Source organism: Dendrobates tinctorius, unplaced genomic scaffold (genome assembly GCF_039654945.1).
Source record: "Dendrobates tinctorius isolate UK_male_01 unplaced genomic scaffold, ASM3965494v1 ptg000057l, whole genome shotgun sequence".
Classification (NCBI taxonomy): Eukaryota; Metazoa; Chordata; class Amphibia; order Anura; family Dendrobatidae; genus Dendrobates; species Dendrobates tinctorius.
Window position 1 is genome coordinate 1,096,315 of NW_027361725.1, and position 288,358 is coordinate 1,384,672.

The 288,358-nt window shown below is 46.6% G+C and overlaps 1 protein-coding gene across 10 annotated transcripts; it reads left to right on the forward strand.

Moving 5' to 3' along the window:
- Positions 1–114,072: 114,072 nt before the first annotated feature.
- On the forward strand, positions 114,073–217,489 carry TRIM9 (tripartite motif containing 9). Of its 10 annotated transcripts, none has more exons than XM_073577655.1 (12): positions 114,073–114,931; positions 179,248–179,379; positions 183,921–184,043; positions 185,824–185,934; positions 187,210–187,363; positions 191,686–191,843; positions 191,919–192,057; positions 196,031–196,141; positions 206,431–206,454; positions 207,241–207,544; positions 207,618–207,780; positions 214,969–217,489. In XM_073577655.1, exons 1-12 carry the CDS (start codon positions 114,107–114,109, stop codon positions 215,032–215,034), a joined length of 2,310 nt encoding a protein of 769 aa, XP_073433756.1. In that variant the 5' UTR covers positions 114,073–114,106; the 3' UTR covers positions 215,035–217,489. The 10 variants fall into 10 exon arrangements, with proteins under 10 accessions (XP_073433756.1, XP_073433757.1, XP_073433759.1 ...); XM_073577656.1 differs by having other exon boundaries at positions 191,698–191,843; XM_073577658.1 differs by having other exon boundaries at positions 179,248–179,343.
- Positions 217,490–288,358: the final 70,869 nt, after the last annotated feature.

The window sequence follows — 288,358 nt, forward strand, 5'->3', positions numbered from 1 at the left end:
GTCTCACATTCTGCCCCCTCCTGTGTCTCACTGTCACATTCTGCCTCCATGTCTTGCATTCTGCCTCCATGTCTTGCATTCTGCCCCCATGTATTGCATTCTGCCCCATGTATTGCATTCTGCCCCGTGTCTCACATTCTGCCCCCATGTCTTGCATTCTGCCCCCATGTCTTGCATTCTGCCCCCATGTCTTGCATTCTGCCCCCATTATGTCTGCATTCTACACCCATGTCTGGATTCTGCCATGTCTTGCATTCTGCCCCCATGTTTTGCATTCTGCCCCATGTCTTGCATTCTTCCCCCATGTCTTGCATTCTGCCCTCATCATGTCTGCAATCTGCCCCCATGTCTCACATTCTGCCATGTCTCGCATTCTGCCCCATGTCTCGTATTCTGCCCCATGTCTCGTATTCTGCCCCATGTCTGCATTCTGCCCCCATGTCTCGCATTCTGCCCCATGTCTCGCATTCTGCCCCCATGTCTCGCATTCTGCCCCATGTCTGCATTCTGCCCCCATGTTTTGCATTCTACCCCCATGTCTTGCATTCTACCCCCATGTCTTGCATTTTGCCCCCATGTCTACATATTTGGCCCTGTGTGTCTCCAATCCAGCCCCTGTCTCCATATTTAACCCTGTGTGTCTCCAATCCTGCCCCCTGTCTCCATATTTGCCCGTGTGTCTCCAATCCTGCCCCCTGTCTCCATATTTGCCCCTGTGTGTCTCCAATCCTGCGCCCTGTCTCCATATTTGCCCCTGTGTGTCTCAAATCCTGCCCCCTGTCTCCATATTTGCCCCTGTGTGTCTCCAATCCTGCCCCCTGTCTCCATATTTTCCTCTGTGTGTCTCCAATCCTGCCCCCGTGTCTCTATTCTGCCAGGGATACATACTGCCCCTTTCAAAAATAAAAACTTTCTTCTTACCTGACCTCGCTCCAGCGCTGAAGATGGAGCTGCTGCTGTGTGAGCTGAAAGGACCTGTGGTGACGTCATTGTCATGTGATCAGGGGGCAGAGCTGATCAATGCTGAAGGCCTGTGATAATGATGACGTAACCACAGGTCCTTCAGCGCTTCTCTATCTTTCGGATGTTGGGCGCTGTGGCGGCTCTGCTGATGTGTGCGCTGCAGGCCCGGCCGCAGCACACACTTGGGGCCCGACCGCAGCGCACACTTGGGGCCCGCCTGGCCCTCCTATGACGCACAGCACTTGGGGCCTGATGACTGGCAGCACAGGAGCGGGGCCCCTGATCTGTGGGCCCCCTTCTGTACTGCTGTTCACCGGGCCCCATACAGCAGTAAGGGCTGTCATGCCCTGATGGCGGCCCTGACGCTGAGGAACGCTGTCCAGACACCTTTGAACTAGTAGGAGAGGACTGAGATACACTTCATACAATGACCTCTGCTATCCAGCTTGGATCCCACAGGTTTGACAAATTTTCAAGTTGGAAGTCACTTATTCGAGCCATCACCTGCCTGACTCTTATAGCTCACTCATTCAGGACCACCAGAGCTTGTGACACAGAAAAATGTAAAGGTTGGCATCTTTGTAAAAATACCTATGTTACCTCCGACTTGGAATTCTCCAGAAACCTCATAATCTTCACTGTTCAAAGAGAAACCTACTTTGTGGAAATCAAATGTCTTATTAACAAAGCTCCAATACCAGTGAGCAGCGTATTGAGAATTCTTGACTCCACTCTTCTTCAAGAAGGAGCAGCTAGGCTTACCCACGAAAGCCTAATCACCTTCATGGCAGAAGCCGCAGCTATAATCAACGCAAGACACTTGGTTCCAGTCCCTAACAACCCCAAGGAACCCTTGTTATTGACTCCAGCTACTCTCCTCACCCAGAAAACAGGACTGTCCAGTGCCCCTCTAGGAGGATTCGATGCTAAGGACCTCTACAAGCGCCAATGGAGACAGGTACAAAGTCTTGCAAACACAAGTGGTGCAGGTGGTGGGACAGGTGGTGCAAACAGTATTTGTCTACCCTGCAGCCACAGACGAAGTGGCAATCTACTAGGCCTAATCTGGGCATTGGTGACCTCGTCCTTGTGAAAGACTGCCAAGTCCACCAGAACCAGTGGCCACTTCGTCTAGTTACTGCAACATTCCCGAGCAAGGATGGTAACGTCCGCAAAGTTGAACGAAGAATGGCCAAAGGAAATGAACTTAAGACATTCTTCAGACCGGTAACTGAACTAGTCCTATTGTTGCCTTCAGAAAAAAGAGATAGTGACATCCGTTGATGCCAGACGGGGAGTGTTCTGTCTCCGACATCAAATTTATAATCTTTGATTATTTGTTTATTAATATTTACAGTAATTCATAGACTATTTGTTTTCAGTGTTTTGGCTCCCTCTAGTGACCAGTGTCATATTCGCAGTCTTCTCTTCATTGTGTTTTCTTTCACTTTCAATGTCTGAATTTCCTCCCTTCTTTTGCAAAGCATTATGGTAGCTTTCCCTCCACTTTCCTCCATTTTCCTTCAGCCTATATCTTGAAGGATCTCAACTTTTCCTCTCCCCTTGCGATTGCATCGCCGGTATGTACTCATGCTTTCTGTAGCTAATTTCTGTCTTATTTAGCCTGGTTTAATCAGTCCTGTGCCCTGGTCAGCTATTAGTGTGCAAATGTTCATTCATAATGTATGTTATGTATAAATGTGTTTCTGCTGTACCCTGTACTGATTGATTGTATGTTTGCATTATAGTTTCACTGTGCCAATATATCAAGTTCAATAAAAGCACAGATTCAACACAAACTCCTTATTGGGCCCCAGTATAGCAGTTTAGCTGCAATAAGTGTGATCTGGTAATGGTATGGAGGTATTTATTTCTTTGTATATCGTATTATTCAGTCACTATGTGGTGGTAATATGTGATCTGGTCATGGTATGGCGGTATTTCACCCTTGTATGTGGTATTATTGGGTCACTATGAGGTGGTAATATGTGATCTGGTCACGGTGTGGCGGCATTTGTTTGTTTTGTATGTCGAATTATTCAGTCACTATAAAGTAGTAATATGTGGTCTGACCATGGTGTGGCGCTATTTCTCCCTTGTATGTAGTATTAATCGGTCACTATGTGGTGGTAATACATGGTCTGGTCATGGTTGGGAGGTATTTGTTCCTTGTATGTGGTATTAGTCACTATGTGGTGGTAATACGTCGTCTGGTCATGGTGTAACAGAATTAATCCCTTGTATGTGGTATTATTCGGTTACTATGTGGTGGTATTATGCGGTACGGTCATGGTTCAGCCGAATTAGTCCCTTGTATGCAGTATTATTCGGTCACTATGTGGTGGTATTATGTGGTCTGGTCATGGTGTGGGGTATTTGTTCCTTGTATGTGGTATTATTTAGTCTCTATGTGATTGTGATGGTAATATGTGATCAGGTAATGGTGTGGTGGTATTTGTTCCTTGTATGTGGTATTATTGAGTCACTTTGTGGTGGTAATATGTCATCTGGTCAAGGTGTGATGCTATTTTTTCTTGGTGGTATTACTGGTCATTATGTGGTGGTAATATATGATCCGACTATGGTGTGGCGATATTTATCCCTTGTATGTGGTATTATTCGGTCACTATGTGGTGGAATTATGTGGTCTGATCATGGTGTGGCAGTATTTGTACCTTGTATGTGGTATTATTCGGTCGCTTTGTAGTGGTAATATGTGGTCTGGTCATGGTGTGGTGGCATTTGTCAATTGTTTGTGGTATTATTGGTTATTTTTTTAAAAAAGCATGACACATTCCCTTTAATAAAAATAACTAAAAATATAACTAAAAAGAGTATTTAACATTTTAATACATTTTTGAAAAGTTAGAGTAGGGACCTGCGAGAAGAGTCTAACTTGTAATTGTGATGGCTTAAAAAATCTTTTGGCCAAAACGTAAGCTGCTGGGTATTTATGAGATCTGGTGTTCAATGGGAATTGTTAATGTGTGATTGGTGAGGAAGTGGTGCAGAAGTGGAGTTTTTCTAAGAGTGGGCGGTGGGACTGTGGAAGGTTCAAGTCGTGGAGGCCGAGCTGAGGTGGGGCTTGGGTGGAGTCTCAAGGAAGCCTAAAAATATTGTCAGTATAGGGCATTAAATGTCTTGTGGCAGCCCTGCGGCTGTCACGGATGTGTCAGAGGCTGCAGACCATTGCACTGCATCTGTCTGCAGAAGGTCCCAGTTGTTTGCTTTGCAGATTGGTGGCCACCTCCCCCGTTGCTAATGACCATACCTGGACCTGGGTGTTTATAACTCCCTACTTCCTGCTGGTAGGTGTGGGTGTTATTTCCTATTTGAACTTCTCTGTTGAAGCTTGGAGCTGTAGCAGTCTGCCAGTGTCCTCTTGGAGTTTGGAAGGCATCGGTGTTTCTCTCTGAGTCTACTCAAGATAAGTGACCCCCTGGTTTACTTTATCCTTTCAGTCTTTAGTATTAGTTTTAGTGTTAGTGGGATTGACTAGTGTTCATCCTGTCCTTCCTGGTGCAGGACTTAGCGCCAGGGTCACACAGGGACTAGGTATCCTGCCCGGCGATAGGTGCGGAACCTATATAGGCATGGTAGGACAGACAGGGTGACATCAGATAAGTCTAGGGGTCTCTACTTCCCCTTTCCCTAGTGCTTGGTTCTATTTCCCTAATCCCTTGTGTGGGTTTTTTTTTCTTTTGCTGGGCTCATGGATCCCATTGCTGTGCTGGCAGAGCAGCTGCAGAGGTTGTTACTAGAGGTGACTGACCTTCATTCTAAGGTTCAGCAGCAACGGCTGCAGGCTCCTATTTTGGGGGACATTGCAGGTAGGCGGGTCCAGCTTGAACCCAAAATTGGTCTCTCGGACAGGTTTGCTGGGGGTGGGGAAAAAAATTTTGAGTTTAAAGAGGCATGTAAGTTGTATTTTAAACTGCATCCATACTCCTCTGGAGATGAGGATTAATGAGTAGGAATTGTTATTTCACTGTTGCAGGGGGAACCTCAGTCCTGGGCTTTTTCTCTACCACATGATTCTGCAATCTGTGGAAGAGTTTTCAGGGTCCTTGCCCTGATCTATGATGATCCTCTCCATATTTCCTTGGCTAAGTCCAGGCTGCATCGCATTCAGCAAGGAATTCATTCAGTAGAGACGTATAACTCTGAATTTCGCAGGTGGTCAACTGATACTAAATGGAATGACCCGGCTCTCAGAAGCCAGTTCCTTCAGGGCCTCACTGAAAGGTGGTTAAAGGACACATTAGCAGTGTATGAAACTCCTGTGTCACTGGAGGATGCTATGCCCTTGGCTATTTGGGTGGATAGACGCCTGAGGGACAGATGGGTAAGACCACCTGCTTCTGAACCCTATTTCCGGGACAAGATCCCGGAGTTGGAAGAAAAGTCCGGGAGTAAACCTATACTTGTGGAGTTAGAGGAACCCATGCAGTTGGGAGGTACATTCACTTCACATGTTTTCCCCGACATTTGCAAGAAAAAGGGTATATGTTTTTTTGTGGGAAGAAGGAATATTTTATTGGGCCATTTCCTGCAATCCCAAAGCAAAAAGAGACTCGATTAACCCTTGGGAGCCTTGAGCTTGATAAGAGGTGTGTTCGTCTTCAGCCTGCAATTCTCATTTTGTCCTGACAGCAGAGGTGGTATTAGAAAACAGGTCTGAAAAAACGTCTGTGTTTGTAGACAGTGGAGCCGGAGTCAGTATGGTGGATGCCGAGTTTGCTAGAACCCTTGGTTTTGTCTGCTCTGGCTTGGCTAAACCCTGGTTGGCGAAGTATAATCTAACTGTGGATTGACAATCCAGAGAGATTGTAAAGTGGGGAGATTACTGGCATGGTAATTGCCTAAATGTTTCCCCTTCTGCTGTATCTACAGGGTCCAAACCGTCATTTTTGTCTGACTTGAAGGACCCTGCCCCAATTTTGCATAGGGGGTAGGCTTCTCGAACTAGTACACTGACTTCGAGGGTAAGGTGTTGGAGGTTCAGGGGACGCCCCTGTCTCCTGCCCTTCGGGGAGGTTATTTGTGCCGTCTAAATTGTGCCACAAAGTATTTAGAGAATTGCATAACTCTGTATTTGCTGGCCCCGCAGGTTGTAAGGCAACCATGGACCTCCTTTCTCATCGTTTTTGATGGCTGGGGTTGCATTGGGATATGGTTGAACAAGTGGCTACCTGCAATATTTGCACACGTTCTAAAGTACCGCATACCCGTCCATCTAGTCCTGGTTCAAGACTACCTGTTCCTAACAGGGTCAGGGGAGACAGGTGTAAACATATGGCTGTCGGGAAACGCTTGTCAGGTCCGGACCTCAATGTGAATGGCTGTGTGTGGTGGTCTACCAAGAATTTCAGGTTGAGGGTTCCCTAGGTTGGAACCTAGATTCATTGGTCACTATAAGATAACCACCATCATTGGACCAGCAGCGTTTCGTTTTAAGCTACCTCAGGCTCTTAAGGTCTACAACGTTTTTCACAGGTCTTTGCTTAAGAGATATGTGGAAACCCTTGAGCCCTCACACCTATCGTCTCCCCCATTATGATTGATGGAAACTGAGAGTTTCAAATTTCGAGGATTGTAGATTCTCACCTCTGACGACGTCATTCCCTACAATACTTGGTGCATTAGTGGGGTTGTGGTCCAGAGGAAAGGATGTGGGTTTCTGCATCAGAGGTGAACATCCGCAGTCTGGTTCGTTTGTTCCACACCTTTTATCCTAAGAAACCTGGTCTTGAGTGTCTGGAGGGCACTCGTGGAAGGGGGTGTACTGTCACGGATGTATCAGAGGCTGCAGACTGTTGCACTCTATCTGTCTGGAGGTCACATTTGTTTGCTTTGCAGACTGGTAGCTACCTCCCCTGGTGCTGGACCTGGGTGTTTATAACTCCCTACTTCCTGTTGGGAGCCCTACTACCCAATGCAGGGCTTAGTGCCAGGGTCACACAGGGACTAGGTATCCTGCCCGGCGATAGGTGTGGAACCTATATAGGGGCGGTAGGACAGACAGGGTGATTGGTCTAGGGGTCTCCACTTCCCTCCTTCCCTAGTGTTTAGTTCTACTTCCCTTATCCCTTTGTGTTGCACTTAGTCTGTCCTACACTGTGTGTGACAGCGGCTTGTTATCGGGGCTCGGCCTTAGCTCCAGTGAAGGGAAATCTTATTACTTCAGCACAACACAATGTGGAAAATTCTATCTTCAACTTTGAGGGAACAGTTTTGGGAAGATGCTTTTCTGTTCCCCCAGTGCACGAGGTCCATACAGACATGGAGGGGGAGAACATGAGTGGCCGCACAGAGTCCAGACCCCAGCCCCTTTCCAACACCTTTGGGATGAACTAGAATAAATATTGTGAGTGCTGCCTCTTCTCAACATCAGGGTCTGAATACACAAATTATCTTCTGGAAGAATCCCTGTATTATTGGGGATAGCAAGGGTAGGATTTCCTGGAGCAAACTGCAAGCGGCGCTATATGGTAGACTTATTTGGACACTAGTCATTCATCACTTTGACATTTATATACACATTTTATTTAGACAGACACAGGAATTACAGAGGTTTTCCAATAATCACATGTATCACTTATACACAGGGTAGGTGACAATTATAGGATCACTTGTGATTCAGTTGCTTAGATAGCCACCAAACACAAGAACAGAGGCCCAAAGTCCCTTGTGTGAATGTAACTGTAGTGAGCATATGCGACTACTGATCCATTAACTTTCCATTGGAGTGGTGGTTGCACATGCTTACTACTGCTCTTTTCACACAGGAAATTTTGGTTCCCTGTTCTGGGATCAAAGAGGGCCTCAGCAACTCGGCCCCCCATCCGTCATATGCTTAGCAAGTATTTTATGGATAGGTGATCAAAGTTGTTTATGGGACAACCCCAGTAGCTATTGAAAAGCCGTGTTGTGTTGTCGACATATGGGGGTATTATTCAGATACTGCAAGGAGGTAATATTTAGGAAATTTCTCCTATTTTATTTTCAGGCTCTAGGATGATGAACTCTGGAAGTATGTATAAAGCTTCAACATAACTTCATGTACCGAGCATCTCGTGTGTCACAGCGCTGACAGTCCTCCCTCATACAGAGTGATGTATAGAGCTGGAACTATTGGAATAATTACAGATGACGGTAACGGGTGACATTAAGTGTGTCACTGCAGTGAGCGCGCTGCCACCTCCGCAGCATGTGGGAACGTATCTAGAAGAAACGTCTTAAGCCTTCGCATTTTTACAAATACTCCTTCATTAACCAATACATTACTGAGATTTCATCAATGAGCATTAGGGGCTGCATGGTGGGGACTGACTTGTGAGATTGTAGAATTAGGAAATAAAGAGATTTTTGGAGTCCTTAAATTGTGAGTTTATATACCAGGAGATTAGTGTTGCCATCCCCTCTTTGTGTAGTAGATATATGAGGAGCTGTTTGTTGGGGTCCTCACTGTAATATGGTGACAAAGGGAGCATTTTGTTGTGGTCCACACAGTGTAAATTTGTAGATTTGAGATGCTGTTTGCTGGGGAGGTGGTATTTCAGAATTTAGATATGTACTATATAGTTGTAGAGGTGAGATATCAATTGGTTTTTGATTGGGTCCTAACATTGTACAGCTAAGATATGAGATGTTTGGAGGGGTCCTCACATTGTAGAGTTGATATAAGATGTTTGGAGGGGTCCTCACATTGTAGAGTTGATATATGAGATGTTTGGAGGGGTCCTCACATTGTAGAGTTGATATATGAGATGTATGTTTGGATGGCTCCTCACAGTGTAGAGCTGATATATGAGAACTTTGGAAGGGTTCTCACATTGTAGAGTTGATACATGAAATATTTGAACAAGTCTTCACATTGTAGAGTCTATATATGAGATGTTTAGAGGGTTCCACACATTGTACAGTTGATATATGAGATGTTTGGAGGGTTCCTCACATTGTAAAGTTGATATATGAGATATTTGGAGGTGTCTTCATATTATAGAGTTAGGCTTTCCTTGCAGCTTGAGTAAGCTGCAAAATAGATGGCCCTGGATGGAGCCACCCCCACCAGATTAGGGCCCAGGCCTCAAAATAGGGACCGAGGATGTCACGACTTCCGGCTCTGCCTTCTCCCCTGCGCGCTCTGGCCGGCGCGCTCCTGCTTCCCGGCGCGCTCCCGCGCCTGGTCTCCGGCTCCCTCGGCGTCTGGCACTCAGCGCGCAGCCTCCTGGGTAGTCTGACGCGCTGGTCCCGCCTCCAAGATGGCGGCGCCCACCGCTATTTATGTTCAGCGTCTCCTCAGGTAAGACGCCTGGTTATTGCATGCGGTGACGCCTGTCTTGTTCGGCGTTCACTGTGTTCTCAGGCCCCTTCTCTTCACCTCTGTCTGCGCTGCCCGTACTACCCTTGTGCTCTCCGTCCTGTCCTCTGTTCTCCGCCGCTACACTTTGCTCCCCGTGCTTCCTGGGTCTTCCTGCCTCGCTACTCTATCTGTGCCGCCTGCTCCCTCTCTCCTCACCCTCCTGCCGTGTGTCTTCCCTCTAAATCTGTGTACTTCATTATACCTCTTTCATTTGCAGTTTCCAGTCCTGGTCTTCCCTCCTGGCTCTCCAGTCCTGTGTATCGTTAGGTCTCCGTGTGTCTCAGTGCTCTACCCATCCGGTACCCCTGTGCCGCCTCTCCGGTATACTACCCCTGTCGCCCCTTTGGTTCCGGCTGTCGCGGTTCTATCTCCTGGGGGCCTGGCCCTAACACTCCCTGTATAGGGGGTGGTCTTCACCTGGGCACTCGCCCTCGGGGGCTCTGGAGCCGTGACCCAGAGGGTCCACTCTCAGGTACATCTGTCTTTCCCCTTTTGCGCTAGTAACATCGCAACAGAGGACCATCATTCTGCAGAATCATCTTGAGACAGTGTGGTCCTGGAGACTCTCTTGCCACTCTGACGCTGGAGCCATCTACGGTGTTGAGATGAACTCCAGAGATGTAGAGCATCAATGATGAGGATTGTAGTCTTGTTTTCACAACTTCTAATGGGCACGTCAATATGGCACCAACAGTGCCCCGACATCCTACAGCAAACAGATGCAGGGCCAACTGCTCTGCAATCTAGCAAACTCCAGACTGACACTGACCCTGAACCTTACACACCCAAACCCTATTGTTATGGATGAGTCACCGATGGAGGAAAAAACAAAAATAATAGCTAAGTCCAGAAAACCAGAGAAGTTGGAAGCTATCGGATTGCAGACCCCTGAACCTATCCACAACAACTAGCAGTAGCCGTGGGGGGTTCCTACGGTGCCTTAGACCCCTCGATCACAGCCGGAGAACTAAATTAGCCTAAAGACAGAAAGGGGAAATCTAAACTGCCCCAGAGCAGACCCCAAAGCAATAGGCAGCCCCCAACATATAATGACTGTGAAGCAAGATGAAAAACACTAACACAGATAGAAAGATAGGTTGAGCAAATGATGGGGCCCAAGCTAACTAAATAGGACAGGATAGAAAAGCTGCTGTCTGCAATCCGCAAAAACCATATCCAAAAATGAACCAACAGACTGATAGGAAAAACAGGCCCTGAAGTTGCTAGGCTTCAAAAAGACTATATCAGCACTCAGGGATATTCTGAAGACAGAGCCAGAGATCAACAGATCAGAGACAAAAATGGAATTCAGCTCACCCCCGGCCGGGGATGGCTGAACTCCAAAAAACAAGGCAAACAAAACCAGAACTAAAGTGTACAAAAGGCAGAGCAAAACTTAGCTTTGAAAAGCAGAAATCAGACTGGTCTCCAAGAATCAGCAGGAAGATCACCAGCAAGGCAGCAGGGCGTCGGCTGCCTTATATCCAGTCATCAGTTCCTGTGACCCAGTCATCATCTACCTGCTCAGCTGTTTGGTAATCAGCCTCACTACCTTCCTTCGCCAGAAGAGGGAGTTCATCAGACCTCACTGGTGAAGGGAAAAATGAACTCACGACAGTACCTCCCCCTTGAGGAGGGGTCACCGAACCCTCATCCATGCCACCAGGGCGATCAGGGTGAGCCCGATGAAAGGCACGCACCAATCTTTCGGCATGAATACCAGAGGCAGAGACCCAGGAATTATCCTCCTGACCATAACCCTTCCACTTAACCAAATACTGGAGTCTCTGTCTAGCCAGACGGGAATCCAGTATCTTCTCTACCTCATACTCCATGTTACCTTCAACCAATACAGGGTCAGGAGGTGCCACCCCAGGAACTACTGGTTCAACAAACCTCTTCAACAAGGACTTATGGAACACATTATGAATCTTAAACGTGACAGGAAGAGCCAACCGAAAAGAGACCGGATTAATAATCTCCAAAATCTTGTAAGGTCCAATAAATCTAGGCTTAAGCTTAGGAGAAGCCACCTTCATAGCGATATTTTTTGATGACAACCAAACCATATCACCCACCTTAAACTGGGGACCAATGGTCCTATGCCGGTTGGAAAACCGCTGGGCCTTTTCCTGGGAGAGAGACAAATTATCCACCACTTGGTCCCAGATCTGGTGCATTCTCTCCACCACAGTGTCAACACCTGGGCATTCAGAAGGCTCCACCTGCCCTGAAGAAAATCGAGGCTGAAACCCAAAGTTACAAAAAAAAGGTGACATCAAAGTGGCAGAACTAGCTCTATTATTTAAGGCAAATTCGGCCAAGGGCAAAAATGAAACCCAATCATCCTGATCAGCCAAAATAAATCATCTCAAATACGACTCCAAAGTCTGGTTTGTTCTCTCTGTCTGCCCGTTGGTCTGAGGGTGAAACGCAGAGGAGAAGGACAACTGAATTGCCAGCTTGGAACAGAAAGTCCTCCAAAATCTAGACACAAACTGAACTCCTCTGTCAGACACAATGTTCTCAGGAATCCCGTGCAAGCGAACTACCTGTTGCAAAAACAAGGGCACCAACTCAGAGGAAGATGGCAACTTAGGGAGTGGTACAAGATGGACCATCTTAGAGAATCTATCACAAATCACCCAAATAACGGTCATTCTCTGAGAGACAGGGATATCAGAGATAAAATCCATTGAAATATGGGTCCATGGCCTCTTGGGCACCGGCAAAGGCATCAACAACCCACTAGAGCGAGAACAAGGTTTAGACCAGGAGCAAGTCCCACAGGACTGCACAAAATTCCTGACATCACGAGACAAGGCGGGCCACCAAAAAGACCGACTCACCAGATCTCTAGTACCAAAAATACCTGGATGACCAGCCAATGCAGAGCAATGAACTTCAGACATCACTCTCTTCCTCCACTGGTCAGGAACATACAACTTTCCACTGGGACAACGCTCAGGTTTGTCCTCCTGAAACTCTTCCAGAGCACGTCTCAAATCGGGCGAGATGGCAGAAAGAACTACCCCCTCGCCTAAGATGGTAGCAGGCTTGGTCACAACAGGAGAATCAGCAAAGAAACTCCTAGAGAGGGCATCTGCCTTGACATTCTTGGTGCCAGGAAGAAAAGAGACCACAAAATCAAAACGTGTGAAAAACAAGGCCCACCTAGCCTGTCTAGGATTCAAGCGTTTGGCCGACTCCAGGTAAATCAAATTCTTGTGGTCAGTAAGGACCACGACCTGGTGTTTAGCTCCCTCCAACCAATGTCTCCACTCCTCAAATGCCCATTTCATGGCCAACAGTTCCCGATTCCCCACATCATAGTTACGTTCGGATGGGGAGAACTTTCAGGAAAAGAAAGCACAGGGATTCATTTTAGATGTCACAGGATCTTTTTGGGACAAAACAGCTCCTGCACCAATCTCAGAAGCGTCCACCTCTACCTGAAACGAGAGTGAGACATCAGGTTGCTGCAGAACCGGAGCAGAAGTGAATCTTCGCTTCAGCTCCTGAAAGGAAGAAACAGCCTCCGGAGACCAATTCAGCACATCAGCACCCTTCTTAGTCAAATCAGTCAATGGCTTGGCAATACTAGAAAAATTAGCTATAAATTTCCGATAAAAATTAGCAAAACCCAAAAACTTCTGGAGGGCCTTCAAAGAAGTGGGCTGAACCCAATCATAAATGGCCTGTACCTTGGCCGGGTCCATTTCAATAGTTGATGGAGACAAAATGAATCCCAAAAATGAAATCCTCTGTACCCCAAAAAGGCATTTCGATCCCTTGACATACAGGGAATTCTCCCTCAAAATCCGAAACACAGTACGAACATGTTCCACATGAAAGTCCCAATCCTTGGAAAAAATCAAAATATTATCCAGATAGATAATCAAAAATTTATCCACAAAGTCTCGGAAAATATCGTTCATGAAGGATTGGAAGACAGAAGGGGCATTAGTGAGCCCAAAAGGCATCACCAGGTACTCAAAATGTCCCTCCGGAGTATTAAACGCCGTCTTCCATTCATCCCCATGCTTAATGCGAATAAGATTATACGCCCCCCTGAGGTCAAGCTTGGTAAACCAGCAAGCACCTTTAACTCTGGAGAATAGATCAGAAATCAGGGGTAACGGATACTGATATTTAACAGTAATTTTGTTGAGGGCACGATAGTCAAAACAAGGCCTTAATGAACCATCTTTTTTAGCCACGAAAAAAACCCCAGCACCTAAGGGTGAAGAGGATGGTCTAATATGACCCTTCTCCAACGACTCCTTAATATAGGATCACATAGCCTCGTGCTCGGGTACAGATAAATTGAAAAGCCGACCCTTGGGAAATTTACACCTCGGGCACAGCTCAATTGCACAGTCATAACTCCTATGAGGAGGCAAAGACGCAGACTCATTCTCACTAAATACATCATAAAAGTCAGCCAAATAGTCAGGAACATCATGTGACTAGGGAGAGGTGGAGAAAACAGGAGCATCACTAAGGCCACACCGACAACCCCAACTCACCACAGACACAGATTTCCAATCCAAAACTGGATTATGGATTTGCAACCAGGGAAACCCCAGAACAATGGTATAATGCAAATTATGCAACACCAAAAATCTGCAATTTTCTTGATGGTCTGGGGCGACCCGCATTACCACCTGGGTCCAAAACTGAGGTTTATTTTTCGCCAAAGGAGTCGCATCAATACCCCTCAAAGGGATAGGCGTCCGCAAAGGCGTCATAGGAAATCCACAACGTTTAGCAAAATCCAAGTCCATCAGGTTCAGAGCTGCTCCCGAATCCACAAAAGCCTTGGCGGAAAATGTGGACAGGGAGCAGATCAGAGTAATTGCCAGAAGAAACTTAGGTTGAACACCACCTACAGAAAACGTGTGAGCACAACGTTTCTCTCGTTTAGGGCAGACAGAAATAATATGCGAGGCATCTCCACAAAAAAAAGCACAGCTTATGCCTTCTGAACTCCTGACGTTGCGCCCTAGACAAAACTCTATCACATTGCATAGGTCCAGACATTTGTTCAACAGGTGGCAACACCTCTCGTGCGGTCTTGTGTTCACGCAAACGCCGATCCACCTGAATGGCTAATGACATAGAATCGTCAAGACCAGAGGGAACAGGAAATCCCACCATAGTATCTTTTACGGTTTCTGACAGACCTTTCCGAAAGAGAGCTGCCAAGGCATCATCATTCCAGGTAGTAAGGACCGCCCACTTTTGGAATTTTTGACAGTACAACTCTGCAGAATCCCGACCATGGCTTAATGCCAACAGGGCCTTTTCAGCCTGATCAATAGCATTAGGTTTATCATACAACAACCCCAAGGCTTGAAAAAATGCATCCACATTATTTAGAATAGGATCATCAGGTTTCAAAGAAAACGCCCAATCCTGGGGATCGCCGCGCAGCAAAGAGATGACAATTTTAACCCGCTGCGCGGAGCTCCCTGACGAGTTAGGCTTCAAGGCAAAAAATAATTTACAATTATTCTTGAAATTCAAAAATTTAGACCGATCCCCAAAAAACACATCAGGAGTGGGGATCTTTGGTTCAGCAGCATGTGAATGAGTAAGATAGGCGGAAATTCCCCGCACTTCTGCAGCGAGCTGCTCCACATGATCAGACAATTGCTTCATCTCCATTGAGAGAAAAAAAAATTCCCCCTACGGCCTCAGAGATATAGAGGAAAAAATATACACAAAGAAATTCTGACACTTTTTTTTTTTTTTTACAATTCTTTCCTGCTATTGAGTACCCTAGGATCTGCGGTATGGCTGGTTATTCTGTTATGGATGAGTCACCAAAGGAGGAAAAAACAACAATAATAGCTAAGTCCAGAAAACCAGAGAAGTTGGAAGCTATCGGATTGCAGACCCCTGAACCTATCCACAACAACTAGCAGTAGCCGTGGGGGGTTCCTACGGTGCCCTAGACCCCTCGATCACAGCCGGAGAACTAAATTAGCCTAAACACAGAAAAGGGAAATCTAAACTGCCCCAGAGCAGACCCCAAAGCAATAGGCAGCCCCCAACATATAATGACTGTGAAGCAAGATGAAAAACACTAACACAGATAGAAAGATAGGTTGAGCAAATGATGGGGCCCAAGCTAACTAAATAGGACAGGATAGAAAAGCTGCTGTCTGCAATCCGCAAAAACCCTATCCAAAAATGAACCAACAGACTGATAGGACAAACAGGCCCTGAAGTCACTAGGCTTCAAAAAGACTATATCAGCACACAGGTATATTCTGAAGACAGAGCCAGAGATCAACAGATCAGAGACAAAAATGGAATTCAGCTCACCCCCGGCCGGGGATGGCTGAACTCCAAAAAACAAGGCAAACAAAACCAGAACTAAAGTGTACAAAAGGCAGAGCAAAACTTAGCTTTGAGAAGCAGAAATCAACAGTTCTCCAAGAATCAGCAGGAAGACCACCAGCAAGGCAGCAGGGCATCGGCTGCCTTATATCCAGTCATCAATTCCTGTGACCCAGTCATCATCTACCTGCTCAGCTGTTTGGTAATCAGCCTCACTACCTTCCTTCGCCAGAAGAGGGAGTTCATCAGACCTCACTGGTGAAGGGAAAAATGAACTCACAACACCCTATACTGCAGGGTTTTTAACTAGCAACTTGTGGCCTTTAGCCACATGGAAAACTTGGCCTGGAATGAAATGGACTACACCACTACAATCTGTAGTCTGTTTCAATACACCATAACTCAGAGCAGGTTTTCCCTAAATTTGCCTTGGACAACCAGCATGTCCAAGACCTATACTTTAGTCTGCATTGCAACCACAGCTACGCCTGTGACTGCAATGCCCTCTCATGGCCTCAATACGCCTCTGTGTGCATCCTGGGAGAACATACAATGACCCCTACATGTAACACCAGTCACTACCTCACAATGACTATTTGGAACCTGAACTATTCTAAATATCCCACTTAATTACCTGAGTTTGTGCCTTCGTAAGTTTACATTTATGCAAATGTAGCCATATGAATATGCAGATTTTTTTTCTCTGATATACAGTATCATAGGAGCCTTCCCATGGAGTTCAGCCTCAAGCAAATGTCTGTTTATGTAACGATGTGTCTTAGTACGGGTTCCGGTTCGTTAAAAGAAAATCCACTACTTATAGGCAAGGAAAAATATGTAAGGTATGGATAATACAGACCTCAAAGAAAATGTGTTATCAGATAATCATCTACAGAACTGTTTATATCAGGTTATTGTGTTTTATGCATTTTTTTACATCATTATTTTGATTAAAAATATAAATTTTGCAACTTTTGAAGTGAAGCATCTAATGAGCATGTGCAAATGTCATTGTGAAAAGGAAGAGCTGAGCTGAGCTATCACTTATTGTGAATGGTGGATCCTGTGTTATCTACTGTATATAGAGGTGTTATCAGTCATTGTCCAGGTGGAGGAGGTGAGCTGTGATATCACTTATTGTGGATGGTAGGTCCTGTGTTATCTACTGTACATAGAGGTGTTATCAGTCATCATACAGGAGGAGGCGGTGAGGTGTAAGATCACCTATTGTGAATGGTGGATCCTGTGTTATCTACTGTGTATAGAGGTGTTATTACTATTAGTCATTGTACAGAAGAAGGAGGAGGTGAGCTATGACATTACCTATTGCTACTGTATATAGAGGTGTTATCAGTCATTGTACAGGAGGAGGATGAGGTGAGCTGTGACCTCACCTATTGTGAATGGTGGATCCTGTTTTCTGCTGTATATAGAGGTGTTATCAGTGACTTTTACAGGAGGTGGACCTGAGCTGTGACATCACCTATTGTGAATGGTGGGCCCTGTGCTATGATCTGTATATACAGTGCCTTGCGAAGTATTCAGCCCCCTGGAACTTTTCAATCTTTTACCACATATCATGCTTCAAACATAAAGATACCAAATGTAAATTTTTGGTGAAGAATCAACAACAAGTGGGACACAATTGTGAAGTTGAACAAAATTTATTGGTTATTTTAAATTATTGTGGAAATTCAAAAACTGAAAAGTGGGGCGTGCAATATTATTCAGCCCCTTTACTTTCAGTGCAGCAAACTCACTCCAGAAGGTCATTGTCTATCTCTGAATGATCCAATATTGTCCTAAATGACTAATGATAATAAATATAATCCACCTGTGTGTAATCAAGTCTCCGTATAAATGCACCTGCTCTGTGATAGTCTCAGGGTTCTGTTTGAAGCACAGAGAGCATCATGAAGACCAAGGAACACAACAGGCAGGTCCGTGATACTGTTGTGGAGAAGTTTAAAGTCGGATTTGGATACAAAATGATTTCCAAAACTTTAAACATCCCAAGGAGCACTTTGCAAGCAATCATACTGAATTGGAAGGAGTATCATACCACTGCAAATCTACCAAGACCCGGCCGGTCCTCTAAACTTTCATCTCAAACAAGGAGAAGACTGATCAGAGATGCAGCCAAGAGGCCCATGATCACTCTGGATGAACTGCAGAGATCTACAGCTGTGGTGGGACAGTCTGTCCATAGGACAACAATCAGTCGTACACTGCACAAATCTGGTCTTTACGGAAGAGTGGCAAGAAGAAAGCCATTTCTCAAAGATTTAAACAAAATGATACTCGCGCTGTGAATCAATGAATAAAATATATATATATATATATATATATATATATAAAAAAAGGAAAAAAATAGGCAGCACTCAAATTAAATGTGAAAACAGTGGATACTTTACTGATCCTCAGGTGGCAGCGTTTCAACGGTGACCCGTCTTTGTCAAGCCAAAGGAAGCCTGAGGAAGGAATCCGTGCTATTACGAAACTAGTTGGAATTTTGGCTCAAGCAGCACTCTCGTTATTAGACATCACGTGACTGCGTGCGCCACGTGATCTGGATTATCATCGCAGGTCCTGCCGGACTCACACCACGCTGACCGCGGGTGTCTACAATCTATAATGCGGCTGGTATGCTGACCGCCGTTGGACTGTGTCTACTTTGGTGAGCAATCATTTATGCTCTTTTCCCTGCTCTCACGCCATTCACGCGGGATCTATCACTATCGGAGGATTATCGGACGTTTGCCTGCACCTGGAGCCTGTTACCAGCCGGAACAGAGCTCGGAGATTTGTTTTTTTGGAGAGACTTCCTAAACGATTAGCAAGTATATGCCGCTGGCTTCTACCCAGGGTGGATAAAAATCAATGTTTTTTTTTAAAAAAATCAAAAAAATCGGATTTTTTTGACTTAAATCGGATTTTTTTTATTTAAATCGGATTTTTTTTTCAATAAACTGCTTTTTGAGGAAAATATTTTACCATCCAAAGGTTCTTCCATCATGAGATAAAGCTGAGTTGTTTAACTCAGTAGAATAAAGGCTGTATATGTGTAACATTCACAATGCCATGCTCTTCCAGAGGTTTCTGTAGGATTAGTGGGCAGTTTCTCTCCTATATTATCACAGACGCTCGCTTTACTTACACAGTTCTCAAAACTGAATTTGACTCCGCAGAGGTCCCAGCCTCTTCTTCACGGCAAAAATGTTACAACATGAACAGAGTTGAGAAAAAGACCTTAATCCTATTGTTCTACAAAACTATGAATACAGAATCAACCCCTTCAGTGCCAAGTCCAAGAAGTTAGACAATATGTTTCTGATTGTTTGGAGTGGAATAGATCTGCACAACACAAGAAGAATGCGAATCTAAGTGTGAGGAGGAGGAAGGGCAAGCAGACAAGAAAATGAAAGTGAAACTTTGAGCACAATACTGCAGCATAGCCACAGACAGACAAGTCTGGATCTGTTTGTGTGTACGATCTGAGGTTTATTACATTCTTTCCTTATAATGGCAGCAGGCCGTAAAAGAGACCCAGTTTGGGAATATTTTAATGAAGCTCCTTCGCCTATCGGTAAGGCAGACATGCGTGCAAAATGCAAAAGATGCAACAAAGATGCAACAAAGATGCAGCATGTTGCATTTCGGCGCGCACGGCGCACCGTCAAAAGTGCGCAACACGCTACTTTCACACAGGCAGCGCATGATCTGCGCACCCTATGCTAAAGATAGGGTGCGCCGATCGCATGCGTGCAAATGCGAAAGTAGGCGGTGATCCCGGATGGGGCGGGCAGGGAGCCGGCTCGGGGCAGGGCTTAACGACGCAGGGCGCAGCTTTGTTTTAACGCAAATGTGAAACCAGCCTAATATTGCACACCCACTTTTCAGTTTTTGAATTTCCACAAAAATTTAAAATAACCAATAAATTTCATTCAACTTCACAATTGTGTCCCACTTGTTACCTTTGGTATCTTTATGTTTGAAGCATGATATGTGGGAAAAGGCTGAAAAGTTCCAGGGGGCCGAATACTTTCGCAAGGCACTGTAGAGGTGTTACCTGTCACTGTAATCCTACCTCTGAATATAAGGAAACTGCTACTAACTCTTTAAGAAAAGGCAGGAAACATGTGCCTAAAATAGCCCCAGAGGCCAGTGTGAAAATTACAAGATTATCACTTTAAGGCCAGGATCACACATGCGAGAAACACGGCCGAGTCTCGCATGTTAATACCCGGCACTGCCGCCAGCACTCTGGAGCGGAGCGTGCGGCTCCATGTATTGCTATGCGGCCGCATGTTCTGCTCTTGAGTGGCGGCAGCAGTGTCAGGTATTAACATGCGAGACTCGGCCGTGTTTCTGGCATGTGTGATCCCGGCCTAATTTTAAATAAAGATCATGATATCAAAAAAAGCATTTCCAAAAATGTATAAAAAAAAGTAACATAAAAACCTGATTTAAGCAATAAGTCATTTTCTGATGACACAATCCATTTAAACCAAGGGAGAATGAAGACAAATAAGATGATTCATCTCCACATCAAATCTGTCTGAAACCAAGAATCTTCAGGATGTAATTCGGAAAATCAAGTTTTGTGCTTTCCAAAAGGATATTAAAAGGAATAACAAGAGCACTTGGGAGCTTAAAGGGCATCTCCACCTAACATTTAAAGGGAAGTCTGGTGCAGAAAACACATTTTAGAAGCCCCATTAGTGCTTCTAGATTAATAGAGGAGGACCCCTAAATTGTAGCTGCTATTATCCGCAGTGGCTGTAGGGAGCCTGTTGCTCTGGAAGACCAGCTGTTTATAACATACACTGTCTATTAATTAAAAAAAGGCAAATTGCAATGTTGCATTTTGCCAGTGGTGGCGCTGCAGGGAATTTCAACACTATTTCTTGGAAGATTTTGCTGATCATGGAGGGTCTGAGCAGAGGGACAATCAGGTAAAACCTAATAATTAGGGAAACCCTTTTATTAAAAAAGGGATTGTGTAAAGTGGACAACCCCTTTAAACATTTTTCTTATAAATACTGGTATGGTCTTAAAGAGGTTTTACCAATAAATACAGTTTTACCAAGCCACAGGATAGAAAAGAAATGTATGATTGCTGAGGGTCTTGTCACTGGGACCCCTTAAGATATCAAAAACAGGGATCTCAAAGTTCTCTGTGCCAATAAGGAGGAGAACCCCAGCTCCATTCATTTCTATGGAACCGACCGACAGCAGCTCCATCAGTCCCATGTAAGTGACCTCTATGGTTGTCACTGCCGGATTGCTATGAGCACCGCCTAGTGGTCGGCGCTCATAGCAAGTCAGTAATTCAGCTACCTGTAAGCAAGCTGATCATTGCCTGTATGTAGCTGAGCCGATCGCATTACGGCAGCTTCTAGTCTCCCATGGAGGCTTTTGAAGAATGCCAAAAGTAAAAAAAAAAGTTTTTTAACAATATAAAAAAATTAAAAAAAATAAAAGTTCAAATCACCCCCCTTTCGCCCCATTCAAAATAAAACAATAAAAAAAAATCAAACATATACATATTCAGTATCGCCGCATTCAGAATTGCCCGATCTATCAATAAAAAAAGGATTAACCTGATCGGTAAATGGCGTAGCGAGAAAACAAGTCAAAACACCAGAATTACGTTTTTTTTGTTTCCGCGACATTGCATTAAAATGCAATAACGGGCGATCGAAAAATCGTATCTACACCAAAATAGTATTGTTAAAAAGGTCAGATCGGTATGGAAAAAATAAGCCATCACGAAAAATAGAGACGCTACAGGTCTCGGAAAAAGGCGCAATTTGTTTTTTAACAAAGTTTGGAATTTATTTTCACCACTTAGATAAAAAAAGAACCTAGACATGTTTGGTGTCTATGAACTTGTAATGACCTGGAAAATCATAATGGCAGGTTAGAGTTAGCATTTAGTGAACCTAGTAATAAAGCTAAACAAAAAACAAGTGTGGGATTGCACTTTTTTTTGCAATTTCATCGCACTTGGAATCTTTTTCCTGTTTTCTAGTATACAATATGGTAAAACCAATGGTGTCATTCAAAAGTACAACTCGTCCCGAAAAAAAAAGCCCTCACATGGCTATATTGACAGAAAAATAATAAGTTATGGCTCAGGGAAGAAGGGGAGCGAAAAACGAAAACGCAAAAACGAAAATACCTCCTGGAGTTAAGGGATTAAATTTAGGAGAACACCTTTGGTGGTACAAAAAGTCTTCATATTTGTAGACATACCGCCTCTCTTGTCCATGGCATGGGCGGACATACCACTGGTTCAACCGGTGCGTTGCATCGGGGCCCAGAGGCTCCAGGGGGCCCCTGCAGGGCGGCTAATGATGACGGCAATCTGGCCGGGTTCTCCGGGCCCGAGGCTACGGGGGGGCCCCTGGCCAGATTGCCCTCATGTGTAGCGGCGGGCAGGGAGAGATCCCAACAGCTCCGCTGCCTGCAAGAGAAAACAGCAGGAGCGGAGCTGCAAGGATCCTTGTTGCCTGCCGCTAGCGCTTCCTGTGTCTCTCGGACACAGAGAGCAGCGCCGTTGAATGACATCATTCAGCGGCACGGCCGCTGAGCCAGAGACACAGGTAGCAGCCGGAGGGCGGAGGTGGTGATGCTGCGGAGCGGACATGTGAGGTACTGTGCTGCCTGTCACTACTGCTGTGTGTGTATGTATGTAGTATGATGATGGGGAGAAGGCAATGATGTAGTATGTGTGTGGAGTGGATGTGTGTGTGTGTGTGTGTGTGTGTGTGTGTGTGTGTGTGTAGGTGGAGAAGGCCGTGATGGGGAGAATGCCATGATGGGGTGATGGGGAGAAGGCCTTGATGGAGGTGATGGGGAGAAGGCCATGATGGAGGTGATGGGGAGAAGGCCATGATGGGGGTGATGGGGAGAAGGCCATGATGGGGGTGATGGGGAGAAGGCCATGATGGGGGTGATGGGGAGAAGGCCATGATGGGGGTGATGGGGAGAAGGCCATGATGGGGGTGATGGGGAAAAGGCCATGATGGGGGTGATGGGGAAAAGGCCATGATGGGGGTGATGGGGAAAAGGCCATGATGGGGGTGATGGGGAAAAGGCCATGATGGGGGTGATGGGGAAAAGGCCACGATGGGGGTGATGGGGAAAAGGCCATGATGGGGGTGATGGGGAAAAGGCCATGATGGGGGTGATGGGGAAAAGGCCATGATGGGGATGATGGGGAAAAGGCCAGGATGGAGGTGAAGGGGAGAAGGCCATGATGGAGGCGATGGAGAGAAGGACATGATGGGGGTGATGGGGAGAAGGCCATGATGGTGGTGATGGAGAGGGCAATGATGGGGGTGATGGTGAGAAGGCCATGATGGGGGTGATGGGGAGAAGGCCATGATGGGGGTGATGGGGAGAAGGCCATGATGGGGGTGATGGGGAGAAGGCCATGATGGGGGTGATGGGGAGAAGGCCATGATGGAGGTGATGGGGAGAAGGGTATGATTGGGGTGATGGGGAGAAGGCCATGATGGTGGTGATGGAGAGGGCAATGATGGGGGTGGTGGGGGAAGAGGAAATGATGGGGTGGGGGAGAAGGCAATGATGGTGGTAGTGGAAAAGACAATGATGGGAGTGATGGGGAAGGAGGCAATGATGGTGGTGGTGGTGGAGAAGGCAATGATGAGGTGGCAGGGGAGAAAGCAATGATGGAGGTGGGAAAGAGGGCAATGATGGGGTGGGGGAGAGGACAATAATGGGATGCCGGGAGAGGAGGACAATGAGGGGTGTAGGGAATTAGGATGGGAGGAAGGGGGACTTATAATGGACTTAGGAACAGGGGGAGGTGGAGGAAGACATTATTATTGCTTATTATGTCTAACAGTCCCTTAATATATAGTGTACTCGCTTATTATGTCTAACACAGTCCCTTAGCGTATAGTATACGTACTTATTATGTACAACACAGTCCCTTAGTATATAGTGTACTCACTAATTCGGTTTAACACCAGCCTTAGTTATAGTTTCCTCTTTTATTATGTATAACAATGTCCCTTATTACGTACCATCCTCTCTAGTTATATATGGTGCCGTCCCTTATTATATAGCTTTCTCTGCTGTTATGTACAGTGCTGTCTCTTACATAGTGTATTCTTGTTAATTTTGCTATTAACAGTGCCCTCTTTTATTACATAGTCCCCTCTCTTTTTAGATATAAAATGACCGCTGATGGAGGAGCCGGTGACCAGACGACCAGTCCATCATCTCCTCGCTTGCCTAGCCATCATTGCATTATACAGCTAACAAGACAGGACGGTATGTAATAAAAAACAGGGCTCTATATTATCCAATATGTAGGGAACGGTGCTGTACATAGCAAGAGAGGGCACTGCATAATAAGGGACAGCAATATACATAATAAAGGAGACTATGTAATATATACATGTATGTGTGTGTGTGGCACAATATATATATATATATATATATATATAGCCTTGTCGCCATAAAAGGAGGGGGGCCCAGACACATTTCTTGCACAGGGGCCCCAAGCTGTCAGTGTCCGCCCCTGGTCCATGGCTGTGACATGTTTTACAACAGTCACCTACGAGGACTACATCTACTTTAGTATGTGCATTTCCCATGAACTGAGGTTATGGACCTTTTTTACTTAGAATTCTTTCTTGTGCTGTTGCTCTGTTATTCCTCCTGGAAATTCATATACATGATCATTGAGAGTAGTATAATGTAGAGCTACTGATCGTTCTGGTGCAGGAGAGGCTAGAAATTTGTGATGTACGTGATGCACATTATGCCGACTGTGCTCACAAAGACGCCTCATGGAAACTTATCTGCCGGCAAATCTTTCCTAACTATGAAGATGTGGGAAGGAGGGCCCCCGCAGAGTGTCCGGGCCGAAACCAAGGGGACCACCATCTAGGTTCCTAAGGGAACTGTACCCGGGGGGTGGAGGAGGAAGATGGACGGCTGAGAGGGACAGAACAGCAGGGGGAGGGGCGAGTATAAAAGGGGCAGGGAACGCGCAGGAGAATCAGTCAACAGAACAGCAGAGACGGAGCAGGAGACTGTGGGAGCGTCAGAGAGCCGGAGCCACAAACAGTGACCAGAGAGGAGGCCAGCAGCAGAGGGGAGACTTACAGTGGCCTGCTACGAGGAGGCGCCGAGCTTATCGACAGGAGACTGCAGCTTCACTCCAGTCCGGAGTCGCGGCCTGCACACTGTCGTCCGCGGCCGTTGCCGCTGTACTCCAACCCGTTGCGACCTGTCCGCTGCCACTCGCAGCCGTTGCCACTCCACTCCAGTCCGCGGTTGCGGCCTGTCCATTACCGCCCACAGCTGCCATTACCCCGCTGCAGTCGGCAGTTGGGGCTTGCTCCTCGCTAACACAAAAACTCTCTGCACAGCCCCAGGCCGTGCACGTGGCCTACCAACCGTCACTCCACGTAACTGCAACTCACCTCTGCTCGGAGGCTGGGGTCTCCCTTAACCCGCTAACCGGCGGAACCCCGCTGCCTTCACAGGGGGTTGCCTCATCAAAGGACTCGCCCAGGGCCTGTTGTGCCCCCACCCCTCCTGGGTGTCGGAGCGCCCGAAGACTACGCCAAATCCTAGCAGCTGGGCCCAGCGGCTGAGACGCCGAAGCAACATCATCCGAGTCGTCGAGGGACGTCAGGACGGATAAGTGATATTATAGAAACTATGGACCCGTAGTCGGCCATACCGCGGCCCTATAGTAACTGGCCTTTGCCGGGGTAGTCGTGTTCTCTTTAATAGTGTTTGTTTGTGCTGAGTCCCTGCGAGGACAATTGCTGTTATTTTGTTTTGGGTTGCTTAGGATAGCCCTAGCGGCTTCCATTTATAAAAGTTACGGTCCAAAGTACAAATCAGTCTCGTCACTGCATCCTGCGTACCTGTTATTACCACATTTGGCGTAGTCGGCAGGATGCAGTCTCCGAGCGCGGACAACGACGCCCCAGATCAGGGCAGGGCCATGAACTCAACAGATAACGAGGGCCCCCGGTCCAGCATTTCGTTGGGGGCTATGCTGAGCAACCTGCCTAGGTTTTCCAGCTCCAATACCATGCTATGGAGCTGGACAGAGCTAATGCGGGGGCTCTTTCGAATGCACCCGATGACTCCTGACCTGGAAGCCGAAGTAGCTCTCATGGCATTAGACGGGGAGGCTCGGGATTCAGTAATGTTGAGGCCCCCGGGACACCGCAACACCTTTGGTAGAGTTTTGCAGATTTTAGAACAGACTCATGGGGACCCAACCAACGTGGGAGAGTTAAGGACCCGGTTGCTCAGTCAGATGCAGGGGGAGGGGGAGACCATAACCCAGTATATGAATGTCCTCCAAGAGTTAAACACGGCCATCGAACGGAAGGACGGCGTAGGGGTAGGACCTATCAACATTACACTACGCAACCTGTTGGTGACTGGACTGCGGGACCCGTTAATAAAGCAGGCATTACGGGAGCAGGTCAGAGTGAACCCACGTCTGGACTTTTCAGAGGTGGGAAGTCAAGCATGCACTCGAGAGCAGGAGCAGGGAATGGCGGTCCCCGTGGGGGAGGTCCGGAGTGTAGAGGCCTCCATGAACGCAGTTAAGGAGCCCCAATGGGTAGAAGAGATGAAACAAGAGTTGAAGAATATCAAGGGCGAGTTGGCCGAAGTGAAAAAAAGGTCCGAGTTCGGGACTGGACGGTCTAGTTTCAATCCTGATCCCTGGGGGCCTCGCCTTACCCGGGGCGGCCGGTCATCGCAGACCCAGTGCTATGAGTGTGGGGAGCCGGGCCACTTCGCCCGAGATTGTCCGCGGCGTGGGAGATACCCTCCCCTGCGGCCATTAAACTAGAGGGCGCCGGGCTGGGGGGACACCGCTCGGAGCCAGAAACCACGATTAGGGGTGGTGGAAGTCCCGAAGATTTGGTCGCAAAGTGTCCGGTGGTATGGGCAGAAGTCGAGGGCTGTGCCGTCCGGTGCCTAGTGGACACGGGGTCACAAGTAACAACTATGCCTACAACTTATTTCCAGCAGAATTTCCCCGAGGCAGCAAGACCCCAGTGGGGGTCCATGATCAGACTGTTAGCCGCCAATCAACTACTGGTCCCTGTTGCGGAGTGGTGTGGGTGCAGGTGACACTGTGTGGTAAATCCCTCGGCCGCAGAGGAGTGGTTCTGACTCCAGGGGAAACCAATGAGCAGCATCCAGTCATTCTGGGCATGCACATACTGCGAGAGTTCGGTAATCTGCTCCTCAGTGATCCCACGCACGAGACCCTGAAGCAGTAGGGTTCCCGCACGGCCCAAGGACAGGTATTCCAGCAGTTGGTGCGGGAAGCGCGAGTACTCCAGGACTGCCGGGAGGACGAGGCTCTGGGCAAAGTCATCGCACCAGCGACTCCCCCGCTTGTGCTGCTCCCTGGGCAGACTGTGCTGGCCCTGCCGATCCGAGCCTCGATACCATTGGAGGGCGTAGAGATGCAGGTGGAGCTATGCTACTCGGAGCGCTTGCCTCCTGGCATACTGGTGGCCCGCTCCCTGACCACAGTGCGGAAGGGGACCGTCCTGGTACGCTGCGTCAACCTTGAAGACCAAGACATCGTCCTGAAGCCCCGGACCGAAATGGCCAAGCTAGTAAGGCCTTTGGAAGAAGTGCTGCCGGCCCCTGCGGTCCAATTGAGAGTGCAACCCGAGGACCCTTGGGCAGTGACTATCCGGACTACAGGCTGCCGAGACCTCAACTCAGGAGAAGGGTCGAAACATCCTGGAACAAATGCGGGCCGAGCTCTTCGGCCTGACTTCAGCTCAACTTTCCCAGATAAAAACACTGCTCGGACAGTACCACGAGGTATTTGCTAGTCACGAGGATGATTTTGGATGTACCACCGCCATCACCCATGGAATTCCCATGGCAGGGGCGGCCCCCATCCGCGAACGGTATCGGCAGATTCCTCCACAGCTCTACCAAGAGGTGAAAACTTTACTGGCGCAAATACTACGAAAGGGAGTCATCTGGGAAATCCGAAGCCCCTGGGCAGCTCCCATCGTGTTGGTCTGCAAAAAGGATGGCACTCTACGGTTATGTGTGGACTATCGAAAGCTGAACGCCTGTGTTAGGAATCTGGTTTCTACAATGCCTATGCAGGAATCCAGATTCTCACATTTGTCTCCAGAGGCTAAGTCCTTCGTCCTTTCTTCTGAGTATGCTCATGGGATGAGCTCCCATTGGAGTTCGGGAGTCAGGTGCTCAGGTCCTGCTCCTGATTCCATTGGTTATGCTCAGGGCTCTGGGGATTTCCGGCAGGTCCTGTACACTATAAAAAGTGCGCATGGCCGTTCCGCGATGCGCTAGTATTCTCATACTTGCTGCTGTGTTTGATGACGGATACTTGGACTGGTGACTGACTCATTAAATATCCCCCTCCTTGGTTATTACGAATGTGTGAGTGATTGGGTCAGCCAGTAGCAGCGCTAGCACCAGCGCGCTCAAGCCTCATCCATTGCAGCAGCTAAAGCGTCCTGCATTGTGCCAGCATTTCTGGCAGTGCCTTGCCAGCGGCTCTATACTTGCCGCGCTGCAGTTGCAGCACAGTGTGCGTTCACGGTTGCAACGCCTCTGCACCAGACGTCTAACGGTAGGTCTAGACGGAGTCAGTCCCTACAGTCTTGGCGACGCCTGTGACCTTATACCGCGTCTGTGTCACTGAGCTTCTGTGAAGTTCTAACAGACTCAGCGTTTGTATTTGTGTTGATGCTTGCAGCTCTGTGTGAAACAGTCTGCTTTTGCAACATATGTTTATGCTTGCAGCTCTGTGTGTGCAACAGAGCTTGCTCTTGTGCACTAGGTGCAGTCAACCTTGTGCACTTACCGCCTTTGTGCTCTGCCTCTCTCAGCAGCGGTTTTGTCACCTACCGCACGGTGGACCCCAGGCGGCGAACACGCTTTATTTATATTTTTATTTAGCGTGTTCCGCCATCCTTAACAGCCTGTACCATCAAAGACTCGTACCCACTACCCCGTATAGAAGAATCCTTGTCCGCCTTGGGGAAGGCGACGTACTTCTCGACTCTGGACCTGGCTAGTGGGTACAGGCAGGTGCCCATGTCGGAAGAAGACAGGGCTAAGATGGCGTTCATTCTTCCCATGGGACTATTTGAGTTCAATCGAATGCCGTTCGGGCTGGCCAACGCCCCGGGAACCTTTCAGCGGTTCATGGAGCAGTGTCTGGGGGATCTCAATTTCGAGGCCACGTTAATATACCTAGACGATATCATCATCTATGCCGCCACGTTTGAGGACCACCTGAGGCAGTTGGGGCAGGTACTCGGCCGGCTGCAAAAGTACGGGTTGAAGGTAAAACCCCAGAAATGCCACCTATTTCGCACCAAGATCGAATATTTGGGGCATATCGTCTTGGCGTAGGGCGCAAGACCATCCCGGGAAAAGGTTGCTGCCATCCAGGGATGGCCTACCCCCAAGACGATAAAAGACGTGCAGGCCTTCCTGGGGTTGGACGGATACTACTGTCGTTTCGTAAAGAATTTTGCACGTCGAGCCCGAGCCCTGCACGACTTGCTGAAAGGGGCTCCCGCCGGGGCAAATGGGCGGAAAATCCAGTGGCAACAACCACAAGAAGAGGCCTTCCAAGATCTTAAGGCTGCGCTCTCGGGTGCCCCTGTGTTAGCTTATGCGGATTTCTCACAACTGTTCATCCTACACACTGACGGGAGCCTCCACGGGCTAGGGGCTGTATTGTCACAAGTTCAAGATGGTCGGGAGAGTGATCGCGTATGGAAGCCACTCACTTCATGATTCCGAGCGCAACCCTGACAATTACAGCTCCTTTAAGCTCGAGCTCCTCGCAGTAGTGTGGGCCATGACGGAGCGGTTCGCAGAGTACCTGGCGGGCTCTGAAGTGGTGTTGCGGACCGACAATAACCCGCTGGCCCATTTGGAGAACGCCAAACTGGGGGCTCTGGAACAAAGGTGGGTGGCCCGGATGGCTAAATTCAACTCTAAGATTATCTATAAAAGAGGGGCCAAAAATGTACACGCTGACACCTTCTCCAGGATCCGACATACAACTCCAGGGAAGAGTCGAGACGACGAACTGGAAGGGGAAGAGATACCGTTCGCCCTCACCGCCGCCGTGCTCACGGCTGCTACCCAGAAAGTATCCCCCTCGGAACCCCTAAGGGGCATGCTGGAGCAATCCCGTGATAAATGGATCCAACAGCAGCAAGAAGACGAAGAAATTGGGCTCCTACGGCAATGGGTAGCTGCTGGCAATTTACCCACTGACTCTCAAAGACAGACTTTGACTCAGGATATGTCGCTGATGTTACTACAATGGGAGAGACTGGTCATCAGAAGAGGACTATTGTATCGTAAAATGACATCACGGACAACATCTAAGACGATTTGGCAGGTAGTTGCGCCCGGAGCCCAACTCAACGAACTGGCCCGAGAAGCCCACGAAAAAGGGGCCCACTTCGGGGCTCAAAAGACCTTTCAATGGTTACAGCAGATAATTTACCACCCACGCTTGCATGCTGCTGTGGACGAGACTTGCCGGGCCTGCCGACTATGTGAGCTAGCCAAACCGCCTGCACAGCGAGCCACAGTGCAAACAATAGTAACCTCAGCGCCCCTCAAGTTTTTGACGGTGGATTACTTGACCATTGGTCCCGCATTACAGGGGTACGAACACTGCCTCGTCATGGTGGACCATTTCACTAAGTTTGCCATGGTCACTCCCACCCGAGACCAAACCGCGGAGTCGACCGCCTCCGCAATTTGTAGAAACTTTATACAAGTGTACGGCTGCCCTCAACGTATACATTCCGACCAAGGAGCATGTTTTTTGGTAAAAATTATGGAGGAGCTACACCGTCTCTATGGTATCGACAAATCCCGGACCACGCCATACCACCCGCAGGGAAATGGGGCCTGCGAACGATTTAATTGGACATTAATTCAAATGTTGCGTACCCTGGAGAGTGACAGGAAGGCACCGAGTTACCGGCTACACCCCCTACTCCCTACTATTCAGGCGAGAAGACAAAGGGATCATGGAGGTAGAGTTGGACCCAGAGGAGCCCCAGCCCTGGACTGGAGTATCATCATGGGTACGAAATCACTGACACCGGCTGCAAACCCTCCACCGAATTGTTCATACCAAGCTCCAAGACTTAGAACACCCAGGAAGGAATCTACCTCCACCCCCCAACCTCCAAATCGGAGAGCGGGTACTCGTACTAGTCCAATGCCCCCAGAACAAATTAGAACCAAGCTGGGAAGAAAGTCCCTACCGAGTCTTACGCCGCATAAACCCCGATGGACCTGTATACGAAATGGTGATGTACAATGCAGCAGAATCCGCAATGTGTGCACACACCCTAAATACTTATCAATAGAAAAAGGCTCTGTTAGTATATCACCACCGAAAACATAAGTGCTCAATTAAGCGTGTCAGCCAGGGGTCCACAGCATACCATAAATTGATATGACATGTTGTCAGTAGTTTATAGAATAAAAGAGCAATTTACATTTTACTCAAAAATATAAAGAGAAAAATCAGATGAACTGAACATTTGAAAGTGTCACTTGATTTTTGCCAGCGCTGTATATACTGTATACAGTGGGGCAAAAAAGTATTTAGTCAGTCAGCAATAGTGCAAGTTCCACCACTTAAAAAGATGAGAGGCGTCTGTAATTTACATAATAGGTAGACCTCAACTATGGGAGACAAACTGAGAAAAAAAAATCCAGAAAATCACATTGTCTGTTTTTGTTTCATTTTATTTGCATATTATGGTGGAAAATAAGTATTTGGTCAGAAACAAAATTTCATCTCAATACTTTGTGATATATCATTTGTTGGCAATGACAGAGGTCAAACGTTTTCTGTAAGTCTTCACAAGGTTGCCACACACTGTTGTTGGTATGTTGGCCCATTCCTCCATGCAGATCTCCTCTAGAGCAGTGATGTTTTTGGCTTTTCGCTTGGCAACACGGACTTTCAACTCCCTCCAAAGGTTTTCTATAGGGTTGAGATCTGGAGACTGGCTAGGCCACTCCAGGACCTTGAAATGCTTCTTACGAAGCCACTCCTTCGTTGCCCTGGCGGTGTGCTTTGGATCATTGTCATGTTGAAAGACCCAGCCACGTTTCATCTTCAATGCCCTTGCTGATGGAAGGAGGTTTGCACTCAAAATCTCACGATACATGGCCCCATTCATTCTTTCATGTACCCGGATCAGTCGTCCTGGCCCCTTTGCAGAGAAACAGCCCCAAAGCATGATGTTTCCACCACCATGCTTTACAGTAGGTATGGTGTTTGATGGATGCAACTCAGTATTCTTTTTCCTACAAACACAACAAGTTGTGTTTCTACCAAACAGTTCCAGTTTGGTTTCATCAGACCATAGGACATTCTCCCAAAACTCCTCTGGATCATCCAAATGCTCTCTAGCAAACTTCAGACGGGCCCGGACATGTACAGGCTTAAGCAGTGGGACACGTCTGGCACTGCAGGATCTGAGTCCATGGTGGCGTAGTGTGTTACTTATGGTAGGCCTTGTTACATTGGTCCCAGCTCTCTGCAGTTCATTCACTAGGTCCCCCCGCGTGGTTCTGGGATTTTTGGTCACCGTTCTTGTGATCATTCTGACCCCACGGGGTGGGATTTTGCGTGGAGCACCAGATCGAGGGAGATTATCAGTGGTCTTGTATGTCTTCCATTTTCTAATTATTGCTCCCACAGTTGATTTCTTCACTCCAAGCTGGTTGGCTATTGCAGATTCAGTCTTCCCAGCCTGGTGCAGGGCTACAATGTTGTTTCTGGTGTCCTTTGACAGCTCTTTGGTCTTCACCATAGTGGAGTTTGGAGTCAGACTGAGGGTGTGCACAGGTGTCTTTTTATACTGATAACAAGTTTAAACAGGTGCCATTACTACAGGTAATGAGTGGAGGAAAGAGGAGACTCTTAAAGAAGAAGTTACAGGTCTGTGAGAGCCAGAAATCTTGATTGCTTGTTTCTGACCAAATACTTATTTTCCACCATAATATGCAAATAAAATGAAAAAAAAACAGACAATGTGATTTTCTGGATTTTTTTTTCTCAGTTTGTCTCCCATAGTTGAGGTCTACCTATGATGTAAATTACAGACGCCTCTCATCTTTTTAAGTGGTGGAACATGCACTATTGCTGACTGACTAAATACTTTTTTGCCCCACTGTATATATTCTTTACAATCAGTTATAGTGTGTTATGCGCTACAGTATTGAAGCACCCTCAGGGATAGCACCCATTTGTCAAATAGGGATCATATTAGGCGTGGACACCACTTACGGCAAGGCGCAGGCACTGGGCATCAGGGACTGGAGTAGGAGTGGGACTCAGACTGGCCTGTGGGCTGTGGCACACTGTAACCTAGAGGGTCACATCTACATTATAGAGGGTCACATTCATATTACAGAGGTTCAAATCCCCATTACAGAGGGTCACATCCACATTACAGAGCAGACCTGGGCAAAGTGCGACACGGAGGCCACATCTGGAACGAGACAGCTGTGAGGCTGGAAATCAGAGGTCCACGGGGCGTACGATGCCTGCCTGGCCTCTTGCTGTTTCCATGTGCGCCATGGCGCTGCTGACTCCTTTGGTCGAGGAGGGGCCTCCGGCCACTTCCTCCACCAGTTGTGAAATAACTGACTCGATGAAATGACGTCATCGCGTCAGCTGTTTACTCCAGAGAGTCCGCGCACTGGAGGAAGGAGAGAAGCACAGTGACAGGGAACGGGACGAGGTGAGTATGTGGTGCTTTTTTTCCTTATGTGTATGGGCCATTTGGGTGGGCATGAAGAGGCTATGGGGGTGACGACATGGTGCTGCACACCTGGGGTGGGTGACGACATGGTGCTGCACACCTGGGGTGGGTGACGACATGGTGCTGCACACCTGGGGTGACATGAGCGGGTGATATGGTGCTGCTGCATGTCAGGAACCCTACACTGCACTTGCTCACTGAGCCAGTGCGTGTGTCCTGAGTACAAAAACAGTGCTCAAAGATACCTGTGGAGCAGGGCAGCAGCGGTGACGGTGCGTGCTTCAGACTATCAGGACCTGAAGCACGTGACTACTGGGGGCGTGGCCTAAGCTCCACAGAGCTAGGAGCTGCAGGGAACCTCCTAGAAAGGTAACTACAGGACAATGTTACCAAGGGGCATAGATAGAGACAGAAACCAGATGAAGCCGGGGTCAAAGCGCAAGATAGTAATACAGTACCAAAGGGTTAGACAGAATGGATAGTCAGGACGTAGTAATAGATCAGAAAACCAGAACGGGCAATAGACGGTACAATAGGGACAAACTGTAACGGAGTAAGGATAGCCAAGCCAGGAGGTCAGAACCAGAAAAGACAATAGTACCAAAACGAGAGACGGAGTTCAGAGTGAGGGAACAGACCGGGTCATACATGGGAAGCAAACAAGCAACGCAGAATACACATACACCAGGGGTCAGACACACCAGAACAACAGTATAGCTGGCAGAGAACCCTGGTAAAGAGTGAGCATAAATACCCCTCCCAGATCCAGAAAGAGGCCACGAACACTTAACCCTGTGAGTGCAGGGCAAGAACCCTGTTCAAACCATGACAGTACCCCCCTCTTAACGAGGGGCCACTGGACACCCAGGCTTGTCTGGGTATCTGGCATGGAAAACCCGCACCAGACGATCGGCATGCACCGAACTGGCCGGAACCCATGACCGATCCTCCAGAGAGTACCCCTTCCAGTGTATCAGATACTGGAGTCTCCGGCGCACCCACCGGGAGTCAACAATGCGCCCTACTTCATACTCCAGCTGCCCCTCTACCAGCACTGGCGGAGCATTTGATGAGGGATCCTCTCTCACCGTCCCCACAGGCTTTAACAGGGACCTGTGGAAGACATCAGAAATTTTAAAGGAGGTGGGCAGCTGCAGTCGGTAGGCTACTGGATTAACAACCTCCACAACTTTGTATGGGCCAATAATCTTGGGGCCCAGCTTTATAGATGGTATCTTAAGCTTGATATTGCGGTGGATAGCCACACCTTCTCCCCTACTGCAAATGCTGGACCTGGCCCCCTCCTCCTGTCAGCAAACCGCTTATAGTTTTCCTGGGCCTTGGAAATATTCCTCTGAACCTCCCACCAAAGAATTCTAAGACGTTGTGTCGCACCCTTAGCTCCAGGACAACCTGAATCCATGCGGGAAAACTCTCCAAAATGTGGGTTAAACCCATAGTTGATCTGAAAGGGAGACTTCCCAGTAGTTTGACTCACACGACCATTGAATGCAAACTCTGCCATGGGCAATACCTCACACAAGTCCTCCTGCCTGGAAGAGGCCAAGCATCTCAGAATCTGCTCCAACGATTGGTTCGTGCGCTCCGTCTGTCCATTAGACTCTGGGTGGTAGGCAGAGGAGAAGGACAATGAAATCCCCAGCTTTTTGCAAAAAGCCCTCCAGTACCTGGCTACAAACTGTACCCCTCTGTCCGACACCACATTCATAGGCACTCCATGCAACCGAATTATATGCTGCATAAATAAGCAGGCCAGGGTTTCAGCAGATGGTAACGCGGGGAGAGGTACAAAGTGGGCTTGTTTTGAAAACCTATCCACCACCACCCATATCACCGAGTTGCCCCTTGAAGGAGGAAGATTTGTGATAAAATCCATGGACAAATGTGTCCAAGGTCTATCCGGAATTGGCAAAGGCACCAACTCCCCGGCCGGCCGGACCTGAGAACTTTTAGAACGAGCGCACACCCCACATGCAGTCACAAACTTTTTAATATCTGTTACCATAGATGGCCACCAGAAACCCCTCACATTTGCCCCCCGGGTAGCTGCAATTCCATTGTGAGCAGTCAACATAGAATCATGAAATTCCTGCATAAGTCCGAGACGGAAACGTTCCGGTACAAACAATTTACCCAGGGGTTTACCACCCGGAGCCCGAGCCTGGGCCTCCAAAATCCCTCTCTGTAACTCAGATGAGATTTCGGCCACCACTACTCCTAGCTAAAGAATGGAGGAGGGAGGTTCTGGAGGGGACTCTGAATCAAAGCTTCGGGATAAGGCATCAACCTTGATGTTTTTAGATCCCGGGCGGAATGTGATGGTAAACTGAAATCGAGAAAAAAAAAAAAAGCGCCCACCGAGCCTGTCTGGGGGTCAATCTCTTGGCAGACTCGATATAGGCCAAATTTTTGTGATCATTGATGACTGTAATGGGATGAACAGCCCCCTCCAGGAAATGCCTCCATTCTTCAAAAGCCAACTTTACCGCCAACAACTCTCTATTGCCGACATCGTAATTTCTGTCGGCAGAGGAAAATTTTTTAGAGAAGAAGGTGCAAGGCCTCAGATTAGTAAGGGTAGGAGGGCCCTCAGACAAAACTGCCCCCACCCCTACTTCCAAGGCGTCAACCTCCATGACAAAAGGTCTTGACGGGTCGGGTTGTACCAATGCAGGGGCTGAAGAAAAGCACTTTTTTAATGTCATGAAAGAATTTTTTGCAGCTACAGACCAATTTTTTACATCAGCTCCCTTGAGAGTGAGGTCTGTTAGAGGCTTTACCACCTGCAAGAAGCCCTTAATAAATTTCCTATAAAAGTTGGCAAAGCCCAAAAATCACTGCAACCCTTTCAAGTCATGAGGCTGCACCCAATCCGTAACAGCCTGGACCTTCTTAGGATCCATGCGGAACCCCTCCCCTGACACAAGCAACCCCAAAAAGGATAATTCTTGTTAGGGCTGGCTGAACACACCAAATTATAAAATAATAGTAGGTGCGTTCGCAGCCCGGGGTCCACCATGCAGAGGTGGTACACTGCTGCTAAGTAATGGCGGAAGAATTAAGCGGTGTGAAACCAGTCACCCGTGGGTTTACGTCACCCAATGTGAACAGGGTGAACTCTGTTACTGCACAGAGCCGCACCACCGCTGAAAGTAGATGCCGGAGCCTGTTAACTCACAGAGCTCGGCCAAAAGAGCGCACAGTGTACGGCCACAGAACTCTACCCCAAGGACACGGGGTTAGAGTCCTTCTAGGCCCACTGAACGCGCAGCGTCGCTACCGCGAGCGCCGCTATAGACGCTGGCTATGGAGCACGTGCACTGAGGCGTGCCGAGTCCCTGGTGAGGCCAGATGCCTGACTCAATCTCAGACCTACCTAAGCATGGGTGCTAGCAGGCTAGGCTGCACAACACATGCGTACCAAGGGTAGGGGTTTCTTATTGAGTCATTCACCATCATGTTAATCTCCATGAGTTCATTCATCCTCATGTTTCACATTCACCAGAGACATTCATACGTGCATACATCACTCACTCCACATAGTCTGTAAATACAGTCTATACTAGCGCATGGGCGAGCGGCCACGCAAACCTTTTATAGCCACGGGTGTCCGGGACCTTCCTGGCTTCTCGAATGTGTGGCGCCCCTGAGGCTCAGTCGCCACAGAGGTACTGCACCTTCCCCTAAGGTGTGGTGCCCCACCATCCAGGTAAGTTGGAGGCTCCTGACCACGCTCCAACACTCGCACCCCACACAATAGAGTAGTTCAGCAAAACCACATTGCGGCTCCTTGCTTAGAGAGAAGCAGAGCACCTTTGGTGGTTCCCTGCTTGGAACACTAGACGTGCTGCGAGGTGGGTGGAGTTCAGAATATATATATAAGAGCGGGACAGTTACAAGATTGAAGTCAGTCAGTCAGTCTGTGAGTCAGAGGGAGAGTCTAGGAGAGGAAGCCACTCGGGAGGAGTGGGGATCCCTGGAAGAGGGATGGAGGAAGGAATGCTGCAGCTGCCTCAGTGATCTGAGCCAGCTGGCACGGGAAAGGAAAGAAGGAGAAGGACATTGAACTGAAGCTTGAGCTTCCATAGAAGGGAAAAGACAAGTACGGAATGTAGGAGTAAAAGGGAACACAGAGGACGTGGGTTAGAGGAAGAACCCTGCCTAGAAGTTCTAAGCGCAAGGCCGGGGCCCGATCCCCGAGGTTGCATGGACACTAATGGTTCTGCAGCAGACACCGGTGGAGTAGTGGGCTGTAAATGCACTACTCCCATCTAAGACTTGAGGGCACAACAGCAACACAGATAGAGAGCCGGGACTAGGAGTAGAGAGTCCCCAAAGCAGGCTACAGCTGTCTGCCGTGCAAGTAGAGTTCTTGGGAACATCTGTCAGGAGGAACTCCAGTGTAACACAGTACTAGGAGATCTTCACACTTAAAGGCGCTATAGAGATGTTCAGAAAAGGCACATAAGTTGGCGGAGTGTGGAAGGGAGCATTCCATCTTACCTGGAGGTTGACTGAGTCCCTGACCCAGAGGACACGGTGCAGAAGCGGGCACTACAGACTGTGAGTAAAGCTTTGGAACTACATGCCCTGGTGTCCTCCATTCCTTCCTGCGCCCGCCCGCCTGGCACTGCTACATCCCCTGCGCCAAACACAAGAACATCTAAGTGTCTCCATATCTACACTGCCCTGGGACAACAGCCCTGCCTGTGGAGGGCTATAACATCATTGCTGCACCACACCACCTGTCCCAGAGGATCTGTCTGCAGCGTCGGCCCAACACCTCCCTTGCTGAACACCACAGGTGGCATCACGAACTTTTCATTTAATTACATTCCACCATTCATCTTCCTATTACTTGGGTGCCCAGGGCCACGGTCCGGGTCACTGCCGCTGTGACACATCCCACTGATACCGGCCCGGTACCGAGTACCCCACAGCCCTGGGAGGGCGACCCAACTTGGCGTCACGAACAGGATGACGAGACCCTATGCCATCGGGTTCTGTGCGCCTAGGATTTGTTGGACTTAAAACTTTTGAGAATGTGCAGTAGACCCAATTTAATAGACTGTAAAATGAACATTAAAAATGGCCGTTGGCGTGGAGAAGAAGGGCGTGACGAGATAGGAGGTCCTAGGAAAAGACCGTGAACAGTCTTGGGCCTCCCCTGCCTGAATTACTATGTGACAGCAACATGGCCCACCCCCCGAGGGGTTCGTATACTGGCTTGGTATGGAGGCGCTGGAAGAAGACGCCGCCCCAAGAAGGAGGGGCAGAAGCCAGTGGCGGGAAAGGGGCCGCCGAGAGAGGAGGGAGAAGAACACCATCTTGGAGAGAGAGGGAAGGAGGCCTGCGGAGTGCGGGGAAGTGGATCTCCCCGGCGCCATGGCTGAAGGCTCCAACCCCTTAGCGGAGATGAACCGCCAGCAGCTGGAGGCCGAAATTGCCCAGCTGACGCGCCGCCTGCAACTGAGGCAGGAAACGCTATGGACCTTGAATCTGCAGCGCGCCCAGGAGGGGCCTACGCCTGCGGTACCCGCGACACCGGTACCCGCCGCTGCTGCACCGGACCTCTTCCAGGCAGACCCTGTGGAACCTAGAACCGCTGCCATGCCACCGGCAGTGTACTTCCTTCCCTCCCTGCCGCTACTACCGGAGGAGTTGTACACAGCACAGGGAGCTGAAGTGGAGGAAGAGAAGCCCCCGTCCGGACCTGACGCGGCTGCGCAGGTCCCTACAGAGACCCCCGCGGACCTGGAGCCGCCGTTAGCTCCACCGCTGTCCCCGGTGTTCCACCAAGCAGCGTCCACTGCCACTATGCCTGCACCGGAGCAGGGACCGCACCGCCGGGAGGCACCAGGTATATACCACGACCCTCCTAATGGGTTGCCCCCCGACTTCAAGTTGTCAGAGGCAGGCTTGCGGGAACTCGAAATGGGGCAGTTGGAAGAGTCAGCTGGGGGCACTGGACTGTCGGAAATGGGGAGGTGGAGGAGGTCCCTACTGAGAAGGGTACGGCTGGAACAGGCGCGCACGATTCAGCATCTTCGGGGATTGGATGAGTCTAGGTTGCTTTGGGATAGTGACCTTGGGATCCCTTGGCTGCCGAGTCCCCGTGTAGTCGCCTATCAGCGCCAACAAGCTGCGGCATCCCTTGGTGCTAGGCCACGCACCAGAGCACTGGAATTAGCAAGCAACCAGCAACAGGATGAAGACACCCAAAGTATTACATCTGGTAGCAGTTCCCAATCAGCAGCTTCCAGAACCCCAGGAGGGGACCAGCACTAGTAACCTACACTAACTCGTGTTACCCAGGAGGGTTTATTTGCATCGCTGTGCCTTTTGGTTCTATTTTTTGACCATCATGGTTTAGTTTGTTTTTTTCAGTGTTGCCCTGTGTTGTTGGCAGCCTTTGCATTTGAACTGAGCGATCATGAACTTGGAGTGATCCAAAAACTGTGTTTGTAAATAGTTGCATGTTATGATTGAGTCACCGTAGGAGGCAAAAACAGAAATACAAGCTAAGTCCAGAAAACCAGAGAAGTTGGCAACTATCAGATTGCAGACCCCTGAACCTATCAACACAACTAGCAGTAGCCGTGGGGGGTTCCTACGATGGCCTAGACCCCTCGATCACAGCCGGAGAATTAAATAGGGCTAAAGAAAGAAAGGGGAAATCTAAACTGCCCCAGAGCAGACCCCAAAGCAATAGGCAGCCCCCAACATATAATGACGGTGAAGCAAGATGAAAACACTAACACAGACAGAAAGATAGACTGAGCAAAGCCGGGGCCCAAAACTACCTAGATAGGAAAGGACAGGAAGGCTGCTATCTGCAATCTGCCAAAACCCTATCAAAGACATAAGCCAACAAGCTGATATGAAAAAGACCCTGAAGCAGCTAGGCTTCAAAAACTAAATCAGCACTCAGGTATTTTCAGAAGACAGAGCTAAAGGAATTCAGCACACCCCAGCAGGGAATGGCAGAAATCCAGAAAAACAAAGCAAAACAAAGTCAAAGCACAAATGCAAAAAGCCGAGCAGCAAACTTAGCTTCAGAGGAGCAGGAATTCAGACTGGTCTCCAAGGATCCCACAGAGAAATCACCCGCAGGGCAGAAGGGCGTCGGCAGCCTTATATCCAGTCAGTAACTCCACTCAGCCAGTCATCATCATCAGCCTCAGGTGTTTGATAATCAGGCTCACTACCTTTCTTTACCAGAAGAGGGAGTTCCTAGGGCCTCAGTAGTGAAGGGGAAAATGAACTCACAACAGTACCTCCCCCTTGAGGAGGGGTCACCGAACCCTCAACCACGCCACCAGGGCGATCAGGGTGAGCCCGATGAAAGGCACGCACCAATCTTTTGGCATGAATATCAGAGGCAGAGACCCAGGAATTATCCTCCTGACCATAACCCTTCCACTTAACCAAATACTGGAGTCTCCGTCTAGCCAGACGGGAATCCAGTACTTTCTCTACCTCATATTCCATGTTACCTTCAACCAATACAGGGTCTGGAGGTGCCACCCCCGGAACAACAGGTTCAACAAACCTCTTCAACAAAGATTTATGGAACACATTATGGATTTTAAATTTTTAAATGTGACAGGAAGAGTCAAACGAAAAGAGACCGGATTAATAATCTCCACAATCTTGTAAGGTCCAATAAATCTAGGCTTAAACTTAAGATAAGCCACCTTCATAGCAATATTTTTTGATGATAACCACACCATATCACCAACCTTAAACTGGGGACCAATGGTCCTATGTCGGTTGGAAAACCACTGGGCCTTTTCCTGGGAGAGAGATAACTTATCCACCACTTGGTCCCAGATCTGGTGCATTCTCTCCACCACAGTGTCAACACCTGGGAAGGCAGAGGGCTCCACCTGCCCTGAAGAAAATCGAGGATGAAACCCAAAGTTACAAAAAAAAGGTGACATCAAAGTGGCAGAACTAGCTCTATTATTTAAAGCAAATTCGGCCAAGGGCAAAAATGAAACCCAATCATCCTGATCAGCAGAAATAAAACATCTCAAATATGACTCCAAGGTCTGGTTTGTTCTCTCTGTCTGCCCATTGGTCTGAGGGTGAAAAGCAGAGGAGAAGGACAACTGAATTCCCAGCCTGGAACAGAAAGTTCTCCAAAATCTAGACACAAATTGGACTCCTCTGTCAGATACAATGTTCTCAGGAATCCCGTGCAAACGAACCACCTGTTGTAAAAACAGGGGCACCAACTCAGAGGAAGACGGCAACTTAGGGAGTGGTACAAGATGAACCATCTTAGAGAACCTATCACTAATCACCCAAATAACAGTCATCCTTTGAGAGACAGGCATATCAGAGATGAAATCCATTGAAATATGGGTCCATGGCCTCTTGGGGACAGGCAAAGGCATCAACAACCCACTAGAGCGAGAACACGATTTAGACCGGGAGCACGTCCCACAGGACTGCACAAAATTCCTGACATCACGAGACAAGGAGGGCCACCAAAAAAACCGACTCACCAGATCTCTAGTACCAAAAATACCTGGATGACCAGCCAAAGCAGAGCAATGAACTTCAGACATCACTCTCTTCTTCCACTGGTCAGGAACATACAACTTTCCACTGGGACAACGCTCAGGTTTGTCCTCCTGGAACTCTTCCAGAGCACGTCTCAAATCGGGCGAGATGGCAGAAAGAACTACCCCTTCGCCTAAGATGGTAGCAGGCTTGGTCACCACAGGAGAATCAGCAAAGAAGCTCCTAGAGAGGGCGTCTGCCTTTACATTCTTCGTTCCAGGAAGAAAAGAAACCACAAAATCAAAACGTGTAAAAAACAAGGCCCACCTAGCCTGTCTAGGGTTCAAGCGCTTAGCCGACTCTAGGTAAATCAAATTCTTGTGGTCAGTGAGGACCACGACTTGATGCTTAGCTCCCTCCAACCAATGTCTCCACTCCTCAAATGCCCATTTCATGGCCAACAGTTCCCTATTCCCCACATCATAGTTACGTTCAGATGGAGAGAACTTTCGGGAAAAGAAAGCACAGGGATTCATTTTAGATGTTACAGGATCCTTTTGGGACAAAACAGCTCCTGCACCAATCTCAGAAGCATCCACCTCTACCTGGAATGGAAGTGAGACATCAGGTTGCCGCAAAACCGGGGTGGAGGTGAATCTTCGCTTCAGCTCCTGAAAGGAAGAAACAGCCTCCGGAGACCAATTTAACACATCAGCACCCTTCTTAGTCAAATCAGTCAATGGCTTGGCAATACTAGAAAATTTTGCTATAAATTTCCGATAAAAATTAGCAAAACCCAAAAACTTCTGGAGGGCCTTCAAAGAAGTGGGCTGAACCCAATCGTAAATGGCCTGTACCTTGGCCGGGTCCATTTCAATAGTTGACGGAGACAAAATAAATCCCAAAAAAGAAATCCTCTGTACTCCAAAAAGGCATTTAGATCCTTTGACATACAGGGAATTCTCCCTCAAGATCCGGAACACAGTCCGAATATGTTCCACATGAGAATCCCAATCCTTGGAGAAGATCAAAATATCATCCAGATAGATAATCAAAAATTTATCGACAAAATCTCAGAAAATATCGTTCATGAAGCACTGGAAGACAGAAGGGGCATTAGTGAGCCCAAAAGGCATCACCAGGTACTCAAAATGTCCCTCCGGAGTATTAAACGCCGTCTTCCATTCATCCCCATGCTTAATGCGAATAAGATTATACGCCCCCCCGAGGTCAAGCTTGGTAAACCAGCAAGCACCTTTAACTCTGGAGAATAGATCAGAAATCAGGGGTAACGGATACTGATATTTAACAGTAATTTTGTTGAGGGCACGATAATCAATACAAGGTCTTAATGATCCATCCTTTTTGGCTACAAAAAAAACCCGGCACCTAAGGGTGACGAGGATGGTCTAATATGACCCTTCTCCAACGCCTCCTTAATATAGGATCGCATAGCCTCGTGCTCGGGTACAGATAAATTGAAGAGCCGACCCTTGGGAAATTTACACCCCGGGCTCAGTTCAATTGCACAGTCATAACTCCTATGAGGAGGCAGAGACGCAGACTCATTCTCACTAAATACATCATAAAAGTCCGCCAAATAATCAGGAACATCATGCGACTGAGGAGAGGTGGAAAACACCGGAGCCTCACTAAAGGCACACCGACAACCCCAACTCACCACAAACACAGATTTCCAATCCAAAACTGGATTATGAATTTGTAACCAGGGAAACCCCAGATCAATAGTATCATGCAGATTATGCAACACCAAAAATCTGCAATTTTCTTGATGGTCTGGGGCGACCCGCATTACCACCTGGGTCCAAAACTGAGGTTTAATTTTAGCCAAAGGAGTAGCATCAATCCCCCTCAAAGGGATAGGCTTCTGCAGAGGTGTCATCGGAAATCCACAACGTTTAGCAAAATCCAAGTCCATTAGGTTTAGGGCTGCTCCCGAATCCACAAAACCCTTGGCGGAAAATGTGGACAGGGAGCAGATCAGAGTAATAGCCAGAAGAAACTTAGGTTGAACAGAAATAATATGCGAGGCATCTCCACAGAAAAAACACAACTTATTACGCCTTCTGAACTCCTGACGCTGCTCTCTGGAAAAAACTCTATCACATTGCATAGGTTCAGACATTTGTTCAACAGGTGGCAACACCTCTCGTGCAGCTTTGCGTTCGCGCAAACGCCGATCAACCTGAATGGCCAATGACATAGAATCGTCAAGACCAGAGGGAACAGGAAATCCCACCATAGTATCTTTTACGGCTTCTGACAACCCCTTCCGAAAGAGAGCAGCCAAGGCATTATCATTCCAGGTAGTAAGTACTGCCCACTTTCGGAATTTTTGACAGTACAATTCTGCAGAATCACGACCCTGGTTCAATGCCAGCAGGGTCTTTTCAGCCTGATCAATGGCATTAGGTTCGTCATACAACAACCCCAAGGCCTGAAAAAATGCGTTCACATTAGTCAGAATAGGATCATCTGGTTTCAAAGAAAACGCCCAATCCTGGGGATCGCCACGCAGCAAAGAGATGACGATTTTAACCTGCTGCGCGGAGCTCCCTGACGAGTTAGGCTTCAAGGCAAAAAATAATTTACAATTATTTTTGAAATTCAAAAATTTAGACCGATCCCCAAAAAATACATCAGGTGTAGGAATCTTTGGTTCAGCAGCATGTGAATGAGCAAGGTAGGCGAAAATTCCCCGCATTTCCGCAGCGAGCTGCTCCACCTGATCAGACAATTGCTTTATCTCCATTGAGAGAAAAAAAAATTCCCCCTACGGCCTCAGAGATATAGAGGAAAAAATATACACACTTTTTTTTTTTTTTTCTTTTTTTTTTTTACAATTCTTTCCTGCTATTGAGTACCCTAGGATCTGCGGTATGGCGGGTGATTCTGTTATGATTGAGTCACCGTAGGAGGCAAAAACAGAAATACAAGCTAAGTCCAGAAAACCAGAGAAGTTGGCAACTATCAGATTGCAGACCCCTGAACCTATCAACACAACTAGCAGTAGCCGTGGGGGGTTCCTACGATGGCCTAGACCCCTCGATCACAGCCGGAGAATTAAATAGGGCTAAAGAAAGAAAGGGGAAATCTAAACTGCCCCAGAGCAGACCCCAAAGCAATAGGCAGCCCCCAACATATAATGACGGTGAAGCAAGATGAAAACACTAACACAGACAGAAAGATAGACTGAGCAAAGCCGGGGCCCAAAACTACCTAGATAGGAAAGGACAGGAAGGCTGCTGTCTGCAATCTGCCAAAACCCTATCAAAGACATAAGCCAACAAGCCGATATGAAAAAGACCCTGAAGCAGCTAGGCTTCAAAAACTAAATCAGCACTCAGGTATTTTCAGAAGACAGAGCTAAAGGAATTCAGCACACCCCAGCAGGGAATGGCAGAAATCCAGAAAAACAAAGCAAAACAAAGTCAAAGCACAAATGCAAAAAGCCGAGCAGCAAACTTAGCTTCAGAGGAGCAGGAATTCAGACTGGTCTCCAAGGATCCCACAGAGAAATCACCCGCAGGGCAGAAGGGCGTCGGCAGCCTTATATCCAGTCAGTAACTCCACTCAGCCAGTCATCATCATCAGCCTCAGGTGTTTGATAATCAGGCTCACTACCTTTCTTTACCAGAAGAGGGAGTTCCTCGGGCCTCAGTAGTGAAGGGGAAAATGAACTCACAACAGTTGCACCTCTTTAGGTGCCCTCTCTTGGTTTTACATATAGACACTTTGCAAAGATTACGTCTACCTCATTTGGAGCATGACTCCAATCAAAGGACTCTGCAAGAGATACCGGCTGGGAGCGGTGTCCAGCACTTACAAGAATTATTGAAAAATTTTAATGTGAAGTATTTGATAATGATGTGTTTTATAAGAGTATTGGTAACTAGGAAATGGCTTTTATATAGAATTGGAAATGGTTTGATACAGAGATGAAAGATTTGAATAAAGAATTGAAAATGTATATGATGAACCAGGCATCAAGGTTATCACTCAGAGTTGAGAGAAAGTAGAAAATGTGCACTAAAGAGAGAAAAGAAATGTGTTGATGAAGAATACTGAAGTGATAGAGAGTAACAGATAATAGCACTTTGAATTAAGTATTATATGGAGAAATTGCACTTTAGACTTAGAATTTTAGATAGTTAATTAATAACTGTTTGCAACGTTCAAGAATGAGTGCCTCTCACATTGGTTTAGTATAGGAAATGTTTATTCAGCATTATAAAAATTTGTATGTTCCTGTACTGTCAACTTTGTTTGCCTTGCAGCCCGCGGACGTGCTGTGTTTAACGGGGGGGTATGTGGCACCCCTGAGCCTCAGTCGCCACAGAGGTACTGCACCTTCCCCTAAGGTGTAGTGCCCCACCATCCAGGTAAGTTGGAGGCTCCTGACCACGCTCCAACACTCGCACCCCACACAATAGAGTAGTTCAGCAAAACCACATTGCGGCTCCTTGCTTAGAGAGAAGCAGAGCACCTTTGGTGGTTCCCTGCTTGGAACACTAGACGTGCTGGGAGGTGGGTGGAGTTCAGAATATATATATATAAGAGCGGGACAGTTCCAGGATTGAAGTCAGTCAGTCAGTCTGTGAGTCAGAGGGCGAGTCTGGGAGAGGAAGCCACTCGGGAGGAGTGGGGATCCCTGGAAGAGGGATGGAGGAAGGAGTGCTGCAGCTGCCTCAGTGATTTGAGCCAGCTGGCATGGGAAAGGAAAGAAGGAGAAGGACATTGAACTGAAGCCTGAGCTTCCATAGAAGGGAAAAGACAAGTATGGAACGTAGGAGTAAAAGGGAACACAGAGGACTTGGGTTAGAGGAAGAACCCTGCCTAGAAGTTCTAAGCGCAAGGCCGGGGCCCGGTCCCCGAGGTTGTATGGACACTAATGTTTCTGCAGCAGACACCGGTGGAGTAGTGGGCTGTAAATGCACTACTCCCATCTAAGACTTGAGGGCACAACAGCAACACGGATAGAGAGCCGGGACTAGGAGTAGAGAGTCCCCGAAGCAGGCTACAGCTGTCTGCCGTGCAAGTAGAGTTCTTGGGAACATCTGTCAGGAGGAACTCCAGTGTAACACAGTAATAGGAGATCTTCACACTTAAAGGCGCTATAGAGGAGACGTTCAGAAAAGGCACATAAGTTGGCGGAGTGTGGAACGGAGCATTTCATCTTACCTGGAGGTTGACTGAGTCCCTGACCCGGAGGACACGGCGCAGAAGCGGGCACTACAGACTGAGTAAAGCTTTGGAACTACATGCCCTGGTGTCCTCCATTCCTTCCTGCATCCGCCCGCCTGGCACTGCTACATCCCCTGCGCCAAACACTACAACATCTAAGTGTCTCCATATCTACACTGCCCTGGGACAACAGCCCTGCCTGTGGAGGGCTATAACATCATTGCTGCACCACACCACCTGTCCCAGAGGATCTGTCTGCAGCGTTGGCCCAACACCTCCCTTGCCGAACACCACAGGTGGCGTCACGAACTATTCATTTAACTACATTCCACCATTCATCTTCCTATTACTTGGGCGCCCAGGGCCACGGTCCGGGTCACTGCTGCTGTGACACATCGCACTGATACCGGCCCGGTACCGAGTACCCCACAGCCCTGGGAGGGCGACCCAGATGGGCCAATCCGAACACGAGCAGGACCTGAGCACGTGACCCTCAATCTCCAATGGGAGATCACTCCACGGGCATGCTCAGTAGCCCGACATGAGGACTTAGTCCCTGGAGAATCTCGCTGATGAGCAGCATGCATTGTCATAGCTGTGCCAGAGGTGCCAGCAGCAAGCAAACCCATGGAGTTGGCCTGGGCAGAGTGCTGGGACCGACGAGTCTGCTGAGCAGGCTCCACTGCGGCCGGAGAAGAATGGGAGACCGCTGGGTGCAAGGCTTTGGATTCCTGCTGTGCAGTGGCAGGAACCCGACGCCTAACATTACCCCCCTCCTAGGGCCCACTCCCCTCTGAGCCTCGCTATGCTCAAACGCCGCAATGAGGAGCAGAGAGTGGATGTTCTCCACTGGCTCCCAGGTCCGAGCCTCTGGACCATGACCCTTCCAATCCACCAAATAAAACTTTTTTCCTCGCATCACCTTGCATCCCACGATGGCATTGACCTCAAACTCGTCCGAAGACAAGTCTGATGTCCCGGCAGATGACTCGGAGAACCGGGACAAGTGAACAGGCTTAAGGAGGGACACGTGGAATGTATCAGAGATAGCCAAGTGTGGTGGAAGAGCCAGACGGTAGACCACAGAGCTGATCTGCTCGAGGACCTTGAAGGGGCCGATGTAGCGCGGTGCGAACTTAGCGTACTCTACCCGCAGCCTGATGTTTCGGGCGGAGAGCCACACCAAGTCGTCAGGGGCAAAAGTCGGAGCAGGGCGCTGGTGTGCATCAGCGGAGGTCCTAATTCTCTCCTTGGAAGCCCGGATAGCATCCTGGGTGCGATCCCAAATGTCGCGTGCCTCCACCGCCCAGTCTGCCACCCTGGAGTCGGTGGATGACACTGGCATGGGCACAGGGATGCGCGGATGCTGGACGTAATTTAGGAGGAATGGGGTCTGACCGGTGGAGTCGGCCACAGCATTGTTCAAAGCGAACTCTGCCCATGGCAGCAAGGATGCCCAGTCGTCCTGCCTGGCCGAGACAAAATGTCGAAGATATGTGATCAGGGTCTGGTTGGCTCTCTCTACCAACCCGTTCGCCTCGGGATGATAGGCCGAGGAGAGATTCAGCTCTATGCTGAGCAGGGAACAAAGCTCTCTCCAAAACCGGGACGCAAACTGAGGACCCCGGTCACTGACAATCTTGTCCGGCATGCCATGCAATCGGAAAACGTGCTTAATGAACAACACTGCCAGGCCCCATGCAGAAGGTAAAAGGGAGAGAGGTACCAGGTGCACCATCTTAGAGAAATGGTCGGTGACAACCCAAATGACCGTGCTGCCACTGGACTTGGGTAGCCTTACCACAAAATCCATACTGACCCGGACAAATTGAACAGGCGAGCCTTGGGTAACTTGGCTCCAGGGACTAGATTAATGGCACAATCAAAGGGTCTATGTGGTGGTAGCACCTCAGCCTCACTTTCAGAAAATACGTCTTCAAAATCTTTCAGGTACTCCGGAATACCTTCCAGATCGACAGACGACACCAACACAGATTTTACTGGGGTGACAAGAGTTGTCAAGTTACAACATAGACCGTTAGCCATACAACCCCACTGAATGATCTCCCCCGTGACCCAGTCAATAGTAGGATTGTGACTTTGAAGCCAAGGCATAACCAGTACCAGTCCAGCCGGCAGATTATTTAGAACAAAACACCTTAATTTTTCCACGTGAGTGGAGCCCACTTTCAGAGAAAAGGTATCAGTCATGAAACAAATTCCCTCCTGGGTGATAAGAGAAGAATCAATTGCCACGATTTTAACAGGATCTTTTAACCTGACTGTCCCTATCTTATGAAAAGTCACAACTTTGGCATCGATCAGATTAATAGAAGAACCACAGTCAACAAAGGCGGTAGTCACAACCGGACCGCCTGTAAGTTCTAGTTCCACCGGAAGCAGAATTTTAGTAAGTGAGGAAAAGGGTACCTGGGAGTCTGGGCAACCTCCTCGATTGTTACCCAGACTCAGTCATTTTCCTGACGGCTTCACTGAAGAAGGGCAAGAAGGACAGTTCCTTCTCCATTGTCCAGCGGATCCACAGTAAAAGCACAATTGGTTGTTTCTACGGTGTCTACTCTCTTTTTCCTTCAATGACGTGGCACCAACCTCCATGGGCTCAGGACTAGATGCAGAGCCTCTCAGATTGGAGAATAAAGGGGTCTCCTGCAGCATGACCCCTCTTGCCCGCAGCCTACAGTCCATGCGGACATCCTGGATCATAGCGTCCTCCAAAGAATCCGGTGGAGGATGACGGGCTAGGGCATCTTTCAAACGTTCGGACATGCCTCTACAGAACAAACCCCGGAGGGCAGCATCATCCCAGGAGACCTCCACTGCCCAGCGTCTGAACTCAGAGCAGAACCATTCAGCAGAGTGCCTCCCCTGTGTCACACTCATCACCATATCCTCTGCCAGATGCACTCTATCAGGCTCATCATAAATGTGCCCCAGAGCCTCAAAGAACAAATTCACAGACATACGTTCAGGAGCAGAGGAAGATCGAGAGAAAGCCCATGCCTGTGGAGCCCCCCCAAGTAGGGAAATGACGACCCCCACCCTCTGGAACTCATCCCCGGAGGAGCGGGGCCTCAGAGAAAAAAAAAGCTTGCATCCTTCTCTGAACGACCTGAACGCCCTTTTATCCCTCAGAAAAGCTGGCAATTGACCGGAGATTCGGGGGATGCCAATGACACATCTCTATCCCCAGCACTAGGAGCCCCTGCAGCGACAGCCCCCTGCACAGTATCCACCAACTGTTGCTGAGTATGGGTCATTGTGCGCTGTTCCACATTAAGTTTGTGGAACATTTGGGTCAGGTGCTTGACCTGATCAGTCAAAGCTTGTATGGGATCCATGAGGATAACACACACTTTTTTTTTTCTCTTCAGAGGAAAAAAAAAAAACTGGAATGGTCAGCTATAATGTCAGGAACCCCGCACTGCACTTGCTCACTGAGCCAGTGCATGTGTCCTGAGTACAAAAACAGTACTCAAAGAAACCTGTGGAGCAGGGCAGCAGCGGTGACTGTGCATGCTTCAGACTATCAGGACCTGAAGCACGTGACTGCTGGGGGCGTGGCCTAAGCTCCACAGAGCTAGGAGCTGCAGGGAACCTCATAGAAAGGTAACTACAGTACAATGTTACCAAGGGGCATAGACAGAGACAGAAACCAGATGAAGCCGGGGTCAAAGCACAAGATAGCAATACAGTACCAAAGGGTTAGACAGAATGGATAGTCAGGACGTAGCAATAGATCAGAAAACCAGAACGGGCAATAGACGGTACAATAGGGACAAACTGTAACGGAGTAACGATAGCCAGGCCAGGAGGTCAGAACCAGAAAAGACAATAGTACCAAAACCAGAGACGGAGTACAGACCTGGTCATACACGGGAAGCAAACAAGCAACACAGAATACACGTACACCAGGGGTCAGACACACCAGAACAACAGTATAGCTGACAGAGAACCCTGGTAAAGAGTGAGTATAAATACCCCTCCCAGATCCAGAAAGAGGCCATGAACACTTAACCCTGTGAGTGCAGGGCAAGAACCCTGTTCAAACCATGACACTGCACATGGTATATACAGTGAGGCTGCGTGGGGCTCATACTGTATATATAGTGAGGCTGTGTGGGGCTCATGCAGTATATGGGGGGCTGTGTGGGGCTCATGCAGTATATGGGGAGGCTGTGTGGGGCTCATGCAGTGTATATGGGGAGGCTGTTTGGGGCTCATGCTGTATATATGGAGGCTGTGTGGGGCTCATGCAGTATTTATGGAAGCTGTGTAGGGCTCATGCAGTGTATATAGGGAGGCTCTGTGGGGCTCATGCAGTGTATATAGGGAGGCTGTGTGGGGCTCATGCATTGTATATAGGGAGGCTGTGTGGGGCTCATGCAGTGTATATGGGGAGGCTGTGTGGGGCTCATGCTGTATATATGGAGGCTGTGTGGGGCTCATGCTGTATATGGGCAGGCTGTGTGGGGCTCATGCAGTATATGGAGGCTGTGTGGGGCTCATGCAGTATATGGGGAGAATGTGTGGGGCGCATGCAGTGTATATGGGGAGGCTGTGTGGGGCTCATGCAGTGTATATGGGGAGGCTGTTTGGGGCTCATGCTGTATATATGGAGGCTGTGTGGGGCTCATGCAGTATATATGGAAGCTGTGTAGGGCTCGTGCAGTGTATATAGGGAGGCTGTGTGGGGCTCATGCGGTGTATATAGGGAGGCTGTGTGGGGATCATGCAGTGTATATAGGGAGGCTGTGTGGGGCTCATGCAGTGTATATAGGGAGGCTGTGTGGGGCTCATGCTGTATATATGGAGGCTGTGTGGGGCTCATGCTGTATATATGGAGGCTGTGTGGGGCTCATGCAGTGTATAGGGAGGCTGTGTGGGGCTCATGCAGTATATATAGGGAGGCTGTGTGGGGCTCATGCAGTGTATATAGGGAGACTGTGTGGGGCTCATGCAGTGTATATAGGGAGGCTGTGTGGGGCTCATGCAGTGTATATAGGGAGGCTGTGTGGGGCTCATGCAGTATATGGGGAGGCTGTGTGGGGCTCATGCAGTATATGGGGAGGCTGTGTGGGGCTCATGCAATAAATTGGGAGGCTGTTGTGAGTTCATTTTCCCCTTCGCCACTGGGGGCTGGTGAACTCCCTATTCTGGTGAAGGAAGGTAGTAAGCCTGATTATCAGGCACCTGAGGCTAATGAGGATGACTGGCTGAGTGGAGTCACAGACTGGATATAAGGCTGCCGATGCCCTTCTGCCCTGCGGGTGATTTCTCTGTGGACTCCTAGGACACCAGTCTGATTCCTGCTCCCTAAAGCTAAGTTTTCAGTTTTGGCTTTTAGCCTTTTTGTTTTGTTTTCCTTGCTTTTCAGTATTTTGCCATCCCCTGCTGGGGTGAGCTGAATCTCCTTTTGCCTGTAGCTCTGTCTTCAGTATATTCCTGAGTGCTGACATAGTTTTTTGAAGCCTAGCGTCTTCAGGGCCTTTTTCACTGTCAGTTTGTTGGCTCTTATTTTCATAGGGTTTTTCACGGATTGCAGACAGTAGCCTTCCTGTCCTTTCCTATCAAGTTAGCTTGGGCCCCTCTTTGCTCAGTCTATCTTTCTGTCTGTGTTAGTATTTTCATCTTGCTTCACCGTCAATACATGTTGGGGGCTGCCTATTGCTTTGGGGTCTGCTCTGGGGCAGTTTAGATTTCCCCTTTCTTTCTTTAGGCCTATTTAATTCTCCGGCTGTGATCGAGGGGTCTAGGGCATCGTAGGAACCCCCCACGGCTACTGCTAGTTGTGTTGATAGGTTCAGGGGTCTGCAATCCGATAGCTGCCAACTTCTCTGGTTTTCTGGACTTAGCTAGCATTTCTGTTTTTGCCTCCTACGGTGACTCAATCATAACAGAATCACCCGCCATACCGCAGATCCTAGGGTACTCTATAGCAGGAAAGAATTGTGTTTAAAAAAAAAAAAAAAAAAAGGTGTGTGTATATTCTTTCCTCTATTTCTCTGAGGCCGTAGGGGGAATTTTTTTTTTTTCTCTCAATGGAGATAAAGCAATTGTCTGATCATGTGGAGCAGCTCGCTGCGGAAGTGCGGGGAATTTCCGCCTACCTTGCTCGTTCGCATGCTGTTGAACCAAAGATCCCTACACCTGATGTATTTTTTGGGGATCGATCTAAATTTTTGAGTTTCAAAAATAATTGTAAATTATTTTTTGCCTTGAAGCCTAACTCGTCAGGGAGCTCCGCGCAGCAGGTTAAAATTGTCATCTCTTTGCTGCGTGGCGATCCCCAGGATTGGGCGTTTTCTTTGAAACCAGATGATCCTATTCTGACTAATGTGAACGCATTCTTTCAAGCTTTGGGGTTGTTGTATGACGAACCTAATGCTATTGATCAGGCTGAAAAGACCCTGTTGGCATTGAACCAGGGTCGAGATTCTGCAGAGTTGTACTGTCAAAAGTTCCGAAAGTGGGCGGTCCTTACTACCTGGAATGATGATGCCTTGGCTGCTCTCTTTCGGAAGGGTTTGTCAGAAGCCGTAAAAGATACTATGGTGGGATTTCCTGTTCCCTCTGGTCTGGACGATTCTATGTCATTAGCCATTCAGGTTGATCGGCATTTACGTGAACACAGGATTGCACGAGAGGTGTTGCCACCGGTTGAACAGACGTCTGAACCTATGCAATGTGATAGAGTATTGTCTAAGGCGCAACGTCAGGAGTTCAGAAGGCGTAATAAGCTGTGTTTTTTCTGTGGAGATGCCTCGCATATTATTTCTGTTTGTCCTAAACGAGAGAAACGCTTTGCACACACGTTTTCTGTTGGTGGTGTTCAACCTAAGTTTCTTCTGGCAATTACTCTGATCTGCTCCCTGTCCACATTTTCCGCCAAGGCTTTTGTGGATTCGGGAGCAGCGCTAAACCTAATGGACTTGGATTTTGCTAAACGTTGTGGATTTCCGATGACACCTCTGCAGACGTCTATCCCTTTGAGGGGGATTGATGCTACTCCTTTGGCTAAAAATAAACCTCAGTTTTGGACCCAGGTGGTCATGCAGGTCGCCCCAGACCATCAAGAAAATTGCAGATTTTTGGTATTGCATGGTCTGCATGATGCTGTTGTTCTGGGGTTTCCCTGGTTGCAAATTCATAATCCAGTTTTGGATTGGAAATCTGTGTCTGTGGTGAGTTGGGGTTGTCGGTGTGCCTTTAGTGAGGCTCCGATTTTTTCCACCTCTCCTCAGTCGCATGATGTTCCTGACTATTTGGCGGACTTTTATGATGTATTTAGTGAGAATGAGTCTGCGTCCTTGCCTCCTCATAGGAGTTATGACTGTGCAATTGAACTAAGCCCGGGGTGTAAATTTCCCAAGGGTCGGCTCTTCAATTTATCTGTACCTGAGCACGAGGCTATGCGGTCCTATATTAAGGAGGCGTTGGAGAAGGGTCATATTAGGCCAACCTCTTCACCCTTAGGTGCCGTTTTTTTTTTGTGGCCAAAAAGGATGGTTCTTTAAGGCCTTGTATTGATTATCGTGCCCTCAATAAAATTACTATTAAATATCAGTATCCGTTACCCCTGATTTCGGATCTATTCTCTAGAGTTAGAGGTGCTTGCTGGTTTACCAAGCTTGACCTCAGGGGGGCGTATAATCTTATCCGCATTAAGCAGGGGGATGAATGGAAGATGGCGTTTAATACTCCGGAGGGACATTTTGAGTACCTGGTGATGCCTTTTGGGCTCACTAATGCCCCTTCTGTCTTCCAGTGCTTCATGAACGATATTTTCCGAGACTTTGTCGATAAATTTTTGATTATTTACCTGGATGATATTTTGATCTTCTCCAAGGATTGGGATTCTCATGTGGAACATATTCGGACTGTGTTTTGGATCTTGAGGGAGAATTCCCTGTATGTCAAAGGATCGAAATGCCTTTTTGGAGTACAGAGGATTTCATTTTTGGGATTTATTTTGTCTCCGTCAACTATTGAAATGGACCCGGCCAAGGTACAGGCCATTTATGATTGGGTTCAGCCCACTTCTTTGAAGGCCCTCCAGAAGTTTTTGGGTTTTGCTAATTTTTATCGGAAATTTATAGCAAAATTTTCTAGTATTGCCAAGCCATTGACTGATCTGACTAAGAAGGGTGCTGATGTGTTGAATTGGTCTCCTGAGGCTGTTGCTTCCTTTCAGGAGCTGAAGCGAAGATTTACCTCCGCCCCGGTTTTGCGGCAACCTGATGTCTCACTCCCGTTCCAGGTAGAGGTGGATGCTTCTGAGATTGGTGCAGGAGCTGTTTTGTCCCAAAAGGATCCTGTAACATCTAAAATGAATCCCTGTGCTTTCTTTTCCCGAAAGTTCTCTCCATCTGAACGTAACTATGATGTGGGGAATCGGGAACTGTTGGCCATGAAATGGGCATTTGAGGAGTGGAGACATTGGTTGGAGGGAGCTAAACATCAAGTTGTGGTCCTCACTAACCACAAGAATTTGATTTACCTAGAGTCGGCTAAACGCTTGAACCCTAGACAGGCTAGGTGGGCCTTGTTTTTTACACGTTTTGATTTTGTGGTCTCTTTTCTTCCTGGAACTAAGAATGTCAAGGCAGACGCCCTTTCTAGGAGTTTCTTTGCTGATTCTCCTGTGGTGACCAAGCCTGCTACCATCTTAGGCGAAGGGGTAGTTCTTTCTGCCATCTCGCCCGATTTGAGACTTGCTCTGCAAGAGTTCCAGGAGGACAAACCTGAGCGTTGTCCCAGTGGAAAGTTGTATGTTCCTGACCAGTGGAAGAAGAGAGTGATGTCTGAAGTTCATTGCTCTGCATTGGCTGGTCATCCAGGTATTTTTGGTACTAGAGATCTGGTGAGTCGCTCTTTTTGGTCGCCCACCTTGTCTCATGATGTCAGGAATTTTGTACAGTCCTGTGGGACTTGCTCCCGGTCTAAATCTTGTTCTCGCTCTAGTGGGTTGTTGATGCCTTTGCCGGTCCCCAGGAGGCCATGGACCCATATTTCAATGGATTTCATCTCTGATATGCCGGTCTCTCAAAGAATGACTGTTATTTGGGTGATTTGTGATAGGTTCTCTAAGATGGTTCATCTTGTACCACTCCCTAAGTTGCCATCTTCCTCTGAGTTGGTGCCCTTGTTTTTGCAACAGGTGGTTCGCTTACACGGGATTCCTGAGAACATTGTATCTGACAGAGGAGTTCAGTTTGTGTCTAGATTTTGGAAGACTTTCTGTTCCAAGCTGGGAATTCAGTTGTCCTTCTCCTCTGCTTTTCACCCTCAGACCAATGGGCAGACAGAGAGAACAAACCAGACCTTGGAGTCGTATTTGAGATGTTTTATTTCGGCTGATCAGGATGATTGGGTTTCATTTTTGCCCTTGGCCGAATTTGCCTTAAATAATAGAGCTAGTTCTGTCACTTTGATGTCACCTTTTTTTTGTAACTTTGGGTTTCATCCTCGATTTTCTTCAGGGCAGGTGGAGCCTTCTGCCTGCCCAGGTGTTGACACTGTGGTGGAGAGAATGCACCAGATCTGGGACCAAGTGGTGGATAAGTTATCTCTCTCCCAGGAAAAGGCCCAGCGGTTTTCCAATCGACATAGGACCATTGGTCCCCAGTTTAAGATTGGTGATATGGTGTGGTTATCATCAAAAAATATTGCTATGAAGGTGGCTTCTCCTAAGTTTAAGCCTAGATTTATTGGACCTTACAAGATTTTGGAGATTATTAATCCGGTCTCTTTTCGTTTGGCTCTTCCTGTCACATTTAAAATCCATAATGTGTTCCATAAGTCCTTGTTGAAGAGGTTTGTTGAACCAGTGGTTCCTGGGGTGGCACCTCCAGACCCTGTATTGGTTGAAGGTAACATGGAATATGAGGTAGAGAAAATACTGGATTCCCGTCTGGCTAGACGGAGACTCCAGTATTTGGTTAAGTGGAAGGGTTATGGTCAGGAGGATAATTCCTGGGTCTCTGCCTCTGATATTCATGCCAAAAGATTGGTGCGTGCATTTCATCGGGCTCACCCTGATCGCCCTGGTGGCGTGGTTGAGGGTTCGGTGACCCCTCCTCAAGGGGGAGGTACTGTTGTGAGTTCATTTTCCCCTTCGTCACTGGGGGCTGGTGAACTCCCTATTCTGGTGAAGGAAGGTAGTAAGCCTGATTATCAGGCACCTGAGGATAATGATGACTGGCTGAGTGGAGTCACAGACTGGATATAAGGCTGCTGAAGCCCTTCTGCCCTGCGGGTGATTTCTCTGTGGACTCCTAGGACACCAGTCTGATTCCTGCTCCCTAAAGCTAAGTTTTCAGTTTTGGCTTTTAGCCTTTTTGTTTTGTTTTTTGTTTTCCTTGCTTTTCAGTATTTTGCCATCCCCTGCTGGGGTGAGCTGAATCTCCTTTTGCCTGTAGCTCTGTCTTCAGTAAATTCCTGAGTGCTGACATAGTTTTTTGAAGCCTAGCGTCTTCAGGGCCTTTTTCACTGTCAGTTTGTTGGCTCTTATTTTCATAGGGTTTTTCACGGATTGCAGACAGTAGCCTTCCTGTCCTTTCCTATCAAGTTAGCTTGGGCCCCTCTTTGCTCAGTCTATCTTTCTGTCTGTGTTAGTATTTTCATCTTGCTTCACCGTCAATATATGTTGGGGGCTGCCTATTGCTTTGGGGTCTGCTCTGGGGCAGTTTAGATTTCCCCTTTCTTTCTTTAGGCCTATTTAATTCTCCGGCTGTGATCGAGGGGTCTAGGGCATCGTAGGAACCCCCCACGGCTACTGCTAGTTGTGTTGATAGGTTCATGGGTCTGCAATCCGATAGCTGCCAACTTCTCTGGTTTTCTAGACTTAGCTAGCATTTCTGTTTTTGCCTCCTACGGTGACTCAATCATAACAGGAGGCTGTGTGGGGCTCATGCAGTATATGGAGAGGCTGTGTGGGGCTCATGCTGTATATATGGAGGCTGTGTGAGTCTCATGCAGTATATAAGAAGGCTGTGTGGGGCTCATGCTGTATATAGGGAGGCTGTGTGGGGCTCATGCTGTATATAGGGAGGCTGTGTGGCTCATGCTGTATATATAGGGAGGCTGTGTGGGTCTCATGCCGCATATAAGGGGCTAATGGGGGGCTCATACAATATACTGAAGGGGCTGTGCTCGGGTTCAAATGATATATAGGGGGATGTTGACATTCATAATTCTGCTCAATATACAATTCTGATACAATTAATATTACTAAAATTATCAATCATATAATAATTCTAAAATATCGATATTAATATTGAGAAGAATTTTTGCCTATTGGTTCGGCCCTCCACGACAGTCATGGTCTCTCATGTGGCCCCTCAGGAAAATTAATTGCCCACCCCTCTTATAGAGGGTCACATCCACATTATAGAGGGTCACATCCACATTATAGAGGGTAACATCCACAATATAGAGGGTCACATCCACAATATAGAGGGTCAGAAACATTATAAACGGTCACATCCACATTGTAGAGCGTCACATCCACATTTTAGAGGGTCACATGATGTGACCCTCTAAAATGTGGATGTGACTCTTTACAATGTGAATGTGACCCTCTAAAATGTGGATGTGGTCCTCTAAAATGTGGATGTGGCCCTCCAAAATGTGGATGTGATCCTCTAAAATGTGGATGTGACCCTGTGTAAGGGGGATGTGACCCTCTGTAATGGGGATGTGGCCCTCTAAAATTTGGAGAGAGAAAGAACAGAAAGAAAGAACAGAGAAGGAGAGGAAAGAAAGAACAGAGAGAAAGAAAGAGGGGAAAGAAAGAGGACAGAGAGAAAAAAAAAGAACAGAGAGAGAAAGAAAGTTTAGAGAGAGAAAGAAAGAGGGGAAAGAAAGAAAGAACAGAGCCAAAGAAAGAACAGAGATAGAGAAAGGAAGAGGGGAAAGAAAGAAAGAACAGAGAGAGAAAGAAACAGAAAGAAAAAGAAAGATTCTATAAAGATACTATAGCAGACCAGCTCCCATTGTAATGCCCACCTGAGCCTCCCGATGCAGGACATATCATGGCCGTCATCCCCGAGTCCAAGGCGATCCCGCTGTCCGCGCTGTCATTGGAGGACACAGTGATGGATCTGAAACATTCCCTGAAATGCCTCCATGGTTCCGTCACAATCTCCTCCCGAAATTACACACGGCTCTGCTCTGCTCTGTACACACATGGCTCAGCGCCGTACACTTTCTACACACAGGGCTCCGCTCAATACATTTGTACAAACGTGGCTCCGCTCCGTACACACGCGGCTCCACTCTGTACACCCCATACACACATGGCTCTGCTCCGCTCTGTACACACATGGCTCAGCTCTGTACACTTTCTACACACAGGGCTCTGCTCAATACACTTCGTACATATGCGGCTCCGCTCCGTACACCTCGTACACATGCGGCTCCGCTCCGTACACCTCGTACACACGCGGCTCCACTCCGTACACCCCGTACACACACGGCTCTGCTCCGCTCTGTACACACACGGCTCAGCTCCGTATACTTCCTACACACAGGGCTCCGCTCAATACATTTCGTACAAACGCGGCTTCACTCCGTACACACGCGGCTCCGCTCAGTACACACGCGGCTCCACTCCGTACACCCCGTACACACGACTCTGCTCCGCTCCGTACACACGGCTCAGCTCCGTATACTTTCTACACACAGGTCTCCGCTCAATACACTTCGTACAAAAGCGGCTCCGCTCCGTACACCTCGTTCACACCCGGCTCCACTCCGTACACCTCGTACACACCCGGCTCCACTCCGTACACCTCGTACACACCCGGCTCCGCTCCGTACACCTCATACACAAGCGGCTCCGCTCTGTTCACCTCGTACACACGCGGCTCCGCTTCGTACACCTCGTACACACGCGGCTCCGCTTCGTACACCTCGTACACACGTGGCTCCGCTCTGTACACCTCGTACACATATGGCTCCGCTCCGTACACTTTGTACACACACGGCTCCGCTCAATACACTTCGTACAAACGCATCTCTGCTCCGTACACCTCGTACACATGCGGATTCGCTCTGTACACACACGGCTCCGCTCCGTACACCTCGTACACACGCGGCTTCACTCTGTACACACACGGCTCTGCTCAGTACACCTCGTACACTCGCGGCTTCACTCCGTACACATACGGCTCGGCTCCGTACACCTCGTACACACGCGGCTCTGCTACATCCACCCTGTAAACCCCTCCTGACCTCAGACATACACTTGCCCTCATCCAGCACAATGACAAGCAGCACAGCAGAGTCCTCAGTCCTGCATACACTGAGAGCTCTCATCATGTGACCCCCCTGACTCCTCCCCTCCTGTGACCTTATCACAGGTCCTGTGCACTGTACAGTGTACACAGAAAAGATTGAAGAACAACATAGTGGCCAGGCGCAGAATGTAACAGTGGGCCGCTCCCCCCCATCCAGTGTAGTAGCCACCTACTGCTCCACTTCCAGAGCATCTCTGGCTGCCACGGCAATGTGGCTTAGCCTGCAGTCAGTGCACTGAGTGCAGTGACTGAGTCCTGCCCACCGGCCCCGAGCTGTGTCTGCTGCTCTGTGTCTGCTCTGTGTGTGGCCGCCCGCTCACTCTCCTCTCCACTACCGCGGGCCGCAGCCATGTTTTCAATCATATAATGGACACTGTAACAACCTTGCTGGCGTCACTGCATGGCCTCCCATCCCCCGCACACCAACTTACTTTCTGCTTCAAGCCATGCTGTGAAATCTGTCTGTTGCCAGCCCTGAGCTCCATGTGCTATGCCTCTTGTTTTCCTGCTTGCTCTCCATGTTTCCTGACTGTGTGTATAGGGAGGCGGCGCCTGAACTCTATGGTTGTTATGCAGTCTGGGTGCACCTGGGTAATCTGTCCCTGACCAATCACCTGGAGCCCTTGACTAAACTCAGTTAGCTCCTTGCTGCTGAACTAACCGGGCCCTGTTCTGTGTATCTCCTTCTCTGTAGGAATACTCTGCCTCGCCTTGTACCTTATCCGCCTGCCAGGAGGCAGAATATCCTGGCCCTTGAGTCTTGTTCCCTGTACCTTGTCCGTACTCTGTCTGCCTGCCAGGAGGCAGAATATCCTGGTCCTTGTGTCTTTGTCCCTGTGTCTCTGTCTGAACTCAGTCTTACCTCTGTTCGTCAGTCTCCTTGTTTGTGGTTCCTTCCTTGCTGTGTTTTTCCTTGTGTCCTCCCTGTCTGTGCATCTGCACTCTCGCAGCTTTATCTGTGTTCCGCACTCCTGCGGCTCTGCCTGTTCTGCACTCCTGCGGCTCTGCCTGTTCTGCACTCCTGCGGCTCTGCCTGTTCTGCACTCCTGCGGCTCTGCCTGCTCCGCACTCCTGCGGCTCTGCCTGCTCCGCACTCCTGCGGCTCTGCCTACCTGCATCTCCTGTGTGAACAGGTCCAAACCTGTTCTCTCATATACCACTCCTTCCTGCCTATATCCATACCTGCATCTCCTGTGTGAACAGGTCCAAACCTGTTCTCTCATATACCACACCTTCCTGCCTATATCCATACCTGCATCTCCTGTGTGAACAGGTCCAAACCTGTTCTCTCATATACCACACCTTCCTGCCTATATCCATACCTGCATCTCCTGTGTGAACAGGTCCAAACCTGTTCTCTCATATACCACTCCTGCTTGCCCAGTGTCTCCAAGCCGTGTTCGCTTGCCCAGTGTCTCCAAGCCGTGTTCGCTTGCCCAGTGTCTCCAAGCCGTGCCCGCTTGCCCAGTGTCTCCAAGCCGTGCCCGCTTGCCCAGTGTCTCCAAGCCGTGCCCGCTTGCCCAGTGTCTCCAAGCCGTGCCCGCTTGCCCAGTGTCTCCAAGCCGTGCCCGCTTGCCCAGTGTCTCCAAGCCGTGCCCGCTTGCCCAGTGTCTCCAAGCCGTGCCCGCTTGCCCAGTGTCTCCAAGCCGTATCTCCAAGCCGTACCTCCAAGCCGTGCCTGCCTGCCAGTGTACCAAGCCGTGCCTGCTTGCCCAGTGTCTCAGCCTGCTCGTCACTCGCACCTGTCCAGGTGTCCTGTTCCCGAGTGGGATCAGCAGCCACAGCCAGACACCACCCTGGAGTAGCACCCGGCAGCTACCTGCCGCACAAGCCTGACATCACCATCAGAGGCTCCAGTGAAGACCAAGGTAGCTGTCGCAGTCACGCCCCTTCCAGGGTAGTCTGGTCTGTGGCACAGTGGGGCCACAACCCCCGGCTCGCGCCATTCAGCTAAGGCACGAGCGTGACAGTTGTACCAAGCCGTGCCTGCTTGCCCAGTGTCTCAGCCTGCTTATCACTCGCACCTGTCCAGGTGTCCTGTTCCCGAGTGGGATCAGCAGCCACAGCCAGACACCACCCTGGAGTGGCACCCGGCAGCTACCTGCCGCACAAGCCTGACCTCACCATCAGAGGCTCCAGTGAAGACCAAGGTAGCTGTCGCAGTCACGCCCCTTCCAGGGTAGTCTGGTCTGTGGCACAGTGGGGCCACAACCCCCGGCTCGCGCCATTCAGCAAAGGCACGAGCGCGACAGTTTGCACAGGCCATGGTCCCCGCTGAGTCCCATGTCCTTCCGCTCGCAGAGCGTCATGAACTCTCTCCCTGCCAGTGTGAGCCACCGGAAGAGTTTGTTCCGCCTTGTGTGGTTCCAATTGTGGAGACTTCTGAACCACTCATAGTCTCCAAGGCCATCTATGAGCAGCTCCTGGCCTACGAAGAGCACGACCCAGCAGATCCGCCTAGGTTCTATGGGGACCCCAAAGAGTGCCAAGGGTTCCTGAAAAAGTGCCTGCACTACAACCTGCAGAATGCAGTTTGTTTCCCCTCTGACCGGGTCAAGGTGGCATATATCATGTCCTACCTAGCTGGTGATGCCTTGATATGGATCTGTCCCCTTTGGGAAGCAGGGGATCCTGTCGTCTTGAGCCTGGGGGCCTTCCTGGTGGCCTTCCGTAAAGTGTTCGACCTGCCTCGTCTAGCTGTTCTTGAAAAGTCTTCCCCTTCAAGCTTCCAGAGACAAGAGGAACCTGTGGATGAATCGTCTCAACCACCTATGACAGTCCAGCCATCACCTGTTCCTCAGTCTGCCGATGCGGCCTCCCGTGCAAGATCCAAGAGGTCTAAAAAGAAGAAGCGGGCCAAGTTGCAGCCGGAATCTGTCCTCTGTCCTGTGAAGCCTGTACTCCAGAACCCTGGGCCAGTAGAAGAGGCTGTCCCTGGCGAGAGTACTCCCTCTCCATTAAACTCTTTAACTGTTTCTCTGCCTTCAGGGAGCTTTGGTGTATTTAAGTCGCCAGTCTTACAGAGTCAGTGTGTGGTCTCTGTCATACAGCTCCCGAAGCCGGTGTGGGCGTTGTCTCGAGGTGGCCGAGCCCTATTGGAGAACAGTCTAGTCCTACAAGGACAACTACAGCTCCAGGTCGGAGCTTTGTATACGACGACGTTCGTCTTCCATTTGCTGTCTGGTATGCCCATGGGTCATTCTGAACCAGAGATCCTGATGCCCATTTATGTTTGGAGACCCAGCAAGGCACCACACTTGAAACAACCAAGTGACAAGAGGTGTCTGGTTCCCTTGTGTCGCATTCAGTCAGCAAAGTCGTCTTCTTTGCCTGGTTTGCTAGTCGCCGAGTCAAGGTGTCAGGATGCCTCTGAAGAGGGGGAGGCGGTCTCAGTCTCCTCACACGTCCCCAGCGACTATACCAGTGTCCTGCTCCCAAGAGCAACCCTGCCTCTTGATTGTCTTCCCCAGGATAAAGGGCTGAAGATGGATCCTGAGTGTATGCCTTCAGCTCCCCTGTGGCCCAGGGGTGAAGGTCCCAAGACAGAGCTTTACCCATTATCTAACCAGGAAGATGTGGTCCAGTTTTTTCAGGGTAACAGGCTGAAGTGGCTCCCTGTACGTATGCCTCCAGCTTCCATTTGGCAGGTGGGTGAAGATGTTGGAGCAGTGACCTACCTATCTCCATTTCTCACCAATCGGGAGGAGGAGGTCCAATTTTTCTGGCACATCGGGCGGAAGTCGGACTCGGTGATGGTGTCTTATGTTTCTAGCTGGCCGGCTGATGTAGGGGTCAAGTCTGAAGCTTCCAGGTCCCTGCCTTCTGCCAATCAGGAGGAAGAAGTCTTTGTACCCTCTGTGTTGGAAACTGACTCCTTTGGGCACCAAGAAACCGGGCAATCTGGGATTTCTGATGGCACACATACTCCACCCTACCTAAAGGATGTCGTGTCAACCTGGACTGTGTGTGGTCCCATACTCCTTCTTCAGGCCATTCTGGCAGGCTTAAGGAAGAGGGGCCGTAAAGTGGGGGGTACTGTAACAACCTTGCTGGCGTCACTGCATGGCCTCCCATCCCCCGCACACCAACTTACTTTCTGCTTCAAGCCATGCTGTGAAATCTGTCTGTTGCCAGCCCTGAGCTCCATGTGCTATGCCTCTTGTTTTCCTGCTTGCTCTCCATGTTTCCTGACTGTGTGTATAGGGGGGTGGCGCCTGAACTCTCTGGTTCTTATGCAGTCTGGGTGCACCTGGGTAATCTGTCCCTGACAAACCACCTGGAGCCCTTGACTATTTAGTTTCGCCACTCCCACTGAAACATTGCCTGTGCAATGTCTAAACTCAGTTAGCTCCTTGCTGCTGAACTAGCCGGGCCCTGTTCTGTGTATCTCCTTCTCTGTAGGAATACTCTGCCTCGCTTTGTACCTTGTCCGCCTGCCAGGAGGCAGAATATCCTGGCCCTTGAGTCTTTGTCCCTGTGTCTCTGTCTGAACTCAGTCTTACCTCTGTCCGTCAGTCTCCTTGTTTGTGGTTCCTTCCTTGCTGTGTTTTTCCTTGTGTCCTCCCTGTCTGTGCATCTGCACTCTCGCAGCTTTATCTGTGTTCCGCACTCCTGCGGCTCTGCCTGCTCCGCACTCCTGCGGCTCTGCCTGCTCCGCACTCCTGCGGCTCTGCCTACCTGCATCTCCTGTGTGAACAGGTCCAAACCTGTTCTCTCATATACCACTCCTTCCTGCCTATATCCATACCTGCATCTCCTGTGTGAACAGGTCCAAACCTGTTCTCTCATATACCACTCCTGCTTGCCCAGTGTCTCCAAGCCGTGCCCGCTTGCCCAGTGTCTCCAAGCCGTGCCCGCTTGCCCAGTGTCTCCAAGTCGTGCCCGCTTGCCCAGTGTCTCCAAGCCGTGCCCAGTGTCTCCAAGCCGTGCCCGCTTGCCCAGTGTCTCCAAGCCGTGCCCGCTTGCCCAGTGTCTCCAAGCCGTGCCCGCTTGCCCAGTGTCTCCAAGCCATGTCTCCAAGCCGTACCTCCAAGCCGTGCCTGCCTGCCAGTGTACCAAGCCGTGCCTGCTTGCCCAGTGTCTCAGCCTGCTTGTCACTCGCACCTGTCCAGGTGTCCTGTTCCCGAGTGGGATCAGCAGCCACAGCCAGACACCACCCTGGAGTGGCACCCGGCAGCTACCTGCCGCACAAGCCTGACCTCACCATCAGAGGCTCCAGTGAAGACCAAGGTAGCTGTCGCAGTCACGCCCCTTCCAGGGTAGTCTGGTCTGTGGCACAGTGGGGCCACAACCCCCGGCTCACGCCATTCAGCCAAGGCACGAGCGTGACAGACACGCTGTGATTACGGAGCGGGCGGGCGAGCGGCGCGGCCCTGTCTGACGCTAATTAACCGTCCCAGGGGGCAAATGCCTCTCAGCCACCAGGGCCAGCCCGCCCCTGCGCATTGTGCACCGTAATTTGTTACACCCATGTACTTCCACCGACCCTGTACAACCTGAGCCTACCTCCCAGGTCTCTGAACCACTGCCAGTGGCCTGGGGACCAGACGACGGGAAGACTTCCCCACGATATCCGTGGGCTTTCCACTCAATGACAACTCAACTGACCCAATCAGCCTGCCTGAACCAACTAGCCCACCACCGTCCACCACCCTGGAAGACTCCACCATAGTCGAACTTAGACGCTCCGACCGGTCAACAGCTGGTAAACCCCCCGAATGATACGAACAGGACCAGTTCTTATGGCAACAAAAATTGACATCTCCACAGGCCAACCCGAGCCTACTAAGGCCCTTGCCCGAGGATTGGAGAGCATACAGGATGGGGGAGTGTGGGAAGGAGGGACCCAGCAGAGTGTTCGGGCTGGAACCAAGGGGACCGCCATCTAGGTTCCTAAGGGAACTGTACCCGGGGGGCGGAGGAGGAAGGTGGATGGCTGAGAGGGACAGAACAGCAGGGGGAGGGGCGAGTATAAAAGGGACAGGGAACGCGCAGGAGTCAGTCAACAGAACGGCAGAAATGGAGCAGGAGACTGTGGGAGCGTCAGAGAGTCGGAGCCATAAACAATGACCAGAGAGGAGGCCAGCAGCAGAGGGGAGACATACAGTGGCCTGCTACGAGGAGGCGCCAAGCTTACCGACAGGAGACTGCAGCTTCACTCCAGTCCGGAGTCGCGGCCGTTGCCACTGTACTCCAGCCCGTTGCGACCTGTCCGCTGCCACTCGCGGCCGCTGCCGCCCCACTCAAGCCCGCGGCTGCAGCCTGCCTGCTGCCGGCAGACGTTGCCGCTCCACTCCAGTGCAGTCGGCAGTTGGGGCCTGCTCCTCGCTAACAGAGAAACTCTCTGCACAGCCCCAGGCCGTGCACGTGGCCTACCAACCGCCACTCCACGTAACTGCAACTCACCTCTGCTCGGAGGCTGGGGTCTCCCTCAACCCGCTAACCGGCGGAACCCCGCTGCCTTCACAGGGGGTTGCCTCATCAAAGGACTCGCCTGGGGCGTGTTGTGCCCCCACCCCTCCTGGGCGTCGCAGCGCCCGAAGACTACGCCAGATCCTCAGCAGCTGGGCCCAGCGGCAGCGATGCCGCAGCAACATCATCCGAGACGTCGAGGGACGTCAGGACGGATAAGTGATATTATAGAAACTAAGGACCCGTAGTCGGCCATACTGCGGCCCTATAGTAACCGGCCTTTGCCGGGGTAGTCGTGTTTGTTTGTTTGTGCTGAGTCCCTGCGAGGACAATTGCTGTTATTTTGTTTTGGGTTGCTTAAGATAGCCCTAGCGGCTTCCATTTATAAAAGTTACGGTCCAAAGTACAAATCAGTCTCGCGTCTCGTCACTGCATCCTGCGTACCTGTTATTACCACAAAGATAGTATACCTGAGGTGGAGCATGAAATGAGTACGGTAAGTACTGTAAGTACTATCCTAAACATAAAAACAAATGCTTTGTTTAAAATAATTTAAAAAATTAGCCTAACATCATATGTGATGTTATGCTAGCTATCCTGCCTGTTTGCTAATTTACACTTATCAAGTAGCATGCCACATTAGCCTGTGACCTACATTTGTCTTTGCTTACACTGTGATCCTAATGTCAAACATTTGTTGGGTTACTTTGCAGTGTATGATGTCACTAGACAGTGGCGGAGCTGCCGTGACCAGTTCCGCAGAGAGCGGCAGAATCGGGCCAGGAGTGGGGCAGAGAGCCACAAAAAAACTAAAATACATTTACTACAACTGCAAATTTTTACTACAAATTTTCTCGCTCTAGTTCTGGATCTCCGTCCATAAGTGCATGATTCAACACACCACACATTTGCCACGTGGCCTTAAGGTATGATAGTATTTTTTTTGTTTATTTTGCTGAAAAACAGAACAGAATCAACATAACTGAGCGGGAGACTGGCTCGGACACAGAGGTCCATGTTGACCAAATTGGTGAAGGGGAAGAAGAGGCTGGACCATCTTTCCAACAAGCAACAAGTCACCATCCACCACCACTAGCATGGCCTTCTGCAGGACAGGAGGCAACTCAAGAAGAGGAGGACCGTGGGCAGAGTAGCAGCCCAGCACTCCCGCTTGATACTTCACCACAGCCTGCAGTAGTCTCATGCCGTGGCCACCGCAGGAGGGAGCTTGCCACCACTGGGACCAAACAGCCAGTTTATACTGGGGTATTGAACTACCTGTCCCGCACTGCCAATGATGACGGGGAAGAGGCCTATGCCCGGAGTCTGGCTCGCTATCTCTGCACAATCCCCCTAGAAGTGAGGCTGCAAGCCAGAGGTGCTCTCCAAATAGTCATCAACGCATGCACCCCACCCAATAACCCCACACTGATCTTCGCTTACCTGGAAAGATGGCAACTTTCACACCAAAACCGGCTACAAATGCCTGGATTAACAGAGGATAACACAACCCCCTCCCACATGTAGTCCATCACTCCAAATACCTGAAGGCCTAATCCAACACCCGCCACAACATGGCCATTTTATGGCTCCAGCTACACCTCACCAGTATGGCCACTTGACCATTCTCAGTGTAGGAGAGTGGGCACAACATGGGTATGGTAGACATGGACATTCTGTGGGGAATCCACAAATGGGCCCTGGCAATACCCTTAATTATGTCCCTCCATATCAAAGTGCTCAGTGCCACCATGGTCCACACCAAGTACCTTCCATGCTCCATCATGCAGCCTCAGCCACCACTCAGCCTCATGTCAATTAGCCCAACAAAGAAGCCAAATCACTCAGGCTGCTGGTCTGCCATCTCCTCCACCTACATACATTAATTTGTGATGTTGCTGTTATGGTTTTTTTTGGCTTTAGTTGTTGTTATTTTTTAGTTTATTAATATTATTTTTTTAGGTCCAACTTGCTTGAGGGATGGGAATACTGGCCATAAATGCCATATGACATTAATATGGATTGTTTTTGAAAATACATTATGTCAGTAAACTGATATAATTCAATGTGTGTGTTTGTTTCCATTATATAGGTCATATTTTTAGGTTAATTTTGTGCACATATTTAGCAAAATACATCATACATTTTAAAAATAAACTTCATTTTATTGATCACACATAACAACTCAAAATTATAACAAAGACACTGCATTCTCTTGTCACGGAGTGTATCCCTCAGGTGAAACAAAATAATTAAACACATCACGCACTTTAAGTCCAGAGGGCGGACGACATGGATAATGTACAGGTGGAGTAGCCCTCACATTATTGACATCTGCCACATCATCATCATTTGAACTACAGTCATGTATTCTGGTTAAGTTGTGAAGGATCACACATGCTTTGATAGCCTTATAAATATTTCCTTCACTTAGTTGAATAGCAGACTGCAGAACACGCCATTTGGCAGTGAGAATGCAAAAGGCACACTCCACCAGGCGTCATGCACGGGATAGGAGTAAATTAAAAATTATGCGCCGGTGGTCCAGGGTTCTACGTGGTAGGGCCTCATGAGGTTCATGGTTAATTGAAAAGCCTCTTCACCAACCATCACATAAGGCACTGGTTCAAGATTAGACCCTGGTAGCTGTCGTGGGGGTGGGAGGTCCAACTGATTATTGTGCATACGCCGACCCATAATGGAAGAATTGAACACTCTGGAGTCTCCTGTTCTTCCATAGGCCCAAATATCTACAATTCGAAACATGTATGCGCTGTCCACCAGGGCCAACACAGCACTACAGAAAAATATTCTTTGTAATTATATATTGGGAGCCAGAGTTGGGCAGCTAAGGCTAGTTTCACATTTGCGGTTGAATCCGCAGCGTATCTTCCGCAACCTGAAACGCACGAAAAACCGCATGCAAACGGGTGTAAACGCTGTGTTTTTTAGACGCATTAGCTTACGCATGCAGTGAAAAAAATGCAGCCTTTGAATGCTTTTGCTTGCGTTTGCGTTTTTTGTGTGCATAGTTGAAATTTTAACAGGAGAAAAATTTAGATAAACAGACACCACCAATGGGACAACAGTGGGCTTGTCTTATGGGATATATTTATAGACCCTTGGACAGCTGAAAACTTCAGATTTTGCTCCTGTATCCTGCGGCACGATGGATCTTCGCATGGAGAGCTTTTATTTCAACCTGGATTTGGATATAAAGATGTTTCTTGCCTTTGCTTTTGCTTGTGAGCAACAAAGAAACAGAGAAAGACGGAGAAGACTGCGTCGGCGTTATTGGAGACACCCCATTATTGAAGTCTGGGAGAGCCGTGGAGCCTACCACACCCTATACAGCAAGCTCAATGCCAACCCGGAGAAATTTGTGGAATATACCAGGATGTCTCAAGAGACCTTCCAGGATTTGCTTGGTCATGTCCAAGGAGCCATCCGAAGACAGGACACCCAGCTCCGTTGAGCGATTCCTGCAGAGGAACGTCTCCTGGTCACATTAAGGTACGTAATATTTTTACAAAAAATGCCTGTCATAATTATTATTGTTCTGCCTTTTTTTTCCTTTCAGTGTTTATCTAAACCCCGTCATATTATAGTACTTAATTTTTTTTTCTTTCTCTCTTTGGCAGATTCCTGGCTACCGGAGAGAGCTTATCATTGCTCCATTTTCAGTACCGGATAGGAATTTCCACTCTGTCTGGAATAGTTGTGGACACCTGCCGGGCTTTGTGGAACGTTCTCTGGGATAAATTTATCCCCCTACTCACTGCAGACACGTGGCTTGAAATCTGTTTGGGAACAGTGGATGGAAAGCACATTCGTATTACCAAACTCGCCAGAACTGGATCAGACTACTTCAACTACAAGAAATATTTTTCTGTAGTGCTCATGGCAATAGCAGATGCGGACTGTCGCTTTATCGCCTTGGACATTGGAGCTTTTGGCTCTGATACTGTATGGGCCAACGCTTGTATGGAAAAAATTTTGATTTCCCCCTGCCACGACCTCTTCCCAACACTCAAGGTCCTCCCATGCCCTTTGTTATGGATGGGGATGAGGCCTTTCAGATGTGTGAAAACCTACTGAAACCTTACTCCAGTAGGAACTTGAACCACACAAAAAGGATTTTTAACTACAGACTGACCAGGGCCCGAAGAACGTAATATGGAGTGTACCTTTGGAATTCTTGTCTCCAAATGGCGCATTCTTGGAACCGCCATTAATCTAAAAATGGAGACAGTCGATGAGGTGGTCAAAGTCTGTGTGGTTCTGCATAACTACAGTACATAATGGCTAAAACATGAGTGTGGAAACCACAAAAATACGACCAAAAGATCCTTAATCATCATATTTATATTTCTTTATTAGAAAGGACACAAAAAGGACAAGAAGGGGACATGTGCAAACTGCAGACTAAAGTGCAGCAGTGCCTAAAGACACACTGGACCACCACCAGCCACAGAGGGAAGGTAGTAAGATATACAAATCTATTATTCAAGAGGCATTTAGTATATTGATGGGAAACAGAGGCCAAAATCAAAGGTATATGACAGAGCTACACCAAAGAAGCCTATATCACCTCAAGAAGAGGTGCCGGCTATATAGATAAATGTCTATAAATTATGCATATAGAAAGAGCCACAATGCCCTAATATATTGCCTATAACATATGGTGTGCTTAATAGAACTAGTGCCAACTGTTGCCATAAGCCCACATTATCCTTCCCACCAGGGGGCTTAACTGTCACCCATCCAAAAGGGGTTAAAAACCCCAAACCAACATTACCTCAGCAAGACCCTCAAATGACCAGGTGGTCCAGGTGTCACCCCTACATAATGGCTAAAGAGCGACCGAACATTAAACTTGATGAACCTGTTTCAAACCCATTGCCAGATTACCATCATCACCCTCTGCAGTCAAGAGTTGAAGTTGCCCAAATGAGGGACCAATTTGCTGGCTATTTTGTTTCTGATATGGGACGTGTTAGATGGCAAGATGAAATGGTTTAATAAAATGTTGTGTTCTGTTTTTGTCAGTACCTGTAATGTTAAAAAGTTCCTAATGTTTGGTGTAAATAAAAAACCTGTATTCATACCTGTACCGAGTCTCCTATGTATTTAATCTCAAATCCACTTATTATGTCAGTGGTATTGTAGGTTACGTCATTCAATCCATCGTTTCTTCAGTCTGCATAATTGCACGCAGAATGAAGTGACTATGGAGGTAATACAAGGCATATTTATACTCAACGGTCCAGGTTTCATAAATTGTGAATTCAGGATGCACGAAACACAGCATCCTGAATTCATTTCATACACCTGGACAAGTGAGTATAGATATGCCTTGTATTACCTCCACCGTCTCTTCAGTCTGCGTAACTATAGATTACGCACACTAAAGAGAAGATGGAGGTAATCAAATGCATATCTATACTCACTAGGACAGATGTCAGAAATAGTTAATTCAGGATGCTGGGTTTTGTGCATCCTGAATTCGCTATTTGTGACACCTGGCCTATTGAGTATAGATATGCCTTGTATTACCTCCATCGTCTCGTCAGTCTGCATAGCTATAGATTACGCACACTGAAGAGACGATGATGGTAATAAAATGCATTTCTATACTCATCTGTCCAGGTGTCAGAAATAGTTAATTCAGGATGCTGGGTTTTGTGCATACTGAATTCACTATTTCAGCCACCTGGACAGGTGAGTATAGATATGCATTGTATTACCTCCATCGTCTCTTCAGTCTGCGTAACTATAGATTATGCACACTTAAGAGATGCTGGAGAAAATACAAGTCATATTTGTTTTTTGACAACTCATAGCTCCATACCAAACACAAGAAGCAAAGCTGCAGTGTTCTAGTTGTCTCACTCCTGGAGCTATGAGGTGTCAAATACAGAAAGTGTGCGACGCAGTGTGTTTAGTTGGTGCACGGTGTGTGTTGCCGGCGGCCAAATACACAAATAAACAAACCGTAATAGGGTAAAAAAAACAGATTTATTTACAAAAAAAAACATTTTGCTTCGACGAATAGGGGTAAAATGACGTAACTAAGGGGTGTTGAGCTGGGAGGAATGACTTATTACAGATGACACAGGGGTTGGAGGAAGGGGCGCTGAAACTAGTGGGGTCAGGGAGGTCAGTGATGGGATTGGAGGCAAGGGACAGGAGAGACACACTGGAAGGTAGAGACAAACCGGACATCACAGACACATTGGGAGGTGAGGGGGTAGGGAGTGCAAGAGTCCGTTGCTTTTTTTTCTTGCAGTCTTTGTCCTGGGTTCTTCGTTCCTGTCTTCTGTGGAGCGTTGGCGTGGTTTGGTCTGGCGCCATGGTGCTGGACGAGGGCCTAGCAGTATCCTGGTGCTGCTGAGACCTGGCAGGAACCTGGTGCTGCTGTGACCTAGTGCTGGTGGACATCCTGGCAGGATCCTGGTGCTGCTGCTGCGGTCTGGTGATGATGATGGTGGATGGCCTGCCAGGGTCCAGTTGCTGCTGCTGCATGCTGGTGGTGGATGTCCTGCCAGGGTCCGGTTGCTGCAGCATGTCAGTGGTGGTGGAGGAGGTCCAAGCAGGAGCAGCATTGTGCATGATGGTGGCGGTGGACTGTGCAGCAGCACTTAGCATGGTGGTGGCACTGTAGTGGTATGCAGCAGAACTCTGCATTGAGGTCAAGCGTGTCAGTGTTGGCACAGGTGGAAATGCCACCACTGACTGCTGCAAGTACCGAGTCTACTGCATAGCCTGCACGTAAGCAGCATTGCAGGCCTGCATGACATTGATCTGGAGATCAGGTGTAAGGTGTTCCAACATGCCCTGTTCTATCTGATTAAAAAAATGATGTGCTGCCTCTGGAGGTCGGCTTTCAGATTGTTCGGTTGACATTCTGGATAAGTGTCTTCATAAGGCTGAAACCACTTTCCAGTCTGTCTCCCAGCGCCTTGAGGCCATCATGAAAGATCAAAATCAAGTGCATAAACTCGGGCATGAGTGTCCTGTCCGAGGTCTTCGAGACCTCTTTATGTTGGCTTTGTTTTTCCTGTGTGATACATATATATAGTGCTGAGCAAACCGCCTGCTAATACTATGGGCGTCATTAATAGGCTGTTCAGGCACTACACCACACTTATCTGTGTGACTGATGTCCTATGCATGCCCTATTTGTGTGCATTTTTTCCACTAGGCAGCCAGACCATCTTGGGTTACTGGCTGTTTTCATCAGTGGTTTGCACCTGTGCTGCCCCAGCCTTTATCAATGGAGGTCTGCTGTATCCTGCTAGTGCATTAGTCAGGGTTTGGTGAGTCATGAATATGTAAAGTCAAGAAAAAAAAATATTAAGAGTAAAGACAAAAAGGGGAAGAAAGAAGCAAAGTGAAGAAATAAAGGCAAGAATAGTACAGTCAGGAAAAAAATAACAATACAATAAGACAGGTATACTTACACGACGTTTTGCCACCCGACCTTGTGCTGGCTGCTCCTGCTCTGCCTCCGCTCCAGAGGAAGAACTGTTCTGAAAAAGGAAAAAAAAAAAGATTGTGCCAAATGTGTGCAGTACGTGTGCCGACTAGGGGGTGGTCCCTTTCGGCGGCGAAAAAGACTGAAGCCAGAAACAGATGAACGTTCAATCATGTCCTCTTTATTGGTTGTTTTCTCTGACATCCACAGCAATATGACAGCTCCTGCACGCTGGCCTGGGTACCTGTCACCTCCTTCTCCTGTCTGCGATGGCCCTCTAAGTTCTTTCACTGTGGCTGCCACTAGGCCCACCACCACAGCGCTCCCCCTCGAGTCCGTCCGGTAACCTAAGCATCCTCTCGGTGCAGCTGTTCTGTCAGGGCCACCCCCCGACTGTCTGTCTCTCCTTGGGACTCTCTCTCCTTTTATTCCTTCTCCCTGGAATTCCCCTTCTCAGTCCCGTAACTCCGCCCACCATGACTCTGCATTTCCTAGCTTCAGCTGCTGTTAGGTCCTCTTCTCACCGTCTTGTGTCTCCCTCTAGTGACCAACCTTCAGTACTACACCGTCTCTCACTAATGCTAGCTGTTTCCTCACACATATATATAATTTTCCGTCAAGCATTGTACACTACACATTTTACATTCACTTTTTTCCATCATAAAGGTCCACATATCAGTCCACCCTCCTACCTGTGTATATGTGATAGACAATACTTACCAATCAGTAGGCAATCTACTCACTTCACTTTCCCGTCCAGCATGTTCAGGGTCAGGGCACTCCTCAAAAGATGAAGAAGACATATTGTGAATGCTGCAAGAAAAAAGACAAAAATTAGTACATACTAAAGAGAGAAAGAAGGACAGGCAGACATTCACTTTTAATACTCACATTGTCTAAAGTTGAGATTCTTCCCAGCTGCACAGCTTGTAGTCTGCTTCCCAGTCTGTAGAGTAGTGGACTGGCAGTCCCCACTCACTCTTTTTATCTATGTTTGTGTGGGGGTGGCTAATTAGTGTCTAGACAGTTTACTCTGGTAAAACACATGCGTAAGAAAACGCTAGCAATCACGTGTGCTTGCGAACGCATGCGTTTTCATAGACTGTACGGCATTGTTTTGATGCATTCTTTCCGCAGTAGGCCGCATGCAGAATGGCAACATGTTGCGTTAGCCGTGCCCAGCCGCACAAACCGAAATGACGCATGCGTAATGAAACACAGCAAAAAGCATCCAATCGCATGAACCTGCGTCAACAGTGTTAAAGATAGGAAAACACGACGCATGCAGAAGTATGCGGCATAAACGCTGCAGACACAACCGCAAATGTGAAACCAGCCTTCCGTACTCGGATGTGCTTCCCATCTAGTGCTCCAATATAGTTAGGAAACTGGCACGTCTCCTCAAACCCACTGGCAATACGCAGGCTTGTTGTTTGGGCTCAGACATGACCGATTGATGAAGTTGGGACCAAATTTCTGAGCACATAGACTGGACATTGCCTGAGATGTTGGATTTGCCTATTAAGAACCCAAGATGTAGTGCCGCATAGGACAGGCCAGTGGATAGAAAGCTAGAGGAAAAAAAAAAAATCGTTTAGGACATATCTATGCATCATCACACCAAGTTCAGGCCAACATAACACTTAACGGAGAGTGCAAACTAAGCCCTGGCTCTACAAGTTACAGCAGTATACAATGCCTAGGGAACTTAGCAGAATTTCAAAGAGCAGGGAATGTGAAAGGCATAATGTTTAACACAAACCCAAACAAATTTAACACAAAAAAGGTCAATGTGTGTTTTAGCAAATACCCACATCAAATACATACGCAACATAGAGGTTTGGGACTTACCGTAAAGTAAGTAGAAGCCGCTCCTCTGCCGAAATAGACTTGTGCATCACGGTGTCCTTTTAGGTGATCCCAGGGAGCACAGTCTCTAGGAGAATATCAAATGTGGCCAGGCTCATCCGACAATATTGGTAGAACGTGTTAGGATGGCTGCATAGTGAAGCATACAGACGGTGAAAATGGCCTTTTGTCACCCGTCGCCTCAAAAGTGGATGTACCCACATTCTTCTCCGCCTCCTCGGATCCACAATCACTTGATAAGGCTCCCCAAAACGCTGGAACAAAACCCAGTGTAAAAGCACCTGCTCAGTGGTGTTAAAGGTTAGCCTGTATGACATGTTGCACACAAATCAGCTCTTGAAATACACCAGCAAAGCAAACACTGTAATGCAAAGCTAGGAGGAGGGGACTTGTTATTGAGCAAATAAATAGGGTTCCTGATTAATTTCTAATGATTTTCAGGCCATGGATCCATCATTTGCTCATTTTGCAAGTGTGCGACAAAATCACGCCATACGGATGTCACACGGATCCCTAGATGCGAGAAAATCGCATCATCACATTGAAAACGGATTATATACAGATCACCATACGGAGAATACTTGTGCGATTCTATGACAAAATCGGTCCGATTTTTTTAAACGTTGCGCCTAACATGCTGCTGCATCAATGAAAACACAGCCACAAAGGGGGCGGTGTTTCTTGAAAAAAACAACAACATTTTCTGGTTCAAATCTTTTGCATTTATTAAAAGCTAAACTCAATCCGTGGTGTCCAAGCTCATGTGCACAGCACCGTCCTCACAGCCAGCTGACCTGGGCAGCGAGACACAGCAGCGACGACATGTGATTGTTAGACATGTTGATGGCTAAGCCTATTAACCTCTGGATGCCGGAGTAAAATGTAATCGCTCCTCGGAGAGATTAAAGGCGCCACGATTACGACTCTTTCACATCAGCCCATAACCATTAACGGCCACAGAATTGATGCAGGAGATAGAATTCACAAGGATCATTAATTCTTCCCATTTTATCAGCAAATCAGCGTTACTAAGTGCCGTAAAATAATTAACAACATATGCATTATAACTAAACCGCCAAACGTTCCAAAAGCAACCAGTGGCGGCTCCAAAAATTCTCTAGTCATGCATCAGGCATAAGTAGTGAAGATGGTGATGGACACTGCAAGGGGTTACAGCCAGAAACCGGTGCAGATCACTGTCCCCTGCAACATCAACATATTCATCTGCTGCTGTCATGATATAATTGGCTACAGAAGGTTTTATTACCACCAGCTTCAATGCCAGCTACCAGGAGACGTCTATACATGACTATATACATATACAAATTACCTCTTCCAAGGTTTTGATCTCTAGCACCACTGATTGCAAGTAGTGATCCTAAAATTCAATATCAATCCTTTAATGAACTTTGCCACAGCACATCATAAAAGCTAAACCAGAATCTCAATATACAGACACGTGTTTCAGAGTGTTGCGCCTCCCCAGTGCAAAGCATGAGATCTGATTTGGCTTGGTGACAGGCCTCTAAATGGGTTCTATGGGATAACGCTTCGCCTTAGGCCCCCTGCGAATATCCTGGTGATACCTGTACAGGAAATACCACTACTGGTGAGATCCTGTCATGCCCGCCATGTCTGTTAAGCTGCAAGATTCCTGGAAGCAGTGTGCACACACACCTCATGACTGTTGTGCTGCAAGATGCCTGGAGCAGTGTGCACGCACGCCTCATCTCATGGCTGGCTGCCACTGCCAGTGCGCATGTGCGTTTTAACTTGTGGCTACACACTGTTGCTGTGTGACCAGCCGTCTCTGCTCTGCCTGCAGCAATCCTCTCCGTGTTCCTGGTGCCCCTGATCATGTGACCTTTCCTATGTTCCAGCACTGTCTGATCCAGCTATCCTCTCTGTGATCCTGGAGCCCCTGATCATGTGACCTTTCCTATATTCCAGCACAGTCTGATCCAGCAATCCTTTCAATGGTCCTGGACTCCCTGATCATGTAACCTTCTCCATAGCTCCCAAGTGTCCTGGATTTGGCGGGACAGTCCCGTTTTTTACTGCATGTCCCATTGTACTGGGTGGTAGCTTATTTTTCCCGCATTTCACTGAGCCACCACGCCCCCCCAGACAGACCCACCGGCCACCGCAGCCCCAGTGATGAATCCCAGCGCCGATCACTGGGTTCTTCAGTGCACACAGGACCTGTGATGAGGTCACAGGAGGGGAGGAGTCAGGGGTCACATGATCAGGGGCGTCCGATGCCCCTGATCATGTGACACAAAAAGAAAGCACAGAATAACAAATGTGCAAAAATACCCTGCAGTAAAAAATATGACAATAATCAGCAAGTGCTGGTAAAAAGATGACAACAAATACAGGGTATTTAGTCGACACTTTTTTTTGCAAAAAAAGTGTATACCCAAGCCACTCCACCTCGTCAAGGTAACCCTTAATAGAGCAGTCCCTATCTAATGTATTTAAAACTTGAACATATGAACAGTGTCTAAATGAACAGGATTAAGACAGGCGCTTCCTAGTGTTAGGAATCTGTGTCCTGCCATACATATGCAGAGATCCAGATCCTCACATTTGTCTCCAGAGGCTAAGTCCTTTCAGCCAGCTTCTGAGCATGCTCATGGAATGAGCTCCCATTGGAGTTCAGGAGTCAGGTGCTCAGGTCCTGCTCCTGATTCCATTGGTTCAGCTCAGGGCTCTGGAGATTTCTGGCAGGTCCCGTACGCTATAAAAAGTGCGCATGGCCGCTATGCCATGCGCTAGTATTTTCTATACTTGCTGCTGTGTGCTTGGTGATGGATGCTTGGTCTGGTGGATGACTTATTATGAAACCCCTTCCCTCTGATATTACGTTTGTGTGAGTGATTGGGTACAGCCAGTATTGCGCTAGCGTCAGCGCGCTCAAGCATCACCTGTTGCAGCAGTCAGCGTCCTGCATTTGCGCCTGCAGTCATTTTGGCGTTCGCAGTTGTGACGCCGTGCACACGTCCTACAATGGTAAGTCCACTCGGGTGTAGTGACGTCTTTTAACTACTCCGATTATTGACTACCGTACGTGTGCCGCTGAGTATCTGAGAAGGTTACTCAGACTCAGCGTTTTTGTATTTATGTTATTTGTGCAGCTCTGTGAGTCCTAACAGAGCTTGCTTTAGTGCACTAGGTGCAGTTCAACCCTGTGCACACTACCGCTGTAGTGCTCTGCCTCCCTTAGCAGCGGTTTTGCCACCTGCCGCACGGTGGACCCCGAGTGGCGAAGGCACTTTAATTATTTATTTTTTTTAGTGCCTTCCGCCACTCATAACACCTAGTATGGGCACGTGGTGTAAGACGGCTCTTTATGTGCATGTCACACAAGAGAGGGGTGGGGTCTCTCAAACCATGCAAAGGCAAGGAAAAAAATGGATTAAAAACACATGTGACATGCACAAATGTGAACAAGTCGGTCGGACGGTGTTCACACCACCCACTGACTGAAACACAAAAAGAAAGCACAGAATAACAAATGTGCAAAAATACCCTGCAGTAAAAAATATGACAATAATCAGCAAGTGCTGGTAAAAAGATGACAACAAATACAGGGTATTTAGTCAATACTTTTTTTTGCAAAAAAGTGTATACCAAGCCACTCCACCTCGTCAAGGTAACCCTTAATGGAGCAGTATGTTCAGGTTTTAAATACATTAGATAGGGACTGCTCCATTAAGGGTTACCTTGACGAGGTGGAGTGGCTTGGTATACACTTTTTTGCAAAAAAAGTATCGACTAAATACCCTGTATTTGTTGTCATCTTTTTACCATCACTTGCTGATTATTGTCATATTTTTTACTGCAAGGTATTTTTGCACATTTGTTATTCTGTGCTTTCTTTTTGTGTTTCAGTCAGTGGGTGGTGTGAACACTGTCCGACCGACTTGTTCACATTTGTGCATGTCACATGTGTTTTAATCCATTTTTTCCTTGCTTTTGCATGGTTTGAGAGACCCCACCCCTCTCGTGTGACATGCACATAAAGAGCCATCTTACACCACGTGCCCATACTAGGAAGCGCCTGTCTTAATCCTGTTCATTTAGACGCTTTTCACATGTTCAGGTTTTAAATACATTAGATAGGGACTGCTCCATTAAGGGTTACCTTGACGAGGTGGAGTGGCTTGGTATACACTTTTTTGCAAAAAAAGTATCGACTAAATACCCTGTATTTGTTGTCATCTTTTTACCAGCACTTGCTGATTATTGTCATATTTTTTATTGCAGGGTATTTTTGCACATTTGTTATTCTGTGCTTTTTGTGTTTCAGTCAGTGGGTGGTGTGAACACTGTCCGACCGACTTGTTCACATTTGTGCATGTCACATGTGTTTTTAATCCCTGATCATGTGACCCCTAACTCCTCCCCTCCTGTGACCTCATCACAGGTCCTGTGCGCACAGCCCTGACCCCTGAGTGCCTGCAGGACTCTGTTGTGCTGGTTGTCATGGTGCTGGATGAGATGAAGTTTATGTGTGGGGTCAGGAGGGGTTTTCAGTGTGGATGTAGCAGAGCTGCGCGTGTACGAGGTGTACAGAGCAGAGTCGCACGTGTACGAGGTGTACGAAGCAGAGCCGCACGTGTACAAGGTGTACGGAGCGGAGCCATGTGTACGAGGTGTACGTAGCGGAGCCATGTGTACGAGGTGTACGGAGCAGAGCCACGTCTGTATGAGGTGTACGGAGCGGAGTTGCACTTGTACGAGGTGTGCGGAGCAGAGTCGCACATTGTACAAGGTGTACCGAGCAGAGCCGCGAGTGTACAAGGTGTACGGAGCAGAGTCGAACGTGTACGAGGTGTATGGAGCAGAGCCGCACGTGTACGAAGTGTACGGAGGGGAGCCGTGTGTACGAGGTGTACGGAGCATAGTCGCACGTGTACGAGGTGTGCGGAGTGGAGCCATATGTGCAAGGAGTGGAGCCGCGTTTGTTCGAGGTGTACGGAGGAGAGCCGCGTGTGTAGGAGGGGTATGGAGTGAAGCCGTGTTTGTACAAGGTGTACGGAACGGAGCCCTGTGTGTACAAAGTGTACAGAGCTGAGCCGTGTGTTTATGGAGCAGAGCCACGTGTGTACGAGGTGTATGGAGCAGAACCGCGTGTGTACGAAGTGTATGGAGCAAAGCCGCATGTGTACAAGGTTTATGGAGTGAAGCCATGTATGTACAAGGTTTACAGAGGGTGGCTGCATGTGTACAAGGTGTACGGAGCAGAGCCTAATGTGTACAAGGTTTACCGAGTGGAGCCGTGTGTGTGCGAGGTGTATGCAGCGGAACCGTGTGTGTACGAGGCATACAAAACGGAACCGTGTGTGTGAGGTGTCCCGGATCCAGTGGGACAGTCCTGATTTTGATAGTCTGCACCAGCTGGGAGCTTACTTTTCCCACGGACACAGGAGTGCACGGCGGAGCCCCAAAGAGAACTTTAAAATTCACACGTGACATTCCACCGGAAGCGACGTGCTAGAAGCTGACCGGAAATGAGGTAATTTCATTAGGAGATTGTGACGGAACCATGGAGGCACTTCAGGGAATGCTTCAGATCCATCACCATGTCCTCCTCTGATAGCGTGGACAGCAAGATCACCTTGGACTCAGGGATGCCGGCCATGTGAGTGGATCATGATATGTCCTGCACCGGGAGGCTCAGGGGGCATTACAATTGGAGCCGGGCTGCTATAGTATCTTTATAGAATCTTTCTTTCTCACTCTGTTTCTTTCTTTCTCTCTAATCTTTCTTTCTTTCATCTGTATATTTCTTTCTCTCCTTTCTTTCCCCTCTTCCTTTCTCTCTCTGTTCTTTCTTTCCCCTCTTTCTTTTTCTCTCTAATCTTTCTCTCTGTTCTTTCTTTCTTTCCTCTCTTCTTTCTTTCTTTCTCTCTGTTCTTTTTTTTTTCTTTCCCCTCTTCCTTTATATCTCTCTGTTCTTTCTTTTGCTATGTTCTTTCTTTCTCTGTTCTTTCTTTCCTCTTTCTTTCACTCTCTAATCTTTCTTTCACTCTGTTCTTCCTTTCTCTCTCTGTTCTTGCCTATCTTTCTCTTTCTGTTCTTTCTTTCTCTCTGTTCTTTCTCTCTCTGTTCTTTCTTTTTCTTTCTCTCTCTCTGTTCTTTCTGTACCATCTTTCTTTCCCATCTCTCTCTCTGCTCTTTCTTTCATTCCCCTCTTTCTTTATCTCTGTTCTTAATTTCTTTCCTCTCTCTCCCTCTCTCCATTTTCTTTTTTTCTCTCTCTGTTCCTTTTCCTCAGTACCAGTCAGTGTGCCCACAGTACCTGCCAGTGCGCCCTCAGTACCAGTCAGTGTGATCAGCAGTGCTAAATGGGTGTTTTGGGCATGGCCATGGGTGTGGCTAGTTGTGAAATGGGTGTGGTTGGGGCGTGGCCTAAAATTTGCCACTGCGCGCTCAGCGCACCGCAGCCTTTGTCCCTCTTTCCCTTCTTCAAAAGTTGGGAGGTATGCCTTCTCTATGGTCCAGCTATCATCTCTATGATCCTGGAGGATCTGAACCGGAAGCCCTCCCCTGGTCCTGACCCGGAAGTGCAGGTGCTAATGCCCTATATCAGACCGCCCCTTCCTATGGTCAGGGCCTGAGTATCGTGTTGCATGGCTGCTTGGTCTGCTCGGTCGCTCTCTGTATTCTGTGCCCCTGCACTCTGCCCTGTAATGCTTCTCTGCACACGCTCTGTGCTTGTATTCTGCCATGTCTTGTGTTGTCTTTTGTGCCATGCCTTGTCTTGCTATGCTTTGACTTGTAGTACTTCCTATGTTCTCTGCCTTTGCCTGTTTTCGCCATGTTGTGTCCTTGCTATGCTTTGCCTTGTAGTACTTCCTATGTTCTCTGCCTTGCCTGTTTTGCCATGTCTGGCCTTTGCTATTCTGAGCCTTGTAGTACTGCTCATGTTCCCTGTCTTTGCCTGGTTCTCCATACTCTGTCTTCTGGTGCTCGCTAGCACATTCCATGTCTAGTCTCAAGGTTCTGCCTTGACCCAGTTCTGGGCTTCGGCCTACGCTCCGCTGCTAGACTCTGTCCTATGGTGCTCTCTAGCACATTTCCTGGCTAGTCTCAAGGTTCTCCCTTGACCCAGCTCTGGGCTTCGATCTACATTCCGCTGCTAGCCCTATACTCTCTCTGACCCGGCTCTGAGCTTCTGCCTATGTTCCGCTCCTTGTTCTGTACTTTGCCTAGCCTTGCCTTGTTTCTTCGTGTGCCCTTTGCATGCGCCTGGCCTTCCCTAGCCTCCTGTTTCATCCTCAGCCATGCCCGCCCTAGCCGCGCCTGTCTACTTGTGCCTCAGCCGTGCTCGTCGGCCATTGACAGCTGTGTCGCCTGTTATGCCTCAGCTGGGTTTGCCTCAGTCTTGCCAGTCTCTGTGCCTCAGCCCGACTAGCTAGCCAGTGCCCCAGCCGTGCTCTCTTTGCTCCCTTGCACCCACGCTGTCTCTGCACTGTGCTTTGCATGCCTTCTTAGCACGCGCAGGCCATAACCTGCTTCTTGGCATACCTCCCTGTGCTTCTCTAAAGTACGCGCAGGTCTTGCCATGTACCCTGTCGTGCCTCCTTGCATGCACAGGCCCTAGCCTGAACCCTGGCGTGTCTCCTAGCACGCACTTGCCTTAGCACGCGCAGGCCCTTGCCTTGAACCCTGACCCTGGCGTGCCCCTCGGCACGTGCAGGACCTTGCCTTGGACCTGTCAGAATCAGCTGACATCCGGCGGCAATCACCCGCACACCCCCAGTGTGCATGGGTGATCAAAATTATAATAATACGTCCCTAGTCAAGTAGGCCCAGAGCACAGGGACAGAATATTACATCTGATGTCAGAAAGGGGTTAAAATGTTGATATTGACTTATAGGATCGCTGCTTCCAATAGGTGGCGCTAGAGTTCAAGTCCTTTTCCTCTCTGAAGAAATAATTTACACGTTTAATTTCCCAGAGGAGCATTGCATTGCATGGTCTGTAAGTCTCCTTACCCTGGCATCTCAGGCATGTCACCCTACACAAGGAGACACATTATCCCATGTATACATATAGGCAGACCCCAAAGAGAAGCCGCTGGACAGACGGACATGAGACGGACAACAGGGCACTTTAATACCTGCTTCATATATGACCTTTTAGTATTTTTACTTGGTTGTTACATCCTTCATTTCATGGAGCACATGTTTTCATGGTCAATTTTATATGACCTGACCTAATACCTTTAAGATTGGAAATTGCCTCTGCCTTTCACCATCGAAGCACACATGTTCATTGTGTTCATAATGGCTCTATTAAAGACTTGACCTTTATAGAAAAGCCATAAATGTCTCACTTTAAGGCACAAGGATTGATAGTGGTTTATTCGTTCTTCCTGTGGTTGTATCAGCCGACTGAATTCTGAGTGTCAGTATTGAGTGCTGGGAAACCTACCAAAGTAATTCTCTAAACCAGGGTTCCCCAACTCCAGTCCTCAAGGCCCACCAACAGGTCATGTTTTCAGGATTTCCTTAGTATTGCTCAGGTGATAATTGCTTCACCTGTGCAATACAAAGGAAATCCTGAAAACATGATCTGTTGGTGGGCCTTGAGGACTGGAGTTGGGGAACCCTGCTCTAAACTACGGGAGCTAATTAAAGATGCGCCGGACACCATTTACAGCTTCACATTTAGAATTAATCTATATGTAACGAGGGCAGCTGTGTGGGGGGGCTAGTTATGGCCAAGTTATTTAAAGGCTCTGTTCGCAGACAGGGTCTACTGAGCAAACGGTCAGGGAGCACCCCCAGGCCCCTTGTACATAAGTAGACGGGACCGACACAGCTTTTCACACAATTTACTTTGTTCTCTCCCCGGCCACTGTAGTACAGGCAACTTAGAGTCCAATAAGGCAACTTTTGTCCAACAGGGAATAACGTTTAATGAACAGGGGTGGAATAGAATGAGAAGAGTACAATACTGGATTTCTTGATCTCTCCCTGCACTACAGCTACTACATTACTGATCCTTAGTTACATCCTCTATTATACTCCAGAGCTACACTCACTATTCTGCTGGTGCAATCACTGTATACATACATTACTGATCCTGTACTGATCCTTATTTACATCCTGTATTATACTCCAGAGCCGCACTCACTATTCTGCTGGTGCAATCACTGTATACATACATTACATTACTGATCCTGAGTTACATCCTATACTCCAGCGCTATGCTCACTATTCTGCTGGTGCAGTCACTGTATACATACATTACTGATCCTGAGTTACATTCTGTATTATACTCCAGAGCTGCACTCACTATTCTGCTGGTGCAGTTACTGTGTGCATACATTACTGATCGTGAGTTACATCCTGTATTATACCCCAGAGCTGCACTCAATATTCTGCTGGTGCAGTCACTGTGTGCAAACATTACATTACTGATCCTGAGTTACCTCCTGTATTATACTCCAGAGCTGCACTCACTATTCTGCTGGTGCAGTCACTGTGTACATACATTACATTACTGATCCTGTACTGATTCTGAGTTACATCCTGCATTATACTCCAGAGCTGCACTCACTATTCTGCTGGTGCAGTCACTGTGTACATACATTACATTACTGATCCTGAGTTACATCCTGTATTCTATCCCAGAGCTGTACTCACTATTCTGCTGGTTTAGTCACTGTGTACATACATTACTGATCCTGTACTGATTCTGAGTTACATCCTGCATTATATTCCAGAGCTGCACTCACTATTCTGCTGATTCAGTCACTGTGTACATACATTACATTACTGATCCTGAGTTACATCCTGTATTATACCCCAGAGCTGTACTCACTATTCTGCACTGGCACTGAGTACATACATTACATTACTGATTCTGAGTTACTTCCTGTATTATACTCCAGCGCTGCACTCACTATTCTGCTGGTGCAGTCACTGTGTACATACATTACATTACTGATCCTGAGTTACATCCTGTATTATACCCCAGAGCTGTAGTCACTATTCTGCACTGGCACTGTGTACATACATTACATTACTGACCGTCCAAAATATTTTTCAAAAAACACCAGAAAAAAGGCAGAGATGCTTACCTGCCCAGGCCTCCAAGCAAACGCACCATGGATTGGTAGATTGAGAGTGATTGTTTATGTTCTGAAAGTCAGTGAAATGCATTTGTATTTTTTTGGTTTTGCTGCTACATACTGTATATCTTGTTCCCATTTAAAGGAGTTGGTTTCAAGATCCGCATCTAATTTCTCTGGTGCCTCTGGTGTTAGAGCATTCTTAAGTCCTATTTGTATACTATCAATCTTATTCTCCAATTCACATAATTTGGTGTCATCAACTTCAATTAATAGCTCTATAAATCCCAGGGACCACTCAGTGGCCATCTCCTTCCACCCTTTTCTAAAGGCATCATCATCAATAGCAAAAGAGTGGAAAATTTGGATACGTAACCCACAAGGGATTAGACCCTTATTTGTCTTGGAAGGACTTGCTCCACGATAATTTTGTCTGTTTCTTGTTCACTAATGTCCTTACAATTTGAATCTTCATTAAAACCAGAATCCTTCTTAAAGACATCATTAATTCGCAATAGCCAAGATTGGTCGCGAACACTGAAATCTAGATGCTTGCAATTAGATGTTGTGCACAACACAGAAAGCAATCATGGTAAAGAGATATTCCAATAGCATATATTCATTAAAGGGTAAGGAACTCAAATCTAGTGTCCCCCCACGGAGTAATAATACCATGACATCAGGTGGTGGAGTACTCCAAAAACATTCAGATAAGAAAGAAAATGGAGTAGCCATAAAACACCAATAGAATTAAAACAAAAATATTTATTTGAACAAATTCCTTAAAAGAAGTAACAAGAAATATAAGAATATATCAAAAATAAGGAGGAATAACATACCGAAATCCACCAAGTCAATCCAGCATAATAATAAGCAGTATATGATATACACAAAACCTGTGAACCCAGTCACCATATGCCACATGGAATGAAGGGCGTTTCACATGCAGCTCTATCAAGGGGGAAGTGTCAACTGGTCACAACCTATCATATATACATATATATATATATATATATATATAATATATATATGGCATCCACAGGTGCCAATTTAGAGGCACACACATGAGATATTGAGTGAGAAAATGCAACCCAATACATAAAAACAGCCATACAGTACATAGTAACAGCTTGGAGTGAGTGATACATATTGAGTCCAATACACAAGAATAAAATACATATTTACATGATATAAACAACAGACCCTCATACATCCCTCTGCGCCCCCCCCAAAAAAAGAAAAAAACTTTACAACATACAATCTATTCCTTTGTGTGTGCGTGTACATATGTATGTATATATGTGTGTGTGTGTGTATGTGTGTGTGTCTATGGATGTATATATATCTATGTGTACAGTTGTAAGGGGGTGGCAGGTCCCCTCAGTTGCTCCCTCTCCTCCTTCCGTGTGACCCCCCCGTGCACGCTATGTAAATATGCTATGCCTCCGTTGTTATAATGTCTTCATCTGTAATAACATGCACTGTATGTGATGTACTGTTGGTGACATTTACCTGTTATGTCTGTATTCATGTTAGAGACAGGGATAGTAATGGGTTAAAATGTGGGCTAAGCCAGCAGCAGAGCAGGAACAGGAAACTGCTGCTTCCAGTTCAGAAAGCCCAGGTACTTCAAGGAGGGCAGATGTGTGCTACAGAAGGGGCATTGCCAGACACCCAGATGGGAGAGATCTGCTGCCCCAGATCAAGGATCTATACGGACTGAAGGCTTACAACACAGGCTCCCAGGACTTGGGAAGGGCCTTCACCAGCGATTGGACTACTGTGGACTACTGTAAATCTCGGCCACTGTGGACCTTGTGGGTACGGCCACATCAAGTGTCAGGGAGAGAGCAGGAAGCCAGTGTTGAAATTGTCTTTTCGTCCATCCTTCATCGTTATTCAAATAAAGTTACTTTTCCCGTTGGAGTACAGCTGCCAGTGGGGAAAAGCTGTGTTTGTCCCGTCTATATATGTACATGGGCCCAAGGGTGATGACTGACCGTTGCTCAGTGGACACTGTCTATGCACTGTGTCTTTAAATAACTCGGCCATAACTACCCCTCCCCCGTTGCCCTTGTTACACAGTTGTGCTCAAAAGCTTACATACCCTGGCAGAACTTTTGCTTTCGTGGCATTTTTTCAGAGAATATGAATGATAACACCAAACCTTTTTCTCCACTCACGGTTAGTGGTTGATTGAAGCCATTGATTGTCGAGCTACTGTGTTTTCTCTTTTTAAATCATAATGACAATCCAAAACATCCAAATGACCCTGATCAAAAGTTCACATACCCCATTTCTTAATACCTTATATTACCCCCTCTAACATCAAAGACAGCTTGAAGTCTTTTCTGGTAGTTGTGGATGAGGGGCTTTATATTCTCAGATTGTAAAGCTGCCCACTCTTCTTGGCAAAAAGCCTCAAGTTCCTGTAAATTCCTGGCATGAACTGCGCGCTTGAGATCTCCCAGAGTGGCTCAATGATATTGAGGTGAGGAGACTGAGATGGCCACTCCAGAACCTTCACTTTGTTCTGCTGTAGCCAATGACAGGTCGACTTGGCCTTGTATTTTGGATCATTAGCATGTTGTAACGTCCAAGTACGTCCCAGCTTCCTGGCTGATGATTGCAAATTTGCCTCCAGTATTTGCTGATAATGTGCTGCATTCATCTTTCCTTCAATTTTGACCATGTTTCCTGTGCTTTAGTAGCTCACACATCCCCAAAACATCAGCGATTCACCTCCTGCTTTACAGTAGGAAATGTGGTCCTTTCATCATAGGACTTGTTGACCTCTCTCCAAATGTAACATTTATGGTTGTGGACAAAAATTCATTTTTGGTCTCATCACTCCAAAGTACCTTGTTTTAGAAGTTTTGAGGCTTGTCTCTGTGCTGTTTTGCATATTGTAGGCGAGATACTTTGTGGCATTTGCGCAGTAATGGCTTTCTTCTGGTGACTCGACCAGGCAGCCCATTTTTCTTCAAGTGCCTCCTTATTGTGCATCTTGAAACAGCCACACCGCTAGTTTTCAGAGAGTCCAGTATTTCAGCTGATGTTATTTGTGGGTTTTTCTTTGCATCCCGAACAATTTTCCTGGCAGTTGTGGACAAAATTTTTATTAGTCTACCTGACCACGGTTTTGTTTTTACAGAGCCCCTGATTTTCCATTTGTTAATCACAGTTTGAATGCTGCTGACTGGCATTATCAATTCCTTGAATATCTTTTTGTATCCTTTTCCTGTTTTATACAGTTCAACTACCTTTTCCTGTAGATCCGTTGATAATTCTTTTGCTTTCCCCATGATTTCAGAAACTTCAGTAGCTGGATGAAAGATGCAAGTGTCTGTCTGGATCCCAGAAACTCACTCATTTTTTATGCATACACACTGATTACAAGCAAACAGGTCACAGGTGAGGAAGGATGTTACCTTTAGCAGCCATTCTTGTAACGGTTATGTGTGACTCGACACACCGCCTCCAGCAGGGCGAATTTATGACACACGCGACCCTGGATACACCGCCTCCAGTAGGGCGAATTTAAATAATAAGACATGCAGCCGGATACACCGCTTCCAGCAGGCGAATTTCAGAAGTACACATGAAGCCGGATACACTGCCTCCAGCAGGGCGAATTTAAATAATAAGGGGAAACACCAGGGAAACAATTACAATGGTGGGCCCTGCAATAGGGAAAGGGGACGTGGAGACCTCCTGCACTCCCCTGAGTCAGTGTCTCTGTACTCCTACCGATCCCTAGGCCGGTTCCGCATCGGGCGCCGCTCAGGATACCTTTAAACCCTAGCTCGCCCTGCACCTACCCCTTTCTAGTGAAATGGCCGGTGCAGAGACTAATCCCACCACTGCACTGAAACACACATAAAGGAAAGGCACAAACAGGGAAACACCACTTAGCTTTACTCTGTTGCACTTGCTCTGGGCAACAGAGTCCACCACCAGAATGCAGCACTCCTCCTGAAACGCTGCCACCAAGTTCTGTCAGAGCTGCAAGGAAATCCCCTATGACTCCTTCCACACCAGGGCTAAGACAGTGCTGCAAGGAACGCTCTCAGCTCCTTCCTCCACCAAGGATGGTTGAAATGAAGACTATCACCAACGCTGATTGCAACACCTGTGATGCTTTTATAGCAGAGCCAGCAATCACACCTGCATTGCAATCATGTGCACTAACTAAAGAAACCAGAGTGCAATGACACTCACCACCACCGGGGGCAAACTTAGAACAAACGACACCGCAGTGCAATAATCCTAATGGCCACCGGGGGCAAAAACCACCCTTAAGCACACAGCTTAAGGAAAAAAAGGTTACATGCGCTTTTAACTGTCATCATCCAACCTGGATCATGACATTACCCTCCCTCTATGAGGGGCCTCTGGACCCTCAAGACCGCTCCACATCAGGGAACCACCTACAGCGGGGACGCCCAGGTCCAGAGTTCACCCAAGCAACTACCTGCACGTCAGGTTGATGACAAACGAACACCGCTGATATTGGCAATATATGTTCTGGAGGCACCAGACATCTCCGAAGCGCCGACCTGGGGAACGAGTTGTGTATGTGTATGTTTGGGGGTAACTCGAGTTGGTAAGACTCCGCAACACACTTCCACTGGATGCTTTTTGGTGGCCACCAATACATGCTCGTTCACACACAGGTCCGGACCTGAACGTTTATTGCCACTCATTCATTTGTCACCATTAGGTAAACTCTTTCTGGGATTGACAACAGAGGCGTCCCCCTATGTCACCACACTCACACCACCGCAACTCCCCACGGGGTACACCACCCTCCAACTCCTTCCACCACGAGGTCTGCGCCTCCCAGGGTTGGCTAATGGCGAGGGTTGAGACCTGCCCCTAACCCCCCCGCAGCACATCCGCTGCTCCCACTGGAGAGAAAGGGGTCCGCTGAAGAGAGACGGCAGAGACAGTAGTCCCTAGGCAGCAGCCCTCACACGAGTACCCCCAGCTGACCACTTCTCTCGCCCGCCAATCCATCACCGGGTTGTGTCTTTTCTGCCAAGGAAGGCCTAAAACAATAGGTACTGGCATTCCCTCCAAGACGTAGCACGATAAGGACTCCTCATGATGTCCTATACGCAGATGGATATTCTCTACGACTTGGGTCAAGCTCCCCTGGCTGAGTGGAGCAGAGTTTATGGCCTGGATGCTTATAGGTTGGGCAAGCGTCCTACACTTCAGGCCATGAGACTGGACAAAGCGAGCATCCACCAGACTAACTCCTGCTTCGCTGTCCACAAGCACCGGTATCTCCTCCGGTACGCCGCCAGCCAACACCACTGCTGACATAGTACCTTGGAAGGGCAAAATGGAGGAAATATACACTCCCTGGTCGCCTCCCTCCAAGCGACCAGGGGAATTCGGCTTCACAGATGGCACAGATAATAATTTGGCGCAGGTTGGGCAAGCCTTCAGGACATGACCAGTCTGCCCACAGTAAAAACATGCCGACACCACTCCCCGAACTGTAGGCAGCTCAGTACACAAACTAGCTCCTCCTACTTGCATGGGTTCGTCTGGAGACTTGGCATGTACTGGGCAGGCTCCCATGAAATGGCCCGGCTTCCCACTGGAAAAGCATACCCCCCACCATGAAGAGCCGCAGACACCCCCTTTTTTGTACCAACACCGGGCTGTCTGGGTTCCTCCGTCCGCACTGGTGGGTCCTCCTCCCTAGCGAGGGCAACAGGGGGCACATTTTGTGTATGTCTCTCACTAAGGCGTCTATCCACCCGGATGGCAAGGGACATGGCGCCTCCAACGACCTGGGGGAGGCGTACTGCACCAGAGTATCCTGCAACTTTGGAGACAGACCCTGCACAAATTGACTCCTAAGTGCAGGGTCATTCCACTGAGTGTCAGTGACCCACCTCCTAAACTCTGAGCAGTGCTCCTCAGCAACCCGGGCTCCCTGTTTACACCTACGGAGTCGAGATTCCGCCAGGGCGACGCCATCAGGATCCCCATACACAAGCGCCAAAGCTGCAAAAAACTCGTCCACGGACTCTAAAGATGGTGAATCGTCCAGCAGGGAGAAGGACCAGGTTTGGGGATCCCCCTTAAGAAGGGACATAATGATTCCCACCCGTTGCTCTTCATTCCCTGATGAACGAGGGCGCAGCCTGAAATACAATTTACAGGCTTGCTGGAATACCAAGAATTGATCTCTCTCTCCAGAAAATCTGTCAGGGAGGGATATCTTGGGTTCTGGCAGAGCCTGTTTCTGAACCAAGCCCCCAAAGCCCACCAACTGCTGCAGTTGCTGCACCAACTCACCGCGCAGCCCCCTAATCTCATCAGTAAGGGTCTGCAGCATTTGGGCAAACGTCTGAACTGGGTCCATGGCTCAGTAGAAAAAAAAAATTATCAGTTGGTGATAATGTAATGGTTACGTGTGACTGGACACACCGCCTCCAGTAGGGCGAATTTATGACACACGCGACCCTGGATACACCGCCTCCAGTATGGCGAATTTAAATAATAAGACGTGGAGCCGGATACACCGCCTCCAGCAGGCGAATTTCAGAAATACACGTGAAGCCGGATACACCGCCTCCAGCAGGCGAATTTCAGAAATACACGTGAAGCCGGATACACCGCCTCCAGCAGGGCGAATTTAATTAATAAGGGGAAACACCAGGGAAACAATTACAATGGTGGGCCCTGCGATAGGGAACTTGGACGTGGAGACCTCCTGCACTCCCCTGAGTCAGTGTCTCTGCACTCCTACCGATCCCTAGGCCGGTTCCGCATCGGGCGCTGCTCAGGATACCTTTAAACGCTAGCTCGCCCTGCACCTACCTCTTTCTAGTGAAATAGCCGGTGCAGAGACTAATCCCACCACTGCACTGAAACACACATAAAGGAAAGGCACAAACAGGGAAACACCACTTAGCTTTACTCTGTTGCACTTGCTCCGGGCAACAGAGTCCACCACCAGAAAGCAGCACTCCTCCTGAAACACTGCCACCAAGCTCTGTCAGAGCTGCAAAGAAATCCCCTATGACTCCTTCCACACCAGGGCTAAGACAGTGCTGCAAGGAACGCTCTCAGCTCCTTCCTTCACCAAGTATGGTTGAAATGAAGACTATCACCAACGCTGATTGCAACACCTGTGATGCTTTTATAGCAGAGCCAGCAATCACACCTGCATTGCAATCATGTGCACTAACTAAAGAAACCAGAGTGCAATGACGCTCACCACCACCGGGGGCAAACTTAGAACAAATGACACCACAGTGCAATACTCCTAATGGCCACCCTTAAGCACACAGCTTAAGGAAAAAAGGTTACATGCGCTTTTAACTGGCATCATCCAACCTGGATCATGACAATTCTAACCCATTTGTGTCAACTTCTGTGCATGTTATCAGGCCAAAATCACCAGGGTATGTAAACTTTTGATCAAGCTCATTTGGATGTTTTGGGTTGTCGTTTTGATTTAAAAAGAGAAAACACAGTAGTTTGACGATAAATGGCTTCACCCAACCACTAACCATGAGTGAAGAAAAAGTTTTGGTATTATCATTCATATTCTCTGAAAGGCCAAGAAAGCAAAAATTCTGCAGGAGTATGTAAACTTTTGAGCACAACTGTACAGTGGGTTCGGAAAGTATTCAGACCCCTTTAAATTTTTCAATCTTTGTTTCATTGCAGCCATTTAGTAAATTCAAATAAGTTCCTTTTTTTCCTCATTAATGTACACTCTGCACCCCATCTTTACTAAAAAAAAACAGAAATGTTGGCATTTTTGCAAATTTATTAAAAAAGAGAAGCATCCTTTTGAGCTAGTACAGCCATGAGTCTTATTGGGAATGATGCAACAAGTCTTTCACACCAGGATTTGGGGATCCCCTGCCATTATTCCTTGCAGATCCTCTCCAGTTCCGTCAGGTTGGATGGTGAATATCGGTAAACAGCCATTTTCAGGTCTCTCCAAAGATACTCAATTGGGTTTAGGTCAGGGCTTTGGCTGGGCCAGTCAAGAATGATCAAAGAGTTGTTCTGAAGCCACTCCTGTCAGGATCCTGACAGCGCCAGCGTACAGTCTCCGCTGAGCAGGGACTCACCCGCACTGTAGGGACCCCTGGGGACAGGAACAGCCGGGAAGTACAGATGCACAGGACCTGAACGTAGAAGTTTAGCAAGCCAGCACAGGACCTACGGTCGTGTGACTGCAAGGGGGCGGGGCTTAGCGTCCTGCTTTCAGAGAAGGTAGAAAACTCAGAGTCGGGCAAAACGGAGGTCATAGACAGTACGGGCAAACGAGGTACAGGAGGGATAAACAGACGGGAGGTCAGACAAAGCCAAAGGTCATACACAAGAGGGCAGTGCGGTACCAAAGGGACGAGCAGAGAGCAGTCGAGTCACAAGCAGAGAGTCATACACGAGAGAGCGGTGCGGTACAAGAGGGGCAGGCAGAACTCGTAACAGGGACAGAACCGGATCACAACCAAACAAGCAACAAGTTATCAGGCACACGTATACAAGAGGTCAACTAACTCAGCCAAGGGCAGGAGTATAACTGATTCCGGACCTAGATCCAGTGAGCATTAAATAGCCGCCCTCTGCCAGAGAGAGGCAGAAACAATTAACCCCCTGTCTGACCAGGATGGGCCAAAGCGAAACCCCGTCCTGGATCATGACAGTACCCTCCTCTCAATGGGGGGCTACCGGACCCCCAGGTCTCTCAGGGTACTTGGCGTGAATGGCCCGGACCAACCGATCCGCATGAACCGATCGAACAGGAACCCACGAGCGTTCTTCAGGACCGTAGCCTTTCCAATGTACCAGATATTGAAGGGTATGACGGACCAACCTGGAGTCAACAATTCGTTCCACCTCGTACTCCGACTGCCCGTCTACCAAAACCGGTGGCGGGGAAGCTGATGATCCCTCCCCACCGGACCTCACAGGTTTCAAAAGGGCCCTATGGAAAACATTTGGGATCCGCAGAGATGGCGGGAGACGCAACCAAAAAGCCACCGGGTTAACTGCTTCGGTAATTTCATAGGGACCTATAAACTTGGGTCCAAGCTTCGCAGAGGGGACCTTGAGCCTTATATTTTTGGTGGACAACCATACCTTATCCCCTATCTGAAGCATCGGTCCCGCGGATCGTTTTTTGTCTGCAAACAATTTAAATTTCTCCTGGGCCTTCGTAATGTTACTCTGGACCTCCCTCAATACCTCCCCCAACCGCTGGATCGTCTCATCCGCCCCAGGACACCCAGAATTCAAACGGGAAAATTCTCCAAAATGAGGATGAAACCCATAATTGCAGAAAAAGGGAGATGTATCTGTAGACTGGTTAATGAGGTTGTTAAATGCAAACTCAGCCAATGGTAACACAGAACACCAATCATCCTGTCGGGATGAGGTCAAGCAACGCAGAATTTGATCCAGAGACTGATTGGTCCGCTCGGTCTACCCATTAGTCTATGGATGATAAGCGGATGAAAAGGACAGACCAATACCCAACCTCTTACAAAAAGCCCTCCAAAATCTGGAAACAAATTGCACTCCTCTATCAGACACCACATTCAAGGGTACCCCATGCAACCACACCACATGCTTAACAAACAATCTGGACAATGTTTCCACATTAGGTAGAGCTGCCAAAGGTACAAAATGTGCCTGCTTACTAAACCTGTCCACCACAACCCAAACGATGGTATTACCCTTGGAGGGAGGAAGGTTAGTGATGAAATCCATGGACAAATGAGTCCATGGTCTCTCAGGAATAGGCAGTGGTACCAATTCCCCGTCCGGCCGGTTATGGGGGGTTTTCACACGGGCACAAACATCACATGCAGACACATATTCCCCAACATCAGAGGCTAAAGAAGACCACCAGAATACTCTAGCAATAGCCTTCCGGGTAGCCGAGATCCCTGGATGTCCACCCAGAACTGAGTCATGGAATTCAAGGAGGACCTTGAGACGAAACTGAGCTGGCACGAAAAGTTTATCCACCGGCTTAGCCGGAGGTGCAAGAGACTGGGCTTCCCGAATCTCCCGTTCCAACACATTAGAAATACCTGCCACCACCACCCCAGGCTGAAGATTGGAGGATGGAGGTTCGGGGGGAGACATCTGATCCAGACTGCGCGACAAGGCATCAGCTCTGACATTTTTGGATCCTGGCCGAAAAGTGATCGAGAAGTTGAATCGGGAAAAAAAAAATGACCATCTAGCCTGTCTGGGAGTCAACATTTTAGCTGACTCAATGTAAGCTAGGTTTTTGTGGTCCATAATTATGGTTATAGGATGGACATCCCCCTCCAAAAAATGCCTCCATTCTTCAAAGGCCAATTTAACGGCCAGAAGTTCTCGATTCCCCACATCATAGTTTCTCTCCGCAGGGGAGAATTTCTTTGAGAAAAAGGCGCAAGGTCTCAAATTGGTCAAAGTGGCGGGTCCCTGGGACAGTACAGCCCCCACCCCCACCTCTGAGGCGTCTACCTCAACAATAAATGGTTCAGACGGTCCGGTTGAATAAGAACCAGCTCAGACATAAAATATTTTTTCAAAAACTGAAATGCCGCTACCGCTGCAGTTGACCGATTCTTGGTATCGGCCCCCTTTTGAGTCATGTCTGTGAGGGGTTTAACCACCTGTGAGAACCCCCTTATAAATTTACGATAATAATTAGCGAACCCTAGGAAACGCTGCAGAGCCTTCAAATCACAGGGTTGAACCCACTCGACAATGGCCTGCACCTTATTAGGATCCATGCGATACCCTTCAGCAGACACGATGAACCCCAGAAAAGACAGTTCTTGAACAAAAAATAAACATTTTTCTAGATTAGCAAAGAGACAGTTCTCCCGGAGCCTTTGGAGAACTGCCCGAACATGACCAATGTGAGCCTGTTTATCAGGAGAGTAGATCAATATGTCATCCAAATATACCACCATAAAATGTCCAATAAAATCAGAGAACACGTGACTTATGAAATTTTGGAAGACCGCTGGAGCATTGGTCAGGCCGAAAGGCATGACCAAATTTTCAAACAACCCTTCAGTAGTGAGAAAAGCGGTTTTCCACTCATCTCCGTCCCGAACTCGCATAAGGTTATACGCTCCCCGTAGATCTAATTCTAGCTTTTATGTCTTCAACTATTTATTAAACATTTTCAAACATTATTAAAACATTTGCGAACACCAGAGCACCCTCTTCCTTTGCGGGAAGTACCCCCATTACATCCCTGCTGCGTCAGGAGACAGGGTTTCTTACCCCAAGGGGATGTGGAACAGGCCCCATGCTGTGCAACAGCGTGCAGCAGTCCTGGTAGTCCGTTTGCTTCAGCGGTGCTCCGGGACGTCTCCTGATGGCCGATTTCCTCTACCGGCAGAAGGGAACTCCACAGCCGTGGAGCCCCTGGAATGTCTGGCAGCCCCTGGGCCATGAGTGTCCTTAGTGCCCGAGACCCAGGAATCCACCTCCCCTTTACGGGGTTCCGTATTCTTCGGGGTATACGATCATGGCCACAGCATAGTTGCCACGGGGACAGTACTCTTTGTGAAAAGATACCCAGTCCCCCCATCCACAGGGCCCTCCCATGCTTGATGGAGGCCGCATTGAAGTAGACTTTGTGGCCAGTCTCTGTCTCTTTAATGAACCCGTAGCCCCGCTCAACGTTGGTATAGATGAGCCGGCCGTGGCTTCGGGGGACAGACATGGCGGTTTCCTCCTTCTCATGGAGGTCTACCCAGATCTCTCGCTCCTTGGACTTCTTCTGGGCAATGATGTTGGCGATCCAGAAAGACGACCCCGTATAGCCATGGACTCGCTTCACGCCAGTGACGCGGGACGGGGAGAAGCTGGGCGAGGTGGCTGGGGGTCGATGGCACGGATGTCAGCCAGCCCAGCATAGGTCGCGGATCCGTTTGGAGACGGTGATGCTGGGCGAGGGGAGGCAGGAATGGGAGGCAGAGGCTCAGGAGCGCAGACCTTAGGCCTGGCACCCCCTTGGGCCAGTACAGTAGGACAGGGCAGAGCTGGGCGGGAACCATCTAGGTTCCTTCACTGTGGCTGCCATTAGGCCCATGGCCACAGCGCTTCCCCTGATCGAGTCCTTCCGTCCGCTGCGACACTTACTACCTCTTCGGTCTCCAGCCGTCTGGTACCCCAGGCTTCCTCTGTCTGCAGCTGTTCTGTCAGGGCGACCCCCGACTGACTGACTCTCTCTGGGACCCTCCCTTCTTTTTCTCTGGAATTCCCCTTCTCAGTCCCCGTAACTCCGACCACCATGACTTTGCGTTTCCTAGCTTCAGCTGCTGATAGGTCCTTTACTCACTGTCTTGTGTCTCTCTCTAGTGCCAAAACTCAGTACTACACCATCTCTAACTAATTCTTGCTGTTTTCCCCATACACATATACAAGTTATAATAAAGCATTCTACACAGCACATTTTATCATTCTTCCATCAGACAGGTCCACATATCAGTCCACCCTCCTACAAAAACACCCATCGCAGTTCAAGGCAGGGTACCACTGAGACAGCTTGCTACTCAGGGCATCAACAGGAACACTATGTTACCATCTCAGAGACAGCAAAGGTGGGAGACGGGGAAGAAGGAAGAAGTCCCTAAAGACCTTAAAGCAATTCCAAGTACTGCATCGTAGTTATTTAAAGACTCTTTCAAGAGAAAAATCTATGTTTCCTACGAAGCATCTACGAAGCATCTACGAAGACTACAGCTGCAGGAGCCTCTCCAAGTACTTCAGAAACCGTCAAAAAGGTACATCTCAGCTTCAACTTGGACAAGGTCAAGTTTACTTCAAAAACCTGCATACCCTGCATTACAAGCTGTTTGTCCATGGTGCCAGTACAGAAGCTGAGATCTCACCACCCTGGACATCCTTCGGGCTGGTCAGCCATCGTGCCTGCTGACGTCCATTTCGGGTTCGTCATCTGCTTGTTCCTTCAAGCAGGAGACATATGAACTTGGCTTTGTCGCTGGACTCTGCCACGGCGGGGAGCATATCATCGCATACTATTTCCATGCTAGGACACAGGACTATAAGCATCCAGCTGAACTTTGAACTTGCCCTTATGGACTGAACTTCTACTGTTGGGTTAGTGGAAGTGTTGGCATGTTGCGGCTTCCCCAATCCGAAGATGGGTTTTCTTGTGGACTCATTTTTCTATTTTTTCACTCAAGGACTACGTTTTACTGCAAGTATGGACTTGATTACTGCATTATTGTTGAATTGCTTTTCCTTCTCTCCTCTCATTGTAGGTTTCATGACGTCGAGGGACAGAGTCGACTCCTTACATCAAACAAGGACTTATGAAATCTGATGATTTCAGATGGGGAGTGTTGTGTCACACGAATGGGAACAATCTGTAATGTATATTCTCTGTGTTGTTTTCCTCCAATCAGCAAAATTCCCTGTTGTTGCAAGGCAGAATTAGACTGTGTGAAGATTGTCCCTATGTCCTTCCTGTAGTTAGGCTCTGTATTAGGCTGCTCCTCCCTTCTTCCTCAGTTTTAGTCTACAGCAGCCATTACTCTAGACCAGGGGTCCCCAACCTGTAGCTCGGGAGCCACATGTGGCTCATGGTCCCATGAATTGTTGCTCGCGACTGTCTGCCAGCTTGGTGTGTTAGCTCCAAGTCTAGCAAACAGGTATGAAGAGAACAACTCAAAATGGTGAATTTTGTGAGTAGCCCTGCACTGAAGAGCAGACCTGGATGCACATATACTGTCTTGAGGTTTAGAGATGATTTAAGTATGGTATGCTAGAGGATGGTACTACCTGTTAGAGGAGGTGCCCAAAGCCGGATGTGACAGTGTGTTGGGAGCCCTTGATGGGAGTATACTGAGGGTACTGTGGGTATAATACTGGGGGTATTGTGCGAACCGCTGGATATCAGTGTACTTCTTTGGAGTGATATCTGTGGAAACGCTTTGGTTATGATTATACCTGTAATGGGGGCTTTGGTTGACACTACTTAGAGGGGGGTGGGAGCTGAATGTGGCTCGCGACCCTCTCTATAAGCTGAATGGAGCTCTCAAGGTCAGAAAGGTTGGAGACCACTGCTCTAGACGCATGTGTACTACCCTGTACAGATTACTCATTTTTACCTACTGATCATTGTAACTAATACAAGATTTTGGAAAAAAACAGCATAGTTTCTCATGGTCTTTCTACAGTTTACAGTGGCGGTTGAGTTAAAACTATCTGCAGATGCCTGGTGGTGTGAGTACGAGTTATACAATTATCTAAGAAGCTGATAATTAGAACGCTTGGGATTTGCAGCCATCCGGAAGAGGTAGAATAAGGGGTCTGCAGTCTTGTCTGAATGGAGTAGAGTTGTGCATGCTCGGTCTCTGCTCTCTCCATTATCTATAGAGCTGCTGAGCCCCCCAGAGATGCTGAGAACAGGGGTCTGCAGTCACATCCTGGATGGAGCAGAGTTGTGCATGCTCGGCTCTCTCCTTTATCTATAGAGCTGTTGAGTGCTGTGCTCGGCTGTTTCCATCAGTTCCATAGACAATGAATAGAGCAGAAGTCAAGCATGTGCCCCTCTAATCTATTCATGGCTGAGCTGCAGAGTCCTGTTCTCAGGATTGCTGGGGGTCCCAGTGGTCAGTCCCAAAAAAGTCAGTAAGTTATCCCTTATTTGGTGAATAACACTTTATTAGATACCAGATGGTATAGATATCAGACACATAATATAATATACTGTATATACAGGGTTGGGCTCAGCAGAACTGAGATACAGGGCCGCCATCAGGGCATTACTGCCCTGACTGGCGTATGGGGCTCGGTCAGCAGAGGGGGCCCGCCTCAGGCCCCGTCTCTTCTGCTCACCGGGCCCCAGCAGCAGGATTCTCCGGTGCTCTATTGCCTTGTGGGCCTGTGCAGGTCCGCACAGCAATAGTTAAAGCCACCAGCCAGTAGCGTAGCTACTGGTGGGCAGAGGGAGCTGTTGCCCCGGGCCCAGTCACATGCAGGGGCCCACTGTCATTTGGCAGTATCTGACAGGGAGAGAGCAGCACAATGCCTGCCCTCTGCACAGTGTCAGGTTGCAAAGCCTATCTGTGCAGTGTACAGTGCTGCTGTCTCACCCGAGGAGCTCCTTCCTGGCCAGCAGCAACTGCAGTTTCTGTCGTGCAGGCTCTGGTTGTCTCAGCTACACTGGCTCCTAGTGCCCTCTGTGTGCATTAAACTGGACACTTTCCTGGTCCCGCCCCAGTAACTGCCTGCAAGCTTCATGGTAAGTGGGGATGGAATTTATTAAATTCATTCAGTTTAGTCATGTCATGGTCACTGTGGGTATTGTGGGGGAAGGGGGACAGAGCACTTGGGGTCAATGTGAGAGGATGGAGGTAAGGCCGGTTTTAGGCAAAGTGGGGCCCTAGGCAAAAGTTTAAAATGGGGCCCAAAATGCTAACATATTGCACATCACACAGAAGCATTTCTGTGGTATTTACGTGCGCTGAGATCAGTCCGCTAAACGAGTGTGATCGACAATACTGAAGTCGTTCTACGCTTGTTTCCTGGCCTCTTTACACCAACTGAGAAAGAATGATGGGAACAGAACAATCATTAGATCAATCTGTCCCCATACAGTATCAAGTTATCAGCAGCACATCTACAGTTTACACCGGGCGATGTGCTGCTGAGAACAATGATTTTTGTTCTGGCATAAACAATCCAATCACTCGATGATTATGCAGCATTTTGCTTGTTTAGTATAATACACTCCACAGTCCTCCATATATTATACACTTCCCATAGTCCTCCATATAGTATAATACACTACTCAGTCCTCCATATAGTATAATACACTCCTCATAGTCCTCCATATATTAAAATACACTCCTCAGTCCTCCATATAGTATAATACACTCCTCAGTCCTCCATATAGAATAATACACTCCTCCGTCATCCATATAGTATAATACACTCCTCAGTCCTCCATATAGTATAATACACTCCTCAGTCCTCCATATAGTATAATACACTCATCATAGCCCTCCATATATTAAAATACACTCAGTCCTCCATATAGTATAATACACTCCTTGTAGTGCTCTGTATAGTATAATGCACCGCCATAGTCATCCATGCAGTACAATTCACTTCCCATAGTATAATACACCCCATAGTTCTTCGTATAGTTTAATGTATTCCCCATAGTCCTCAATACAGTATAATGCAGCCCACATATAGTATAATGCAGCCACCCCATAGAGCATAATGCAGCCACCCCACAGAGTATATTGCAGCCACCCCACAGAGTATAATGCAGCTCCGCCAAACAATATAATGTAACCCCACCCATAGAATATAATGCAGCCCCCCTCATATAGTATAATGCAGCCTCTCCATAGAATATATGGTAGCCCCCTCATAGAGTATAATGCAGCACCCCATAGCATATAATGAAACCCCCATACAATATAATCTAGCCCCCCATAGAATATAATGCAGCCCCCTCATATAGTATAATGAAGCCCCTTCATAGAGTATGATGCAATCACCCCTCATAGAATATAATAAATATAATACAGCCCCCAAATATAATGTAACCTCCATAGAATATAATGTAGCCCCCCATAGAATATAATACAGCCCACCTCCTTATAGAACATAATGTAGCTCCCAATAGAATATAATACAGCTCACCTCCCTATAGATATAATGTACCCCCATAGTATATAACACAACCTCCCCCATAGAATATAATGTAGCGCCCCCATAGTACATAACACAGCCTCCCCCATAGAATATAATGTAGCCCCCATAGTATATGACACAGCCTCCCCCATAGAATATAATGTACCCCCATAGTATATAACACAACCTCCCCCATAGAATATAATGTACCCCCTATAGTATATAACACATCCTCCCCATAGTATATAGCACATCCTCCTCCCTCATAGTATATAACACAGCCTCCCCCCATAAATAGCGCCACACTCCAGTACTCAGGCATATATTTTAAAAACCCACAATCCTCACCTCTTCTCGTGCCCCGCGCTGCTCCCGGCTCTGGTCTCAAAGGCTGCACTGCAGTCTGTCTGGCACACAGTGGGTATGTGATGAAATGACGTTATCGCGCACCCGGAGTGTCAGAGGGGAATGATGGGAGAGGGATCATCGTCTGATGCTCCCTCCATCATTGCTTTGAACTCTACTGGCGTTTATGACACCAGTATAGTTCAATGTGGCGGTGGGACCCACTGCCTCATGGGCCCCATAGCGGCTGTGTCATGTGCCGCTAGCTGGGGGCCCCTGGGGGAGTGGGGGCCCTAGGCAGCTGCCTGGTCTGCCTGCCACTAATGCTGGCCCTGGACGGGGGTATTGTGGGGGAGGGGGAACAGGGCACTGGGGGTTAATGTGAGAGGATGGGGGTATTGTGGGGGAGGAGGTACAAGGCACTGGGGGTAAATGTGAGAGAATGGGGGTATTGTGGGGGCTGAATTGTGAGAGGGGCAATAGATCACTGGCGGTGGATGTGAGAGGATTGAGGTATTGTGGGTGTTGAGGTGTGGGAGGGGAACAGGGCACTGGGGGTGAATGTGAGAGGATGGGGTATTGAGAGGCAGCGGGAGAGGGTACTGGGGGTGAATGTGAGAGGATGGGGCTATTGTAAGGCAGCGGGGACAGGGCACAAAGGGTGAATGTGAAAGGATGGGGGTATTGTGAGGCAGCAGGGACAGAGCACAGGGGAGAATGTGAGAGGATGGGGGTATTGTGAGGCAGAGGGCACAGGGGGTGAATGTGAGGGGATGGAGGCATTGTGAAGCGGGGACAGTGCACTGGGGGTGAATGTGAGAGGATGGGAGTATTATGAGGCAGGGAACAGGACACTGGGGTGATTATGAGAGGATGGGGTATTGTGAGGCAGAAGGGACAGGGCACAGGTGGTGAATATGAGAGGATGGTTGTATTTTGAGGCAGATGGACAGGGCACAGGTGAATATGAGAGGATGGAGGTATTGTGGGGGCTGAAGTGGGAGAGGGACAACAGGTCACTGGGGGTGAATGTGAGAGTATTGGGGTATTGTGGGTCTTGAGGTGTGGGAGGGGGACAGGTCACTGGGGGTGAATGTGAGAGGAAGGGGGTGTTGTGGGGTCAGGGGGACAGAGCACACAGGGGTGCATGTGAGAGGATCGGCTGTTGGGGTGTGGGAGGGGGACAGGGAGGAGTTAGGGAGCTTTTTTTTACTTGTGAGCTCATTAATACTTTAATACTAGATTAATGTCAGTATTAGTATAAGAAGGGCACAGACAGATGGCCGTATAACTCATGCGAGGATTGCACCGCAATCCTCAGACTGGCTGGAACTGCTCCTGACATGAGCGTGACAGCGTGATGGATTACTATGCAGCTGTCAGACTCAGGTGTGGAGAACTGACGGTCAGTCCGAGGATTGCGATGTGATCCTCGCACGAGAAATATGTCCGTCTGTCTGCCCCCTAACAATTATAACCATACAGTAACCACAAGCCGCATTCTATGTAATAATTTAATAATAAGCAATTTAGCAATTTATTATTATAAAGTTATTAGAGGGTTAGGATAATTGTCTGCAGTAATTCTGAGACTACAGACCGGAAAATCATGATATGGTGCATCTGCCGTCATGAGACCCCAAGACCACTGGTGTGATCAGGCGGTCTTGGAGCGCCTAGTCTACTCCCGCCTTACCCGTTACCTCTCCACTCACTCCCTCCTAGACCCTTCATAGTCTGGCTTCCGCCCCCTACATTCGACTGAAACTGCACTCATCAAAGTTACCAACTACCTTCTGACAGCAAAATGTAATGGTGACCACTCTCTGCTCATTCTTCTTGACCTTTCTGCAGCTTTCGACACTGTTGACCACTGTCTTCTCCTCTCTAGGCTCCAGTCACTAGGCATTAAGGACACTGCTTATCTTCCTATCTTTCTGACCGCTCCTTCAGCGTTTTGTTCTCTGGCTCCACGTCATTTCCTCTTCCTCTCGCTGTCGGGGTACCTCAGGGCTCAGTCCTTGGCCCCCTTCTCTTCTCTCTCTACACAACCCCTATTGAACAGACCATCAGCAGATTTGGCTTTCAGTACCATCTTTATGCTGATGACACACAACTATACACGTCATCCCCTAACATTATCCATGCTGTCCTACAGAACACCAGTGACTGTCTGTCCACAGTCTCCAACATCATGTCCACTCTCTATCTGAAACTCAACCTCCCAAAACTGAACTTCTTCTCCCGTCATCTACATTACTAACCTCCCTAAATCTGACATTTCCCTCTCCGTGGGTGGCACCATAATAACAGCCCGGCAGCAGGCGTGCTGTCTGGGTGTTATGTTTGACACCAATCTCTCCTTCACATCTCATATACAATCTCTTGTCCCCTCTTGCCTGTTAGGAACGGCGGAACGCACTAAATAAAAATAATAATAAAGTGCGTTCGCCGCTCGGGGTCTACCGTGCAGTAGGTGATATAACCGCTGCTAAGTGGTGGCAGGAGCAATATGGCGGAAATGCGCACAGGGTTAAACTTCACCAAGGTGCACAGGGCAATCTCAGTTAATTCACAGAGATGCCAAATAAGTACAAACACAAAAGACTGAGCCTGTTGAGGTCACAGTACTCAGTAAAAATGCACACACGGTATCAGGTCACAGGAGTAGCCCAAGACGGCGGCACTACGTCCGTCTAGACCTACCGTGTATGGAGCGTCGCAACTGCGGACGCAAAGGGGCTGCTACTGCAGCGCGGCGTGGACACTGCCGCTAAACGACAAGGCTAAGGCGCAAGCGCAATGTCGGACGCTAGCAGCTGTGGATGTTGCAGCAGAGGAGCGCTGGCGCTGATTCTAACTCAGTCCCTAACCACATACGTAATATCAGAGGGAAGGGGTTTTATAATGAGTCATTCACCAGAATCATACATCCGTCCTCATACACACAACAGCAAGTAAGTCTATACTAGCGCATGGCGGAACAGCCATGAGCGCCTTTTATAGCAGCCGGGACCTTCCGCAAGCTTCCAGATCTCTGAGATGGACCAATGAGATCTGGAGCGGGATCTGAGCACATGAATCCCGATCTCCAATGGGAGATCGTCCCATGAGCATGCTCGGTAGGAGGACAGAAGGACTTCAGGTACTGTCACACTTAGTGATGCACCAGCGATCCCGACCAGCGATATGACGCGGTCAGGATTGCTGGTGCATCGCTAAGTGGTCGCTAGTGAGCTGCCACACAGGCAGATCTCACCAGCGACATAGCAGCGGTCGGCAGTTGCTACTTACCTGCCAGACGAGGCGATCCTTACGTCCTCCCGCCCCCGCGTCACTCGTCGGCGCCACAGGAAGCTGACGACGAGAAACGGTCCAGGACGTTCTCGCGCGATCAGCGATAACCAGCGGGGAAGCCGGTCAGAGGTAAGTATCACACACAGCGATATCGCTAGCAATATTGCTGCTACGTCACAAAATCAGTGACGTTACAGCGATATTGTTAGCGATATCGCTTAGTGTGACAGGGCCTTTAGCCTCAGGAGAGATTCGTTGCAAGGCAATCTCCTTTGCAATCTCCTCTGCAGTAGATAAACAGCAGGAGACTGCAGAATGTGAGGGTCTGGATCCCTGCGGCGTAAACGCAGAAATCCGACGCCTAACATTGCCGCTTACACCTAACGAACATCTCTAGAATCCACCCTTTTCTCACCATGGAATCAACAAAAACCCTCACTGATCCACTCCCGCCTGGACTACTGCAACGCTCTATTAATTGGCCTCCCCGTTACTCGACTTTCCCCTCTCCAGTCCATACTTAATGCAGCAGCCAGGGTCATCCACCTGGCTAATCGGTACTCGGACGCGTCCGCTCTTCACCAATCGTTGCACTGGCTGCCCATTCATTATAGGATCCAATTCTAAGTACTTGTTCTCACCCACAAAGCTCTCCACAGTGTAGAACCCCCCTACAACTCCTCCATCATTTCTGTCTATCGGCCTAACCGACCGCTACGCTAACGACTTTTGACTAACCTCTGCACTAATCCGCACCTCCCACTCCCGACTCCAATACTTCTCCCGCGCTGCGCCAATCCTTTGGAATGCTCTACCCAAAGAAATTAGGACTATTCACAATTTGCACAGTTTTAGGCACTCCCTCAAAACACATTTGTTCAGAGTGGCCTATAACGTTCACTAATCAAAGTAATTTTATGTGTAAGGGCCCCGTCACACACAGCGAGAACGCTAGCGAGATCGCTGATTTTGTGATGCCACAGCGATCTTGCCAGCAATATCGCTGTGTGTCACATGGGTCAGCGATCGGCCCCCCTGCCCGGTATCGCTGATCGCGCTCCATTGTCCTGGGCCATTTTTTGATTGTTGGTCTCCCGCTGGCCAGCACGCATCGCTGCGTGTCGCAGCGAGAGACCAGCGATCAGCGACGCTGGACGCTGGTTTCCAAGGTAAACAGCGGGTATCTAGGAGCCGCGCGGCTCTTAGATACCCACTGTTTACCTTGGATACCAGCTTGCTCTCTAGTCCTGATCGCTGGTGGGTCTATCTATGTGACAGCTCACCAGCGATCACCTATGTCCCAGCGATCCCATCCACATCGAATCGTTGGTGGGATCGCTGGGACATTGATACGTGTAACGGGGCCTTAAGTGTGCGTGTGTAGCCCATTCACTATCTTCATCTATCCCTCACTTCCTCAAGATGGCTGGACCATCATTGTAAATACATCATTGTAAATACACACCTGTTCTTTGTATCTCCCCCACCTCATTGTAGATTGTAAGCTCTCACAAGCAGGGTCGTCTTATTTTGCTTTAATTATTGTATTGTTAATGTTGTTACTTATGACTTGTGTTTTGAAACTGTTAAACTGTAAAGCGCTGCGGAATATATTGGCACTATATAAATAAAGATTATTATTATGTGATAACATTTGCTATTTGCATGTGCCACTAGAAAAGTTTGACTTCACTCAATAGAAGATAATTGGGAGAAGCCAAAAGAGTCGGCACACGACTCCCTGCTCACATCAGTGATGCTGGGGCCATTACTACTGTACATAGGGGGACTCAGTTAAATATTAAGTGGGCGCTTAAGAAGCATTATTATTTATAGGGGCACCAGTAGGGTAACTACTGGGTGACAGACGGTGCTGAGGCGGCTGTCAGTCAGTGCCGGGGTGAGGTTACAGCAGCCACTCTCTATACACAGACCAATGACTGAAACCGTGCCAGCACAACCACTATGACTGGAAGAGCGAGGTTGCTGGGAGGAATAATGTTAATTTCTTCCCGGCAGAGGGGCACTCAGTGCAGGCGCCACACGGTGTCAGAATGCTATTAACAATTATACTGTGTATTGGAGGAGCAGTGGGGACATCATTATATGTATAGGGGAACTCTGGGGGACATCATACTGTATGCATGGGAGCTGTGGGCCTACCATACTGTGTATAGGGGAGCTGTGGGATCATTATACTGTGTATTGGGGAGCTGTGGGATCATCATACTGTGTATAGGGGAGCAGTGGAATCATCATACTATGTATAGGGGAGCTGTGGGATCATCATACGGTGTATAGAGGAGCAGTGGGATCATCGTACGATGTATAGGGGAACTGTGGGATCATCATACTGTGTATTGGGGAGCATCATACTGTGTATAGGGGAACTCTGGGGGGCAACATACTGTATGTACGGGAGATGCTGGCCCATCATACTGTATATAAGGAAGTTGTGGGCCTACCATACTGTGTATAGGGGAGCTGTGTGCCCAGCGTACTGTATATAGAGGAATTATACATGTGGAACTCAGGGGACGTTATTAAATGTTAATTGGGCACTTAAACATTATTGTTATAGGTGCTCTCAGTATTGTGACCATCAAAATTGCGCATGGAGTATTATTACTTTCTAGGGATAAAATTTGGAGGGCACATGCACAGGAAATTAATATTTTCTAGGGGGCAATTTTACCATTGTAAGGAAGCGCTTGTTATACATGTGGGGGATACTCGCTTTGCTGCAGAAAACCAGGTCCGGCACAGGTTTCTCAACATAAACTCAGTCCATTCGGTTTATTCAGGCATCATAAACCAAAGCCATATGCAACAGAAAATTCATATTAAACAGCATAGCGTCCATGACAGAGCTTCCCTCTGTTAACCCTGTGGTCACACAGGTTATACAATGTCCAGTACGCAGGCTCTCGCCTAACCACAGTTAGCTCACCCCGTGGCCGGGTTACCTAATAGCTGCTTCATACTTCAGACGTTCATTCCCTCTCCCTGGGAACTGTCAGACACTTGCAGCCATTACACACAGGCACTTCAGGAAGGCAGACACATCTTCCAGCGAGACCTTCCAAACGGACCAACCAGGTCCAAGCATTCACTCATGTGACCTACCCTGGCCACCTTATATGGTCCGTAGCCACGCCCACCGGTTCACATGGCTATGACCTCATCACAGGTCCTACAAGCATTCATACATTCTTTACTATGGCGTTCTAGACACACCCCTGGGTGGATTTGTAGGTAGCTGGTCCTGCCCGTCTCACCAGCTACCTGGAACGCTCTCCATGACACAGTGTAACAGAAGCTCAGCAGTACCTCTGCTGACCAACACACATGTTCAAGGTTCCATCCCAAGGCCAACCACCTTGAGATACACAACGGTCAATCAGTATCCTACCACTCATCCTCTCTCCTAGGACACCCACACAGCACCCCTTAGCGGACACAGTGGTCACTACATCACACCATCTAGAGAGCACAAAGGAGGCATTATTATGATGTAAGGGGCACAGTGGTGGCATTACTATGTGGGGCACTAAGAGGAGCTCTGTTTTTGTACCACACAGCTAGGAGCAATAATAGGGGCACATATGGCAATAACAGCTCAGTATTTGGGTATCAGAAGGATGATGAGTTTGTGCAGGTTGGGAATACATTTGCACATGGAAACACAAGAAGCAATGGGATGAAACTGAAAGGGAGAAGATACAGATTAGATATTAGAAAACACTTTTTGACAGTGAGGGTGATCAATGAGTGGAACTGGCTGCCATGAGAGGTGGTGAGTTCTGCTTCATTGGAAGTCTTCAAACAGAGGCTGGACAGACATCTGTCTGAGATGGTTTAGTGAGACCTGCATTGAGCAGGGGGGTTGGCCAGAAGACCTGGGAGGTCCCTTCCAACTCGAACATTCTAGGATTCTATGATTCTACATGTGATCGGTGCTGGAAATGTGAGAAGTCAGATGTGTCTTTGTTGTAATCTCTGCAGATGAGTCCTGGCTGGAGAAGTCAACATGTCGGTCAGGGCCAGATGGAAAAGACGGGAAATGCGAACAACTCCACCAGAAAGAACGTCATCTGTAAGTCGCTATCTGTAACTATACTGTAATCTCTATATGTCCTGCAGGACTGGTAACTACCAATGACCATATTGTGGTAATATCAGTGCTGGTCTTTGTATAGACTTTTATTTTCATCTAGATGGTGGCCCGATTCTAACGCATCGGGTATTCAGGAATATGTATGTAGTTTATTTAAAGGGAATCTGTCACCCCATTTTTACCCCATAATCTGGGGCCACCGCCATCAGGGGCTTATCTACAGCATTCTATAATGCTGTAGATAAGCCCCTCATGAAACCTGAAAAAAAAGAAAAACACATTAGATTATACTCACCGGGGGGGCGGGGGCGTGTGTGGTGGGTGTCACGGTCCGGTCCGGCGCCTCCCATCTTCATACGATTATGTCCTCCTCCTTGCTTCTCCCTCGGCTCCTGCGCACGCGTACTTTATCTGCCCTGTTGAGGGCAGAGTAAAGTACTGCAGTGCGCAGGTGCCGGGAAAGGTCAGAGAGGTCCGGCGCCTGCGCACTGCAGTACTCTGCTCGGCCCTCAACAGGGCCTATAAAGTACGCATGCGCAGGAGCCAAAGGAGTGTAGGAGGAGCCGTCCCCGCTGTGTGCCCGGGCCAGAACAAAGGTGGCTGTCACAAAGGTTCCTAGGGAACTGTTTCCGGGGGACAGAATTAGAGGATGAGACATAGAGAGGTTGGGGGAGGAGCCAGTATAAAAAGGTCAACGACGCCAGGAGGGGTGAGTCAGCAGAACAGGAGAGGTGGAGGAAGGAAGCCAGTAAGCGCCAGAGATCCAGAGCAAAAGCCAGAGCAGAGCGGGGAGAGCAGCAACCAGAGAGACTTCAGGGAGACTCACCACAGGCAGAGGGGAGACGGCACCTAGCTGTCCAGGAGGGAGACGCCGACCATTCAGCCGCGCTCCTAGTGGCCGCCACCGCCCAACTCCACCCCGCGGGTACGGCTCATCCGCTCCCGCCCACGGCAACTGCCGCCCGACTCCACCCCGCGGGTGCGGCCCGTCCGCTCCCGCCTGCGGCAGCCGCCGCCCGACTTCACCACGGGGGTGCGGCCCGTCAGCTCCCGCCCGCAGCAGACGCTGCCTCACTCCAGTTCGCAGCTGCGGCCTGTCCGCTGCCGCCGCCACACCACTCCAGCCTGCGGCTGCGGGCTGTCCGCTGCCAGCCGCGGTCCCTGCAGCTCCGTTCGGGGCTGCGGCCTCCATTCTCCAGCCCCCACGCGGCACCGCACCGCCTCCGCCGGGGGGTGCCGCCTTGCGAAACTCTTCCGGGGCCTGTTGTGTCCTCACCTCGCCTGGTCACAGGAACGCCCGAAGTCTTTGTCAGATCCTCTTTGGTTGGGCCCAGCGGCTGCAACGCCGAAGCATCATTGTTCAGCACCCTGCCGGACGTCAGAGAGGATAAGTGACACTTTTATAACTAAGGACCCATAGTCGGCCAGGACTTCACCTAGAGACGTCACTGGTAAGTCAGTGTGTTACCTGTACACTGACATTATACACTGTATACTATATACAGCAGTCCTGTGTACAATGTCACTAGTGATCACTATATTATCTTTACACTATACACTATATACACAGCTCCTGTGTTAATGTCACCAGTGATCACTGTATTACTTGTACACAGACACTGCATACTAAGTACAGATCTCCTGTGTATAATGGCACTTATGGTGATATTAGTATTGTGTATTTTATTACTAATCAGTATTGTAGTATTCAGTCACTATGTGGTGGTAATATGTGGTCTGGTCATGGTGTGGTGGTATTTGTTCCTTGTATGTGGCATTATTGGTCATCATGTGCTGGTAATATGTGGTCTGGACATGGTGTGGTGGTATTTGTTCCTTGTATGTGGTATTATTGGTCACCGTGTGCTGGTAATATGTGGTCAGGACATGGTGTGGCAGTATTTGTTCATTGTATGTGGTATTGTGGTATTATTGGTAATCATATTGGTAATCATATGGTGGTAATATGTGGTCTGTACATGGTGTAGTGGTATTTGATCCTTGTATGTGGTATTATAGGACACCATGTGGTGGTAATATGTGATCTGATCATGGTGTGGTGGTATTTATTCCTTGTATGAGGTATTATTGCTCATCATATGGTGGTAATATGTGGTCTGGTCATGGTGTGGTGGTATTCGTTCCTTGTATGTGGTATTATTCGGTCACTATGTGGTGGTAATATGTGGTCTGGACATGGTGTGATGGTATTTGTTCCTTGTATGTGGTATTATTCGGTCACTATGGTGGTAATATGTGGTCTGGTCATGGTGTGGTGGTATTCGTTCCTTGTATGTGGTATTATTCGGTCACTATGTGGTGGTAATATGTTGTCTGGTCATGGTGCAGTGGTATTTGTTCCTTGTATGTGATATTATTCGGTCACTGTGGTGGTAATATGTGGTCTTGACATGGTGCAGTGGTATTTGTCCCCTGTATGTGATATTATTGGTCATTTTAAAAATTGAAAAATAAAAATGTACCTAGATTGGAGCCAAAAGAGGCTACCTTGTCGTGGTGGCAGCTTAAAAAAATCTTTTGACTGTGGACAGTTCAAGGGGTGGAGGCGGGGCTGGGTGGAGCCTGGGCAGGGTCTCAAGGGGTCCCGATAATTTTGCCAGTATGGGGCCCCGAAATTCCTATTGGCAGCCCTGCTGAGAAGTATATCTCCATCTCAGTACAAAAAACTATATACTGTATATTTGGAGGGTGGGGGCCCAAATAGAACTGTCACTATGGTGCAATGTGAGCTCTATGTATGGGTCTTGCAGAGCACACAATGAGGTGAATCTGGCCGAGGCTCAGGGGGTGCCATGGCCAGATTATCCTCATCATAAGCGACATGCCAGGCAGGGAGGGGGCACATCATATTTCTTGCACAGTGGCCCCAAGCTGTCAGCACTCGGCATATCTGTCGGACGGTGTGGAAGACTTTCGTGCAGGAACGCTGCCCCCGCCGGAGGATGGAGAGACGAGGGCGGGTGCTGATGCTGCCGCTGAGCATCTTTTCGCTCCGCCCCTTCATTTGATTGACACGAGGTAAACCAATCACAGTTCCAGAAGATGAGGGCGATGCGGCTCAGCATCCTTAGCACCGCCCTATTTCCTCACCTAACCAAAGAGAGCACAGCGTAGGACGGCAGCCCACCAATAGCGCGGCCGCTGGGGAGTGTCCTCCCTCGTCCTGGTGCTTCTCCCCGCAGTGTCGCTGCAGCTGCAGCACAGGACGGGTCGGTCACATATGGAAGAGATGGAAGAAGAATTGAAGTGTCCCGTGTGCGGCTCCTTCTACCGGGAGCCCATCATCCTGCCATGCTCCCACAGCTTGTGCCTGTCCTGTGCGCGCAACATCCTGGTGCAGACGCCGGACTCGGAGTCCCCGCAGAGCCGCCGGGCGTCGGGGTTGTCCGACTACGACTACCTGGACCTGGATAAGATGAGCTTGTACAGCGAAGCGGACAGCGGCTACGGCTCGTACGGAGGCTTCGCCAGCGCCCCCACAACCCCCTGCCAGAAATCGCCCAATGGAGTGCGGGTGTTCCCTCCGAGCATGCCGGCTCCGCACCTGCCGCACCACCACTCCTCCGGGGCGCTGCTACCTCCCGCCCGCAACCAGTGCCTGACCTGCCCGCAGTGCCACCGCTCCCTGCTGCTGGACGAGCGGGGTCTCCGCGGCTTCGCCAAGAACCGGGTGCTGGAGGGGGTGATCGAGCGCTACCAGCAGAGCAAGGCGGCGGCGCTGCGGTGCCAGCTGTGCGAGAAGAGCCCCAAGGAGGCCACGGTGATGTGCGAGCAGTGCGACGTGTTCTACTGCGAGCCCTGCCGCCTGCGCTGCCACCCGCCCCGGGGACCGCTGGCCAAGCATCGCCTGCTGCCGCCGGCACAGGGCAGGGTGAGCCGCCGCCTGAGCCCCCGCAAGATCTCCACCTGCACCGACCACGAGCTGGAGAACCACAGCATGTACTGCGTGCAGTGCAAGATGCCGGTGTGCTACCAGTGCCTGGAGGAGGGCAAGCACAGCAGCCACGAGGTCAAGGCGCTGGGGGCCATGTGGAAGCTGCACAAGGTGAGGCAGGCTGGAGGGGTGGGACAAGGATTGGGGGTGCCCGAGAGCTCATGGGGCGCTGCTGGCAATGACATAGTCCTTCATATGATAGCAAACAGCTCATGGGGCACTGTGGCAATGACATGGTCCTTCATGTGGTACAAACAACTCATGGGGCACTGTGGCAATGACATGGTCCTTCATGTGGTACAAACAACTCATGGGGCACTGTGGCAATGACATGGTCCTTCATGTGGTACAAACAACTCATGGGGCACTGTGGCAATGACATGGTCCTTCATGTGGTACAAACAACTCATGGGGCACTGTGGCAATGACATGGTCCTTCATGTGGTACAAACAACTCATGGGGCACTGCTGGCAATGACATGGTCCTTCATGTGGTACAAACAGCTCATGGGGCACTGTGGCAATGACATGGTCCTTCATGTGGTACAAACAACTCATGGGGCACTGTGGCAATGACATGGTCCTTCATGTGGTACAAACAGCTCATGGGGCACTGCTGGCAATGACATGGTCCTTCATGTGGTACAAACAGCTCATGGGGCACTGCTGGCAATGACATGGTCCTTCATGTGGTACAAACAGATCATGGGGCACTGCTGGCAATGACATGGTCCTTCATGTGGTACAAACATCATGGGGCACTGCTGGCAATGACATGGTCCTTCATGTGGTACAAACAGATCATGGGGCACTGTGGCAATGACATAGTCCTTCATATGATAGCAAACAGCTCATGGGGCACTGTGGCAATGACATGGTCCTTCATGTGATACAAACAGCTCATGGGGCACTGCTGGCAATGACATGGTCCTTCATGTGGTAGCAAACAGCTCATGGGGCACTGGTGGCAATGACATGGTCCTTCATGTGGTAGCAAACAGCTCATGGGGCACTGGTGGCAATGACATGGTCCTTCATGTGGTACAAACAGATCATGGGGCACTACTGGCAATGACATGGTCCTTCATGTGGTACAAACAGATCATGGGGCACTGCTGGCAGTGACATGGTCCTTCATGGGGTACAAACAGCTCATGGGGCACTGGTGGCAATGGCATGGTCCTTCATGTGGTACTAAACAGCTCATGGGGCACTGTGGCAATGACATGGTCCTTCATGTGGTACAAACAGCTCATAGGGCACTGCTGGCAATGACATGGTCCTTCATGTAGTACAAACAGTTCATGGGGCACTGCTGGCAATGACATGGTCCTTCATGTGGTACAAACAGCTCATGGGGCACTGCTGGCAATGACATGGTCCTTCATGTGGTACAAACAGCTCATAGGGCACTGCTGGCAATGACATGGTCCTTCATGTAGTACAAACAGTTCATGGGGCACTGCTGGCAATGACATGGTCCTTCATGTGGTACAAACAGCTCATGGGGCACTGCTGGCAATGACATGGTCCTTCATGTGGTACAAACAGATCATGGGGCACTACTGGCAATGACATGGTCCTTCATATGATAGCAAACAGTTCATGGGGCACTGCTGGCAATGACATAGTCCTTCATATGATAGCAAACAGTTCATGGGGCACTGTGGCAATGACATGGTCCTTCATGTGGTACAAACAGCTCATAGGGCACTGCTGGCAATGACATGGTCCTTCATGTAGTACAAACAGTTCATGGGGCACTGCTGGCAATGACATGGTCCTTCATGTGGTACAAACAGCTCATGGGGCACTGCTGGCAATGACATGGTCCTTCATGTGGTACAAACAGCTCATAGGGCACTGCTGGCAATGACATGGTCCTTCATGTAGTACAAACAGTTCATGGGGCACTGCTGGCAATGACATGGTCCTTCATGTGGTACAAACAGCTCATGGGGTACTGCTGGCAATGACATGGTCCTTCATGTGGTACAAACAGATCATGGGGCACTACTGGCAATGACATGGTCCTTCATATGATAGCAAACAGTTCATGGGGCACTGCTGGCAATGACATGGTCCTTCATATGATAGCAAACAGTTCATGGGGCACTGCTGGCAATGACATGGTCCTTCATGTGGTAGCAAACAGCTCATGGGGCACTGGTGGCAATGACATGGTCCTTCATGTGGTAGCAAACAGCTCATGGGGCACTGGTGGCAATGACATGGTCCTTCATGTGGTACAAACAGATCATGGGGCACTACTGGCAATGACATGGTCCTTCATATGATAGCAAACAGTTCATGGGGCACTGCTGGCAATGACATGGTCCTTCATGTGGTACAAACAGCTCATAGGGCACTGCTGGCAATGACATGGTCCTTCATATGATAGCAAACAGTTCATGGGGCACTGCTGGCAGTGACATGGTCCTTCATGGGGTACAAACAGCTCATGGGGCACTGGTGGCAATGGCATGGTCCTTCATGTGGTACTAAACAGCTCATGGGGCACTGTGGCAATGACATGGGCTTTCATGTGGTAGCAAACAGTTCATGGGGCATTGCTGGCAATGACATGGTCCTTCATGTGGTAGCAAACAGTTCATGGGGCACTGCTGGCAATGACATGGTCCTTCATGTGGTAGCAAACAGTTCATGGGGCATTGCTGGCAATGACATGGTCCTTCATGTGGTAGCAAACAGTTCATGGGGCACTGCTGGTAATGACATAGTCCTTCATGTGGTAGCAAACAGTTCATGGGGCACTGCTGGCAATGACATGGTCCTTTGTGTGGTACTCAAGAGCTTGTGGGGGACTGCTGACTTTATTATGATCTTCTTTGGGTGCACTTGGCCAAAGACTGGGGGAGGGCAGCATCTGGGGTGTATTCTTGCCAAGGACTCAGGTTGTCAATTGCTCATGGGGCACTGCTAGCCATATTATTTTTTTCTAGACCACAAAGACTGAGGATGGTGGCAGCAGTTGGGAGTGTATTGGTGCTAGCCATGGTCTACCGTGTATGAGCACTGCTGGTTCTGCTGTGGTCTTCTTAGCAGTTGGGGGTGTAGTGGTGCCAGCCAAACTTTAGGGGGAACTAAAATCTCATAAAGCCTTGACCCCTTGCACCCCTTCTGTTGTATGAGCCAAGTACATCTGGGGGCCACGGATTGATTTTTGCTTTGGGGCCCCCTCTAGTTGCCGGATTGGCCTCTATGGAACACACAACTACTGAGCAGAAGTGTCGGGTGAATGGCAGGACTGGCAGCGTCTCCAGTGTGTGCCAGCCGAAAGGCGACATTGGGATCACACCAGTGACACTGCACTTTCTGCCCTACAGGTCATAATAGTGCAGGAGCTCCAGGGGGCGCTGTAGAGGGTGTGATGCTGATGGGCACCTGTGCCACATAAGAGTCGTCAGTGCTGGTGCCCAGCAATGTGTGAGGTGGGGGATGCCCCTGCCAGTGGCATCGCTGGATACAGACTACTCATCTATGGGAAGGCTGGGGGAGGGGGCCTGGAGGAATGTGTCAGTAGCATAGGGTGGGGGGTAAAGAGCCGCACAGGAGGGGGTGGGCTATCTATAATAATCAGCCACGTATCAGACCATCTTATGTATGACCACAAGCCATCCTAAAGATTCAGTCAGGGAAGTGCACTGTGACCGATTTCCTCATCCAGAGAATAGAAAACAGGAGCAACGTCTGACCACGTCCAGTCAGCGACCGCACTCTTCCCAGCCGTGCACTCTGCGATTCATGGGGGAATACAGAGGGGGGCGCCATGAATAATTCATACTGCAGAGAGAAGGACTCAGGGGTAAGTGTCTGCATCTTGGAGAAGGGACCACTGAGCCAAGGCCAAATTGTGTCATCCCCCTGCTACTGCATCATTACAAGGAGTTTATCATTATCTCTCTATGTAGCTATCCCTCTGTCATCTCTCTATTATCTATCTATCTATTATCTATCTATCTAGATCTATCATTTATTATCTATCTATCCATTATCTTCTATCTATCTATTATCTGTCATATATATCTATTATATATCTATTATCTGTCTATCTATGTATTATCTATCATCTATCTATCTTCTATCTAATATCTCTCTATCCCGCATCCTCCCCTACATGTATACAGGGGGTAAGCAGGGACAGTCCCCCTGATAACCTCACTTCTACACTCTCTTGGCCATTTTCTCGCTCCGCTGGATTGGATGTGACATCTGGCTGGCTGTAGTGTTCCGGGATTTACATGAGTGACGGGAATAATTCACTGCATTCCTCTTGGCTTGTCATCATCCCTATGGTGGACTCGTCCCTGGCCCCTCCAGCGCAGCATCGGCAGCCCCTCACACCGGGAGCTTCGTATCATCAGTCACTATGGGGGGGTCACATTAGATACAGAGAGAAAATTGTATGTGTAGTGTTCACATGTAGCAGCATGAGCTGCATCTGATCCGCGGTCTCTGCACTCAAGGAGGATGCACAAAACATGTAGTGTAGCTGCATGTAAAATATTCCCCCTGCAGCCCACCCTTCACCACAGCGGCAGGGAAATATATTCCTAGGTGATAATTGAAATTCGTTGCCCCCCCGCGCTGCTATGGATTGGCCTTGTCATCAATTATTGCATCCACTGAATAGATCGCCTTGACTCTTTCCTTTACAGATGTAGCAGAGCTGAATTAGGTTTTTCCCTTTTTGTGGTTGTATTTGGATAAGACGGTATGCCTCTTTCCATTCGTGTCTAAGGAAACCAGTTGAGCTCTGCTACATCTGAACTTACGGTACTTGGATAATGCCCTTCTGACTGACAGGAAGACCTGTGGCTAGTGGTCTCTCCATTGACTGCAAAAGCTATTCCAATGAAGGGATCAGTGCAAGCAGATGTAGCACAGTTGAGTTTGTCATTAAACTTCATTCCCTGTGATCTCGTGGCTGGTTTTGCAAGTTGCAGTAATAGTACAAATCTTAGAGAGCAAAATAACACATTCCATTCAGCTCTGCTACAACGGACAGGATGTTTGGGTAACACATGTTTTCTTAAGCTACAGCACATATTGGAGGTTTTGGAGGATTAAATAGCAAAAAACAGTATAGTAATAGGTGTATATCCTATCTATCTATCTATCTATCTATCTATCTATATCCAGTACAGACCAAAAGTTTGGACACACCTCATTCAAAGAGTTTTCTTTATTTTCATGACTATGAAAATTGTAGATTCACTCTGAATGCATCAAAACTATGAATTAACACATGTGGAATTATGTAATTAACAAAAAAGTGTGAAACAACTGAAAATATGTCTTATATTCTAGGTTCTTCAAAGTAGCCACCTTTTGCTTTGATTACTGCTTTGCACTCTTGGCATTCTCTTGATGAGCTACAAGAGGTAGTTACCGGAAATGGTCTTCCAACAGTCTTGAAGGAGATCCCAGAGATGCTTAGCACTTGTTGTCCCTTTTGCCTTCACTCTGCGGTCCAGCTCACCCCAAACCATCTTGATTGGGTTCAGGTCTGGTGACTGTGGAGGCCAGGTCATCTGGCGTAGCACCCCATCACTCTCCTTCTTGGTCAAATAGCCCTTACACAGCCTGGAGGTGTGTTTGGGGTCATTGTCCTGTTGAAAAATAAATGATGGTCCAACTAAACGCAAACCGGATGGAATAGCATGCCGCTACAAGATGCTGTGGTAGCCATGCTGGTTCAGTATGCCTTCAATTTTGAATAAATCCCCATCCAGTGTCACACCTCCTCCTCCATGCTTCACGGTGGGAACCAGGCATGTAGAGTCCACCTTTTCTGTGTCGCACAAAGACACGGTGGTTGGAACCAAAGATCTCAAATGTGGACTCATCAGACCAAAGCACAGATTTCCACTGGTCTAATGTCCATTCCTTGTGTTCTTTAGCCCAAACAAGTCTCTTCTGCTTGTTGCCTGTCCTTAGCAGTGGTTTCCTAGCAGCTATTTTATCATGAAGGCCTACTGCACAAAGTCTCCTCTTAACAGTTGTTGTAGAGATGTGTCTGCTGCTAGAACTCTGTGTGGCATTGACCTGGTCTCTATTCTGAGCTGCTGTTAACCTGCGATTTCTGAGGCTGGTGACTCGGATGAACTTATCCTCCGCAGCAGAGGTGACTCTTGGTCTTCCTTTCCTGGGGCGGTCCTCATGTGAGTCAGTTTCTTTGTAGCGCTTGATGATTTTTGCCACTGCACTTGGGAACACTTTCAAAGTTTCCCCAATTTTTCGGACTGACTGACCTTCATTTCTTAAAGTAATGATGGCCACTCGTTTTTCTTTACTTAGCTGCTTTTTTCTTGCCATAATACAAATTCTAACAGTCTATTCAGTAGGACTATCAGCTGTGTATCCACCAGACTTCTGCACAACACAACTGATGGTCCCAACCCCATTTATAAGGCAAGAAATCCCACTTATTAAACCTGACAGGGCACACCTGTGAAGTGAAAACCTTTTCTGGTGACTACCTCTTGAAGCTCATCAAGAGAATGCCAAGAGTGTGCAAAGCAGTAATCAAAGCAAAAGGTGGCTACTTTGAAGAACGTAGAATATAAGACACACAGTGTTTTCAGTTGTTTCATACTTTTTTGTTAATTATATAATTCCATATGTGTTAATTCATAGTTTTGATGCCTTCAGAGTGAATCTACAATTTTCATAGTCATGAAAATAAAGAAAACTCTTTGAATGAGAAGGTCTCCAAACTTTTGGTCTGTACTGTATATTTATATATATATATATATATATATATATATATATATATATATACTGCTCTGGCAAAAATTAAGAGACCTCTGCACAGTTTTATAAAAATCAGCTTCTCTACATGTCTGACAGCCATTCCATTCCAGTGTCAGTTGAATTCCATCCAGAGTGCACCTCATTCTACTTAATGTGCTTCTGATTAGGCAATCACCTGAACCAAATCTTATTTATTGGAGGAAAGTATAAAAAACCCTGCTGTGGTGTTCACAATCCTCTTGCAATAGGACAAGCTGGATGGCAAAACAAGTGCTAGTAATATCCCAAAAGAAATAGGAATGAAAAAATAACTTTTAACCATGCCAAAGGAGTTGAAAAGAAGTCTTGAGTGAGGAAAAGAAGGGCTCAATTCTGGCCTTAATAGCAGAGGGATACAGTGAGTGAGCGTCATGTTGCCTCCATCCTTAAAATTTTTAAGACGGCAGTCCATTACAACAAGGTCAAGCGGCAGACATTGCGGACAACAAAGCTGCAGAGGGCGAAAACGACTCTCCACTGAGCGGGATGACTGTCATCTTATTCGAATATCACTCAGCAACCGCAGGATGACATCAAGTGACCTACAAAAGGAATAGCAAATGGCAGCTGGGGTGAAGTGCACCGCAAGAACAGTTCGTAACAGGCTCCTAGAGGCAGGGCTCAAGTCATGTAAAGCTAGAAAAAACTTTTCATCAGTGAGAAACAAAGGAGAGCCATGCTGAAGTTTGCCAAAGACCATAAGGATTGGACCATAGAGGACTGGAGTAAGGCAATCTTCTCTGATGAGTGTAATTTTCAGCTTTGCCCAACACCTGGTCGTCTAATGGTTAGACGGAGACCTGGAGAGGCGTACAAGCCACTGTGTGTAGCACCCACTATGAAATTTGGTAGAGGATCGGTGATGATCTGGGGATGCTTCAGCAAGCCTGGAATTGGGCAGGTTAATCTTTGCGAAGGACGTATGAATCAAGCCGCATACAAGGTTATCTTGGAAAAACTGTTGATTCCTTCTGCTCAGGCTATGTTCCCCAACTCTGAGGACTGGTTTTCCAGCAGGACAATGCGCCATGACACACAGGTCAATCAATGTGTGGATGAAGGATAACCACATCAAAACCCTGTCATGGGCAGCCCATTCTCCAAACCTGAACCCCATTGAAAACCTCTGGAATGTAATCAAGAGGAAGATGGTTAGTCACAAGCCATCAAAGAAGAACTGCTTACATTTTTGTGCCAGGAGTGGCATAAGGTCACCCAAAAGCAGTGTGAAAGACTGGTGGAAAGCATGCCAAGACGTATGAAAGCTGTGATTAAAAATCATGGTTATTCCACAGAATATTTATTTCTGAACTCTTCCTGAGATAAAACATTAGTATTGTTGTTTCTAAATGATTATGAACTTGTTTTCTTAGCATTATTTTTGTGTTATTTTGACCATTACTCATTTTCTGAAAATAAGTACAAAATTTAGTGCTTGGAAATCCGAAGACATGTCAGTAATTTACATTTTACTCAAAAATATACCTATAAAGAGAAAAATCAGACAAAAAAATGAAAATTTTGTAGTGGTCTTTTAATTTTTTGCCAGAGCTGTGTAGTAATATATATATATATATATATATATATATATATATATATATATATATATTTATTTGTAGTGAGTGTAGTATGTGCAGCCATTGCTATCAGTGGCCATTACTGCATTACTGAAGGCTGGTCACCTCTCTCCTGTGTGTGTCACATGGATGTTAGGGATAACAAGTCCCTTATTCTACTGCCCAAAGCAGAAACTGTTCTGCCTCTTCATGCAAATCCCAAGCTTTCTATCAGCTCCTTGGATAATTGTATAACTCGTACTCGCTCCACCAGGCGTCCGCAGATAGTTTAACTCGACCGCCACTGCAACTGTGGAAAGACCAGGAGAAACGATGCTGTTTTCTTTCCAAATATTGTATTAGTTTACAATGGACAGTAGGTAAAAAGGAGTAATCTGTACAGGGGAGTACACATGCGTCTTGAGTAATGGCTGCTGTAGGCTAAACTGAAGAAGAAGGGAGGAGCAACCTAATACAGAGCTCAACTACAGGAGGGACATAAGGACAATCTTCACACAGTCTAATTCTACCTAGCAACAACAGGGAATTTTGCTGATTGGAGTTAAAAGCTCAACACAGAGAAATATACATTACAGGTTGTTCCCATTCGTGGAACATAACAGAAACAGATCCAATGTCTGCACCCAGTGACCATCATAATCGCTCATGGTGGGCAGTTATGGGACATTTAGGCTGCTTTCACATTGCTTTCTGTGTAGCTGTTGGGGCATACGTAAAAAATCCCCCGCAAAACGGGGTCCGGACGCCTGCGTCGACAGGGCCATAGGCTGTAATGGTAATGGCAGAGCTCACAGAAGGGAGTGTACACCTACAGGAGGCAGACACTCAGACACAGTCGACTGCGTCTTTACCCTTTAGGCACAAAACTTCAATGACTGGATATGGACAGAAAATAGATTAGTAATATACAATTTCAGGGTGATGTTACTGTTCTGTCAGACTTTTTGGTTAATATATTGTATTTTTGCATTATTTATCTTGTTCTCTAGAGCTGCACTCACTATTCTGCTGGTGCAGTCACTGTGTACATACATTACTGATCCTGAGTTACATCCTGTATTGTACCCCAGAGCTGCACTCACTATTCTGCTGGTGCAGTCACTGTGTACATACATTACATTACTGATCCTGAGTTACATCCTGTATTATACCCCAGAGCTGCACTCACTATTCTGCTGGTGCAGTCACTGTGTACATACATTACATTACTGATCCTGAGTTACATCCTGTATTATACTCCAGAGCTGCACTCACTATTCTGCTGGTGCAATTACTGTATACATACATTACATTACTGATCCTGAGTTACATCCTGTATTATACTCCGAAGCTGCACTCACTATTCTGCTGGTGCAGTCACTGTGTACATACATTACTGATCCTGAGTTACATCCTGTATTATACTCCAGAGCTGCACTCACTATTCTGCTGGTGCAATCACTGTATACATACATTACATTACTGATCCTGAGTTACATCCTGTATTATACTCCGAAGCTGCACTCACTATTCTGCTGGGGCAGTCACTGTGTGCATACATTACTGATCCTGTACTGATTCTGAGTTGCATCCTGTATTAGACTCCAGAGCTGCACTAACTATTCTGCTGGTGCAGTCACTGTGTACATACATTACTGATCCTGTACTGATCCTGAGTTACATCCTGTATTATACTCCAGAGCTGCACTCACTATTCTGCTGGTGCAGTCACTGTGTACATACATTACATTACTGATCCTGAGTTACATCCTGTATTATACCCCAGAGCTGCACTCACTATTCTGCTGGTGCAGTCACTGTGTACATACATTACATTACTGATCCTGAGTTACATCCTGTATTATACTCCAGAGCTGCACTCACTATTCTGCTGGTGCAATCACTGTATACATACATTACATTACTGATCCTGAGTTACATCCTGTATTATACTCCGAAGCTGCACTCACTATTCTGCTGGTGCAGTCACTGTGTACATACATTACTGATCCTGTACTGATTCTGAGTTGCATCCTGTATTAGACTCCAGAGCTGCACTCACTATTCTGCTGGTGCAGTCACTGTGTGCATACATTACATTACTGATCCTGTACTGATCCTGAGTTACATCCTGTATTATACTCCAGAGCTGCACTCACTATTCTGCTGGTGCAGTCACTGTGTACATACATTACATTACTGATCCTGAGTTACATCCTGTATTATACCCCAGAGCTGCACTCACTATTCTGCTGGTGCAGTCACTGTGTACATACATTACATTACTGATCCTGAGTTACATCCTGTATTATACTCCAGAGCTGCACTCACTATTCTGCTGGTGCAGTCACTGTGTACATACATTACATTATTGATCCTGATATTATGGGTAGTTGTCCGGTGGCTCTGGCTGATGGGATGATGTGGGATATTATGGGTAGTAGTCCGGTAGCTCTGGCTGATGGGATGATGAGGGATATTATAGTGAGTGTGGCTATGCAGAGTGGGCGGGGCTATACACTCAGCTTTATATATATAGATATAATCATTATAATTTGTTATATCTAACCGTAGTTAGTTACTATGCCCAGGCAGCGCCGGGCTCTTCAGCTAGTTATTTCATAAAGATCATTCCTATTTTTCATCGATGGACTTACCCTTTAAATCACTTAAGCCCCGCCCACATTAAAGGCCTCCGTATGCCCTACAGGTATTTTAGTTCCTGCGGTCAGCAGCCCTTATTGTCGCTAATTGCTCAGCGCTGTGAATCAGGTCACTGTGCCGGCCTGAGCCATTTAGGAACAGAGCTATTATTGCAGCAGAATGTGCAGCGGGACCGGAGCCATGGTGGCTCATCAGGCACTTGTGTGGGAATCGGGGCAGAAGTGATTTAGATGCAGACGGACGGCTGAACGCCCGATCATGTTTATAAATGAAGCAATTCCAATCTCCAGGGTCAGAGAATGGTGCATTGTGCTGTGTACATTCAGAGAGAGAGCTGATCCCTCCGCGCCGGTCAGGGTAAAGCATTAATGCAGATACGCTGGCCTGGGAGATTCATCTGCTTTATGTCCTGCCATCTGAAGCCCCTGACTGGCATCATCGTCAAGAGAGCTTCTGTATGTCTAGTGATCACGGTGTCTATAGATGTTCATGTCTGTGCTGTCAGTGCTGTTCTCTGTACCTGTGTATGAGGTTACAAGAGAAAATCACATTCTTTTTTTGCCAAGAGGAAATTGCGCCACTCATGTCTATAGGCTCTGCATGGTATTACAGCTCTGCAACATTCAACTGATTCTGCATTGCAGTACCAGACACAATGTACAGACAAGAGAAATGCCGATCCTGGAGAAACCTCGAGTCTCTACGGGGCAGTACATAGGGGGCAGTATTATAGTATTTATATTCTTGTTTGTAGAGGGCAGTATTATAGTAGTTATATTGTTCCTAGAGGGCAGTGTTATAGTAGTTATATTCTTGTATATAGGAGCAGTATTATAGTAGTTATATTCTTGTACATAGGAGCAGTATTATAGTAGTTATATTCTTGTACATGGGGCAGTATTGTAGTAGTTATATTCTTGTACATAGGAGCAGTATTATAGTAGTTATATTCTTGTACATACGGGCAGTATTATAGTAGTTATATTCTTGTACATACGGGCAGTATTATAGTAGTTCTATTCTTGTACATAGGGGCAGTATTATAGTAGTTATATTCTTGTATATAGGGAGCAGTATTATAGTAGTTATATTCTTGTATATAGGGAGCAGTATTATAGTAGTTATATTCTTCTACATAGGGGGCAGTATTATAGTACTTATATTCTTGTATATAGGGAGCAGTATTATAATAGTTAAATTCATGTACATAGGGGGCAGTATTATAGTAGTTATATTCTTGTTCACAGAGGGCAGTATTATTGTAGTTATATTCTTGTTCATAGAGGGCAGTGTTATAGTAGTTATATTCTTGTGCATACGGGCAGTATTATAGTAGTTCTATTCTTGTACATAGGGGGCAGTATTATAGTAGTTCTATTCTTGTACATAGGGGCAGTATTATAGTAGTTATATTCTTGTATATAGGGAGCAGTATTATAGTAGTTATATTCTTGTACTTGGGGCAGTATTATAGTAGTTATATTCTTGTACATAGGGGCAGTATTATAGTAGTTATATTCTTGTATATAGGGAGCAGTATTATAATAGTTATATTCATGTACATAGGGGCAGTATTATAGTAGTTATAATCTTGTTCATAGAGGGCAGTATTATAGTAGTTATATTCTTGTTCATAGAGGGCAGTGTTATAGTAGTTATATTCTTGTACATACGGGCAGTATTATAGTAGTTATATTCTTGAACATAGGGGGCAGTATTATAGTAGTTCTATTCTTGTACATAGGGGCAGTATTATAGTAGTCATATTCTTGTATATAGGGAGCAGTATTATAGTAGTTATATTCTTGTATATAGGGAACAGTATTATAGTAGTTATACTCTTGTACTTAGGGGCAGTATTATAGTAGTTTTATTCTTGTACATAGGGGGCAGTATTATAGTAGTTATATTCTTGTATATAGGGAGCAGTATTATCTATATATAATTGTGTTATCATGTCTGTCTGTAACCGAAATCCTGCGTTGCTGACTGGTTGCGGCAGTTAGGCCGTGACCAATCAGTGACAGTTGCTTATTCGTTGCGGCAACATGGCCTCATCGCTTATTGTACAGGCACATTACAGCCATTAAAGGCATCACTGCTGCGTCGCTCAATACACAGGCACAGTCCTGTACATATTCTGGAGTACAATACATTAGGTAACAGCAGAACAGTGGCTGCAGCTCTGGGTGTAACAGGAGTACATTAGGTAACAGCAGAACAGTGACTGCAGATCTGGGTGTAACTGGAGTACAATACATTAGGTAACAGCAGAGCAGTGACTGCAGCTCTTGGTGTAACAGGAGTACATTAGGTAACAGCAGAACAGTGACTGCAGATCTGGGTGTAACTGGAATACAATGCATTAGGTAACAGTAGAACAGTGACTGCAGCTCTGGGTGTAACTTTCGTACAATACATTAGGTAAGAGCAGAAAAGTGACTGCAGCTCTGGGTGCAACTGGGGTACAGTACTTTAACGGGTCTACCAAGCTGGAGTACCTCTTTCAGTACCACCCAGCGTTTTCGGAGGTCCGCTCTGTGTTGGCTGGAGTCTGAATGAATGACACTGGCTGGAATTCCTTGGTTACATGGGCGCATATAAAAGATCACTGCTTCTCCACGTATTTCGAGTCTGACAACCCTTTACTCACAGGACACAGAATATATCACACAGATACAGAGGGCAGGCCAATAGAAAAGCGGCAGGCCAGACATGCATTACAAAAGCCGCAGGTGGCCGGAGCCTGCCGATGTTTACTGTGGGAATTACAAAGGTGGGGGGAGGGCGGACAAAAGGAGAATATAGTGTCCCCTCTGCCCAGGGGCGCAGCCTGTGGACTGATGCATTAGGGAAATGCATCTCACATGGAACCTATTATACATACATATAACTGCACAACATATTCTGGGTGCTGAGTGGTTCTGTAGCACGTAACACGGCTCCCCCTTTTCAGCGACGCGATCGGCATACACAGTCTGATCCTCAACGGATCGGTTTGGGGATGACCGAAGTTTATGGGGTTGGTACAAGTTCCGTTTGTCGACTTAGTCCATCGGCGTTACCGTTTTGTTTGCCGGGTCTGTGGTGGATGGTGAAGTCCAGAGGTTGTAGGGCTAAACTCCACCGCAGCAATCTGGCGTTGTCTCCGGAGACCCGATTAAGCCAGACTAGGGGATTATGGTTCGTTAGGATGGAAAACTGTCGTCCATACAAATATGGTTGCAACTTTTTGAGTGCCCATACTACCGCCAGGCACTCCTTCTCGATGGCCGCATAGCTTACTTCACGGGGCAGTAGTTTCCGACTCAGGTAAGCTACCGGGTGTTCTTGGCCGTCCGGTCCGACTTGGCTCCGTACTGCCCCAAATCCAAACATAGAAGCGTCTGTGTGAACCAGGAAATGTTTAGTTGGATCGGGTGCGGCCAATACAGGGGTATTGGTGAGGGCGTCCTTTAGTTGGCGGAAGGCTTCCTCACACAATGAGGTCCAGGTTACCTGGCGGGGTTGGTTCTTACGGGTCAGATCAGTGAGGGGCTTGGCTACGCGGCTGTAATTGGGAACGAATTTCCTGTAATACCCCGCTGTCCCTAGAAACGCCATGACCTGGGTTTTAGTGCGTGGGATGGGCCATTTGGCTATGGCCTCAATCTTGGCTGGTTCTGGTCGCTGTTTCCCACTTCCCACCCAATGCCCTAAATACTGAACCTCTGCTTTTCCCACGTGACACTTGTTTGGGTTCAGGGTGATTCCGGCCTGCTGGATCCTGTCCAATACTGTCTCTAGGTGATTTAGATGCTCTTCCCATGTCGCACTGTAGATGGCGATGTCGTCCAGGTAGGCACAAGCATAGTCCTGGAGACCATCCAGAAGCCGGTCAGCCAGCCTTTGGAAGGTCGCCAGGGCTTTCTTCAGTCCGAATGGCATAACTCGAAACTGGAATAAGCCGAATGGGGTGACGAATGTCGACTTGGGAATAGCGTCAGGACTAAGGGGAATCTGCCAGTAGCCTTTGCATAGATCGATGGTGGTCAAATACTTTGCCCCCGCCAGCCGGTCTAACAACTCATCCACACGCGGCATGGGGTATGCATCCGTCACTGTTTTCTCATTGAGCTTACGATAGTCTACACAAAACCGTGTAGTCCCATCCTTCTTGGGCACTAACTCTACGGGGGATGCCCAGGGACTATCTGACTCTTCAATGACCCCTAAACGCAGCATCTCTTGTATCTCTTGTCGCATCCCCTCTCGTACAGACTCAGGGACTCAGAAGGGGTTTTGTCGTAGGGGGGTCTGATCCTGGGTCTCAACCTTGTGTTGTGCCAGGCGAGTGTACCCCGGTCTCTCTGAAAACATCCTCTGTCGCAGCCTCAACAACGCCTCCGCCTGCTGTCTCTCCTGGGGGCCTAGGTCTTCACCCAAGTGTACCTGGTCCCATGTTTTAAACTGAGTCCTTTCCCCTAAGACATCCGGCAAGGGAAGTCCAGCTAAATCCTCTGCTTCAGGTGCACAGATGGCCACTACCTCTTCAGGGCGCTCCCGGTAGGGCTTCAGCATATTCACGTGGAGCATGCGGATAACCCTGGGGTCGTCACAATTGGCGACATTATAGGTTGTGTTGGCTATTTTCCCCACTACCTGGTAGGGCCCCTGCCATGCAGCTTGAAACTTATTCTGCTTAGTGGGCTCTAACACCAGGACCTTCTGTCCTATTTCCAAGGTGCGCTCTCTGGCCCTCCGATCGTACCATATGCGCTGGCGCCGCTGGGTCGCCGGCATGTTCTCACGTACAGCCTGAGTCAGCTCCTGTAGGCGGTCCCGGAATTCCAGCACATAGGGTACAATAGGTAACCCTTCTATGAGGCCCTCCCCTTCCCAGTGTTCCAGCACTAAGTCTAGGGGTCCCCTTACCCGTCTCCCGTCTACCAGCTCGAACGGGGAGAACCCTGTGGATTCTTGGGGCACCTCCCAATAGGCAAACAGGAGGTGTGGCAAGAATTTCTCCCAGTCCCTGTAGGTCCTGGTAAAAGTCCCAATGAGCTGTTTTAATGTCCCGTTAAAGCGTTGGCACAACCCATTGGTTTGCGGGTGGTACGGGGTGCTTCTAATGGACTTTACGCCGCACAGCTTCCACAGTTCATTGGTCACCTCTGCTGTAAACTGGGTACCCTGGTCCGAGATAATCTCCCGGGGAAATCCAACCCGTGAGAAAACCTGGAGCAGGGCGGCCGCCACCGTCTCTGCCAGTATGTTAGGTAACGCAACCGCCTCTGGATACCGTGTGGCATAATCTACCACTGTCAATATATACCTTTTCCCGGACGGACTGGGTTTGGCTAACGGCCCTATCAGATCGACCGCTACTCGGCTAAATGGTTCCTCCACAATGGGGAGGGGGCGTAATTTGGCCTTGCATCGATCCCCCCTCTTGCCAATGCGCTGACAACTGTCACAGGTCTGGCAGTACTGATGAACATCATAGGTTACCCCCGGCCAAAAGAAGTTTTGTGTCAGACGATGCCTGGTGCAACTGACGCCGAAGTGCCCGGCCAAGGGTATATCATGAGAGATTCGCAGTAACTCCTGCCTATACTTCTTGGGAACTACCAGCTTATAGTGGGGCTCGTCCCTGTGTGGTGCTGCTCTGTGATCCGGTAGAGGAGTCCCTGCTTCCATACAAACTGTTCCCCTTCCAGTACTACTCTCCCCTCCTGTGCCTTCCCACGATATCCCTCTAATGAAGGATCCTCAAGTAACGCCCTCTTAAATTCATCTGGGGTGGCCCAAGAAATGTGTCTGGCTATGGGAATACGTGTAAGGCTGGGATGTCTTACCTGAGCCTCCTCTGAGTGTGATTCCACCTCCGCAGCTCGAGCTTCTCTCCGGGTGGTCACAGAATAGGTCTCAGCCAGATGGGCCACCGAGAATGCAGACAACATGGGCCCCAAGTCATTTCCCAGCAAGATGTCTGCAGGCAAATACTCCATCAAGCCGACCTCAACAAGGCCATCCCCGACTCCACAGTTCAGGTGAATCCTGGCAGTGGGCAGTCGATGTATAGCTCCCCCTGCTACACGGACTGCCACTGTCCGGTCCGTCTTCTCTTGGTCCCGGACGAGATGAGGCTTCACAAGGGTCAAAGTTGCCCCAGAATCTCTTAGTCCCTGCATACGTTTCCCATTAACCCACACAACCTGTCGATGCTGTTGTCGATTATCTGCCCGGGCTGCCTGCACAGGGTCTACTTCATGCAGCACTTCCTCCATCTCTTCCACCCCTTGGTTAGTCGTAGCCCCCAATGCCGGGTCAGCTTCGCCTTGGTAGCAGTGTACAGCAGCCCGGCTGAAGGTAGCTGTTCCCGCCTTTGGCCACTGGGTATGCTGAGTCCGGTTGGGACATTGTCTTTGCAGGTGGCCCAGCTGACGACAGGTGTGGCGTCGTGCCCCAGGGGGACTGTGGTAGGCCGGGTTTCTAGCTGGTCCCCCTACAATCTTCGGTGGTTTGGGGCCCTCCAGGTCCATGGGCGGGCCCCTAGTGACCACCTTTGATCCGGACAACTGCGGTCTCCTGGCATCATGATGTTCATCGGCCAGACGAGCGGCTTCCTCGAGTCGTTGGCCGCCTGTCCCAAAGCCATTCCTGTGTCTCGGGGTTTAGTCCATTAAAGAATCGTTCTAACAGGAAGAGCTGGAGGACGTCCTCCTTAGTGTTTGCTTGGCTCCCTTGTACCCACTGTAGCAGTGACCGCCGTAATTTACAGGCCCATTCAGCGTGGGTATCTGTTGCGCGTTTTTTAAGTCCGCGGAACTTTTGGCGGTATGCCTCTGGTGTCAGCGCATGATCCGCTCATAGTCCATACAGTCCTCATCAGGTACCGTGCGATAGGCGTCCGCTGCCCGGCCTGCCTGCTTGTTGGCCAGAATCTGAACCCGTTCCTCCGGCTTCACTTGAAGAAGGGCACACTGCCGCTCAAAGTCCTGCAGAAAGCCATCAATGTCTTCCTCTGCCTCCGCCAACTGTCGGAAGGCATTATACTGGATCTTTTTGTGGCTTACTGTTGAAGGTACCTGGTCGAAGGCCAGAGGTCCCCCTGCTCGCTGACTCTCCCGCTCGGCCTTCTCCATCTTGGCCAGCTCCCCTTTGGTCCGCTCTGCCATCTCCATCTTGGCTTTCTCTATCCTGGTCCGCTCGGCCATCTTTTCCTTCAGATCAGTACGCACATCAGCCATCACCTCTCGTATGATCTCTACTGCAGGGTTTGGGCCATAGAACGCCAGTCTGTTCTTTACCTCCCTCTGGAATTCGGTCTCCTCCACATTCACATTGGGGGGTGCTGCACTGTCGTGTTCCATGATGGCTGCTTTCAAATCCGCTTTTGTTTTGTTGCTGGCGATCAACCATCGAGCTTTCACCAGATCTTTTAATGTAGTCCTCTTTAACTTCTGGTAGTTATTTTCCATTCATTCCTTTCCTCCTGTAGAAGGGGTATCATATCCCGCTGTCTGCCACCAGTGTAACGGGGTCTACCAAGCTGGAGTACCTCTTTCAGTACCACCCCGTGTTTTCGGAGGTCCGCTCTGCGTTGGCTGGAGTCTGAATGAATGACGCTGGCTGGAATTCCTTGGTTACATGGGCGCATATAAAAGATCACTGCTTCTCCACGTATTTCCAGTCTAACAACCCTTTACTCACAGGACACAGAATATATCACACAGATACAGAGGGCAGGCCAATAGAAAAGCAGCAGGCCAGACATGCATTACAAAAGCCACAGGTGGCCGGAGCCTGCCGATGTTTACTGTGGGAATTACAAAGGTGGGGGGCGGGCGGACAAAAGGAGAATATCGTGTCCCCTCTGCCCAGGGCCGCAGCCTGTGGGCTGATGCATTAGGGACATGCATCTCACATGGAACCTATTATACATACATGTAACTGCACAACATATTCTGGGTGCTGAGTGGTTCTGTAGCACGTAACAAGTACATTAGGTAAGATCTGAACTGTTACTGCAGCTCTGGCTGTAACAGGAGTATAATACATTAGGTAAGAGCAGAACGGTGACTGCAGATCTGGGTGTAACGAGTACAATACATTAGGCAACAGCAGAACAGTGACTGCAGCTCTGGGTGTAACAGGAGTACATTGGGTAACAGGAGAACAGTGACTGCAGATCTGGGTGTAACTGGAGTACAATACATTAGGTAACAGCCGAACAGTGACTTCAGCTCTGGGTGTAACTTGAGTACAATACATTTGGTAAGATCTGAACAGTGACTGCAGCTCTGGCTGTAACAGGAGTATAATACATTAGGTAAGAGCAGAATGGTGACTGCAGCTCTGGGTGTAACTGGACTACAATACATTAGGTAAAAGCAGAACAGTAACTGCAGCTCTGGGAGTAACTGGAGTACAATACATTAGATAACAGCAGAACAGTGACAGCAGCTCTGGGTGTAACTGGAGTACAATACATTAGGTAACAGCAGAACAGTGACGGCAGCTCTGGCTGGAACTGGATTACAATACATTAGGTAACAGCAGAACAGTGACAGCAGCTCCTGGTGTACCAGGAGTATAATACACTAGATCAGTGGTCCCCAACCTTTTTTGCACCAGGGACCGGTTTCAAGCAAGACCATTCTTCCATGGCCCGGCAGGGCGGGGATGGAGGTGTGGCAGGGGCGGTGCTTTGGTCATAAGGGGGCGGGGCTATGGACACGGTTGTAGTGTAGCAGTGCATACTTATAATTAAATAACATTTATAATGTGACTCAACTCATCATAGGTTTTGAATAAGTGCTCCATCACCCCCTTCTCCCCATCATTGCCTTCACCCCATCACTCCCTTCTCCCCATCATTGCCTTCACCCCATCACTGCTGTCTCCCCATCATTGCCTTCACCCCATCACTCCCTTCTCCCCATCATTGCCTTCACCCCATCACTCCCCTCTCCCCATCATTGCCTTCACCCCATCACTGCCTTCTCTCCATCACTGCCTTCACCCCATCACTGCTGTCTCCCCATCATTGCCTTCACCCCATCACTCCCCTCTCCCCATCATTGCCTTCACCCCATCACTCCCTTCTCCCCATCATTGCCTTCACCCCATCACTGCCATCTCTTCATCATTGCCTTCACCCCATCACTGCCATCTCTCCATCATTGCCTTCACCCCATCACTCCCCTCTCCCCATCATTGCCTTCACCCCATCACTGCCATCTCTTCATCATTGCCTTCACCCCATCACTGCCTTCACCCCATCACTGCCATCTCCCCATCATTGCCTTCACCCCATCACTCCCCTCTCCCCATCATTGCCTTCACCCCATCACTGCCATCTCTTCATCATTGCCTTCACCGCATCACTGCCATCTCTCCATCATTGCCTTCACCCCATCACTCCCCTCTCCCCATCATTGCCTTCACCCCATCACTGCCATCTCTTCATCATTGCCTTCACCCCATCACTGCCATCTCCCCATCATTGCCTTCACCCCATCACTCCCCTCTCCCCATCATTGCCTTCACCCCATCACTGCCATCTCTTCATCATTGCCTTCACCCCATCACTCCCCTCTCCCCATCATTGCCTTCACCCCATCACTCCCCTCTCCCCATCATTGCCTTCACCCCATCACTGCCGTCTCTCCATCACTCCCCTCATGGCCTTCTCCTCATGTCCCCATCTCCTCCACGGCCAGGCTACACAAACACAGACCAACACACACACACATACATGTACACACACAGACAGACATACATACACATGACACACACAGACAGACACACAGACACCACCTCTCTCCTCTCACCTGCCCGCCGCCCGCGCTTCCTCGGTCTGACACAGCAGCGGCCGCGCTCCTCTCTGTGTCAGTCAGAGACAGGAAGCGCGGGCGGCGGGCAGGAAGCTGGACGGGTCCTTGCAGCTCCGCTCCTGCTATTCCCTCTTGCAGGCAGCGGAGCTGCTTGGATCGCTCCCTGGCCGCCGCTAAGAACTGCTGCGCGCCGCCCCATCCCCCGCTATGCCACTGACCGCCCCTGGCTCCCCTTGTGTCCGCGGACCGGCAAGGGCACTGCAGCGGCCCGGTGCTGGGCCGCGGACCGGCGGTTGGGGACCCCTGCACTAGATGGTGGCCCGATTCTATCGCATCGGGTATTTTAGAGTCTCTTTTAAAATAAAAAATAGTTATATACTCACCTTCCGACGGCCCCCGGACTCTGTCCCTCCTCTCCCCACGCGCACGGCATCTTCCGGTTCCAGTAATGCTTAGCTTCTCGCAAGAGCACAACGTCATCAGCGGTGTTTCGCGCAAAGCATTACTGGAACCGGAAGATGCCGGGAGTGTGGAGAGGAGAGAAAGAGTTCGGGGGCCGTTGGAAGGTGAGTATATAACAGGGTTCCCCAACTCCAGTCCTCAAGGCCCACCAACAAATCATGTTTTCAGTATTTTCTTTGTATTGTACAGGTGAAGCGATTATCACCTGAGCAATACAAAGGAAATCCTGAAAACATGATCTGTTGGTGGGCCTTGAGGACTGGAGTTGGGGAACCCTGAATACCCGATGCGATAGAATCGGGCCACCATCTAGTAATAGTTATATTCATGTACATAATGGACAGTATTATAGTAGTTATATTCTTATACATAGGAGCAGTATTATAGTAGTTATATTCTTGTACATAGGTGCAGTAATATAGTAGTTATATTCTTGTACATAGGAGCAGTATTATAGTAGTTATATTCTTGTACATAGGAGCAGTATTATAGTAGTTATATTCTTGTACATAGGAGCAGTATTATAGTAGTTATAATCTTGTACATAGGGAGCAGTATTATAGTAGTTATATTCTTGTACATAGGGGGCAGTATTATAGTAGTTATATTCTTGTACATAGGGAGCAGTATTATAGTAGTTATATTCTTGTACATAGAGGGTGGTATTATAGTAGTTATATTCTTGTACATAGGGAGCAGTATTATAGTAGTTATATTCTTGTACATAGGGGCAGTATTATAGTAAGATATTCTTGTGCATAGGGGCAGTATTATAGTAGTTATATTCTTGTACATAGGGGCAGTATTATAGTAGTTATATTCTTGTACATAGGGAGCAGTATTATAGTAGTTATTCTTGTATATAGGAGCAGTATTATAGTAGTTATATTCTTGTATATAGGGGCAGTATTATAGTAGTTATATTCTTGTACATAGGGGGCAGTATTATAGTAGTTATATTCTTGTACATAGAGGGTAGTATTATAGTAAGATATTCTTGTACATAGGGGGCAGTATTATAGTAGTTATATTCTTGTACATAGGGGGCAGTATTATAGTAGTTATAATCTTGTACATAGGGACCAGTATTATAGTAGTTATATTCTTGTACATAGGGGGCAGTATTATAGTAGTTATAATCTTGTACATAGGGAGCAGTATTATAGTAGTTATATTCTTGTACATAGGGGGCAGTATTATAGTAGTTATATTCTTGTACATAGGGAGCAGTATTATAGTAGTTATATTCTTGTACATAGAGGGTGGTATTATAGTAAGATATTCTTGTACATAGGGGCAGTATTATAGTAGTTATATTCTTGTACATAGGGGCAGTATTATAGTAGTTATATTCTTGTACATAGGGAGCAGTATTATAGTAGTTATTCTTGTATATAGGAGCAGTATTATAGTAGTTATATTCTTGTATATAGGGGCAGTATTATAGTAGTTATATTCTTGTACATAGGGAGCAGTATTATAGTAGTTATATTCTTGTACATAGAGGGTAGTATTATAGTAAGATATTCTTGTACCTAGGGAGCAGTATTATAGTAGTTATATTCTTGTACATAGGGGCAGTATTATAGTAGTTATATTCTTGTACATAGGGGGCAGTATTATAGTAATTATATTCTTGTATATAGGGGCAGTATTATAGTAGTTATATTCTTATAGATCGGGGGCAGTATTATAGTAGTTATATTCTTGTATATAGGGGCAGTATTATAGTAGTTATATTCTTGTACATTGGGGGCACTATTATAGTAGTTATATTCCTGTACATAGGGGGCAGTATTATAGTAGTTATATTCTTGTACATAGGAGCAGTATTATAGTAGTTATATTCTTGTACATAGAGGGCAGTATTATAGTAGTTATGTTCTTGTACATAGGGAGTAGTATTTTAGTAGTTATATTCTTGTACATAGGGGGCAGTATTATAGTAGTTATATTCTTGTATATAGGGGCAGTATTATAGTAGTTATATTCTTGTACATAGGGGGCAGTATTATAGTAGTTATATTCTTGTACATAGGAGCAGTATTATAGTAGTAATATTCTTGTACGGGTCAGTATTATAGTAGTTATATTCTTGTACATAGGGGCAGTATTATAGTAGTTATATTCTTGCACATAGGGGGCAGTATTATAGTGCTTATATTCTTTTACATAGGAGCACTATTATAGTAGTTATATTCTTGTACATAGAGGACAGTATTATAGTAGTTATATTCTTGTACATAGGGAGCAGTATTATAGTAGTTATATTCTTGTACATAGAGGGCAGTATTATAGTAGTTATATTCTTGTACATAGGGGGCAGTATTATAGTAGTTATAGTCTTGTACATAGGAGCAGTATTATAGTAGTTATATTCTTGTACATAGAGGGCGGTATTATAGTAGTTATATTCTTGTACATAGGGAGCAGTATTATAGTAGTTATATTCTTGTACATAGAGGGTAGTATTATAGTAGTTATATTCTTGTACATAGGGAGCAGTATTATAGTAGTTATATTCTTGTACATAGGAGGCAGTATTATAGTAGTTATATTCTTGCACATAGGAGCAGTATTATAGTAGTTATATTCTTGTACATAGAGGGCAGTATTATAGTAGTTATGTTCTTGTACATAGGGAGTAGTATTATAGTAGTTATATTCTTATACATAGGGGGCAGTATTATAGTAGTTATATTCTTGTATATAGAGGCAGTATTATAGTAGTTATATTCTTGTACATAGGGGGCAATATTTTAGTAGTTATATTTTTGTACATAGGAGCAGTATTATAGTAGCAATATTCTTGTACATAGGGTCAGTATTATAGTAGTTATATTCTTGTACATAGGGAGCAGTATTATAGTAGTTATATTCTTGTTCATAGAGGGCAGTATTATAGTAGTTATATTCTTGTACATAGAGGGCAGTATTATAATAGTTATATTCTTGTACATAGGAGCAGTATTATAGTAGTAATATTCTTGTACATAGGGTCAGTATTTTAATAGTTATATTCTTGTACATAGGAGCAGTATTATAGTAGTTATATTCTTGTACATAGAGGGCAGTATTATAGTAGTTATATTCTTGTACATAGAGGGCAGTATTATAGTAGTTATATTCTTGTACATAGGGAGCAGTATTATAGTAGTTATATTCTTGTACATAGAGGGCAGTATTATAGTAGTTATATTCTTGTACATAGGGAGCAGTATTATAGTAGTTATAGTCTTGTACATAGGGGCAGTATCATAGTAGTTACATTCTTGTACATAGGATCAGTATTATAGTAGTTATATTCTTGTACATAGAGGGCAGTATTATAGTAGTTATATTCCTGTACATAAGGAGCAGTATTATAATAATGTAGTTATATTCTTGTACATAGAGGGCAGTATTATAGTAGTTATATTCTTGTACATAGAGGGCAGTATTATAGTAGTTATATTCTTGTACATAGGGAGCAGTTTTATAGTAGTTATATTCTTGTACATAGAGGGCAGTATTATAGTAGTTATATTCTTGTACATAGGGGCAGTATTATAGTAGTTATATTCTTGTACATAGGGGCAGTATTATAGTAGTTATATTCTTGCACATAGGGGGCAGTATTATAGTGGTTATATTCTTTTACATAGGAGCACTATTATAGTAGTTATATTCTTGTACATAGAGGACAGTATTATAGTAGTTATATTCTTGTACATAGGGAGCAGTATTATAGTAGTTATATTCTTGTACATAGAGGGCAGTATTATAGTAGTTATATTCTTGTACATAGGGGGCAGTATTATAGTAGTTATAGTCTTGTACATAGGAGCAGTATTATAGTAGTTATATTCTTGTACATAGAGGGCGGTATTATAGTAGTTATATTCTTGTACATAGGGAGCAGTATTATAGTAGTTATATTCTTGTAGATAGAGGGTAGTATTATAGTAGTTATATTCTTGTACATAGGGAGCAGTATTATAGTAGTTATATTCTTGTACATAGGAGGCAGTATTATAGTAGTTATATTCTTGCACATAGGAGCAATATTATAGTAGTTATATTCTTGTACATAGAGGGCAGTATTATAGTAGTTATGTTCTTGTACATAGGGAGTAGTATTATAGTAGTTATATTCTTATACATAGGGGGCAGTATTATAGTAGTTATATTCTTGTATATAGAGGCAGTATTATAGTAGTTATATTCTTGTACATAGGGGCAATATTTTAGTAGTTATATTTTTGTACATAGGAGCAGTATTATAGTAGCAATATTCTTGTACATAGGGTCAGTATTATAGTAGTTATATTCTTGTACATAGGGAGCAGTATTATAGTAGTTATATTCTTGTACATAGGAGCAGTATTATAGTAGTAATATTCTTGTACATAGGGTCAGTATTTTAGTAGTTATATTCTTGTACATAGGAGCAGTATTATAGTAGTTATATTCTTGTACATAGAGGGCAGTATTATAGTAGTTATATTCTTGTACATAGAGGGCAGTATTATAGTAGTTATATTCTTGTACATAGGGAGCAGTATTATAGTAGTTATATTCTTGTACATAGAGGGCAGTATTATAGTAGTTATATTCTTGTACATAGGGGCAGTATTATAGTAATTTTATTCTTGTACATAGAGGGCAGCATTATAGTAGTTATATTCTTGTACATAGGGAGCAGTATTATAGTAGTTATATTCTTGTACATAGAGGGCAGTATTATAGTATATTCCTGTACATAAGGAGCAGTATTATAATAATGTAGTTATATTCTTGTACATAGAGGGCAGTATTATAGTAGTTATATTCTTGTACATAGAGGGCAGTATTATAGTAGTTATATTCTTGTACATAGGGAGCAGTTTTATAGTAGTTATATTCTTGTACATAGAGGGCAGTATTATAGTAGTTATATTCCTGTACATAGGGGCAGTATTATAGTAGTTATATTCTTGTACATAGGGGGCAGTATTATAGTAGTTATATTCTTGTACATAGGGGCAGTATTATAGTAGTTATATTCTTGTACATAGGGGGCAGTATTATAGTAGTTATATTCTTGTACATAGAGGGCAGTATTATAGTAGTTATATTCTTGTACATAGGGGCAGTATTATAGTAATTTTATTCTTGTACATAGAGGGCAGCATTATAGTAGTTATATTCTTGTACATAGGGAGCAGTATTATAGTAGTTATATTCTTGTACATAGGGCCAGTATTATAGTAGTTATATTCTTGTACATAGGGGCAGTATTATAGTAGTTATATTCTTGTACATAGGAGCAGTATAAGGCTAAGTTCACACGTACCGGAACTCTCGCGGAAATTACCCCGAGAATTCCGAAATTCCATTCCGCGGGAAAATCGCATTTTAAATTCCCGCGATTTTCCTGCGGAAAAACTAGCATTTTGCAAGCGCAATTAGCTTGCAAAATGCTAGTATTTTCCAAGCGATCTGTAGCATCACTTGGAGAACTGATTGACAGGTTGGTCACAAGCGTCAAACACAGTGTTTGACAAGTGTGACCAACTTTTTACTACTGAGGCCGCCTATGCAGCATCAGTAGTAAAAGATAAACTGTAAAAAAAAAATAAAAAATGGTGTTATTCTTACCTTCCGACGTCCCGCGCAGCCTTCCCGCCTCTCTCCACGCTGCCATTCCCAGTAATCCTTTGCGAAAATGCCCGCGATGGCGTCCGTTCTCGCGGGATCGCGACGTCTCGCGGTAATTCGCGATCACGTCACGCGAATGACCGTGATCGCCATCGCGGGCATTTTCGCAAAGGATTACTGGGACCGGGAGCGTGGAGAGAGGCGGGAAGGCTGCGCGGGACGTCGGAAGGTAAGAATAACAATATTTTTTATTTTAAATTCTATTTCTTACAGGGATATGGTACCCAAAGCCCGGAGGACAGTCTCCTCTCCTCCGGACCATGGGTACCATCCGCAATTGTTCTGCTTACTTTCCGCATGGTGTGCATAGCCACATGCGGAAAGTAAGCAGAACAATGCATTCCTATGGGTGCGGGATCGCCGCGATTCTGCAAAATTAATGAGCATGCTGCGGTTTTTACCGCAAAGCGATTCCGCCACGGTAAAAACCGCAGCATTAGCACAGCATTGCGGAATCCCATAGGAATGCATGGAATGCTTATTTTTCGCGTTTTCGCTGCAAAATCACGCGGTTAAAACCGCCGCTGAAACGCGAAAAAAATGCAACGTGTGAACTCAGCCTTATAGTAGTTAAATTCTTGTACATAGAGGGCAGTATTATAGTAGTTATATTCCTGTACATAAGGAGCAGTATTATAATAATGTAGTTATATTCTTGTACATAGGAGGCAGTATTATAGTAGTTATGTTCTTGCACATAGGAGCAGTATTATAGTAGTTTTATTTTTTAGTTTTATAATTATTTATGATTTTCTTAGCTCTTTACCTTTTCTGTGTAAGGCTACATGCACACGCTGCAGAATGGGGTGCGGATTTGGCCGCGCGGATTTTGTAAAATCCACAGTAAATCTGCAGGTCAAAAGACCTGCGGTTTTACCTGCAGATTAGTCTGCGGTTTTGTCCTGCGGTTTTTCATCTCCTCAATGGAGGAGATGGCAAACCGCAGCGGAATCCGCAGATAGAATTGACATGTCAATTCTTTCTGCGGTTTTGAAACCGCAGTAAAACCGCACAGAAAAATCCGCACCGTCTGCACTGTGGTTTTTAATATCCATAGGATATTATGGTACTGTACACCGCAGCAAAATCTGCTGCGGATCCGCAGCGGCCGAATCCGCTGCGGAACCGCAGCAGAATCCGCTGCGTGTGCACATACCCTGAGTGTTTAGTTTAGTTTTTGTTTTATTTACTCTGTTTTACCTTATGATGAATCTTAGTTTGGAAATTATATTGACTATTTCTGGATTTTATAATTGTCTGGAGAAGTTCTACGAGACTGTAACTTCCCAGGTTGTTTAAAGGGCGGACTGAATGCAGCAGATGGTGATGAGACGTCCTCCTCGTCATTCCTGTACCATAGCAACATGAATGTAATAGAGGAACCCTACTGCTGCTTTAGTCCACATTTCCCCCCTTATCTCCATCCCCCACAGCTTTGTTCCCACGTCCTAACCCTATGATATTGTTCTCAGACGTCAGCTGTCTTGTGACGAGTCCCATCTACTCGTCTTTTGCCGATTAATTCTCCGCACATTGTCCCATCACACCAGCGACTCATGATGTCGGAGTCAGGCTGTGTCTTCAGAATGCAGCGCATCGGTGCACTCGTATGTGCTTCATCTCACAATAGTGGGGAGAATGAATTCTGTAACTTCTGGACAGATGTGGGAAGCGGATCGCTGCCAGTTATTGAGTTTGATACGAGGACGGACAATATCAGAGTTCAGGAGACAGTCACCGGGAATGCTTGCACCCTGGACTTCTCATGTCCATTTTCGCCATGGACAGAACACATATCCATATTCTGGATGGAACCACAATGTACCCAATTTCATTTGCAGACTGATGGTCTTAATAAAAAAAATGGAGACATGCCTAATAAAAAAATAACACTTTTTGGATCCTTGTGCTGTCCTTTATTCTTGGAACAGTTTTTAGGAATTGCTTTGCAAAACTCCTGTGGTTTTTCTTTTGCATGCAAAACACATGACACACAAAGCCTGGGCTGATGAAAATAGGTCCACAGGATGCAGAAAGAGAAAAAAAATCAGAGCATGCTCCCCTTGCACCGAGCATGCTTCCCTTACGCTGAACATGCGCCCCGTACACCGAACATGCGCCCCGTACACCGAGCATTCTTCCCGTACACTGAGCATGCTCCCCATCCACCGTGCATGCTCCCTGTACACCGAGCATGCTCCCCATACGCCCAGCATTCTCCCTGTACACTGAGCATGCTCCCCGTATACCCAGCATGCACCCCGTACACCGAGCATGCTCCCCGTACACCCAGCATGCTCCCCGTACACCCAGCATGCTCCCCGTACACCCAGCATGCACCCCGTACACCCAGCATGCACCCCGTACACCGAGCATGCTCCCCGTACACCCAGCATGCACCCCGTACACCCAGCATGCTCCCAGTACACCCAGCATGCTCCCAGTACACCCAGCATGCTCCCAGTACACCCAGCATGCACCCCGTACACCCAGCATGCACCCCGTACACCCAGCATGCTCCCCGTACACCCAGCATGCACCCCGTACACCCAGCATGCTCCCCGTACACCCAGCATGCACCCCGTACACCCAGCATGCTCCCCGTACACCGAGCATGCTCCCCGTACACCCAGCATGCACCCCGTACACCCAGCATGCTCCCCGTACACCGAGCATGCTCCCCGTACACCCAGCATGCACCCCGTACACCCAGCATGCACCCCGTACACCCAGCATGCACCCCGTACACCCAGCATGCTCCCCGTACACCCAGCATGCACCCCGTACACCCAGCATGCTCCCCGTACACCCAGCATGCTCCCCGTACACCCAGCATGCTCCCAGTACACCCAGCATGCACCCCGTACACCCAGCATGCTCCCCGTACACCCAGCATGCTCCCCGTACACCCAGCATGCACCCCGTACACCCAGCATGCTCCCCGTACACCCAGCATGCTCCCAGTACACCCAGCATGCACCCCGTACACCCAGCATGCACCCCGTACACCCAGCATGCTCCCCGTACACCCAGCATGCACCCCGTACACCCAGCATGCTCCCCGTGCACCCAGCATGCACCCGATACACCCAGAATGCTCGCCGTACACCCAGCATGCTCCCCGTACACCCAGCATGCTCCCCGTACACCCAGCATGCTCCCCGTACACCCAGCATGCACCCGATACACCCAGCATGCTCACCGTACACCCAGCATGCTCGCCGTACACCCAGCATGCACCCCGTATGCTCCCCGTACACCCAGCATGCACCCCGTACACCCAGCATGCACCCCGTACACCCAGCATGCTCCCCGTACACCCAGCATGCACCCCGTACACCCAGCATGCTCCCCGTACACCCAGCATGCACCCCGTACACCCAGCATGCTCCCCGTACACCCAGCATGCTCCCCGTACACCCAGCATGCACCCCGTACACCCAGCATGCTCCCCGTACACCCAGCATGCTCCCCGTACACCGAGCATGCTCCCCGTACACCCAGCATGCTCCCAGTACACCCAGCATGCACCCCGTACACCCAGCATGCACCCCGTACACCCAGCATGCACCCCGTACACCCAGCATGCACCCCGTACACCCAGCATGCTCCCCGTACACCCAGCATGCACCCCGTACACCCAGCATGCACCCCGTACACCCAGCATGCTCCCCGTACACCCAGCATGCTCCCCGTACACCCAGCATGCTCCCCGTACACCCAGCATGCACCCGATACACCCAGCATGCTCCCCATACACCCAGCATGCACCCCGTACACCCAGCATGCTCCCCGTACACCCAGCATGCACCCGATACACCCAGCATGCTCCCCGTACACCCAGCATGCTCCCCGTACACCCAGCATGCTCCCCGTACACCCAGCATGCACCCGATACACCCAGCATGCACCCCGTACACCCAGCATTCACCCCTTATTGGCTTAGCACAATGGCTCCAGGGTGCACACGTTAGGAATCATGCACTAACATAGTCTATTGTGCCTGCGCCAACCCAGCGGCCAATCAGATGATTGCACAAGGAGGAGCAAGTGGGAAACTAATAGGGAGGTGTATTGTGGGTGCGTAGAGTATAACCCGGGATTATATAAGCTGAGAACTACAGGTATTGAAGAAAGATAGAATCTGTGCTCTGGAATTGTGGCATAAAACAAAGTAATGGAGACAACGGAACCAACTTTCTTTAATAAAAAAAAGGCACCAAAATGCAGAAACAGACACAAAGGGTGCTTCAATAGGTTGTAATGAATGCAGTCACAGTGTTTTCTAAAGATATTTGAAAATCCCTTTAAGGCAGCATGTTCCATGATCTGGATGGGCACTGTTCCTAGCCCATAGAAGTCAAGGAATTTTACTTAGAAACACACATTCCATGTTTCCATAGCAGCTTGTAGTTTCTGCACCCCTGTACCCGCTCCCTCTGCACACAACACTGGAGCGTTTCCCTTGGATTTTCACTGCTCCGTCCACACTGGATGTATTTGCCCTTATTGGGTTATTTGCTCCAGAAGACGCATATTTGGCTTTGCCATGGGGAGTCCAGGGCTCGAGGTTCTGGGATTAGAGTGTAACGTAGAAAAGGCTCGGCTCACTGTGCAAACAGCCGGAGGTCACTAATGGACAATGGAAGCCTTCAGGCTGCTCAGATCTCCGTAGATCTCACTCTTTTTCTATGACAGCGTCCTGGACTGTGGGGGCATTTTCTGAAATATACTTTCTCCATCTTTGGTCTTACAAATAAAACTTTTTTTGTATTTTGGGGGTGATTTTTGGGAACTGTCCCCTCCAATCTCACACGTCAATACATGATTCCCATTTAAGTTCCATTACTCGGCATCCTACTGTCCTGGTAACAGTCACCATAGAGCTTGGGAATTGCAAGATTTGTTTCCTTCTGGTTACTTTATTCTCATTCTTTGCTTTTAAAGAAATGTGATACATTCTGCTGCTGTTATTCCTGCTGTTTACTTATTCTGCAGCAATAGAAATAGCAGAATTTCGAGTTCAGCTCTGAAGTCTAATAGACTACTCAGAACTCTGCTGGTTGGTTTTGAGCTTTGATAATGAAGGGGAGTTAGTTTACCTTGTGGTACATAAAAAATGACTCTAAGAATAAAAATGACGATAGGAAGCTTTGTGCAGTCACTGAACCAGCAGGAGATTTCAGCTCCGAATCTTTCCAATAAATGCTGGTAATTTTGCACCCCAGCGCTCCCTCTTGCACGCCATCCGCCACTACCGGTGACTTGATAAGAAATCATAGTTAGTGATATCGGGAAGAATTTTTTAGTAATGCAGCTTTTCCCTGTGGTGTAATTTTTCCTTCTGTCTTTAGCTTGTTTTCTTGCTTTTGTCCCACCTGTACATTACCTATGTGACTCCTGGTAATTAATGGTTCTTAGGCCTTACCCCCAGATTTATGAGTTTGATAAATACATAATGAGAGCGGATGTCTCGTGTTCATTAATGGCTAAAATTGTAAAATCCCTCTAAAGACTAGCAACTTTGTCATTAACTTTCAATTAAAAATTTTTTTCCCTTCTCAAGAACGGAGGGATTTTAATTCTAGAGTTTACTGCTGGTTGCCATGGTTTCCGGCCACAGTGAAGTGGCCGGTTTCCTAGGCAGGGAGTGCACGCTTACAAGCTGTTTACTATAAAGCTTGCAAACGCTGCTCTGACCGCATCACTGGATCAGCCTCCTTCCTCCCAGAATTCAGGTGCTCTCCTGAAGAAAGAGTATTAGACAACCCCTTTAGATCTGTCATTGATCCATAATGATTTTGCCCGGGTCTTAATTACTCACTAGGGGATTTGATTCTTGTCAGTACCCTGTAGTATCGCCAGGGCTCTTGGCACTTCTGACTGCCAACAAGGGTTTTTATTAAAGTACACCTTCCCTTACACAAAGGCTGTCGAAAAAAACAAGGTCTTACTGCCCTCATCCCCTCAACAACTTTTCCAGGAAATATCCCTTTTCTGAAATTTGCTATCCATTCTTTTTCCTCTTCATCAGCATTCTGCCAGAACTATTCGTGCTGGAACTTTCATTCCTTGACATCCCAGCATTGCTCCTGTTATTTTTTGCCACCTTGCCTGTCTTAAACTGAAACCTCTCTTCTCTATGTTATGCCTGGATGCTGTTGGACAAATAAGGCTACTTTCACACATCAGTTTTTTTCTGACAGGCAGGATCCGGCTATTTTTAGAAAAACTGGATCCGGCGTAAAGGTTCGTCTAGGAGGTTTATATCTGTTTCCTGGGGACTGGCCAATTGGATCAAAGCATGCGCAGACTTAAAAAACCGTATCCGGTGGCCGGAGCCATCTTTTTCCGGATCCGGCGCCCATAGACTTCCATTGTTGCATAAAGCTGGAAGACGTTTTTTCCAGATGCCGGAATCAAGATTTTTGCCGGATCCGGCAAAAACCAGAAGAAACGGAAGGCCATGTGGCGTGATCCGGCGCTAATACAATTCAATGAGATAAAAACGGTTCTGGCGCCTGATTTTGCCGGATTCGGTTTTTCTAAAAATAGTCGGATCCTGCCTGTCAGAAAAAACCTGATGTGTGAAAGTAGCCCCGTCTCACTAAGCGACATACCAGCGATCCCGACACCGATATGAAGGTGTCAGGATCGCTAGTAAGTCGCTATGTGATCGCTGGTGAGCTGTCACACAGACAGCTTCACCAGCGATCAGCACAGCGATGCCGAGCGCGCGGCATCGCTGGCCATCGCTGTAAAAAATAGTATCAAAATAAAAAATATAGTTATTCTCACCTTCCGACGTCGCGTTCAGTCTTCCCGCCTCTCTCCACGCTCCGATCCCAGTGATCCTTTGCATGAATGACCGCGAGATGTCACGGTCTCGCGGGATAACAAAGTCTCGCGGTCATTCATGCAAAGGATCACTGGGACCGGAGCGTGGAGAGAGGCAGGATGCCTGCGCGGGACTTCGGAAGGTGAGAATAACTATATTTTTTATTTTTTTTATTATTTTTTACACCTGATCGCTGGTCTCCCGCCTGTCACACACAGCGATGCGTGCTGGCCAGCGGGAGACCAGCGACCAAAGAAATGTCCAGAGATTTCTTGCAGCGATCAGCGATACCGGCAGGGGGGCCGCTCCCTGATCGCTGTCACACACAGCAATCTCGCTGGTGAGATCGCTGTTACGTCACAAAAGTTGTGACTCAGCAGCGATCTCGCTACCGAGATTGCGTAGTGAGACGGGGCCAGAAATGTCAGCAGAATGAGACACTTGGTTTACAAAGTGGTCAATCATTGTAAGGTGGAGTAGCCCTTTAAAAAGTTGAATATCCGATACAGATTACTTTGCATTGTCGGTGAACTCGGAGTCATTAAACTAATAGAAGCCTAATCCCCAATCAGCAGGAATTATCCCGAGAGCCGCAATTCTGGGAAATCGCGGATAGATCCAGATCAGAGTAAATGCTGTCTGGATTCAGGCAGGAAAACCAGGAAGAAATGTATTCGGCTCTTATTCCCTCACCACCTGCAGGCATGACAAGTCCCATTACAGAGAACACGTGTGTGATAGCGGGAGGCTGGCCTCCTCGGGAACGGCGAGAACAGATGAGACGCGCCGGGATCAAGGGGAATAAAAAATAAACATTCACTCCTGATAGTCGTGCGGTGATCACTGGATCTAATAGAACGCCGACACATTGTGTACAGACAGCGAGGGGCAGGATGGCGGTGGGGTGTAGAACGTCAGGGTGTAGTGCGGAGTGGTACAGTGCGTCAGGGTACATGGTGATGGGGTGCAGTGCGGCCGGGTACATGGCGATGGGGTGCAGTGTGGCGGGTACATGGTGGTGGGGTGTAGAGCGGCGGGGTACATGGCGATGGGGTGCAATGCGGCAGGGTACATGGTGGTGGGGTGTAGAGCGGCGGGGTACATGGCGATGGGGTGCAGTGCGGCAGGGTACATGGTGGTGGGGTGTAGAGTGGCAGGGTGCAGTGTGGCGGGGTACATGGCGGTGTGGTGCAGTGTGGCGGGGTACATTTCGGTGGGGTGTAGAGCGTCAGGGTGTAGTGCGGAGTGGTACAGTGCGTCAGGGTACATGGTGATGGGGTGCAGTGCGGCCGGGTACATGGCGATGGGGTGCAGTGTGGCGGGTACATGGTGGTGGGGTGTAGAGCGGCGGGGTACATGGCGATGGGGTGCAATGCGGCAGGGTACATGGTGGTGGGGTGTAGAGCGACGGGGAACATGGCGATGGGGTGCAGTGCGGCAGGGTACATGGTGGTGGGGTGTAGAGCGACAGGGTGCAGTGTGGCGGGGTACATGGCGGTGGGGTGCAGTGTGGCGGGGTACATTTCGGTGGGGTGTAGAGCGGCAGGGTACATGGCGATGGGGTGCAGTGCGGCAGGGTACATGGTGGTGGGGTGTAGAGCGGCAGGGTGCAGTGTGGCGGGGTACATGGCGGTGGGGTGCAGTGTGGCGGGGTACATTTCGGTGGGGTGTAGAGCAGCAGGGTGCAGTGCGGCGGGGTACATGGCGATGGGGTGCAGTGTGGCGGGGTACATGGTGATGGGGTGTAGAGCGGCAGGGTGCAGTGTGGCGGGGTACATGGCGGTAGGATGCAGTGCGGCGGGGTTTAGTGCGTAGTGGTACAGTGCGGCTGGATATATGGCGGCAGGCTGCAGTGCGGCGGGGTACATGGTGGTAGGGTGCAGTGTGGTGAGTACAGTGCGGCGGGGTACATGGCGGCAGGGTGCAGTGCAGAATGATACAGTGTGGCGGGGTACATGGCGGTAAGATTTAGTGCGGAGTGGTACAGTGCGGCGGGATACATGGTGGCAGGGTGCAGTGCGGTGTGCTACAGTCCAGCGAGATACAGATCAGCAGGGAACTACAATGTACAACCGGGTCGTCCATGGCTTGAATGTTCCTTTAAAACCAGTTTTAACAATTTGATGTACGTTAGACTTGGACTTTTGGGGGCGCAGTAGTCGTGCACGATCACTGGTTTTGCACAAACGATGATACACCTATTCTAGAGCTACCATCACTCTATAGAGCCCTAAGCTTAAGGCTGTGTGCACACGCTGCGGATTCTGCTGCGGATCCGCAGCGGATTTGGCCGCTGCGGATCCGCAGCAGTTTTTGCTGCGGTGTACAGTAGCATTCTAACCTATGGAGAAAAAAAACTGCTGTGCAGATGCTGCGGAATTTTCCGTGCGGATTTGCTGTGGTTTCAAAACCGCAGAAAGAATTGATATGTCAATTCTTTCTGCGGATTCCGCTGCGGTTTGCCATCTCCTCAATTGTGGAGATGAAAAACCGCAGAGCAAAACCTCAGAGCAATCCGCAGGTAAAACCGCAGGTCTTTTGACCTGCAGATTTTACAAAATCTGTGCGGCCAAATCCGCAGAGCATTCCGCAGCGTGTGCACACAGCCTAAAGGGATGTGTCATCAGAAAATAACCTGTTGTTTTCATCAGATTCTTGAGATAAAGTGTCATTTTTAAAAAGTTTTTACTTTTTTTATTATTACAATTTTTATTAAAAATAAAAACTAGAAATCTTACAATTTTCACATCGGCCACTGGGACTTTTTTTTAGACTCCAGCTTACTGTTGTTTCAGGAAATCTACATGTACGTGAGACGCAATGGTCAGACCCCTACCTTTTGTACTGAAGCATCTAATGAGCTTGTGAAAAGGTCACTGTGAATGGAGGGGGAGGGGGTGAGCTGTGACATCACCTTTTGTGAAAGGTGGATGCTGTGTTAACTACTGTATTTAGAGGTGTTATCAGTCATTGTACAGGAGGAGGAGGTGAGCTGTGACATTACCTAATGTGAATGGTGGATCCAGTGTTATCAACTGTATATTGATGTGTTTTCAGTCATTGAACAGGGAGGAAGTGAGCTGTGCCGTCACCTATTGTGAATCGTGAATCCTGTGTTATCTACTGTATATAGAGGTGTTATCAGTCATTGTACTGGAGGAGGAGGTGAGCTGTGACATTACCTATTGTGAATGGTGGATCCTGTGTTATCTACTTTATATAGTGGTGTTATCAGTCATTGTACAGGAGGAGGTGAGCTGTGACATCATCTATTATGAATGGTGGATCCTGTGTTATCTACTGTATATATAGGAGTTATCAATCATACAGGAGGAGGAGGTGAGCTGTGACATCACCTATTGTGAATGATGGATCAGTCTTTGCACAGACTGAGGAGGAGGTGGATATATATAGAGAATGGTGGATACTCTGTTATTAGCTATGTTTTTGTGTTATCGGTAATTGTAAGTTCGTCTGTGAAGATAAGGAAACTGCTGCAAACTTTTCCTGTAAGGACGGTAACTATGATTCTAGAATATCCCCAGTGGCCAGTGTGAAAATTGCAAGATTACTCATTTTTATGTATTTATTTATTTACTAAATAAAGTTTATGGTACCAGAAATACAAGTAGCACAAAGATCTGATTTCAACAAAAGGTAATTTCCTGATAACTCTTTAAGGCTATGTGCACACGTCCGGAATTCCCACGGAAATTTCTGCAGGGATTCCGCAACTCCCTGCCGCAAGAAATACTCTAGAATTCTGCATGCGTAATTCCAGTGTATTTCCCACGATAAACTAGCGATTTGCAAGCGTAATTAGCTTGCAGAATGCTAGCGTTTTCCAAGTGATCTGTAGCATCGCTTGGAAAACTGATTTACAGGTTGGTCACACTCGTTAAACATAGCATCATGCAAGACCGCTACGTCGTCAAAGGTCATTGTCGCAAGGCATCGCTGGGAACGGGAGTTGGCGGGAACATCGCTGAGGCCTGGGGACGCTGCGTGGGATGCCGGAAGGTGAGAATAACACATTTTTTATTTTAATTCTTTTTTTAACAGGGATATGGTACCCAGGGCCTGGAGGAGAGTCTCCTCTCCTCCAGACCCTGGGTACCATCCGCACATTTTCTGCTTACTTTGCGCATGGTGGGCATAGCCACATGCGGAAAATAAGTGGAACAATGCATTCCTATGTGTGCGGAATCCCCACGATTCTGCAAAAAGAATGAGCATGCTGCGTATTTTTCCGCAATGCAATTCCGCCACGGAAAAAAACGCAGCATTAGCACAGCATGTGCGGAATGCCATTGAATATAATGGGTTGCTTATTATATGCGTTTTCACAGCGTTTAAACCGCGTTTTCGCGGCAAAAAATTTGCTGCAAAAACGCATAAAATATGTGGGAATTCCGGATGTGTGCACACAGCCTAAAGGCAACAATACTGGACTGTAATGTGTGTTTGTGTGTGTATATATATATATATAGCTTTATGTATGAATTATATATAGACAATGGGGATTAGTCCACGTGGCACATCACACCCCTCATCAGTGATTTTTTTTTATACCCAATGCTTCCACCAATCCCAAAAATGGTTTTGGATGTGACCCGTCTGAGTGAAGCAATGGGCGCACAAGCTCAGCACAGCTGTATTGGTTATCTATGGGACGGATCTCCATTATTTCCATAGACAGTGAATGATCTAGTTCTGCGCAGCCCCATTCTCGGGATCAGTGGGGGGTCCGAGTGGTGGAGCGACCATTGATTTGTAAATTATCACCATCCATAGAAAGGGAGATGGGGGCAGGGCCGGATGGGATACGATTCAGCCCTGGCATTTGCCGGTATGCAGGCCACTTGTGTTATGTCTTTGTGCGCCTGTAGCTTACAAGTGAGGTGAGTGTGGCACGACTATATACCATAAAGTTAGTTACATTTTGCCTACATGACGAGGATGCTGCGCTCTCCATAAGGCTGTGGCCTCGAAATATTGATTACCTATTCTACAGATAGGCGATCAGTTTCCAATCCCTGATCATCACATTAAAGGCCACAGTAACTGAATAAAATACCATAAAGGAATGCATCTAAGCCAGAAAACAGTAAAATCTTTTGATTGTTATAAATAAAAATGTTTTGTGACAGTTAAATCTGACTTACGGTCAGTGAGAAGTAGCGGCACATGATGGCGACGCAGGAACTTAGATTAGTGGCACCACTCCAGCACTGAAATCAAAGAAACACCAGAGTGGTGCTCTAATGCAGCTTACCAATACATATAATCACAAGTTATCTCTGATCGGCCAATACAGTGGCGAGAATACCAAATGTATATACCATGTTTATTATGTACAATTTTTGAATCAACTATTTTTTGTCCTCACCTATTTCTGAGACTCAAGGCTTTGTTTTTTGTTTTTTTAAAGGGGGGAGGAACGGGGTTGGTACATTTTATTTATAGTATGTGCAAATAACATTTTCTGGAGGCAGATGCCACCATCAAAACCGCTCTGACAAATACTCAAATGAATGAACACATGCATTTATGTTAAAAAAACAACTTGCTAAGCACATCATCAGGATTTTGAGCATCTTTTAACCACTTCTAAAAACACCAAACAGTTAAAAGAAGTGACCGATCCACACTTCAGGTGTTTTCCCCTTGAAAGACGCTCTGTACTTTACAGTGCAAGTCAATAGGAAGGCTCGGAAGACGCCCAGATGTCTTTTGTAATGTTTTACCATCGATTTTGCTTAAAAGTGCAAGCGGTTCCCCCATTCGATGGACAGAAAAAAACACGGCAAATGACAGTAAAATAAGACGCGCCAAAAATGGGAAAACACTAAAAAAACCCTGAGGTGGCCGAAACCATAGGAAAAATGCCCAGGAAACAACTGTAAAACCACACAGAAAATGATTCAGTAAAAAAAACGCCATGCAGCATTTTCTGCTTGAAAGACTTGGCGTTTTTTCTTGAGTTTAAAATATCTTGTGTGCACATCCCCTTAAAGTGGTTTTCTGGTTTTCGAAATCCATTCCCCAGATTATTTGTTTGAAAAAAAAAACAAAAAAAAACCTGTCACATCACAACGACAGCGCTGCAACCAATCAAGGAGCTCAGCAGCTAACTGATTGACTACAGCGCTGTTGACGTGATGTCAGAGATGCAGACAATTATAAACACCAGGTGCAACAGCAGTTTGTATTTTTTATAGCAAAAGGCACACATATCAGACATCAAGAAGTTGTGAGCAGACATGTAAGGGTACATACATGAATAAGTCACCAGAACCACCATCAATACATTAATACATCACTAGAACTTAATTTTGAGTATTTGAGGAGGTTTTGAAGACATTTTGCCCAATTTATAGTCCTAAAAATAAGTGTGAATATATGCTTATTTACACTGTGTTTTTTGGAGTAAAATCTCGCCAAATTCTCCTCATAATCTCAAAACTCTACATTTTAAGGATTATTAAGTTTTAACATGGCCATGAAGCATTTTTTGGATTGCGAACCACCGTCAGTAAATGAATGGTGCGCTAGACTCACTGTCAGCACATGAATGCAGCTCCAGAACAACTGTCAGTACATGAATTCAGCGCTAGACCAAAAGTCACTGCATGAATGTAGTGCCAGAACCACCGTCAGTGCATGAATGTAGTGCCAGAACCACTGTCAGTGCATGAATGCAGTGCCAGAACCACCGTCAGTGCATGAATGCAGTGCCAGAACCACCGTCAGTGCATGAATGCAGTGCCAGAACCACCGTCAGTGCATGAATGTAGTGCCAGAACCACTGTCAGTGCATGAATGCAGTGCCAGAACCACCGTCAGTGCATGAATGTAGTGCCAGAACCACTGTCAGTGCATGAATGCAGTGCCAGAACCATCGTCAGTGCATGAATGTAGTGCCAGAACCACCGTCAGTGCATGAATGCAGTGCCAGAACCACCGTCAGTGCATGAATGTAGAGCCAGAACCACCGTCAGTGCATGAATGCAGTGCCAGAACCACCGTCAGTGCATGAATGCAGTGCCAGAACCACCGTCAGTGCATGAATGTAGTGCCAGATCCACCGTCAGTGCATGAATGCAGTGCCAGAACCACCGTCAGTGCATGAATGTAGTGCCAGAACCACCGTCAGTACATGATTGCAGTGTCAGAACCACCGTCAGTGCATGAATGCAGTGCCAGAACCACCGTCAGTGCATGAATGCAGTGCCAGAACCACCGTCAGTGCATGAATGTAGTGCCAGAACCACCATCAGTGCATGAATGTAGTGCCAGAACCACCGTCAGTGCATGAATGTAGTGCCAGAACCACCGTCAGTGCATGAATGCAGTGCCAGAACCACCGTCAGTGCATGAATGTAGTGCCAGAACCATCGTCAGTGCATGAATGTAGTTCCAGAACCACCGTCAGTGCATGAATGCAGTGCCAGAACCACCGTCAGTGCATGAATGTAGTGCCAGAACCACCGTCAGTGCATGAATGCAGTGCCAGAACCACCGTCAGTGCATGAATGTAGTGCCAGAACCACCGTCAGTGCATGAATGCAGTGCCAGAACCACCGTCAGTGCATGAATGTAGTGCCAGAACCATCGTCAGTGCATGAATGTAGTTCCAGAACCACCGTCAGTGCATGAATGCAGTGCCAGAACCATCGTCAGTGCATGAATGTAGTTCCAGAACCACCGTCAGTGCATGAATGCAGTGCCAGAACCACCGTCAGTGCATGAATGCAGTGCCAGAACCACTGTCGGTAAATGAATGCAGCGTCTGGCCCACCGTCATTACGTGAATAAATCGCCAAGCTTAGCCCCAAGCACAATTGTATCACATGAACCTACAACTCCGATTATGTATTTAACAATAGTAAGGAAATGCTGGGACTTGTTGGGGCAGCACGGTGGCTCAGTGATTAGCACTGCAGCCTTGCAGCGCTGGAGTCCTGGGTTTGAATCCCACCAAGGACAACATCTGCAAGGAGTTTGTATGTTCTCCCCGTGTTTGTGTGGGTTTCCTCTCACATTCCAAAGACATACTGAAAGGGAATTTAGATTGTGAGCCGCATCGGTGACAGCAATGATGATGTGTGCAAACTGTAAAGCGCTGCGGAATATGTTAGCGCTATATAAAGGTTATTATTATTACCAGTCGTCATCATCAGACTGTGGACCATATAGGAGCCACAATACTGTTAAGATGCAGAAAGAATCACTAATAAACATTCTCATCCAGATACCTTATAGGTGACATCTTCTATGATTGTAGTCGTTCCCATCCCTATTGTCTCCATGAAGTACAGATGCCATTATGAGATTTCACTCCCAGAACTCATCTCTCCGTACTTCCCTCTTCTCCGTCTTCAGCAGCACTACCTGATACCGTGCCCTTAAAGGTAAAAGTATCATTATACTGCCCCTTGAATAAAGATATATCCCATGCTGCAGCCCTGAATAAATAATTGCTGTGCTTCCTTCACACTCACTGCCCTTCTCGAAAATATCCCCCCTCATGCTACCCCTCTGCAAAATATCCCCCCACACTGACTCATAATATTCTCCCTGCACTGCCCCTCTTGATATTTCCCCCATGCTGCCTCTCTTCATAAAGGTGCCCCCATACTGCCCGTCTGCAAAATGTCCAACACACTGCCCATCTCAATAATATTCCTTCTACACTGCCCCTCTGCAAAATATCCCCCGACACTGCCTCTCCATAATATTTTCCCCACGCTGCCCTTCTCTATAATATTCCCTCCTCACCCAATCACTGCCCCTCTGAATAAACTTCTCCATCCACCGCCTCTTGCAAAACTGTGCCCCCTTTCACAATTGTTCCCCCATTATGTGCCCTAACCGCCTCATCCACATTGATAAAACATTTCATCTTGGGCTCCTAGATTGATCACTTACCGCTGCCCGATGTGTCTCTGAGGCGTCATCATACTGACCTCATCATGCTGCTGCGCGTCGAGGATGAGGCTGACTATCGCTCTTCTGTCCCAGCACTACAATGTTCAATTGTATTTGTGTCTGAATGACGCAAATGCATTTGATTATAGGAAGGAAGGAGCGGCGTGTACCGGACATCTCCGTGTCACCTCCACTCTGTCTTCAGCAGCAATGGACCCATTTTTTAAATAAAAAATATAGCGGATTTTAATCTATTAGACATTAGAGATGTATGCAAGGATTGATAGCTAACCTGGTATAAAGTGACAGTTAAAAAAGTTTGATTTCTTGTGTCAAGTTTTTCAAAACTTTTTGTAGCTACATAAAGTTTTCAAAAACTTTACACAAAAAAATCAAACTTTTTACTTTTATGTTTGGGAAGCACAAACTAGTCGTCGCAATGCTGAGTCGCTGGTAAATGTGAACAGAGTTCCGACATTTCTTTCAAAAGTGTGAAGATAGTTTCGAAAGGCTTTTATTGAGGAGAGGGAATCAATGGCGGTGAGCTGTGATGGGGAAGGCTCAGAGCGATGGTGATAATCTTTATGAAATGACTCCCGTATTGATTAACTATCACTATTACTCGGGCGCTGGGGGGAGAAAGGTCTGTACATGAAATCAATTAATGAAATGTAGGAAAAGCAATCTAGAAGTATTAAAAAGCTAAATGTTATTAGAGTACAAAGTACAGGGCAGGTCTATGGCACACGTACAAATGGAGGCATAATCCGCCAGATGTGGACATTAGCCGTGCATTAAAAGGAAGTTTCATCAAATATTTGTCTAGGAAAGAGGAGCTGAAATATCCAGAAGTATTGCTTGCTCCATGGTCAGATCTGACGCCGGGTGGTCCCTGGCGGTCCCTAGGAGACACATCCCATCATGATCATGCCTTGGGAAATCATATGTGATACATATTATTAACAGCCGACAAAAGGAGTTGTCCCACGAAGGTTTTCTGAACTTGACAGAGGAAGTCCCACTATCAGAGAAAAGTTGCTGTCCATTAATTTGCCACAGTGTAATACCACATTTTGCCTGTAGAGGGCACTGCAGGAAATCTGTATGGTCAATACATGGAGATCGCAGCTGATCGCCAAAGATTTTTATTGTTAAATTGGCCATAATCAATCAATTCACATCTGATATATGCTGGATTATTAATACAATACACTATAGGAACAAAAAAGCACAAATAGGGTCTTATCCGGGTTAATAATAAAATATATAAGAAATCCACTCACCTATTGTAGGAGAGATCAGGCATATAAGATTAGTAGTCAGCTGCTGCACGTCCAAAGGTCAAACAAGTGACCGCTGATCTATCAATTTTTATGGAAATAATTTATGGACTTCCATGCGCTGCTTGACAAAATACAGGATTCCAATTATGGTGAAAGATTAACCATTTATTCCCAATGCGTTTCGAAGTAAGAACTACTTCTTCCTCAGGGGATGACAAACATGTTTGTCATCCCCTGAGGAAGAAGTAGTTCTTACTTCGAAACGCATTGGGAATAAATGGTTAATCTTTCACCATAATTGGAATCCTGTATTTTGTCAAGCAGCGCATGGAAGTCCATAAATTATTTCCATAAGAATTGATATGCTGGATTATCATATTTTCTGGATTAACAGATAGTCATGGAAAACCTTAAAAATTGTAAATGTAGACAAATCCCCCAAAAAACAAGCAAACAGCACGAGATCTGCAGCTTTTGCTGGTGATCAGTCAGTGGACTCCCATCATTACATTGATATTGATACATAGTTAGAAGTTGTATTAGTTTTCTTTTAGAGTCATCCTGATTTGAAAAAGGGTTGTGTCCCCTTTAAATTAGGCAATCTGCAAACAGCCCTGGCAAAGGTGAACTAGTTGCCTGGAAAGTAGCACAATGTGATTGACTCCAGATCGAGGAGCTGGAAATAATTGCTTAAGAAATTGCAATGGGAGCAGGCGATGATAATTGATATGCAGATTGAGAAGTTTACCCCTTCCTCCCCGGTAATACACCTTGCAGTAAATAACAAAGAGGGGTTTTGATTTTTGTAAATTTGCATTTGTGACCATGGTGACTGTGAGAGCAGCCATCACTTCCCCCTGCTAAATATAGTGATTAATTATGCTGGGAGCAAGCGTAGGAGGCGCACGAATGTTCTGTAGCATTGTGAATGTGTATGATCGCTCCCACCCCCCCCCCCCCCCGTATGTAACAGTACCGAACTTAGACTAGTTTCACATTTGCGGTTGAGTACGCAGAGCATCGTCCACAACTGCAACCACATGCAAAAATGCATGCATGCTTTTCGGTTGCGGATTGGCAAGTGCTATTTTCCCAGCAATTTTTTTAATGTACACAAGCCACGCCCAATGGGCGTGTCTATGTAAATTCTAGCATGTGCAAACACAAAGCGTACACATGTGCTTGTGTACGCATGCGTTCCCATAGACTTAATGCATTTTTAGACGCATTCCTCCCGCAAGCGTCCGTATGCATTTGCAACATTTTGCGTTAGCCGCACCCCGCCCCAAAACGACGCCTGCGTAGTGAAACACGGCTGAAAAGCATACGACCGCATGTACCTGCATCCACAACATTATAGATAGGAAAACACAACGCATGTGAATGAATGCGGCATAAACGCTGCGGACACAACCGCAAATGTGAATCCAGCCTTAGTGAGATGGCTGTCCGGACGCTGCATGCACATGAATTCTCCATGCGGCCAAACATGCATGTGTTCTCAATAGGGAAAGGGGAGTAAGCTGATGCCAGAGATCTCTGGTGGCAGCTTATCTTCCCTGAGAGCAAAGGATCAGGCATGTTTAAAACCAATATGCCCCATCCTTCTGGAAAGGCAGGCACGTTGCATAGTGAACAGGTCCTGCTGCAATCGTCATGTTTGGCCGATCTTCATTTGATTGCTTTTAAGGCCATTGCAAGGTCTGATTGGTTCAGATGACTTCTTGCCTTATTTCCTACGCTCCTCAGGAGTGTTACCCTCCCCATTAATGTTAGGAAAGCATAAAGCTCTGCTTGCCCCGACAGTGAGCGGTGCTGCTTGCCCCAACAGTGAGTGGTGCTGCTTTCCCCGATAGCGAGCGGTGCTGCTCGTCCTGATAGTGAGTGGTGCTGCTTGCCCCGACAGTGACCGGTGCGGCTTGCCTCGTCAGTGAGTGGTACTTCTTGCCCCAACAGTGAGCGGTCCTGCTTGCCTTGTCAGTGAGTGGTGCTGCTTGCCCCAACAGTGAGTGATACTGCTTGCACAGATATTGTGCGGTTCTGCTTGCCCAGATAGTGAGCGGTGCTGCTTGGCCCGACAGTGAGCGGTGCTGTTGGCCCAAAAGTGAGCGGTGCTGCTTGCCCTGACAGTGAGCGGTGCTGCTTGGCCCGACAGTGAGCGGTGCTGCTTGGCCCAAAAGTGAGCGGTGCTGCTTGCCCCGACAGTGAGCGGTGCTGCTTGCCCCGACAGTGAGTGGTGCTGCTTGGCCCGACTGAGTGGTGCTGCTTACCCCAACAGTGAGCGGTGCTGCTTGCCCCGATAGCAAGCGGTCCTGCTTGCCTCGTCAGTGAGTGGTGCTGCTTGCCTCAACAGTGACCGGTCCTGCTTGCCTTGTCAGTGAGTGGTGCTTCTTGCCCCAACAGTGACCGGTCCTGCTTGCCTCGTCAGTGAGTGGTGCTTCTTGCCCCAACAGTGACCGGTCCTGCTTGCCTCGTCAGTGAGTGGTGCTGCTTGCCCCAACAGTGAGCGGTCCTGCTTGCCTTGTCAGTGAGTGGTGCTGCCTGCCCCAACAGTGAGCGATACTGCTTGCCCAGATATTGAGCGGTTCTGCTTGCCCAGATAGTGAGCGGTGCTGCTTGGCCCGACAGTGAGCGGTGCTGCTTGGCCCAAAAGTGAGCGGTGCTGCTTGCCCCGACAGTGAGCGGTGCTGCTTGGCCCGACAGTGAACGGTGCTGCTTGGCCCGACAGTGAGCGGTGCTGCTTGGCCCGACAGTGAGCGGTGCTACTTGCCCCGACAGTGAGCGGTGCTGCTTGCCCCGACAGTGAGCGGTGCTGCTTGCCTCGACAGTGAGCGGTGCTGCTTGCCCCGATAGCAAGCGGTGCTGCTTACCCCGACAGTGAGTAGTGCTGCTTGCAGTGTAGATATGGAAAATTTAGGGACATTCTTATTAATTAAATGCATGTATTGTGGAATAAAAATCATTTTTGCATTTGGGTTTCATTAAAAATTTTGCTCTCTTTGGTTATTACAGGCTCTTTATTACCTTGCACATTGCTGCCTTGCAGAATGAGTTAACTGAGTCCCATCAGTGAGCTCCATCTGACTGAGCGTTTGTAACTCTTTTATGTCTATTTTTGAGCTCCTAATTGATGTGTTCTGTGCTCCTAATTGAGCTCTGAAGAAGACAGATATGAGAAACAAATTTGCTTGAGGAGGAATTCACTGACGGATTCTCCATTAACTAATTTTGCAGTTGGCAATGCGCAGGGAAGCGACAGCCAAATGGGTGCATAATTTTTAATGATGCCCAATTGCAAAAATGATCTGTAGCGCAAAATACATACATTTAAGTAAAAAAAAAAAATATCATACCCTTTCAATGGGATTGTCTAGGACATGAATATTGATGGTCTCTCCTTTAGATAGGTCACCAGTATCAGATTGGTGGGGGTCTTGCACCTATTTCTTCCACCAATCAGCTGTTAGCTCCTGTGGCAGAATGGCACACCTCCATACACCATGTAGTGGTCATTCTCGAGTACTGCAGCTCTGTTCCCATTGAAGTGAATAGGATCTGAATGGGTGTACTCACTGATCGTGGGAGTGCCGGCTGTTGGACCTTCACCAACTTGATGGTATCATAGTCCTGGACAACCCCTTTAAAGGCATTTTAGACAATATGGCATATCAACAGGATCAGTGATTGCTCAGCCATCTTCCACCGAAGTGCAGATGCGCTGCCACCTCTCCTTCATTTATCACCTGGATGTGGGAGTTAGTGGCCACACCGGTTCTGGAGATGCGGTTCCAGGTCCAATGTCTAATATAAGAAAACCCCTTTAAGGGGTAAATGTCACTATAAAAATGTATAATAATAAATAATAAGGAGAAGATGGGGTGCACGGGTTCCTCCCGATGCTTCTCCCCTGGGTGGTGACAAGTTTGCTGGATCCACCCGCCACCTTTACTTTCTCCCGGCAGGAGCTTGTGATGTTTTTTGTCTTTGTTCCTCTGAGCCCTTATTGATCGTCACTAATTGCCTTTGCTCGCCGTCAGTGCATTTGTATGACTTCTGCTTCTCTCTGGTCGGCGGCTTATGTGTATCTGTGCAAATCTCCCAGGTTTCTGTACAGCAAATGCTAGAAATGGTTAATTTAGAGTTTTTTTTCACCTGTTTTATTAAATTAAAGCATTCATGGACTAAAAATACGTACAGACCCGTCACTTCTCACAGCTGAGGATTTGCTACAGTTGTTTAAAGTACGGTCTTATCTTTCTTGCAAGAGGCAAAGATCTCTGATCCATGAGCCAAAGCGACTATTTCCTTTTATTTAGGGTTAATTCACGCAACTGTATATTGGCTTTATTTTCTCAAGCGTATTGTGGTTGGAGGTCCCAAACCGGTCGTAGACCTCATCACTGATAACAGCACTGTATTTACTGTAGTTTCCAGACTGGGGTATTACAGCTTTAATATGCACAAGAAAATACAGCCACTGTACAGTGGTGTGAATTAGACCCAAGGACTTGTGCACAATAATGCTGCTTGGAGCTATAAAACTGCATTCATCAAAGTCAATGTGCTCCCACACTGTACCCTGCCCCATACAGTACCCCCTGCCCCATACTGTTCTACTCCCCATACAGTACCCCCTGCCCCATACTGTACTACATCCCATACAGTACACCCTGCCCCATACAGTACCCCCTGCCCCATACTGTACTACGCCCCATACAGTACACCCTGCCCCATACAGTACCCCTGCCCCATACTGTACTACTCCCCATACAGTACCCCCTGCCCCATACTGTACTACGCCCCATACAGTACACCCTGCCCCATACAGTACCCCCTGCCCCATACTGTACTACGCCCCATACAGTACCCCCTGCCCCATACAGTACCCCCTGCCCCATACTGTACTACGCCCCATACAGTACCCCCTGCCCCATACTGTACTAAGCCCCATACAGTACCCCCTGCCCCATACTGTACTACGCCCCACACAGTACACCCTGCCCCATACAGTACCCCTGCCCCATACTGTACTACGTCCCATACAGTACCCCCTGCCCCATACTGTACTACGTCCCATACAGTGCCCCATACTGTGCCCCACAACATACAGTGCCCCACCCCACACTGTACCTCACCCCATACAGTACCCCCTGCCCCATACCGTGCCCCACCCCAAACTGTGCCTTGTCTCATACAGTACACCCTGCCCCACACTGTACCCCTGCCCCATACAGTACCCCCTGCCCCACACTGTACCCCTGCCCCATACAGTACCCCCTGCCCCATGCAGTGCCCCACTCCATGCTTGTGCCCCGCTTCACACAGTACCTCGCCCTATACTGTACCCCCTGCCTCATACTGTATTACGCTCATAGTGTACATCTCTGTGAACCTGTCAGACGTCCTATTACAGGGGTATTCTGTGTTTGAAGTGTTTCTTTGTAGGTGCTCTATGTCCACAATGTGTTGCAGTAAAGGATCACCATGTGGCGACACAAGTCTTACTGAACCATTGAGTCTCCCACTTGCTATTGCACATGCCAATATGGCTGAAGGGAACATACCCCATGATGCCAAATCACATCTGTGCTGTGGCGTAGTTCATGGGTGCTGCCAATGTTATGTCACTGGTGGATAAGTGTGAAATGTGCCGCATTGGGTCACCAGGGCATCGCATATCCATTTTGCCAAATTATGGACTTGCTGTCCCACTGATGAAGCATATGTAATTATTCATCTCCTGTAATTGCTTAAGAGACTGGATTCCCGATTCGCCCACCTTGATAATAGACTTCTTCCTGCCAGCAGCCGTAAATTGTCCGCTCGTCATTAATTGATGATGGCGGGTCATGAAATTTCGCTGCAACTGTCCCTGCGTTAGGACAGGTCACTGTGCTGTTCTCTTATAGCCAGAAATCTAGCACAGTATGGCCTGTCACCAGTGATCCTTTCTGTATATTTCAGCATATGTATATGCCTCGTGAATGCATTATATGGCATCACACAGCGTGTCTACGAGTCTATAATGCAGACCTATAGGCTCTGCATGTGCTGCTACACTGGAATAACCTGCTGCAAATCACCAGCATTGACTCAGCGCATCAGTGTGTGAGGATGGAGCGTGGCAGTGTATGAGGACGGCACGCAGCAATGCATGAAGACGGAGCCCGGCAATGTATGAGGATGGAGCGCAGCAATGTATGAGGATGGAGCGAATGGAGCGCGGCAATGTATGAAGATGTGGTGCGGCAATGTATGAGGACGGAGCGTGGCAATGTACGAGGAGAGTGCACAGCAATGTATGAGGATGGAGTGCAGCAATGTATGAGGACGGAGCAATCGGAGCGCGGCAATGTATGAGGATGTGGTGTGGCAATGTATGAGGACAGAGCGTGGCAATGTATGAGTACAGAGCGCGGCAATGTATGAAGATGTGGTGCGGCAATGTATGAGGACGGAGCGTGGCAATGTACGAGGAGAGTGCGCAGCAATGTATGAGGATGGAGCGCAGCAATGTATGAGGACGGAGCGAACGGAGCGCGGCAATGTATGAGGATGTGGTGTGGCAATGTATGAGGACGGAGCGTGGCAATGTATGAGGAGAGTGCGCAGCAATGTATGAGGATGGAGTGCAGCAATGTATGAGGAGAGTGCGCAGCAATGTATGAGGACGGAGCGCAGCAATGTATGAGAACGGAGCGAACGGAGCGCGGCAATGTATGAGGATGTGGTGTGGCAATGTATGAGAACGGAGCGTGGCAATGTATGAGGAGAGTGCGCAGCAATGTATGAGGATGGAGTGCAGCAATGTATGAGGAGAGTGCGCAGCAATGTATGAGGACAGAGCGCAGCAATGTATGAGGACGGAGCGTGGCAATGTATGAGGATGTGGTGTGGCAATGTATGAGGACGGAGCGTGGCAATGTATGAGGAGAGTGCGCAGCAATGTATGAGGATGGAGTGCAGCAATGTATGAGGAGAGTGCGCAGCAATGTATGAGGACGGAGCGCAGCAATGTATGAGAACGGAGCGAACGGAGCGCGGCAATGTATGAGGATGTGGTGTGGCAATGTATGAGAACGGAGCGTGGCAATGTATGAGGAGAGTGCGCAGCAATGTATGAGGATGGAGCGCAGCAATGTATGAGGACAGAGCGCAGCAATGTATGAGGACGGAGCGTGGCAATGTATGAGGAGAGTGCGCGGCAATGTATGAGGACGGAGCGCAGCAATGTATGAGGATGGAGCGCACCAATGTTAGAAGACGGAGCTGACGGAGCGCAGCAATGTATGAGAATGGGGTGCGGCAATGTATGACTAGAGCTGACGGAGCGCGGCAATGTATGAGGATGGAGCGCACCAATGTATGAAGACGGAGCTGACGGAGCGCGGCAATGTATGAGAATGGGGTGCGGCAATGTATGACTGGAGCTGACGGAGTGCGGCAATGTATGAGGATGGAGCGCAGCAATGTATGAGGACGGAGCGCGACAATGTATGAGGACGGAGCACAGCAATGTATGAGGATGGAGCTGACGGAGCGCGGCAATGTATGATGACGGAGCACAGCAATGTATGAGACAGAGCGCAGCAATGTATGAGGACGGAGCGCGGCAATGTATGATGACGGAGCGCGGCAATGTATGAGGATGTGGTGTGGCAATGTATGAGGACGGAGCGTGGCAATGTATGAGGAGAGTGCGCAGCAATGTATGAGGATGGAGTGCAGCAATGTATGAGGAGAGTGCGCAGCAATGTATGAGGACGGAGCGCAGCAATGTATGAGAACGGAGCGAACGGAGTGCGGCAATGTATGAGGATGTGGTGTGGCAATGTATGAGAACGGAGCGTGGCAATGTATGAGGAGAGTGCGCAGCAATGCATGAGGATGGAGCGCAGCAATGTATGAGGACAGAGCGCAGCAATGTATGAGGACGGAGCGTGGCAATGTATGAGGAGAGTGCGCGGCAATGTATGAGGACGGAGCGCAGCAATGTATGAGGATGGAGCGCACCAATGTTAGAAGACGGAGCTGACGGAGCGCAGCAATGTATGAGAATGGGGTGCGGCAATGTATGACTAGAGCTGACGGAGCGCGGCAATGTATGAGGATGGAGCGCACCAATGTATGAAGACGGAGCTGACGGAGCGCGGCAATGTATGAGAATGGGGTGCGGCAATGTATGACTGGAGCTGACGGAGTGCGGCAATGTATGAGGATGGAGCGCAGCAATGTATGAGGACGGAGCGCGACAATGTATGAGGACGGAGCACAGCAATGTATGAGGATGGAGCTGACGGAGCGCGGCAATGTATGATGACGGAGCACAGCAATGTATGAGACAGAGCGCAGCAATGTATGAGGACGGAGCGCGGCAATGTATGATGACTGAGCGCGGCAATGTATGATGACGGAGCGCGGCAATGTATGATGACGGAGCGCAGCAATGTATGAAGACGGAGCGAAGCAATGTATGATGACGGAGCGCGGCAATGTATGAGGACGGAGCGCAGCAATGTATGAGGATGGAGCGCACCAATGTTAGAAGACGGAGCTGACGGAGCGCAGCAATGTATGAGAATGGGGTGCGGCAATGTATGACTAGAGCTGACGGAGCGCGGCAATGTATGAGGATGGAGCGCACCAATGTATGAAGACGGAGCTGACGGAGCGCGGCAATGTATGAGAATGGGGTGCGGCAATGTATGACTGGAGCTGACGGAGTGCGGCAATGTATGAGGATGGAGCGCAGCAATGTATGAGGACGGAGCGCGACAATGTATGAGGACGGAGCACAGCAATGTATGAGGATGGAGCTGACGGAGCGCGGCAATGTATGATGACGGAGCACAGCAATGTATGAGACAGAGCGCAGCAATGTATGAGGACGGAGCGCGGCAATGTATGATGACTGAGCGCGGCAATGTATGATGACGGAGCGCGGCAATGTATGATGACGGAGCGCAGCAATGTATGAAGACGGAGCGAAGCAATGTATGATGACGGAGCGCGGCAATGTATGAGGACGGAGCGCAGCAATGTATGAAGACGGAGCACGGCAATGTATGAGGACGGAGCGCAGCAATGTATGAGGACGGAACGCAGCGATGTATGATGACGGAGCGCGGAAATGTATGATGACGGAGTGCAGCAATGTATGAGGACGGAGCGCAGCAATGTATGAAGACGGAGCGAAGCAATGTATGATGACGGAGCGCGGCAATGTATGAGGACGGAGCGCAGCAATGTATGATGACGGAGCGCGGCAATGTATGAAGACGGAGCGAAGCAATGTATGATGACGGAGCGCGGCAGTGTATGAGGACGGAGCGAAGCAATGTATGAAGACGGAGCGCAGCAATGTATGAAGACGGAGCGAAGCAATGTATGATGATGGAGCGCAGGAATGTATGATGACGGAGCGCAGCAATGTATGAAGACGGAGCAAAGCAATGTATGATGACGGAGCGCGGCAATGTATGATGACGGAGCGCGGCAATGTATGAGGACGGAGCGCAGCAATGTATGAAGACGGAGCGAAGCAATGTATGATGACGGAGCGCGGCATTGTATGAGGACGGAGCGCAGCAATGTATGAGGACGGAGCGCAGCAATGTATGAGGACGGAGCGCAACAATGTATGAAGACGGAGCGAAGCAATGTATGAGGACGGAGCGCAGCATTGTATGAGGACGGAGTGAAGCAATCTATGAGGATGGAGCGCAGCACTGTATGAGGATGGAGCGCGGCAATGTATGATGACGGAGCGTGGCAATGTCTGAGGACGGAGTGTGGCAATGTATGATAACGGAGCGCAGCAATGTTTGAGGATGGGGTGCGGCAATGTATGAGGACGGAGCACAGCAATGTATGAGGACAGGACTTTGCAGCTTATAATCCAAGGCGCAGGTGCGCTGGACCCAGTTGTCCTTTGCAATCAGAATATCCTTTATACCGTTTAGTGAACCTTGCCAACAGCGACTATATGAATAAGACCCTGTGAGGGTCGAAACGTTATGTTCTTGTTGCCTCACCATTTTCTCTATCCCTGCACCTGAATTGTGTCTTTGCTGCATCTATACAATAAAATTTTCACAAGCATCTATCAAGAGTGTGCAGTGATTGAACATTACTCTGAGGACAGGGCGCGGCAATGTATGAGGACGGAGCGCAGCAATGTGTGAGGATGGAGCTGACGGAGCGTAGCAGTGTATGGAGCGCAGTAATGTATGAGGACGGAGCTAACGGAGAATGGGGCGTGGCAATGTAGGAGTATGGGGAGCGGCAATGTATGAGGACGGGGAGCGGCAGTGTATGAGGACAGAGCGCAGCAATGTATGAGGACAGAGCGCGGCAATGTATGAGGACGGGGCGCGGCAATGTATGAGGACGGGGCGCGGCAATGTATGAGGATGGGGAGCGGCAATGTATGAGGACGGGGCGGGGCAATGTATGAGGACGTGGTGCGACAAGGTATGAGGACGTGGCGCGGCAATGTATGAGGACGTGGCGCGGCAATGTATGAGGACGTGGTGCGACAAGGTATGAGGACGTGGCACGGCAATGTATGAGGACGTGGCGCGGCAATGTATGAGGACGTGGCGCGGCAATGTATGAGGACGTGGCGCGGCAAGGTATGAGGACGTGGCGCGACAAGGTATGAAGACGTGGTGCGGCAAGGTATGAGGACGTGGCGCGGCAATGTATGAGGTTGGTTAAAGAAAATAGGGGGGAACCCACACTGGGTTTTACATTCATTTATTTAGTTATATCGCAGGAGGCGGGTGAGGAATACCCCGATTATCCGCTCCTGCTGTCACTGTTATTAGCGGCAGCAAATGTCGGATAATGGGAGTAATTGTCCCAAAAGCCCCCACCTGCTGTTATCATTCGGACTTTATTATAACTCATCATTCTCCTCTGATCACGCCAGTTGCCGTCAGAGCAGGGGAGAATGATGAGAGCCGTCTTCAGCACCTTCCCGGTGCCAATGCGTGTCACTCGGATGACATCAATGTGTGTTTTCCGCAGGGCTGTGGAGTCGGTAAGCCAAACCTGCGACTCCGACTCCTCAATTTCCCTTACACCGACTCCGACATACAGTGGGGCAAAAAAGTATTTAGTCAGTCAGCAATAGTGCAAGTTCCACCACTTAAAAAGATGAGAGGCGTCTGTAATTTACATCATAGGTAGACCTCAACTATGGGAGACAAACTGAGAAAAAAAAATCCAGAAAATCACATTGTCTGTTTTTTTTTCATTTTATTTGCATATTATGGTGGAAAATAAGTATTTGGTCAGAAACAAAATTTCATCTCAATACTTTGTGATATATCCTCTGTTGGCAATGACAGAGGTCAAACGTTTTCTGTAAGTCTTCACAAGGTTGCCACACACTGTTGTTGGTATGTTGGCCCATTCCTCCATGCAGATCTCCTCTAGAGCAGTGATGTTTTTGGCTTTTCGCTTGGCAACACGGACTTTCAACTCCCTCCAAAGGTTTTCTATAGGGTTGAGATCTGGAGACTGGCTAGGCCACTCCAGGACCTTGAAATGCTTCTTACGAAGCCACTCCTTCGTTGCCCTGGCGGTGTGATTTGGATCATTGTCATGTTGAAAGACCCAGCCACGTTTCATCTTCAATGCCCTTGCTGATGGAAGGAGGTTTTCACTCAAAATCTCACGATACATGGCCCCATTCATTCTTTCATGTACCCGGATCAGTCGTCCTGGCCCCTTTGCAGAGAAACAGCCCCAAAGCATGATGTTTCCACCACCATGCTTTACAGTTGGTATGGTGTTTGATGGATGCAACTCAGTATTCTTTTTCCTCCAAACACGACAAGTTGTGTTTCTACCAAACAGTTCCAGTTTGGTTTCATCAGACCATAGGACATTCTCCCAAACCTCCTCTGGATCATCCAAATGCTCTCTAGCAAACTTCAGACGGGCCCGGACATGTACAGGCTTAAGCAGTGGGACACGTCTGGCACTGCAGGATCTGAGTCCATGGTGGCGTAGTGTGTTACTTATGGTAGGCCTTGTTACATTGGTCCCAGCTCTCTGCAGTTCATTCACTAGGTCCCCCCGCGTGGTTCTGGGATTTTTGCTCACCGTTCTTGTGATCATTCTGACCCCACGGGGTGGGATTTTGCGTGGAGCACCAGATCGAGGGAGATTATCAGTGGTCTTGTATGTCTTTCATTTTCTAATTATTGCTCCCACAGTTGATTTCTTCACTCCAAGCTGGTTGGCTATTGCAGATTCAGTCTTCCCAGCCTGGTGCAGGGCTACAATTTTGTTTCTGGTGTCCTTTGACAGCTCTTTGGTCTTCACCATAGTGGAGTTTGGAGTCAGACTGTTTGAGGGTGTGCACAGGTGTCTTTTTATACTGATAACAAGTTTAAACAGGTGCCATTACTACAGGTAATGAGTGGAGGAAAGAGGAGACTCTTAAAGAAGAAGTTACAGGTCTGTGAGAGCCAGAAATCTTGATTGCTTGTTTCTGACCAAATACTTATTTTCCACCATAATATGCAAATAAAATGAAAAAAAAACAGACAATGTAATTTTCTGGATTTTTTTTTTCTCAGTTTGTCTCCCATAGTTGAGGTCTACCTATGATGTAAATTACAGACGCCTCTCATCTTTTTAAGTGGTGGAACTTGCACTATTGCTGACTGACTAAATACTTTTTTGCCCCACTGTATATTGCTTATATTTAAGTGAAAAATGTAGTAAAATGTGAACATCAGACACTAAATCATTTTTATGATACAATAATCAAGATATTTAGATAGAACATAATATTTATTGGAATACACCTTTAGAACACAAAAAACTGTAATAAATTGTAAATATGTAATACACTGTATAATATCGATTACATATATATATATACAATATATATATATATATATATATATACACTATATATATATATATACTATATATATATATATATACACTATATATATATATATATATATATATATATATATATATATATATACACACAACACTATGTAATGAACTATGTAAGTGGCAAAAAAACAGTTTTCAACAAAAACATACTAAATAACATTTGTGCAGTCTATGAATTTGTTCTAAGAAATAGAATTGCCTCCATCAGATCCTCCTTCATAGATGACCTCAAATCTGACCTAATAATTTTAAGGCTAGAGAACAACCTCTCTACACTAACTTGGGTTGGAGGCAAAGCCGTAACCACATGGGCAACATCTCTAACAATTTCCGGGTATAAAGGAATTGGCTCATGCACAGTCAGTTTTGATGAATGGTTGAATTTTTCTATTTCTTTGAGAGCAAGTGAAACATTTTGCTGAAATATGGTCAATCTGCTTGCTATAGGAGACAGAGTGAAATCTTTTTCCTTGCAGCAACGCTTTGCCTGCTCCATGTCATCCAAATACTTGTCAAAGTCAAACTCCTCATCTGAGGATGAAGATATGGCAGCAGTAGCACAGTCAGGATCCGAGTCCTCTTGCGCCTGGCAGTCCTCCTGTAGGCCACTCTTCCTAACTGCTACCTCAGTCAGAGCTTCTTTTCCTTTAGTAAGCTGTTGATCATCAAGCAATATACGATGACTTGGGTCCACACAAACAGCTGCCAGAAAAATTTTATTTTCCAATAGCTGTGTTTCTCTCCATTTCATTGAAGCAGAAATGCCATCTGCGATTAAACAGCAAAATAGCAAGTTCTTCCACTCCCTGATGAAAATGCCAGGAGTTAAATACTCAGCTTGTAATATTTTTTAGTCACAGTAAATGGGTGATTAAGCAATTCCTTCAGTTCAGCCACCTGTGTCCATTGACCTTCATTTAGGGTTACCTGAAGGTTCGCCATATCTATAAGAAACGGTTTTAGTTTATCAACAATTGCCCTTTCCCAGCATGTCTCTTCAAGATGGAATCAATTTTAGGGGTTCTGGCGGCAATAACCAATTTCCTCACTTTTCCAATCAGATTTCCAGCATGTCCCTCTTGCAGACTATCTCTTATTGCCAGCTGCAGCGTGTGCACAACACAGCGCATGTGATGAATAGGAAAGTGTTTTGAAGCAGCTTCAACAAGGTCATCTATTTCTACAGTATAATTTTGCTGTTCTTCTGTTGTAATATCTGTTTGTTCCTCAGTTACATGAACAGCACTGTGGCCTTCCATCTCAAACATACTGAATCCTAAATGTTCCTCTAGCTGTTGTTCATTACTCTCATTCATCAGTGTAAGGCTGAGTTCACACGTGGCGTTTTTTTCGCGTTTCCGCGGCTGTTTTAACCGCGCGATTTTGCCGCGAAAACGCGAAAAATAAGCATCCCATGCATTCCTATGGGATTCCGCAATGCTGTGCTAATGCTGCGGTTTTTACCGCGGCGGAATCGCTTCGCGGTAAAAACCGCAGCATGCTCATTAACTTGCGGAATCGCGGCGATCCCGCACCCATAGGAATGCATTGTTCCGCTTACTTCCCGCATGTGGCTGTGCACACCATGCGGAAAGTAAGCAGAACATTTGCGGATGGTACCCACGGTCCGGAGGAGAGGAGACTGTCCTCCGGGCTTTGGGTACCATATCCCTGTAAAAAATAGAATTTAAAAATAAAAAATATTGTATTCTTACCCTCCGACGTCCCGCGTAGCCTTTCCGCTTCTCTTCACGCTCCCGTTCCCAGTAGTCCTTTGCGAAAATGCCCGCGATGGCGTCCGTTCTCGCGGGATCGCGAAGTCTCGCTGTCATTCGCGCGACGTCATCGCGAATGACCGCGAGACATCGCGATCCCGCGAGAACGGACGTCATCGCGGGCATTTTCGCAAAGGATTACTGGGAACGGCTGCGCGGGACGTCGGAGGGTGAGAATAACACCATTTTTTATTTTTTTTTACATTTTATCTTTTACTACTGATGCTGCATAGGCGGCCTCAGTAGTAAAAAGTTGGTCACACTAGTCAAACACTATGTTTGACGAGTGTGACCAATCTGTCAATCAGTTCTCCCAGCGATGCTACAGATCGCTTAGAAAACGCTAGCATTTTGCAAGCTAAATACGCTTGCAAAATGCTAGTTTTTCCGCGGGAAAATCGCGGGAATTTAAAATGCGATTTTCCCGCGGACTGGAATTCCGGAATTCTCGCGGTAATTTCCGCAAGAGTTCCGGTACGTGTGCACTTAGCCTAATTGTACTTATGTTTGAAGCATTGTCCGTTACAATAGCAAGAACCTGCTCTTTTTTAGTTCGTAATCTTGCAGGACTTTTTCCATTAAGGCCTGGAGAAACTGGCTGCTGTGATGAGCTCTAGTATCTTTTACTGCCAGCGTGTTGGTAACAATTTTTGTTTTCACAAACATATCGAACATTGATAGCAGAATAGTTCACTCTGTGACGTGTGCAGGCATCCATTTTAAGAAACATGAAGCGTCTTTTTAAGGTCTTCCTTTTGGTCTGTGTGCTATCCGGCTTTCATTCTTTTTGGTACAGATAAGATATGGAGACAGATATGGATAAATGGATAGATAGAGCAGATTTCTAATCTGCTTTTGATATTGAAAACATTATGTATGAGCTCAAAAACCTTTCAGGTGATGCAGTTTTTTAAAAATCTGATCAGCTTTTGCAGCTGAAAAACGTATCCACAAAAAACGCAGCAAAAATGCTGTGTGTGAATGTAGCCTTAGATCAGGAATAGAACAGTCTTATAGGACATTTCATAACTTTCCCAAATTCCTATGAAAAAATATTCAGCACATTCTGCTTTGAACTACTGTAACCAATTTATTATATATTTTAGGAGTCAGAGTCGGTCCATTTTATACCGACTCCAACTCCGACTCCACCAAAATGAGCACCGACTCCGACTCCACAGCCCTGGTTTTCCGTGTATATGTCTACTTGTGGGGCACATGGACACACGGTCCGTGGAAACACACTGAAACGTGCACAGACCCATTCATTTGAATGTGTCTACGTGTGTCAGTGTCTCCGGTACGTGTGAAAACTGTCACCACACGTGCTGGAGACACGAATGTGTGAAAGAGGCCTAAAGGGGTTAATACTGGACTTAGCACTTATGGGTAGGTAGTTACCAGCTTACTACTTGTGTCTTGCGCCAATGTCTCTCGCTGTCTTGTGGCCAAAGGAGACACAAGTTGGAAGAGGGGGCACCTCTCGTTGTGCCGATAGTAGAGGTCTCTGCTCTGATCCACACCAATCTAACAATTCTAATCCACCCAGTAGATATTTGGTAATATTTTTGAAAACTAAAATGCCCCTTTACTACAGAATAATTACAGAAATTTATGATTTTGCCACCAGAACATCCCTGATTGTAGCAATTTCGGCAGCGTGGGAATTTTGCCTATAAAACCCATAGACTTTGGATTTCATACCCATGTTCATCCTACATCTCCACTCACGATTTGCTTTTATGCAAATAATAAAAAGAAAAACAAATTGGTTTGTAGATTCGGCTCCTCGCAGTCACAGCCCGTCCTCGTCCTCCCGTCGCAATGATCCCGGCGCCTTCTTTGTTGCGCCGTTTTTCATTAATCTTTAAGTGCCCGGATTTATGTTGCAGCTGCGGATCCCCCGCTCTTCCCCGCTCCACTAATTCCATCCCGGCATCTGATTCTCCAGCAGATAACTAATTACATTTAGTCCGACCGGAGAGGCCATACAATATTAATTCCAATCACTGGCAACTTGAAGGTCATTTTTGGAGGATGTTTGCAGCTTAACCCCGCTTCTGCGCTGTATCTCGTTCTGGCTATTAGCTATGGGGTTAACATCAAATTTTTATAGGGACCCTAATAGCAACCCCCATTCCCACCCCCTAACAGCCACCCCCATTAAAGTGGAAGGTACCATATAAAACAAAATCAAGCCGAGTTATCTAAAAAAGGGAACAAAAAAAAATATGATGGTTTCTATGGTGGATTAAGGAACATTGGTCACCATGAAAACTGTGCGGAAGAATGAATTCCATTTTACCCTACAGTTTCAGTCTAATATCAGGTCGTTACGGAGTGATGTAATTCACGGGGGCAGGGCTGTGACCACTTCACCTGTATATTCCTCTACATCTGCGTTCACACCACTTGTTGAATTTATCGCACCTGTCATGCCAGCAGATTGCAAACGTGACTGACGCTCTGTGTCCGGCGCTGTACACTCATCTGGACCAGTGCGGGAGCCGCCAGCATTTACATGCACTAGTCCTATCATGGAGTAGTATAAAAGGCACAAACAATGATTGAACAAAGCAGCGCAAAAATTTAAAGGGCAAAAAAGAAATATCCAAACCACATGTTTCAGACCTACAAGCTCCTATGTGGCTTGCCAAAGGACCATGTAGGTTTGAAACATGTTGTTTGCATATTTTTTTTCTGCCCTTTTAATTTTTGTGCTGTTGTGTTCTACCATTTTTTGTTCTTTTTTATATTACTGGATTAATAAAGCAATTCTTTTAAGAAGATGCGAGTCCCGGCTATAGCTTGGACTGTTGCTACAGCTGGAGTTTTTTTCCATGCACCCGGACAGCTGAGCTGCTTGCTCATTTTTCACATTTCCTAGCAGTTTAGTGCTGTATCCCCTGTGTTGTTTTTCTCCCCCGTGCAGGGACTGCAGCACGGCTCCATACGAGTGAAATCAGTCGGTTGGCCAGAGACCCCTCTCAGCATGAAAAACCAAATTAGTAGTGCTGATCCTTTATTATAAAATCCACTTGTCACAGGCTGGTATTGGTCTTAGGTCGGGGTCAGACTTGCTAGAAACTTGGACGAGTCTCGCACGTCAATACCCGGCACTGCCGGGTGCACTCGGATCGGAGTGTTCAGCTGCATGTATTTCTATGAGCACTTGCTCCCGTTCAATGGCCCGTGTAAACATACAAGCGATCAGACAATGCAAGATGCGATGTGATACAATTACAGAATGCTGTAGATAAGCCCCTGATGGCAGTTGGCGCAGCTCATAGAGCAAAAATGGGGTGACAGATTCCCCTTAAATAAGCACCAATCGATTCATTGTATTGTCGAACATCATATCTTATAGGCACAAATCGACCTTTTAAATCCATTTATGGGGGGCTCCAAAAGGAGTAGCCGTATGCAATTAATTTATAGGATGAGAATCCCCCTTTGGCTTCTCTATACGGACTTTTACTCCGTCCCATCTTGGATAGTCCTGGATCTCTCCCAACTTTCCTGGTACAGATTCTTTTTCTTCTGCATCAGTCACCATATTCATCCTGATCTTCTCCATTAGAGCATGGGCCATCAGTCATTGATTTCTCCAGCGACATCAAACTGGAGTCAAAATCTTCATGAACGGGATCGACAGTGAAGAATGTGAGCAATTTTTGGCCCGGATTTGTCAACAGCAGAGGCATGGCTAGGAAGTAGGGCTAGCGGGACATATAGAATGGACGCTGGTAGTTGCTAACATGCATGGTTTTTAACTGAATCTACCCCAGCTAAAGGAAAACTTGGCTGCGACTCTAGATTTTCGCTTTAGAGGTTCCACCATCTTGTTGACTTCCATAATGAGGTTACATTAGTCCAGGATCCTTGTAATTAGAGATGAGAAACTCGATTCACGCTGCCCTGGTCCAACAGTCAGCCCTGTCCTCCATGGCTATCGATCTTCACTTTTGCACCTGTATCTGATGTTATATTATGTGCGCGGGTTTATTTTATGAAAGCGCGACCACTTTGTAGATAGGAAAGCTTTTATGCTGCCGGGCGCAGGTCTTTATAGTAATACTTCTTCTCCTACAAAGGTTTCTGTATCCGACACGAAATTCAAAGGATTTGTCTTGCATCGCCTCGGGTTTAAAGCGCTATTCCAGAAGGGAATTGCTTCTGATGGGCACCATTAAAGTCATTTTAAAGGGGAATTCCCTTCAATTTGACATGTGGTATAGGGACGCCAACATACAGAAAACTCCAATCCCTTTCCAACTGCCTCATAGAAAAGCATGCACTTCAAAAGTGTCAAAATCCAGCAGGTTGTGTTGGATGGCGCCCAAAAATGTACTAGTGTTGATTATTTGCAGAAACAGCACCTCCTCCTATCCATCTGTTGCGTCTGTTTAGAAATGAATGGCGCTGAACTGTAATACCACACATGACCTGAAGACAGGGATGGCGCTGTTTCTGAAAGTAAGCAGTCATGTTTTTCCATCCCTGGACAACCCTATTTCATTATGAAGAAATTTCTGAGAATCCAAGGCAGTTTCAGTTCCTCTCCACTGGGGACTGAATCTGTTATACATCAAACCAACACTTTTGTTAATTAGTCTCAAATTTAAACGGGGGCGTGGAGGTTGATTCAGGGAGATCTGTCAGGAATGTTTTGTAAACAGAAGTTATCTTGAGCTTGCTACTAGGGTTGATCTAATAGCTTCAGATAACTCCCTATCCGAATAGCTATAGCGCTTACCGAATAGCTGCATCGGAAACCCGGATACCTGGAGTGCTCCCGATGATCAGCTGTTCGGCGCCGCAGCTGCATGTCTCGCGGCTGTTTCACTGTCACAACACACAGGCTCTCCATGCATGTGCTGTGACTGTCACAAGACGGTGACACATGCAGCTGCAACGCCGAACAGCGGATTCCTGATGCAGCTATTCGGTAAGCGCTATAGCTATTCAGATAAGCTCTTATCCGAAGCTATTCGATCAACCCTACTTGCTACTTACATCTTCTATAGCCACTTGCAACCAGGATCTTTGGGAATGGACATTGAAGGATGAAAGGGGCTAAAAGAAACCCACAGGGTGACTGCAGATATAGCACTCTGTGAACAGCCAGCTTCTTTAGCAATGACCTTTTGTGGCTTACCCTCCTTGTGGAGTGCGTCAGTGACTGCCTTCTGGATATCTGACAAGTCCGCAGTCTTCCCCATGATTGTGGAACCTACTGAAACAGACTAAGGGACCTTTTTAAACGCTTAGGAAGACTTTGCAGGTGTTTTTTGTTAATTATTCTAATTTACTGAGATAATGACTTTTGGGTTTTCATTGGCGGTAAGTCAACATTAACAGAAATAAACACACGAAATAGATCACTCTGTTTGTACTGGCTCTATATAATATATGAGTTTCACTTTTTGTATTGAAGAACTGAAATAAATTACGGTAACTTTTTGATATTCTAATTTTGTGAGAAGCACCTGGGTACCTTGACTGCCAGGTAGGCTCATCCACATGCCAATTTGATGGCCCAAATTATAGACCTCAGAAGAAAAGAACCAGTGCTTTATTATGCAAGCAGTGCCCGTATACACCCCAGAGCACGCTACTGTATAAATTATTCCTACCATATACAGTATATATTTATAATGTTTCCATTTTTTTTGCAGAGTCAACTTTCCCAAGCCCTGAATGGATTGTCAGACAGAGCAAAGGAAGCCAAAGAATTCCTGGTTCAGCTTAGAAACATGGTCCAGCAAATCCAGGTACAGTTGTCAGCTGACAAAGAATCAAATCACAAGGTTAATACAATATTTGTAATGTTATTTACTCAATATGACAGACATATTATAATATTGTGATGACTATGTCCTGGATAACTACTATGATACTGCCCCTATGTACAAAAGTATAACTACTATAATACTGCTCCTATGTACAAGAATATAACTACTATAATACTACCCCTATGTACAGGAATATAACTACTATAATACTGCTTCCTATGTACAAGAATATAACTACTATAATACTGCCCCCTATGTACAGGAATATAGCTACTATAATACTGCTCCTGTGTGCAATAATATAACTACTATAATACTGCTCCCTATAGGCAGGAATATAACTACTATGATACTGCCCCTATATAACTACTATAACTATAATTAACTACTATGATACTGCCCCTATATACAAGAATATAACTAATATAATACTGCTCCTATGTGCAAGAATATAACTACTATAATACTGCTACTATGTGCAAGAATATAACTACTATGATACTGCTCCCCAATGTACAAAAATATAACTACTATAATACTGCCCCTATATACAAGAATGTAACTAGTATAATACTGCCCCTATGTACAAGAATATAACTACTATAATACTGCCCCCTATGTACAGCAATATAGCTACTATAATACTGCCCCCTATGTACAAGAATATAGCTACTATAATATTGCTCCTATGTGCAAGAATATAACTACTATAATACTGCTCCCTATAGGCAGGAATATAACTATTATAATACTGCCCCTATGTACAAGAATATAACTACTTATAATACTGCCCTTTTGTACAAGACTATAACTACTATAATACTGCTCCTATGTGCAAGAATATAACTACTATAATAAAGCTCCCTATAGGCAGGAATATAACTACTATGATACTGCCCCTATATACAAGAATATAACTACTATAATACTGCTCCTATGTGCAAGAATATAACTTCTATAATACTGCTCCTATGTACAAGAATATAACTACTATAATACTACCCCTATGTACAAGAATATAACTACTATAATACTGCCCCTATGTACAAGAATATAACTACTATAATACTGCTCCCTATAGGCAGGAATATAACTATTATAATACTGCCCCTATGTACAAGAATATAACTACTATAATACTGCCCCCTATGTACAGGAACATAACTACTATAATACTGCCCCCTATGTACAAGAATATAACTACTTATAATACTGCCCTTTTGTACAAGACTATAACTACTATAATACTGCTCCTATGTGCAAGAATATAACTACTATAATACTGCTCCCTATAGGCAGGAATATAACTACTATGATACTGCCCCTATATACAAGAATATAACTACTATAATACTGCTCCTATGTGCAAGAATATAACTACTATAATACTGCTCCCTATAGGCAGGAATATAACTACTATGATACTGCTCCCTATAGGCAGGAATATAACTACTATGATACTGCCCCTATATACAAGAATATAACTACTATAATACTGCCCCCTAGGTACAAGAATATAACTACTATAATACTGCTCCTATGTGCAAGAATATAACTTCTATAATACTGCTCCTATGTACAAGAATATAACTACTATAATACTGCCCCTATGTACAAGAATATAACTACTATAATACTGCCCCTATGTACAAGAATATAACTACTATAATACTTCTATGTACAAGAATTGTTAGGAACGGCGGAACGCACTAAATAAAAATGATAATAAAGTGCGTTCGCCGCTCGGGGTCCACCGTGCAGTAGGTGTTACAACCGCTGCTGAGTTATGGCAGGAGCAATATGGCGGTGCGGCGGTATGGTGCACGGGTTCAACTTCACCCGTAGTGCGCAGAGCGGGCTCTGTTCACACACAGAGACGCCGCAACACAAAAACACAAGGAACACTGAACCTGTTAGTGTCACAGAGTTCAGTTAAAATGCACACACGGTATCTGGTCACAGGAGCAGGCCCTAAGACAGAGGAGCTGCGTCCTTCTAGACCTACTGTGTGTGCGGCATCGCTACTGCGAGCGCCAAAGGGGGCTGCAACTGCAGCGCGGCTTAGGACACTGCCGCTCGACGACAAGGCTGGAAGGCAAGCGCGATGTCGGACGCTAGCGTAGTGGTGCGGTGAGCACAGTGGCTTAAGGCTTGCCACTGACTGGCGCTGACTACTAAACTAATTCCCTATCACCATGCGTAATATCAGAGGGATGGGGTTTCAAATGAGTCAGTCACCAGAGTCATACATCCGTCACCATTCACACATAGCAGTGTAGTCTATAATAGCGCATGGCCGAACGGCCATGCGCGCTTTTTATAGCCGTGCGGGACCTTACAGATCTCCGAGATAGACCCATGAGATCTGGAACAGAACCTGGGCACATGACTCCCGATCTCCAATGGGAGATCGTCTCGTGAGCATGCCCAGTAGGAGCATAGAGGGACTTAAGGCCCTTTTACATTTAGCGATGCACCAGCGATCCGACCCGGTCAGGATCGCTGGTGCATGGCTAAATGATCGCTAGTGAGCTTTCACACAGAAAGATCTCACAGGGATGCAGCAGCGACGCAGCGCACAATACTAACCTTTCACACACAGCGATGAAGGCGTCCTCCCGCCCGCCTCCACGCGTCGCTCGTTGTCACAGCAGGAAGTCCCAGCAGGAAGCTGACGACGAGAAATGGAGCCGGACATTCTCGCGCGATCAGCGATAACCAGCAGGGGAGCCGGTCGGAGGTAAGTGTCACACATAGCGATATCGCTAGCAATATCGCTATAACGTCACAAAATCGGTGATGTTATAGCTATATCGCTAGCGATATCACTATGTGTAAAACCCCCTTAAGTCTCTGGAGCGGTCTGCTGCAAAGTAATCTCCTCTGTAGTAGAAAGACAGCAGGAGACCGCAGAATGTGAGGCTTTGGATTCCTGCAGAGCAGACGCATAAACCTGACGCCTAACAAGAGTATAACTACTATAATACTGCCCCTATGTACAAGACTATAACTACTATAATACTGCCCCTATGTACAAGACTATAACTACTATAACACTGCTCCTATGTACAAGAATATAACTACTATAATACTGCTCCTATTTACAAGAATATAACTACTATAATACTGCTCGCTATATGCAGGAATATAACTACTATAATACTGCTCCTATTTACAAGAATATAACTACTATAATACTGCCCTCTATGTGCAAGAATATAACTACTATAATACTGCTCCTATGTACAAGAATATAACTACTATAATACTGCCTCTATGTACAAGAATATAACTACTATAATACTGCTCCTATGTACAAGAATATAGCTACTATAATACTGCCCCTATGTACAAGAATATAACTACCATAATACTGCCCCTATGTACAGGAATATAACTACTATAATACTGCTCCTATGTACAGGAATATAACTACTATAATACTGCCCCTATGTACAAGAATATAACTACTATAATACTGCCCCCTATGTACAGGAATATAACTACTATAATACTGCTCCTATGTACAAGAATATAACTACTATAATACTGCCCCTATGTACAGGAATATAACTACTATAATACTGCTCCTATGTACAGGAATATAACTACTATAATACTGCCCCTACGTACAAGAATATAACTACTATAATACTGCCCACTATGTACAAGAATATAACTACTATAATACTGCCCCTATGTACAAGAATATAACTACTATAATACTGCTCCTATGTACAAGAATATAACTACTATAATACTGCCCCTATGTACAAGAATATAACTACTATAATACTGCCCCTATGTACAGGAATATAACTACTATAATACTGCCCCTATGTACAAGAATATAACTACTATAAGGCTGTGTGCACACACTGCGGATTGGTCTGCGGATTTTTATCTGCAGAACCACAGGTAAAACCGCAGGTAAAATACCTGCGGTTTTACCTGCGGTTTGCCACGTGGACAATGGAATAGGTGGCAAACCGCAGCAGAATCCGCAGAAATAATTGACATGTCAATTGTTTCTGCGGATTCAAAACCGCAGCTTTTCCGCAATTAAAAATCCGCAGTGTGTGCAGGATAACATGCTACTGTACATTGTCTGCAGAACTGCTGCAGTTCTGCTGCGGCCAAAACCGCAGCGGAACCGCAGCAAAAACCGCAGCATGTGCACATAGCCTAATACTGCTCCCTATATGCAGGAATATACTGTAACTACTATGATACTGCTCTTATCTACAATAATAACTGTTAAAACTCTGGTTGCCCTGGTGCCTTTGCTATCATTGTATGCTCCATAGTAACATTTTCTTTTATAGCTGCGGTCTTGTGACTTTCCAGTTGTTGGTAAACTATAGTTTCCAGTTAGGAGTCATCTTTCAACAGCTGGAAAGCTTCAAGTTGGAAACCATTGCTGTAAAACACTGCCTCACTGTCAAACAGCTCTCTATATGTCAGCATCCTGTACTTGTTAGATTGTGGCATGAAGGTAGATGTTGATGCTCCCTACAGTCCATCATCCCCTCAGCACCATGTGTTGTATTTTGCAGGAGAACAGTGTGGAGTTTGAGGCCTGCCTGGTTGCACAGTGTGACGCTCTTATTGATGCCCTTAACAGAAGGAAGGTGCAGCTTCTTGCACGGGTTAATAAGGAGCATGAACACAAGCTGAAGGTCAGAGCCTAACTATTATGTATCTATCAATCACCGTTCCATCTATTATCTCATATCTATCTATCTATCATCTATCTATTATCTATCTATCATCTATCTATCTATCATCTATCTATCATCTATCTATCTATTATCTGTCATCTATCCATTATCTATCTATCTATCTAGATATTATCTATTTTATATCATCTATCTATTATCTATCTATTATTTATCTATCTATTATGTTTCTATATATTATCTATTTTATATCTATCATCTATCTATTATCTATGTATACCCTATCTATCTATCTATTATCTATCTATTTTATATAATCTATCTATCTATTATCTATTATGTTACTTTATTTTATCTATTTTATATCTATCATCTATTATCTCTCTATTATCTATCTATCTATCTATCTATCGATTATCTCTATCATCTATCTATTATCTCTCTATCATCTATTATCTCTCTATCTATTATACGTCTGTTAATTATCTATCTATCTCTCTGTCTATATCTTTATATTTCCATTATTACACCCTGAACTAAAATTAAATATGGGGCTTTTTATATTCTATCTTTGTGGCTGAATTACTGTTATCTGTACCACAAATTTTAAATAGTGACGGGATTGCTCTAAAATTGCGCAAATTTTTGGGGAAAACTGGCAAATGACAAAATGTGCACCAGAAAACTGTTGTAAAAGCCTTTTTACATGTCATCCTATGTATCTATGTACATATCTGTCTACAATGACGTCTGAGCGTTTTTTTATCTACACCCTCATATCCATCAGTGTAGTGAACCATCTCATATCTATGTCTATTCTCATCATTCTTCTATGTATTATCTATGTCTCCATTGGTCAGTTTGTTGCATCCTGAACTAAACCTGTTTTTTTTTTCTTCCATTTTTTCACCGTTTTGTTCTTTCTCTGTTGCATCCTCCCTGGTAAACAAGTGTTTTTTCGCAATCTATATGAACAGAATTTTTCTTTCCTGTGAAAATAAATAGTATTTGCTCCATACCGTTAAAAGCCGGCGACGATTTCCAATCTGGCTGAGCGCGGTGCTCTCCGGGGGAATCAGACATCCAGCTTCTCTTTCTTCTGGGTCTTTCATGTTTTCCTGTGTTCCTGGTCCCCGGTGTGTAGTCCATTTTCTGTAGCGAGCAGAAATCTCCTCTACATAGCCCCCCTCGTGGTACTCCCGAGCCGCTCTGTGGCTGAGACGCCGCCGTATAATTAATCTTATTCTACAGTACTGCGTTTCCTGGAGAATGAGTTTATAGACGTGTAAGGTGTCCCTGATCCTGGTGTCTCCGAGGTAGCCACGACACGTTCTGTGTCCACAATGATGTTACATCTTTACTGCAAAATGAAGCAACTTTGCCAGTGGTTCCAATAAAAAAATCTATCGTTTTGTGTAGTCAGCTCCTGGACTGACTGATGTGTGTCCATGGTAACAGACTACAAACAAACCCTTTGTAGTCTGATCACAGTCCTTCCTAGTATATTTTAGCAGAAGGTCACAGATTTCAGGATCAGGTTGTGATCTGGTCTAGTAAAAGGAAATCCGCAGAATTCTGGGGTAAATAGAGAAAACACTTTGTAACATGATATAGATGCACAGACGTGGCCACATGGTCTCTGGCAGTCAGAAGAGAGCACCCTATCGGTTACATAGGACACTGTGTAGGTTACATAGGATGCTGTTAGGTCATTATGGCATTTCATCAGACTTTACTTGTGGGAGATTTATGGAATATTCTTCTGTCTCTTCTCTCTCAGGTTGTGCGAGATCAGATCTCTCACTGCACAGTGAAGCTGCGGCAGACCACCGGACTGATGGAGTATTGCCTGGAGGTTATAAAGGAGAACGATCCCAGTGGATTTTTGCAGGTGAGCGGTCGGTGCCATATATTTGGGTCTCTGTGGACAGATATTAGGGAGCTGCATATAACGGTGAGGTATGGGGGACCATCTCGGGGGGGAACTGGCCGAACTCCAGGCCACACACAGTCCTGGAAGCCTCTCCATTGCACATGGAGGTCCAGCACTGGGGTCCACATGGCTACCGTGGAGTTATCATGGCGGACTGTGTGTCCCAGTCATTACTGTCCCCTCATCTCCCTGTGTCAGTCGTTACTGTCCCCTCATCTCTTGGTGTCCCAGTCATTATTGTCCCCTCGTCTCTCGGTGTCCCAGTCATTACTGTCCCCTCATCTCCCTGTGTCCCAGTCATTATTGTCCATTCATCTCTCGGTGTCCCAATCATTACTGTCCCCTCATCTCTCGGTGTCCCAGTCATTACTGTCCCCTCAGCTCTCGGTGTCCCAGTCATTACTGTCCCCTCAGCTCTCGGTGTCCCAGTGATTACTGTCCCCTCATCTCCCTGTGTCCCAGCCATTACTGTCCCCTCATCTCCCTGTTATGGTCTGACCTGGTTTGAGTAGTGATATTGCAATCACTAGGGGCAGCACCGGGCAGATAGCGTAGTCTGGAATAGCCAAGGAGTCGATACACAGGAACAGGAATATAGTTTGAAGGAATAGGTAGGAATCGTAGTCAAGGAAGCCAGGGGTCTTTTACCAGGAACAGCAGTGTCGTTTGAAGGAATAGCAGGTGGAAGGAAGCTTGACTATAAGCAGGTAGCTCAATCAGAATGAGCCAATCAGGAACTCAGGGTGGTAACCCACAAGAAACTCAGGGAGGAAACATCAGTAACAACATGGGTACAAGTATTTGGATAAGCACGGAACTGTCCAGCGAGCTGAATAGCTCAGAAGGAAGAGCTGTCAACTGGTGCACAGGAACTGCTGGGTTCAAATCCTGACACTCCCTGTGTCCCAGCCATTGCTGTCCCCACATCTCTTTGTGTCCCAGTCATTACTGTCCCCACATCTGCCTGTGTCCCAGTCATTACTGTCCCCTCATCTCTTGGTGTCCCAGTTGTTACTGTCCCCTCATCTCCCTGTGTCCCAGTCATTACTGTCCACTCATCTCCCTGTGTCCCAGTCATTACTGTCCCCTGTCCCCTCATCTCCCTGTGTCAGTCATAAGCACCCCCTCATTTTCCTGTGCTACACTCAGTAATGTCCCCTCATCTCCTGATGTCACAGTCATTAGCGTCTCCTCTTCTGCCAATGTTTGCAAATTCTCCCTATTTTCCACCAGATATCTGACGCTCTCATCCGAAGAGTCCACCTGACTGAGGACCAGTGGGGTAAAGGGACCCTCACCCCCAGGATGACCACAGACTTTGATCTAAACCTTGACAGCGCCCCCCTCCTGCAGTCCATTCATCAGCTGGACTTTGTGCAGATGAAAGGTAATTATATACGGATTTAGATCTGCAATAAATATGTGGCGGGAAAATAACAATTTTTCTAACTCAAGTGATACAAGATGCCAAAAGCAAAGTATTTACAAAGGTGCTAAAAATACTTGATTTTATTTATAGAATATTGTGGAATTCTCCTTTAGGCTGTGTGCCCACGTAGCGATTTTTAAGCGTTTTTTCCGCGATTTTCGGCGCGAAAACGCTTAAAAATCGTGTACAGAACGCCCCCCATGCATTCCTATGGCATTCCGCACATGCTGTGCTAATGCTGCGCTTTTTTCCGTGGCGGAATCGCATCGCGGAAAAAATCGCAGCATGCTCATTCTTTGTGCGGAATCGCAAAGAATTGCCGCGATTCCGCACCCATAGGAATGCATGAGAACCGCTTACTTCCCGCATGTGGCTATGCCCACCATGCGGGAAGTTAAGCGTCTCATGTGCGGTTGGTACCCACGGTGTGGAGGAGATGAGACTGTCCTCCAGGCCCTGGGTACCATACCCCTGTAAAAAAAAAGAATAAAAAACAAAAAATCGGGGTATATTTACCTTCCGGCGTCCCGCGATGCATTCCCGGCCTCAGCGTTCCCAGTAATGCCTTGCGGCAAGGACCTGTGATGACGTGGTCTCGCGAGATCGCTATAGCAACGCGAGACTACCTCATCACAGGTCTCGCAAGGCATTACTGGGAACGCTGAGGCCCAGGAATGCAGCGCGGGACGCCGGAAGGTAAATATACACCGATTTTTTTTTTTTTTTTTTAGCATTTTAACATCCTATCTTTTACTATTGAGGCCGCATAGGCGGCCTCAATAGTAAAAACCTGCTCACACTTGTCAAACACTATGTTTGACGAGTGTGACCAACCTGTCAATCACTTTCCAAGCGATGCTTCAAATCGCTTGGAAAGTACTTGAAAATCGCACGCGAAAATCGCGGCAAAATCGCGATCATAATCGCGGTAAAATCGCGGTGAAATCGCGCGGAAAAACTGCGCGATTTCTGGGAAGGAGTCCGGTTTTTAGTAAGCGTTTTAAAACGCTACGTGTGCACATAGCCTTAACTTAAAGGAATTCTCCACCCAAAAGTAAAACAGCTGTCCCAAGGCAGACTACAGATAGAGAGGGCAGCTGCCTGTTCTGGGGATGGGATTTTGTATCCCCCCCCGAGTGTCCAATCTCCTAGAAAGTATTCTCCTCTTCATGAGGTGTGTGCACTGTGCCGACCAGTAGGGGCAGACATGTGACCAGTGAGATGACATATCTACCATGCCACCTTGGGTAAGCAGGTTTGGATCTGACGATGGCTTAGCAAATATTTCTCCTGTCGCTGTGCCAAGGCTGTCCGATAATGTGTGAGGTGTTCAGCCAAGGCTGTGGATTGTTGTGCGTTGTCACGCGTCAGTCAGCACAGAGCCATGTCGTCTTCTGCAGGAGTAGTGTGGTGCTGCACCCATCAGCCAGGACCAGCAGTGGAGGCACAATTCAGAGAAAGTGGGGGGAATACAAATCCTGTAGTCACAATAGAGCTCCCTCTAATTGTAGTCACAGAAATAACCCTGCCCTACTAGTCAAAATGGTATTCCCCTCTCAGCTTTATATTTATCGTCAGGCCCCCACTTACCCAGGAGATACACTACTACCTCCATCATCAGTAGTAACACCAAACTCCCCAACATCCCTGGTGATCGCCGCAGCCTCCTCTGTGCAGTGGCCACCGCAGCCTCCTCCGTACAGTAGTCGCCGCAGTCTCCTCCGTGCAGTGATTGCCGCAGCCTCCTCTGTGCAGTGATCGCCGCAGCCTCCTCCGTGCAGTGGTCGCCGCAACCTCCTCCGTACAGTAGTCGCCGCAGCCTCCTCCGTACTGTAGTCACTGCAGCCTCCTCCGTACAGTAGTCACTGCAGCCTCCTCCGTACAGTAGTCACTGCAGCCTCCTCCGTGCAGTAGTCACCGCAGCATCCTCCGTACAGTAGTCACCGAAGCCTCCTTCGTACAGTAGTCACCGAAGCCTCCTCAGTGAAGTGATCGCAGCCTCCTCCGTACAGTAGTCACCGCAGCCTCCTAAGTACAGTAGTCACCGCAGCATCCTCCGTACAGTAGTCACTGCAGCCTCCTCCGTACAGTAGTCACTGCAGCCTCCTCCGTACAGTAGTCACTGCAGCCTCCTCCGTACAGTAGTCACCGCAGCTTACTCTGTACAGTAGTCACCGCAGCCTCCTCCATACAGTAGTCACCGCAGCCTCAGTGAAGAGATCGCCACAGCCTCCTCCGTACAGTAGTCACCGCAGCCTCCTCCGTACAGTAGTCACTGTAGCCTCCTCTGTACAGTAGTCACTGTAGCCTCCTCTGTACAGTAGTCACTGTAGCCTCCTCTGTACAGTAGTCACCGAAGCCTCCTCCGTACAGTAGTCACCGAAGCCTCCTCCGTACAGTAGTCACCGAAGCCTCCTCCGTACAGTAGTCACCAAAGCCTCCTCAGTGAAGTGATCGCCGCAGCCTCCTCCGTACAGTAGTCACTGCAGCCTCCTCCGTACAGTAGTCACTGCAGCCTCCTCCGTACAGTAGTCACCGCAGCTTCCTCTGTACAGTAGTCACTGCAGCCTCCTCCATACAGTAGTCACCGCAGCCTCAGTGAAGTGATCGCCACAGCCTCCTCCGTACAGTAGTCACCGCAGCCTCCTCAGTGAAGTGTTCGCCGCAGCCTTCCCCGTGCAGTGGTCGCTGCAGCCTCCTCCGTACAGTAGTCACTGCAGCCTCCTCCGTACAGTAGTCACTGCAGCCTCCTCCGTACAGTAGTCACCGCAGCTTCCTCTGTACAGTAGTCACTGCAGCCTCCTCCGTACAGTAGTCACTGCAGCCTCCTCCGTACAGTAGTCACCGCAGCTTACTCTGTACAGTAGTCACCGCAGGCTCCTCCATACAGTAGTCACCGCAGCCTCAGTGAAGAGATCGCCACAGCCTCCTCCGTACAGTAGTCACCGCAGCCTCCTCAGTGAAGTGTTCGCCGCAGCCTTCCCCGTGCAGTGGTCGCTGCAGCCTCCTCCGTACAGTAGTCACTGCAGCCTCCTCCGTACAGTAGTCACTGCAGCCTCCTCCGTACAGTAGTCACCGCAGCTTCCTCTGTACAGTAGTCACTGCAGCCTCCTCCGTACAGTAGTCACTGCAGCCTCCTCCGTACAGTAGTCACCGCAGCTTACTCTGTACAGTAGTCACCGCAGGCTCCTCCATACAGTAGTCACCGCAGCCTCAGTGAAGAGATCGCCACAGCCTCCTCCGTACAGTAGTCACCGCAGCTTACTCTGTACAGTAGTCACCGCAGGCTCCTCCATACAGTAGTCACCGCAGCCTCAGTGAAGAGATCGCCACAGCCTCCTCCGTACAGTAGTCACCGCAGCCTCCTCAGTGAAGTGTTCGCCGCAGCCTTCCCCGTGCAGTGGTCGCTGCAGCCTCCTCCGTACAGTAGTCACTGCAGCCTCCTCCGTACAGTAGTCACCGCAGCTTCCTCTGTACAGTAGTCACTGCAGCCTCCTCCATACAGTAGTCACTGCAGCCTCCTCCGTACAGTAGTCACCGCAGCTTCCTCTGTACAGTAGTCACTGCAGCCTCCTCCATACAGTAGTCACCGCAGCTTCCTCTGTACAGTAGTCACTGCAGCCTCCTCCATACAGTAGTCACCGCAGCCTCAGTGAAGTGATCGCCACAGCCTCCTCCGTACAGTAGTCACCGCAGCCTCCTCAGTGAAGTGTTCGCCGCAGCCTTCTCCGTGCAGTGGTCGCTGCAGCCTCCTCTGTTAAGTGGTCGCCCCAGTCCTCCCCACTTTTCATTTTCTCACAGTAGTTCCCCCCTAAGGCTATGTTCACACTTGCGTTTTTTTGCACTACGCATCATGCGTTTGTGTGCGTTTTTTTGTGTTTTTGCGCATGGATTAAAAAAAAACGCATGCGCACGTCAGCGCACCCATAGACTATAATCGGTTTTTGGGTGAATTTTGTGCGCATTGCGTGCGCATGCGTTTTTTTGAGACAAGTCGGGGGCACAAAAAATGCAACATGATGCATTTTTTGCGCCCGGGCGCACACTACAAAAAAACGCATGCTCATACAAACACGTACAAGCGCATGTGTATGCGCACCCATGTAAAGTATAGGTAAAAAACACATGCGTTTTTTTGGGCAAAAACAGCGCAAGAAAACGCACGTGTGAAACCAGCCTAAGTTAATGATTACAGCAGCCGCCTCCACCAGGGGTTTATAGTCTCATACAAGACATTTTGCCGTAATTCTTCATCCCTCTTACGTTTCCTAAACCCTCAGTTCCCTCTTTAGTACCAGCGCCCCCCTTTCTTCAGATGGAAGAGTGCTGCACGAACAACAACAGCGCCACCCTGTCCTGGAAGCAGCCGCCCATGTCCATGGTGCAGGTGGAGGGGTATATCCTAGAGCTGGATGATGGGAATGGCGGGCAGTTCAGGGTAAGAGCCCACCCTACTGATCTGTGCCCTGTATCCTATAGAGACAGCACATTAATCATGCTGTTACTGTTGCAGGAAGTGTTTGTCGGGAAGGAGACTATGTGCACAGTGGATGGTCTACACTTCAACAGTACATACAATGCCCGGGTGAAGGCTTTTAATAAAGCTGGGGTCAGCCAGTACAGCAAGACCCTGGTCCTCCAGACCTCCGAAGGTATGTGCTCATCCAAAATATTACCCTGCCTGCAATGTGTACCGCTCATGCTCTGCCCCCCGGGGGCCTAACTACTGCCCATGGCATATGAAGATAAAAGTTTTTTATAAAGAAATATTCTCCAGAATAGAAAGTCATAAAGCGGTGATCCTTAAGGGTCTAGCTACTGAGACCCCCAGCTATGCCCAAAACGGACTAATTTTGGTGTAATTTGTAAAAGGGTCATGGCCTGAAGCTACCACTAGGGGTGTACAGATCTTCATTGAGATGAGAACTGTAGACATCTTTGTGGTGTGCAGTGAGCTCCCTCTAGTGATTGCTTCAGGTAATCTGAATCTTATCATTTATCTACATGTTAGAGGACAGTGAATACATTCACAGGGCTTTAGTCCAGTGGCCACAACAGTAGTCAGAGGCCACCGGACAGGAACTGGCGGCATCCCCAGCTCCTCTTCTGATTAGTTGTCCCAGTGCGACGTCATCATTGTGTCATGGTGCCCACAGCGGTCCTACTAATCCTATATGGAGCAAGTAGGAGGTGGTCCGCCTGATCTAAAACTCTTCACAGATGAGGGTTTGCTACATTCATTTCATATAATTTCCTACTAATAATGTTGTATCAATATCTTTCATTGGCAGTGAGCAGCTTAAAGGGACGCTATTATCAGAAAATGACCTATTGTTTAGGTTTTTGTGTTACAGTTTTTTGGGGGGTTATCTTTGGCAGTGTTTTTTTCATATCATGATTTATTAAAAAAATATTAGTAATTTTGTCATTTTCACACTGGCCACCAGGGCTTTTTTACATTCACACTTCCTGTTCTTTCAGGAAGAGTTTTCAGCAGTTTCCTTATCAGCAGAGGCAGGAGAAGTACCATGACAGATAACACCACTACACACAGCAGCTCCTCTCTTCACAATGACCTTTGCTGTCTCTTCATTGTTGCTAATGATTGTGTAAATTTTCTGAAACTACAGGAGTCTAAAAAATGCCCCAGTGGCTGATGTGAACATTTCCACATTTCTAATTTTTATTTTAAATACAGATTGTGTGATATGTAAAAAGGGCAAAGATTAAAACAGATTGAATCCACAAACCTGATTTAAACACGTAATTTTCTAATAGTTTCCCTTCTAAGGAGTTGTTCTAGCTCAGACCTATTTCACTTCAGTTGGACTGAGCAGCAATACCACACACAACCTGTGGCTAGAGATGGCGCTGTTTCCAGAGTGAGACTGCAGTGTTTTTCTAATCCTGGACAATCCCTTTAATATTGTGCTTCATGTGTAGTCTTGTCCTTGTTGTCTCATTTCCCGTTTCTTATTCTGTTTGTCTAAAGCAAACAACAGGGAAAATCCAACATACTGGGGGCACAGAGATAGTAGAGACACAAAGGTCTTGGTGCCTGAAGGGTCCCGTGGCCGCCTCTGCCACACGAGTAGACACCAGTATTATAAATAGCTCAGAGACTTCCAGCCTCTGCGTAGTTGTATAGCGCTGACATATGCTGCAGGGCAGTTTCACACGTCCAGATAATTCCGGTACCGGAAAAACCGGTACCGGAGCTATCCTTGTCCGTGTGCATATGTATGCCATCCGTGTGACATCCGTGTGCTATCCGTATGTCCATGTGTACCATCCACGTGCTGTCCGTATGCTGTCCGTGTGTCCGTGTCCATGTTTTTGAAAAATTATTTTCAATGATAACCCTTTGACTTTTAAAAACGCACACGGATCGCAAACGGACAAAATTCGTGTGCGGTACGTGTTTACACGGACCCATTGACTTGTATGGGTCCGTGTGATCCGTGCTGTTGCACAAAAACGGACATGTGAAAGCGTGAAAACACGCTGACATCTGCATAGACACATTCATTCGAATGTGTCTACGTGTGTCAGGGTCTCCGGTACATGAGAAATCTGTCACTACACGTACCGGAGACACTGACGTGTGAAACTGCCCGTACACACTTGTGTAATATCAGATAGGCTAAAATCTATGTTGAACCATTTGATCAAGAGAATCCATGTTTAGTGTTCGCCATCATTTTTCGGTTTTGTTTTTATAGTGTTGATTATACGGTATCACCTGATAACATGATTCTCCAGGGTGGTTCGACTATGGCGATACCAAACTTGTGTAGTAGGGTTTTTTTTTTACCATTTTAGTGATATAAAAAAAACTGAATTTTGTATTAAAAAAAAAAAAATTGTGTCGCCATTTTCCAACACCTGTAACTTTTGTTTACATTTCCTGTCAATGGAGCTTTGTAAGGCCTCCTTCACATGTCCTCTGATTCCTGTAGAGGAAAAAACAGTACTGGTGAGATGGAGAGATCCGTGTACCATCCGTATGCACATACTGTATGGGGCATCCATGTACCATCCATATGCACATATGGGGCATCCGTGTGCCGTCTATGTGACACGTACTGGCACCTGGGAAGAAGCTGTACAGTTCGCACTGTTCCCAGGCTCCAGCTGCTGAAGGCAGCTCTCATCATTGTCGCTTGATCTCTCTGCAATTAGCGTGACCAGGCGACAATGATGGGAGGTATCTTCAGCACATGCTGTGTTCCTCCTATGTAAATTTAAGAATTCAATTGAAAAAATGGTGTGGGTTCCAGCGTAATTTTCATAACCAGCAGAGGGAAAGCCCACTACTGGGGTCTGATGTTAATAATCTGGGACATGGGACAATACCCTAGAAGGTTACCAGGCTATTAATAACAGTTCACAGCTGTTTGCTTAAATTTTAGTGGTGAATTTATGGAGGACGCCAGAAGAAAAATGACTTGGGGTACCCCTATAAACTCAAACCAGCAAAGGCTAAACATACAGCTGTGGGCTTATATTAGTAGCCTGTGAAGGAGCCAGGGTTATTGCCCCCCCCCTCCAGGCTACCAACATCAGTCCTCAGCCTTCTCAGAAATTACGAAGTTATACTCACCTTAACGCCTATTCCATCGAAGCTCATGTCCCCTGTAAAAAAAATTATAAACAACTATATTTCTCACCTGTCCGAAGTGAATAGAATCCATACTGTCCCACACCGTACATCTCTGTGACATTTGACTTTCAAAAGGAACGGTGCCATGATGCAACCATCCAGGCTGAAAATCAGGACACAATGAGCTGCAGCTTCTATGACGAGCAGGGACGTCATAGAGGTTACCGCTAGTTTCTGAAGCTGTGGTTCCTACGGGCAGTTCACTGTGAGCTGGGATGATAAACCTCAATGAGATTTACTAAATAAAATGTTTACTATGTTCTGTTTTTTGTTTTGCATTTTACATCCTTTTATGTGCACTGTTGGCATTTTACAGATTTGCATTTTTTTGTTTTCACGCTGATTGTCGGGATCATGCGTTATCAGTGATGTCATCACGACCGGTGTTTGTTGTATATCTTTGTGCAGTCATCATCGTTCGTTGCTTGCGATGCTCACCATACTTGTCATACAATTTGTCCCCTTCATTTCTTTCCGATCTTTGATTTGTTGCTCACTAGGCGTGCACAAGTGTTTGCGCTATGTTTGCACTTTTTCGGTTTTATTTATGTTTTCTATATATTTGGACGTCGAGATTTAGGTCGAGATTTAGATTTAGGAGATTGATCATCGGGGGTGGCTTTCATCTCCCAGGCATGAGGGATAACAATGCATTTTCCTTGACCGATGGAGACTGCCATTTTGTGTGATTCTGAAAGGAGTTAGTAAGAAAACTAATGCGATAAAAACTTCTATGAAATAATGTTTATATATGTCCATATTTATGAATTTTGAGTATTTTATTAAAAATGGATGTGATTATATTATTGCCTTTCCGTGGCGTTCTGCATATGGAATGGCCGGATCCCTAATAAATAGCTGAACAAAATGGCTGCCTCCTGGTCTCCTTCCTCAGCTGTGAATGATATGTATATACACCTGATGCACGCTGACATTTCTATGCATGTCTTTGCTTATGCCAGGTCCCTATCCTCGAATGTCAGCCTCTCTTGCAGCTCGTTTGCAAATCAACACCATGCCCTCTCCTCTCGAGTTCCTCCAAAACTCGGAACAGGAAACTTGTGTGTCTCCAGGTAAAATGGCTTTCACTTCCCGCATGACTGGGCGTAAAAGTAATCACCGTTGTTCAAAAATGTGTCAGGAACTGTCTAGCAACCCGTGGGTGTCTTTTATTTTTTTAAATGAAAGCTGAGCTCTTATGGGTTGCTATTGGTAACGAGGCCTATGAGGCAGCTCTCATAAGTGAGACCTAATGTGTTGTCTCATTATTGCGCCTGTAGTTTCTTGCAGAGGCAGCCATGTCATCTGTTTTGAACCTCAGACACGTCATTGCATTCAGTCTCAACCAGTCAGTTAACACTTGACATACAATATCTCCTTCAAGACATCCGCCATACATGTATAGCACATGTCGGGTGGGCGTTCTACGGGCATCCACCTCTATGCCGCTATCAGTCACTGGCATTTAAGGGTCACGATACGCTGGCGTACCCTTTGGGAAGCCCATGCAGCTCCCCTTCATCTGCACTATTGGGGTGTTGTTGAGTTGTCATGAAGGCCCCCCATTGCCACCAAGCTGAGGTTTGTAGAGGACTATTATTTTTACTATATACTGCAATATCTTGGTATTACCCTATATGGCGCAAGCAATCAATCGATCGCAGGTTCAAGGGGACTAAAAAGGAAATAAGGTTTTTAAAAATTAAAAAAAAAGATTCAAAGCATTCTCCCCCCTCCCTTATTTAAAAATATAGAAATCAAAAAATTAAAACATATTCGGTTTTGCCACGTCAGTAACTATCAAAATATAAAATGATGTAACGTATTAACACTACAGTAAATGCTGTAAAGAATTAAAACAAAACATTACATTTCAAAATTGCCATTTTTCGGTCGCCACTTCTACTTGCAAAAATGTAATAAAAAGCAAAAAAAAAAGTACCACAAAATTATACCAATAAAACTACAGGCACTGTACAAAAGAAAAAAGTCTTCATGCAGGTCCTTCAACGGAAAAATAAAACAGTTACAGGTCCCAGTTTTTTCTTGCTTCTTTACAAATTTCAAAAGGGGTTTTTCACCAGGAATATAAAGCAAAAAAATGATGTAAGTTTGGTATCGCCGTAATCGTAGTGACCTGGAAAATTATTTTTACTGCACAAAAAACTTGAAAAAGCAAAACCCCAAAATAGCAATGGTGGAGTTGCGTTTTTTTTCACCGTACTTGGAATTTTTTTTCCTGTTTTGCAGTACTTTATATGGTAAAGTATATGGTGCCATTCAAAACTGTGAGGCTATGTTCACATGTTGCATTTTTACAGCGTTTTTTTATGCAGATTTTAAGCTGCTTACAAAAAGCAGGTTTTGCCGAGTTTTTGCTGCTTTTTACTGCTGCATTTTTGTTGTCTCTTGTGCATGTTATTAAAGTTTAGTTGCCCGTCAAAAAAAAGCCTGATTTAACTTCCTTAGGTTTTTGCTGCAAAAACAGATACCGGTGTTTTTACACTTACCTATTGTTTCCTATGGGTGAAAAAACGCTGCAGATATGCTGAAAAAAAAGTGACATGCCTCAGTTTTCCAAATCGGTCAGGAAAATTAAAACCAAGGCGTGCGCAGGAGATTTCTGAAATCTCATAGACTCTGCTGGTACTGTGAAACAGCTGAAAATTTGCACAAAAAAAGCAGCGTAAAAACGCAAAGTGTGAACATAGCCTTAACTGGTCCCGCAAATACAATGATGATGTTGACCGGTTAAATAAAAGTTACGGCTTTTGAAAGAAAGAGAGGAAAAACAGGAATGCAAAAACAAAAAATAAAGAGTTAAAATGTCTAATTACCACGTACACCCCAACTCTCAGCATGAAGGGCGTCATTTGACCCGCAGCCTCTTTATATCTTCTCCCTCGTGCCTTGCTGGGAGACAGCTTGCAGCAGCAGCATTCTTCTCCCCACCATTTTGTCTACCTGCCGGGACTGGAGCATGAAGACAGATTAGCTCTTTTGTGGTAATGCATTCCTATTCTTCCCTTAGAACATTGCATAATTCTCGTGCCGCAGAGCCGGCGGCATGTTTTCTGCAGGAATTCAGAATGATTTCCATCTTCATCCCCAGCTGATACCTAAGATTTAAAGATCTTTACCACGAGCGCACTCTAAATGAATCTGTGCGTCAGCGGTGCACGGCCAGAGGCGTCAGCCACGGCTGCTTTGTCTGGACTCGGATTGGGGGGCCGGTTAACTCTTCACATGCTGAAAGCTTCAGATTCATATACCTGCCCACCCCGGCGCTGTACAGGGATCGTCCCCATCAGTCCTGGTCCCCAATGATGCCCGCAATCTTAATTTCCTTACCTCACACACCCAGTGGTCGAGTTTAACCCCTTTAGTTTTTTTTTTCTTTTGCACTTTCATTTTTTCCCCCCTGCGATTTCCATAACTACGTATTGCAAAAGAGAACGTAGGAGAAAAAAAAACCATTCCAAATGGGGTATGAGGGTATGTGCACACGCTGCGGATTCCGCTGCGTTTCCGCAGCGGTTTTGGCCACTGCGGACCCGCAGCAGTTTTAGCTGCGGTGTACAGTACCATTCAAATGAATGGGAAAAAAAAAAACGCTGTGTAGACGTTGCGGAAAAATCTGCGCGGATTTGCTGCGGTTTTGAAACCGCAGAAAGAAGTGACATGTCAATTCTTTCTGCGGAATCCGCAGCGGGTTCCTATCTCCACCATTGTGGAGATGGTGAATCCGCAGGACCAAACCGCAGGCAAAACCGCAGATAATCCGCAGGTCTTTTGACCTGCGGTTTTTGCAAAATCCGTGCGGATTAATCCGCAGCGGATTCCGCAGTGTCTGCACACACCCTAAGGGTGGGGAAAAAATGACTGCATACTTGGCTATAGTCCCATTTTTGTTTATGAACAATGCTAAAAAGGGGCACATTTCACACAAATTTTCATTAAAATCTACATTTTTGACATCACAGAGGGCCGAACATACAAAAGTATGTAAATGAGGTCTGTCAAGAGAAAATCTGGCCTTGTTGCCCATAGCAACGCATTTTCCTAACAACTGAGCTATGGGCAACAATTACAGATTTTTCTGTTCTGCTTTTTTTTTCCAACTCCGTTGACTTTTTGTGAGGTAAAAATGTTTTGTTCTTTTTTACTTGACACTAAAGCAGAGCTGTGTTTGTCAGAGAAGCCGAGCATTGTTTGTCATGCGTTAAATCTGCATCAAACTACTCATTGGCAAACGCAGCTCTGCCACGTGTGTAGGTACGAAAATCGGCATTTTCAGTTTCGTACATGGTTATTCAAGATCCACGGTAAAGATAGGAGTAATTATCGGCGTTGTTTTCTGAGAGAAAGATAGCTGCAGGGGCTAATGGCTGCGTGTGTGGGAATCGAGGCCTAGAGGGATTTCCATGGCAACGCAGGAGATACCTCAACCTCCGCGTCAGGGAAAACAGAAGCGGCTGAATGCAAAAAAAACCCCAAAAAAATGTGCCTCCATTACATTGCTATGACATTTGTAGGATCTATGATATGGATAACTGGTATTGGGTCCGACACTGGCTCAAAAGTGGGGGCAACAGATGCTGCAGAACTACAACTCCCAGCATGCCTTGATCACCTTAGGCACAGTTAGCTGCATAATCCATTTATGAGCCTGGAAAATCTGTGCTAGGTCTCCAAGAAGTCATATAGGGATAATTCAAGGACTTTTGGGGGATTTTTCCGTATAGATGCCGCTGACGCCATCCGATTAGATGAGTGTAATCAGCTATGAGCAGCACGTAGCCTTTATAGCGGCAGGGACATTTTTGATCTATGATTTCCCCTTCTTCTCCTTTGTGGAGTATCTCTGATGACATTGATTGCGGATCCCCCGCCCTGTGATACCGTCCCATTAGTCTTGTGTCCGTAAATTCTATCTGGGGAATTTCTATAATCAGCGTAACACTGGGCTGCAGATGGAAAGAGCAGGGCTTATATTAATCCCAACCTGCCAGATGAGAAAAGTCTTGTTTGTGGCTCTGGTTCAGAATAATATTATGGCTGTTAAAGGGAAACTATTGTAGGTAGTTGTTTGTAAAATAGCACCACGCTTGGGCACAGGGCGTGTGTGGTATTGCAGCTCAGCCTCATTCACTCTTAGTGGTGCTAAAGTGCAATACCAGACAACTCATGGACAGACGTGGCGCCCTTCGAAAGAAAGCAGTCATGTTTTTTTTATAAGGAACCCTGTCTGGAGATTTACACTAAGGCCGGGGTCACACTAGAGAGGAATACGGATGAGTGTGAGGCGTTAAAAGCACGCATTACACACAGACAAATGATTCTCTATGGGTCAGCTCCCAACAGCCGTATAATTCTCGCCCGTATTCTACGGACCATGCCAATCGCAGCATGCTGAGATTGTCAGCGTACTACGGCCGTATTACGCCAATGCAAGTCTATCGGTGCGCAAAAAATACGGATTACACACGGACCACACGTGTGACTTGCGAGAAATACGCAGGTCTTTTGGCAGGTGACAGGAAATGGGCCAATCCATCATCAGGAAGCCTAGACATGCAAATGAGCTCAAAAAGCGCTCCAGACATCCAGGAAGTACGCCTCCACGGAGTACAGCAGCGTCATGGCGCCATATTTTCTGAATGTGGAGATGTTGATTGTGTTAGTGCAGGAGCGGCCAGAAGTCTGGGACCAACGTGATGCCCATTATGCCAACCGGGCAAGAAAGGAGGAGTCATGGAGGCGCATATGTCGCCAGATGTTCCATGATTTTGGTGATCGCCCACGTGAGGAGCAGCAGCAACTGAGTAAGTACAACCCAAAAACTGTTTAAAAATACCTCACATCAAAAAATGCATATGGAATCAGCCCCCCCCCCTTCCTGTGCTTGTACTTTTTTCCTCATGAGGCGGGTAGATTTTGATGTGACCCATGCTAGCCAACCAAGTTATTAAGTGTAGTTACTTCATACCTGAACTATTGTGACCCTGTGTATCTGGGCTGGATGGCCCAATTAGATATGCCTCCCTGGCTAGAAAGTACACCCCAGAAGGCCCCATGCCTAGGCTACTGGTAGCAAATTTGACCTATCAAATATGTGAAATTGAGAATATTTCCTGTAACATTGCAGTGGAAGATGTCATGAGACGGTGGCGCAGCATCTGCGACCAATACAGGTGGGAACGTCAGCAGCGGTCCAGGAGTGGTGATGCGGGCCACCTAAAGAGGAAATACATATATTATGACCGCCTCTCCTTCCTCGCCCCTATTCTGGATCTGAGACCGTAAGTAGATACCTCACACTACATTACACACATATTTTACAGGGCCAAAAATATTGATTTATTTTTGGCTCTGTTCTATTTCATAACAGAACTCAGTCCAACCTTACGGAGAGAGGTACTGGCTCAGATACAGAGCCCATCATTGATCCTGTAGGGGATGAGGTGGCTGGCCCATCTTCTGCCCCTACAAGAAGCATGGGTGAAGAATCCTCTCAGGAAAACCCATTGCCTGCGCCACAAACCCCACCACCAGGACCACATCCACAACCAGGACCGTCTGCTGCTGCACCATCAGCCATACAGGAGGAGCAGGGCAACATGAGCAGCAGCCCAACTGCCCAGATCCGGGGCTCCCCACAACCTTCTGGACCATCCCGGCGAGAAAGAAGAAGGCGCCATATCCCTGTCCAAGATACCCGTACCAATGTGGACACAGGGGTCCTCAACTATCTGTCTAGAGTGAATAATGATGATGGCGAGGAGGCATACTCATGCAGCCTGGCCCTTTATCTTCGTGCTCTTTCCCGTGAGGTGAGGCTCCGTATTCGAGGATGTTTTCAGATCCTGCTTGATGCAAGCACACACCCAAATACCCCATATGAGTTATTTGAATATCTGGAGAGGTGGCAGCTTTCACCAAGAAATCTAATGCGCCTTAGACCACCCACACACATGCTTGCTCAAGCAGGCTCTGAGGATCCTCAAATACGTGGGCCTACACCTCACCCCCTTCCTCCCCCCTACCCAACCTTTCCAACAGCAGCCACATATGTCTGCCTTTAGCCAACCTCACCAATATGACCACTTTTTCCCACCCAGTGTTGGAGGCTGGTCCCAACCTGGTTGGGGACGACATGGCTATATTGGTGGGTATGAGACACAGCCCTACCCGACCCAACATGATGCCACTGTTCATTATCACTCTGGCCAGTACCAAGCCCAATCCCAGGAGACAGTACACTACCCACATCATGGGCAACAGTATGCCCCCACACAGGGCGATGGGCAATTTGGGCAAAGTAGCTAGCAGCAAACACAGGTTGGTCTTCCGCCTTCTCCTTCCCCCAACGTATCAACATTTATAATATTTCCATTTTGTTATTGCCTAATGTTATTTTTGTTGTTTTCTATGTGTGAAAATTTTATTGCCACACAATGTTGACATCTGCAAAAAGGCCAATTTGGCCCATTGCCACATTTCTGATATGGCAAGAATAGGTTTTGCTTTAAAAAAAAAAAAAGGCAAAAGTAAACATTTGTCTACTACATTTTACGTCTCTGTCTCAATTCTAAAAAACCGTGTCAGCATAGTAACATACGCTTACCAATGCAATTCAACAGTCATAGAATCAGAAGGGGAAGAAATATATATATTTAGACACACAGAAACCAAAATGTTATAACATAGACACAGCATGCTCTTGCCAAGAGGTTTCCCCCTCAGGTGACATAAAGTAATTTGTGAAAATATCACGCACTTTGAGGCCAGAGAGCGGTCTACGTTGAGGGTTGACATGTGGTCTCGCCCTACGCACATTGGCCAACCCACGCACAACACCAGCAGAGGAGGAACAATCATGTATCCTGGTGAAGTTCTGAAGAACCACACAGGCTTTAACTACTGAAAGGCAGACTGGAGTACCCACCATTTTGCACAAAGAATGCCAAAGGAACACTCCACCAGTCGCCGAGCACGTGATAGGCGCAAGTTAAAAATTCTGCGTATGTGGTCAAGGTTGGGCCGGGGATATGGCCTCATGACATTGCGCGTTAACTGAAACGCCTCATCTGCCACAAGGACATAAGGGACAGATTCTTGAGTGGAGCCTGGTAGCTGGCGTGGTGGGGGTAGATCCAACTGGTTGGTGCGTAGCCGCCGAGCCATAATGGAAGTATTGAAGACTCGAGAGTCTCCCGTCCTTCCATAGGCCCCAATGTCAACAATTATAAACTTGTATTGAGGGTCGACCAGAGCCAACAATACAACAGAAAAGTATTGTTTATAATTGAAGAATTGGGAGCAAGAGTTCGGCGGCTTACGCACCCGGATATGTTTGCCATCAAGGGCCCCAATACAATTAGGAAACTGGCATTCATCCTCAAAGTCCCTTGATATCCTCAACCAGTCTTCCATCCTGGGCTCAGGCATGACGAGTTGATGTAGTCTTGACCATATTTCACTACATGTCGACCTGACTATGCCAGAAATGGTAGATGGTAGATCTGCCAATCAGAAACTCATGGTGGAGGGCGGCATAAGACAGGCCAGTGGACAGGAAGCTGAAGAAAAACAGAAAATGAACATTTTAGAATGCACAAATTATCCAAAAAACAGGTACATACATACCAAACTTGTTAGCATTTCATATCTACTAACACACACATATTTGGTCGCACAATGACTAAGTGATATTCAGTACATCTTACACATAACATTCTGGTCTGTAAGTTTCAACATATCTGGAATAAGATGAGGGCATTACAATTAGTCCATGAAGCAATTAATACATACTTTGGCCAACACATCATGAACATAGAGAATGTGGTTGTGTATTACATACCGTATTGTGAGTAGAAGTCGCTCCTCTGCAGATATCGCTTGGCGCATCCTTGTGTCCTCAAAGGTTATCCCAGGGCGCACTGTCTCAAAGAGTCGATCAAATGTTGCAAGGCTCATGCGACAGTATTGGTAGAATTTAGCCGGATGCTCCCGCAGAGAAGAATAGAGGCGGTGAAAATGACCTCTTGTGAGTCGTTGCCTCAAAAGTGGATGTACCCACATGCGTCTCCTCCTCCGCAGATCCACTATCACTGGGTATGGTTGACCAAAGCGGCGGGTCAAAAGCCAGTTGAAGAGAACCTGCTCAGTTGTGTTGAAACTCAGACTGTCTGCCATATTGTACATACAACAGCAACACACCTAGTGAAGGCAAGGTCACAAATGGACAGAATGGAGGCAGCCACCTGTTCCTGAGGCAATAAATAGGGTGCAGGCTAATGATTTAAATAGTTAGCAGGCCTCAAAACCGTTAAATGTCCATTTTGCAAGCCTGCGAGAAAATCTCGCAATACGGATTCCATACGGATGCTGACATGCGCAAAATACGCGACGGCACCTTGCTTACGGATTACATACGGAGCCCTATTTAGGGGTCATTCATCCGTATTACGCATGTAAACTACGGACCGTATTTTGCTTCGGTTAGTGTGACCCCGGCCTAAGGCCATGTTCACACTATCAGTATTTGGTCAGTATTTTACATCAGTATTTGTAAGACAAAACCAGGAGTAAAAGTATAACAGAAACACATCACCACTTCTGTATTTATCACCCTCTCCTGGTTTTGTCTTACAAATACTAATGTGAAATACTGATCAAATACTGAAGGTGTGAACTTAGCCATACCCTCAAATAATGAACGCATCCGTGTGACGATACAGTTCCCTTATTGACCATGGCAGTCACAGAATGTTCAAATGCGCACTGAGACATGGAATGCCCCTGTAAAGTGCCAGCCAAAAAGTGTTCCAATACACAGATCCAGGTAGAGTGCACCCAGTGTCAGTCAAAAAATGCTCCCATATAGTGCACCTCCAAAATCAGTATCAGTGCTAAGTTGATATGTGCACAGTGCCCCCATAAATAGTGACAGACAAGAAGCTCTAATGCTAATATGTATAGGCCTGGTCATGAATTGCCCCTATAACCGTATATACTCGAGTATAAGCCAAGTTTTTCAGCACATTTTTTGCATGCTGAAAACTCCCCCCTCGGCTTATACACGAGTGAGGAATCCAGAACATGGAGGTGGAGGGGCAGCGGGCCACAGAGGTAGGAGCCAGCTGCAGCGGCTAACTCCTGTGCCCACTGCTATTGAGAAATGAATATTCACTGCACTGGCAATGAATATTGATTTCTCTGTAATATTGCGCACAGTGTCAGCCACAGCAGCCAGCTCCTGCAGCTATTTAAGAGAGGTGAATATTCATTCCTCTTAAGTAACGGCACACGTGACCGCACAGCGGTTGACACTATACACGCTGCTTAATATTCACTGCCCTGCACGCACATAGTTAAGGCTTGGGGAGCGGTGAGTATTCTAGCAGCTGTACTCAGCTTGTGAGCGGCGCATGACGTCCCTGCCATGCGCTGCTTAAAAGCATAAAGCAGCTGCTGGCACCAGAACAAGATGGAGTGGCCATTTCAGTCTCCTGACCTTAATCATTGAGCCACTCTGGGGAAATCTCAAGCGTGCAGTTCATACTAGACAGCCCAGAATTGCCAAGAAGAGTGGGCAGCTTTACCATCTGAGAAAATAAAAAACCTCATCCACAACTACCACAAAAGACTTCAAGCTGTCATTGGTGTTAGAGGGGGCAATACACGGTATTTAGAAATGAGGTATGTGAACTTTTGATCAGCGTCATTTGGATGTTTTAGGTTGTCATTATGATTTAAAAAGAGAAAACACCGTAGTTTGACAATAAATGGCTTCACCCAACTACTAACCGTGAGTGGAGTAAAAGTTTTGGTGTTATCATTCATATTCTTTGAAAGAAGACCATGAAAGCAAGAATTCTGCCGTGGTATGTAAACTTTCGAGCACAACTGTGTGTGTGTGTATGTGTGTATATATATATATATATATATATATATATATGAATTAAAGGGGACACAAACAGCCTGTTGCAAATGGAATAGTGTTCCCTTTATTTTTTTGAGCAGTATTTATATATATATATATATATATATATATATATATATATATATATATAGTCTCGCTTTTAGGTGCCATACGGGAAGAGGGTTGTCCTGTTGCATATTGGCTCCTGATCGGACTTATTCTCATGTTGCCCCAGCATAATGGCCTACAAGCGTACAGCTAGTTTTGATGTACTTCATAACATTTCCAATGGGGAAAAATCTAGCCAAAAAAAATTGTCTAGAAGAGACAATCCTACAGGGGTGTAACGGTCAGCTGTGGTGTTAGTTCTTAATGAGCTCTAACATACTAACATCCTTTTTCTACCCCGCATGCTCTTCATCGGACATCTCACAGTTGACATAAAAAAACTGGTGGCAGGTATGGTGCAACGCTTGTGCATGGAAATCGTAGGACGTGCATGGCTTGCATGTTGATATTTTTGGCGCACCAAATCATCTGGTAATCCTTTTCTGTTCCAAAAACAACAGAAGGCCCCAATTTATTGTAATCAAAGAATGTTTTTAGCAAAATTGACCTAGAATGTTTAGTAGTGACATGAGGACAGCTATATTGAATATTGAAGGGATTGTGTCTGACTTAGATGCTGTCTACTCTCTCAACCCTCTCAAGGCTTTGTTTACACAGCAGAATTTGGCAGTTCCTTCACATTTGAATAGTATGACAAACACCATGATGGAACTCACCGGACACCAAGTCAATGGGTTCCATTTGGTGCGATTGGTATCCATTGTACAATCAATCACGCACAGCACTGGGGCCTTTGTAAATCTGGCACCAGAACTTTATGCAATTTTTGTAAGAAATGTCAAGGGACAAAGTTGAACATTTTGGTAAGATTGGATTAATAGAGGTTGTCTGCCTTGATGGCCCAGCAGTCCTGGCAATCTGGTCAGTCTTCATAGAAATGAAACGCATTCTTGAAAGCCTTTCAATCCATGTGTAGTAAACTCTTCATCTAGGACTGGGAAAGGAACCTAATCATTGTCGGAGTGGTGAAGGGGTCTTGGCTTGAGGATTACCATTTGTTTATGTTGCATAATTGATGTCTTATTGACTCATTGTATTGAACCTGGAGCTTTAAGTATTTCAGGGTCCAACAGTGATCACTGACTGAATTTCCATGTTGTGTTTTCGTGATGACAGTGGCCTGGTTCGCCTTCGATCCTGGTTCAGCACATTCGGACATCATCTTCTCGAATGACAACCTGACCGTCACATGTAACAGCTATGATGACAGAGTAGTCCTGGGGAAAACTGGTTTCTCCAAAGGAGTTCACTATTGGGAACTGACCATTGATCGATACGACAATCACCCAGATCCTGCCTTCGGGGTGGCCCGGGTTGAAGTCATGAAGGACGTCATGCTTGGGAAAGATGACAAAGCTTGGGCCATGTACGTGGACAACAATCGCAGCTGGTTCATGCACAACAATTCCCACACAAATAGGTATGTTCAACAGGCTGTATGACTGGGATGTCTGCAGCCATGATACTAATGTGATAGTTCTGCTTTCTCATAGGACTGAAGGAGGCATTACCAAGGGTGCCACGGTTGGGATCCTCTTAGACTTCACCAGGAGAACGTTGACCTTCTCCATCAATGAAGAGCAGCAGGGGCCTGTGGCGTTTGAGAGCATGGAGGGCCTGTTGTTTCCAGCTGTGAGCCTCAATAGGAATGTGCAGGTACTAATACTTTATCTAGAAATGTGCAGGCACCAATACTTATGGGACTTCCCATTTTAGGAAAGTGAACTCAAACCATCTAAAATAACATACCGAGTGGTTACTCATGCTCACTATAGCCAGTACCGGTTCTTTGCCACTCCTTGTATCTTGATAGTTTAGCTGCAGTGGTGTTTGGGGTCCACTTTCCTAAAAGTGGAAAACCTTGTTAAAACCTGAATGTATCTATTTATGTGATTTTCCTTTAGGTCATGAGGACAAGGGGTTCCTTTCTAAAGGCCCCGTCTCACTAAGCAATCTCGGTAGCGAGCTTTCTCACCAGCGAGATCGCTATGTGTGACAGCGATCAGCGAGCGGCCCCCCTGCCGGTATCGCTGATCGCTGCAAGAAATCTCTGGACATTTCTTTGGTCGCTGGTCTCCCGCTGGCCAGCACGCATCGCTGTGTGTGACAGGCGGGAGACCAGCGATCAGGTGTAAAAAAAATAATAAAAAAAATAAAAAATATAGTTATTCTCACCTTCCGACGTCGCGTTCAGCCATCCCGCCTCTCTCCACGCTCCGGTCCCAGTGATCCTTTGCACGAATGACCGCGAGACTTTGTTATCCTGCGAGACTGTGACATCTCGCGGTCATTCGTGCAAACGATCACTGGGACTGGAGCGTGGAGAGAGGCGGGATGGCTGAACAGGACGTCGGAAGGTGAGAATAACTATATTTTTTATTTTGATTCTATTTTTTACAGGATGGCCAGCGATGCCGGGCGCTCGGCATCGCTGTGCTGATCGCTGGTGAAGCTGTCTGTGTGACAGCTCACCAGCGATCACATAGCGATTTACCAGCGATCCTGACACCTTCATAGCGGTGTCGGGATCGCTGGTAAGTCGCTTAGTGTGACGGGGCCTTTAGTGTTATTCTTTGGTTTAATTTTCTTTACCTGCAAAACATTAGTTAGGTTTGGAGTTAATTGAACTTTCAGGTCTTTGGTGACCCTTAGGTGGGGTTGTTATGTGACCCAATCCTGATACCTGAGAGCAGGTATGTCTGCTGAACCCGTATCTTAATTCAGAATACTCACTGAACCCCTGAACCCTCATGCATTGTTCACCCTCTGTTTTTAGATGGTATGTCTGCTGAACCAGCATCTTAACTCAGAATACTCACTGAACCCTCATGCATTGTTCACCCTCTGTTTTTAGTTGGTATGTCTGCTGAACCCTCATCTTAATTCAGAATACTCACTGAACCCCTGAACCCTCATGCATTGTTCACCCTCTGTTTTTACTTCTGATGTCTGTACTCTGATTTTTCCCCTGACTTTAATTCCATGTATCAGACTTCAAATTGACTGTATGCATATTGATATACATATGCTCCTCACACCTAGTCTTATCTGTCCATCCTGTCCTACCTCTTTCTTCAACTCTGATGCTAGTCAAATGTCCCATTAACTGCATTCTGTTAATTGCCCCCTGCTGTGAACCGTCCTCCAACCCCCTCCTCCTCCCTCCCGCACTCACCTGGCTTCATTTCATGGACATTTTTATGGTATAAGTTGAAGAGAGCAGGTCAGATGTGACATCATTTGAAGTGATAGATGAGAAATATACCAGAAATAGTCCAGAAATCGGTCAGCCGGTAAGACTAACCATTGCTTTCTTACTTTACTTGCTTTTTTTTTTTTTACCCTGCCCTTCAACCATGCTCACACTTGCCATCACCGTTTTGGTTCCACTAATCTTCACTCTCCTTCGCTATCCCCAAACCCCTGCAACCTTGAACCAAATAACAATCTCCCCCTCTCTCTTACCCCCCACCTCGCTTCATCTGCAGACATACTCCTTAACCTCAGACTTCTCCTACTAAAATACAATACAAGACGATCACTCTCCTTCACCTACCTGCTTTCCCTTTCTCTGCTTCTTGTGACTGCTGGTGACATATCCCCCAATCCTGGCCCCCCCTGCCTCATATATCCCACTAATCCTCACTCCTATCTTTCTCACACCAAGAGAAACTACTGCAATCCCTCAAACTTAAAACCTGTGCCACTGACCCCCTCCCTCTCGCACCCTTTTTCTGGAGCACTTTGGAATGCTCGCTCCATCTGCAACACGCTCCACATGATCCACGACCATTTTACCTCCTGCAAACTTTCCTTCCTGGCCCTCACTGAGACCTGGCTGACACCCCCTGACACGGCCTCCCCAGCCACACTGAGTTATGGCGGCCTCCACTTTACCCACACTCCTCGCCCTGGCAACAGACAAGGTGGAGGAGTGACTTTCCTCCTTTCTAAACACTGCTCCTTCAACCCTATCCAATCCCCACCCTCCCTTATCTTCCCTTTCGAGGTTCACTCTGTCCATATTTACTCTCCCTCTAATCTCCAAATTGCTGTCATATACCGGCCACCGGGCTCAGCCACTGCCTTCATCGACCAATTCTCCACCTGGCTCCTCCACTTTCTCTCTTCTGACATCCCCACCATCATCATGGGGGATTCAACATCCCCATTGACACCCACCAGTCAGCAGCCTCCAAACTCCTGTCACTTACCTCATCCTTTGGACTTACTCAGTGGTCCTCCACAGCCACCCACACAGATGGACATACATTAGACCTCATCTTCACTCGCCTCTGTTCCCTATCTAATCTCACAATCTCTCCCTTCCCCCTATCTGACCACCATCTACTCACCTTCTCATCCTTGTCCTCCTCACCTGCTCCCCATGTCCAGCCACTAGCACATCCTCGCAGAAACCTTGCACAGCTAGACATCCACAGACTCTCAGACTCTCTTCTACCTCTGTCCTCCATATCTTCACTCCACAACACGGACAGCGCCACCACTTTCTACAACGGCACCCTCACATCAGCCATAGACTCAGTCTCTCCTCTCATGCATGGCAAAGTGCGACAAACCAATAGGCAACCCTGGCACAACAACCTCATCAAAAAATTTCGACAAGCATCCAGGGTCGCGGAGCGGCGTTGGAAGAAAACATGCCTGCCAGACGACTTCACTGCTTTCAAACAAGCTACACTTGCCTTTAAATCAGCCCTCACCTCTGCTAAACAGACCTATTTCACAAACCTTGTATCTTCATTATCCCACAACCCTAAACAACTGTTCAGCACATTTAACTCTTTCCTCCGCCCACCACTGCCAACTCCAACTCCCCTCATCTCTGCTGAGGACTTTCCCACCTACTTCAAAAACAAGATCGACCAAACAAGGCAAACCTTTACAGTTCCACCACCCCAACCGCTCCACATACCAGACCTCTGCCCTTCCCTAATAACCTCCCTCTCCAACATCACTGAAGGAGAGCTTACTCATCTCCTTTCCAAATCACGCCTCACCACCTGTGCACTTGACCCCATCCCTTCCCACCTGCTCCCCAACCTCACTAACATGATCATTCCAGCGCTAACCCATCTCTTCAACCTATCCCTAACTTCTGGTACCTTCCATCTGCCTTCAAACATGCCACCATAACACCCATCCTCAAAAAATCAAACCTTGACCCAACTGCTATGCCCAGCTATCGCCCCATATCACTGCTCCCAAACTCCTCGAACAGCATGTCCATGCTCAACTTTACTCCCACCTCTCATCTAACTCCCTCCTTGACATCCTGCAATCTGGCTTCTGCCCCCACCACTCCACTGAAACTGCCCTGACCAAAATTACTAATGTCTTACTCACAGCCAAAGCTAACAGACAGTTCTCCATCTTCCTCCTTCTTGACCTGTCCTCTGCCTTTGACACAGTTGACCACTGCCTACTGCTACAGATTCTTTCTTCCCTTGGCATAAAAGACCGTGCCCTGTCCTGGATTTCCTCATACATTTCTGACCGCACATTCAGCGTTTCCCACTCCCACACTACCTCCTCATCCCGCCCCCTCTCTGTTGGAGTCCCCCAAGGCTCTGTCTTGGGGCCCCTACTTTTTCCATCTATACTCTTGGCCTAGGACAACTCATAAAGTCCCATGGCTTCCAGTACCACCTGTATCCAGATGACACTCAGATCTACCTCTCTGGCCCAGATGTCACCTCTCTGCTGTCCAGAATCTCGGAGTGTCTATCAGCCATATCCTCCTTTTTCACCTCTCGCTTCCTAAAACGGTACGTAGACAAAACTGAAATCATTATCTTTCCTCCATCTCACGTATCTTCCCTATCCGATCTATCTATTATGGTAAACAGCATCACGCTCTCTCCCGCACCTGAAATCCGCTGCCTCGGATTAACTCTCGACTCTGCCCTGTCCTTCAAACCACACGTCCAAACTCTTGCCACCTCCTGTCGCCTCCAACTCAAAAATATTTCCAGAATCCGTCCCTTCCTCAGTCCTCAGTGTACTAAAACTCTTATACATGCCCTCATCATCTCCAGCCTTGACTACTGCTACACTCTCCTTTGTGGCCTCCCTGCCAACTCTCTTGCACCACTCCAGTCTGTCCTCAATTCTGACGCCCGACTAATCCACCTCTCTCCTCGCTACTCCCCTGTCTCTCCCCTCTGCAAATCCCTCCATTGGCTCCCAATTCCCCAACGAATCCAATTCAAACTACTAACACTGACCTACAAAGCCATCCACAACCTTTCACCTCCCTATATCTCTGAACTAATCTCCCAATATCTTCCCTCACATAATCTTCGATCCTCCCAAGACGTCCTACTCACCTCCACACTTATTCATTCCTCACACAACCGCCTCCAAGATTTCTCCCGAATATCCCCTATCCTCTGGAATACCATGGCTCAATACATCCGATTATCCACCACCCTCGGATCCTTCAATAGCCTGCAATAACCATTCTGCTGCCTCACCACCGCCTGCGCTGCTGCACCCCTGACCTTCTGTCTCTTCCCCACTATCCTGTAGAATGTAAGTCCGCAAGGACAGGGTCCTCTCCCCTCTGTACCAGTCCGTCATTGTAAATTTGTTTACTGTTAACGATATCTATAACTTTGTATGTAACGATATCTATAGCTTTGTATGTAACCCTCCTTCCCATGTGCAGCACCATGGATATAATGGCGCTATATAAATAAGTAATAATAATAATAATAATAATACCTGAAATATGACTTACAGGTGCTTCTCACAAAGTTAGAACATCATCAAAAAGTTAATTTATTTCAGTTCTTCAATACAAAAAGTGAAACTCATATATTATTTAGAGTCATTAGAAAGAGAGTGATCTAGTTCAAGCGTTTATGTCAATTGTTGATGATTATGGCTTATAGCCAATGAAAACCCAAAAGTCATTATCTCAGTAAATTAGAATAATTAACAAAAAACACATGCAAAGGCTTCCTAAGCATCTATAAAGGACCCTTAGTCTGTTTCAGTAGGCTCCACAATCATGGGGAAGACTGCTGACTTGACAGATGTCCAGAAGGCAGTCATTGACACACTACACAAGGAAAGTAAATTTTGCATTTCATTTGGAAATCAAGGTCCCAGAGTCTGGAGGAAGAGTGGAGAGGCACACAATTCAAGCTGCTTGAGGTCTAGTGCGAAGTTTCCACAATCAGTGATGGTTTGGGGAGCTATGTCATCTCTTGGTATAGGTATACTGTGTTTTATTAAGACCAAAATCAGCGCAGCCGTCTACCAGGAAATTTTAGACCACTTCATGCTTCTCTGTCGATAAGCTTTTTGGAGATGGAAATTTCATTCTCCAGCAGGACTTGGCACCTGTCCACACTGCCAAAAATACCAATACCTGGTTTAAAAACAACAGTATCATTGTGCTTGATTGGCCAGCAAACTCGCCTGACCTTAACCCCGTAGATAATCTATGGGGCATTGTCAAGAGGAAGATGAGAGACATTAGACCCAACAATGCAGATGAGCTGAAGGCTGCTATCAAAGCAACCTGGGCTTCCATAACACCTCAGCAGTGCCACAGGCTGATCGCCTCCATGCCACGCCACATTGATGCAGTAATTGATGGAAAAGGAGCCCCAACTAAGTATTGGGTGCATTTACTGAACATACATTTCAGTAGGCCAACACTTCGGATTTTAAAATCCTTTTTTCAAGCTGGTGTTATAAAGTATTCTAATTTACTGAAATAATGACCTTTGGGTTTTCATTGGCTGTAAGCCATAATCATCATTAACAGAAATAAACACTTGAAATAGATCACTCTGTTTGTAATGACTCTATCTAATATATGAATTTCACTTTTTGTATTGAAGAACTGAAATAAATTATCTTTTTGATGGTATTCTACTTTTGTGAGAAGCACCTGTACATAAAGAGCAGTTACAAAACAGAGCTTTTATTCTGGAGAACTAAGATGTACATGCATTAATTGTAGAGCTGACCAAAAAGATCTGTAGGACTCTGCATTCTGATAGTCTGTGTCCATTGGACCAGAGCGCTGTGTACTTCCTACTAAAGACTCGTTCACATGTTAGATTTTTTCCATGTACGAGAAAAACTGACCAATTACTCTGTGATCAGAGCAGAGTGTGGTCTGAGTGTCATCCATTTTTCTTGTACATCGAGACATTTAAAGAAAAAACGTTTCTATCTTTTGATGTCATCCGAGCATGGTCTAATTTTTTTCACAGATCCATTGACTTGCATTGTCGATTTTGATCTGTCCCTATGATCAAAATCAGACATGTCTCCATCATTTTCTGTAGAACTCTCAGTCCGTGAAAAATCAGACATGTGAATGGCCCAACAGATTATAACAGGTTCGAGTGCTATCCATGGAAAGCACTTGTACTTGAAAATAGGAAATGGGAATGAGCCCTAACATTTACATCCCTGGGGTCCCTCCTGATTAGTTGCGGCGAAAGGCAAACATCAGAAAAGGTGCCTGGTGATGCCGGCAGGTAGGAGGAATATTGTAGGGATCCAGTCTGACAGCCATAGACTACCAATGTGGCCACAGGATGAGGGTCCTGCAAGTCATTTGACTCAACTGTAAATGCATGGTAGCCATTTAGTTTCTGCTCTGGCTCTAAACTAGAAATTGTAGCTAAATATGTTAATATACTGCCATAGTGAATATATCACTGCATCACGCCATATCAAGGTCTATACACACACCGACCATATCTTACCAAGAGGTGTAATCATAAAATGATTCCCCAGTAAATCCAGTGGAAAAATGACAAATATTTCTTGACTTGTGATTTTCACACCATACAGGTAACACTTCATACCGGTTTGCCAATTCCTGGTTTCTACTCGTCCAGAGCCTCCATAGCATCTTAAAAGTGCCAGAAGGACTGAAATTGCTTCTAAAGACCCCTGATGATTATCACATTGGACTTCAAAGCAGCAAATAATTCTTACAAAAAAAAAAAATCTGTAAATAGCTAAAGAGGGGCGGATTATATGGGGTGCTCACACAATGACCTCCAGAAGACCTACTCCTGATGATGGGCGCTTGCTTCTCCAGCTCTGTCCAGGGTGTTTTCCAGACCATGCCTTTTCATTATATCCCATATTGATGTACATTTCCTCTGTGTCATTTGTTGACCTTACGTCACAAATCTACATGGTGACTGGCTGTATCCAGAGTGTCGGCACCTTAACTCTCCAAGATGTCCACCTTACAACTCTCCAGCTCTGGCCACCGCATCTGTCTATGATGCCCATCTATCAGCTCTTCATAGAAGACCTTATAATGTACAACTTACATGTTCATGATGCTCAACTTCTCACCTATTTACGTGGTCCTCCAAGATGTCCACCTATGGTGTTCACATGACACAGGGTATCCACAACCATCTCCCGTGTGTTCATGGCGACCGGTGGTGATGACCTCATCAGACTGAATCAGTTTTTTTTCCCCGGACCTTGGTCATTGCTCTTTATTTTATTCTTCAGACTCTCATTATCGTGTATATACATTGTTGTCATTCCTGTTGTTTTACCCGCTGCTGCTGCTGCTTCCCCTTTTGAGGAACTCTAAAGCTGTAAACTTCGTTCCCAGTATTGAATCAGACAGCTGTGTGCACCTCTGCCGAGGTCATGTCCTTAATCTGCACGACACACCATTGTATTTCCTAATATCTTGCGGAATGTAGGGCGACCTCTTTAATTTTAAGGCCGTCATCTTTATGGTGCTTGTAAAAGAAAATTTTAGAAATTGCAAATTTCTATAGGATTTTCTAATGATATAAAAGTGGCTGCCCACCACCTTTGTGTATATAGAGGCCGCTCCCATTAGACAATAGAGGCTTCTGGCTAAGGAGGGAAGTGGATGGGGGCATTACTAAGACTGATCCACTGGATACCTATAGCTGCCATAAATAATGTGATGACACATTTACCCTGCGCTGGGCAGGGATCATTGCTGGAGGGTCCTGTGGGCATGGAGATGTCCTCAGCCAGATGCCACTTGCTTGGATGCAGTCAACTTTTTACATGTTTGGGATTTAAAGGGCAACTTCACCCAAAACACATCTCGCTCTTTTTTATTTTTTTTTATGTACCCTTTCCATTCAGTCACACCACCCTAGCAGTAATTTATTATTCATGCTTCTGGTCTATGGAGCCATAGTGCCAAATTGGGGTCTCTACGTCAGTATTATGATATCGTTTGTATGATATTACTGTATATTTAAGCAATTACACCCCTACAACCAAGGCAAAGAACTTTTCATTTACAGTACAGTGGAGCCGTCCGCTCTCTTTGACATATCTATTTTTTTTTAATAAATGATCGTGTTCCTCATTAAAAAAAACCTCTATTGTGCAATCCCCCTATTATTCCTCCTGGCAATCTGTAGATAACAAGGGTTTTACCATTCCCTTTTTCATTATCAGCTCTGATTGGACAGTGCAAGGACTCGCCGCATTGACAAGGAGAATGGTAACACCCAGTTGTCAGTTTATTTCCACCTTTCCAGGAGGAGTTACAGAGGTGCGGAGCAATATACAGGTCTAAGAAAAGATCTTAAAATGTTACTATAATAGGAGACTTGCTTAATGGGACAGTGCAGTCAACTGTTAGCTGCAGTGCCGCCCGTTCAGCTGCAGGTGGCATTAACCAAGTATTAAAAGTTCCCCCTGCGACGTTGCGCTTTTCTGACAGTGCGCACATTTTTAACGCATGCACCCTGAAGTCCGATCCGCGCACTGGTTCCCAATTTTACACCCAGCCTGAAACCGCTGCCTTTCCAAAGAGAGTGCCAATATAGCCGCCTTCCCGGTGCTCATACTTTAGAACTGCTTGATCCAAAATGCCCACACCATGGTTATAATGATCACCCGGCTGTTATAACCAGTAATAGCGGACAGAAATTGACTGCAAATCACCCATTCCCATGAAACGAATGTACATACAGTAAGTGGTGTTAGCAGTGTGTGTCTGCGCGTTGGATATCGATGTAGAGAGTATACCCTGCTAATTTATTTTGGGCAGGTGCCAATCTGTCTTCTTACCATGTACCCATTAGCTAACCTTAGGTACAGAAAATCCCTGTTGCGGGACAACGCTGATGTTTAAGATTATTTTTCTGATGAGAAGCAATGGCTGGGCCACTCCGAGCTTCTTCTTCGACGCCCTCGGTGAGTAGTCGTCCTTACGAGGCTTATGGGATTCCTAGTGACTTGTATCGCATACTTCATTTGTATATGTAGCTCTCACCCTCTGCAGACGCTGTACTCAAGACAAGAAATTATGTTTGCTGTTATCAATAAATTAATTTTATGAGGGAAATCGCTGCCTGTATGCAAGTGTTTTATTTTACGCTCGTGTTAAAACGTTCCTGTGATTTCATCTGACTGTTCAGAATAAGCTGTCCTTTGTGTACATGAGCAATGACACCTAGTTCTGCCCATTATATAACTTTTATGCCACTTTTTACATCAACTTTCCACCCCAACTCCACACGTTGTCTCTGAGTTAGTTGGTGGATACTAGCTACTATAATGTATCCCATACACAGCACACACAGATATCAGGGATTCTTGCTCTCCTTTTTCTATGTAGCACACATTCAGAAGCAAGAGCAGCATGGAGGACATTATCTAGCAGCAATGAGCAGTGTATCTGTGAATCCAAAACCAGGGTGATATAAAACATATAACAGAAAGCAGCAGCAGCATGGAAAACATTATACAGAAGCTTAGAACAATGTAGCTGTAAATTCAACTTTGATGACAGATTAACACTTACTAGAAAGCGCTGCAAAGAGGACATTATCCAGCAGTACTGAGCAGTGTAGTTGTGAATTCAGAACAAGGGTGAGATATAACTATGGGCCTAAAAACGAACAGGAAGGTAATTGCTAACAGAGGCACCAAGCATTCCTGCCAGCAATTCAGCTGCTCCACATCAACAGAGCAGCTCTTCATTTTCCTGGATAGTTGGTCAACGCGTGTGACTTCGACGTCATGGTGATTTAACAGCCAGCCTCCCACAGTCAGGCAGCCGGCTGTCAATTAGCCCTACATCGGCAGTCACACCCCGTCAACAGCACAGAGCGGATGAGAAGCCACTTGTCTTGCAATATAGGGACAACCACCAGAGGGCGATGAAGGGAGGTAGCAGGAGCTCACCTCAAGTGAAGACTTGTAGAGTTGAGCAATCTCCGCTAGGAGGCAGTAGAGAGGTCGTTCAAGTCAGCAACAGCCAGGAACACAGTGTCAGAGGGGAAGGAAGGAGCAAGGTCTGAAGCAAGCCAGCAGTCAAAAAGCTGGTCGGGAGCATGGTAACAAGAGGACGAGACGAAAGCACAGCCAGAAACACACCAAAGATCAGAGCCAGACAGAACAATCCAAAACAGGAACGGAAGACGGATGGACAGGTCAGAAGTCAAGCTGGGTCATACACTGCGGAGGAACAGTCACACAGAGAAGGTTAACCCCTGCCTGACCAGGTCGGGAAGCAGAAAGCAAACCCAACCTGGATCATGAAACCACTGCTCTGTCGACGTGACATCAGCAGAAGCTACCGAATTGCCGGCAGGATCGGTCAGGTCACTATAGGCAGGTAGTTAGCAACTACCTGCCTGTTAGTTCTTAGGCACATTGTGAATAAAAAATAGTCCCACATAACCCATTTATCTTAATATAGAAGCAGCATGGAGTACATTATATGGCAGTACTGAGCGGTGTAGCAGAAAATCCAACTATGATGATAGATAAACACCTAATGATATGCAGCATCAAAAAAGACATTTATACAGCAGTTTAGCTATGAGTCTGGACCTGAGGTAAGGTAAAACATTTACTAAAAAGCCGTAGCATACAAGACATTATGTACCATAGTGAGCGGTATAGCTGTGAATCCAGCCCTGCTGTGAAAACAGCAGCATATAGGCAAATATTCAGCAATACTGAGTAGTATAGATGTTAATCCAGCTCTGGGAAGAGATAAATACTAGACAGCAGCGGTGCCATCTTTTGCCCTCTCCATAGACTTCAGGAGGCAGCTGTAATCTGATCTCTCAATTATGGTAGCTTTTAGTCACTTTTGTCATTTTGCAGTTTTGCAAAGTAAATAAGTTCAGGACAATGGAGTCGGAATTGAAGTGGCTCCTAAGCTGAGAAAGAAGCAGATTTCTATAATAAGAAATATTCCAAAGTTTCTTAAATGACAGCCACCATTTAAACAGATGAGGAAAAAAATTAATTTATGCTTGGTTAAAGGACAGTTACATACATGACTGATTAGAGATGGTGTGAATCGATTCACAGGAGCCGATTCAGCGGCCCCCTCTGCAATCTGTGGTCTCTGGATGAGGGGAGACTGAGAACCATCTTTTACGTGATGGCATCTGTGGCTTTTTTTCATTAGTTGGCCTGGCATGATGTCACATGAGTTATGCAACAATGATGACATTGCCCCAGGCCAAGTAATTAAAAGAATTGCTGTGGATGCGAGGATGATAAGAGGCAGTTCTCGAGGCTCCTGGCCATCGGTCACAGATACTGGTGTGGCTAGTGGTTAAAGGATTCACACTATGGGCTCATGCCCACTTGCGATGAAATTGGATGAATTCAATCCGATAAAAAAGTCGGGTGGAATTTGGACCAATCTATGATGGTGTCTTCACTGCGTTTTTTTTTCCAGCTTGGATCGGATCATGATCGGACTGGAAAAAAAATTGCAGCATGCTGCGATTGTCAGAAAAAATCGGATCGCATCCTGCAATAGAAGTCAATGGGTGCAATAAAAAAACCGTACAGCAATCGCACCATGCGAGTGCTGTGCGAATTTTACACATCGGTGTCCTTTGAAAAGCCGGAATTCATATCTGGCTACAGTAAAATCACACTGACATGTTATAATAGAAAATATAGAATACATGTATACACATAGAATACATATATATATGTATATACTGTACATGTCAGTGACACACACATATGTATTTATATTACATAGATGGTTTACATACAGTAAATACATACAGAATAGTTAGATATATAGATGTGTGTGACAAATACAATTAGTATAGTATGTGTGCAGCTTAATGTTAATGTATTTAATTAACAAAAGATTATTTTTTGTATAAAATGGTGCAATTTTCCAATCAAGAGAGGGAAAGCCAGCCACTGGGGGCCGATGTTTATAGCCTAGGAAGTCTCTCTCTTCCTACTGCTCTGTAGTGGTGGCATATGGGGTAATAGTTGGGGGGTTCATGTCACCTTTGTATTATAAGGTGACACCAAGCCTGGCTTAGTAATGCAGAGGTGTCAACACGACACCTATCCATTACTAATCCTATAGTTGTTATAGGTAAAATAAATACACAGCCAGAATAAAGTATTTTATTGAAATAAAACACTAAACACAGTTTTCCATCTTTATTATCCAGCTAATCCATGCGACGCCCTCATTCTCCAGTAATGGATTAAAGAAACAAACCAACAATATACCATACCTGTCTGTGGTTTTGTCCCACACAGTAATCTATATCTGAGGTATATACAGTTTACAACCAGGACGGTGCCAAGATGCGTGACGTCACTGAATCTGCCCTCCCTGGAGGCCTGATCCGTGCTGAACTCAGGACGTTGGAGAATGAACTGGCATTTTCCCACGCTCCAGAGTTCATCACGGGTCAGGCTGTAAGGCAGTGCAACATCAGTGACATCACCGCTATTCACTGAAGCTGCGGGAGTCGGCAGCATCTCCTCATTCATCAGTGGTCTACAGCCGAGGTTTTCGCATCTTGGCACCGTCCTGGTTGTAAAACTGTATATACCCCAGATATGGATTACGGCATAGGACACACCGACGGACAGATATGGTATATTGTTGGTTTGTTATTTTTTTATTTTTTACAGGAGATCGAGGGCATCGCATGGATTATCTGTATAATAAATATGAGAAACTGTGTAGTGTTTTATTTTAATAAGATACTTTTTTCTGGCTGTGTCTTTATTTAACACCTTAACAACTATTGGATTAGTAATGGATGGGTGTCTAATTGACACCTCTCCATTACTAAGCCGTGGGCATGATGTCACAATGCAAAGGTGGCATCAACCCCACAACTATTACCCCACTTGCCACCGTAATAAATAGCAAGGGCAGTGAAATCTGGTATATATGACATGTGGGGCAGACGATTGTAATCAAAAAATGTATCTATATAATGGTATCAAGCAGTATGCCACCAACATGTATACCTACGAACTATAATTGACCAGTTGTACTATATAATATAGCAAAGGGGGAGGACAAAATCCAAAATACAACTAATGGTCATAATAAAATTGCTTTATTAGAGTGGTCAGGCAAGGTACAAAACAACATGCTAAAGTGCCATAGAAATATAAAAACATAAACAGCAAATAGGGACACAGAGACTCAAGTTACCACTACTGTACATTACAATACTGGTAAATATCTAATGAGAATATATTGCACTCAATGGAAAAGACATAGTAGGTCCAGGCAACAATCAAAGGTATATATTCACATGAATCATAAGTTACCTGGACACAATGACAAGAGGCAGGATTGCTGCCTGGACCTACTATGTCTTTTCCATTGGAGGGCAACAACCCAGCAGCAGGACCGATACCTCAGCCTTTGTGCAAGGAGGAACAGGAGGAGCACTGCCAGAGCCATTCAAAATGACCTCCAGCAGGCCACAAATGTGCACGTGTCTGCATAAATGGTTAGAAACCGACTCCATGAAAATGGTCTGAGTAGCCGACGTCCACAGATGGGGGTTGTGCTCACAGCCCAACATCGTGCAGGATGCTTGGCATTTGCCACAGAACACCAGGACTGGCAAATTAGCCACTGACTCCCTGTGCTCTTCACAGATGAAAGCAGGTTCACATTGAGCACATGTGACAGACGTGACAGAGTCTGGAGACGCCATGGAGAGCGATTTGCCTGCAACATCCTTCAGCATGACCAGTTTGGCAGTGGGTCAGTAATGGTGTGGGGTGGCATTTCTTTGGAGGGCCGCACAGCCCTTCATGTGCTCGCCAGAGGTAGCCTGACTCCTATTAGGTACCTACAGTTAGGTCCATATATATTTGAACAGAGACAACATTTTTCTAATTTTGGTTCTAGACATTACCACAATGAATTTTAAACAAAACAATTCAGATGCAGTTGAAGTTCAGACTTTCAGCTTTCATTTGAGGGTATCCGCATTAAAATTGGATGAAGGGTTTAGGAGTTTCAGCTCCTTAACATGTGCCACCCTGTTTTTAAAGGGACCAAAAGTAATTGGACAGATTAAATAATTGTAAATAAAATGTTCATTTCTAGTACTTGGTTGAAAACCCTTTGTTGGCAATGACTGCCTGAAGTCTTGAACTCATGGACATCACCAGACGCTGTGTTTCCTCCTTTTTGATGCTCTGCCAGGCCTTCACTGCGGTGGTTTTCAGTTGCTGTTTGTTTGTGGGCCTGTCTGTCTGAAGTTTAGTCTTTAACAAGTGAAATGCATGCTCAATTGGGTTGAGATCAGGTGACTGACTTGGCCAATCAAGAATATTCCACTTCTTTTCGTTAATAAACTCCTGGGTTGCTTTGGCTTTATGTTTTGGGTCATTGTCCATCTGTAGTATGAAACGACGACCAATCAGTTTGGCTGCATTTGGCTGGATCTGAGCACACAGTATGGCTCTGAATACCTCAGAATTCATTCGGCTACTTCTGTCCTGTGTCACATCATCAATAAACACTAGTGACCCAGTGCCACTGGCAGCCATGCATGCCCAAGCCATCACACTGCCTCCGCCGTGTTTTACAGATGATGTGGTATGCTTTGGATCATGAGCTGTACCACGCCTTCGCCATACTTTTCTCTTTCCATCATTCTGGTAGAGGTTGATCTTGGTTTCATCTGTCCAAAGAATGTTCTTCCAGAACTGTACTGGCTTTTTTAGATGTTTTATTTTTTTTTTAGCAAAGACCAGTCTAGCCTTTTTATTCTTGATGCATGTGAGTGGCTTGCACCGTGCAGTGAACCCTCTGTATTTACTTTCATGCCGTCTTCTCTTTATGGTAGATTTGGATATTGATACGCCTACCTCCTGGAGAGTGTTGTTCACTTGGTTGGCTGTTGTGAAGGGGTTTCTCTTCACCATGGACACTATGCTGCGATCATCCACCACTGTTGTCTTCTGTGGGCGCCCAGGGCTTTTTGCATTGATGAGTTCACCAGTGCTTTCTTTCTTTCTCAGGATGTACCAAACTGTAGATTTTGCCACTCCTAATGTTGTAGCAATTTCTAGGATGGGTTTTTTCTGTTTTTGCAGCTTAAGGATGGCTTGTTTCACATGCATGGAGAGCTCCTTTGACCGCATGTTTCCTTCACAGCAAAACCTTCCAAATGCAAGCACCACACCTCAAATCAACTCCAGGCCTTTTATCTGCTTAATTGAGAATGACATAACGAAGGGATTGCCCACACCTGTCCATGAAATAGCCTTGGAGTCAATTGTCCAATTACTTTTGGTCCCGTTAAAAACAGGGTGGCACATGTTAAGGAGCTGAACCTCCTAAACCCTTCATCCAATGTTAATGCGGATACCCTCAAATGAAAGCTGAAAGTCTGAACTTCAACTGCATCTGAATTGTTTTGTTTAAAATTCATTGTGGTAATGTCTAGAACCAAAATTAGAAAAATGTTGTCTCTGTCTAAATATATATATGGATCTAACCGTAGATGAGATCCTCAGACCCCTTGTGAGACCATATGCTGGTGCGGTTGGCCCTGGGTTCCTCCTAATGCAGGACAATGCCAGACCTCATGTGGCTGGAGTGTGTCAGCAGTTCCTGCAAGATGAAGGCATTGAAGCTATGGACTGGCCCACCCATTCCCCAGACCTGAATCCAACTGAGCACATCTGGGACATCATGTCTCGTTCCATCCACCAACGCCACGTTGCACCACAGACTGTCCAGAAGTTGGCGGATGCTTTAGTCCAGGTCTGGGAGAGCCCTCAGGAGACCATCTGCCGCCTCATCAGGAGCATGCCTAGGCGTTGTAGGGAGGTCTTACAGGCACGTGGAGGCCACACACAATACTGAGCATCATTTTGACTTGTTTTAAGGACATTACATTCCAGATGGGGTCCACAGAGTCTCACCATTCCACTTTAATTTTGTGTGGGACTCCAAATCCAGGCCTCCATTGGTTAATAAATTTGATTTCCATTGATGATTTTTGTGTGATTATGTTGACAGCACATTCAACTTTGTACAGAGCAAAGTATTCAGTGAGAATATTTCATTCATTCAGATCTAGCATGTGTTATTTGAGTGTTCCCTTTATTTTTTTAAGCAGTGTATATATACGTATATATATATGTGTGTGTTTTGAAGAATATTTCATTTGAAAATGATGTGTAAATGACAGAGAATTGCTGTATGTAAAAGCTCAAGTTAAAATTGCATTGCAATCATATCAATCGCACTGCATTGTGATGTATAGTAAATCGGATGCTAGGTATGAAAAATTGGATTGTACTTGCATAAAAACGCATGACACTTGCATTACACTCGTCCGACTTTCCTGCATGAAAATCGGACCGATTTTTAAATCGCTAGTGTGTCTCCAGCAGTCACCTCACTATAGTGCCCCTCTATAGGTATCTGAATAAGCATGCAAGACTGCCACCTGCTGGGAGTTCTTGGTATCTCTGAATACTCCCGAGTTTCCAGTTATCTACAATGATTACTTTGATACTTTGGTCAGGGCCCCGTCTCCAGGTTTATACAGGTCCTCAGTTGACCACTCTTTGCCTTTGATTTTTTTCCCCCTTGCCTTCCAAGAGCTATAATTTTTTTATTTTGCGGTCAGTAACGTTGTATCGGGGCTTGTTTTTTTTGTTTTGCGGTATGGACTACTTTTATCATTACCATTACAATACGACTTTCTAATCTCTTGTTATTCCCTTTTTGGGAGGTGGAGTGAGCATCCGCCATTTCGGATTTTTTTTGTTTTACACGCCAGCATTTTTTTTCTATCATATTTTAATTCTTTATCTTATTTCTCAAACTTCATACTGCATTTTTTTTTCCCCTGATTTGGTCATACATGGCGGGTTTTAAAATCTGCAACATGTCAAATAGTTTAGCATTTTTTATGCACTTTATTATGGTTTCATTAGACTGGGTGAAAAACATTGTGAAAATACTGAAAGAATTGCCACGGTGAAGATTTGAAATTGCTTCAAATTTGCAAGGAATTAAGAAGCAACACGGGCCTGAGTTTTCAGAAAACTCATACACTTTAATGGTACTGTAAGATTTATTTATTTTTCTCCACAAAAAAAATGTAGCAAAATGCAACGTGTGAATAAGCCCCTGGGGTAGCTGCACGCATAGCAGATTTGATGCACATTTTCATCGGCGGCATTTCTACAGCGATGTTACATGCGTGCTTTGCTGTGGATTTCACCCCATGCGTTGCAAAACGTGTCCGCAATGAAGATCTGCAAGAAGAATTGGCATGCTGAGGATGTCACAACCCGTACTGCAGGTAAGTGTATGTGCAGAAAATGGCCGCAAAATGTAGATGAGATATTTAAAAATGTCAGTTACTTTGCAGGGGACATATTACACTGCAGATTTTACACACTGAATATGGATCATTATCCACAACGTAATACTTTTATTATTAATCTCACCCTTAAAGTGAAATATGTGGATCAATATGCATGTAAAACGTGTGACTTTTGATGTGGATTTGCCAATTACTTTGTGCAGAATTATTAAGCAATTCCTATTTATGATGATTAATGTTATTATTGAACAACTCCAGTGCTGTCGTCAATGCAAAAGGTTAATAAATAGTGATGAGAGACCATGCTCGGGTGTTATCCTAGTATCATGCGCGGATAATATGTTCGAGTCCCCGCGGCTGCATGTCCTGTTTGTTAGGGACTGGAACATAGTATTCAAGCACGCCGAAGATACTAGGATAACTCTAGAGCATACTTAGATAACACGATATCTAATCACGCTCGCTCATGGCTGTTAATAAACCTGAATATTTAAGAAAGTAAAAGTGCGCTTTTTTCTTTCTTAGGAAAAAATCTCTGTGTGCAGATTTATTATGAAACTAAATGAAAAAAAGTAAGTTTTGCGTCTGAATTCTTTATTGTCAGCTGTTAAAGTGAGAAAAAGAACCAAACAACTCAAAATGTCCAAAAAAACATTTCTGAAGTTTCCCAAAAAGTCTCAGTGGCCAATATAGTAATATAACCTCCATTATTTTCAGGAACAGTCATAAGCCATCCATCAGTTTCTTCATCTTTTTGGGTGGCACCAACCACGGCCCCCTGACATTGATCAGAGAGGTTACAGTTCTCCGTGTATAAGGGCCACAAGTTCTCACCAGGGTTTAGGTCTGGTGATGAAGGGTCGGGTCATTATTCTCCATCTTTAAGGCCTTTCCTGGCACCAAGCAGTGGAGGTTTCGATGCTGCGATGGAGACTTGTCTTGTAGAGTTGAGCGAAACGGGTCGAAAAATTTCAAAAGTCGCCGACTTTTGGCAAAGTCAGGTTTCATGAAGCGAAACCCGACCCTAGGATGAGGTCGACTTACGCGCCAAAGTCGCGTTTCAAAAGTTTGTTTTCCACTCTTTTTCAGCCAATCAGGATCCACGGACACTGTGGGCAACGTGATGACATAGACAGGGGTCACCACCATCTTTCAGAAGGGCATGCAAGTGATTGGCTTGCTTTGGTGGGCGTCACAGGGGTTATAAAAGGGCGTGCACGCCGGCCGCCATCTTCTGCCGATCTTAGCATAGGGAGAGGTTGCTGATTCTGTAGGGAGAGCGTTAGGCAGGGAAGAAGAAAAAAAAACTGCTTCTGCTGCTAGCAATTTTGCCTGTACAACACACCAGTCACTGTGTGTGCAGTGCAAGGGGAGGCTATATTGTGGTGGATCAGCGGTGTTGGTTGTTAGGCTGCCTTCTAAGGCTTCCTGACAGCTGCATTGCTGTTTACCCACTGCTCTGCAAACTGCTTTTTTAAAAGCAATCCCAATTTTTTTTTTTGTCCTGCTGAGGTACTGAGCGTGCATTTTTTCACACCATACAGCGTCAGTGGGCCTCACACAATCCAAAAGTGTCCAGTGTCCACTAGTGTCTGCAGAAATTCAAAATCTCCCTTATCCTGTAGTCACTTTTTTCACACCTGTGCCATCGAGCCTGTGACATAGCGCTCTGATATTCAGTGGGCCTCACACAATCCAAAAGTGTCCAGTGTCCACTAGTGTCTGCAGAAATTCAAAATCTCCCTTATCCTGTAGTCACTTTTTTCACACCTGTGCCATCGAGCCTGTGACATAGCGCTCTGATATTCAGTGGGCCTCACACAATCCAAAAGTGTCCAGTGTCCACTAGTGTCTGCAGAAATTCAAAATCTCCCTTATCCTGTAGTCACTTTTTTCACACCTGTGCCATCGAGCCTGTGACATAGCGCTCTGATATTCAGTGGGCCTCACACAATCCAAAAGTGTCCAGTGTCCACTAGTGTCTGCAGAAATTCAAAATCTCCCTTATCCTGTAGTCACTTTTTTCACACCTGTGCCATCGAGCCTTTGACATAGCGCTCTGATATTCAGTGGGCCTAACACAATCCAAAAGTGTCCAGTGTCCACTAGTGTCTGCAGAAATTCAAAATCTCCCTTATCCTGTAGTCACTTTTTTCACACCTGTGCCATCGAGCCTGTGACATAGCGCTCTGATATTCAGTGGGCCTCACACAATCCAAAAGTGTCCAGTGTCCACTAGTGTCTGCAGAAATTCAAAATCTCCCTTATCCTGTAGTCACTTTTTTCACACCTGTGCCATCGAGCCTGTGACATAGCGCTCTGATATTCAGTGGGCCTCACACAATCCAAAAGTGTCCAGTGTCCACTAGTGTCTGCAGAAATTCAAAATCTCCCTTATCCTGTAGTCACTTTTTTCACACCTGTGCCATCGAGCCTGTGACATAGCGCTCTGATATTCAGTGGGCCTCACACAATCCAAAAGTGTCCAGTGTCCACTAGTGTCTGCAGAAATTCAAAATCTCCCTTATCCTGTAGTCACTTTTTTCACACCTGTGCCATCGAGCCTGTGACATAGCGCTCTGATATTCAGTGGGCCTCACACAATCCAAAAGTGTCCAGTGTCCACTAGTGTCTGCAGAAATTCAAAATCTCCCTTATCCTGTAGTCACTTTTTTCACACCTGTGCCATCGAGCCTTTGACATAGCGCTCTGATATTCAGTGGGCCTAACACAATCCAAAAGTGTCCAGTGTCCACTTGTGTCTGCAGAAATTCAAAATCTCCCTTATCCTGTAGTCACTTTTTTCACACCTGTGCCATCGAGCCTGTGACATAGCGCTCTGATATTCAGTGGGCCTCACACAATCCAAAAGTGTCCAGTGTCCACTAGTGTCTGCAGAAATTCAAAATCTCCCTTATCCTGTAGTCACTTTTTTCACACCTGTGCCATCGAGCCTGTGACATAGCGCTCTGATATTCAGTGGGCCTCACACAATCCAAAAGTGTCCAGTGTCCACTAGTGTCTGCAGAAATTCAAAATCTCCCTTATCCTGTAGTCACTTTTTTCACACCTGTGCCATCGAGCCTGTGACATAGCGCTCTGATATTCAGTGGGCCTCACACAATCCAAAAGTGTCCAGTGTCCACTAGTGTCTGCAGAAATTCAAAATCTCCCTTATCCTGTAGTCACTTTTTTCACACCTGTGCCATCGAGCCTGTGACATAGCGCTCTGATATTCAGTGGGCCTCACACAATCCAAAAGTGTCCAGTGTCCACTAGTGTCTGCAGAAATTCAAAATCTCCCTTATCCTGTAGTCACTTTTTTCACACCTGTGCCATCGAGCCTGTGACATAGCGCTCTGATATTCAGTGGGCCTCACACAATCCAAAAGTGTCCAGTGTCCACTAGTGTCTGCAGAAATTCAAAATCTCCCTTATCCTGTAGTCACTTTTTTCACACCTGTGCCATCGAGCCTTTGACATAGCGCTCTGATATTCAGTGGGCCTAACACAATCCAAAAGTGTCCAGTGTCCACTAGTGTCTGCAGAAATTCAAAATCTCCCTTCTCCTGTAGTCACTTTTTTCACACCTGTGCCATCGAGCCTGTGACATAGCGCTCTGATATTCAGTGGGCCTCACACAATCCAAAAGTGTCCAGTGTCCATTAGTGTCTGCAGAAATTCAAAATCTCCCTTATCCTGTAGTCACTTTTTTCACACCTGTGCCATCGAGCCTGTGACATAGCGCTCTGATATTCAGTGGGCCTCACACAATCCAAAAGTGTCCAGTGTCCACAAGTGTCTGCAGAAATTCAAAATCTCCCCTGTCCTATAGACACCTTGTACCTTGTTTTACATTACTATATAGTTTGTTGGATTTTGTCTACATTTCTACCAAAAATGAGGAAGGCTGGTGGAAGAGGCCGTGGAATTGGGCGGGGGTTGACAGCTGGTAATGATGGTGTTGGTGGTGGATCTGATGGTAGTGGCAAAAGCAAAATAGGACCGAATGCAGGAGGTGTTGAGCCTGCGTCATCATCTGGATCCACAAGGCCTCAAAGGCTTAGTTTTCTAGGAGTTGGCAAACCGCTTTTAAAGCCAGAGCTTCAGGAAAAAGTTTTGTCTTACATTGCTGACTCAGCCTCCAGCTCTATCGCCTCCTCTTCTGAAGTTGTAAAAAATAAAAGCACTGAGTCGTCATTGGAGGCTCATGTTCATGAACCACACCTTTCCTTGTGTCCTTCACCCCAACCAAGATTGAAGGATGACGCAGGCCATACTACTGATTACTCCATGGAGCTGTTTTCACATACCATGCCTGGATTATCAAGTGAAATGGTGAATTACCCAGGCCAAGATGAATCTGACATGGAGTGCACTAATGCACAGCCGCTGATAGATGATTCTGCTGGTACATTCACTCAGAGCACTACATTGTCCTCGCAGTGTAGAGCCAGATTCTGACCCTGATGAGACTCAGGTGCCCCTTCCCGCACACTATACCACCATACACGGTGACACAGAGGAAGGTGCACATGACATTGAAGAGGAGGTGATGGATGACCCAGTTGTTGACCCAGATTGGCATCCATTGGGGGAAGAGGGTGCTGCTTCCAATAGCTCAGATGAGGAGGAGCATCCACAGCAGACATCGACATCGCAACAGCTGTTATCTGGCAGGCCCGGAGCACTCCAAAGACAAGTTCCTAAAATCATAAGAGTTGCTGGACAGCTTGTCCAGACGGTCAAAAGATCACAGCGTGCTAGGCCGCAAAATGTCTGCCAAAGTAGGAAGAGTGCAGTGTGGCACTTTTTTGAACAAAATCCTCATGATCAGGCCAAGGTTATCTGTAAGAAGTGCGCAAAGACCTTTAGCCGAGGGAAAAATCTGAAAAATTTGAATACCAGTTGCATGCTTAGACATTTAACCAGCATGCATTTGCAAGCGTGGACACAACACCAAACCTCAAGTGCCACATGTGCAACTGATCACAAAGAAGGTAGTCAACAACGCTACATTGTTTCCCCCACTGTAAGCCCACCGGTTAGCACAGCAGCAAATGTTGAGGTGTCGTTGCAAGGCCACAGCAGTCAGGGAATCCCACTGTTATATCAACGAAATACTGAATCTAGGCCATCAGAAAGAACACCAACTCCATCACCATCATCAACCCTCTCTCAGTCCGCCCTGTCCACCGCTACTTCCACCATATGCAGCTCTCAAGTCCAGCTCACCCTCCCAGACACTATGAGTAGGTCAAGAAAGTACTCAGTCTCTCAATCCGTGTACACTGGGTTTGAACGCCCACATTGCCAAACTAATCTCGTTTGAGATGATGCCCTATCGGTTGGTGGAAAGCGCAGCTTTCCGCGAACTCATGGCCTATGCAGTACCACGCTATGACCTACCCAGTCGCCACTTCTCTCGCAAAGCCATCCCAGCCTTCCACCATCATGTAAAAGACCGCATTGTCCATGCACTCAAGCAGTCAGTGAGTGGAAAGGTGCACCTCACAACTGATGCATGGTCCAGTCGGCATGGCCAGGGCCGTTACGTGTCCATCACTGCGCACTGGGTTAATGTGGTGGATGCAGGGTCCACAGGGGACAGCGGTGGTGGGACAGTGCTGCCTAGCCCACGGTATAGGAAACTGGCTGTAGGCGTTCAACCCTCCTCCTCCTCCTCCAGAAGCGAAAGCTCGTCCACAGAGCGCAGTCGTACGAGCACTCCATCTGCAGCTGCCACTGTTGCACACGAGGTGTCCCCCTATCGAGCAGCTAGTGGAAAGCGTCAGCAGGCTGTGTTGCAGATGATGTGCTTGGGCAACAGACACACCGCCGAGGTGCTGGCCGAGTACTTGAAGCGACAAACTGAGTCATGGCTGGGCAGTGTACATCTTGAGGCAGGCAAGGTAGTTAGTGATAACGGCCGTAATTTTGTGGCAGCCATAGCCCTTTCAAAACTCAGCCACATACCTTGCTTGGCTCACACCTTGAACCTGGTGGTGCAGTGCTTCCTCAAAAATTATCCGGAGTTAACAGCCCTGCTCCAGAAGGTGCGAAGACTGTGCGCGCACATCCGCCGGTCGCCTGTACACTCCGTTCGTATGCAGAAGCTGCAGCGATTGCTCCACCTTCCCAACCACTGCCTCATTATCGACATTGCAACAAGGTGGAACTCCACCCTGCACATGGTGGAGCGGCTGTGCGAGCAGAGGCAGGCCATAATGCATTTGTGGGAGGATACACGGCCAGGCACTTTGAGAGCAGACATGGAGTTGACAGGTGTGCAGTGGTCGAAGCTGAAAGACCTCTGTAGTCCTTCAGTGTTTTGAGGAATGCACACAGCTGGTAAGCGCAGACGACGCCATCCTAAGCATGAGCATCCCACTTATGCGTCTGCTCATGCAAACTTTGACGCACCTTAAGGAGCAGGCGTCTGCAGCCAATGTTGATGAGGAGGAAGAGGAGGAGGGAATCCTTGATGACATTCAGCCATTGTCTGCTCAGGGACCTCTCCTGGACGAGGTGGAGGAAGAAGAGGAGGATGATGATGGGGATGATTACTTAGGGGAGGAGGATGCATCTCATGGGGCAAGTGAAAATGTTGGCGTGGCAAGGTCTGGTACAGGGTTTGTGCGTGACTGGAGGGATGTGGATTTGCCAGAAAGTGCTCCTCCACCCAACACTCGCAGTGCATCATTGACACCGGGAACATTGGCCCACATGTCAGATTATGCCTTTCAGATCCTAAAAAGGGACCCCCGCATTGCCAAAATGATGAACGATGAACGATGATGACTACTGGTTGGCCAGCATCCTGGATCCACGCTATAAAGGCAAATTACAAAATATCATGCCACAGGAGAACCTTGACCTAATATTGGCTAATAAACAAGCAACTCTAGTAAATCGGTTGCTTGAGGCATTCCCAGCACACAGCAGCGGTGATGGTTCTCACACGAGCCGTACGGGCCGGGGACAGCTTGGCAGAGGTGTTCATGGTGCACACAGCAGAAGTGGCGTTGGAGACAGGGGTTTCATGACAATGTTGTGGACTGGTTTTTCACGGACCGCTCACACAACTGGTAATACTGCATCGATGGAAAGTGACAGGAGACAGCAGTTGTCAACTATGGTTACAAACTACTTTTCCTCCCATATCGATGTTCTCCCACACAGGTCATTCCCCTTTGACTATTGGGCCGCTAAACTGGACACCTGGCCTGAATTGGCACAATATGCCTTACAGGAGCTCGCTTGCCCAGCTGCAAGTGTGCTATCGGAAAGAGTCTTCAGTGCAGCTGGATCAATCCTGACAGAAAAAAGGACCCGTCTGTCAACCCAAAATGTGGATGATCTAACCTTCATTAAAATGAACCATGCATGGGTTTCCAAGGATTTTGTCCCACCTTCCCCTGATGACACATAGGGTGACAGAAAAATGGCTTGCTTTGGTCCACCTCTTCCTGGGACTTGACCTATTTCGCCTTTTGCATCAGCTGAATGTCCAACATCAACATATGCCACTTTCTAAAACTCCCTAACTGTGCTGCCTCCCCCCCATGGCCGGGGTCACCACCTAGCGCACGACACCGTGTGAGTGCCGTTGCCCTGGACAGGTGGGTAGGCCGACTCTTGGGCGCGGGCACTGGTACAGGGTCCCTCATAGTGCAATCAAGTGTCTGACGGTGGTGGTGCACACCCGCCATCAGACACACCGCCGTACTATGAGGGGCCCAGTGCCAGTACCGACACCCACGAGTGGGCCCCCCTTGCTTGGGCAGGGCCCCAGCATTTGCAATCTTTACCTCTCCCTGCTCCTCGGCTGTGTAGTCTGGGCCGTCAAATCCATACTGTGCCTGACACCGTCTGAGCCTGCCTCCTGATGTATAGACATATATTTTGAATGTGTACGCTATCCATACATGTTATCCGGGGATACGGTACCCTTTCTCACCTTTGTGCAATCACGTGCAAGCCATACTGGGCCTAACACCGTCTGAGCCTGCCTCCTGATGTATAGACATATATTTTGAATGTGTACGCTATCCATACATGTTATCCTGGGATACGGTACACTTTCTCACCTTTGTGCAATCACGTGCAAGCCATACTGGGCCTAACACCGTCTGAGCCTGCCTCCTGATGTATAGACATGTATTTTGAATGTGTACGCTATCCATACATGTTATCCGGGGATACGGTACCCTTTCTCACCTTTGTGCAATCACGTGCAAGCCATACTGGGCCTAACACCGTCTGAGCCTGCCTCCTGATGTATAGACATATATTTTGAATGTGTACGCTATCCATACATGTTATCCTGGGATACGGTACCCTTTCTCACCTTTGTGCAATCACGTGCAAGCCATACTGGGCCTAACACCGTCTGAGCCTGCCTCCTGATGTATAGACATATATTTTGAATGTGTACGCTATCCATACATGTTATCCTGGGATACGGTACCCTTTCTCACCTTTGTGCAATCACGTGTAATCCATACTGTGCGTGAGAACGGCTGGCGAGCTGTTAAGCAAGCTACAGCACCTGTGGTTTGCACACGTAAGTTTTTCATTTTTTCAGGAATGACGGTTAGGCCTAATTCCGGAACTGTGGTTGACCTGCACTTACTGGGAAATCATCGTTCGCGGGTAATAATTGTAATCAGTGATCCCCATCACTAACGTTGTTCAGCAGGTTATCTGCACCTGTAAGCGACAAACGCTGGCCTTTTCAGTGTAGCGCACATGCAGCCACGGACATGTAAGGGCATGACACACCAGTTATTGGCCAATCTCATGTGCCAGAGCCTCACGTGTCCCTCTAGTAAGCCGGACTCGGACCGCGGGGCATGACGGAGTCTCGTTCGTTAACGGAATTAAGCTTGCAATGTGTGCATCTGTTCTGTAGTTGGCATGGTTGAGGTTTCCCAGGTGGAGTCGAATTTAACCGTAGGCTCCACTCCTGGTGGTGCCCTTCTGGACATTCCTTTAAGGTTCAGCTTTGCAACCATACTGCCCACGTAAAACAAACACTTTGCCTTCATGAACGCTGTTTGGAGGGTCATGACTCGTGGGAATAACGCCGCCCAATCAGTTAACCTGCTAGAGAGATCCTTCGTTGCTCCCAAGCATGACATCACACTCCCTAGGAGGAAGGTAATGCCACTGTGGCGACCGTACTCCTGGGGGCGACACAAGTGCACTGATGCCCAGCCACTGCTCGATGAATCTGCTGGTACATTGACCCAGACCACTACATTCCCCTCGTACGCTACACGGCCTGAATCTGACCCTGATGAAACTCAGGTTACCCTTCCCATATACTTTTCCATCTTACACGGTGACAAAGTGGAAGCTGCAGATGAAAATGCAGGTTTGGCCCACCCGCCATCAGACACACCACCGTACTATCAGGGGCCCTGTGCCAATGCCGTCGCCAACGAGTGGGCCCCCCCCTGCTTGCTCAGGATCACAGCACTTGCAAGGTTGAAATACTGTGCAGTGAGATGGAAGATGGGGACGACGAGGAGTCCAGACTAGTACAGGGATTCCCTAGCGAGGAGACTTATTTTATTGTTTTCAATGTTGGGACAGCAATTTTTGGGGAGCACTATACTCTGGAGAATGATAGATGGGGCCTGTAATATCCACACGTTTTGAAGAATTCAAGGTATTAAGCTTTAGATATGTTTTATTCTTCGTCCTCCAGCACACAGCATAACAGTTGCATTACCATGCTATACAGAAGTGAAACTGAAACCTCCCTTCTCATCCCTCTTGTCTCCACCCCCCAAGTCCCATAAGTCTGGCTTGCTTAAAGAGACAGATCTAATTATTATACATTACATCATCCCCTTTTTTTTTTTTTTTTTTTTACTATAAATAATCCATATTACTGATAAATGCAACAACATGAAAACGTCCAAAGAAATCATGTGTCCGTTTAGTCTTATTTGTTCAATTCCAAAACCAGAGAAACAAACAAAACAAAAAAAAAAAACAAAACAAAACTGTAGTTACACTTCTTCAATAAGCCTCGATGGAGCTCTTCTCTCTCGTGTAGGATAACGTCTGGGCTCATTGAGAGGGTTCATTATTGATGGACTAGCTACCTCTTGTTGGTCCTCTCCACCATCGGATACCAAATCTTCCACCAAAGAGAGTTCATTGTCATCATTCTGCGGTATGATTTTAAAATATGAAGAATTTCGCATTATGGAGTGTCCATCTCGTTCAGCTGTGATCATGCTGCCTTTCCGTTTAGTAACATAATATTTTGCAGGACCATATACAGGTGAGGTCTTGTTGGTTGGTCTTTGACGTACCACCACGACATCCCCTCTTTCGATGGCACTTGACTGTGTCCTTCGCCTTCTGTCTGCATAACGTTTCATGGCTTGTTTGTTGGAGAAATCTGTGGATCTCACCGAGGAGTCACTCGGTCGGGGATGGCTGGTCACATCAGGGAGACGTATACGCAGGGATCTGCTGAACATTAAATGAGCTGGAGCAGCATTAGTAGTGGAGTGTGGCGTATTGCGGTAATTACGCATGAATTTGTATAATGACTGTTTCAGTGGGATGTGCTCCAGACTCGCTGCCTTGATACGTTTCCCCAGAGTGCGCATAAAACGTTCCACAATTCCATTGGCTTGCGGCCGGCAAGGTGTGATTTTCCTGTGATGGAATCCCAAGTATTCAGAAAATTGTGTAAACACATGTCCATTGAATGGAGGTCCATTGTCTGTTTTGACCACTCTTGGAATACCATATGCCGAGAAAATGTCGTCCAGCTCTGGTATGACATTATTAGCAGATGTTGAAGAAATAAATGAAATGACAGGGTATCGAGAATATTCATCAATTGTTACGAGAATGTATTGGCCATTTGGCAATGGTCCATATATATCGACTGCCACTTCCTCCCAGACAGCAGTGGGTAACGGAGACATTTGTAATGGCTCTAAGTTTGATGATGGAGTGATTAATTGACAAGTAGAACAGCGTCTAATCTTTTCTTCCACCAAGTGATCCATATTTGGGAACCACACTTTTTCTCTGAGTAATTTCTTTGTGCCAACAATTCCTAAATGACCTTCATGTGCTATCTGTATGACTAAGTTACGCAAAGTCTTAGGTACAACTAGTTTGGTACCTCGAAGAATGAGGTGTTCTTCAGTGACTGATAATTCCTCACGTACGTTTGAGAATAGCTTTAACTCTTTCAGATCAATCTCAGAATCAGGAAATTTTTCCTTTTGAATTCATGCCACCTTCGATTTTGGATGATTTGCATTAGGGCACAGAGTGTCTTGTCTTTTGTTGTTTCATTTATAAATTGATCAAGAGAAAGTGCTTTTGGCACGGCATGATCTGTAACAAAACGTAGGTATTCTTCAATAGAGGAATGCACAGGTATATCATCATTAGTAGGATGTCTTGAAAGATAATCAGCCGGATTGCTGTATTTTCCAGGTTTGTGAACAATTGTATAGTTGTAGTCCTGTAGACGTAGGCCCCATCGTTCAATTCGTGCAGGCATTTTAGCTCTGGGATTTCCAAAAATTGTAAGAAGTGCTTGATGATCTGTGACAATGGTGAAGGAAGCTTGTGATGTACAATGTCTGCAAGATATGTTTTCTGTTGCAATGTGCTAACAAATCCTCCATCCTAGGACATTGTAAACTGTCAGTAGTAGGAATTCCTTTCCCCCAGGTTTTATCAACCCTGCCACTTCCTCTGGAAGAGCAGGAATGTTAATTAGCTAGACCATCTTCCTCACACCATTTGGCTTCTCTCAGCTGAAAGAGAAAAAATGCGGGAAAAAGGTCTTTGTTTGAAATAAAACTTTAAGAGCCTGCCCTGCGAAAACCGTACCAAGTAGAGATATGAAAATCATATTTCTGCGATCCGAGCAGACCCAGCTTCGCTGTGGTGCCTGTTGCAAAACTCTCGGATGTCCAGAACCTGAGATATGATTTGCGCCCAAATGGACGGTCATATCGCATAGATGTTTGATGTTTTCTTGATAGGCTCATTACGCTGGGTAACATGATACCACTGATGAGTCCATACCAGCTTCTCCCATAAAGTTATAGCTAATCTAAGTTTTGTAGCCAAAACATAACTCGGATGAGAGAGGAGGGATCAACCCAGAATGCATCTCTCCGTGATGTCACAAAGCAAAGCCTATAAGGCCTTCCCTGGGCAAACCAGCACAGAACAGCTGCAGAGTCCGTGCTGACAAGAACTCAGATGAGTGGAGATGCGCAGCTCCGCCTCCACCCCCCTTAAAACCACATGGGATGCCTAACAACAATATGAAACTGTGAGTGTAATCTCTTTGTTTTCTCCACTTTTATTTTATACCTGTACTGTACATATTTTAGGTCTCAATTTTATAGCAACTTTTATCTGTAATCACTGTCCTCTTTCGGAAAATAAATGAAATAATTATTTAGATCTGTCTCCATGCTCTAAGAATCGAACTATACGCCTTTGATAGATAATCGCTACTAATTCAAGGGGTTTGCCACGGACCCTCTTAATTTAACACTGTGAATTAAGTAACCGTGACTGGTGGCAGCGCGTTGTGTACGGCTATTGCGGCTTGCTGGCAGTCCAGAAGGGTCTTATATTGCTGAATAAGGGTCTGCGGCCACAGCATTGATAATTCCCTTACTGCAGAAGCCTAATTGCCGGTTCACAACAGGCAGCCCGTCCGGCGACCAATTATCCTAGGTGCAGTTCCCTGACTGACCTGAGGGTAAGGGGGGCGCCGGAGAGCTGCGAGTTCCAAAGTGGAACTGAGAAAGTGGGATATACATAAATCCCCGCAGTACTTGGAAGATTGATAGCAGTGGTGGGGCATCCAAATTAAACTCCCCCTGCGGCAAATTGTAGAGCGAGATTAGCTTGCTGGATATTTTTGGTCACATGGTGCCAGTGGTGGGATAACTAAGATAAGCCCCAACGGTGCCTGTGATAGCCGTGTGCCGGCAGTGTGTCTCGTCCCTCCGTCCGCTGATACACCCGTGTCAGTGGTGGGACTGTGACATAGTGGTGACACAGGGTCCGCTGTCCGTCGCGTTTTGGTGGCAGTGGGACCCCCCGTTAGTCACCTCCGTAAGTGGACGAACGGCCGTGGGCTGTTCGTCACAGAGCTCCATAGAGAAATAAGTGAAAGTGTTCACATCCCCAGACAACTGCCAAGCTTTCTTTTTCAGGTTGAGAATATTTTCTTTCAGTGTTTGTTAAGCTCTTACTTGCATAAGAAATGATGTGAGGATTTTGATTGTTATCCTTGTACTGCGCTAGAAAAGCACCCAGTCCCACGGGACTGGCGTCCACAATCAGTTCAGTTTGAAGAGCTGGATCAAAATAAGCCATAGTGGTCGTCGAGCAGAGTTCATTTTTAATTGTTTCAAAAGAGGCCTGACAGTCTTGAGACCATTGAAAAATACAACTTTGTTTTGTAAGTTCCCGTAGTGGATTGCTGATTGTTGAAAAATTCGGAATATATCTAGCACAGTAACTTGCCATTCCAAGGAAAGAACGCACTTCACCGGCATCCTGTGGAATTGAGGCTGTTCTGATAGCTTCCACTTTCTTGGGGTCTGGTTGTACTCCTTTTGCCGAGAAGATGTGACCATAGAATTCTAATGAACCCTTGTCAAACTCGCACTTCTCTTTGTTTAAAGTGAGTCCAGCAGAAAGTAGACATTCGAAGATAGCATATAGAGCACGATCATGCTCAGCTTGAGTTTTACCAGAAACCAATATGTCATCACTGTAATTAAAGGCATTTGGGATGTGTTGAATGACACTCCTTATTGCATCCTGAAAAATTTCTGCTGCTGAGCAGACTCCAAAAGTGAATCTTTTGTATCTTCTGAGGCCCACATGGGTGGAAAATGTGGTCAAATATCGGGACTCTGGACTCAGTTCTAATTGATGATATCCCTTATTGAGGTCGAGCTTTGAGAAGACGGTGGCTCCATTTAATAAATGAATAATGTCATCAATCGTAGGTGAGATATGTCTTTCCCTCTGGATAGCGGTGTTGGGCAGGCGCATGTCAACACACAGTCTCACTTGATCAGGAGTCTTTGGTTTTGGAACTACCACAAGTGGAGAGACCCACGGAGTGGGACCAGTAACAGTTTCAATAACGTCCTCATCCATGAGCAATTGGAGTTCCTTTTCTACCTTCTGTCTCAGGTGAAATGGAATACGCCTGTGAGGCTGGGCTACTGGACGAACATTGTCATCCACGTGAAGGTGTACTTGAGAGTCCTTTAGTTTTCCCAAACCACTAAATAGGGAGGGAAAGCTGTTCACCATAGTTTGTACATCCATATCTGCAGGGTCAATTATGGTATGAATAATCTGGATGAGCCCTAGCTCCAAGGCAGTGTGATAGCTGAGAAGACATCCTCCCGATCCTTGTAATGTGTGGAAAGTGGTTTTCTGCCTGTTTTCTTTATATCTAATTTCAGCATCAAATTGTCCCATTATAGCTAGAGGTGTTTTAGATCCATAAGGAAAGATTTTAGTCTGCACTTGTTGTAAGACTGGCCTTGTTTTCAATTGTTCATATGTAGTGCCATCTATGATATCCACTGAAGCTCCTGTATCTTGTAAAGGTAATGTCAGTGTTGCAGATTGAGAGTGTAACACAGGGAGACTGTACTGAACCAGTGACAGAGGTAGTGAACACATAGTTCTCAGTCGCAGACATTTCTTCTGTGTCCTGATTTATCACTTTTACATCTGCAGATTTTGTCATAGGCAGCGGAGGCTTGTAGTGCGCTGATTTGCAAACAGCTGCAAAATGATTCCCTTTTCCACATTTACTGCAGGTTTGTCCCATAGCTGGACATTTGTTCTGGTGGTGAGGGGAATCCTGTCCACATCTATAACATTTCTTCTGTTTCTGGGCTTGTTTGTCTGGTAAATTTTTCTGTTTGAGATTATGCACATGTAATTTATCCCCATTCTCCATTACGGTAGCCTGATGATCTGCTATTTCTATAGCATGGGCCATTTTGAGCAAATCATGTAGAGAGATATCCTGCTGCAGAGCCTTACGCCTTAGGTTATTAGACGAGCAGGTGACAATTATTTGAGTTAGGATTTCATCATCTACATCTGTAAAGGCACATCCATGTGCTAACTCTTTCAGTCGTGTGACATAAGTGTCTATGGACTCTTCTGGAAGCTGCTTGGCAATCCTGAATTTATATCTTTCATATCTGATATTCTGTTTGGGGTTAAAGTAGCCAGTGAGAGCTTTAGTGCAGTTGCTGTATGTGTCTGTTTCTGCTGCAGGTAACGTACTGTATATGTCATAGACTCCTGTGCCTGCACAATGCAGGAGCAAAGCTCTCTTTCTTTTTTCCTCCTTTATGTCCATGGCTTCTAGGAAATTCTCAAATCTGTTTAGCCATTTTCTCCAGTTATGGGAGAGATTAATGACATCAGTCATATCAAATTGTGGGAATGTGTGCAAGTAGTCAGCCATGATAGAGTCTCTCAGTGGTGCTGGCGTGTGAAGCGGTAAAATATAGTCCGTACTCACAGCAGTAGGTGATTATATCCCATCCTCGTCGCCAGTTGTAATATCCACACATTATGAAGAATTCAAGGTATTAAGCTTTAGATATGTTTTATTCTTCGTCCTCCAGCACACAGCATAACAGTTGCATTACCATGCTATACAGAAGTGAAACTGAAACCTCCCTTCTCATCCCTCTTGTCTCCACCCCCCAAGTCCCATAAGTCTGGCTTGCTTAAAGAGACAGATCTAATTATTATACATTACAGGGCCCACCATACACTGGAACATTCCAAAGGTGGACATCAGACACTGGAGCAGCATTTACAGGGCCCATTATACACTAGAGCATTAGAAATGGGGCCCATTATGTTTGGAGCATTATTTGGGCCCATAAGACAGTGGAGCTTCATCCATGGGGACCAACATATACTGTAGCATTATGTGGAGCTCATCATATACTGTTTCAAACATTTTATGGGACCAATGATTCTGTATGGAGAAATAGATGGGCCTCGTCATGAGATGTAAAAAGTGAAGTATTTTTCATTGTACTATACCGCTATTTCTCTGCCGTATCGGAGCATGATGAGTTGTGGTATGTGTTAAAGGGGCGCTCTTTCGCCCAGGGCACATGAAAACCTGGAGCCAGCCCTACCCCCCCACAACTTTAGCCAAATAACCCCCATTTTTCAGTGCGTAACTTGTATTATGAAGTTAATTAAGGTTGACAAGCTTAAGTAAGAAGAATTGATGCTTTTGGCATTCAAATGGGCACTGTAGGTGTGTTTCCTGTCCTCCTCTCACTGCCGACTTTTATTCCCCATTGACTTACATTGGGTTTCGTGTTTCGGGACGACCCCGACTTTTCTCTATAATCGGCCGATCTTGCTCGACCCGACTTTTGGAAAAGTCGGGTTTCATGAAACGAAACTCGACCCTAAAAAAACAAAAGTCGCTCAACTCTATTGTCTTGCATGAGAATCCTGGTTTCTTGTGGGGTGCAGACTTTTTTCTGCTCCACTACTTGAAGAAAGTGTCTTCTAAAAACTGGCAGCAGATTTGGGAGGTGATAGTAAGTCCATCTTCAACTCAAAAAAGACCAACTAGTTCATCTTTAATAATACCAGCTCACAGCCGTACCCAATCCCCTCTCATAAGTCCATAAAACGTTTAGACAATCTGTCTTCCCCTTCTGTATCTTGCTCAGTGCCGATAGGGTTCAGCCTCCTCAACTCTGCTGTGTCCCTGAGCACCCCCCCCCCCCCCCGCATCGTGCATTCAACTTATCGGCATCATAGATGCAGATAAAGTTGAAGGTAGTGATGGAGGAAAAAGCGTCATGTGACTGCATTAGACTGTGTGTGTGGGGACTGTACTATACTGTGTGTGGGGGCTGCATTATACTGTGTGTGTGTTGGTGGTGCACTAGTAATCTTTATTATAATAATCTTTACTTTTATATAGTGCTAACATATTCCACAGCACTTTACAGCTTGCACACATTATCATCGCTGTCCCTGATGAGGCTCACAATCTAAATTCCCTATCAGTATGTCTTTGGAATGTGGGAGGAAACCGGAGTACCCAAAGGAAACCCACGTAAACACGGGGAGATCATGCAAACTCCTTGTAGATGTTGTCCTTGGTGGGATTTGAACCCAGGACTCCACTGAGCCAACGTGCTGCACTATACTGTGTGTGTGTTTGTGGGGGGGGGGCTGAATTATACTGTGTGTTTGTGTGGGTCTGCATCATATTGTGTGTGTGGGTGGCTGCATTATACTCTGAATGGGCTGCATTATACTGTGTGAGGGGGGCTGCACACTAATGTGTGTTTTTGTGGGGGTCTGCATTATACTGTGTGTATGGGGCTGGTTTATACTATGAGGGGGCTACATTATACTGTGAGGGAGCTGCATTATACTCTGACAGTGCTGCATTATATTCTGAGGGGGCTGCATTATACTCTGAGAGGGGCTGCATTATGCTATATGAGGGGACTACATTACACTCTGAGGGAGGCTGCATTATACCCTGAGGTGAGCTGCATTATGCTCTATCAAGGACCATGGGGAGTGCATTTTACTATATGTACTATATGGGACCTGCATTATACTGTAGAGGACTACCTGTACCAATCATTCTTCCTCAGCCGGAGCACGGGTAGGTGCACACGTTCAGTAAATGCTGCAGGTTGGACGCTGCGTACTTGTGCAATATCTAGATGTTACAGCATAGTGGAAGGGATTTCAAGAAATCCCATGCACACTATGCGTGCACAGACACGGCTTACCTGCGGTGACGGACATGCGGCACGTCTTTCCAGACCGCAGCAAGTCTATTTATCATGTGGAGATGCGAGCTTACGCAAGATAAATTTCACCCAGACAGTGTATTGGATGTGGTGAATCCACACAGTTCAATGAACACATGCGGATTCACCCGCGTTCAATATCCGGCAGTGGACATGTGCTGCGTCCAAAGCGCTTCCAATTACTGAACGTGTGCACCAACACTAAACACGCCTGAACTTAGCGCTTGTAAATACAACAGAAATATTTCTGCATGATGGTGCAATATGTGAGCATTTGGGGCCCCACTTTGTCTAAAACCGGGCCTGCCTCCAAGGGTGCACATAGAAATCATACGGCCCCATAGCAGAAGTTTTAATTGCCCCCCCCCACATTCCAGAAAAAATTGAATTAAATAATTGTCGTGGTCACAGAAGAGCTCATCTCACAACTTTCCAGCTTTTTACATAGTAATTTACTCCTGCTGAAGTCCTAGATTCCTCTTCCATTGTTCCATTGCCCCCATAAAGTATGATGCCAACAAAATTACCCCCCTAACACAGTATTATACATGTTGAATTCCTCCACATGCACAGTATAATGACCCTATTGTGCCCAACCTCACCTCTCAAGGCAAAGTATGGTGACCCCAACACAGTATGATCCCGGAACTGTGACCCCCTACACAGCCCTCCATGCAGTATAATGTGCCTAGATACAGTATAATGGCCCCCACACCTCTCCACACTATATAATGGACCCCACACAAACCTTCACATTGTATAATGGCCTGCACTAGTCCTCCAAACAGTATTATGGCCCCACACAGTCCTCCACACAGTATGATGGACCACTCAAAAACATTCCCTGTACAATTTCTTGCATACAAGATAATGACCCCCCCACATAGCCCTCCAAATATTGTAATGGCTTCACATACCCTTCCATATAGTATATTGAGCCCCATATAGTCCTCCATGTAGTTTAACACTAGAAGTCCCAGAAATTTCGAGCTCCCCCCTGAAGTCCCGAAAGAGGGTCAAATGACCCTTAAGGCCCTTTTACATTTAGCGATGCACCAGCGACATGACCCGGTCAGGATCGCTGGTGCATCGCTAAATGATCGCTAGTGAGCTTCCACACAGGAAGATTTCACAGCGATGCAGCAGCGAAGCAGCGGACGATACTTACCTTTCACACACAGTGATCCAGACGTCCTCCCGCCCGCGTCCAGCGTCGCTCGTTTCACACAGCAGGAAGCCCAGCAGGAAGCACCCGACGAGAAATGGAGCCGCCCGATCTCGCGTGATCAACGATGGACAGCGGGGGAGCCGGTCGGAGGTAAGTATCACACATAGCGATATCGCTAGCGATATTGCTATAACGTCACAAAATCAGTGACGTTTTAGCGATATTGCTAGCGATATCGCTTTGTGTAAAACCCCCTTAAGTCCGAACTGACGACTCTGATGGCTCCAATTAGCATCCTTTCATTTGTAAATGTGGCCATTGTCTGAGGAATCTGCAGGAGGGAGTAGAGCTGAATTCATCCTCAAAACACTGTGTGAAACACAAGTCAAGAGACTTTGCATTTTGAGGGAACTGACAATTTGTATAAACCACACATTTTGCTTTGAAGCACACATGAATTGTTTCGGGAGAGATGTGACCTTTTGCTGCTGATCCGTGATGTTGTGCTGCATTATCCAGGTCATTTTGCCAAATGTACATATAGTTTGCAAAACATACAATCTGTTTCAATTTTTCAAGTTTTTCTAAAAGAATTTAGTTATGTTTTTCTTTTAAAAAAAGATGTGAAAGAAGTGGGTTAAAAATGACAGACAAAAACAAAACTAATTGTGTTGATCCACCTCAACAAAGGTCTTGTAAAAGAGCAAAAGAATGTAAGCTGCTCCTGAGTGTGTCTGCCCACCCCCCAGCTGCATTGTTGTGCGGGGGATATGCATAAGGTTGCTAACACCTTAGTAAATTTGTATGCAGCCTTTTGTGCTGTGGGGAATAAATAGGTGACTGCTTCACCTATTTTGTTCACAAGAAACAAAATGCAGAGAAGGTTCACCACTCAACCACTCACAAATACACGTGTGGCAAATGTACTAGGGACATACCCAGGCAGTGCCAGGTATGTTCTGACAGTGCAGACAGACTGCTCGGTGAGTGCTGAAATGCTAGTCACACAAGAAGGACATGCCACTCACACACACATGCAGCCCCACCACTGTAGCCTATTGTAAATATGTGTGGAATTGTTTTATTCCTTGTATTTTTTTTTATATTTTTATATCAAAAATAAAAAGCATGGAGACAAATAACAGTTGTTCTTTTGTATATTTTTCACACTGACATTTCAGTCCTCTTGACTTAGACACAAATGCTTCTGGTCATTACTCACAGCTGTACCTTGCTCTAAAATTTCTAATTCTCTATTTAAAATATATAAAAAATGATTCATTGTTTCAGTGCTTTTTTGCTCAAATAAAACTAAACTAAATGCAATATGAATAGTCTTTATATTATCAAATACAATAAACTGAATAGAACTAACTGGAAACTAAAAGGCTAAATTCAATGGAAAACAACAACCTCCTGTGGTGCGACAGTAGTGGCCTTAATTACAGAACAAAAGACGGTGATTGTAGGATGTTAGATAAAATCCTTCAGGTCATTCGACCTGTTTCTGGGTTCCAAAGGTAGAAATATTAAATGACCCCTCTCTGGGACTTCTAGTGATAATGCCCCCCATAACCCTCCATATAGTATAATACACTCACCATGATCCTCCATACAATATAATGCACTCCCCATGGGCCTCCAGACAATATAATGCACTCCCCATGATTCTCTATGCAATATAATGCACTTCCCGTGCGTTTTTGGTGCGTTCGCTAAGCGCAGAATTGGGCCAAAAACGCTATGTAATCCTTATGCCAATTCAATGAGAATCCTTGTCACGCACAGTGTGGGAAAGACTAAGAGCAACACAAAAGGATGAGGGGAAAGAAGCCCAAACACTAGGGAATAAGGGAGTGGAGACCCCTAAGTAGATCTTATAACACCCTGCCTACCCTACAATCCCTGAATTGTTTCCACACCAATCGGCAAGCAGGAAACCTGTATATCCCTAGAGCAAGGCCCTACATAGGGAGGGGGTGACTGGTCATTCCCCACTGATAAGTAAAACCAACAAGGGAGACAATCAAGGAGAGAAGGACTTAGCTTGAGCAGACTCCAGTGAGATCAAACCAAATGTCCTCCAAGAGCAACAGAAAGGACGTTAGCAGACAACTACAGCTCTAAGACTTCACAAAGGAAAAAGTGATTATCACTGGCGACTCCCTGAAGCAGGCTGGGAGTTTATAAGCACCAAGGTCCAGGTGTGCCAATTAGAGCCGGAGCGAGGTTGCGGCTGGGTCCAATAGTCAGAAGGATTAAGAAAGTGTCTGCAATGACAAACGCACAGACCTTCTGCAGCTAGATGTAGAGCGACTGTCTGTTGCATCTGACACACCAGTGACAATCATGAAGTGTTGTGCACATGATCAGTAATTTTCCAATTTGCAGTGTTTTTTTCTGCAGCATGTCCATTCTATGTGCAGATTTTTAGCATTTTTCACCATTTGACTTCAATTGAGTCAGTCAAATCCGCAGCAAAAATGGAGTATAAAAATGTTTGCGGATTAGCTGAGTTTTTGCTGGCATTGTTGCGTACTTCCTATGGTGTTTCCCATGCTGACATCTGGGTCGTTACCATCAGTCAGGACGCTGTGGGGGTCATCCTGACACATGTCAGCTTGACCTCGCAGATGTGACTGTGACCTGCGGTAAAAAGCTTACCGCAGGTCACCGGTGTCAGCTGATGGGAGACTACTACTCTTATCAACCTACGCTTGCTGTCACTGATAACAGCGGGAGCAGGTGGCGGCTGATGGGCGTAGTCAGCATCTGGTACCTGTGTTAAAAGTAAAAAAAAAGTTAAAATAAATAATTTTTGCCATAAAAATAAGAAACACAGTATATACTCATCTTACAACTAATCTCTAAAGCCTTTAGTCTCCTGTAAAAAAACAAAAAAAAAAAACATACCTTAACGCCTAATCCCCGATGCCCATGTCACCTGGAAATAACCAGTAAAGATAAGTATACAGCTGTGAGCTGATATTAATAGCCTGGGAAACTCCATGGGTATTACCCTCTTCCCAGGCGTCGGCTTTCCCTCTGCTGGTTATGAAAATTACGCAGGAGCTCACGCCATTGTTTTTTTTCAGAAAAATAATCATTAATTAAATACATGTACAGTGAGGTATACACGCACTGCACTAATTATATATGTCACTGACATCTTTATATCTATCTAATCTATGTATATACTGTATATCTATTCTACTTTGTCGGGTTACGCTGTGATTTTACTGTATGCGGCAGATGAATAGTCAAGTTTTCAAGGAAATGGGTGTGTAAAAATTGGTTGGCACTCGCGTGGTCTGCATGACGTGTGAGTTTTTTCTCGCACCCATTGACTTGCACTAGCAAGTCTCATCCAAGATACAAGATACATTCTGTGATTCTATATTCTCAGTGTGTGTTTGTTTAACTCTTTACGTAATGAGGACGTCCAACTGACAACTCTTCACTACTAAACCACCTAGGGCTTGATGTAAGCGACAGATGGTGACCCCAACCCCTAATCCCTTTATGCCGATGTGACTGCATCGGGAAGAGTCTGGGCTAAGTGCAAGAATTGGTGCATCAATATGAAGTGCCATTTCTGGGGCAGCTGAGGGCTGGGATTTTTAGCCTGGGACGAGGCAAATAAGCATGAAAAAGATGAAAAAGGAAATTACATCACAAAAAAATTTTTTCTCCTATTTTCAAATATCTTTATTTAACTCCAAAAAGTATTCATTGCGGTACAAAGACGCATAGAAAACGTACCAAAAACGCGTGTTTTTTCATTGTGTTTTTGCTGCCAACAAATTCGTAGAGATGCAGAAACGCTGCAGAAATTTCTGCAATCAAATACTCAACGTGTGCACATAGCGTTACAGCTGGCAGGGACCTCGAGGGTCATCGTATCCAACCTCCTGCTCAATGCATAATAATGGCTTCCTAGTCGCTTCATGTTGGATTCTTCCCGTATCGTTTGCAGTTATTTTTCGGTCATGTTTTTCTGCTTATTATTTGCAACAAAATCTTTGCTGTTCTGTGATGGCCCCAATATCTGACCCTCAGGAGCTGCGTCCTCTGTAAGACTTGGAACAATTTGTTACTTTTTAGAGAGTTAAATCTCTTTTTTTGGCCATTTTGCCTGAGGAAAACAAGCTCCTAATAATTCTGCACCCTGACAACCGGCGCTGCATCCTGAGGCTTCACCCTCCTCATTACACAAATCACCTGATCTGCTTCATCCAATAAGCATTCAGATTTACACAGCTTGAAGTCTAGAAAAATGATGACATGGTGAAAATACACACAGCATGTAGACAGAAGCCTCTATATGAAAACGTGTCCTAGTTGCCTATGGCAGCCAATCACAGCACAGCTTTAGTTTCATATTCTGCTCTGGAAAAATATAAGCTGTGCTGTGATTGGATGTTATGGGCAACAGTGACATTAAAAGAAAGAAGACCTGTGTTTTGAAAGAAGGCCTGTCTTTTTAACCCCTTAACGACCACCGATACGCCTTTAACGGTGGCAGTTAAGGGTACTCATTCCTCAGCGCCGCTTTTTAATGACGCTGAGAAATAAGTGTATAGCGCCCCCCAGCAGGAGACCCCAGAGAAAATGATTAGGGTTGGTTTTTACCGTGCCCAGTGTTGCGATCACCGTTATTCACCAAATAATGGCAACCGCAAATAAAAAAAAAAAAAACAGTGTGGTTTCCCATTTATTTCTCTCTCCTCTGATTTGATCTAGCACATCAAAGGAGGGAGAAATGGGGTCCCACAAGCCTCCCCCCTGGTACCTCCGATGTCCCCGGCCCTTAGCGTCTTCTTCCGGGAAGAAAATGGCGGGCGCATGCATGGAGCCCCCGCCAAGATCTGCCGGCCGGCACCCAGCAACAATGGGAGATTTTTCCAATGGGTTCATTTTGGTTCATTTTGATCACTGTGATAGACCACATCACAGTGATCAAAATAAAAATAGTAAATCAAATCTCCCTTTATCTCCCCCTTAGTTAGGTAAAAATAATAAAATAAAAAAATATATACAGTATTTATTTCCATTTTTTCATTGGGGTTAGGGTTGGGGTTAAAATGTTAAAAGGGTTATGTGTAAGTATAGATAAATCGCAGACCAGGCCCTCAGGTGATTGCTCCGGCACGTGCCATAGACATGTACATACTGTAAATAATAATGTCGCCGTCTACTATGGTTTCAGCCGAGTGACCAGCGAAGACAGGAAAAACACAGACGTGAACAGATGGAACCATTTTATTAGTGGTCGCTGTTGTCCCCTATTTATTATCTTGCTACTCCATAATCACAGCTGCTGGAAAGCGAGGAACGACCTCACAGAACCAGGATTTATGGCAAATTGTAAAGTCCCGACATAAAGCACATCTCCTGTAACATCTCACTGTGCTCTGATATACAGAGACAACGCGCCGCACCGTAACACGTATATATTGCGCTGCGGTCAAGCGGAACCACCTCCATCCATTCTTCTAGTGACATTTTTATGAAATGTGCATAATACATGGCGTCTTCCAGCTTTAAATTATTATGTAGTATTTTCTGCAAGGAGCAGGTTGTAAGCCCGGGTCATTAGAGGGAATGTTACATATCCAAACTAAGCTAGAGATGTTTGGTAGCGGCTTATCGCACTCTCCGATTTGAAACCGCATGCATGCTCAGCCAAACTGAGCGAGCATTTGTATGAAGAATTCGGTAATGATGGCAGTCGGCCAAATACTCGATTACCTAAGGTGTACAGACATGCAAACATTGCATGTTTCCATTCACTCATATGAAGCAGGGATCTTGAAGCACAAAAAATAATCATTAAGCTTTATTGACAGAAGATTGGAATCAAGAAGCAATATTTGCCGCAAGAAATCCGAACTACAATGGGATTGTTTAATCTAATGGCCCTGCCCGATTAACATGCCCAGCAAAGTACACAGGAGAGTTAAGCCCAGGAGCGCTTGATGATTGTGTGCCAGAATGCAGGAGAGCTGCTGTGTCGTATTAATGGTGTCTGATTCTGAAGATTAATGTGCCTGTCATGTTCACTAAGATTCAGTCTCACCATCATGTCTACATTTGTCGTAGACTTTCAATGATGTTACACAGGATAATAAGTCAGATGCCTGGTAAATGTAACAAAACTAATGGGCATTCAAAATAATATACTGAAATACTACCCCCTATGTGCAACAATATAGCTACTATAATACTGTCATATGTACAACAATATAACTACTATAATACTGCCCCCTATGTACAACAATATAACTACTAGAATACTGTTCCTATGTACAACAATATAACTACTAGAATACTGCTCCTATGTACAAGAATATACAGTGGGGCAAAAAAGTATTTAGTCAGTCAGCAGTAGTGCAAGTTCCACCACTTAAAAAGATGAGAGGCGTCTGTAATTTACATCATAGGTAGACCTCAACTATGGGAGACAAACTGAGAAAAAAAAATCCAGAAAATCACATTGTCTGTTTTTTTTTTCATTTTATTTGCATATTATGGTGGAAAATAAGTATTTGGTCAGAAACAAAATTTCATCTCAATACTTTGTGATATATCCTTTGTTGGCAATGACAGAGGTCAAACGTTTTCTGTAAGTCTTCACAAGGTTGCCACACAGTGTTGTTGGTATGTTGGCCCATTCCTCCATGCAGATCTCCTCTAGAGCAGTGATGTTTTTGGCTTTTCGCTTGGCAACATGGACTTTCAACTCCCTCCAAAGGTTTTCTATAGGGTTGAGATCTGGAGACTGGCTAGGCCACTCCAGGACCTTGAAATGCTTCTTACGAAGCCACTCCTTCGTTGCCCTGGCGGTGTGCTTTGGATCATTGTCATGTTGAAAGACCCAGCCACGTTTCATATTCAATGCCCTTGCTGATGGAAGGAGGTTTGCACTCAAAATCTCACGATACATGGCCCCATTCATTCTTTCATGTACCCGGATCAGTCGTCCTGGCCCCTTTGCAGAGAAACAGCCCCAAAGCATGATGTTTCCACCACCATGCTTTACAGTAGGTATGGTGTTTGATGGATGCAACTCAGTATTCTTTTTCCTCCAAACACGACAAGTTGTGTTTCTACCAAACAGTTCCAGTTTGGTTTCATCAGACCATAGGACATTCTCCCAAAACTCCTCTGGATCATCCAAATGCTCTCTAGCAAACTTCAGACGGGCCCGGACATGTACAGGCTTAAGCAGTGGGACACGTCTGGCACTGCAGGATCTGAGTCCATGGTGGCGTAGTGTGTTACTTATGGTAGGCCTTGTTACATTGGTCCCAGCTCTCTGCAGTTCATTCACTAGGTCCCCCCGCGTGGTTCTGGGATTTTTGCTCACCGTTCTTGTGATCATTCTGACCCCACGGGGTGGGATTTTGCGTGGAGCACCAAATCGAGGGAGATTATCAGTGGTCTTGTATGTCTTCCATTTTCTAATTATTGCTCCCACAGTTGATTTCTTCACTCCAAGCTGGTTGGCTATTGCAGATTCAGTCTTCCCAGCCTGGTGCAGGGCTACAATTTTGTTTCTGGTGTCCTTTGACCATAGTGGAGTTTGGAGTCAGACTGTTTGAGGGTGTGCACAGGTGTCTTTTTATACTGATAACAAGTTTAAACAGGTGCCATTACTACAGGTAATGAGTGGAGGAAAGAGGAGACTCTTAAAGAAGAAGTTACAGGTCTGTGAGAGCCAGAAATCTTGATTGCTTGTTTCTGACCAAATACTTATTTTCCACCATAATATGCAAATAAAATGAAAAAAAAACAGACAATGTGATTTTCTGGATTTTTTTTTTCTCAGTTTGTCTCCCATAGTTGAGGTCTACCTATGATGTAAATTACAGACGCCTCTCATCTTTTTAAGTGGTGGAACTTGCACTATTGCTGACTGACTAAATACTTTTTTGCCCCACTGTAACTACTAGAATACTGCTCCTATATACAAGAATATAACTACTAGAATACTGCCCCCTATGTACATGAATATAACTACTATAATACTGCCCCTATGTACAAGAATATAACTACTATAATACTGCCCCTATGTACAAGAATATAACTACTATAATACTGCCCCTATGTACAAGAATATAACTACTATAATCCTGCCCCTATATACAAGAATATAACTACTATAATATTGCTCCTATGTACAAGAATATAACTACTATAATACTGCTCCCATGTACAAGAATATAACTACTATAATACTGCTCCTATGTACAAGAATATAACTACTATAATACTGACCCTATGTACAAGAATATAACTACTATAATACTGCCCTTATGTACAAGAATATAACTAGTATAACATTGTCCCATATGTACAAAAATATATCTACTATAATACTTCCCCCTAATGCAAGACTACAACTACTATAATACTGCCCCCTATGTACAAGAGTATAACTACTATAACATAGTTAGCAAGGCTGAAAAAAGAGATTTGTTCATCCAGTTCAATCTATATTCCGTCAGAATAAATCCCCAGATCTACGTCCTTCTAAAGAACCTAATAACTGTAAGATACAATATTGTTACGCTCCAGGAAGACATCCAGGCCACTCTTGAACCCCTCGACTGAGTTCGCCATTACCACCTCCTCAGCCAAGGAATTCCAGATTCTCACTGCCCTAACAGTAAAGAATCCTCTTCAGTGTGGGTGGAAAAACCTTTTCTCCTCCAGACGCAGAGAATGCCCCCTTGAGACCGTCACCTTCCTTGGTATAAACAGATCCTCGGAGAGATATTTGTATTGTCCCCTTATATACTTATACATGGTTATTAGATCGCCCCTCAGTCGTCTTTTTTCTAAACTAAATGATCCTAATTTTTTCTAATCTCTCTGGGTATTGTAGTTCCCCCACCCCCTTTATTAATTTTGTTGCCCTCTTTTGTACCCGCTCTAGTTCCATTATATCCTTCCTGAGCACCGGTGCCCAAAATTGTACACAGTACTCCATGTGTGGTCTAACCAAGGATTTGTACAGATGCAGTATAATGCTCTCATCATGTGCATCCAGACCTCTTTTAATGCACCCCATGATCCTGTTTGCCTTGGCAACCGCTGCCTGGCACTGGCTGCTCCAGGTAAGTTTATCATTAACTAGGATCCCCCAAGTCCTTCTCCATGTCAGATTTACCCAGTGGTTTCCCGGTTCAGTGTGTAATGGTGTTATTGATTCCTTATTCCCATGTGTATAACCTTACATTTATCATTGTTAAACCGCATCTGCCACCTTTCATCCCAAATTTCCAACTTATCCAGATCCATCTGTAGCAGAATACTATCTTCTCATGTATTGACTGCTTTACATAGTTTTGTATCATCTGCAAAAATGATATTTTACTGTGTAAACCTTCTACCAGATCGTTAATAAATATGTTGAAGAGAATAGGTCCCAATAGGTACCACTATAATACTACCTTCTTTGTACAAGAATATAACTACTATAATACTTCCCCATATGTACAAGAATATACTATAATACTGCCCCTATGTACAAGAATTTAACTACTATAATACTGCCCGTATGTACAAGAATATCATTACTAGAATACTGCCCCATGTACAAGAATATAACTACTATAATACTGCTCCTATGTACAAGAATATAACTTCTAGAATACTGCCCCTATGTACAAGAATTTAACTACTATAATACTGCTCCTATGTACAAGAATATTACAATACTACCACTATAATTCTGCCTCTACGTGCAAGAGTATAACTGCTATAATACTGCCCCTATGTACAAAAAATATAACTACTATAATACTGCCCCTATGTACAAGAATATAACTACTATAATACTGCTCCTATGTACAAAAATATAACTGCTATAATACTGCTCCTATGTACAAGAATATAACTACTATAATACTGCCCCCTATGTACAAGAATATAACTGCAAGAATACTGCCCCTATGTACAAGAATATAACTACTATAATACTGTAATACTGCCCCTATGTACAAGAATATAACTACTATAATACTGCCCCTATGTACAAGAATTTAACTACTGTAATACTGCCCCTATGTACAAGAATATTACAATATTACCACTTTAATTCTACCCCTACGTGCAAAAGTATAACTGCTATAATACTGCCCCCTATGTACAACAATATAACTACTATAATACTGCCTCTATGTACCAGAATATTACTACTATAATGATCTTTTTATTTAAAACTCACAACCATATATTACATAATATTTACATTAAAATCACAAAATAAAAAGTAAAGGAAATAAATATTGCGTTGTTACATCACATACAGAATAGCATTAGAAAACATTAGAAAACTTTTGGGACAAATCTCAAAAGTTCCTTCCATTTTTCCTGGTATGTGGAACATACATGTTTACAGTACCTTGCGAAAGTATTCGGACCCCTGGAACTTTTCAACCTTTTTCCACATATCATGCTTCAAACATAAAGATACCAAATGTACATTTTTTGTGAAGCATCAACAACAAGTGGAACACAATTGTGAAGTTGAACGAAATGTATTGGTTATTTTAAATTTTTGTGGAAATTCAAAAACTGAAAAGTGGGGCGTGCAATATTATTTGGCCCCTTTACTTTCAGTGCAGCAAACTCACTCCAGAAGTTCATTGTGGATCTCTGAATGATCCAATGTTGTCCTAAATGACTAATAATGATAAATATACTCCACCTGTGTGTAATCAAGTCTCTGTATAAATGCACCTGCTCTGTGATAGTCTCAGGGTTCTGTTTGAAGCACAGAGAGCATCATGAAGACCAAGTAACACAACAGGCAGGTCCGTGATACTGTTGTGGAGATGTTTAAAGCCGGATTTGGATACAAAATGATTTCCAAAACTGTTAACATCCTAAGGAGCACTGTGCAAGCGATCATATTGAAATGGAAGGAGTATCATACCACTGCAAATCTACCAAGACCCGGCCGTCCCTCTAAACTTTCATCTCAAACAAGGAGAAAACTGACCAGAGATGCAGCCAGGAGGCCCATGATCACTCTGGATGAACTGCAGAGATCTACAGCTGAGGTGGGACAGTCTGTCCATAGGACAACAATCAGTCGTACACTGCACAAATCTGGCCTTTATGGAAGAGTGGCAAGAAGGAAGCTTTTTCTCAAAGATATCCATAAAAGTGTTGTTTAAAGTTTGCATCAAGCCACCTGGGAGACACACCAAACATGTGGAAGAAGGTGCTCTGGTCAGATGAAACCAAAATCGAACTTTTTGACAACAATGCCAAACGATATGTTTGGCGTTAAGGAAACACAGCTCATCACCCTGTACACACCATCCCCATTGTCAAACATGGTGGTGGCAGCATCATGGTTTGGGCCTGCTTTTCTTCAGCAGGGACAGGGAAGATGGTTAAAATTGAAGGGAAGATGGATGGAGCCAAATACAGGACCATTCTTGAACAAAATCTGTTGAAGTCTGCAAAAGACCTGAGACTGGGACGGAGATTTGTCTTCCAACAAGACAATGATCCAAAACATAAAGCAAAATCTACAATGGAATGGTTCACAAATAAACGTATCCAGGTGTTAGAATGGCGAAGTCAAAGTCCAGACCTAAATCCAATCGAGAATCTGTGGAAAGAGCAGTAAACTGCTGTTCACAAACGATCTCCATCAAATCTCACTGAGCTCGAGCTATTTGCCAAGGAAGAATGGGCAAGAATTTCAGTCTCTCAATGTACAAAACTGATAGAGACATACCCCAAGCGACTTTCAGCTGTAATCGCAGCAAAAGGTGGCGCAACAAAGTATTAAGTTAAAGGGGACGAATAATATTGCACGCCCACTTTTCAGTTTTTGAATTTCCACAAAAATTTAAAATAGCCAATAAATTTTGTTCAACTTCACAACTGTGTCCCACTTGTTGTTGATTCTTCACCAAAAATTTACATTTGATATCTTTATGTTTGAAGCATGATATGTGGGAAAAGGCTGAAAAGTTCCAGTGGGCCGAATACTTTCGCAAGGCACTGTATCTCTCTATAATGGATGGAGTCCAATGTTAAGCCTAGCATTAGACATTGGCCCGGACAGATCTCCATAATTGTCCACGTGGACATCTATGGTATTATAAAGAATCCCCACACCGTCACTTCTCTCCAGATCGAAGGACCAGAATGACAGACCCAGTCTCCAGTCTCTCTTGGCTGTATACACATGGACATTACCCTTCAGCTATGTCTCACTGTTCACATTAATGGAGCTTATTCTCAGCCACATCCTGATCAGTTAGACTTTCTGGTCTTCTTCCTCCTTGCACTGGTGTCACCTGCAGTGCCCCATCTCTTCGTTGACACGGGAGGGTCAGGATCCACCTCATCAGAGACATTTTCTATTGTGTGTGAAGAACCTTGCTCCATTTGTGCCTCTTCTTGTTTGTCTTCTCCCAGTACATTGTAACATCCGGGACTTATCGCCAGCACTGGAGGCTCAGAGGTTTTCTGGACTGTTGTGACTTTTCTAGAGGAATCCCCCCAAAGGCTTTTTTTCTTCTTAGAGTCACAAAACCTTCCACATCCACACTGGACACTCCTGACAGATTAGCGGCTTTTACAGATGTACTGGTCCTGAGCGCAGGTTACAGTTGACGGGTCCTATGCATTTGTCCTTTGTATGCCCGAATTTTCCACATAATGAACATGTGATATGAGAGCATTTCATTGCAAGGTGCCAGCCCCCACATCTATGGCACAGACGTGGCTGACCAGGGTAGTAGCATATCCCCCTCTCTGAGCCTAGGTAGGAGTGCGGCAGATGTCTGGTTACACCATTCTCTTGTATAAGCTGGATTTTCACAGAATATCCTCCATTCCATAATTTCTCCTCATTGTAGATCTTCTCATGATGTCTTCTCACCATTCACTGCCGGCTCTGCCAGTGCTGCAGATCTGCCAGCGCCACCACCTCAGACTGGAACAGAACAGTGGCCATTATTTCCTGCGGCTTAGGCCAGTGGGGATGCGTCACAGCGGCAGTGACCCGGTCCGTGGCCCTGGGCGCCCAAGTAATGGGGGAATGTAATGGTTTGAATGAATAGTTCGTGATGCCACCTGTTTTGTTCGGCAAGGGAGGTGTTAAGCCGACGCTGCAGACAGATCCTCTGGGACAGATGGTGTGGTGCAGCAAGGATGGTATAGCCCTCCATAGGCAGGGCTGTTGTCCCAGGGCAGTGTAGATGTGTAGACACTTGGATGGTGTAGTGTCCGGCGCAGGGGATGTAGCAGTGCCAGGTGGACGGACGCAGGAAGGAATGGAGGACACCAGGGCATGTAGTTCCAAAGCTTTACTCACAGTCTGTAGTGTCCGCTTCTGTGCCGTGTCCTCCAGGTCAGGGACTCAGTCAATCTCCAGGAACGATGGAATGCTCCCTTCCACGCTCCGCCAACTTATGTGCCTTTTCTGAACGTCTTCTCTATAGCGCCTTAAGTGTGAAGATCTCCTAGTACTGAGTTACATTGGAGTTCCTCCTGACAGATGTTCCCAAGAACTCTACTTGCACGGCAGACAGCTGTAGCCTGCTTCGGGGACTCTCTACTCCTAAGTCCCGGCTCTCTATCCGTGTTGCTGTTGTGCCCTCGTCTTAGATGGGAGTAGTGCATTTCCAGCCCACTACTCCACCGGTGTCTGCTGCAGAACCATTAGTGTCCATACAACCTCGGGGACCGGGCCCTGGCCTTGCACTTAGAACTTCTAGGCAGGGTTCTTCCTCTAACCCATGTCCTCTGTGTTCCCTTTTCTCCTACGTTCCGTACTTGTCTTTCTCTCCTATGGAAGCTCAGGCTTCAGTTCAATGTCTTTCTCCTTCTTTCCTTTCCCGTGCCCGCTGACTCAGGTCACTGAGGCAGCTGCAGCACTCCTTCCTCCATCCCTCTTCCAGGGATCCCCACTCCTCCCGAGTGGCTTCCTCTCTCCTGCTCTCCTTCTGACTGACTCACCGACTGACCTGTAATCCTAAACCATCCCGCTCTTTTATGTATTCTCAACTCCACCCACCTCCCAGCACGTCTAGTGTTCCAAGCAGGGAACCACCAAAGGTGCTCTGCCTCTCTCTAAGCAAGGAGCCGCAATGTGGTTTTGCTGAACTACTCTATTGTGTGGGGTGCGAGTGTTGGAGCGTGGTCAGGAGCCCCCAACCTACCTGGATGGTGGGGCACCACACCTTAGGAGAAGGTGCAGTACTTCTGTGGCGACTGAGCCTCAGGGGCGCCACATACCCCCCGTTAAACACAGCACGTCTGCGGGCTGCAAGGTAAACAAAATTGACAGTATAGGAACATACAAATTTTTGCAATGCTGAATAAACATTTCATATACTAAACTTCCCAATGTGAGAGGCACTCATTCTTGAACGTTGCAAACAGTTATTAATTCCTAAGTCAAAAGTGCAATTTTCCATACAATACTTAATTCAAAGTGCTATTATCTGTTACTCACTACCACTTCAGTATTCTTCATCTTTCCATCTCTAGTGCACATTTTCTACTTTCTTTCAACTCTGAGTGATAACCGTGATGCCTGGTTCATCATATACATTTTCAATTCTTTATTCAAATCTTTCATCTCTGTATCAAAACATTTCTAATTCTATATAAAAGCCATTTCCTAGTTATCAATACTCTTATAAAACACATCATCATCAAATACTTCACATTAAAACTTTCAATAATTCTTGTAAGTGCTGGACACCGCTCCCAGTCGGGATCTCTTGCAGTGTCCTTTGGTTGGAGTCATGCTCCAAATGAGGTAGACGTAATCTTTGCAAAGTGTCTATATGTAAAACCAAGAGAGGGCACCTAAAGAGGTGCAACTATTTACAGACAAAAGTTTTTGAATCACTCCAAGTTCATGATCGCTCAGTTCAAATGTAAAGGCTGCCAATAAACAGGGCAACTCTGGAAAAACAAAACTAAATCATGATGGTCAAAAAATAGAACAAAAGGCACAACGGTGCAAATAAACCCTCCTGGGTAACGAGAGATGGTGTAGGTTACTAGTGCTGGTCCCCTCCTGGGATTCTGGAAGCTGCTGATTGGGAACTGCTACCAGATGTAATACTTTGGGTGTCTTCATCCTGTTGCTGGTTGCTTGCTAATTCCAGTGCTCTGGTGCGTGGCCTAGCACCGAGGGATGCCGCAGCTTGTTGTCGCTGATAGGCGACTACACGGGGACTCGGCAGCCAAGGGATCCCGAGGTCACTATCCCAAAGCGACCTAGACTCATCCAATCCCCGAAGATGCCGAATCGTGCACGCCTGTTCCAGCCATACCCTTCTCAGTAAGGACCTCCTCCACCTCCCCATTTACGACAGTCCAGTGCCCCAGCTGACTCTTCCAACTGCCCCATTTCGAGTTCCCGCAAGCCTGCCTCTGACAATGTGAAGTCGGAGGGCAACCCATTAGGAGGGCCGGGGTATATACCTGGTGCCTCCCGGCGGTGCGGTCTCTGCTACAGTGCAGGCATAGTGGCAGTGGACGCAGCTTGGTGGAACATCGGGGACGACGGTGGAGCTAACGGCAGCTCTGGGTCCGCGGGGGGTTTCTGTAGGGACCTGCGCAGCCGCGTCAGGTCCGGACGGGGGTTTCTCTTCCTGTGCCTCAGCTCCCTGTGCTGCGTGCGACTCCTCCGGTGGTAGCGGCAAGGAGGGAACAAAGTACGCTGCCGGTAGCATGGCAGCGGTTCTAGGCTCCACAGGGTCTGCCTGGAAGATGTCCGGTGCAGCAGCGGCGGGTACCGGTGTCGTGGGTACCGCAGGTGTAGGCCCCTCCTTGGCGCGCGGCAGGTTCAATGTCCATAGCGCTTCCTGCTTCAGTTGCAGGCGGCGCGTCAGCTGGGCAATTTCGTCCTCCAGCTATTGGCGGTTCATCTCAGCTACTGGGTCGGAGCCTTTAAGCCATGGTGCCGGGGAGATCCACTTCCCCGTGCTCCGCAGGACTCCTTCCCTCTCTCTCCAAGATGGCGTTCTTCTCCCTCCTCTCGGCCCCTTTCCCGTCACTGGCTTCTGCCCCTCCTTCTTGGGGAGGCGTCTTCGTCCAGCACCTCCATACCAAGCCAGTATACGAACCCCTCAGGGGGTGGGCCATGTTGCTGTCACATAGTAATTCAGGCAGGGGAGGCCCAAGACTGTTCGCGGTCTTTTCTTAGGACCTCCCATCTCGTCACGCCTTTCTTCTCCACGCCAATGGCCATTTTTGATGTTCATTTCGCAGTCTATTAAATTGGGTCTTCTGCACATTCTCAAAAGTTTTAAGTCCAACAAATCCTAGGCGCACAGAACCCGATGTCATCGGGTCTCCTCATCCTGTTCGTGACGCCAAGTTGGGTCGCCCTCCCAGGGCTGTGGGGTACTCGGTACCGGGCCGGTATCAGTGGGGATGCGTCACAGCGGCAGTGACCCGGTCCGTGGCCCTGGGTGCCCAAGTAATGGAGGAATGTAATGGTTTGAATGAATAGTTTGTGACGCCACCTGTGGTGTTCGGCAAGGGAGGTGTTAAGCCGACGCTGCAGACAGATCCTCTGGGACAGATGATGTGGTGCAGCAAGGATGGTATAGCCCTCCACAGGCAGGGCTGTTGTCCCAGGGCAGTGTAGATGTGGAGACACTTTGATGGTGTAGTGTCCGGCACAGGGGATGTAGCAGTGCCAGGTGGACGGACGCAGGAAGGAATGGAGGACACCAGGGCATGTAGTTCCAAAGCTTTACTCACAGTCTGTAGTGCCCACTTCTGTGCCATGTCCTCTGGGTCAGGGACTCGGTCAACCTCCAAGCAAGATGGAATGCTCCCTTCCACGCTCCACCAACTTATGTGCCTTTTCTGAACGTCTCCTCTATAGCGCCTTTAAGTGTGAAGATCTCCTAGTACTGAGTTACACTGGAGCTCCTCCTGACAGATGTTCCCAAGAGCTCTACTTGCACGGAAGACAGCTGTAGCCTGCTTCGGGGACTCTCTACTCCTAAGTCCCGGCTCTCTATCCGTGTTGCTGTTGTGCCCTCAAGTCTTAGATGGGAGTAGTGCATTTACAACCCACTACTCCACTGGTGTCTGCTGCAGAACCATTAGTGTCCATACAACCTCGGGGACCGGTCCCCAGCCTTGCGCTTAGAACTTCTAGGTATGGTTCTTCCTCTAACCCATGTCCTCTGTGTTCTCTTTTCTCCTACGTTCCATACTTGTCTTTCTCTCCTATGGAAGCTCAGGCTTCAGTTCAATGTCTTTCTCCTTCTTTCCTTTCCCGTGCCAGCTGGCTCAGGTCACTGAGGCAGCTACAGCACTCCTTCCTCCATCCCTGTTCCAGGGATCCCCACTCCTCCCTAGTGGCTTCCTCTCTCCTGCTTTCCTTCTGACTGACTCACCGACTGACCTGTAATCCTAAACCATCCCGCTCTTTTATGTATTCTCAACTCCACCCACATTCCAGCACGTCTAGTGTTCCAAGCAGGGAACCACCAAAGGTGCTCTGCCTCTCTCTAAGCAAGGAGCCGCAATGTGGTTTTGCTGAACTACTCTATTGTGTGGGGTGCGAGTGTTGGAGCGTGGTTAGGAGCCCCCAACCTACCTGGATGGTGGGGCACCACACCTTAGGAGAAGGTGCAGTACCTCTGTGGCGACTGAGCCTCAGGGGTGCCACATGTGTGTGTGCATTACCTATGTGTGTACTACCTGTGTGTGTGTGTGTGTGTATGGCCTGCATGTGTGTAGCCTGCCTGTGTATGTGTGGCCTGACAGTGTTGCATTTCTGTGTGTGGTTGTTTTTTTATCAGCATTTTATTTTTCATACTTGCTTTTCAGTTGTTGCATGTGTACTGCGTTTTATTTTCATATTACTGTACTTTTATTTGAATTTCCTACTGTGCTGTGATTGTGTGTGTGTGTGTATATTGCATGTGGTGTATCTGTGTAGCATGTGTGCAGCCATTTTTTTTTTCATGTACTGTAGTTGTATTTAATATAAAGAGCAGAGTAGCTCCTAATTGTAAAAAAAAAAAAAAATGAAAACAAAAAAAAAAGATTAATAAAACTGTCTCCAAAAACTGTCCGTAGTATCATTTTAAAACCAGGTCACTTTAAGTGTGGGTATACGTGCAATACCTAAACCAGGTCACTACCAAAACCAGGTCACTTTAAGGCTGGGTTCACACATAGCGGAACTCTCGCGGAAATTACCGCGAGAATTCCGGAATTCCATTCCGCTGGAAAATCGCATTTTAAATTCCCGCGATTTTCCCGCGGTAAAACTAGCATTTTGCAAGCGTAATTAGCTTGCAGAATTGCTAGCGTTTTCCAAGCGATTTGTAGCATCGCTTGGAGAACTGGTTGACAGGTTGGTCACACTCGTCAAACATAGTGTTTGACGAGTGTGACCAACTTTTTACTATTGAGACTGCCTATGCGGCATCAATAGTAAAAGATAGAATGTAAAAAATAATAATAAAAAAAAATATGTTGTTATTCTCACCTTCCGACGTCCCGCGCAGCCTTCCCGCCTCTCTCCACGCTCCCGGTCCCAGTAATCCTTTGCGACAATTACCGCGATGACGTCCGTTCTCGCGGGATCGCGACGTCTCACGGTCATTCGCGATGACGTCACGCGAATGACCGCGAGACATCGCGATCCCGCGAGAACGGACGTCATCGCTCGCAAAGGCTTACTGGGACCGGGAGCGTGGAGAGAGGCGGGAAGGCTGCGCGGGACGTCGGGAGGTGAGAATAACAATATTTTTTATTTTAAATTCTATTTTTTACAGGGATATGGTACCCAAAGCCCGGAGGACAGTCTTCTCTCCTCCGGACCGTGGGTACCATCCGCAAATGTCCTGCTTACTTTTCGCATGGTGTGCACAGCCACATGCGGAAAGTAAGCAGAACAATGCATTCCTATGGGTGCGGGATCGCCGCGATTCCGCGAAATTAATGAGCATGTTGCGTTTTTTACCGCGAAGCGATTCAGCCGCGGTAAAAACCGCAGCATTAGCACAGCATTGCAGAATCCCATAGGAATGCATGGGATGCATATTTTTCACGTTTTCGTGGCAAAAACGCGTGGAAAATACTGCCACGGAAACGCAAAAAAAAGGTACGTGTGAACGAGGCCTAAGTGTGGTAACACATGCAATACCAAAACTAGGTCACTTTAAGTGTGGGTACACATCAGAGGCGTAGCTAGGGTTTTGGTTCAGGGGGGGGCCAAACTTCTGAGTGGGCCCCTAACCAGAGAACCTCAGCAGATGAACGCGCTGTTAACAAAAATAATCTATATTATATATATTCCATTATTGCGGCGTCAGCACGGCCCCCCAGTGTGTGCCGCAATAATGGAAGAGGGAGCGTCACATGACGCTCCCTCTTCCTCTGACATACAGCGGGTACGCGATGTGTCGCATCCCCGCTGTGTGCCGGTCTGACTGCAGCGCAGCTCCTGACATCAGAGCAGAGCCGTCACCGAAATCAGAGCGGGAACGAGGAGGAGAGGTGAGTATAATTTTTTTTTTAAATTTATATATTGAGTCCTGGTTGCTTGATTATGATACCCCGTATAGGGGGAGGCAGCATAATACCAGTATGAGGGGGCAGCATGATATAAACCGTATGAGGAGGGGGCAGCATGATACCCCGTATGATGGGGGCAGCATGATACCCCGTATGAGGGGGGTAGTATGATACCCCACATGAGGGGGGGCAGCATGATACCCCGTATAAGGGGGCAACATGATACCCCATATAAGGGAGGGCAGCATGATACTCTATGAGGGGGGCTGCATTATATTCTGAAGGGGCTACATTATAATCTTTGGGGGGCTGAATTATACCATATGAAGGGGGCTACATTATACTGTAGAGAAAGAAATAACAGAGAGAGCGAAAGAGAGGAAAGAAAGAACAGAGAGAGAAAGAAAGAACAGAGAGAAAGAAAGAGAACAGAGAGAGAAAGGAAGAACAGAGAGAGAAAGGAAAAACAGAGAGAGAGAAAGAAATAACAGAGAGAGAGAAAGGAAGAACAGAGAGAGAAAGAAATAACAGAGAGAGAGAAAGAAATAACAAAGAGAGAAAGAAAGCTTAGAGAGAGAAAGAAAGATTAGAGAGAGAAAGAAAGAAAGATTACAGAGAAAGAAAGAAAGAGGGGAAAGAAAGAAAGAACAGAGAGAGAGAAAGAACAGGGAAAAAGAAAGAAAGAACAGAGAGAGAGAGAAAGATTAGAGAGAAAGAGGGGAAAGAAAAAAGAACAGAGCGAAAGAAAGAACAGAGAGAGAAAGGAAGAGGGGAAAGAAAGAACAGAGAAAGAAAGAATAGAGACAGAAAGAAACAGAGAGAGAAAGAAAGATTCTATAAAGATACTATAGCAGCCCGGCTCCCATTGTAGTGCCCACCTGAGCCTCCCGGTGCAGGACATATCATGATCCGCTCATATGCCCGACATCACCGAGTCCAAGGTGATCCCGCTGTCCGCGCTGTCGGAGACGGTGATGGATCTGAAGCATTCCCTGAGGTGCCTCCATGGTTCCGTCACAATCTACTCCCGAAATTACCTAATTTCCGGTCAGCTTCCAGCACGTCACTTCCGGTGGAATGTCACGTGCAAATTTTAAAGTGCTCTTCGGGGCTCTGCCGTGAACTCCTGTGTCCGCGGGAAAAGTAAGCTCCTGACCGGGGCAGACTCTCTCTCAAAATCGAGACGGTTGGGAGGTATGAATGCTCCCCACCATACACCTCATACACACATGGTTCCGCTTTCTATGCCTCGCATACACACGGCTCCACTCAGTACACACATGGCTTCACTCCGTAAACCTTGCACACAATGCGGCTCTGCTCCGTACACCTTATACACACGCGGCCACGCTCTGTACACCTCGTACACACGCGGCTTTGCTCCGTACACCTCGTACACACATGGCTCCACTCCGTACACCTCGTACAAACGCGGCTCCGCTCCTCCGTACACCTCGCACACACACGGCTCCGCTCCGTACACCTCGCACACACAGCTCCACTCAGTACACACATGGCTTCACTCCATAAACCTTGTACCTTGTACATATGCGGCTTTGCTCCGTACAGCTTGTACACACGTGGCCATGCTCCATACACCTCATACACAAATGGCTCCGCAAACCTCGTACACATGCGGCTCTGCTCCGTACACCACGTACACACGCGGCTCTGCTCCGTACACCCCATACACACGCGGCTTTGCTCCGTACACCTCGTACACATGCGGCTCTGCTCCGTACAACTCATACACATGCGGCTCTGCTCCATACACCTCGTACACATGCGGCTCTGCTCCATACACCTCGTACACATGCAGCTCTGCTCCATACACCTCGTACACACACGGCTCTGCTACATCCACCCTGTAAAGTTCTCCTTACCCCACACAGAAACTTCCCTTCATCCAGCACCATGACAACCAGCACGGCAGAGTCCTGCACACAGAGAGCCCCCTGATCATGTGACCTCGACTCCTCCCCTTCTGTGACCTCATCACAGGTCCTGTAGCAGCCGGAGAAGACAACATGCGGTAGCAGCGGCAGAGCAGGGAGATGATCGATTGTCCCTCTCTGCCGCAGATACAGTAATTAAAGTGTAAATCCGGGTGGGCCCCCTCAGAGCACGGGACACGAGGTGACCGCCCCCTCTGCCCCCCCGGTAGCTATGCTACTGGTGCACATGCAATACCAAAACCAGGTCACTTTAAGTGTGGGTACACATGCAATACCAAAACCAGATCACTTTAAGTGTGGGTACACATGCAATACCAAAACCAGGTCACTGTGATGAGCGTCAGCTTACGCGGAGTCGTTTTTTCCTTTTTAGAGTGGACCCTCTGGGCCGTGGCACCCACCCACCTAGGGCGAGCTGACCTAGTGAGAACCCACCCCCTATACAGGGAGTGTCAGGGGCAAGACCAAGGGGGTGAGCCACCACAGCAGCTGGACCAGACGGCCGGCTCAGGGAGACACTATCGAGTGTCTGGCAACAGGACGGACAGGATACGAAACACAAAGCGAAGTCACAGGGTTTCTTCTGCAAAACGTGGTTACACACTTTATTCAGGTGCAAGGCATAAACAGGGAATCAGGTGCAGGGCACAAACGGTGAAACACGGCAAGGTGCGTGCAAGGGCATGCCAAGTGTTCCAGACATAACACGTGCAGAAAACATACCAGGGCAGGGTACGTGTTAGGGTTCACACCAGAGTTCCTAGGAAGGATGCGTGCTAGGACACGCTTGAGTCCAAGACAAGGTGCGTGCTAGGAGACACGCCAGAGTCCAAGGCAGAGTGCGTGCAAGGAGACACTCCAAGGTCCAAGACATGGTACATGCAAGATGGTAGGCAAAGGCACGCTGGCATTGGACTCCGGACATCTGGCAACGATCGACATGATCAGGGCATCAGACTGCGGACATCAGCTCCGTACATCAGGCCGCAGTCATCAAGCTTATGATCTCTGGCAGCGATCGGCAGGTTCCAGGCATCCGGCAGGCAAACCAGGGCTCCATGCAAGGAGATAAGACAAGTTAGCGACACGATGCACGTTAAGGAACATGCCAGGGTCAGATTCAAGGACGGAGGCCTGCGCGTGCAGAGGGACAAGCCAGGGTCAGGCGAGACAGAGTCCTGCGCATGCAGAGAGGCACGCCAGCGTCAGGCGAGGCAGTGTCCTGCACGTGCAGAGAGGCACGCCAGGGTCAGGCGAAAAAGAGTCCTGCGCGTGCAGAGAGGCACGCCAGGGTCAGGCGAGGCAGAGTCCTGGGCGTGCAGAGAGGCACGCCAGGGTCAGGCGAGGCAGAATCCTACGCGTGCAGAGAGGCACGCCAGGGTCAGGCGAGGCAGAGTCCTGCGCGTGCAGAGAGGCAAGCCAGGGTCAGGCGAGGCAGAGTCCTGCGCGTGCAGAGAGGCACGCCAGGGTCAGGGTTCAAGGACAGGGTTAGGACCTGTGCGTGCAAGAGGGCACGACAGGGTACATGGCAAGACCTGCGCGTACTTTTATAGAAGCACGGGGAGGTATGCCAAGGAGCAGGCGAGGGCTTGCGCGTGCTTTAGAGAGCACGTAGAGCGCAGTGCAGAAACAGCGTGAGGTGCAAGGGAGCACAGAGAACACGGCTGGGGCACTGGCTAGCTGATCGGGCTGCGGCACTGAGAGACGGGCAAGACTCCAGCGAACCTGGCTGAGGCATAGCAGGCAACACAGCTGTCACTGACCGACAAGCACGGCTGAGGCACAAACAGGCGGGCACGGCTGAGGCACAAACAGGAGGCTAGGAAGGCCAGGAGCATGCAAAGGGCACACGGAGCAACAAGGCAAAGCAAGGCACGAAACTAGGCAGAGCTTAGGCAGAGTACGGAACCAGGAACGGAAGCATAGGCAGAAACACGGAATCAGGTCAGAACAAGAACAGAGCTAGCAGCAGAGCGTAGGCCGAAGCCCAGAGCCAGGCCAAGGCAGAGCCTTGGGATTAGCCTAGAAACGTGCAAGAGAGCACAATAGGAAAGAGTCTAGCAGCAGAGCGTAGGCCGAAGCCCAGAGCCTCGGGACTAGACATGGAAAAGAGCACCAAAAGTAAGAGAGGAGGAATGGTGCGTGTGCCAGGGAGCACTACAGAGCACCATAGGAGAGAGCGAGGCAGAGCAAGCAAAGACAGAAACCATAGGGAGGAACAAGGCAGAGCAAAGGCAAGATACGGAACAAGGAACGGGAGCTAGACTGGAGCACAGAACGGAATCAGAGCAAGGAAGGACTACAAGGCAAAGCAGAGACAAAACATGGCACGAAGGACAAACACTAGACAAGGCACGGGACAAGAGACGGAGTACAAGCACGGAGCGTATGCAGAGACGCACGACAGAGCAAGGTGCAGGGGCACAGAATAGAGGGAGCGACCCAGCAGACCAAGCAGCCATGCAGGGAAGCAACACAATACTCAGGCCCTGAGCATAGGGAGGGGCGGTCTGATATAGGGCATTAGCCCCTCCACTTCTGGGTCAGGACCAGGGGAGAACTTCCAGTTCAGATCCTCCAGGATCACAGAGAGCGGTCACATGATCAGGGGTTTCAGACATGCAGAGATGATTGCAGAACCAGACAATGCTGGAACCCAGGAAAGGTCACATGATCAGGGGTTTCAGACATGCAGAGATGATCACAGAAGGCAGAGCAGAAACACAGGCATCTAGCAGGCCAACAGTCATGAAGTGAGTGTGCACACTGCTCTAGGGATCATGCAGGATAGCAGACATGAGATGCGCGTGCACACCGCTCCAGGGGTCATGAGGCAAAACAGACATGGCAGACATAACAGACATGGCGAGTATGACAGTACCCCCCTCCTTAAGCCCTCTCTTACCGGGGCTGGAAAGAAGAAAAAAAATTCTTCGGCAGAATCCAGTGTTAGTACAAACCACTCCAACAACGTTGATCCGACATCTTGAAACGGACACCTGCACCGGTCAAGATACAGGAGCCGCGGACGAGACACGGAGATCCAGTGGGGGGGACTGCGGGTAGACAAGCAAGTCTTCTTACTCTGGCTGCCATAATTTCCAAAGAGTTCAGAGGACAAGGGCCGGGTCTGATTCACATCAGAAGAGTGGCCGGGGTACCGCCATTTTCCAAGCGAGTTCCGAAGACATAGACCTGATCAGATTCTTCATCAAACTGGTGGCCGAGGTACCAGCAGAGTCCATGGCCTGAGTATTCTGTGACGAGCGTCAGCTTACGCTGAGTCGCTTTTTCCTTTTTAGAGTGACCCTCTGGGCCGTGGCACCCACCCACCTAGGGCGAGCTGACCTAGTGAGAGCCCACCCCCTATACAGGGAGAGTGAGGGGCAAGACCAAGGGGGTGAGCCACCACAGCAGCTGGACCAGACGGCCGGCTCAGGGAGACACAATCGAGTGTCTGGCAACAGGACGGACAGGATACGAAACATAAAGGGAAGTCACAGGGTTTCTTCTGCAAAACGTGGTTACACACTTTATTCAGGTGCAAGACATAAACAGGGAATCAGGTGCAGGGAACAAATGGTGAAACACAGCAAGGTGCGTGCAAGGGCACGCCAAATGTTCCAGACATAACATGTGCAGAAAACATTCCAGGGTCCAGGGCAGGGTACGTGTTAGGGTTCACACCAGAGTTCCTAGGAAGGATGCGTGCTAGGACACGCTAGAGTCCAAGACAAAGTGCATGCTGTTATGAATGGGTCACCGAGGAGGATAAAGCAAAACAAGCTAAGTCACAGAAAACCAGGGAGGTTGGTAACATTGCAGATCCCTGATCCTACCACACAACTAGCAGCAGCCGTGGAGCGTACCTACAATGATCCTAGACGCCTCGTCACGGCCGGAGGACTAAATAAGCCTAAAGCAAGAAAAAGGGAAAACTAACTGCCCCAGAGCAGACCCCAAAGGAAAGACAGCCCCCACACATGTATTGACGGTGAAACAAGATGAAAGCACAAACACAGGCAGGAAAATAGGCTGAGCAAACTATGGGGCCCAAACTAACTAGAAAGGAAAGGAAAAACACTGTCTGCAACCTGCAAAAAACCCTACAAAAATAATGTCCAACACTTCTGATAGCAAAATTAGCCCTGAAGTCACTAGACTTCTCCCACTATATCAGCACTCTGAAATATTCTGAGACAGAGCAAAAAGAGGCCAAACTAGTAAGGGACAAAAAGCAAATTGGCAAATACAGATAAATAAGAGTGGAAATTCAGCACAGCCCCCAGCCGGGGCTGGCTAACCACACAAGAAACTGAATAGACCAACAAAATCAAGTGTGAACATTAGCAGAAAAACTTAGCTTTAGATGATGGGAACAGAGCTGAAAACCAAGAGCTGACAAGCCAGAAGGAATCACCAGCAACAGAATAGGGCGTCGGCTGTCTTAAATCCAATCTGAGAATCCTGAGGTCCAATCGTCATCCTCATTCTCAGGTGGCAGATCTCCACCGATCAAATCCGCTTCACTACCTCCTGTTACCACCAGAGGGAGTCTGGAAGGAGAACTCACAACTGGTGAACCAGAGAATGAACTCACAACAGCGTGCTAGGAGACATGCCAGAGTCCAAGGCAGAGTGCGTGCAAGGAGACAAGCCAAGGTCCAAGACATGGTACGTGCAAGATGGTAGGCAAAGGCACACTGGCATCGGACTCCGGACATCTGGCAACGATCGACATGATCAGGGCATCAGGCTGCGGACATCAGCTCCGGACATCAGGCCACAGTCATCAGGCTTACGATCTCTGGCAGCGATCGGCAGGTTCTGGGCATCCGGCAGGCAAACCAGGGTTCCATGCAAGGAGACAAGACAAGTTAGCGACACGATGCGCGTTAAGGAACACGCCAGGGTCAGATTCAAGGACGGAGGCCTGCGCATGCAGAGGGACACGCCAAGGTCAGGCGAGACAGAGTCCTGCGCGTGCAGAGAGGCACGCCAGGGTCAGGCGAGGCAGAGTCCTGCGTGTGCAGAGAGGCACGCCAGGGTCAGGCGAGGCAGAGTCCTGCGTTTGCAGAGAGGCACGCCAGGGTCAGGCGACGCAGAGTCCTTTCGTGCAGAGAGGCACGCCAGGGTCAGGCGAGGCAGAGTCCTGCGCGTGCAGAGAGGCACGCCAGGGTCAGGGTTCAAGGACAGGGTTAGGACCTGTGCGTGCAAGAGGGCACGACAGGGCACATGGCAAGACCTGCGTGTACTTTTATAGGAGCACGGGAAGGTATGCCAAGGAGCAGGCGAGGGCCTGCGCGTGCTTTAGAGAGCATGTAGAGCGCAGTGCAGAAACAGCGTGAGGTGCAAGGGAGCACGGCTGGGGCACTGGCTAGCTGATCGGGCTGCGGCACTGACAGACGGGCAAGACTCCAGCGAACCCGGCTGAGGCATGGCAGGCGACACAGCTGTCACTGACCGACGAGCACGGCTGAGGCACAAGCAGGCAGGCACGGCTAGGACGGGCACGGCTGAGGCACAAACAGGAGGCTAGGAAGGCCAGGCGCATGCAAAGGGCACATGGAGCAAAGCAAGGCACGAAACTAGGCAGAGCTTAGGCAGAGTACGGAACCAGGAACGGAAGCATAGGCAGAAACACGGAATCAGGTCAGAACAAGAACAGAGCTAGCAGCGGAGCGTAGGCCGAAGCCCAGAGCCAGGCCAAGGCAGAGCCTTGGGACTAGCCTAGAAACGTGCAAGAGAGCACAATAGGAAAGAGTCTAGCAGCGGTGCGTAGGCCAAAGCCCAGAGCCGGGCCAAGGCAGAGCCTTGGGACTAGACATGGAAAAGAGCACCAAAAGTAAGAGAGGAGGAATGGTGCGTGTGCCAGGGAGCACTACAGAGCACCATAGGAGAGAGCGAGGCAGAGCAAGCAAAGACAGAGACCATATGGAGGAACAAGGCAGAGCAAAGGCAAAGTATGGAAAAAGGAACGGGAGCTAGACTGGAGCACAGAATGGAATCAGAGCAAGGAAGGACTACAAGGCAAAGCAGAGACAAAACATGGCACGAAGGACAAACACTAGACAAGGCACGGGACAAGAGACGTAGTACAAGCACGGAGCGTATGCAGAGACGCACGACAGAGCAAGGTGCAGGGGCACAGAATAGAGGGAGCGACCCAGCAGACCAAGCAGCCATGCAGGGAAGCAACACAATACTCAGGCCCTGAGCATAGGGAGGGGCGGTCTGATATGGGACATTAGCCCCTCCACTTCCGGTTCAGGACCAGGGGAGAACTTCCAGTTCAGATCCTCCAGGATCACAGAGAGCGGTCACATGATCAGGGGTTTCAGACATGCAGAGATGATTGCAGAACCAGACAATGCTGGAACCCAGGAAAGGTCACATGATCAGGGGTTTCAGACATGCAGAGATGATCACAGAAGGCAGAGCTGAAACGCAGGCATCTTGCAGGCCAACAGTCATGAAGTGAGTGTGCACACTGCTCTAGGGAACGTGCAGGATAGCAGACATGAGATGCGCGTGCACACCGCTCCAGGGGTCATGAGGCAAAACAGACATGGCGGACATAACAGACATGGCGAGCATGACATTAACTTTAAGTGTGGGTACACATGCAATACCAAAACCAGGTCACTTTAAGTGTGGGTACACATGCAATACCAAAACCAGGTCACTTTAAGTGTGGGTGCACATGCAATACCAAAACCAGGGCACTGTAAGTATGGGTGCACTTGCAATACCAAAACCAGGTCACTTTGAAAGTGTTGGTATACATATAATACCAAGGTTTTTTTTGTTTGTTTTTTTTTTAAAGAGGAACAGGAGGTGTAGGGTTGGGAAGGTTGCGCATTAAACAGGAGGGGAAACAGTCAAGTAGTTAATATTTTTCTGTGTTTTTGGTATAAATTTTTTGGGGGTGGTTGTTTAATCAAAATATATCTGAAGTTACAGTTTGTATTTTTTTTGCATGATCTTTTGTATAGTAGCTTTACAAGTTTGTTTATAATTGCAGATCCGTTGAGGAAGCACCGCCAGCCAGGCCGCAGCAGAAACTCGCCAGCCAGGCCGCAGCATAGACCCACTAGCCAGGCCGCAGCAGAGAACACTAGGCAACCAGTTCTATTTTCCCTGTAAGTATATTGGCTTGAAAGCTTTTTCTGATCCTTTGCATAGTAGCTTTACAAGTGTCTTTATACTTGCAGATCTGTTCAGGAAGCACCGCCAGCCAGGCCGCAGCAGAGAGCCGCCAGCCAGGCCGCAGCAGAGAACACTAGGCAACCAGTTCTATTTTCTCTGTAAGTATCTTGGTCTGAAAGCTTTTTCTGATCCTTTGTGTAGTAGCTTTTCAAGTGTCTTTATACTTGCAGATCCGTTCAGGAAGCACCACCAGCCAGGCCGCAGCAGAGACCCGCCAGCCAGGCCGCAGAAGAGACCCACCAGCCAGGCCGCAGCAGAGAACACTAGGCAACCAGTTCTATTTTCCCTGTAAGTATATTGGCCTGAAAGCTTTTTCTGATCCTTTGTATAGTAGCTTTACAAGTGTCTTTATACTTGCAGATCCGTTCAGGAAGCACCACCAGCCAGGCCACAGCATAGACCCGACAGCCTGGCCGCAGCAGAGACCCGCCAGCCAGGCCACAGCAGAGCCGCATCCTACACCACTAGGCAAACTCTTCTATTTTTCCAGTAAGTATAAAGGCCTGAAAGCTTGTTGATCCTTTGTATAGTAGCTTTACAAGTGTCTTTTTATACTTGCAGATCCGTTCAGGAACAGCCGCCAGCCAGGCCGCAGCAGAGACATGCCAGCAAGGCTGCAGCAGTTTTGGAGTAATGTCTTCTTCTGGGAGCCCCCCTCACAGCACCAGCAAACTGAGGTAATATAAATATATTTTTTTTTTTACTCTTATTTTACACAATTTTTTTTGTAACCCTATATGCATGTATTATGTTTTCACAGGAAACTGAAACTTGGGAGCTTCCAGGAGGAGAAATGCAGGTTGGAGAAATGCAAGGAGGAGGCGTGCAGAGTGTAAGTTTAGCAGATACAAATACTGACATACATAATGCTACACCCAACACAAACATTCATTCCAGCACACACAATAATTACGCATCCATCCAAGCACATAATCATGTTTTTTTTTATAGTCTTCACAATCCGGTGCCCGCACTAGAGCGACTCAGGACATCCCAGCGTCATCGAGGTGATGCTTCCGGTGGTCGGCGAACAGTAAGTAACACTTTATTTGGGTGATTGATTAACCCCTTCACCCCCAAGGGTGGTTTGCACGTTCATGACCGGGCCAATTTTTACAATTCTGAACACTGTACCTTTATGAGGTCATAACTCTGGAACGCTTCTATGGATCCCGGTGATTCTGACATTGTTTTCTCGTGACATATTGTACTTCATGTTAGTGGTAAAATTTCATTCAAATAACTTGCGTTTATTTGTGAAAAAAACAGAAATTTGGCAAAAATTTTGAAAATTTCGCAATTTTCCAACTTTGAATTTTTATGCCCTTAAATCACAGAGATACGGCACACAAAAAACTTGATAACTAACATTTCCCACATGTTTACTTTACATCAGCACAATTTTGGAACCAAAATTTTTTTTTGTTAGGAAGTTATAAGGGTTAAAAGTTGACCAGCGATTTCTCATTTTTACAACACCATTTTATTTTTAGGACCACATCACATTTGAAGCCACTTTGAGGGGTCTATATGATAAAAAATACCCAAAAGTGACACCATTCTAAAAACTGCACCCCTTAAGGTGCTCAAAACCACATTCAAGAAGTTTATTAACCCTTTAGGTGCGTCACAGGAATTTTTTGAATATTTAAAAAAAAAATGAACATCTAACTTTTTTTCACAAAAAAAATACTTCAGGTTCAATTTTTTTTATTTTACCAAGGGTAACGGGAGAAATTGGACTGCAAAAGTTATTGTGCAATTTGTCCTGAGTACGCTGATACCTGATTTGTGGGGGGGAACGACTGTTTCGGCGCATGGCAGAGCTCAGAATGGAAGGAGCGCCATTTGACTTTTTCAATGCAAAATTGGCTGGAATTCAGATCGGACGCCATGTCACGTTTGGAGAGTCCCTGATGTACCTAAACAGTGGAAACCCCCTACAAGTGACCCCATTTTGGAAACTAGACCCCCCAAGGAACTTATCTAGATATGTGGTGAGAACTTTGAACCCACAAGGGCTTTACAGAAGTTTATAACGCACAGCGGTACAATTAAAAAATCATATTTTTTCCACAAAAATGATCTTTTCACCCCAATTTTTATTTTCCGAAGGGTAACAGGACCCTAAAAGTTATTGTGCAATTTGTCCTGAGTATGCTGATACCCCACATGTGGGGGTAAACCACTATTTGGGCGCATGGCAGAGCTCGGAAGGGAAGCAGCGCCATTTGACGTTTTTGGCTGGAATTGAGATCGGACATCATGTCGCGATTGGAAAACCCCTGATGTACCAAAACAGTGGAAACCCCCCACAAATGACACCATTTTGGAAACTAGACCCCCTAAGGAACTTATCTAGATGAGTGGTGAGAACTTTGAACCCCCAAGGGCTTCACAGAAGTTTATAACATAAAGCCGTACAATTAAAAAATCATATTTTTTCCACAAAAATGATCTTTTCACCCTCAATTCTTATTTTTCCAAGGGTAACAGCACCCTAAAAGTTATTGTGCAATTTGTCCTGAGTACGCTGATACCCCACATGTGGGGGTAAACCACTATTTGGGCGCATGGCAGAGCTCGGAAGGGAAGCAGCGCCATTTGACGTTTTTGGCTGGAATTGAGATCGGACACCATGTCGCGATTGGAAAACCCCTGATGTACCTAAACAGTGGAAACCCCCCACAAATGACACCATTTTGGAAACTAGACCCCCCAAGGAACTTATCTAGATGTGTGGTGAGCACTTTGAACCCCCCAGTGCTTCACAGAAATTTATAACGCCCGGGCGTGAAAATAAAAAATTCGTATTTTTTCCACAAACATGATCTTTTAGTCACCATTTTTTTTATTTTCCCAAGGGTAACAGGAGAGATTGGACCCCAAAAGTTGTTGTCCAATTTGTCCTGAGTATGCTGATACCCCATATGTGGGAGAAAACTACTGTATGGGAACACGTCGGGGATCGGAAGGGAAGTAGTGACGTTTTGGAATGCAGACATTGATGGAATGGTCTGCGGGTGTCATGTTGCCTTTGGAGAGCCCCTAATGTGCCTAAACAGTGGAAACTCCCCACAAATGACCCCATTTTGAAAACTAGACCCCCAAAGGAACTTATCTAGATGTGAGGTGAGCACTTTGAACCCCCAAGGGCTTCACAGAAGTTTATAATGCCAGGGCATGAAAATAAAAAAATCGTATTTTTTCCACAAACATGATCAATTATTCCCCAATTTTTTTATTTTCCCAAGGGTAACAGGAGAAATTGAACCCCAAAAGTTGTTGTCCAATTTGTCCTGAGTAAGCTGACACCCCATATGTGGGAGAAAACTACTGTATGGACACACGTCAGGGCTCGGAAGGGAAGTAGTGACGTTTTGGAATGCAGACATTGATGGAATGGTCTGCGGGTGTCATGTTGCCTTTGGAGAGCCCCTAATGTACCTAAACAGTGGAAACCCCCCACAAATGACCCCATTTTGAAAACTAGACCCCCTAAGGAACTTATCTAGATGTGAGGTGAGCACTTTGAACCCCCAAGGGCTTCACAGAAGTTTATAATGCCAGGGCATGAAAATAAAAAAATCATATTTTTCCCACAAACATGATCAATTAGTCCCCAATTTTTTTATTTTCCCAAGGGTAACAGGAGAAATTGAACCCCAAAAGTTGTTGTCCAATTTGTCCTGAGTACGCTGACACCCCATATGTGGGAGAAAACTACTGTATGGACACACGTCAGGGCTCAGAAGGGAAGTAGTGACGTTTTGGAATGCAGACATTGATGGAATGGTCTGCGGGTGTCATGTTGCCTTTGGAGAGCCCCTAATGTACCTAAACAGTGGAAACCCCCCACAAATGACCCCATTTTGAAAACTAGACCCCCTAAGGAACTTATCTAGATGTGAGGTGAGCACTTTGAACCCCCAAGGGCTTCACAGAAGTTTATAATGCCAGGGCATGAAAATAAAAAAATCGTATTTTTCCCACAAACATGATCAATTAGTCCCCAATTTTTTTATTTTCCCAAGGGTAACAGGAGAAATTGAACCCCAAAAGTTGTTGTCCAATTTGTCCTGAGTACACTGACACCCCATATGTGGGAGAAAACTACTGTATGGACACACGTCAGGGCTCGGAAGGGAAGTAGTGACGTTTTGGAATGCAGACTTTGATGGAATGGTCTGCGGGTGTCATGTTGCCTTTGGAGAGCCCCTAATGTACCTAAACAGTGGAAACACCCACAAATGACCCCATTTTGGAAACGAGAACCCCTAAGGAACTTATCTAGATGTGTGGTGAGCACTTTGAACCCCCAAGGGCTTCACAGAAGTTTATAATGCCCGGGCATGAAAATAAAAAAATCATATTTTTTCCACAAACATGATCAATTAGTCCCCAATTTTTTCATTTTCCCAAGGGTAACAGGAGAAATTGGACCGCAAAAGTTGTTGTCCAATTTGTCCTGAGTACGCTGACACCCCATATGTGGGAGAAAACTACTGTATGGACACACGTCGGGGCTCGGAAGGGAAGCAGTGCCATTTTCGAATGCAGACTTTGATGGAATGGTCTGCGGGTGTCATGTGCGTTTGGAGAGCCCCTGATGTACCTAAACTATTGAAACTCCCAACAAGTGACCCCATTTTGGACACTAGACCCCCCCACGGAACTTATCTAGATGTGTGGTGAGCACTTTGAACCCCCAAGTGCTTCACAGAAGTTTATAACGCTCGGACGTGAAAATAAAAAAATCATTTTTTTCCACAAAAATGATATTTTTGCCCCCAATTTTTTATTTTCCTAAGGGTAACAGGAGAAATTGGACCCCAAAAATTGTTTTGCAATTTGTCCTGAGTAGGCTGATACCCTACATGTGGGGGTAAAACACTGTTTGGGCACATGGCAGAGCTTGGAAGGGAAGGAGCACCATATGACTTTTTCAACTCAGAATTGGCTGAAATTGAGATCAGACGCAATGTTGCATTTGGAGAGCCCCTGATGTGCCCAAACAGTGGAAACCCCCAATTCTAACTCCAACCCGAACCCCAACACACCCCTAACCCTAATCTCAGCCCTAACCCAAGCCCTAACCCTAGCCCTAACCCTAACCCTAACCCTAGCCCTAACCCTAACCCTAGCCCTAACCCTAGCCCTAACCCTAGCCCTAATGGAAAAATGGAAATAAATACATTTTTTTAATTTTATTATTTTTCCCTAACTAAGGGGGTGATAATGGGGGGTTTGATTTACTATTTATGGCGGTTTTTATTTTTGGCAGCTGTCGCACGCTAAAAGACGCTTTTTATTGTAAAAATAGTTTTTGCATCACCACATATTGAGAGCTATAATTTTTCCGTATTTTGACCCACCGAGTCATGTGAGGTCTTGTTTTTTGCGGGACGAGTTGACGTTTTTATTGGTACCATTTTCGGGCATGTGACATTTTTTGATCGCTTTTTATTCCGATTTTTGGGACGCAGAATGAACAAAAACCAGCGTTTCATGAATTTCTTTTGGGGGAGTGCGTTTACACCGTTCCGCGTGCGGTAAAATTGATAAAGCGGTTTTATTCTTCGGGTCGGTACGGTTACAGCGATACCTCAGTTAGGTCGTTTTTTTATGTTTTGTCGGTTTTATGCAATGAAAACTATTTTATATAAAAAATAATTATTTTTGCATCGCTTTATTCTGCGAGCTATAACTTTTTTATTTTTTCGCTGATGATGCTGTGTGGTGGCTCGTTTTTTGCGGGACAAGATGACGTTTTCAGCGGTACCATGGATATTTATATGCGTCTTTTTGATCGCGCGTTATTACACTTTTTGTTTGGCGGTATGATAATAAATCATTATTTTTTGCTTCGTTTTTTATTTTTATTTTTTAAGGGGTTCACTAAAGGGGTTAACTAATGGGACAGTTTTATAGGGCGGGTTGTTACGGACGTGTTGATACCTAATATGTGTACTTTTATTGTTTTGGGTTTTTTTTATTTTCAAAAAATGAATTTATTGGGGAATATTTTTTTTTTTTTTTACTAATTTATTTGGCGATTTTTTTAAAATTATTTTTACACTTTTTTTTTATTTTTTTTTTACTTTATTACATAGTCCCAGGTGGGACATCACTGTCCTGTGACAGATCGCTGATCTGTCACATCACAGATCACTGTGACAGATCAGCAATCTGTCACAGGCAGTGCACAAGGCTTCCTCATGCCTGCGCTTTGCAGGCACTGAGGAAGCCAGCTTCCTCCAGGCCCCCGAAGGCCCCCGTCGCCATCTTGGATCCGGGGGCCTGGAGGAAAGGAGTCCCCCGCAGCAGCGCTGCACATTGCGCTGCTGTGGGGGGCTCAGGGAAGCACGGAGGGAGCCCCCTCCCTGCCGATGCTTCCCTTTAACTCCCGGTACACCGCGATCATGTTTTATCGCGGTGTTCAAGGGGTTAACGTGTCGGGGGCGGTCCGTGACCGCCCCTGACACATAGTACCCGGTGTCAGCTGTGATAATCAGCTGACCCCCGGCCGCGATGAGCGGCGCTCACCACGTGGGCGCGGCTGATCGCGCTAGACGTACTATCCCGTCCATGGGCATAGGGGCCCGGGGCCCATGGACGGGATAGTACGTCTGATGTCAGGAAGGGGTTAATGAACCTCATGTGTATGAATTTATTATTAATTTTTTTTTTCCACAGGTTTCACAGCGTGCTCCAGACAGACAATATGACGAGGGGATCATTGATGTGGATACCCTCATCGAGGCGGTGCGACAGCGGGAGCCACTGTGGAACATGGCGGACCGCCACCATGCCGGCCAACCAACCACCCGACGGCTTTGGGATGAAGTGTGCTTTGAGGTTATAGAGAACTGGGAGGAGACAATGCGAGGGACAAGGATTTAGTGCGTAAGTATTCCAATTTCAGTAAGTTATATTACAGCATGTGAAGTGTTGAATACTAACCACTTTGTTGGTTTTTTTTGCTTCACAGGTGACAGGGTTATCATACGGTGGCGGTCACACAGGGATCGCTTTAAGAGGGACTTCAACAAGGAGATGCAGGCCACGAGAGGACACAGGAGCAGCCGGTATAAACACTACAGAGCCCTGTCGTTCCTCTGGTCGACAATGGTGAGCAGAAGGTAAATATTCCACACACCATTTCTGTAGTACAAATGTTTACATGTTTAACCTAATTTTTTTTTTCAGCAAGGCCAATGAAATATCAATATATTAATATATCTTTTTTTTTCTCTTTTATAGCACCATCTGCAGCACTCGGGAGCCTGCTTCTGAGTTGCCTCCCTCTGGACGGATCCCTTCGGAGACCACCACCGGGGATACACATCGAGGTATCCGACCCCTCTCTACCTTCCCTCTTGTGTCATCTCTCTGTCCCATCCACCAGCACTGGAGCAGCAGGGCAGTCTTCATCACATGAAGCTGCAGGTGACGATTTACAGTACCCTTTACCCCACCCCTCTGACACTGCCGCAACATCTCTACAATCTTTTGGTTCTGGACTGCAGCGTCTGAGAGGTCAGGAAAGGATGTTTTTCTCTGACTGTTTGAATCTGAATTCATCCATCCAGAATGCATTCTGACTTTTAGGGCAACAGATAACTTCTGGGTTGAACATGGTAAATCAAAATATCATGGAACTCATAAGTTATATGAAGAGGATGAATCCAGAGTCAAACCAGGCGCCGAGACATATTTTGTCCGGCACACGGAAGATTTAAATCCTCACCTGCAGATGCATGTGATGCAAAGCTGTCACAATGCTCTAGTGACTGCAATCTCCCAGGCCTTCCAACCTACTCATGCACCTATTCCATCACCTTCTCATTCCACCATCCATCCTCCCTCCGTCCATCCTACCACCGCCCATCCTACCACGTCCGTCCTCCCACCGTCCATCCTCCCTCCACTCCTTCTCCTTTCTCAAATTCCCCATTCCATTCTTCCCAGTACCTTGCTTCCCCATTGCATTATACTCCAATGACTTCACCACACCCACCCCCAGCCACACCTTCAATGTTCCACAAACCTCCTCTATCCATCAACTCCCGTCCCAACCTCATGTTTTAAACCCCCCCCTTCCACTTCTGATCCTCACCAACTCCGTTCCCAGTCCCCGCCCCCCTCGATGTGGTCAGCCCTGTTAACCCCTCCAATGATATCTCCACCCAACAATACCGGCATCTGTAACTAATTTTTTAAAAATTGTTAAAATAAATTATTTTTTGGTTCAAAAGAATTTTATTGTGTGGTTTAATTTTTTTCTTTAGTGTTAAGTAAAAAAAAAAAAAACCACCAGTGGTGTCTTGGTTACATATACAACATTTTTAGGTAAAGGTACAAAATGGTTCAAGGTACACTTGTGGTGTACAGGTAATACACAACACTTTTCGGTAAAGGTACAAAAAGGTTCAAGGTACACCGGTGGTGTATAGGTAATACACAACACTTTTCAGTAAAGGTACAAAAAGGTTCAAGGTACACCGGTGGTGTACATGGAAAAAACACCACACTTTTATTACACAAAATTGGTGTAAAGGTACCAAAACTCTGAAACAAAAATAGGAAAATTTACAAAACTTTTTGTTATACAAAAAAGGAACCTTGGTATAAAATTAAAAAAAAAAAAAAAAAAAAATATATATATATATATATATATTATACCTCGTCATCTTGCCAGTCAACTCTTCCTTCTGGTGATACAAAATAATCAGCAAATGTGTCCCTCATTTGTGTCACTGACACAGTACTCTGAACACTTGTCTGATGATAATCCCACAAGGTGGTTTCACAAACATTTTCTTCCACGAAAACAGGTTCCTTTGAAATTACAAAATTGTGCAGGATCACACATGCCTTCACCACCTCATCCACAGTCTCATTTTTCATTTTTATGGCAGTTAACAGCACTCTCCATTTTGATGTTAAAATCCCAAAAGGGCACGCCACCACTCTTCGCGCTCGTGTTAATCGATAGTTAAAGATTTTTTTCCTGTGTGTCAATCCATGACTTCCATATGGCTTCAGAAGATGTTTAGACAGTTGAAATGCGTCGTCACCAACACACACAAATGGCATTGGTGGGCCTGTGGTTCCAGGGAGTGGTCTTGGAGGTGGGAATTCAAAATTTTCTCCATACAAACGGTGGCCCATTGCGGACATCTTGAATACCTGAGAATCATTGGATCGACCATACGCACCAATGTCGACCGCAATAAATTTGCATTTTGAGTCTGCAATGGCCATCAATACAATGGAGAAGAATTTCTTATAGTTGAAATATTCTTATCCGGATCCAATGGGTTTCACAATTCTTATATGCTTCCAATCCACTGCACCAACACAATTAGGAAACTGACATATTTCTTGAAAGTTTCTTGCAATCTCAAGCCACTTTTCCTGTGTTGGCTGTGGGATGTACTCCTCCTTTAGACAATCCCACAATGCCGGCAGGTCTGTTGGACTATTTCAGAGATTGTAGATATCCCAAGCCAGAACTGGTAACGGAGGGAGGTAAAAGATTCTCCAGTTAAAAAAAAGGGAAAAAAGAAATTTAATACAAAATACAAGCAAGAACATGACAATAAAAGTCTGCAGAATAAGAAAACTTTAAAAAAAAAGATAACTTACCGAAGGGTCACCATGAAACACTCCGCCGGTGATATCGAAAAGCGCAAGTAGGTGTCCCTACACTGTATTTGCGCTCCAACACGCTCCACCAAAATCTCAAACATGTTCTGTCTCATCCGCACATAATTGAAGAACTTGTCCGGGTTATCCCTCAATTCCTGATAAATTGTAGAAAAAACTCCAAGGGTCAATTTCTGTGCATTTATAGGATGAATCCACTGCCGTCTCTTCCCTCTCCGACGCAGGATTCGCAGTCTTGTTTCCTCCTTCTGCCGAGCAAGAATTGCCAAACTATTGCACTCAAAATCAAAATCCACACAGATGCTATTAATATTCACTATTACTCCTTCCATCTCTGCCACTAGCTCTACAACCTTTCAAAGAAATTGTGTTAAAACAACCTACATATAGTTTTCCCCTAGTTTACAGGATCCAATCACGTTTGGGAGCAGTTTTCAAGAGCAAATCATATTTGGGAGCATCCCATTTTGGAGGTGTGGAAAAACAGATCCGTCAGAAAACGGATCCAACGGATGATAAAAACGGATGCAAGCGGATGGTACGGATCCGTTTTTTGACCGATCAGTATAAACCCCTGTATAGCAGATCCGTCAAAAAACGGATCCGTATCATCCGCTTGCATCCGTTTTGCCACATTGATAGTGGATCCGTCAATCCGCCAAGACGTCGCATCTTGACTGACGTAAAAAAAAACTGAAGTGTGAAACAGGTCTTAGCAGGGCCGGTTTTAGATAAAGTGGGGCTCTAGGCAAAAGTTTAAAGTGGGGTCCCAAATGCTAACATTGTAAAACCATACATTTAGGTTACATTACATGAACAGTTGGCAGAGGGGCCTGGAGCCAGTGCTGGCACTGTGGCCCCCATATTCAGGGGCCTTATATCGCAGGAGTGTTGCTAGGGTCAGAAATGATTGGGGGGCCCAAGCCCCAAAGACAAAGAGTTGTCCCCCAACCCCCTATTAATTAACACAGCAGGGCTCCCAACCATCCTGGATCCAGTGGGACAGTCCCGGATTTGACACTCCCACCTGCGGGATTGTAGTTTTCCCGCACAGCAAATCAGCCGCCACACCCACCTGTCATTTCAGAAGGGACTGAAATGACAGGTGATCGCGCTCTTGCGAGAGTGACGTCATCTCTGGCCCTTCTTGCTAAGCATTACTGGGACCGGAAGATGCCGGGAGCGTGGTGAGAGGAGAGAAAGAGTCTGGGGGCCGTTGGAAGGTGAGTATATAACTATTTTTTATTTTAACAGAGACTCTAGAATACCCGATGCGATAGAATCGGGCTACCATCTAGTGTATTATACTCCTGTTACACCCGGAGCTGCTGTCACTGTTCTGCTGTTACCTAATGTATTGTACTCCAGTTACAGCCAGAGCTGCAGTCACTGTTCTGCTGTTACTTAATGTATTGTACTCCAGTAATACACCCAGAGCTGCTGTCACTGTTCTGCTGTTATCTAATATGTTGTACTCCACTTAATCCCAGAGCTGCAGTCACTGTTCTGCTTTTACCTAATGTATTGTAGTCCATTTACACCCAGAGCTGCAGTCACCATTCTGCTCTTGCCTAATGTATTATACTCCTGTTACATCCAGAGCTGCAGTCACTGTTCAGATCTTACCAAATGTATTATACTCAAGTTACACCCAGAGCTGCAGTCACTGTTCTGCTGTTACCTAATATATTGTAGTCCAGTTACACCCAGAGCTGCAGTCACTGTTCTGCTGTTACCTAATGTATTGTACTCCAGTTACACCCAGATCTGCAGTCACTGTTCTGCTGTTACCGAATGTACCCCTGTTACACCCAGAGCTGCAGTCACTGTTCTGCTGTTACCTAATGTATTGTACTCCAGTTACACCCAGATCTGCAGTCACTGTTCTGCTGTTACCTAATGTACTCCTGTTACAGCCAGAGCTGCAGTCACTGTTCTGCTGTTACCTAATGTATTGTACTCCAGTTACACCCAGATCTGCAGTCACTGTTCTGCTGTTACCTAATGTACTCCTGTTACACCCAGAGCTGCAGTCACTGTTCTGCTGTTACCTAATGTAGTGTACTCCAGTTACACCCAGATCTGCAGTCACTGTTCTGCTGTTATCTAATGTATTGTACTCCAGTTACTCCCAGAGCTGCAGTCACTGTTCTGCTTTTACCTAATGCATTGTAGTCCAGTTACACCCAGAGCTGCAGTCACCGTTCTGCTCTTACCTAATGTATTATACTCCTGTTACAGCCAGAGCTGCAGTCACTGTTCAGATCTTACCTAATGTATTGTACTCCAGTTACACACAGAGCTGCATTCACTTTTCTGCTGTCACCTAATGTATTGTACGCAAGTTACACCCAGAGCTGCAGTCACTGTTCTACTGTTACCTAATTACCTAATGTATTGTACTCCAAAATATGTACAGGACTGTGCCTGTGTAATGAGCAATGCAGCAGTGATGCCTTTAACGGCTGTAATGTGCCTGTTCAATAAGCAATGCAGCCGTGTTGCCACGACGACTAAGCAACTGTCGCTGATTGGTCGTGGCCTAACTGCCGCGACCAATCAGCGAGGTGGGATTTCCATTATAGACAGACAGAATTAGACAATTATATAGTAGATTGTACCTATGTACAAGACGATAACTACTATAATACTGCTCCTATGTACAAGAATATAACTACTATAATACTGCTGCTATGTACAAGAATATAACTACTATAACATTGCTCCTATGTACAAGAATAAAACTACTATAACACTGCTCCTATGTACAAGAATATAACCACTATAATACTGTTACTATATACAACAATATAACTACCATAATACTGTTACTATGTACAATAATATAACTACAATAATACTGTCCCATGTACAAGAATATAACTACTATAATACTGCTGCCTATGTACAAGAATATAACTACTATAATATTGTCCTTACGTACAAGAATATAACTACTATAATACTGCTCCTGTGTACAAGAATATAGCTACTATAATACTGCCCACTATGTACAAGACTATAACCACTATAATACTGCCTCTATGTGCAATAATATAACTTCTATAATACTGCCCCATGTACAAGACTATAACTACTATAATACTGCCCCTATGTGCAAGAATATAACTTCTATAATACTGTCCCTATGTACAAGACTATAACTACTATAATACTGCCCCTATGAACAAGAATATAACTTCTATAATACTGTCCCTATGTACAAGAATGTAACTACTATAAGGCTGTGTGCACACGCTGCGGATTCCGCTGCGTTTCCGCAGCGGTTTTGGCCGCTGCGGACACGCAGCAGTTTTAGCTGCGGTGTACAGTACCATTCATTTGAATGGGAAAAAAAAAACGCTGTGCCGACGCTGCGGAAAAAACCGCGCGGATTTGCTGCGGTTTTGAATCCGCAGAAAGAATTGCATGTCAATTCTTTCTGCGGAAACCGCTGCGGGTTCCTATCTCCACCATTGTGGAGATAGTGAATCCGCAGGACCAAACCGCAGGCAAAACCGCAGATAATCCGCAGGTCTTTGGACCTGCGGATTATCTGCGGTTTTTGCAAAATCCGTGCGGATTAATCCGCAGCGGATTCCGCAGCGTGTGCACGTACCCTAATAGTGCCCGCTATGTACAAGACTAACTACTATAATACTGCCCCTATGTACAAGAATATAACTACTATAATACTGCCCCTATGTACAAGAATATAACCTCTATAATACTGCCCCTATGAACAAGAATATAACTACTATTATACTGCCCCTATGTACAAGAATGTAATTACTATAATATTGCCCGCTATGTACAAGAATATAACTACTATAATACTGCCTCTATGTGCAGGAATATAACTACTATAATACTGCCCCAATGTACAAGAATATAACTACTATAATAGTGCGCGCTATGTACAAAAATATTACTACTATAATACTGCTCCTATGTACAAGAATATAACTACTATAATATTGTCCCTATGTACAAGAATATAACTACTATAATACTGCTCCTATATACAACAATATAACTACTATAATACTGCCCCCTATGTACAAGAATATAACCTCTATAATACTGCTCCTATGTACAAGAATATTACTACTATAATACTGCCCCATGTACAAGAATATAAAGAATATAACTACTATAATACTACCCCTATGTACAAGAATATAGCTACTATAATACTGCTCCCTATGTACAAGAATATTACTACTATATTACTGCCCCTATGTAGAAGAATATAACTACTATAATACTGCCCCTATGTACAAGAATATAACTACTATAATACTGCTCCTATGTACAAGAATATAACTACTATAATACTGCCCCTATGCACAAGAATATAACTACTATAATACTGCTCCCTATGTACAAGAATATAGCTACTATAATACTGCCCCTATATAGGTACAAGAATATAACTACTATAATACTGCCCCTATGCACAAGAATATAACTACTATAATACTGCTCCCTATGTACAAGAATATAGCTACTATAATACTGCCCCTATATAGGTACAAGAATATAACTACTATAATACTGTTACTATGTACAATAATATAACTACTATTATACTGCCCTTTACAAGCAGGAATATGATTTTAGAAGGTTTCATAAAATACTTCCTGATTCATAATATAGTACACAACTCACCAAGCATATAACTGTACCTGTGACGCCCATGTACAGTAGGTGTTACCTGCTTTGGCAGTGTACCAGAGTGCCAGTTATTTCTGCAAATGTGAAAACCACACCTGTGGGAGAAAGTATAAGCACCAGGGTATGAACATACCAAATTGACGTGTGATAATGGAGAATACCTTGGCATATTAGGGCACTGTAGAATTGGCACGTGGTATTGCTCCTGCCATTGGAAGGCTAAACTAACAAAGACTGAACTTGTGGTATCATGCCCTACTCTGTTTGCAGCATGTACGGTATATTGTATAAATTACTCAAAACTATACAGAGCGATACATTTGAATTCGCATTCCTCCCATTCCCACCTTGGGCACTCGCCAAATTTGTGTAAAAGGATAAGCTTACACTGACAGTAAAAACAGCAGACGAACAGAAAAAAAAACTTTACAGCTCATGGATAACAATGTCACACACAAATAGCTATATACGGTAAGTCAAAAATGCATTCTG

Bases quoted from the DNA above. Each gene is read 5' to 3' on its own strand.
- TRIM9 (XM_073577655.1), top strand. From the start codon at position 114,107: ATGGAAGAGATGGAAGAAGAATTGAAGTGTCCCGTGTGCGGCTCCTTC. The intron at 179,380-183,920 runs GTTAATACAATA...TGTATTTTGCAG, and splicing joins ACAAAGAATCAAATCACAAG to GAGAACAGTGTGGAGTTTGA. The intron at 191,844-191,918 runs GTAAGAGCCCAC...TTACTGTTGCAG, and splicing joins GGAATGGCGGGCAGTTCAGG to GAAGTGTTTGTCGGGAAGGA.